Here is a 263695-nt window from a genome sequence, read left to right as displayed (position 1 = left end):
TGTTGCAAAGCTCTAAAAATCATCAAGTGAACATGATTTAGGTTCTTTAAAATCTCAGAGGAATTTCTTGTAATCTTGGTCAGAAACTCATTCACGCTCCCTGTTTAATTTTCTGTAATATCCACTCATGTTGTTTTAAATCACTGTGACTTTTTTCTTTTGTGGAACACAAAAGGCGATGTGTAGTACAATGTTAGCTTCAGTCATAATTTACTTTCGTTTTAAGGAAAGAAGTGAAACATTTTCCCAGAGGAAAGAAAGCATGGGTTTGGACTCCAGTGTTTAAATCCATGTCTTCAGAAGTGATATGATAGGTGTGGGTGAGGAATAGATCAATATGGCTATGTTCACACAGTCAGTGTTTGGGACTGACAACCGTATTTACTTACAGGTTTGAGTCTTGAAATGTCCTGTTCATACAACAGCTTACAGGAGCAGTTCGAATACCGTCTGTATGAACGAACAACCGAAGTCACAACCGTATTCTAACAGCTGTAACCATACTGACAGTGACTAAAAGATGACGATGTCCATAACACCAGCATGTCTTATCACAACTGACCACATTATTTTGTAGCCAAGTGAAGAAATTTCATGTAATTTAACTCGTCATAAATTGTACGTTATCCCTTTAAGAATTCCTCGTGTTGCGCATGTGTGGCGGTTAAAACTTGAAAGCATACGTTGTGCAGGAGTGTTCCCGGTTTTGTTCATCGGTTGATAATTCTTCGGTAAAAATCAAATTCTACCCAAAATGTTGTTAAATTGCATTAAATATGTGTTCACAAGAGTCATATGTTAAAACTGAGTGTTCGTTATGGGTTATTTTTGAAGGATCATATGGATTGTATGTGTAAAGTTTGACCAGGTTCTGTGCACACATGTGAGAACTGGGTATGTAAATTTTGAATTAATTATATCTTATTTAATTATCTATAACCCAGAGCATTTTCCAAATAAGTGTAATACATGTTTTATGTGAAAATATACATATATATATATATATATATATATATATATATATATATATATAATACCGACCACTGTTTTCCCCTTTTTAAAAAACAGCCGTCAGATAAATATATTTTTGTGTCCAGTGTGGTTATTTGAAGCCCACCGGCAACAATTAAATACACATGTCCAATCGAGGCGTGATTTTCATCCAGATTACGGACTCAAGATGGCGCCGAGTATGGCTGCTGTGTTGCGAGCTCCGACACAACATAGCAATGGTTTGTTTGTTTTGTTTACAATTCTTATGTTTTTTGTCTTGGATGTTGTCTGCCTTATTGTCTACGACAGACAAACACTTTTGGACATTGGTTCAGCGATCTCACACCGAAAACCGGAATTCACATTCCTCAATGCCGACCCGCTGTTTACAAACACGCAAGTGGAGCCCTTTGTCTGGGCAGCACGGCCGCGGAAACGCAGGAGGAAAAGGGGAAACAGAGCCGGCGTTCTCATCAGAGTAAGACGCCGCGCAAATCGACCCCCGCTACCCACTATTCTACTGGCAAATGTTCAGTCTCTGGATAACAAGCTCTGCGAGCTGAAAGCGCGGATCTCTTTCCAACGAGAGACGAGGGACTGCTGCATTATCTGCCTTACGGAAACTTGGATGTCTGCGGAGATTCCAGACTCAGCCATTGAACCCGCGGGGTTCTCCATGCTCCGAGCGGACAGAGCGAAAGACCTCTCAGGTAAAACTAGAGGAGGTGGTGTATGTTTTATGATCAACAAATCCTGGTGTGATCAGAGGAACATACATTCCATCAAGTCTTTCTGTTCTCCTGATCTGGAATTTCTTATGCTTCTGTGTCGACCATTCTGGCTACCGAGGGAATTCACAGCGGTCATTATCACTGCTGTGTACATTCCCCCACAAGCTGACACAGACCGGGCACTCAAGGAACTGTATGGGAGTATAAGTGAGCAGGAAACCGCGCACCCTGAGGCCGCGTTCATTGTGACCGGGGACTTTAATAAAGCCAGTTTAAAATCAGTCGCACCAAAATATCACCAGCACATTAGTTTCAACACACGAGGGGACCGGGTTTTGGACCATTGCTACTCTCCGTTCCGGGATGGCTACAAATCCCTCCCCCGCCCACCATTTGGCAAATCGGACCACTCTTCCATTCTGCTTCTGCCCGCTTACAGGCAGAAATTGAAACAGGAAGCACCCACCCTCAGAACGATCCAGTGCTGGTCAGACCAATCAGACTCTACGCTACAAGACTGTTTTGATCGCACGGACTGGGAGATGTTCCGGTCCGCCTCTGATGACGACATCGAGCTTTACGCTGATAGCGTAATGTGTTTCATCAGAACGTGTGTAGAGGAAGTGATTCCGACCAGAACTGTGCGAATCTATCCAAATCAGAAGCCGTGGATCAATAGCAATGTTCGCGCGGCACTTAATGTGCGGACCTCCGCTTTTAATTCCGGGAACGCGGAGGAGCATAAACAAGCCAGTTATGCCCTCCGAAAAACTATCAAAACAGCAAAACGCCAGTACAGGAGCAAGATTGAAGGACAGTTTAACACCACCAACTCTAGAAGCATGTGGCAGGGAATTAACATCATCACGGACTTTAAAGGGAATAAAAACTCCGCCATGAACACCGCTGCCTCTCTACCGGATGAGCTAAATACTTTTTATGCTCGTTTCGAGGGAAATAACACCGCCCTCGCGGAGAGAGCTCTCACGGCCGAAGCTACAGAGGTTAGTTCACTCTCCGTCTCTGTAGCGGATGTAACCCGATCCTTCCGACGGGTGAATATCCGCAAAGCCGCGGGTCCAGACGGCATTCCGGGCCATGTCATCAGAGCGTGCGCGAACCAGCTGGCTGGTGTTTTTACGGACATTTTCAACCTTTCCCTCTCTTTGCCTGTAGTCCCCACATGCTTTAAAACATCCACCATTGTGCCTGTTCCAAAACAATCAAAAATAACGTGTTTAAATGACTGGCGTCCTGTTGCTCTGACCCCCATCATCAGCAAATGTTTTGAGAGACTAATCAGAGATTACATCTGCTCTGTATTACCACTCAATCTTGACCCGCTGCAGTTTGCATACCGCAACAACCACTCCACTGATGATGCCATTGCATCTACACTACACACTGCTCTCTCCCACCTGGAAAAAAAGAACACTTATGTGAGAATGTTGTTTGTAGACTACAGCTCAGCATTCAACACCATAGTGCCCTCCAAGCTAGATGAGAAACTCCGGGCTCTGGGCTTAAACAGCTCGCTGTGCAGCTGGATCCTGGACTTCCTGTCAAGCAGACGCCAGGTGGTTAGAATAGGCAGCAACATCTCCTCATCACTGACCCTCAACACTGGAGCCCCACAGGGCTGTGTTCTCAGCCCACTACTGTATTCCCTGTACACACATGACTGTGTGGCAACACATAACTCCAATGCCATCATTAAGTTTGCTGATGACACGACGGTGGTAGGTCTGATCACTGACAATGATGAAACAGCCTACAGAGAGGAGGTGCACACTCTGACACACTGGTGTCAGGAGCACAACCTCTCCCTCAACGTCAGTAAGACAAAGGAGCTTGTGGTGGACTTCAGAAGAAAAGACAGAGAACACAGTCCAATCACCATCAATGGAGCACCAGTGGAGAGAGTCAGCAGCTTCAAGTTCCTGGGTGTCCACATCACTGAGGAACTCACATGGTCCGTCCACACTGAAGTCGTTGTGAAGAAGGCTCGTCAGCGCCTCTTCTTCCTGAGATGGCTGAGGAAGTTTGGAATGAACCGCCACATCCTCACACGGTTCTACACCTGCACTGTGGAGAGCATCCTGACTGGCTGTATCTCCGCCTGGTACGGCAATAGCACCGCCCACAACCGCAAAGCACTGCAAAGGGTGGTGCGAACTGCCAAACACATCATCGGAGGTGAGCTTCCCTCCCTCCAGGAAATATACACCAGGCGGTGTGTGAAAAAAGCTCGGAGGATCATCAGAGACTCCAGCCACCCGAGCCATGGGCTGTTCTCACTGCTACCATCAGGTAGGCGGTATCGCAGCATCAGGACCCGCACCAGCCGACTCCATGACAGCTTCTTCCCCCAAGCAATCAGACTTCTGAACTCTTGATCTCCCACGATCAAAATACATCAGCCCTGCACTTTATTACTCTTTTATCTCACACCGGACTGTCATAAATTATATTACTGTTATTATATTATGTCTCTCTTAACAACTGACTATCAACCGACAGCCTGAATGTCAATACAGTACAATACTGTACGTTATATATATATATATATATATATATATATATATATATATATATATACACTTTTTTATATATTTTTATTTTTTAATTTTTATTGAATAATGTGTATCTATATAGTATCTATATAGTAAAAAACAAAACAAAAAAAAACAGCATATTGTATACTGTACAGTGTATGTTATTATTTGTATATTGTTGAGTGTAATTATGTGTATAACAGATGTTTAAATTGTGTTGTGTTAATTTGATGTTTTAAGTTGTGTAATTATGTATAACAGATGTTTAAATTGTGTTGTGTTAATTTGATGTTTTAAGTTGAGTGTAATTATGTGTATAACAGATGCTTAAATTGTGTTGTGTTAATGTGATGTTTTAAGTTGAGTGTAATTATGTATAACAGATGTTTAAATTGTGTTGTGTTAATTTGATGTTATTGTAAATTGGTATATGTCTCATCACTGTCAGGACTGCTATGTTGATCGGAACTGCACCCAAGAACTTCACACACCATTGCACTTGTGTATATGGCTGTGTGACAATAAAGTGATTTGATTTTGATTTGAGATCTTAATTAACCGACAGCGGCTTTTGTGCCGCGCAGCTCGTGCCCGTGAGCAGCCGGTGCAAAACAGTGGTTGGATATTCGGATAACACACAGCTTATATCTCCATCTCCATGATTTAACTAAACCCCACAAGAAACACACGAGACACACGTGTATACAGTGCAGCATGTCTTTCTCACAAGATATGACGTGGCTAATAACTATTTGTCTAGTACGGTTCCGTTTACACAGCACAGATTTGCCGAGAATGCGGTTGTGAGACCTGAAAATTTGCAGGTGTCAGTTTGTTTATAGAATACGGTTGTCACTCTCATAAATAACTGAACTGTGTGTGAACGTAACCGTATTAAGCACTCAAAACAGGTCTGACAACTGTATTCTGCTGCTGTGTGAACGTGGCCAACTGTATTCTGCTGCTGTTTGAACGTGGCCAATTTATGTCCTTTTTTTTACTACAAATCCACACCTTTGACAAGCCCCAACCAGTAGGTGGTGGTATGCGCGAAGAATGCGAATCGCCAAAAAACAAAAGAAGAAAATTGTGAAAGTGGAGATTTATAGTAAAAAGAAGGAAATATTGAAATAAAAATGTATCTGTTTCTCACCCACACCAATCATGTTGCTTCTGAAGACGTGGATTTACCACTGGAGTCATATGGATTTCTTTTATGCTGCCTTTATATGCTTTTTGGAGCTTCGAAATTCTGGTCACCATTCACTTGCATTATATGGACATACAGAGCTGAAATATTCTTCTAAAAATATTTGTGTTCAGCAGAAGAAAGAAAGACATCTCGGATGGCATGAGGGTGGGTAAATGATGTGAGAATTTTCATTTTCAGTTTTTTTTTTTTTTTATGTGATCTTTTTCTTTACTCATTATTTGATTGAGTCAAGAAAGAGACATGGACTGCTAAAGTGCTGTAAGAAATTTTCACACAAAATTGGATAAAAAATGTAAATAGTCACTTATATTTCTGAGGTGGTAACTGTACGTCACTTACAGAATTACACATGCTCATGAATGAGGTCATGTGACAACAATGTAGCATACTACAATGAAATGTTCATTGTTCCATAATGCATTCTGTTTCACATACAAACTTTAATAGTATGCAGTATTCAGTGTATAGTGTGAGCACTATGTAGTAAGCAGTATGCTAGTACTCCATCCAAACATATACTGTATACACTCTCACATACTAACTACAAAGAAATTACCATGTGAATTGCCCAATAAACTTCCATTCCTTGTATGTAGCTTGTATGCTTGTATGTAAAAAATAGCCTTTAATTCTGATTGATTGATAGCTCCTGGATCTACATTGATCTGATGAGGTTGTTTCTCCTTTTACTCTCATCTTAGATCAGATTTCCTAAACCAAATCCATTCTTTAACCATTATAAGAATAAAGAGAGGTCAATGTAGAAAGGGAAACTTCTGTGGCCAAAGCTGTCTCCTCTTATTCCTCTTATTAACTCCAACTAAATCACTGTGTTAAATGGGCTCTCAGAGCCAGCTAAGGGGCCCGTTCACACAGGGGCTGCAGTAATTTTTTTTTTTTTTTAGTTGATGGTCTGTTAACATGCACTAGCTGTTTGTACAGCATCTCGCATCATGAGCATCATGTTTTTAAGACAGCATATCATGTTTGGACACACAGCGCAGTGAAAGAATGGACCAATCAGCGGTATTCGCATATTTACTTATGAACAAGCACACTGAGTGTTATATTAGCAACAGTGGAAGTTAAAACACCTATTCTATTCACTTCCTTTGTGCTCTGTCTAGCTGTTATCAATGCTAGAAGTCATGCATGACCGGCCCTTAAATTTTAAGGAATAAAGATGTGACCTCTCAAGGGATCCTAATTTCTTAATACCAAGTTATTGCAAATTTTTATAGCCGCCAATATGGTGTGCAGCATGGAGTGTGTGTATGTGTCAAGGGTGTCATTTATGGGTGGGATGGGTGGAATATGTCCCACCCACTTTTTGCCTTTGGCAATTTTATCCCCATCACTTTTCATCAGGAAAGTGTCTAATGTGGAAGAAATATCTCCAGTTCTGGAACAGGAGTTTCCATTTCGTTTGAGTGTATTATAATAAGTGACAATTCAGCACTGAAGTTTGTTATGAGTACTAGTTGCAACTGTTATCAATGACGTTGATTGACAGCTGGCAATGTTCTCACGCACCAATTTGCACGCTCAACTACCCGCTCCGCTGCAGAGCAGCTTGCGCTCTTTTCCAGTTAAATTGCAAACAAAATGCAAACAGAAGTCATTTTTATTTGTATAGCACTTTTCACAACACACATCGTTTCAAAGCAGCTTTACAGAAAATCATGCATTAACAGAAAATGAAACTGTAATATCTATAAAGTCTTTGAGTCATTATTGAGTAGTTTGATTAAATATGATTGTAAATTGTGTATGAAAATAAATAATTAAATAATAATTGTATTTAGAAACCCAATGAGCAAGCCAAAAGTGACTGTGGCAGGGAACACAAAACTCCATAAGATGTTGGTTAATTGGTTTTTCCCCTCTGGCTAAACAGTATGAATATAATGCCAATATTAGTTATTTGTGTGCAGTGCAAGTTATGATTTAAAATTAGTAAATTAAGTAAGTGTTAAGGGTCAGTGTTTAAACAAAGATTTTGTATGAACTGTAAGATTAATGATTTATGTCTTTGAAGTTCATCCTGGATTAACTGCAGATGTTCACATAGATTGTCCTTTGTTAGCTGGCTGATGAAGGCTTTTGTTGGCAATTAATTGATAGCATATGTATTCCATTTTAAGAGTGTAGTCCATCATTAGACCAAGGTGATGCAGGCAGAGATCAGTGAGGTGCATCGCAGTTCAACCGGCAGGTCATTTCGGTGAGGTCTATCCTAAATCCAAGGTTCAGGCAGTGACATATCAAGTATCCCATGTCTTATAGTTGGAGCTGGCATCAGTTCATCCCCTGAAGTCCATCGTAATAGGCTGAAGTGATGTCTGGCTGGCATCGGCTGCATTTAGTCGTCATCACTCAGAGACATGTAGCAGTGGTGTCTGACACCAAGTAGGAACAGAGCTGGATCTGGCCGGCTCTGGTAACCTCGGAATATGAATCACGAGGTTGAGGCAGGGAAATAAATAGAATAATATTAGCATAGATGCCATTACATTTTTTGCAGAGTTATAGATAATGATAAATGTTTCTGGTTCCGGCAGACCTAGCTAAAGCATCCTAATTGTGAGCTGATGGATAAATTAGGTAAATGCCTGGCTAAATAGATGAGTATGTATGCATCCCGACCAGTGTTAGGGAGACTATTCCATAGTTTAGGAGCCAAATAGGATTTTGGATTTTTCTGGATTTTGACATTCTAGGAACTATTAACAGGCCAGAATTTTGTGATCGTAATGAACATGATGGAATATAGCGTGGTAGGAGGTCACTTAAGTACTGCAGGGCTAGACCATTCAAAGCTTTGTACGTACACTGGCGTCCAAAATTTGGAATAATGTACAGATTTTGCTCTTATGGAAAGAAATTGGTACTTTTATTACCGAAGTGGCATTCAACTGATCACAATGTATAGTCAGGACATTAATAACGTGAAAAATTACAATTACAATTTGAAAAAAAAATTCAGAACTTCTTAAACTACTTCAAAGTGTTCTCATCAAAAAATCCTCCACTTGCAGCAATGTCAGCTTTGCAGATCCTTGGCATTCTAGCTGTCAGTTTGTCCAGATACTCAGGTGAAATTTCACCCCACGCTTCCTGTAGCACTTGCCATAGATGTGGCTGTCTTATCGAGCACTTCTCACTTACAGTCTAGCTGATCCCACAAAAGCTCAATGGATTTAAGTTCCATAACACTCTATTCCAATTATCTGTTGTCCAATGTCTGTGTTTCTTTTTCTTTTTGTTTTTCTGTTTCAAAAGTGGCTTTTTCTTTGCAATTCTTCCCATAAGGCCAGGGAAGGTCTTCTCTTTACTGTTGTACATGAAACTGGTGTTGAGCAGGTAGAATTCAATGAAGCTGTCAGCTGAGGACATGTGAGGCATCTATTTCTCAAACTAGAGACTCTGATGTACTTAAATTCTCTGCCAGCGTCCACAGCCACATAGGTCATTCCCCTGCCACTGCCTGTGCTCATGGCCATGGAGGCCGTTCCCCTGCCGCTGCCAGTGTCCACAGCCACGGAGGCTGTTTCCCCTTTCCTGCCTGTGCTCACAGCTACAGAGGTTGTTTCCCCTTCCCTGCCTGTGCTCACATACACGGAGGTCATTTTCCTGTAACTGCCAGTGCCCACAACCTCGGAGGTCGTTTCCCTGTCACTGTCTATGCCCACCGCCACGGAGGCCGTTTCCCCTTCCCTGCCTGTGCTCACGACCATGGAGGTTGTTTCCCCTTCCCTGCCTGTGCTCATGACCATGGAGATTGTTTCCCTGTCACTGTCTGTGCCCACAGACACGGAGGCCGTTTCCTTTTCCCTGCTTGTGCTCTCGACCAAGGAGGTCGTTCCCCTGCCAGTGCCCTCAAACACGGAGGTCGTTCCCCTGTCACTTCCTGTGCTCACAGCCACGGAGGCTCTTCTCCAGTCCATATCGGTCCTCACAGCCATGGAAGCTGTTCCCCAGTCCATGTCCGTCCTCACAGCCATGGAGGCCATTCCCCAGTCTCTGTCAGTGCTCAAGGACATGGAGGCCATTCCCCAGTCTCTGCCTGTGCTCTCTGCCATGGAGGCCATTCCCCAGTCTCTGTCGGGGCCCATGGCCACGGAGGCCGCTCCCCAGTTGCAGCTGCCAGTGCTCATGTCTGCAGAGGCCGTTCCCCTGTCACGGCCAGCGTCCACGGCCATGGAGGCCATAACCCTGCCGTGACCAGTGTCCACACCTTATCACGGCTCTGCCCCCTGAGCCGCTCCCTTCTGAACCCTGTCCAGCGGCCGCTGCCTAGTACTCTGTCCACTCTGCCCTGAGGCTGCCTCCCAGGCTGCCAGACCCTGCCTCTGCCCTGAGGCCTCCACCCAGGCCTCCGGAACATACCCCTTTCCTTAAACTCCCTCCCTAAATTACCTCCATTCCCTCCCTTTTTTTTTTGTGTTTTCTGTTCTATGTTAGTGCTCGTTTTGTTTGTCTAGTCTTTTGTTTGGTGTTCCCATTTCACAAGGTTTTACGCACCTTGTTCAAGTTCAGCTGTGAATTCACTTCATTCTGTGCAGATGTAAGTAGCAATATTATATTTATGTTGTTAATATAGCTTATTAATGTCATTTATATAGGAAGCGTTTGAAAAAAGGTGATTAACCCACCAAGCGCTTTAGTTTATAGTGTTCAGCTCTTTATTTCCCGCAGCTCAGATGCCCCGTCTCCTCAAAATACTATGGATCATTTGACAAGGTTTTATTTAACAAGGCTTTTCTGCTTCTAAAACACTGGCAGTACATTATCTTGCAGTGTTATTTATTTCTCGTCATATTTTCGTCAGCAGTAGCCTATGTTTTAAGTAGAAATGTATTGTTATCCTATTGATGTGCATATTTCCATGTTGTTGTTAACAGAATAATAATTACAATAATAATAAAACATAAAACCTCATATACGTTTGTCAGTAATTTCATTGACAGAATTTGTCAGTGTGGCTGGAAACATCGTAACCCCAGACAGACAATGATTAAAAACACCTGACAACTGTAAAGCTTTCCACCAAGGTTGGGCTGAACCATTTATTTATTGTCCAGCTGTTTACTAATATTTAGTCGTGTTTAATATATTCAAATATAGCTATATTAAAAGACTTTGAATTTCTGTAATATTTTTACTTGACGTAAAAATACTTCAATCTTACACTTTTTTACTCTTGCGTGTATGTGCATGGAGAATGTCTTCATTTCTGAAATAATCTTACACTTTTTTTTGGTGAAAAAAAGTTGATCAGACACATCCTTTGAAAGAGCGAAGAAGACTCTGGGCTCTGTTTTTGGGACTGTATGAGGCGCAGCTCAAAGCACAACAGCTTAATTCTGAAAATATAGTGGAAAATTATGTCCTGGGCTGACAATCTCTTTTGGAGCCATTTTACGAAATATAAATGTATAAGATTTGTGTTAAACTTTATAGAGGCCATGGTTTATTTTTCAGTTATAATTATACTTATATTTACAGTTGCTGGTGAAAGAAGTTGAAGAGTTTAAAATGTTTGGATTTGGGTAGTTAAAAATACAGGATTTTTTTTTTTTTTTTTTTTTTTTTTTTGTTATTGTGATTTATATTTTTGGTTTGTTTGAAGTGTAATTATAATTTAGAAATATTTTTGCTATGTTTTTCGTGTTTCAATTAATTAATTTTATTTTTAGGTGAAATGTGTGCAAGCGAACAACTGACAAGGGTTTCCCGAAAACTTTCCAACTTAAGTTTTTATGGTCATCTTAATTAATAGTCTCGCAATTTACAATTTATACAAAATATGCAATATATTTATTTGATCATAATATGCATAACTATATACTATTTATTAAAAACAGGCTTACATAAAAGAACAGGCTTTTGTGTTGATAAAGAATAAAAAATATATACATTTTCAGTCCAATGTTATATAACAAAGAGAGATAAGCTACTATTCTTCTTTTAAATGGCTTACTCCAAGTAATACTGGATTTAGAGGGTGACAAAGCAGCAGACCCAAAAGGGCAACTATGGCAAATATACCAGGGGACTACATATAAGGCACTTGAAGACCTGTAAATGCACGTGACTTCAAAATACATTGAAATGTCTCAAAAACAGTAGAAAATAATCAGATGGCTTCCAGACTCACTAAGATTTCACAATATTACTGTTTTTACTGTATTTTGGATCAAATCAATGCAGGCTTGGTGAGTAGAAGAGACTTTTGAACTTTTGAACAGTAGTGTACATCCAACAGAATAATTCTAGCATTATTTACCAATGTAGTTTTTACTACCCTAAAAAGAACTGGATGATTGATGTGACAATTTGTGATAATGTTTGTTCCAAAAGACTTGTTTAAATGCATGAAACTAGTTTATTAGATATTAAAAATATAAATTGTGACAACACACAGCCTGTGTGTTAGTGTTGGTGGGGATTTTTCAACGATTTCAGTGCAGTTACATTGTTACGTCAGTAGGTGGCGGCAAGGGACTGTTATGAGTGAGTTAGTCAGCAGACTATTCAACCATTTCAGTCAAAAAGGCTGCTTTATTCAGGAACAAACAATGCTATGGTTATCAATATGTCAGTCATTGCTATTTCAAGAGTGAATCCCACATTTATATGCAGATTTAATTCCCAAAACTTTGCAGCGTGTACGTGGCCATTGGTCCTCCTCTTAGCAGCATGAAAAACAAGTTTTATAAAAATTCTGAATGGATTATATATAGCATAGAAAGCGCACAACGAGCGCTCCCTTTATAATCACTAAAAAGCTGTCACTCATCTTCAACGCGATCTCTAGCACCCCCGTAGAACCAGGCCTATTAATAATGAAAAATGAGTAAGCCTAAATGTTTCCAATTTATGCAAGGAATACAAAAGCCCTGACATGGAGTGGATAGATATAGTAGAAAGATATATATAGAGAGAAAATTACCCCTCAAAAAAGTCAGTAAGAAGCTTTCTCTTCCCGACTGTGAGTGGAGGTTTATTATTCTCCATTTTTTTTAGCTAAAGTTAGCTTCACCGGAGCAACGCCAAGCAAGCAGTCATGTCAACAATGTCATGCGCTTAGCGGTCTTTAGATGTGGGGTGGGGCATTTACATTTTAAAGAGACATGACAACTAGCCTATAAACAAACTTAATATAAATGATTGTAAATAATTCACGAAATTTACCGTATCCACTGCATGAATTTAATCAGATTTATCATTATTATTTTTACTAAAATATAAGTATCTAAAATATAAGGAATTAGAGACCCCCCATAAGAAGTAAAAAATAGACTTAGGGGGGTCCCTAATGCCTTACGGGGGGGTCCCAGATCCCCCCAGCCCCCCTCAATTCGAGCACTGTACAGGTCCATGTGGTTCTGTTTCAATCTAATTTTGTGGCGGTAAGAAAGACAGCGCGTAGGCTATAACTTATGATTCAAGTTTGCAGTTATGCTGATTTAACAGAACACATCAGGAATACGCTTGCTGTAGCCTTTGTTAAAATATTGATCAATATGAGTACTGGCTTATGTTTGTTTAAATAACAACAAACAATGGCTCCATGTATTTATTCACTGACAGACAAAATGTAATGACAGTGTTAAATGTAAAGTTCAAGTTATCAAATTAATAATGAAAATTTTCACTATAGATTGCTGTCAAAAGGACACGTGGAACAACAAACCCCAGGGGCCAAAAACACAGGCACACAGACACTACACATCGGAAGGTAACTGATACCATTGGAGATAAAATCTATAACAAATCGATAAAAAAAAAATATAGATTTTTTTTTCTGTGACATTTCCAGACTCATTCTCTGTTATTATATATGAGCTGTTTGGTACAAAATGTATAAAGCTGTACAAAATGTCGTATATCTACAGCAGCAGAGCAGAAATGAGAGCGACTGTCAAATTTACAGTCTCTCTCATATTTTTCTGTGTTTTTGTCATCACAACCATGGGATCTCTTTGCAAGCTCAATTCACTAATGTCTTGCTCTGAATCCTTCAGAAAAGGAGAAATGTAATCCCTTTGCTTTTCCCAAATTAATCTTAATCAAGGAAAATTGGAGAGCAATCTTGAAGTAAAAGGTAATTTAAAGTCTTTACATTTAAAAGACTCTTTTAAAGTCTTGTCATGTCTTATTAAATACAACACAACTGCAGTCTTGGAGTGTTAGAGTCAGATAGGAAGTAGAATCCTTGTAAAATGGGGGCAAGGCCAGTTGTAGACTAGTCGTGAAACTTGAACTGTTGAGCTAGGTCACGATTGGCCAAAGTTCTACTGCACTTGGCCTTTGCTAAGACTGTAATACATACATACTAAGTAAACACAGGGAGGAGACAGAGGTGTGTTATTTTCACTTTCTCACACACACACACACACACACACACACACATGTTGGTGCAGCTATCATTATGAGGACTCTCCATAGACATAATGATTTCTCCTAACCCTAATCCTACCCTTAAATCTAACCCTCACAGAAAAATTCAATTTCAATAAAACATCGTTTAGTATGTTTTTTAAGCGATTTGAATTATGGGGACACTAGAAATGTCCTCATAAACCACAGTTAAAGCATAATACCCTTGTAATTACCAGTTTGTAATCTAAACCCAAACCCACACACACACACACACACACACACACATACCAGCCACAATCTGACAAGACACATTTAACAGCACTGAACAATAAATATTAACTCCACAGCAAAAATGAATCAATATCAGTAAAATTGTCCCTAACGATTGGTCGAATCTATCGATTTATGGGTGGAGGCTAGGGTGTTGTGGGTGGTTGCTTACAATACAAAAGAGTCCACCCTTAAGTCTTCATGATAGTTTTCGCCCTAGATATTTAATGTAAGTCAATGGCTTTTTTTTTTTTTTTTTTTTGTCTACCATGTGATAATCATAATTCTGACTTAGAAAAGTCATAGCATCATGATTTAAGGTATACTTAATTTCGGTAGCACAAACAAGTTACATACCAAAATGTAATAATTTATCCAATCCCTAATCCAATTTTAAGCCAAACCCAGACTGATCTCACAGTGAAATTAGAAAAAGGACATTGACTTTCTTTACCTAAAATGGTTTTGTACCCCCCAACCTGAAAACCAAACCTAAACTTAACCATCAGTGGAGTAAAATGTTAATGTTACAGGGGAAAAATGCAACCTCTTCCTGGTTTCACCACGGGATCCAAATCAGGGTCTCCCATGCTGCTGACGCAACGCACTTCCAGTCACGCTACGGGGTAAGGTAAACACAGTGGAGCTGATGCAAAAATGTCTGATAGGAGATGCCACTTGTCGGTAAATCAGCATAATGTGGCTGATTCTAGGATACTGGAAGCCTCGGAAGCAACATTTTGACTTCCTGTGAGATCATGGTCATATTTTCCTTAACAAGTACCACTAAACATATAAGTACCATATGGTAGCGTTCTAGGGAGAACTACCAATAGTAAGTTTAAAAATTCCACACACATTTTTTAAAATGCTTGAATTCTTCATCAAGAATGACTGTTTATTAAAACAGTAAAAGATTATTTTACATTATCTGCACATTTTTTTTCAAATGATACCCCCCCCCCCCCCAACCACTTTTTAAAACAAAATGATGCCCATGGTGTGTGTGTGTGCATGCGCTGTTGGTGTTGGTGTCTATTTATGTGTATGTGTAAATGTGTAAACTGCACATTTCCAAATATACTATCGGAAGTACAAGCCAGTCCGACTGTTTGGGGTAATGTCAGTGTAACTTTAATAAATGAAAATGTATTAGTACTGGGAGTTTGCTGGAGACCCAGTGGTCCAAACACACCATGTACACAGTCAAATAAACACACAGCACTTGAGGAAACTGAGCCAGAACACATCTGTTACCGGTTAAAACTCCAACAGCAGTGTACACTCCAATGCATCTCTAAGAGAGCTCCTAAATATTTCTAATGCAATATTTCACAATTGTTTAGATTGTATTAGTATTCCACAGTAAGTACAAGTAGTAATAATTTGTAATCATGTACTTTTATTTGAATTTCATTTGATCAATTTTTCATTCATATCATTCAGAGGATTTTTGTAATCATAGAAACTGAAGAAAGGGGGAAATACAAGCTGATTGGTTAATGGTGCATGTCAATCTCACCTTTGATGGTTGGATGTTGCTTTTAAGGTTGTACTATTTCTGTTTATCCAACTCAGAAGAACAAACCAATGGATTTGCCAAAGAGTCAAATGTTTGAATGTGTTATGTTTGAGGCACTTGGTGGTTAAGCAAGTATATAACCATGAGCAGAACCATACATCCCCGTAGTTTTTTTTAACAATGCTGAATTATGAGTACTTATTACTGTTGGACAGACAGAATTTCTGATCACAAATGTTATACATATTTCTTGTGTTTTCTGTACAGCTGTTCATTGACACTGAGCTCATTTACATGGACACCAAAAAGCCTTTTATTGTGAGAAATCTGCTTAAAGGAATAGTTCCCCAAAATGAAAATTCTCTCATCATTTACTCACCCTCATTCCATCCCAGATTTGTATGACTTTCTTTCTTCTGCAGAACACAAACAAAGATTTTAGAAGAATATCTGAGCTCTGTAGGATGCAAGTGAATGGTGACCAGACCTTTGAAGCAGCAAAAATCACATAAAGGCAGCATAAAAGTAATCCATATGACTCCAGTGGTTAAATCTATATTTTCTTTAGCTTTTTACTTCATTCAGCTTTCAAGAAGAATGGATGAGGAACAGATCAATATTTAAGTCCTTCTTTTTTTTGCTATAGATCTCAACTTTCACTTTAAGAATGCGAAAGTGAAAGTGGAGGTTTATAGTAAAAAAGGCTTCTTCTGTTATATATCTGTTCTATACAGTTTATTCTGTTCTGTAGAAGGAAAAAGTCATACACATCTAGTATGGCATGAGGGTGAGTAAACGATGAGATAATTTTCATTTTTAGGTGAACTATCCCTTTAAGACGTGAAGTATTGTTATCCATATTTTAAATTGATTTGTATAATTTGATATAGTGTATAGTGTGTGAGTATGATTTTTCTTTTCCCACTTCACTCCCAGAAATGTTGAATTCTTTGCGCTGTGCTGACTTGTTGATGTGACGTAGTGCCTCATGACGTTAGTTATCCTGTATGTGCATTTACATGGCCACATAAGCTGTGTTTTTTTTTTTTTTTTTTTTTTTTTTTATCCCTTAAGAGGCGCAAGGAAAACCCTGGAATAAACAGTTTTCTCAAGTACATGTAAATGGGGTCACTGTTTTGCTATTTCCCATGCCAATAATTGTGATATATGGATTTCAGATGAACAAACTTTGGTTTGACTGACATATGCAACCAACCAGTCTGTTCCTATATAAGTGGAGAGTTCTTGGCCGGAATAAGTTGCACAATTTACCAGACTTTATGTTGATAGTCAACAGTCAGTCAACTAATAAAACACAGACTATCTTTGGACTCCTGAAGCCACTTATTTAATCAATAGATGGCACTTAACCATTTTTCGATATTAATGCTTGGATTTCCAATTATTTTGTTTGGCTGCAAATACTCCATAAAGACAGTGGTCTACACTAAAAAAGAGCCTTTAACTAAACTTTTGAATATATTTAAAGCCTAAACATAACAGAAAATTTCATGTGAAAGTTGAAAGCTCTGTTCAAATGCTTAGGACCCATCTCAGATTGAACCTTTGAAGAATTTGTGGGATTTACATGTTTGTATCCTCACCAACTGGACCTCCCCTTTGACTGTAGATGTGTGAAGGGTACGGGACTTTGAAGTGTGAGGGGCCAGACTGTCAGTCTGTGGAAGTTGTGTAATTACAGGGAGCTGGTCTGAAAAGGGCCAGAGGGAAGTGTGTTTTTGTTTCTGAAATATTTGCCCTCTCTTATATTAATTGGTTTCAGTGTGACCCGTAGAGGGCATTTCATCAAATGATTGCTTTTACACACGTGACCTCTCACAGTCATTACTCGCATGCTGCCAACACCTTATTCTCCTTTTAATGTCAATACACCTGTACAATACTTCACTTAAAATGTTCATACTGTATTTATATTAGATAGTATGAATATAAGACAGAGAGATGGATGGATAGATATTGGATGATGGTCTGTAATATTTTACTACCAGGTGTAAAAGAGATGGATAGCACTTGTAAGAGTAAAATACAGCCACTGGGTGTGTAGAGAGCTCAAGGCCATTGTTAAGTGCCATTCATTAATTAAAAGCACTAGCTGGGATCACAGGTCGTATCCTCTCTGGAGATTTGACGCCAGGGCCACAGCCAATCTGACGCATGGCTAATAAGTTCTGCTTGACTTGTTTGGATTGAGGGGTTTTAGAGATCAGGGATTGACAGAGGAGACTTAGGCTGAAGACTAAACACATAAACATGATACCAGCGGTACCCTTTTCACCAAAACAAGTTGAGCTTGAATAATAGAATGAGCCCCAATTTAGGGCTTTAGATTAAAGTAGCTCAGAAAGATTATGTAAAACAGTAGGGAAGAGTGTTTCAATTATACGCAGTTTGTCAGTGGGACAGACTAACTTAGATGTCAAATGGAAGTGATGAGCATTTAAATAATTTACACATGGCTATTTTAAACTAAAAATAACACATACTGTATACTGAATTTGTGTACCCTAATTTGCCAAATTTTCTTAAAGGAAGGGTGCACCTAAGAATGAAAATGATGTCATCATTTCACCCTCATGTTGTTCCAAACCTGTGTGATTTTCTGTAAGCTGCTCTTTTCCATACAGTGAAAGCATATTGTGACCAAGGACTGTCAAGCTCCAAAAAGGGCAGAAAAAGCACTATAAAAGTTCATAAAAGTAGTCCAAGCATTGTGCTATATACCAAGTCTTCTGAAGCCATATGATAGCTTTGTGTTAGTATCAGACAGAAATGTTTGTAATTTTGATGGAAAAAGAATGTAAAATTGCCACAGTAAAAATCTGTTAATTGGTTAACTGGTAGGTACATTACCAAGTTCGGTGAACAATTATTTTATTTATGTAATAAGACAATAAATGAAATTTTAAGTTTTTTTTTTTTTTTTTTTTTTTTTTTTTTAAATAGAATGAATTACCTTATAGATAATGGTGAAAATGTAATGCTTGTATATAATGTAAAACATTATATGGCCCTGATTTACTAAAGGTTTGCGTGTATAGAAACGTGTGCAAACTTGATAGCAAAGTCCAAGATGATCTACTAATGTAGTCTTCTGGATTGCATCTTTCAGATGCGCAAAATAGCATGTCTTTCCAATTTTTGCGTGTTTCACCAAAATGAATATGCAATTTAGAGGCATGCCTTCAAATGTGTATAATATAGGCCAGTGTCGATGCAAATGAATCAAATTGCACCAGCAAAGTGATTGATAAGCCTGAAAGTCATTCCGAAATGGAAACTGCGAGAGGAAATTTATACGATAACTTGCGTCATGCTGTCATTGTGGCAAAAAAGAGACTTTGAGATATTAAAATGTACTTATGCTACATGAGTAAATATATTAAAATCATATGACATTAGCAAATATTTAGGTAATATTTAGATTTTATTTTAATAACATTGTCATTTTATACTTTTTAATTGAAGTTATGCAGGGGAATACATGACCAAAACACAATAAAGTTTGATCAGTTAAGGGAAGATACCACAGGTACGTATGATGAGTTGAAAGAATTTAAGAATTTTGACTTTACACAATATTTGGCAACAACAAAACTTTCAAAAACATCCAAAATAACAACCAACGGAATATATAAACATTTAATTTTTGTTATTTTACATCATCTTCACATCAGTAAATAACTTTAAAGAGCCATTTTCTTGTGTCATTTCACTTGTATATCAAATGTAATCTTTTGTTTCACAGTAATTTTACATTTAGCTTCTTAAACAAATATAATTTATTTGTTTGTCAGCTAGTAAATATCAAAAGTTTTTTTTTCTTTTAAAAAGGGGACACATTATTCATAATAATGCATTGTGTTTTAATACTTATTTTGTTAAAGGGGCATTCAGTAGTTCTCTAGCTAACGTTAGCATTGCTCTTCTTCGTGTACTTTAAGTACCGATGTGACAGTGGTGTTAGACTACCTTCTTTTGACATGGATCAGCATGATCGTCTCTGCTGCCCCATCAGCTTTTGAATATCATTTGCATCTAGAAAATTTTGGAGTTTGAGGTAATTTCTACTTTTATTTATTGATCCTATAATATAATTGCTTTGCCTAAAAAAAAACATCAGAAATCAAGTGAACATGCTTCTGCTGTTAAGGATAGATTATTATTGTCCCTAATATCAATAATCTTTGGAGACTGTCTAAGTTTTACATTATTTCTAAAGACAGATATTGGCTTTATTAGAGAACTGCTTAGCGTAAAATAAACCTCAATTATCTAGCTATACAGAATGTTATGGTAAAGGAAAAATTAGAATTGTTTTTGATGATCAAATTTAGCATGTCCATGAATACTGTATTTGAAGAACTCGTTTTATTTCCAGGCAACCAATGTCATGGTTTACACAAAATCCACAACAATCGCTGTGCCAAACTACTTTGCACTTAACTAATGAAGACGTAGATGCCTTACTATTACCAATGTTTACTCTAGTTTTTCGCCTTTGCCGGTCTTTCTGTATTCTTGCTTGAAGCAAGTTGCTTCAGACCTTTTTTTGCTTGTTCGGCAGTACAGCTACTGGATCTCCCGTTGTCACCGCTGCTAAAGCATGATAAATAAGTATGTTCCACTGTGTTCTGTCAACATGACAAATTCCTTTTGTGTGTAAGCATACTTGGCAATAAAACTTATTCTGATTCTTTCCACTCTTTGTGTCACCAAAAAACAATGTTCTAAGCATAACCATAAGTGTCTACACAGACTGCAGCCAATGAGCACAAGGATTCTCTTCTTCGACATTTAGTGAAACACCGCGGGTCATGTGATTTCAACATGGTGAAACACAATGAAGGGGGTGACCTGCACCATGTAGAATAAAACACTTTTTATAGAAAACTATTATGAGTACAGTCTTCATCTCATGTGAGTGTACACCATTCGGATCAAACTTCACAAAAGCACAATTCATTCATTAATGTGTAAAACCTTTTAAACAGGCTCCAAACTACTGAATGCACCTTTAATAAAAACAAGCTTTTGACAAAAGGACCAGACAATTGCCAACCTGAGTTGTTGATCAAGTCTGTATCACTTTTGATGCAAAATTGAAAATTGTGCATATTGAATAAAATTATCAAATAATATTAAGTAATTTAATAAACACTACTATACATTTATTTTAGTAAATGCTAATGTAAAAATATTTCAGTACATATAAAACCATTTAATTTAACTTTTAAAATATTCCCAATTTTAGTTACAATACAAATGTCTTGTTTCATTTGCTTTATGATATGGTAAAGCTTCATTTTGATTAAAGAAAGGGAAAACAATGACTGTTCACCTGTAGCAGTGCCTATAGTCAGGGATGGATTACCGACCGGGCCAATGGGGCCAGTGCCCAGGGGCCCTTGACTACCAGGGGCCCTTGACTGCCCGGGGTTCCCTGGGCTTTAAGGTTGCGCGATCCAGTTTGGCGATCCCACCGCTTGAAAACCCATCATGTAGCAGCAGGGAACACACATACTGCCTTTAAACTTATTTTAAACTCATTCAATGTATGTCTGTGTGTATTTCTATTTCTTTTTTATGTTATCCTTTTGTAGACAATTGGGGGTCAGTATTACTAAAGAGGCATGTATAGATCCTCTCTTTTCTTTCTCAACATTTGAGAATAGCTGATGCCAATTTAACAATTATTTTTATATTCATTTAGTATTAGTGAGTAATACAGCAAAACAAGCTATTCATAATGAGAAGTAACATTAGAGCTGCAATATAAAGTTCCAGTGTTTCTGATACAATTACAAGCTAGTACAGAAATGCATGTGACACAATTTGTCTTTTAGGGTTTACAGTAGAGTAGAAATACTATGAGCACTGTAAATGTTTACATCAGTTTTTAGGTTTATTTCACTTTTGAACAGTTTTCTCTATGTCAGCAACAGGAATTGGTGAAAAAGAAACAACATAACCACTTAAAGGAATGTTCCGGGTTTAATACATGTTCATCTCTGTTTACAGCATTATTGGAATAATGTTCATTACCACAAAAAAGTTATTTTGACTTGTCCCTCTGTTTTAAATAAAAATGTGTAGTTACTGTAAGCCACTTATGATGCAAGTAAACAGGTCTATGAGCTTTGAGGGTTTAAAAGCAGATATGTATGGCTTGTTTTTACATTATGGGCACTATTTTAAAAGCGCTAAGCGCATTGCTATGCCGTAAGTCATAAGCGCAAAGTCAGTGGGCATGGCCATGAAGGTTTGGTATTTGTGCAAGCATGCGCTGAGTCTAGGCGCATAAGGCAAAAAGATTTGGCGAAATTGCGTGTGCAACTCAATTTAATTCTGAGGTTCTTCTCTGGCTATTGCACTGGCTGCGTCGTATTATATAGTCCATTACCTGTTAAGCACCAGCGATATACACAAAGACAGCACATTCATAAGAGGTTGGTAGTAGTGGTCAGCTGATATAGCGCAGAGGCTGATAAATCTTCCTGTTTGGCCGATTTGTTTCTTGAGGGCGCCGGAAATCGCCTGCTTGCATGTGACTGAGACATGTAAAAGATCAGTCAAGGTTCATTTTGTTGTTATGTGCCATCATGTTACTACAATAATGTGTGCAACACAGCATCATTTAAATGGTTCGCATCAAAGCTGCGGAAGACACGTTTGAGCTCATAATGATAAAGTGTTTCATTCTCCCTCTCTCTCCTCAACAGTTCCCTGTAAATTTTAACTGTCTTGTCTAATGATATATAGGCAAATATCAATAAAATTTATATAATATACCATCTGCAAATATGCACATATTTGTTTAAACAGATGTAATAAACAAACCTCACAAAACTTGAGCAGATCCCATTTATTTACCTCTTAAGCACGTATTTTATCAGCCTCTATCAGTAAAACTTCTATTATATACTGTTTGAAAATGCAGATATCTTGTTTAAACAGATGTAATTCACGAACCTCATGAAAATCCAGCATTTTCTTACCGTCAAGCACTCATCTAATATCTTCCTCTGAAATGCGTATTCTACCAGCCAGAATCAAAACTTCAGTGTCAGGATCAAAAGTTCCTCTGATTCACAAATCATAATGGTCACTCTGTGACAATCCAAGCAGTGATCCAGGCCGTTTAAACTGGTAGGAGATTGCTGCTCGCACTGGGTGGAGATGGTGGGTTTGCAAAGACTTGAAGCGCAAAGTTGCGGTACCTGAAGCGCGTGCGGAGGCAGAGTTACAGCAAACAGGAGCAGATCTGCTCAGCTCTGCATTGGCTTAGACTCCAATCAGGTTATTCTCAAAATAGCTTTCCGTGTCTTTGGTTCTTTCTGGGGGTCTCTGGTTCCTTCTGGTGGGGTCTGAGACCCCACGGAATTTGCATCGTGTTAGTATTCCATACTCACAGAAAAAAGTACACAAAAGTAATTTTCCTAATAAAATTATGGTTAGGTTTAGGGTTTGGGTAAGGGGTTAAACTTAGGAAACATTGTAATAGTAACTTTGTTGGTCCGTTTATTTTTGTCTATGTGAGCAAAAGTCAAAAAGCCAACTCTTACAATTCCTTATGATTTCATCATCTCCTACTATTAATATAAAACCGAATTGAATGTTTAAAGAAACATTCAGGGTTAAATACAAGTTAAGCTCAATCGACAGCATTTGTGGAATAATGTTGATTACAAAAAAAAAAAAAAAAGACGTTTTGTCCCTCATTTTCTTTAAAAAATGCGAAACAGTCGATGTTGCAGTGAGGCACTTACAATGGAAGTGAATGGGGCCAGTTTTTGGAGGGTTAAGGGTAGAAATGTAAAGCTAATAATTTCTTAGTATTACATTTATCATTCTGTTAGAACTTGAGTTAGAACTTGTTTATATTATAGTTTTTACAGTCATTTTAAGGTTTACAGTGTTATGCCGTAATGCTAACAAAGTTGGATATAACTTTACACAGAAAAGGTTAGTAAGTGATTTTATCACACTAAAATCATGTTAACATGCATATTGTTTGTGTCTTGTGGATTTGTGCTTTTTTAAGAAAAGAAGGGACAGTTCGAAATACATTTTTATGGTAATCAACATTATGCTATAAGTGCTGTCAACTGAGCTTAACTTGTACTGAACCCGAAATATTCCTTTAAATCCCGTTACTATACTTTCAAAACATTGTACTGTATATTTTAACATTTATTACATTGCCCTGATTACTTTCAGTGTAAGTGCCTTACTATGTCCATTTTTTTTAGTTCAGTTATTGATATTTATATAATATTTTTTGGGTTACACTTTATTTTACAATGTCCTTGTTACAGTATAATTACACACATAAGTACTGAGTAATATAACTTAACAACACGTACTTACTATAGGTTTAGGTTTAAGGTTAGGGTTTGGTTTAGTGTTTGTTGCTTGTAATTATGTATAATTGACTGTTATTACTATTGTCATTACATGTAATATTTATAACAAGGACACTGTAAAATAAAGTGTTACCATTTATTGATATTTTTATAAGTCGAAATGTCTGTGATACAGTAACTGTCTTTATGCCAAAAATGCTTTCCATACAGCTTAACTTGTATTGAACACGGAAAATTCCTTGAGCCAAACTGGTAAATCACTCATAAGCAGGCTCAGACGGAATCTGTGCACACAGAGCTCTGCAGAAAGCTGCAGATTTGCGAATTGCAACGTTCATAAAAGGTCTACGTATTCACTATCTCTTGCATGTATATATATATATATATATATATATATATATATATATATATATATATATATATTGGCTAATTTAATGATGCTTTCAGCTACCAACAGGAGAATAGTCCTCTCAAAACCAGCACAGAGAATGCAAAAGGCAAAAGGCAAAAAAAAAAAAAAAAGAAATCCCAATTCTGTCTGGGCCTGCTCATAAGAAAAGGTACTCTAGTAGAAAGTTGAAATAGTCACATTTTTGTCCGTTTTTGCAAATGGCATCTTTCATTTGTTGTAATTTTTCAGTAAAGCAATTAAACTGGCTTTAATCAAAACAAAAATCGGATGGATAAAATGCCCTGATGTGACATCAAAGTGTTTCTCCCTCATGTTTTTGAGTGGTAAGTGGCCCTCCTAACTATGATGGAAGACAACAAGATGTGTTTTCCTGGTGATAAATAAAGAGGCATTAGATAATATCTGAGAAGACAAGATGACAGTATAAAGGATGAGGGCGATTCGTTGTCGTTGTCTGGGTGGTATTTGGGAGGGTTTGCGTGAGTGTGTGCATTGTGCTGAGGGTCTTTTCTGACACTAATGCACAAGTTGTGCAAGCCCCGCTCCCGTCCCCCAAAGAGCATGACATTATTCACATGCCAAGCAGCTTGCCCCACCCAGCCCTTCGTGTGGCCACATCACTGCATCTTACAGTATCATCTCCATCCTAGTTATCTCCTTTTGGACATGTTCTGTCCCATATCCAAATCCATGTTCCTCTCACGTTAATACCGCTTTGGGATATGGATGTCTGAAATTGGACTAGCAAAGAGCTTTTTGGAAACTGCACTTTCTATGAATAGCGTACAAGATAGGGCCTGAAACTCTACCCATTTTCAACAAATGTTTAACAGGTGCTTAACCTTCAGAAAATGTTGTTTTCCAACCTCCGGAGGATAAAGTAAATATATGAGCTGTTTTATTTTTAATTCATTTTTGTGTAACCATATTACCAAAATTTGGGACTTGTCTAAGTACTGTTAAAATCATGATTTGTGGTGGGGGCCTGGGTAGCTTAGCGAGTACTGACGCTGATTACCACCCCTGGAGTCACAAGTTCGAATCCAGGGTGTGCTGAGTGACTCCAGCCAGGTCTCCTAAGCAACCAAATTGGACCGGTTGCTAGGGAGGATAGAGTCACATGGGGTAACCTCCTCATGGTCGCGATTAGTGGTTGTCGCTCTCAATGGGGCGCGTGGTAAGTTGTGCATGGATCGCGGAGAGTAGCGTGAGCCTCCACATGCGGAGTTTCCATGGTGTCATGCACAATGAGCCATGTGATAAGATGCGTGGATTGACAGTCTCAGAATCGGAGGCAACTGAGACTTGTCCTCCACCACCTGGATTGAGGTGAGTAGCCACACCACTACGAGGACCTAATAAGTAGTGGGAATTGGGCATTCCAAATTGGGAGAAAAGGGGATAATATATATATATTTTAAATCACGATTTGTATGATTTTTTAGTTTTCTAGCAATAAAAACTACATAAACATCAACATTAAATAAATAAAAAATACTGTATATACAATCAAAACAAAAATCAACGTTTTACTACCGCAGAATGAGTAGCAGGGTTGCTAGTAACAAAGTTGCAATTTTAGCCTAAATTGAATGTATAATTTTATATATTTGAAATAACTTTTATGAAATATAGAAATTTAAATACATTTAGTTATATTGAATAAACTATCACTCAGTACGGCTTGCTATTTTGGGAGCAAATGCTGTTTTGTAGTTATTGATAAACATATATTTCGAAACAATTAAAGTAAAAAATTTGTTTTATTTTTCTTAAACTTGAATAGTTGAGTTTGACGATTGTAGTCAATACAATATTTGTAAAAATTGAAAAATGAAATGATATTATTTACTTGTCTTTCCACCATACTGTAGAAATGATTTTCTTTATTGTGTCACAACAAAGAAATGTAACATGTTTTGCATTGGGCGGAAATAAGAGCTTAAATGTGCTGTAAGCAATTTTAGCATTCTGAAGTTTTCATGTGACTGAGCTGTTGAATTATCCACACCCCCTCATTCCAAAACCCTGCCCTCCAAAGATAAATTTGAGACCAAAACCGAGTAAAAGAGCAGCATTGCTTGTTCCTGTGGCTGTCAAATTCAACAGTAGCACAATAGTGCCCTCAACTACTGACAAACATTATGAATCATAGCCTCAACGATCCTCTTCAAATACAACACTACAAGAACGAGCAAAATGATTGACAGGTGAAAAGCATCAAGCGGTCCCCGGACACATATATGTTTGCTGTTTACAAAGTCCACAGCTGTCACAGAGACCGGTGAGATAACTCAAGACACTTATTTTATTAATATCTTTAAGGGAGTAAGACATTTTTTTGCATTCTTTTCCATGAATAAATCGCTTATGACACCTTTAAATAATGAGAAGAGATGTTGGATTATTTTGACCTTTTCCAAAGTCCTCTTATACAGTATAATCCAATCAAACAATTATTTGGGATTATTACAATATTAGCAAAGACGTTGTTGATTGGAATTTGCTAACCAACGGTAGTAGTGTACTGCAAGTCAGAACCTCTTATTAAACTTCCTGCCTACACCGTTTGTACTACAAACATGAATTCTAACTCAAATAGTGCAGAAGAGGTGTACCATTACTTTTTTAAATGACTTGCGTTTTTTGCCTTATAGGCAGAAAATAAATTAGGTGGATAAAATCTAATAGATTTGCACCATTTAGAATACCTTAGCAACCACATAGCAAAGCCCTGGCAACCACACACAACACCCTAGCATTGTGGAGGCAACTTTTACACAGGCAAGCACTACTCACATTTGTAAACATGTACTTTGTAAAAGTATTATGGTGTGCATATTTGCAAGTTTGCATAAGACTAGGACTAAGTCACAGGACAAGATACAGGACTATTTTTTGCCTCCCCTGTTTTTATTTAAATTCCTTTAGACTCATCTTCCCAGATGGTGTAGTTTTATATTCAACATGCAAGGCATTATTCTGCATATATCTTTTCACTGATACCACATGTTGGAAAAATAAATATTATTCTTACTGGCGATCATCATACATTGTTATAAACCACACAACATTTGTGGGGAGGGATTGTCAAATGACATTTTGATTGCCTTATTAATGTTGAAAAACATGAAACAAGTCAGGGCAAACTGTATGAAAACTTTCTGAAAATGCATAACTTGACGTTTGGAAGGCACAACTTGTTCTTGCCTGTGGAAAAATCGTGCCAACATTACATTGTATTTGTGCAATGCACAGCACTGCCCATGTGAGGGACAGGGCAGGCTGTCAAATCAACCCATGTTGCAATAGGCAATCTATGCCAAGCTGCCACTGGTTTGTACGGGTTCAGTCGGAGGCCCTCAAGCCTGCTGGCACTCACTGTCTATGAATAACTGTCTATTTTAAGTTTGCCACTGAGAATTTGGAGAATACACTCTGATCAAGTATCAGAGAACCACAAATTCATGGATTGAATCTCAGATAGGCCAAGCTTAATAGAATGGTTCCTTCTACGTAAAGTCTTTACTTAAAGGGCTAGTTCACCCAAAAATTTAATTTTTGTAATCATTTGCTCACCCTCATGTTGTTACTAACCCTAACCCATACTTTCTAACGACCCATACAGTATGCATTTTGTGTTCCACGAAAGAAAGAAAGTCACATGGGTTTGAAACAATAAGGGTGTGTAAAAGACGACATCATTTTCATTTTTGGGTGAAATATACTTTAACCACTTACAAGACCAACCAATAAACTGACCTCAAATCAGGTTTGAAGTAAACAGTCTTTCAAATCCCTCAAATATTACTAAAAGGGTGTTGTTTAACACCTCACTTTGGCATTTATATTACAACTGTTCAAAAGCTTTTCCACTTAAATGCTGTAATTATGTCTATTAACTCAGCCTTTAGTACAGTGTGTTCCTCAATTATGTTAAAATCCTTTGATGTTACAAGGAAATTATTTCATAATTGTAGTGGGTAAACACTTCATTGCAAGTAAAGCATTTTCAATTTTAATTTTTGTGAATGTTTTTCTAATTCATAAGCTTTTGGGCTCATGTTTCAATGCAAGGTTTTGAATGATTAAGCAGCAATCAAAGAAAACATCCTAATTAACTGCTAAAAATGTGTTAAACTTTTTATTAAAGATCCTGTGAAATCAAAACGTCTCTGTTCCTGTCGTAACCTCCGTTCGCTGATGGAGGGAACGAGACGTTGTGTCGATGTAGTGACACTAGGGGTCGCTCTAGAGAGCCCCGAACACCTCAGATCTTTGAGAAAAGGCCAATGAGAATTGGCGAGTGGAATTTACATGCCACTACCCCGGACATACGGGTATAAAAGGAGCTGGCTCGCAACCACTCATTCAGATTTTGTGCTGAGGAGCCAAGACAGGGTCCCGGCCATTTCAGCGGGTAGTACAGCGTTGTGGCAGGGGGGTCACAACGTCTCGTTCCCTCCATCATGGAGACATTCCCCTTCTGTCACTCACTCGACGTTGTGTCGATGTAGTGACACTAGGGGTCCCTATACGAAATGCCACAACTAGCTGAATCGTGTTACATGGACTGCCGGTGCCGGTGCAAGCAAGCTGCTACGTGCGTAGTAGTAGGTGCACCAGTCTGCACGTAGCCTCCCCCAACGCCCCAAAAAAAGTCGTATAGTTCACCACATCCCTAGGGGGCAAAGAGACATATCTAGTATGGAAGCAGGCCACGCCAGCCTTTTCTCTCCACAGAGTATTCAGTTATTCGGCTGGTGCCATTTTAATGCTCAATATATGCGCTGGGGAAGGTGTTCTTTTCCTATCCTATTCTTTCAGGGGGAAAAGACCCCGCGGAGACCACATCCTGCCCAGAGGGGAGGTAACGTGGCAAGCACGTCATGTGGGCTCAGAGCCACATATGGAAGAGGCGTGGTGGTAGGTCCTGCCTGAAAGGGGAGGAGCTCTACAAACACGGCGATCAGGACAGAGAGGGCTCTGTCGAAGGAAGACGCAGGTCTGCTAACAGGGAGACCGTACTGTGGAAAATACATCACAGGGGGTAACCGGAGTAACCAGCACCTGTGGAGCACCTACCTCAGTAAGGGCATATTAGCACACGTACTGGTTCCGGCTGTGAATTCCTCCACTGAATTCACGAGCCACAGGGCCAGGGAGGAAGGACATCCAAGGGCTCACGGGTTCGTGAACTTGCATGGGAAAAGAAGTGCACATCTTCGCCTCTTTGGAGGGGAAAGGCGCTACACGCAAGCGATACACCCGGCCAGCTGTCCGTATTCCTGAAATTACCTGTTCATACATGACAGAACACGGGACGAAACCGGCTCAACCCGGAGATTGTAAAATTTCGAGGAAGGTATTGGGTGTCACCCAGCCCACTGCCCTGCAGATGTCTCCTAGAGAGGTGCCATGGGCCAGTGCCCATGAGGATGCCAGACTCCTTGTGGAGTGTGCTTGTATTCCCGAAGGGGCGGGCATGGCCTGGGCCTGGTATGCCATATCAATGGCATCCACAATCCAGTGGGGAAGCCTCTGTTTGGAGACAGCGTTCCCTTTCCACTGTCCGCCAAAGCAGACAAAGAGCTGCTCAGAGCGTCTAAAGTTCTGCATGCGATCCAAATAGATGTGCAAAGTACGCACTGGACACAGCAACGACAGGGCTGGGTCTGCCTCCTCCTGGGGCAGCGCTTGCAGGTTCACCACCTGATCCCTGAAGGGGGTTGTGGGAACCTTGGGCACGTAGCCCAGCCGGGGTCTCAGGATAACGTGAGAGTCACCCGGACTGAACTTCAGGCAGGTATCACTGACAAAGAACGCTTGCAGGTCCCCGACCCTCTTGATGGAGGGGAGCCCAGTCAGGAGGGCCGTCTTCAAGGAGAGGGCTTTGAACTCGACTGACTCTAGCGGCTCAAAGGGGGCTCTTCAAAATCCCAGGAGGACCACGGAGAGATTCCATGAGGGGAACAGGTGTGGCCTAGGAGGATTCAGCCTCCGGGCACCTCTCAGGAACCTGATGATCAGATCGTGCTTCCCTAAGGACTTACCATCCACTGTATCGTGGTGTGCACATACACCTTCAAGGTGGAGGGGGACAGCCATTCCTCCAGCCTCTCCTGCATGGAGGAAAGCATTGACCTGACTGTGCATCTCTCAGGGTCTTCAGCTCGGGAAGAACACCAATTCATGAGCCGATGCCACTTCAGGGTATAAAGCTGCCTCATTGAGGGAGCTCTGGCCTGAGTGATCGTGTCTACCACTGCTGGTGGCAGGCCACTTAGGTCTTCTACGTCCCATCCAAGGGCCAGACGTGGAGGTTCCAGAGGTCTGGGCACGGGTGCAAGATGGTGCCCCGTCCCTGAGAAAGAAGGTCCTTCCTCAGGGGAATTCACCAGGGAGGGGCTGTCGTGAGGAGCGTGAGGTCTGAGAACCAAGTCTGGGTGGGCCAATACGGGGCCACAAGGGTGACCTGCTCCTCGTCCTCCCTGACCTTGCACAGGGTCTGTGCAAGTAGGCTCTCTGGGGGGAATGCATACTTGTGCAGCCCCCGAGGCCAGCTGTGTGCCAGCACATCTGGGCTGAGGGGGGCCCCCGTCAGAGAATACCAGAGCGGGGAGTGGGAGGTTTCTCGGGAGGCAAATAAGTCTACTTGTGCTTTGCCGAACTGATTCCAAATCAGAGTCTCCACTCTCCCCTGAGCATCACCTGCCGCAACAGTGCTTCTGCTGTGCCCGGGATGTGAGTGGCCCGCAGCGACCTCAGTCGCTGCTGACTCCATAGGAGGAGACGGCGGGCGAGTTGCGACATGCAACATGAGTGTAAGCCACCTTGCCAATTTATATACGCTTCTGTCGCTGTGTTGTCTGTCCGGACCAACACATGCTTGCCCCGGATAAACAGCAAAAGCCTCCGCAGGGCGAGCAATACTGCCAGCAACTCGAGGCAGTTGATGTGCCAACACAGTCGTGGTCCTTTCCAGGAGCCAGTGGCTGTGTGCCCGTTGCACACGGCACCCCAGCCTCGCTTGGAGGCGTCTGTCGTAATGATGACGTGCCTGGACACTTGCTGTAGGGGAACTCCTGCCCGTAGAAATGTAAAGTCTGTCCAAGGGCTAAACAAGTGGCGGCAGATCGGCGTGATGGCCACGCAATGTGTGCCGCGGTGCCATGCCCATCTCGGGACTCAAGTCTGAAGCCAGTGTTGAAGCAGTATCATATACATCAACCCTAGTGGCGTGACCGGCGCTGAGGATGCCATATGCCCCAGGAAAATGCCCCTCTGAAAATGTTTCAGTGGAACTGCTGTTGTCTGCTTGAACGACTTCAGGCAGTTCAGCACCGACCGCACACACTTGCTCGTGAGGCACGCTATCATTGAGACTGAGTCTAACTCCATGCCGAGAAAAGAGATGCGGGGAGAGCTTGCTCTTTTCCCAGTTGACCCAAAGCCCTAGCCGGCTGAGGTGCCTGAGCATGAGGTCCCTGTGTGCACATAGCAACTCTCGAGAGTGAGCTAGAATCAGCCAGTCATCGAGGTAGTTGAGTATGCGGACACCCGCTTCCCTTAACGGGGCAAGAGCTGTCTCTGCAACTTTCATGAATATGTGAGGGGACAGGGACAGGCTGAAGGGGAGGACCTTGTACTGATACGCCCGGCCGTCGAAAGCAAACCGTAGGTAGGGTCTGTGTCGAGGACCTAGACGTGAAAGTATGCATCCTTCAGGTCTACAGGTCTAATCTTGATGCTGGACACATGCCAAAATGTGCTTTGGCGTCAGCATCTTGAACAGGAGTCTGTGCAAGGACCGGTTCAGAACTCGCAGGTCCAAGATTGGCCGCAACCCACCGCCTTTCTTCGGTACGATGAAGTAAGGGCTGTAAAACCCTTTCTTCATCTCGGCTGGAGGGACAGGCTCTATCGCGCCCTTGCGCAGAAGGGTCGTGATCTCCACATGCAAGGTGGTGGCGTTCTCGCCCCTCACCGAAGTGAAGCAGATGCCGTTGAACCGGGGCGGGTGCCTGGATTAGCAGTCAATCCCTCAAATTATGGCTTTTCCATTAAGATTGAGTTAGCGGGTTCTTGTTTACAAACTAAATCTAATAAACATCTTAAAAGAAGATGATTCACATATTCTAACAAGGGCCCTGTTTTAAGAGCACTATGCCTTAAGCGCAGTGTTATGTGATACGTCATACAAAGTCAGTAGGCATAGTGATGATGTTTTGATATTTTTGTGCAAGCTAAAGTGCTAATGGGCTGGGTCAAGTGGAATTTAATTCTGAGGTTGTTCTTGACTTATTGCACCATCTGTGTCCTATCATACATTCCATTTCCTATCAAGCAATGGTGATATAAATAAAGACAGCCCATTAATTTGATAGTGTAAATAGGCTGTATGCAATGCATCCCCTGCTGTGACAGTATTATCTGTGGGACTGTATTGTCTGTGGGCTGCTCCGGATGGTGATATATGTGTTTATGTTCTCTGTCGGCCTCCCTAGGACTGTTAGCTCTTTTCCTGCTTGCCTGTGTTTCACCTGACTATGCTTTGCTTCTCTCCCATTGTTCATTGTTTTGTAATATATATTTGTTATATGTTTCTCTGTTTAATGTTTTATGTTTAATTTCTGTAAAGCATCCTAGAGCTATGGAAAGGTGCTATACAAAATAAACATATTATTATTATAATTATTATTAATCATATTGATCTATTGACACAGAAATCATTAAAAGTTATCTATAGCTCTTTGATATCATCTGCTGTTGGAATCCCCAAACTGCAAATGCTGGAACCTAGTTAGATGTGGTTCTGAAACAATCACAATGACCTATTTCTCCAGGAAAATAGCAAATTGCACTTTGCACGTTTTCATTAACATAAAATACACCTACAGTTTGTGCACATACACCCACAGATAGCGCAAACACTCCCACCCACGGCCACTTGCGCTTTGCACTGACATGAAAATTGTATATGACGTAGTGTTCGGTCCTTGTGTGTAGCGCTGCGCATAGCATGGTCATGACAATAGAGCCCTTAATCACACACGTCATGAAAACATCTGCTGAATGTCGTTCTAACATCTGACAGGGAACTTTTAGCGATGTATTTCAGATGGGCAAATGTTCTAAATAAAAGGCCTACATCTTTCAGAGGAAAATGCACACATAACATATGGCTTCTATGGGAAGGTACACACCCTCTGTCTTGGATTTGTTCTCATTCCTTAAAGTGGCTTCAAACTTGCTTCTCACTGGCTGTGACAGGCTGAGTGCCTGTCAGTATCATGAGCTAACACCTGAATTTTGCCCAAGGAAAGTGATGGCTAATTTATTTACCCATGTGAGCATGGTTTGACCTGGTTCGTAACATCCTGAATCCAGTGCACTGTGGTTTATGTGTCTTGGGGTTAAGAGGATTCATGCTAGCTAATATCCTGGCAATGGCAGAAGTATAGAATGTCTGTGAGGAAAAGTGAATATTAAAAACATTCACAGTCCTTTTTAATTTTGTATCTTTCAGTTTATTTCACTGTCTACTGGCTATGTTTACATTTACACCAATTATCAGAGTACAAGGAATAATTAGAATAAGGTGTTTACATAATTTGGACAAACCTCTTTAGTCCTGTTTACATGTCAACACTATGATTATTCGCAGAAAAATTTGATGTTTTAGTGCTTTTTTATAAATAAATATTTATTTTAAAAAAAGATCTTGTTGAAAATATGTATATTTAAAAACAGCCTGGGATAAGGAACATTTGTTAGTTAGTTTGTGAGTCTTTTAGAACGATTTAACCGGTAAATAAGTCATTTTCGATGGATGTGCTGTCTGTTTTGATTCACTAAATAGAATCAGTTCATACGAGTCATTTTGTTTGTGAATTGAAATACATGCGCTGGATGTTGTGTTCTGCCCGCGAGGACATTTGAAAGACGTACTTGCCATTATTTTGTGATTTATGGTATTTTTATCTAACCAACATTCAATACAGACTGCAACCAGACATTCACAACTCAGGAAAATATGTTTTTTTTGCCGTGGGGCTGTAGATTCTGGAGTGAGGGAGCACCACTGCTGGAAAATGGTGCAAGGAACTGCCCTTTCACGTGAAGACGAGAAGTAAGTGCAGCTTCTTCTGTTTCGTGATGTTTTCTAACCTGTGCTTGACTGGAACATCTTCCGTCTGCAGCACTGGCGCAGGCGCACTTTGGTCAGAGTGGAAGAAATGTGATTAAAGCATTTACATGCCTGTATAAGCGATTAAAATAGGAGTACTCCACATATCTTACTGTGATTATCATTATTCTGATTATTAGCATAATCGCAATATCATAATCACAATATTCTGTTTACATGAGCAACAATTTAAACACAGTATTGCCTTAATCGCATTGTAATCGCATTATGAGGGTGCATGTAAATGTAGCCATATCGTTCACTTTCTCTCTCTCTCTCTCTCTCTCTCTCTCTCTCTCTGCCTTTCTCTTGTTCTCTGTGCACTTATGTGCTCTGTTAGCCAAACACCTCTCCCATGACATCAGTAATACTGCATTTAGGCCACTTTTTTCATGAAGATGAATTCAACAATGCAGAATTTATATACTCAAGAAACTAAAAGCCCAGACACGCATGTTTTCCACTCCCTCCAGCTTAATGGCAGATCTTGCAATTGTTCTCATAACTTATTCTGACTAAATCTCTTTCGCTTTGACAACTTTCCTGTGTTTTCAGATATCCTTTCTGCCTCAGACTGGTTTTAGGGTAATTCCATTATGGCAGCTTTAACCTTGATGTCAAAAAGCCTGTGCCAAAAACGAAGATAATAAGATACTTTTGAAAAGGCCCCTGCTGGGGGACAACAAAAAAACAATGTAAACCAGCATAAGGGGCTTAGCTGGTCTCTCAGTAAATGGCAGACAAAGAAAGAGTACCAAACCATTAATGTGCCGCTGTGCATCAACATGCCTTCATCAACTATGAGTGCCATCGACAACAATGACGGGGCTCTCGCTGACATTTACTGTTCTGATGCAACAAACCCGAGGCAACCCAGGCAGAAGTGCCTAAGTCAACAGCCGCAGTGCCTTGGTAACAAAAGCATTTCCAATCCACCTAATCCTCCTGGCTCCTGGCTGCCAGAGCCCTGAGGTTTCCATTAACACTAGACCAAAGAGCCAGCCGCGAATGTGTACCTTAAGTTAGTTTTTGTTTGGAAACAAAACAATGAAACGCAATCATCACAATCAATGGAAGGCAGGCAAGCACTGTTGATTGTATTTATTTGGTTGCTAGCTGTTGCTTGGTTTCGATGCTGCCACATTTATTAATTTTTATTATAAATGTAAAAGTTTTTATTGGTAGACTTATTTAAAAAAGAGCATGATAACTCAGACTCTAAAGTGTTTATTATAAAGTACTTATATTGATTTAATTTTCTTGCCCCTTATTCCAGTTTCACATAGAAGCAGCATGCAAACACAGGACATGTTTACACAAACAAAACAGTACCAAAATTTCAGCAACCATTGCCCTTACAAAAATTGAGAGTTCAAAGCAAATTAGCCATTAATCATTTTCATGTGCATATGAGCTTTGGTGCAAACTTGCGGCAAATTGTCCATTTTTGCCAGAGGTGTGGTGCAAGTTCACTACTACCGGTGAAGAGCTGCAAACTTCTGGCAAACATTTGTGGCGAATTACAAGCTCATTTGCATTCGAAAGCAATGAGTGTCAAATTTGTGGCAAGTTTGAACTAGTTTGCCAGAACTCAAGATTTTTTGTAAGGGTGGGTGGCACCTTGATGAATCGAATTGCCTGTTTTCTGTTTCTGGTCTCAAGAAGCAATGTAAAAACTACCAAAACGAGCGATCCAAATGGAGAACAACAACCATTTAAGTGTTATTTGGAGTAAAATGAATTTCATCCTCAACTTGTGTAGTTTTTGGCTGTCATAACTGAAAGTAGTTAATGATATCAACATCACTAAACTCAGACAATCGCTTCATGACATCTACCCATTCAGGCGAGGCACTGTCAATAAAAATGTTCATCTCGACTCTGGGAAGTATCGGCACAATAGAGCCACATGTTTTTTGACTATTTTTACAAATGTAATACATTAAACATCACATCACCTGCTAAGAATATATGCAGATGAAAGTGAAAACACTGGAGACTGGAAATTGAAAACAGGTGAATCGTGGAACACTTCCATGTAAGATGACCCAAGATGGTAATCTCTCAGCAATGAGAAATATAGCAAAGTGCCTTGGTATTCACTTCATAATTATGTCATGTCCCATGGTATTCTTTGAAGTTCCTTGGAATACAATGGTAATACTGTGTTATATAAATGAGGTATTCTTTCAGTACAGTGATATATAGGAAGGTACCATGGTATTACTGTCTGATACCATCAAACTTACATTCACATTTATAATTTTACACTTTCTGTCCATACATTTTTTAGAAATTGAAACCATGACCGTGGCGTTGCTAGCACCATGCTGTACCAGCTGAGCTACAGGAACAGTTTTGTACCATTACTGTACTAGGAATGATGTTGGCTGCTGTCTCTCTTTCTTAATTGGCTCAAAAATCAGACCAGTATTACCCCTATTTTTATTATTGACACTGGCATATCATTAAAAGTAACATTATATAATGAGCAATGGTCATAGCTAAGCAAGCAAACTAAGGCAGGCACACGGAGGTACAGTATATGATATTACCCTAAATGAATGTCTTTATGATTCCTCAGTGGTCTTCATTCACATTTAATAAGAGTCAAATATGATTTTTGTAATGTATTTAATGATAACTTTAATACAAGTCATGTCAGAAAGATCACACATGAACCCAAAATCCTGTTTATCAGAGCATGTCAAAAAAAAGAATCATGACACAAGGTAATTGGTATTAATTATAATTACTTTTTAATTGTGAATGTTGACTGTACAATTCAATTTGTACGCATTTGTGTACTGTTAATAAAGAATAGCTACGACTGGGGAAAATGGACGCCATGCAAGGAGCAGACGTGTGAGCGACAAGCTCTGCGCACTTTGCTGAATTTTTGATTATTCTCATGTTATAATCTGGTGAAATTTGATACACCCAGTTACACATTTGTCCTTTGTTGCAAAACATGGCAAAGAAGTCAAAATCCTCGGGCTCTGGAGATATTAAAAGACACTTACTTGTTCAGGATGAAAGCCCCGACAGGCCTACAGACCGGGGACTCGATTTGGATGGTGCGGCGAGAGAGGAGATCCAGCGTCAGTTGACATGTCGAAGTTGTTGATGAAGATTCTTGCTGACTTGGAGGATCTCGCTGTAATACGTCGATCGATCACGGTGATGGAAATAAAATTCTCTGAGTTAGGTACAAGAGTGTCTGATGTTGAAAAACGAATCGATTTTCTGGAATCTTCGGAGAGGGAATTATCCGCTAATCCGCCCGCGACCAAAGTTGATTTGGAACATCTCCTTGAAAAGCTTGAAGATCTTGAAAATAGAAACCGCAGGAATAACGTTTGAATTGTTGGAATTCCTGAGCATGAGGAGGGCAGAGATATGGTGAAATTCCTGTACGAGCTTTTCCCGAGTCTGCTCGACATAACAGGCCACAAGCTGGAAATCGAGCGAGCTCACAGAGTGCCAGCTCACAGATCTGCTGAGGGAGATAGGCCCAGATCGATTCTGGACAGATTTCTGAGATCATCCGATAAAGATCTTGTGTTGCACCAGGCGAGGAGCAAAGGGAAGCTTTCTTGGAAGAACCATAATGTTTTCTTGTTCCCAGACTTTGCGAGTTCGACAAGAGAGAAACGCGATCGGTTCAAGGAATGTAAGAAACTCTTACATCAGAAAAAGATCTCGTTTGCTCTGATGTTTCCTGCCAAACTGAGAATAGAAACGATAAACAGTCGCAAAGTATTCACATGTCCAAATCTGGCAATGTCTTTTATAGAATCAATGACTGAGTAAACCATTGGATGTTTCTCATGTGAGTGGGCCTGACTCGCTGTACCTAACTCTTGAGGAAGCTGGATGAAATTTTGGGTTTTTTGCATTGGCTCCGCCGTGCGGCTGGAGCTTGTTTTGTGAATAACACTTTTCCTTAAAGAAACTTTTGCATTGATGGAAGATTACATTTGCATTGAAGTTCCTGGCCAGTTGAGAGTGGACACTACGGATGACCGCAAAATATTTACATGCTCACACAAAGGATGTATTTTATAAAGCTGACGGATTATGTAAGTCATGGTATATACTTTTATGCAGCCTCCGAGTGAATTGACTTGACCATCCGGGGAACCGGGATGCCGGTTTTGTTTTTTTTTGTATTGGTTCCGCCTAGCGGCTGGAGCTTGTTCTATTGAATAACACTCATTTGGAACAGCTGTGGATTAATCTGTTCATTCTTCGTGCTTATTCCTCCTGCTGGCTGTAGTTTGTTTTGAGTTTTTTTTTCACGGGACATTTCAATGATTACGTCATCCGCTGAACTCATAACAGCTGGCTCACTGAACATTCGTTTGTCTGTCCGAGGAATCTGAACGGTTTTATATCAGCTTGAATTTGTTTTGTGGAAGATCACATCCTTGAGACAGTTCTGTGAATGAATCTACACATTTTTTGTGTTCATTCTTCTTATTAACTGGGTTTATTTCACAAAGTATTTTCTGTTATGTAATTTTGCCTCACAAATTTGTGAGGCAAAATTGAGCAAAGATGTCGTGGGGACTCGTGGATGTTCATGGACCTTTTGAGTTTAGAGGGATTGACGCCGTTTGGCGCTGTCGTGTGCGGGGTTAATGCGCACGTTTTTCTTTTTTCTATTTGTTTTGTTCCGGGGGATGTTCGGGGGTTGATTGTTTCACTAATGGGGAACGTGGTCTTCATAATTTTGTTTTTCACACACAATTTTTTATTTTTATTATATCAATATGTCAAATGTTAATATGAGTGGATTGTCTCTCTCCACATGGAATGTAAATGGGTTGGGGCACCCCATAAAAAGAAGGAAGGTTATTACTTTTCTTAAACGTAAGAAATATGATATAGTGTTTCTTCAAGAAACACATCTCTCCCCGCAGGAAGCTGTAAAATTTGGGAAGATATGGGGTGGACATGTTTTCTTTAGTGTTGACTCAAGTAAGAGCAAGGGAGTCATTATATTGATTAATAAACATTTACAATTCAAATTTCTCAAACAGATTAAAGATAAATTAGGAAGAGTAATTATTGTTTTAGCTGAAATTCAAGGGCAAAGTCTGATTTTGGCTAATATTTACGCACCTAACGTTGATGATCAGGGCTTTTTTATAGATCTTGAAGGGATGTTGCAAACTGCTGGCACCCCTCATGATATAATATTGGGAGGAGACTTTAATCTTATGATGGATTCAGTCCTTGATCATAGTGAAGCTAAAGTGTGTAAACCTCCTAGAGCAACATTGACGCTTCACAGGACGTGTAAAAATCGTGGTCTTTTGGATATTTGGAGACTTTTGAACCCATTCGGTAGGGACTATACATTTTTTTCATCAGTCCATAAGATTTATTCTAGAATAGATGTTTTTTTTATATCCAAATCCCTTATTTCATCTGTTGTTGATTGCTCAATTGGAAACATTTTAGTCTCAGATCACGCCCTGGTGAGTTTAGAGGTGATGCCACATATAGAGAAAAAGAAATCATATAGTTGGCGCCTTAATGTGTCCCTTTTACAAAATCCTGATTTCCAACAAATGTTAAAGACTGAAATCAATGTTTATATGGAGACCAACTGGTCCTCAGTATCCTCTGTGGGCGTGGCTTGGGAGGCACTTAAGGCGGTTCTTAGGGGCCGGTTCATACAGTATGCCTCATTCATCAAAAAATCCAAAGCACGAGAACTTGTGGAGTTGGAAGGAAATATTAGAAGTGCCAAGGCAGAGCTGAAGCGCCGAATGTCATCTGATGGCCTCAGAGAATTAACCCGATTGAAATATAGATATAATACTATTTTGTCGCGGAAAGTGGAGTTTTGGTTATTCAGGGCAAGACAGTCATACTTTGAGTCGGGTGACAAAGCAGGGAAGCTTTTGGCTAGATATATAAAGCAGAGAGAGTCTTTTTCTACCATTCCCTCAGTGAAATCTGCTGGTGGTGAAATATTTACCATTGATATTAATAATGCCTTTAAAGAATTCTATATTGATATTTATAGTTCCACGTCTTCATCTACTGATGAAGATATTAGAAACTTTGTGGAACCATTAGATCTTCCTAAACTGACGATTGAGCAAAAAACTCTCTTGATTCTGAGATAACCTTGGAGGAGCTTAACGAGGTAATTAAGTCCCTACCTACTGGCAAGGCTCCGGGGCCAGATGGTTTTGCCGCAGAATTTTTTAGATCCTATGCTACAGAATTGGCCCCACTTTTGTTAGAGGTTTATACGGAATCATTAAAGAATGGAAAGCTTCCTCCAACCATGACACAAGCCCGGATCAGTCTGATTCTTAAAAAGGACAAAGATCCAAGCGAGTGTAAAAGTTACCGTCCAATCTCCCTGATCCAACTAGATGTAAAAATATTGTCAAAAATTTTGGCTAACCGATTAAGTAAGGTTATGACATCTCTTATACATATAGATCAGGTGGGATTTATTCAGGGCCGTAGCTCTTCTGATAACATCAGGCATCTCATCAATATCATGTGGTCAGTGGCGAATGATCAATCTCCGGTTGCTGCCATCTCACTTGACGCCGAAAAGGCATTTGATATGGTAGAATGGGATTATCTTTTTAAGATTTTGGAAATGTATGGGTTCGGGAGTACATTTATTGATTGGATTAAGTTACTTTATAAACACCCTGTAGCAGCGGTACAAACAAATGGATTAATTTCAGATTATTTTACTCTGGATAGGGGCACTCGACAGAGTTGCCCTCTTTCCCCATTATTGTTCTGTCTTGCCCTGGAACCATTAGCAGCTGCGATAAGAAAGGAGGATGATTTTCCAGGGGTGACAGCGGGAGGTGCGGCGCATAAGCTTCTGCTTTATGCAGATGACATTTTATTATTTGTCTCTGAAACTACTAGATCTATGCCTTGCCTCCACAGAATTATTAATTCCTTTTCCAAGTTCTCAGGATACAAAGTCAACTGGTCTAAATCCGAAGCTTTGGCGCTGAAAGTATACTGCCTAGAAACGGCTTTCCAGCCGGGCGCTTTCCAGTGGCCCAAACAGGGCATTAAGTATTTGGGGATTTTATTCCCAGCAAATTTGTCTGATTTAGTTAGAGTTAATTTTGACCCTTTAATAAAAAGGTTTTCGAGCGATGTCAGCAGGTGGGCTTCATTACATTTATCGATGATTGGGAAGGTTAATGTTATTAAAATGAATTGTATTCCAAAATTCATCTACCTGCTTCAGCCTCTCCCTGTAGATGTCCCCCTCTCTTATTTCAAGCAATTTGATAGCATAGTGAAGTCCTTTATTTGGAATGGTAAGCGCCTCAGGTTAAATTTCAATAAGTTACATAGGCCAATTGACAGAGGAGGGCTAGGCCTACCCAAGATTTTGTTTTATTATTATGCATTCGGTCTCAGACATTTGGCTCATTGGTCGCTTCCACCTGAGAGGGCCCCTCCCTGGTTTTGTATTGAAAAGGAAGTTCTTGCTCCTATCTCGCCACTGCACAGCCTTACGATTAAACTAGCCAGAGAGGTTAAGTCGCATCCCGTTATTTTGCATTTGCACTCGATATGGACAAAAGTGTCCAGAGTGTTTAATTCTGATATTTATTTAAATGTTGCCTCGAGCATATGGCAGAATCCTAAACTATGTATTAATAAGTCCCCTTTTTGTTGGTCAGATTGGATTGTGAGGGGGGTTAATGCACTTGGTGACCTATATGAGGGTGGAGTATTGAGATCTTTCGAAAATTTGGTTCAACATTTTGGCATTCCCAGATCTCATTTTTATAAGTATTTACAGCTTCGCCACCTACTCTGCACTATTTTTGGGAGTGGCACGCACCCCCCTAAAGCGGCAGGTTCTTTGGGAGAGGTGATTGCTGCTTTTGGAAAAGGCCATGAAGCATCAGTGTATTACTCCCTAGTAATTCAGAGTCTGGGGGATGAAGCCTTGACTTCGCTCAAGAGAGTATGGGAAAAAGATTTGAATTTGGTATTGGAGGATGGAGTGTGGACTAAGATTCTTAAAAATGTCAAGTCTGTATCTAGAGATGCAAGGGTTCGCCTTATGCAATTTAAGATTTTACATAGATTTTATTGGACCCCCTCTAGATTATAAAGGCTTGGTCTTAAAGACACACCCACTTGCTGGCGATGCCAGTCAGAAGTTGGAGACACTACCCATGTCTTTTGGGGGTGTGTTAAGATCCAGGAGTTTTGGTTGAGGGTTCAGAGGTATTTGTGCGACGTTTTGAACACTCAGGTTTTGCTTTGTCCCACACTCTGTATTTTGGGTGATGGAGCGGTCATGCATTTAGGGGACAAACAAATAAAAAACTGGGTTCTGACTAGTCTCATGATCGGCAGGCAAGTAATTTTAAGGGGCTGGAAGTCAAGTGGAGCACCCTTTTTTTTGGAGTGGTGTGTGGAAATGGGGAGGGTAGCTGCATTTGAAGAGGCGGTAAGTAGAAGGCTGGGGTTGAGGGACTTATTTGCTTAAAAATGGGGCAAATATTTAATTTTTTGGGGGGATTCTCAGGGAGGGGATGTGGAGTGTGTAGTTTAATCATGTATGTTTATTATTTTATTTATTTGTGTATGTGTGTGTGTGTATATATACATATATATATATATATATATATATATATATATATATATATATATATATATATATTATTTTATGTAAGTGTATGTATGTGTATCTGTGTATGTGTGTATATGTATGTGTGTGTGTATATACAGGTGCATCTCAATAAATTAGAATGTCGTGGAAAGTTCATTTATTTCAGTAATTCAACTCAAATTGTGAAACTCGTGTATTAAATAAATTCAGTGCACACAGACTAAAGTAGTTTAAATCTTTGGTTCTTTTAATTGTGATCATTTTGGCTCACATTTAACAAAAACCCACCAGTTCACTATCTCAAAAAATTAGAATACATCATAAGACCAATAAAAAAAACATTTTTAGTGAATTGTTGGCCTTCTGGAAAGTATGTTCATTTACTGTATATGTACTCAATACTTGGTAGGGGCTCCTTTTGCTTTAATTACTGCCTCAATTCGGCGTGGCATGGAGGTGATCAGTTTGTGGCACTGCTGAGGTGGTATGGAAGCCCAGGTTTCTTTGACAGTGGCCTTCAGCTCATCTGCATTTTTTGGTCTCTTGTTTCTCATTTTCCTCTTGACAATACCCCATAGATTCTCTATGGGGTTCAGGTCTGGTGAGTTTGCTGGCCAGTCAAGCACACCAACACTATGGTCATTTAACCAACTTTTGGTGCTTTTGGCAGTGTGGGCAGGTGCCAAATCCTGCTGGAAAATGAAATCAACATCTTTAAAAAGCTGGTCAGCAGAAGGAAGCATGAAGTGCTCCAAAACGTCTTGGTAAACGGGTGCAGTGACTTTGGTTTTCAAAAAACACAATGGACCAACACCAGCAGATGACATTGCACCCCAAATCATCACAGACTGTGGAAACTTAACACTGGACTTCAAGCAACTTGGGCTATGAGCTTCTCCACCCTTCCTCCAGACTCTAGGACCTTGGTTTCCAAATGAAATACAAAACTTGCTCTCATCTGAAAAGAGGACTTTGGACCACTGGGCAACAGTCCAGTTCTTCTTCTCCTTAGCCCAGGTAAGACGCCTCTGACGTTGTCTGTGGTTCAGGAGTGGCTTAACAAGAGGAATACGACAACTGTAGCCAAATTCCTTGACATGTCTGTGTGTGGTGGCTCTTGATGCCTTGACCCCAGCCTCAGTACATTCCTTGTGAAGTTCACCCACATTCTTGAATCGATTTTGCTTGACAATCGAAAGGCTGCGGTTCTCTCGGTTGGTTGTGCATCTTTTTCTTCCACACTTTTTCCTTCCACTCAACTTTCTGTTAACATGCTTGGATACAGCACTCTGTGAACAGCCAATTGGCAATTAATGTTTGTGGCTTACCCTCCTTGTGAAGGGTGTCAATGATTGTCTTCTGGACAACTGTCAGATCAGCGGTCTTCCCCATGATTGTGTAGCCTAGTGAACCAAACTGAGAGACCATTTTGAAGGCTCAGGAAACCTTTGCAGGTGTTTTGAGTTGATTAGCTGAGAAAATATCACCATATTCTAATTTTTTGAGATAGTGAATTGGTGGGTTTTTGTTAAATGTGAGCCAAAATCATCACAATTAAAAGAACCAAAGACTTAAACTACTTCAGTCTGTGTGCATTGAATTTATTTAATACACGAGTTTCACAATTTGAGTTGAATTACTGAAATAAATGAACTTGTCCATGACATTCTAATTTATTGAGATGCACCTGTATATGTGTATATATGTGTATGTGTATATATATATATATGTATATATTTATTTTATTTTTTTGGATTGTGTGTGTTTTATGTGGGACCACAGGGGTGTTCGTTAGGGGTCAGGGTGGGATTGTATTAGTAGGGTTTAAATGTAAAATGTTGATTCATTATATATGTGTTGAGTTTTTTTCATTGTCATATGCACATGAATCAATAAAAATGTTAATTACAAAAATAAAGAATAGCTACAAAGCTTACCAGAACAGGCTTGCACAACAAAACTCAAAGGTCAAACATCCATGTGGTTGCTGCCATTTTCATTTTTGCAAACTTGTTGTATGGGTTGTTCCACCATTGTTCTGGGTGTATTCTGTGGTGTCATTTGAAGAAAATAAAAAAGTAAAATAAAACCAGAGAAAGTGAGAGATATCTGCTTAGCCCAGAATACTAAGACTTGGACTACACTGGGGAGAAAACCCAAACTCCTGCAGGCAATAAAACCTCAATAAAAGAGCTGTTTAACATAAAATGGTAACCACTCAATCTTCTCTTGTAGTGGCATAAACTCCTAGTTCCCTATCTGTCATTCACTCGACGTTGTGTCGATGTAGTGACACTAGGGGTCACTCTTGGGAGCCTGAGACACCTCTGGTCTTTGATAAAATGCCAATGAAAATTGGCGAGTGGTATTTGCATGCCACTCCCCCGGACATACGGGTATAAAAGGAGCTAGTATGCAACAACTCATTCAGATTTTCTCTTCGGAGCCGAACGGTCATGCTCACTGAGCTGAATTCCCACGACTGTTCATTCATCTCTGCTGGATCTGACGGCGCATTTCAGCGGCTTCTCCCCCCTCTGCACTGGTGCAATGCAGAGAATGCCCCTGGGCGCTTTGGCAGAAATAAGAGTATATTTCTCTAAAAGAGTATATTTCTCTAAAAGAGTATATTTCTCAAAAAGAGCAGCACACACGGAACGTTTTTTTTTAAAGACGCGTCTTTTTAAACATGCCTTTCTGATTGTGTGTTATTCCTGGTTGCGCTCGTTATCTCTCGCCCTCTGATGGTCACGATTGCTGTCTTTCGTGTCTGGGCACTGCTCACGCGGAGACAGCATTCGTGGATGGTTATGTTCTCATTGCGAGGACATGTCCATGGCAATGATGCGGTCGCGGCTAGCCTTCGTCAGAAAGCAAGCCACCCCAGAGGCTCCCCGCCTCGGTCCTTTTACCCACGGGTATGAGGCCAGCGTGGCTAGCACTGGGGGCGATTTGGGGACCCCAATGGGACCGCCTCCGCCGGGTATCCCCCTGCGGACCTCCCATTCCCCATCACGCTCGTTTGCCCCGATCAGGCTTCCGGATGAGTCTGCCGGCTTGTCTCACGGCGAGTTCGACCTCTTATTCGGAGCCCGCGAAAGTGATGATCTCTCGAGCGCAGCATCGGAGAGTGGGCTCGTCCAGTCGGACGCGGAAGCCTCAGCTGGGCTCCTCCCTTTGGGGACGATTGCCCAGTCATAGGCTGATGTGGAGATGACGACATGCTTTCCCGGGCAGCCGCGAGCGTCGGCTAGAGTGGAAACCTCTGCTCTTCCCTGAACCCTCGCGGCTCGATGATTGGTTCCTGGGCTCACGGTGCCGCTCAAAGCCACGCCCCGCCCACGTTCCTTTCTTCTCGGAAGTGCATGAAGGGCTGACAAGGTTGTGGGAGGCACTTTTTACTGCCTGGTCCCGATCTTTTCAGCTTCCCCGCCCACACTACCCTCGATGGTGGGGCGGCCAAGGGCTATTGGGCAATCCCCCAGTGGATAAAGGCGCTCACGGTGCACCTATGCCCGCAGAGCACCACCACCTGGCATGGGTGTCCAAAGCCCCCATCCAAGGCCTTTAGGTTTACGTCATCTCTGACGGCCAAGGCCTACGGTGCCGCTGGACAAGCCGCCTCTGCCCTGAATGCCTTGGCTCTCCTGCAAGCCGCCAAGGCGCTAAAGGAACTGCACGAGGGTAGTTCCGCCCTGGGATTGATGCAGGAACTGCGCTCGGCGACCGACATCGCTCTCCGAGCGACAGAGGTCATGGTGCAGTCTCTCAGGCGGACGATGTCCACATTAGTGGTCCAGGAGCGCCACCTTGGGCTCAACCTGGTCGAGATGGGTGAGGCCGACAGGACACGATTCCTTGCTGACCCCATCTACCAGGCTGGCCTATTCGGCGACACCGTCAAGGACTTTGCCCAGCAGTTCTCGACGGTGGAGCAGTAGATGGAGGCTATCCGGCATATCCTGCCCCGGCACGGCTCAAGATCCCGCACCCCATCTACTCGTCGCCAAGGGCATCCCCCTGTGGTGACTGCACCGGCTCCGCCTTAGCCCACTGCAGGAAGCAGATGCCACCCGTCAGAACCCGTGAAAGTCTTCAAAGCACCCTTAATGCGGGCGACCCAGGGATGACTAAACCCGCTGCTCTGGAGCTGGAAAGCAAACCTCTCCATCTTTTTGCTACCTTTTGCATTTAATTGCGCTGCATGCCCAAGTGACTGCAGTACTCGAGTTCAGCAAGAGCGGTTTCCTTGTTCCCTGGGTCACGTATTCGGTGTGCATGGCCGTCATCACGACCACCGTCCACCACTCTATTTGGCAGGTTTGGTGTCTCCCGCCCCTGAGCGCCCAGTCTGGCACAAATCCACCTCCGAAGTGACAGTCTTCACGGGTCATGAGGACAGGCCTTTTGCTTCGATGTCCTTAGACTCAGCACAGCCACGACATGGTGTGGCACCTCGAGCTCCACCCCGCCGCGAGGCCCCACCTGCCGGTACGTCCGATGACGTTGTCCCTTTGGTCCCCCTTGCGCGGAACTTGGAAGTGTGGCTTGCGTTTTCCAATCTGTCGCGATTGCTGGTCCGGACTGTCCGACTCGGCTACGCGACTCAGTTCGCCGGGCATCAGCCCAGGTTCAGCGGTGTCCACTTCACCTTGGTGAAGGACAAAAATGCTGCTACCTTGCGTGGAGATCGCTAACCTCCTATGGAAGAGCGCGATAGAACCTGTCCCTCCAGCCGAGATGAAGAAGGGGTTTTACAGCCCCTACTTCATCGTACCAGAAAAAGGCGGTGAGTTGTGGCCAATCTTGGACCTGTGAGTACTGAACTGGGCTTTACGCAGACTCCCGTTCAAGACACGGACACGAAAACGCATTCTGGCGAGCGTCCGGCATCAAGATTTGTTCGCGGCGGTAGACCTGAAGGACGCATACTTCCACATCTCGATACTTCCTCGACACAGACCCTTCCTGCGGTTTGCATTCGAGGGTCAGGCATATCAGTATAAGGTGCACCTGTTCGCCTCCCAAGAATCCTCCCCACTGCCCGTTCTGGTACACCCTGACCGAGGCCTCCCTCGGCATAAACGCGCTGGCACACAGCTGGCCCCCTGGCATGCGCAAATATGTGTTTTCCCCCAGTGAGCCTACTTGTACAGACCCTGTGCAAGGTCAGGGTGGACGAGGAGCAGGTCGTCCTGGTAGCACCCTACTGGCCCGCCCAGGCGTGGTTCTCGGACCTCACGCTCCTCGCGATAGCCCCCCTCTGGCGAATTCCCCTGAGGAAGGATCTTCTTTCTCAGGAACGGGGCACCATCTGGCACCCGTGACCAGACCTCTGGAATCTCCATGTCTGGCCCCTGAACGGGACGCAGAAGACCTAAGCGGTCTACCACCTGCGGTGGTAGACACGATCACTCAGGCTAGGGTCCCCTCTACGAGGCGCCTGTATGCCTTTAAGTGGCGTCTGTTCATTAAGTGGTGTTCTTCCTGACAGGAAGACCCCCACAGATGCGCAGTCGGATCAGTGCTTTCCTTCCTGCAGGAGAGGTTGGAAGGGAGGCTGTCCCCTTCCACCTTGAAGGTGTACGTTGCCGCCATAGCAGCACACCACGATGCAGTCGACGGTAAGTCCTTAGGGAAGCATGACCTGATCATCAGGTTCCTAAGAGGTGCCAGGCGGCTGAATCCCTCCAGACCGCGCCTTGTTCCCTGATCGGACCTCTCTGTAGTTCTTCAGGGTCTACAGAAAGCCCCCTTTGAGCCTTTGCAGTCAGCCGAGCTTAAGGCACTCTCCTTGAAGACTACCCTTCTGACTGCTCTCACTTCCATCAAGAGGGTAGGTGACCTGCAAGCGTTCTCTGTCAGCGAAACGTGGCTGGAGTTCGGTCCGGGTTACTCTCACGTGATCCTGAGACCCTGACCGGGCTATGTGCCCAAGGTTCCCACCACCCCTTTTAGGGACCAGGTGGTGAACCTGCAAGCACTGCCTCAGGAGGGGGCAGACCCAGCCCTGTCGTAGCTGTGTCCGGTGCACGCTTTACGCATCTATTTGGATCGCACGCAGAGCTTTAGAATCTCTGAGCAGCTCTTTGTCTGCTTTGGTGCACAGCGAAAAGGAAGCACTGTCTCCAAGCAGAGGATCACCCACTGGCTCATTGACGTCATAACTATGGCATATGTCACCCAGGACATGCTGCCTCCGGTAGGGCTATGAGCCCATTCTACCAGGGGTGTAGCGGCTCCCTGGGCCCTGGCCAGGGGTGCCTCTCTAACAGACATTTGCAGAGCAGTGGGCTGGGCAACACCCAACATCTTTGCAAGGTTCTACAACCTCCGGGTGGAACCGGTTTTGTCCCAGGTAGTGTCATGCAACACAAGCGGATAAGTCCGGGATAGCTGGCCGGGTGTATCGCTTGCATATAGCGCCTTCCACCTCCTTCTGAGCTGAAGACGTGCACCATTAGTTCCCAGTAGTGTTCACAAGTTTGTTCCCTGGTTGACTTTCTCCGAGCCCTGTGGCAGTCGAGTTTTCAGAGAGATTCGCTGCCGGCCCAGTACACGCACTAACTAAGAGCCCTGTTCTGGGGTAGGTGCTCCGCATGTGGTGGTTCCCTGTAAGGCTAACCCCATGCGATATATATCTTCCGCTTATTAGTTTCCCTGTTGGCAAACTGTGTCTTCCTTGGGCAGAGCCCCAATGTTTGTAGTAACTCCTCCCCCATTGGACAGGATCTACCTTGAAGACTCTCCACATGGTTGGAAATACGATGTGACGTATCCTTCCACTTAAATATCCCCCCTCTCTTTGGGCGAGGTGTGGTCTCCGCTGTGTCTTCCCTTGGGAGGGACACCCCCCGACTAGACCTGGCGGCCCAGTCGGATAATCCCCCTTCTTTTTTAGGGAGTGGGAAAAAAAGAAGGGGAAAAGAGGCCAAGACTGGCTTAAGCCTGTCTCTATCTTTTGGGTAGTCGACTTGTCCCCAAAAAGGGCCGTTCGACACTCATAACTATGTTGGGGGAGGTTACATGTTGACCTGGTGTGCTGGCTATGAGGCACACAGTAGTCTGCCCACCACACACCGCCAGTTCACGTAACACAGTTCAGCCAATTGTGGCGTTTCTTATAGGGACCCCTAGTGTCACTACATCGACACAACGTCGAGTGAGTGACAGATAGGGAATGTCATGGTTACTTGTGTATCCTCCGTTTCCTGATGGAGGGAACGAGACGTTGTGTCCCTCCTGCCACAACGCTGAACTACCCGCTGAAATGGCCGGACCTTATATTGGCTCCTCAGCATAAAACCTGAATGAGTGGTTGCATACCAGCTCCTTTTATACCCGTATGTCCGGGGGAGTGGCATGCAAATACCACTCGCCAATTTTCATTGGCCATTTATCAAAGACCAGAGGTGTCTCGGGCTCCCAAGAGTGATCCCTAGTGTCACTACATCGACACAACATCTCGTTCCCTCCATCAGGGAATGGAGGTTACACAAGTAACCATGACGTTTTGGACAACAGACCTTGCTTGTTTAGTTTCCAATTTGTCCAGGATGGTCTTTATTCTAATCAATTTCATTTTGCAAAGCCAAAAACATGATGTCATACCATTTAGATGACCTTAAATCCACAAAAGAGTTCCTTTGTGTACACTATCAGGCATAGATAAGGCAATTTCAAAACTTCAAACACTGAGGTCATTGTTTAATTTCTTCATTCAAACTGTTTTAATTGTGCATGCTTAATTATGCAATTTAAAAAGCAGTTTACTCTGTCTTTCAGTCAAATGTTTCTGAGAGGTTTCTATAGAAAGAATTATTGTGTTCTGTAAACAAACGCTGTGTTGTCTGCCTACTTTATTTTTTGTGGTATTTTATGAAGCAGTTGTGTGTATTTATGTGACATTTACAATGGCAGTAATGATGGGAGGTTTGGCACATGGCAAAAGTGCCAGCATTATTCTTAAATAAAATTGTCATGGTTTAACACTTTCATTAGCATTGGCATACACAAAAAGTATGCCAAAGCTTTTGATATTGGAGTTCTGGCCACCCCCATGTCCACATAGCAGAAATGAGGAAGTCCTCCAGCTGAAACGCTACTGAGCTTAACTACAAAAAAAAAAAAAAAAAAAAACACACACACACACACACACACACACACACACACACACACATACTGCAATAGCATGAGTCTAGGGTTTGGAAAGACTCATCCATCCATCCATCATCCATCCATCCATACTTCCATCCATAAGGGTTGGAATGACTGATCCATCCAATCATAAGGGTTTGGAATGACTGGTCCATCCATCCATCCATAAGGGTTTAGAATGACTAATTCATCCATCCATCCATCCATAAGGGTTTGGAATGACTGATCTATCTATCTATCTATCTATCTATCTATCTATCTATCTGTCGCTCTCTCTGTCTGTCTTCCCTTTCTTTCTTTCATTCATTCTTTCTTTCTTCCATAAGTCTGTCTATCCATCTATCCACCCATCCATCATTACTGTAAACAATGCCCTCTATAATCTCTGTTGCCTGTTGGAACAGGAATTACACACTCCCCATCACTTTTATATAATGAGACCACACACACATATTTATGTGTCTAAGTCTTTACTTATTTCTGCAATATACTTTCATTTTCTCATACATCATGCTTACTGATGATTGCTACTCTATCATTTTAAAGCTTTTAAGGATCAAGTGTGATTTGATTTGACTTGAGAAACGTTAATAGTGGTGTTTCACTATAGGTTTACTTTTGACAAGAGGGAGATCCTACTGATGAAAAAAGCTACACGATGCCAAAAACATTGTTTAACATGTCACCGCACGATACAGCATCCTCCACACATTTTAAATTCTATGTGATGAGATTGTCTCAATTTAGATTAAAAGTATAGATGGATCAGCCTCCTGATGGTTCTTAATGAGAGTTTGGGAGGAGCACATAATGATGCATATAATGGCGACAGTAACAGTATAAAAAAAATTGCATGTATGCGGCTGATTACCTCACTCCTTCCATGAGTGAGTCCAGCATCTCTCCTCCACCTTAAATCCATGTTTTCTTAGTGGTGTAGCCTGATCGTTAAAAATCTTTGATGAAATGACCAGCAAATGTTGTGTTTTGGATGTTGGTCCCCAGCATTAGGTGCTGGTGCCAACCAAGTTTCTTAACTAACTTAACCAGCAAGACTTCAGCTAGACCAGCACTAACCAGGATAAACCAGCCTGGACCTTCATGGAAATTCATGCTGGATTAAGATGGTCTTTTCAGCAGGGATGGTGATCAAACGATATTTGTGTTGTAGGTTCAATCCACACAAGGGTTAATCTATGATTATATTACCCTTGAGCGAGACACTTACCCTTAGGTCTCTCCAGAGGGACTGTCCCTGTAATAAGTGTACTGTTGGTCCCTGGATAAAATGACAGCTAAATCATAATTAATAAGTAATCATTAGCACAATAATTGATCAAAATTTCCATAGCATTGTCCAAAGTGGAAATGCTGAGGTTGAGTCAAATCTCTCGTTTTGGCCTCTCCATGTTTGGACAAGTAAAACCTGGTCACACTTTTCCACATGCCTATTGTAAATGATATAAACACTTGAACTGAACAATGACAATGTTTTGATGAGTATTACACTGTGTATTTCATGCCTGATTTACAACAATTCATGGTTTGTTTTGCAGTGATTTTGCATACACAATTTCAGTTACTTAATCTTGACAAAGTTGTCAACATTTTTAATGTAGCATGATGTGCAACACTGCAAGTTAACACACAATGTGATTTCCCCTGTGATATCTAGTAGGTGATGTGAAGCCAACCGGTGAACCGGCGACAAGGTCATGGGCGACCAAGGCTCATTGATGCACGTGGGGAGCGAAGTCTAACCCATCTGGTCCGATCCCACAGAAGAGTTGTCTCAACAAATTGCTGAAAAACATAATGCTGGCCATAATACAAAGGTGTCCGAACACACAGTGCATCGCAGCTTGCTGCGTGTGGCGCTGTGTAGCCGCAGACTGGTCAGAGTGCCCATGCTGACCCCGTCCACTGCTGAAAGTGCCTACAATGGGCACGTGAGCGTCAGAACTGGACCATGGAGCGATGGAAGAAGGCGGCCTGGACTGATGAATCACGTTTTCTTTTAGATCATGTGGATGTCCAGGTGTGTGTGCATCGTTTACCTGGGAGTGAGATGGCAGCAGGATGCGCTATGGGAAGAAGGCAGGCCGGCAGAGGCAGTGTGATGCTCTGGGCAATATTCTGCTGGGAAACTTTGGGTCCTGGCATTCATGTGGGTGTTACTTTGACATGTACTACCTACCTGAAGATTGTTGCAGATCATGTACACCCCTTCATGACAACGGTATTGCCTGATGGCAGTCATTATTATGGAATAAATGGAACTATGGGAATTATGTTGTGACTAAAAAAATCCAAAATAAATCAAAACTATGTTGTATTTTAGCATCTTCAAAGTGGCCACACTTTGCCTAGATTTTGCAGAAATGTACTATTGGCATTTTCTCAACCAACTTCTTGAGGTATCACCCTGGGATGCTTTTTAAACAGTATTGAAGGAGTTCCCATCTATGTGCTGGGCACTTAGTGGCTGCTTTTCTTAATTATTCGGTCCAAAAAAAATTTTTAAATACAATTTTAATTTTGTAATTAAATAAATTAATATGTTGGCACAATTATATTTTTGTCTACAAAACTAATTTCAAACATTTAAGCATATGCCTTCAGATCAAGAGCTTTTTAAGATCATGAGAAACATTTCAGGCAAGTGACCCCAAACTTATATATATATTGTAAAGAGGAGACGAGAAGCAGCTTTCCTGGTTCAGGTAAGGGTTTATTTTCTCTCTGTATTACAATTGCAGTCTCAGAGTCTTTACTTTATTCACTGAGTTAATCCATAGTCTCACACCGCTTCATAAAAATAAACTCTCATCATGTATACTATGAAAACTTCTTTGCTTCTTAATCGGGTCTGTGGTGCCCAGGCTCTCTGCCTTCTACTTGCGGTGTGGCTCTATTTATGCCGCTCTCCCCGTGCTCACTGAAATTAGAGACAGGTGTTAGACATAATTTAGCTCAGGTGTAAGCGCCCTTACCGCTTTCTCTCTCTCCGGAGAGATGCTTGACCACGACCCCGCTGCCACATATCCCCACCGCCCGACTCAGGCTGGGGTGGCATCCGGCCTGCCTATCACTCCCCCCCCCCATTCCTGGAAAGGAAATCGGCGACAGCCATCTGCGCTCCCGGTCTGTGGACCACCTTGAACTTAAACAGCTGAAGAGCCAGATACCAACGGGTGATCCGGGCATTGGAATCTTTCATGCGGTGGAGCCACTGGAGTGGGGCGTGATCGGAACAGAGGGTGAAGGCCTGCCCCAACAGGTAGTATCGGAGAGTGAGGACCACCCACTTGATGGCGAGACACTCCTTTTCCACGGTGCTGTACTTAGTTTCCCTCAACGAGAGCTTACGGCTAATGTACAGCACCGGGCGCTCCTCCCCCTCCACCACCTGCGAGAGTACGGCCCCCAGCCCTCTGTCTGAAGCATCCGTCTGTAAAACAAAAGGGAGAAAGAAGTCAGGTGAATGTAAAAGCGGCCCCCCGCAAAGTGCAGCTTTAACTTGCGTGAACGCCCACTGACACTACTCCGTCCATTGGACCGGGTCTGGAGCTCCCTTTTTAGTGAGATCAGTCAGTGGGCTGGTGACGTCTGAATAATTAGGCACAAACCTTCTATAATAGCCAGCCAGCCCCAGGAACTGTCTCACCCCCTTTTTGGTCTTGGGTCTCGGGCAGGTCGCAATCGCTGCTGTCTTGTCAATTTGGGGATGCACCTGCCCGTGGCCCAAGTGGAACCCCAGATACCGTACCTCCACCCGTCCAATCGCGCACTACTTCGGATTCGCTGTGAGTCCCGCTCGGCGCAGCGATCTCAGAACCGCCCTCAGATGTTGCATGTGCTGCTGCCAATCATTGCTGTAAATGATTATGTCATCTAAATAGACAGTGGCATAAGCTGAATGCGGTCTGAGGATTCGGTCCATGAGACGCTGAAACGTAGCCGGGGCCCCAAACAAACCGAACGGAAGTGTCACAAATTGGTGTAATCCAAACGGTGTGGAAAAGACAGTTTTCTCACGGGAAATTGGTGTCAAGGGGATCTGCCAATAACCCTTCGTCAAATCCAATGTCGAATAAAATCGAGCAGTGCCCAACCGATTGAGCAACTCATCAACGCGAGGCATTGGATACGCATCAAATTTAGACACCGCATTGACTTTTCTATAATCCACACAGAATCGCACAGACCCGTCGCTCTTAGGCACTAGAACAACTGGGCTGGACCAATCGCTGTGGGATTCTTCTATTACCCCCATATCGAGCATCGCATCCAATTCTTCCCAAACTATTTTCTTCTTGTGTTCGGGTAATCGATAGGGGCGGCTACGTACCACAACCCCCGGCTCGGTCTCGATGTGGTGATGGATGAGGTTTGTACACCCCGGTAGAGGGGAGAATACATCCGCAAACTCCTGTTGCAATCTAGCAACCTCCGCGAGTTGACTCGGTGAGAGGTGGTCTCCGCAAATGACCAGGGTGAACTGATTATGTTTTGAACTCACCTCCGGTCCGAGCTCCGCCTTCTCGGGAACTACCGTAGCCAACGTCACGGGAACCGCCTCCCTCCACAATCCACAGGAGATTGAGGTGGTATATTTGACGTGCGCCCCCTCTATCGGTTCGTTTAACCTCATAATCGAGATCTCCCACTCGTCGTGTGACCTCAAAGGGTCCTTGCCACTTGGCGAGTAATTTAGAGCTCAATGTGGGAAGCAATACAAGCACTTTATCTCCCGGTTCAAATTCCCTTAGCTGAGTTCCCCTGTCATACAGTCGGCACTGTCGTTCTTGAGCTTGGAGCAAATTCTCCTGTGTTAGCTGCCCCTAAGTGTGGAGTTTGCTCGAAGATCAAGAACGTACTGAATTTCATTTTTACTGTTTGAAGGTCGCTCCTCCCAGGCCTCTCGCAATACATCAAGCATCGCCCATACAGTAGCTCGAATGAGGAGAAGCCAGTGGAGGCTTGCGGAACCTCTCGTACTGCAAAAAACAGGGGGTCAAGCCATTTATCCCAATTTCTAGCATCATCGTGCACAAACTTACGAATCATGTTTTTGAGGGTTTTATTAAATCGTTCCACCAGGCCATCCATTTGAGGATGGTATTCGCTGGTGCGAATCGATTTAATATTTAACAACTCGTACAGTTCGCGTAGTGTCCGTGACATAAACATTGTGCCCTGATCGGTGAGGATTTCTTTCGGAATCCCCATTCGGGAGATTATTTTGAAGAGTGCCTCCGCAACACTGCATGCTGAGATGTTGCGAAGAGGCACTGCTTCCGGATATCACGTTGCATAGTCCACTAGGACCAATACAATGCGATGTCCGCATGCTGACCATTCTAATGGCCCGACGAGGTCCATTCCAATTCTCTCAAAGGGGACCTCGATCAGAGGGAGAGGGCGCAATGGCGCTTTTGGGGTGGCCGGTGGGTTAACCAGCTGGCATTCACGGCATGCCGCACACCACCTGCGGACATCGCCGCCAATGCCCGGCCAAAAGAAACGGGCTATTAGACAGTTCAGTGTCTTCCCTCCTAAGTGACCTGCCATGGGATTATAATGAGCCACCTGGAATACCATTTCCCGACGGCTCCTTGGAATCAAAAGTTGGGTTGTATCCTCTTTGGTCCGAGTGTCCTGTGTCATTCGATACAACCGCTCATTTATAATTGCAAAATAGGGGTATGAAAGGGCGATGTCAGGCTGGAGTCGTTGACCATCGATAACTCTCACTTGGTCAAAGGCGTGTTTGAGTGTTTCGTCTCGCGACTGCTCCAAAGGGAAATCCCCCTCAGGGAATTCCCTGAGAAGGGGAGGGGCTGCAGCTTCTCCCCCTCTCTCGTCATTATGATGTGGAGCTGTCGAGGACGGCCCCGGCTCCGCCTCCCCTGCCAGAGCATCGCACATTGCACATCTCCCTAACTTCATACAGGACCCATCCACGCAAATTCCCTTTAATAAAGCTCTAAAGTCAGGCCAATCAGTCCCCAAAGTCAGCGGATGGGTGAGGCGGGAACTAACCACGACCTCCACTCTATGCTTGAGGGGGAGAGCAGCGGGGCATTGGAATAGGGGAAGGTGTCGCCTCCCACACCCGGGGAACTGGTCTCCGTGGCTGAAATCCTCCTCGTCTGCATGGGGCAGGAACGGGACCTGGAGAGAGAGCAGAACGAGAGGAGATAGGGGAGGGGAATGAGACAGGGGGGAAGAGAGAGAGGGAGGGCTCTTCCGCCCTCGGGATCGCCGCCATGTGGTTCTCTGCAAGCCGGATAGCTTCCTCCAGTGACGCCGGGCGGTGGCACTGGACCCACTCCGCCGTCCCTTTTGGCAGTTGATGTAATAATTGCTCCAGTACCACCTGGTCAATGATCGCGTCGACGCCGCGGTCCCCCGCTAGCAACCATCTTCTGCAGGCGTTGCGGAGCCGTTTGGTGAAGGCAACTTTAACCCGTTGCAGGATGGCCTTTTTTAAGTCTCCCTAGGCCAGGAGGCTCATCGCCGGTAGTTGCTGAGCCGCGAGTTGGGCTTCCCCGGACAGTAGCGGTATGAGTCGGGCCACCCACTGGTCGAGCAGCCAGCTCCAGATCTCGGCGGTGCATTCAAAGAGATCCAGGAACGCCTCTGGGTCATCCGCCACCCCCATCTTTTGTAATGCAGGCGGGGGTAACGGCGTGTGGGTGTCTGGGGTCACATCTGGGGATGCCTCCTGGCTGAGAAGGCTCTGGATCGCCTATCGGTCCTCTGCTTGAGCGCGCATGAGCTCCACAAACCGGTGGTCTTGATCTTGCTGGAGCTCAAGCAGGGATTTCTGGTGGCTCCGATGTAGGCCAGCGAGGGCTTGGAGGATCTCCGCCAACCGGGAGGACTCTACGGGGCGACTTCCATCCATCTTTAACCAAACTTCAGTTCCCGGGTTTCGGCACCAGTGTAAAAAGGAGGTGAGAAGCAGCTTTCCTGGTTCAGGTAAGGGTTTATTTTCTCTCTGTATTACAATTGCAGTCTCAGAGTCTTTACTTTATTCACTAAGTTAATCCATAGTCTCACACCGCTTCATAAAAATAAACTCTCATCATGTATACTATGAAAACTTCTTTGCTTCTTAATCGGGTCTGTGGTGCCCAGGCTCTCTGCCTTCTACTTGCGGTGTGGCTCTATTTATGCCGCTCTCCCCCTGCTCACTGAAATTAGAGACAGGTGTTAGACATAATTTAGCTCAGGTGTAAGCGCCCTTACCGCTTTCTCTCTCTCCGGAGAGATGCTTGACCACGCCCCCGCTGCCACATATATATATTACATTTGTTCATGAAGAAAACATCACTAGTAATCACTAGCATGTATTTAGCATACTAACATCTACTGTCTCTAGCTAGTATATAAAAAAAAAGATGGGAGTTGCATGGCGCCGTGCGAGGAGCGGATGTGTGAGCGGCGAGCTCTGCGCACTTTGCTAGTTTTCATGCTATTTGTGTCATAAACCGGTGAGATTCGATACACCCTGATTCTTAACTGTTCTAGGAAGTCAATATGTCAAAAAAATCTGGATACATTAAAAGACACTTACATGCTCAAACTGATTCCCCGCATCAGCAGGCCGGAAGCCCCGGATTCAATTCAGACTGTGAACTGAAAGAAATCCGCCATGAATTGAAGAACGTGTCAGCAATGACGAAGATTGTTGCAGACTTGGAGGATTTGGCTGTAATATGTCGATCGATTACTTCCATGGAGACTAAATTCTCTGAATTGTTTACAAGACTGTCAGACGTCGAAAAACGGATAGATTATCTGGAGTCATCAGAGAGGAAATTAGCTGCTTATCTGCTAGCGACAAAGAAGGACTTGCAGCACGTTTGGGAAAATCTGGAGGATTTGGAGAATTGTAATCGGCGAAACAGTGTCCGAATTGTTGGAATTCCTGAGCATGAGGAAGGCAGAGATATGGTGAAATTCCTAGACGGGCTCTTCCCAAGTCTGCTCAACATAACAGGCCATAAGATGGAAATCGAGCGAGCTCACAGAATCCCGGCTCGGAGATCGGCTGAGGGTGACAGGCCCTGATCAATTCTGGCTACATTTCTGAGATCATCTGAAAGATCTCGTGTTACGCGAGGCGAGGAGCAAAGGAAAGCTTTCTTGGAAGAACCACAGCATTTTCTTCTTCCCAGACTTTGCGAATTCGACGAGAGAAACACGAACGATTCAGGGAATGCAAGAAACTCTTACATCAATGGAAGATCTCTTTTGCCCTGATGTTTCCAGCCAAACTGAGAATAGATACTAAGGATGGACATAGAGAATTTACATGCCCACAGCAAGCGCTGTCCTTCATAAAAACATTGGAGTGAGTAAGCAATTTGTTGATTTTCATGTTGGCTAGTGGACTTGTCTCATTAAACATACACTCGACTGCCTGAGGAAGCTGGGCGCCTTTTTTCGTATCTCTTTGTGCTGGTTCCACCTAGCGGCTGGAGTTTGTTTTGTGTAATATAATTTCTTCGGGACAGCTTGTGGATGAATCTGCTCATGTTGGGTGCTTATGTCTCCTGTTGGCTGGAGTTAGTTTTGTTGAATATTTCTTGCAGGACATTGGAGTGAATTTGACTGCCCGAAGAACTGAACGGCCCGTTTTTTTTTTTTGCTTGTTCCGCTAGCGGCTTGGAGCTTGTTTTGTGGAGGAACACACCTTCGAGACAATTAAGTGGATGAATCTACATGTTTTTTTATTTTTTTTATTCCACTTATGGGCTGGAGTTTGTTTTTTAGATTATCTTCTGTTGGGTAATTCTGTTTTACAAATGTTTGTATAGAAGCACACACTTAAACATTCCGACGGCAAAGTTGTCGCGAGTACTCTTGTAGGCGTACATGGACAGTTTGAGTTTAGAGGGATGGACGCCAGTTGGCGCTGTCATGCACAGGGTTAATGCGAACGTTTTTCTTGGGGAAAGTCCTGGGATTGATGGTTGCACTAATTTTAGTTTTGACACACAATCTATTTTTTCTTATATGTCAAAATGTCAAATGTCAATATGAGTGGATTATGTGTGGCATAATCACGTGGAATATGAATGGGTTGGGGCACCCCATAAAAAGAAGGAAGGTTATTTATTTTCTTAAACGTAAGAAATATGATATAGTCTTTCTTCAAGAAATGTATCTTTCCCCACAGGAAGCTGAAAATATTTGGAAGATATGGGGTGGACATGTTTTCTTTAGTGCTGGCTCAAGTAAGAGCAGGGGAGTCATTACATTGCATTGCGTTGTTTATCTGCATGTGTACTCAGACTTTGGTCACATGGATGTTTGTGGGGGTCGGGTGGGGTTGGGGATCGGGAGAGGGGAAGGGAAACAGTGGGGTTTAGTGGTTGACTCTGTATATGAATGTTTTGCTTTGTTATGTGTCATGTTGAGAAGCAAGCAAAACAATTTTAATCTGAAGAAAAAAAATTATAATAAAAGATTCATTTTGAGATTCTTTGACATGTCGAATTTTGTTGGGTCTACTTAATTCAATTAGGTTCCCTCTTCACAAAGTGTTTGAGTTGAGATTACATAGTAATTTTAAGACAAGAACCACTCTCTACGATTTAATCAAGTTCAGTAAGAGTTCTCTTTTTGATTATGCAATAATCATCTGAAGAAAGTAAACCAGGTTACTTATCCTCTTGTTGTACCAAACTCATATGATTTTGAACCTGTAACACAAACAGAGATGTTAAGTAGAATGTTAGCCTAGTCACCATTCATGCTCAGTGTATGGAAAAAATTATATACGTACATATATATATATATATATATACATAAAATAATCAAAGGACTGTTGCTTGAACAAATCCACTGACCTCAGACTTAATTACAGTGGATGATTTATTTGTTCTTAATTTAAATAAAATTCAGTAAAGTGGGTTATACGAATTACCTACATGTGAAACATAATTAGCATTGTTTCCTCATTTTTGAGGCTGCAACACATTACATTTTATGTCTTCACCCTGTATACAGGAACTATTTGAGAGTGACTCATAATATTTAATTCTACCAAACCAGAACAGACTATAAAAATAACTGTAACACTTCTCAATGAAAGGAGGAGGCGAGAAGCAGATTTCCTGGTTCAGGTAGGCGTTTTATTCTCCTCACTGCAGCAGATACACTCTTTCAGGGTTTTCACGCTGTTCAATAATTCACTCTCAAAATAAACAAACTTCTTCACAATAATAAACTCTCAGCTTCGCAATAATAAACTCTTGGCTTCACAATAGGATCTCTGGTACCCAGGCTCTCCCTCCCGTCTACTTGCGGTGTGGCTCTATTTGTGCCGCTCTCCCTGTGCGCACTGAAATTAAAGACAGGTGTTAGACATAATTTAGCTCAGGTGTAAGTGCCCTTACTGCTTTCTCTCTCTCCGGAGAGATGCTTGACCATGCCCTCGCTGCCACATATCCCCACCGCCCGACTCAGGCTGGGGCAGCATCTGGCCTGCCTACCACTCCGCCCCCCATTCCTGGAAAGGAAGTCGGCGACAGCCATCTGCGCTCCCGGTCTGTGGACCACCTTGAACTTAAACGGCTGAAGAGCCAGATACCAACGGGTGATCCGGGCACTGGTATCTTTCATGCGGTGGAGCCACTGGAGTGGGGTGTGATCAGAACAGAGGGTGAAGGCCCACCCCAACAGATAGTATCAGAGAGTGAGGACCGCCCACTTGATGGCGAGACACTCCTTTTCCACGGTGCTGTACTTAGTTTCCCTCAACGAGAGCTTACGGCTAATGTACAGCACCGGGCACTCCTCCCCCTCCACCACCTGCGAGAGTATGGCCCCCAGCCCCCTGTCTGAAGCATCTGTCTGTAAAACAAAAGGGAGAGAGAAGTCAGGTGAATGTAAAAGCGGCCCCCCGCAAAGTGCGGCTTTAACTTGCGTGAACGCCCGCTGACACTGCTCCATCCACTGGACCGGGTCTGGAGCTCCCTTTTTAGTGAGATCAGTCAGCGGGCTGGTGACGTCCGAATAATTAGGCACGAACCTTCTATAATAGCCAGCCAGCCCCAGGAACTGTCTCACCCCCTTTTTGGTCTTGGGCCTCAGGCAGGTCGCAATCACCGCTGTCTTGTCAATTTGGGGATGCACCTGCCCGTGGCCCAAGTGGAACCCCAGATACCGTACCTCCACCCGCCCAATCGCTCACTTCTTTGGGTTCACTCTGAGTCCCCCTTGGCGCAGCAATCTCAGAACCGCCCTCAGATGTTGCATGTGCCGCTGCTAATCATTGCTATAAATGACGATGTCATCTAAATAGGCAGCGGCGTAAGCTGAATGCGGTCTGAGGATTCAGTCCATGAGACGCTGAAACGTAGCCGGGGCTCCAAACAAACCGAACGGAAGTGTCACAAATTGGTGTCAAGGGGATCTGCCAATAACCCTTTGTCAAATCCAATGTCGAATAAAATCGAGCAGTGCCCAACCGATCGAGCAACTCATCAACGCGAGGCATTGGATACGCATCAAATTTAGACACCACGTTGACTTTCCTATAATCCACACAGAACCATACAGACCCATCGCTCTTAGGCACTAGAACAACTGGGCTGGACCAATCGATGTGGGATTCTTCTATTACCCCCATATCGAGCATCGCATCCAATTCTTCCTGAACTATTTTCTTCTTGTGTTCGGGTAATCTATAGGGGCAGCTACGTACCACGACCCCTGGCTCGGTCTCGATGTGGTAATGGATGAGGTTTGTACGTCCCGGTAGAGGGGAGAACACATCCACAAACTCCTGTTGCAACCTAGCAACATCCGCGAGTTGACTTGGTGAGAGGTGGTCTCCGCAAGTGACTGGAGTGAACTGTTTATGTTTTGAACTCACCTCCGGTCCGAGCTCCACCTTCTCGGGAACTACCATAGCCAACATCACAGGGACTACTTCCCTCCACAATTTCAGGAGATTGAGGTGGTATATTTGACGTGTGCCCACTCTATCTGTTCGTTTAACCTCATAATCGAGATCTCCCACTCGTCGTGTGACCTCAAAGGATCCATGCCACTTGGCGAATAATTTAGAGCTCGATGTGGGAAGCAATACAAGCACTTTATCTCCCGGTGCAAATTCCCTTAGCTGAGTTCCCCTATCATACTGTCGGCGCTGTCGTTCTTGAGCTTGGAGCAAATTCTCCTGTGTTAGCTGCCCCAAAATGTGGAGTTTTGCTCTAAGATCAAGAACGTATTGAATTTCATTTTTACTGTTTGAAGGTTCCTCCTCCCAGGCCTCTCGCAATACAACAAGCACACTGCGAGGGCGTCGCCCATACAGCAGCTCGAATGGGGAGAAGCCAGTGGAGGCTTGCGGGACCTCTCGTACTGCAAATAACAGGGGGTCGAGCCATTTATCCCAATTTCTAGTTGCGGAGCCTTTGGACGAAGGCAAACGGGCGGTCGGAGCTCTCCAGCTTGACGACTTTCTTCCGGACTCCGACCAACCTGTTGCAGGATGGCTTTCTTTAAGTCTCCGTAAGCCAGGAGGCTCGTCGCTGGCAGTTGTTGAGCCGCCAGCCCCAGATCTCGGCGGTGCATTCAAACAGATCCAGGAACGCCTCTGGGTCGTCCGCCGCCCCCATCTTCTGTAACGCAGGTGGGGGTAACGGCGTGTGGGTGTCTGGGGTCACGGCTGGGGATGCCTCCTGGCTGAGGAGGCTCCGGATCGCCTGTCGTTCCTCTGCTTGAGCGCGCGTGAGCTCCACAAACCACCGGTCTTGATCTTGCCAGAGCTCAAGCAGGCATTGCTGGTGGCTCCAATGTAAGCCAGTGAGGGCTTGGAGGATCTCAGCCAAGTGGGAGGACTCTACGGGGTGACTTCCGTCCATCTTCAAACCTTTTTCCCGGGTTTCGGCACCAGTGTAACACTTCTCAATGAGAGGAGGCGAGAAGCAGATTTCCTGGTTCAGGTAGGCGTTTTATTCTCCTCACTGCAGCAGATACACTCTTTCAGGGTTTTCACGCTGTTCAATAATTCACTCTCAAAATAGGCAAAGAACTTTGTGAAAGATGTTTCAACTTAAACTGAGTTATTTGGAGCAGAGTGTACAAGTGAAGATGAAGACCTGTGAATATTCAAGGTGAGAGGCAGAGGAGAGAACTTTTCTCATATATATGCTAATGAGAGAGAGAGGACCGCCAGCTTGTAAGGAGGCTTTTTCATGTCATAACCTGTCAAAGCATAAGGTTCCTATTGAGGCTGTGATTACTACTATACATGTTCACTCATTAATTCAACAATTTAATCTGTCGTTCTATTGAGGGTATGGTGTGTGTACAGTGGTGGCCAAAAATATTGGCACCCTTGGTAAATATGAGCAAAGAAGGCTGTGAAAAAAATCTGCATTTTTTATCCTTTTGATCTTTCATTCAAAAAATTCACAAAATTCCAACCTTTAATTGAAGTAAAACAGTTGAAAGAGGGGAAATATTTCATTATTAAATAAATATTTTTCTCCAAAACATGTTGGCCACAATTATTGGCACCCCTAGAAATTCTTATGAGTAAAATATATCTGAAGTATATACCCATTCATATTTTACATTTTTTAGTGCACCTGGGTGACCAGGAACATGAAATTGTTCAGCCATGACTTCCTGTTTCACAGGAATCATCAATCACATTGGGTTAGACTAAAGAATAAAGTTCTGATGTGTGGCAAAAGGCTGTTGAGCTTCACAAAATGGGAAGTGACTATAAGAAAATAACCAAAGAGATCTTAAGAATCGGCCTGGAAGAGGACATGTGTCTATATTGTCTCCACGCACAGTAAGGAGGATGGTTCAAGTGGCCAAAGAATCTCCAAGGATCACAGTTAGTTGGGTCTTGGGGTCAGAAAGTCCCAAAAAATATATCAGACATCACCTACATCACCACAAGTTGTTTGGGAAGGTTTCAAGAAAAAAAGCCTCTGCTCTCATCCAACAACAAACTCAAGCATCTTCAGTTTGTCAGACACTACTGGAACTTCAAATACGACCGGGTTCTATAGTCAGATGAAACAAAAAAAGAGCTTTTCGGCAGCAAACACCAGAGATGGGTTTGGCGCACACAGAGATGAAGAAGTACCCAATGCCCACAGTTAAATGTGGTGCTGGATCTTGAATGTTGTGGGGCTGTTTTTCTGCCAGAGGTCCTGGACATCTTGTTCAGATACATGGCATCACAGACTCTATCAAATACCAACAGATAAAAAATCAAAACCTGGCTGCCTCTGCCAGAAAGCTTACAATGGGACCTGGTTGGATCTTCCAGCAGGACAATGATCCAAAATAAACATAAAAATCAACACAAAAATGGTTCACTGACCACAAAATCAAGGTTCTGCCATGGCCATCCCAGTCCCCTGACCTGAACCCCAAAGAAAATTTGTGGGGTGAACTGAAGAAGAGAGTCCACCAACATGGACCTCTGAATTTGAAGGATCTGTAGAGATTCTGTATGGACAAATGTCTCAGATCCCTTGCCATGTGTTCTCCAACCTCATTAGGCATTATAGGAGAAGACTTAAAGAGGTTGCAAAAAGTACTGAATAAAAGGGTGCCAATAATTATGGCCAATGCATTTTGGAGAAAAATATTCATTTAATAATGAGATATTTCCCCTGTTTCAATTGTTTTACTTCAATTAAAGGTTAGATTTGTGTGATTTTTTTAAATGAAAGATCAAAAGGGTAAACGATGCAGATTTTTTTTTTCACAGCCTCCTTTGCTCATATTTACCATGGGTGCCAATATTTTTGGCCACCACTGTATGTGTGTGCTGGACATATGGGAAAGTTCTTAAATGTGTGTCAGTGTGTGCCCATCACTTATGAATACTAATGCTGTTATTTCCTTTTGTTCTGGTCAATATATAGCCCTTGTAACCAAAGTGATAATGAGCTGTTTTCAGTTTTAACCATTATATAAAGTTTATGCATAAAAGGTTAAATGTAAGGTTATAAAAGGTTATGTAAAAGTTTATAAAAATATTTCACGCAAAAAATGTCATTAGGTCATCGATTACTAACCCCTGTGCTGCTCCAAACCTTTTTTTTTTTTTCTTTTTTTTAGTGGAACAAATGAGATGCTTTGTAGAATGCAAAAAAAAAAAAAAAAAAAATCATATAGCGAAAGCAAGCTGTGACCAGCGGGTGTCAAAAAAAAAATCAACATTACAGTATCATAAATACAACGGCGTTTTAGTGCCACGTGTGAAAAAAAAAAAAAAATATATAATAATAATAAAAAAATAAAAAATACAATAAAAATGTATATTTTGAGAATAAAGTAAAACTTTTGAGAATAAAGTTGTAGCATTATGAGATTAAAGTCGGAATATTTTGAGAATGAAGTCAAAATGACCAGAAACGGTGTGTCATTATCACAATGATAGAACGAAGAGCCAGCAGCTTCATCAATGCAAGAAATGGATGTAGATGATTTAGTTAAATCATACTTTAGTTTAGAACATGCTGTAGTAAGTACAATTTAAGTGCTACTAATGTTCAACTTAGAGCTTCGGGAAACCCAGCCCAAGTATCACCCACGCCGAGTGGGACTGCGCGAACGTCTGTCTGGTTCTTTCTCCTGAATAAATTCAATTCATAACCGCTGAAGTGTCCGGATCCCAATAATAACTTTGTGCTGATGTGCCAAAAGATGAAAAAGGATTTCTTTGTTGCTAATCCTAAACTAAAGTATGATTTAACTAAATCATCTACATCCATTTCTTGCACTGATGAACCTGCTGGCTCTTCGTTCTATCGTTGTGATAATGACACGCCGTTTCTGGGAATTTTAACTTTATTCTCAAAATATTCCGACTTTATTTTCATTTTGACCTTATTCTCGAAATATTACTAATCTCGTAATGCTATGAATTTATTCTCAAAATTTTGACATTATTCTAAAAAAATGATGACTTTAATCTCGTAATGCTACAACTTTATTCTCAAAATTTTGACTTTATTCTCGAAATATTACGACTTTAATCTTGGAATGCTACGACTTTATTCTAGAAATTTTGACTTTATTCTCGAAATCGTAGATTTTTTTTAATATAATTTTTTTACATGGCACCAAAAACCGTCATACATAAAAATAGTCCATACTGCTTATGCGCTATCTTCCAAGTCCTCTGAAGCCATACATACAATTTAAGTCACTATTCACTGAAAATAGTTCCCAAACCTCAATTGTGTTTGCACACATTCAAACAAGATGTGTCACGACAGGTCCAGTGATGACGCACAAAAACCAATGATGTTTGATGTCAAGTGTGAAAGAGATTTTAGAACTACAGCGAACAGGTAAATTTCAGGAATAATACCTTTAAATTTTGGTCCTTTCCTCACACAAAGCTATTGTATGGTTTTAGAAGACTTGGAATATAGTGCATAGTACTTTTTTGTTTTGGTTTGGCAGCCTTAGTTCCCATCCTCTCTTTGTCATTTTGAAGAGAGAACCCTAGACATATTTACATTTACATTTACATTTATTCATTTGGCAGACGCTTTTATCCAAAGCGACTTATAAAAGAGGAAAACATAAGCAAATCATCTTAGGAGACAGTGGTATGAAAAGTGCTGTATTACAAAGTATCACTAGCATCATAATAGTATTCAAAACAGAATAAAGTGCAACAGAATTTTTTTTTTTTTTTTTTTTTAATGACTGGTTAAGTGTTCATGTAAAAGATGTGTTTTTAATCGTTTTTTGAAGACAGAGCGTGAGTTAGCTTCACGGATGGAGTTGGGAAGGTCGTTCCACCAACGTGGTACGATGAAGCTGAAAGTCCGGGAAAGTGTTTTGGTGCCTCTTTGTGTTGGTACAACAAGGCGATGTTCCTTAGCCGACCGCAGGCTTCTAGTGGGCCCGTAGCTCTGCATAAATGATTTTAGGTATGCTGGAGCAGACCCAGTGACTGTTCTGTATGCCAGCATCAGAGCCTTGAATTTGATACATGCATTAACCGGCAGCCAGTGGAGAGAGACAAGGAGTGGTGTAACATGTGCTCTCTTTGGTTCATTAAAGACCAGATGTGCTGCTGCATTCTGGATCATTTGGAGGGGTCTAATTGCACATGCAGGGAGGCCTGCAATGACAGCGTTACAGTAATCCAGTCTAGTTATGACAAGTGACTGGACAAGCAGTTGTGTGGCATGTTCAGAGAGGAAGGGTCTTATCTTCCTGATATTGTAGAGTGTAAATCTACATGATCTTGCGGTCTTTGAGATGTGGTCTGTGAAATTTAGTCTGTTGTCGATGGTTACCCCTAGATTTCTGACCGATTTGGAAGGCGTTACTGTAGTTGCACCCAGTTTGTTGTGTTCAGTGATGTTGTGTTCAACAGCAGGGTTGGCTGGAAAGACAAGGAGTTCAGTCTTGGCTGGGTTGAGTTGCAGGTGGGGCTCCTTCATCCAGGCCGAGATGTCCGCCAGGCAGGCAGAAATTCGAGCAGTCACTGTGGTGTCGTTGGGCTGGAAAGACAAGTAGAGTTGCGTGTCATCAGCGTAGCAGTGGTAAGAGAGACCATGTGCCTGAATGATGGGTCCCAGTGATGTTGTGTATATAGAGAAGAGAAGTGGCCCAAGCACTGATCCCTGAGGTACCCCAGTAAGTAGCTGATGTGGCTTGGATACCTCACCTCTCCAGGCTACCTTGAAGGACCTACCTGAGAGATAGGAATTAAACCAGTCAAGCACAGTTCCTTTGATGCCCAGCGAGGAGAGGGTAGAGAGTAAGATCTGATGGTTGACTGTGTCAAAGGCTGCAGAAAGGTCCAGCAGAATCAGGACTGATGATCTGGATTCAGCTTTCGCCCGTCTCAGTGACTCAGTGACAGACAGCAGGGCAGTCTTGGTGGAGTGTCCACTTTTAAAGCCTAACTGATTGTCATCCAGCAGCTTGTTCTGTGAGAGATAGGCAGAGATTTCATTGAAAACTGCCCTTTCAAGTGTTTTTGCCATGAATGGGATGAGAGAGACTGGTCTGTAGTGTTCTATTTGTGTGGGATTAAGTGCGGGTTTCTTCAGCAGCGGGGTTACTCGAGCCTGCTTAAATTTAGTGGGAAAAGTGCCTGTAAGTAGAGATGTGTTAATTATGTGTGTGAGTGCAGGTAGGATGGATGGAGAAATGGCCTGGAGAAGGTGAGAAGGAATGGGGTCAAGGGAGCAGGTGGTGGGGTGGTTGGAGAGGAGGAGTTTAGAGTTCTCAGTGTCAGTCAGAGGAGAGAACATAGAGACAGAAGAGTTGCATACAGGAGACAGGTGTTTGACAAGGTGTGGTGCTGAGAATGTATTGCTGATGGTTATAACCTTATTAGTCAAAAATGTGGCGAAGACATCTGCTGTCAGTGACGTGTCAGGCGGTGGAGGGGGAGGGCAGAGAAGTGTGTTGAATGTTCTAAACAAGCTGCGAGTGTCTTTGGTGCTGTTGATCTTGTTCTGGTAATAGGAGGTTTTTGCAGATTTAACGTTATCTGAAAAAGTTGCAAGCAGGGACTGATATTTACCTAGATCTGCTGGATCTTTAGATCCTCTCAGCTGCCCTGAGGTCAGTCCGATGTTCACGAAGGACGTCAGACAGCCAGGGGCTGGGTGGTGTAGCACGTGCTGGCCTAGAGGAGATAGGACAGATGTTGTCTAGACAGGTTGTTAAAGTAGAGCTTAGTGTGTGTGTGGCAGTGTTTACATTAAGCGTGGTAAATAGATTTTGTGTAGGAAGAGAGGTAGAGACAGCAGTGGAAAGGCGAGAGGGTGAGAGGGAACGGAGGTTACGGTGAAAGGAAACCAATGGTGGAGTCTGTTTTAATGTAGATGGGAGGGTCATGTTGAATTGAACAAAGTAGTGATCAGAGACATGTAAAGGAGTAACAAGAATGTTTGAGTTGGTACAGTTACATGTAAAGATGAGGTCCAGCTGGTTGCCCGATCTGTGAGTTGTGACAAGTGGCCTACCATCCTCTGGCAAGGAGGACAGCAGGACATCCAACTCCTCAAGAAAGTTTGTCAGCTGACCTGGAGGGCGATAGATGACAACAACATGTATTTTTGTGGATTGCATTGTAGTAATAGCATGGAATTCAAAACTAGTATTGTTACATTGTGAAGAGTGTGTTGAAAAAGTCCAGTTGTTATGAATAAGCAAACCTGTTCCCCCACCCCTACCGGTGTGTCGAGGGGTGTGAGAGAAGGAGAAGTTGTCGGAGAGAGCAGCAGGTGTTGCTGTATCCTCTGGACGTATCCATGTTTCAGTCAGTGCCAGGATGCTGAGGGTGGACTGCGTGGCAAAGGCTGGAATGAAGTCAGCTTTCTTCACAGCTGACCGGCAGTTCCAGATTCCCACTGAGAAAGAGCGGAGCAGGTGCTGAAGTGCAAAAAATAATATAAAGGCATCATAAAAGTAATCCATATGTGTAACAGGGTTCAATGGAAAGGAGGAGGCAGGAACCAGACAAAGTATCAAAGTAATGTTTTTAATAAACTTAAACACAGAGACACACAAATGTAATCGCATACAGGGCAGCTGCCTGTAGCTCTCTCTCTCCCAAACTGCCGCATCTCGTTGCACCTATCCCTCTCCTTTGCTGATTAGCCCGATTAGGGGCCGGGCGTGCGCAGTCACGTAGTCACGGCCCGGTCCCGCCCTCATCCTTGTCACAATATGACTCCAGTGGTTAAATCCAAATCTTCTGAAGTGATTTTATAGGTGTGGGTGAGAAACAGATCAATATGTAAGTCCATTTTTGCTTGAAATTCTTCTTCCTTCCCAGTAGGGGGTATATGCATGAAGAATGTGAATCACCAAAAACACAATAAGAAGAATGTGAAAGTTAAAGTGCAGCCTGACTAAGCAGGGAGGAGAATTTATAGTAAAAATTGATTTAAATATTGATCTGTTTCTCATCCACACCAGATCGCTTCTGGAGACATTGATTTAACCACTGGAGTCATATGGATTACTTTTATGCTGACTTGTGTGATTTTTGGAGCTTTTTATTTTCATTTTTGGGTGAACTATTCTTTTAAGTGGTCCATAACACGTATTGCGGAAGTTTTGAGGTGAAATGTCCACGGTGTGATGCTAAAAACGATGAGCTTTTTAAGGTTAATGCTCTATCAAATTTCACATAAAAGAAACTGATCTCCCTAACCTAAACCTTAAACCTAAACTTAAACCTAACTATGTCATAAAAGCAAATGAGATGAAAAATACAATTGCTGAAGAAGCCACATCATTTTGCAACCTAGTCTCATAGATGAATGTTACAATAACTAAATCTTTGCAAAATGTCTTTTATGTGTCTCGTTCTACTGTTTTCTGCTGAAAATAACGTTAGAGGCACTACAACAACTGTGTGTTTAATTCACTTTTACTCAAATCATGAGTACAACGGCTGATTATGACTTTATTAACACTTATATTTCGCACTGCTGCTCACACTGTTATGTTGTGATATTGAAACACTTTTACTATAACGCATAATTTGTTGAAACCATACATTTTAATGCTTGTATTACAGACCCACCTACAATTACACACTTATTCCAATCTGATTAGCTTCCACGGTAGCTCACTTCATGGAGCGTTGGACTTTGGACTCAGAAGACTGTGGTTTGAGCCCTGTCAAGCATGCATGCTGACACATGAAACAAAAGTGTCATAGAAGCGACATGAAAAGATGTGGTTGGACCAGAAAATGTGCTTTTCATTTCACATTTTGTTTTTGGACACTTTCAGTTAGGTTAAGGTGTCTGTTTTGTTCACTTCTCATATGCTTTTTTTAGAAAACTATTAATTAAGTTTAGATTAGGGAGGTACATTTTACTCATTAAAATGTCCATCTAATATTTATCTTAAAAACCTTGTCTGGTTACAAAACCATTTCACTCACTTTTGGCACCCCCCACCATTTCACTAGGAAACTGCAGCAAAACGTGTACTTAGGCACATAATTTAATTCTGCAAAAATGTTACCATGGCCGCGTAACGTTCATGAGCTTAGTCTGTCATTTTGTGGTGGTTATCACACTTTCAGCTCATGTTGAATCGGGCTCAGCAAGACTCTTACATTTGATCACCTTTGAACAAGCTTGCAAATATAGCTGTTTATGTATTGCATACATTAAAATGTTTCACCTTCCTAGTCATGTGCTGTAGTAAAAGTGTATTGATGTAATAAGAAAGCATGAAAAGTAAGTGTTTATAAATGTCCTGGTTACTTTCGAAACCTCTGTTCCCTGATGGAGGGAATGAGACGTTGTGTCGATGTAGTGACACTAGGGGGTCACTCTTGAGAGCCCCAAACACCTCTGCTTTTTTGAAAAAAGGCCAATGAGAATTGCCGAGTGGAATTTGCATGCCACTCCCCCGGACATACGGGTATAAAAGGAGCCGGTATGCAACCACTCATTCAGGTTTGGTGCTGATGAGCTGAGACCAGGTCCCGGCCATTTCAGCGGGTAGTTCAGCATTGTGGCAAGAGGGACACAACGTATCATTCCCTCCATCATGGAACGGAGGTTACAAAAGTAACCAGGACGTTCCCTGTCTGTCACTCACTCGACGTTGTGTAGATGTAGTGACACTAGAGGTCCCTATACAAAATGCCACAACTAGCTGAACTGTGTTACATGAACTGGTGGTGTGTGACGGGCAGACTGCTGTATGCCTCGTAGCCAGCGCACCAGGCCGTCATGTAACCTCCCCCAATGCTCTTATGGGCGTCGAACGTCTCAGGATCAAGTGAGAGTAACCCGGACCGAACTCCAGGCACGATTCACTGACAGAGAATGCCTGCAGATCCCCTACACTTTTGATGGAAGTGAGCGCAGTCAGGAGGGCAGTCTTCAAAGAGAAATATAAAAATATTTCACGCAAAAAATGTCATTAGGTCATCGATTACTAACCCCTGTGCTGCTCCAAACCTTTTTTTTTTTTTTTCTTTTTTTTAGTGGAACAAATGAGATGCTTTGTAGAATGCAAAAAAAAAAAAAAAAAAAATCATATAGCGAAAGCAAGCTGTGACCAGCGGGTGTCAAAAAAAAAATCAACATTACAGTATCATAAATACAACGGCGTTTTAGTGCCACGTCAAAAAAAAAAAAAAAATATATAATAATAATAAAAAAATAAAAAATACAATAAAAATGTATATTTTGAGAATAAAGTAAAACTTTTGAGAATAAAGTTGTAGCATTATGAGATTAAAGTCGGAATATTTTGAGAATGAAGTCAAAATGACCAGAAACGGTGTGTCATTATCACAATGATAGAACGAAGAGCCAGCAGCTTCATCAATGCAAGAAATGGATGTAGATGATTTAGTTAAATCATACTTTAGTTTAGAACATGCTGTAGTAAGTACAATTTAAGTGCTACTAATGTTCAACTTAGAGCTTCGGGAAACCCAGCCCAAGTATCACCCACGCCGAGTGGGACTGCGCGAACGTCTGTCTGGTTCTTTCTCCTGAATAAATTCAATTCATAACCGCTGAAGTGTCCGGATCCCAATAATAACTTTGTGCTGATGTGCCAAAAGATGAAAAAGGATTTCTTTGTTGCTAATCCTAAACTAAAGTATGATTTAACTAAATCATCTACATCCATTTCTTGCACTGATGAACCTGCTGGCTCTTCGTTCTATCGTTGTGATAATGACACGCCGTTTCTGGGAATTTTAACTTTATTCTCAAAATATTCCGACTTTATTTTCATTTTGACCTTATTCTCGAAATATTACTAATCTCGTAATGCTATGAATTTATTCTCAAAATTTTGACATTATTCTAAAAAAATGATGACTTTAATCTCGTAATGCTACAACTTTATTCTCAAAATTTTGACTTTATTCTCGAAATATTACGACTTTAATCTTGGAATGATACGACTTTATTCTAGAAATTTTGACTTTATTCTCGAAATCGTAGATTTTTTTTAATATAATTTTTTTACATGGCACCAAAAACCGTCATACATAAAAATAGTCCATACTGCTTATGCGCTATCTTCCAAGTCCTCTGAAGCCATACATACAATTTAAGTCACTATTCACTGAAAATAGTTCCCAAACCTCAATTGTGTTTGCACACATTCAAACAAGATGTGTCACGACAGGTCCAGTGATGACGCACAAAAACCAATGATGTTTGATGTCAAGTGTGAAAGAGATTTTAGAACTACAGCGAACAGGTAAATTTCAGGAATAATACCTTTAAATTTTGGTCCTTTCCTCACACAAAGCTATTGTATGGTTTTAGAAGACTTGGAATATAGTGCATAGTACTTTTTTGTTTTGGTTTGGCAGCCTTAGTTCCCATCCTCTCTTTGTCATTTTGAAGAGAGAACCCTAGACATATTTACATTTACATTTACATTTATTCATTTGGCAGACGCTTTTATCCAAAGCGACTTATAAAAGAGGAAAACATAAGCAAATCATCTTAGGAGACAGTGGTATGAAAAGTGCTGTATTACAAAGTATCACTAGCATCATAATAGTATTCAAAACAGAATAAAGTGCAACAGAATTTTTTTTTTTTTTTTTTTTAATGACTGGTTAAGTGTTCATGTAAAAGATGTGTTTTTAATCGTTTTTTGAAGACAGAGCGTGAGTTAGCTTCACGGATGGAGTTGGGAAGGTCGTTCCACCAACGTGGTACGATGAAGCTGAAAGTCCGGGAAAGTGTTTTGGTGCCTCTTTGTGTTGGTACAACAAGGCGATGTTCCTTAGCCGACCGCAGGCTTCTAGTGGGCCCGTAGCTCTGCATAAATGATTTTAGGTATGCTGGAGCAGACCCAGTGACTGTTCTGTATGCCAGCATCAGAGCCTTGAATTTGATACATGCATTAACCGGCATGTAAAGGAGTAACAAGAATGTTTGAGTTGGTACAGTTACATGTAAAGATGAGGTCCAGCTGGTTGCCCGATCTGTGAGTTGTGACAAGTGGCCTACCATCCTCTGGCAAGGAGGACAGCAGGACATCCAACTCCTCAAGAAAGTTTGTCAGCTGACCTGGAGGGCGATAGATGACAACAACATGTATTTTTGTGGATTGCATTGTAGTAATAGCATGGAATTCAAAACTAGTATTGTTACATTGTGAAGAGTGTGTTGAAAAAGTCCAGTTGTTATGAATAAGCAAACCTGTTCCCCCACCCCTACCGGTGTGTCGAGGGGTGTGAGAGAAGGAGAAGTTGTCGGAGAGAGCAGCAGGTGTTGCTGTATCCTCTGGACGTATCCATGTTTCAGTCAGTGCCAGGATGCTGAGGGTGGACTGCGTGGCAAAGGCTGGAATGAAGTCAGCTTTCTTCACAGCTGACCGGCAGTTCCAGATTCCCACTGAGAAAGAGCGGAGCAGGTGCTGAAGTGCAAAAAATAATATAAAGGCATCATAAAAGTAATCCATATGTGTAACAGGGTTCAATGGAAAGGAGGAGGCAGGAACCAGACAAAGTATCAAAGTAATGTTTTTAATAAACTTAAACACAGAGACACACAAATGTAATCGCATACAGGGCAGCTGCCTGTAGCTCTCTCTCTCCCAAACTGCCGCATCTCGTTGCACCTATCCCTCTCCTTTGCTGATTAGCCCGATTAGGGGCCGGGCGTGCGCAGTCACGTAGTCACGGCCCGGTCCCGCCCTCATCCTTGTCACAATATGACTCCAGTGGTTAAATCCAAATCTTCTGAAGTGATTTTATAGGTGTGGGTGAGAAACAGATCAATATGTAAGTCCATTTTTGCTTGAAATTCTTCTTCCTTCCCAGTAGGGGGTATATGCATGAAGAATGTGAATCACCAAAAACACAATAAGAAGAATGTGAAAGTTAAAGTGCAGCCTGACTAAGCAGGGAGGAGAATTTATAGTAAAAATTGATTTAAATATTGATCTGTTTCTCATCCACACCAGATCGCTTCTGGAGACATTGATTTAACCACTGGAGTCATATGGATTACTTTTATGCTGACTTGTGTGATTTTTGGAGCTTTTTATTTTCATTTTTGGGTGAACTATTCTTTTAAGTGGTCCATAACACGTATTGCGGAAGTTTTGAGGTGAAATGTCCACGGTGTGATGCTAAAAACGATGAGCTTTTTAAGGTTAATGCTCTATCAAATTTCACATAAAAGAAACTGATCTCCCTAACCTAAACCTTAAACCTAAACTTAAACCTAACTATGTCATAAAAGCAAATGAGATGAAAAATACAATTGCTGAAGAAGCCACATCATTTTGCAACCTAGTCTCATAGATGAATGTTACAATAACTAAATCTTTGCAAAATGTCTTTTATGTGTCTCGTTCTACTGTTTTCTGCTGAAAATAACGTTAGAGGCACTACAACAACTGTGTGTTTAATTCACTTTTACTCAAATCATGAGTACAACGGCTGATTATGACTTTATTAACACTTATATTTCGCACTGCTGCTCACACTGTTATGTTGTGATATTGAAACACTTTTACTATAACGCATAATTTGTTGAAACCATACATTTTAATGCTTGTATTACAGACCCACCTACAATTACACACTTATTCCAATCTGATTAGCTTCCACGGTAGCTCACTTCATGGAGCGTTGGACTTTGGACTCAGAAGACTGTGGTTTGAGCCCTGTCAAGCATGCATGCTGACACATGAAACAAAAGTGTCATAGAAGCGACATGAAAAGATGTGGTTGGACCAGAAAATGTGCTTTTCATTTCACATTTTGTTTTTGGACACTTTCAGTTAGGTTAAGGTGTCTGTTTTGTTCACTTCTCATATGCTTTTTTTAGAAAACTATTAATTAAGTTTAGATTAGGGAGGTACATTTTACTCATTAAAATGTCCATCTAATATTTATCTTAAAAACCTTGTCTGGTTACAAAACCATTTCACTCACTTTTGGCACCCCCCACCATTTCACTAGGAAACTGCAGCAAAACGTGTACTTAGGCACATAATTTAATTCTGCAAAAATGTTACCATGGCCGCGTAACGTTCATGAGCTTAGTCTGTCATTTTGTGGTGGTTATCACACTTTCAGCTCATGTTGAATCGGGCTCAGCAAGACTCTTACATTTGATCACCTTTGAACAAGCTTGCAAATATAGCTGTTTATGTATTGCATACATTAAAATGTTTCACCTTCCTAGTCATGTGCTGTAGTAAAAGTGTATTGATGTAATAAGAAAGCATGAAAAGTAAGTGTTTATAAATGTCCTGGTTACTTTCGAAACCTCTGTTCCCTGATGGAGGGAATGAGACGTTGTGTCGATGTAGTGACACTAGGGGGTCACTCTTGAGAGCCCCAAACACCTCTGCTTTTTTGAAAAAAGGCCAATGAGAATTGCCGAGTGGAATTTGCATGCCACTCCCCCGGACATACGGGTATAAAAGGAGCCGGTATGCAACCACTCATTCAGGTTTGGTGCTGATGAGCTGAGACCAGGTCCCGGCCATTTCAGCGGGTAGTTCAGCATTGTGGCAAGAGGGACACAACGTATCATTCCCTCCATCATGGAACGGAGGTTACAAAAGTAACCAGGACGTTCCCTGTCTGTCACTCACTCGACGTTGTGTAGATGTAGTGACACTAGAGGTCCCTATACAAAATGCCACAACTAGCTGAACTGTGTTACATGAACTGGTGGTGTGTGACGGGCAGACTGCTGTATGCCTCGTAGCCAGCGCACCAGGCCGTCATGTAACCTCCCCCAATGCTCTTATGGGCGTCGAACGTCTCAGGATCAAGTGAGAGTAACCCGGACCGAACTCCAGGCACGATTCACTGACAGAGAATGCCTGCAGATCCCCTACACTTTTGATGGAAGTGAGCGCAGTCAGGAGGGCAGTCTTCAAAGAGAGTGACTTAAGCTCAGCTGACTCCAAGGGCTCAAAGGGAGCTCCCTGTAGACCCTGAAGGACTATGGAGAGGTCCCATGAGGGGAAGAGGCGTGGTCTGGAGGGATTCAACCTCCTAGTGCCTCTCAGGAACCTGATGATCAAGTCGTGCTTCCCCAAATACTTACCATCTACTGCATCGTGATGAGCCGAAATAGAGGCCTGTGCAAGTAGGCTCATTGGGGGAAATGCGTATTTGCATAGTCCAGGGGGCCAGCTGTGTGCCAGTGCATCTATACTGAGGGGTGCCTCAGTCAGGGCGTACCAAAGCGGGCAGTGGGAGGATTCCCGGGAAGCAGACAGGTCTACCTGTGCTCAACCGAATCGACTTCAAATGAGCTGGACCACCTGAGGGTGGAGTCTCCACTCTCCCCTGAGGGTAACCTGATGTGACAGCGCATCCACTGTAGTGTTGAGGTCACCCGGGATGTGAGTGGCTTGTAGCGACTTGAGGCACTGCTGACTCCAGAGGAGGAGACGGCAGGCGAGTTGTGACATGCAATGGGAGCGTAGACCGCCTTGGCGGTTGATGTATGCTACCGATGCTGTGTTGTCTGTCCGGACCAACACGTGCTTGCCCTGGATCAACGGCCGAAACCTCCGCAGGGCGAGCAGTACTGCCAACAACTCTAGGCAGTTGATGTGCCAACGCAGCCGTGGGCCAGTCCAGGAGCCGGCGGCTGTGTTCCCGTTGTATACGGCACCCAGCCCATCTTGGAGGCATCTGTTGTAACCACGACGCACCTGGAGACCTGCTCTAGGGGAACCCCTGCCCATAGAAATGCAAGGTCGGTCCAAGAGCTGAAGAGGCGGTGATAGATCGGCGTGATGGCCACGTGATGTGTCCCACAGCGCCATGCCCATCTCGGGACTCGAGTCTGAAGCCAGTGCTGAAGCAGTCTCATATGCATCAACCCGAGTGGTGTGGCCACCACTGAGGATGCCATATGCCCCAGGAGCCTCTGAAAAAGTTTCAGTGGAACCGCTGTTCTCCATCTGAACGCCTTCAGACAGTTCAGCACCGACTGTGCGTGCTCGTTCATGAGGCGTGCTGTCATCGAGACCGAGTCCAACTCCAAACCGAGAAAAGAGATGCCCTGAACCGGGGAGAGCTTGCTTTTTTCCCAGTTGACCTGAAGCCCCAGTTGGCTGAGGTGCCGGAGCACAAGGTCCCTGTGTGCACACAGCATCTCTCTCATGAGCTAGGATTAGCCAGTCATCGAGATAGTTGAGGATGCGGATGCCCACTTCCCTTAGCAGGGCAAGGGCAGCCTCTGCAACCTTCATGAAGATGCGAGGGGACAGGGACAGGCCGAAGAGGAGGACCTTGTACTGGTATGCCTGGCCTTCGAAGGTAAACCGCAGGAAGGGTCTGTGTCGAGGTAAGAACGAGGCGTGAAAGTACGCGTCCTTCAGGTCTACTGCCGCGAGCCAATCTTAATGCCGGACACTCGCTAGAATGTGTTTTTGCATCAGCATCTTCAATGGGAATCTGTGCAAAGCCCGGTTCAGTACTTGCAGGTCCAGGATTGGTCGCAACCCACCGCCTTTCTTCGGTACGATGAAGTAAGGGCTGAGAAAGCATGTCTGTCATTTCCGTGTCGGCATGAGACTGGGTGACCGTTCCTGAAGGAAGAAGCCCAGCCAAAGCCTCTGCATCTGACTGGACAAGCCTGCTCTCCGAGGCTCCACTCTATAACTCGTCATCTTCCGGAGCTCCGAACGAGAAGTCGAACTCGCACTGAGACGAGCCGCCGGTCTCGTGCAAGAGCCCAATCGGTGCAAGCGAGCGTGCTGGGGAATGGGAGGTCCATGGGGGGATACCCGGTGGAGGTGGTCCCATTGATGTCCCCAAATCACCCCCAGTGCTAACCAATGCGGCCTCAAACTCATAGGTAGAAGGACCAGTGCGGGGAGCTGCTGGGGTGTCTTGCTTTCTTACGAAAGCAAGCCACGACCGCAACGTTGCCGTGATCATGTTCTCCCAATGAGGACATGACTCATCCACGAACGATGTCTCCACGTGGGCAGTGCCCAGACGTGCGAGACAGCAATCTTGGCCGTCAGAAGCGGAGAGATATCGACCGCAACCAGGAATTACACACAAACAGATTAAAAAGACGTTCCATGTGTGCCGCTCTTTTAGAAAGAAAATATACTCTTTTTGGAATATACTCTTTTAGTTGTTTCTGCCGAAGCGCCCAGGGGAATTCTCTGCACTCCAAGGGTGCAGAGGGGGAGAAGCCACTGAAATGCGCCGTAGAATCCAGCAGATGAGGTGAATGAACTTCGCGGATGAATTCAGCTTCAATGAATAGAACCGCTCGGCTCCAAAGAGAAAATCTGAATGAGTGGTTGCATACCAGCTCCTTTTATACCCGTATGTCCTGGGGAGTGGCATGCAAATTCCACTTGCCAATTCTCATTGGCCTTTTTTAAAAAAAGCAGAGGTGTTTGAGGCTCCCAAGAGTGACCCCCTAGTGTCACTACATCGACACAACGTCGAGTGAGTGACGGATAGGGAACTGTTATTCAGCAGTTTTACTCATGATTTGTGTGAAAGTGAATAGAAGTCTTTGTTGTAGTGCCTATAGTGTTTATTTCACCAGGGAGCTGCCGATATATGTACAACAAGCCATGTATAAACCATTTAGCAAAAATGAAGGTGTAGCAATGAGATTCTGTATGACCAGGTTGTCATTTTTGGGTAAACTACTCCCTCAACCAATATTTAATGTTGAGACAGTGGCTCTGATGAAGTACTCTATCATTTTTGTTCTTCAGCAATTTATTTTTCAATCTCAGAGATAATAAATAGTTTTAACATCGGTTTCTCAGCAGCTTTGTTGAGTCTCAGAAACAAAGGCTGCTCTGTTGAAGCCATATCCATTGTTATGGCAATAGTGTGTTAGTATTGACCCAAAAGATTTGCACTGAGAAGCCAAAAGAGCTTTTGTGAGCTTCGAACATGTTTTTTCCTCCACACAAAAGCAAGAAAACTGCTGCGGATGACAAAGTTTGATTTCAACAAGCTAAAGTGTCAAGCACACAGGTATTCCCCACAGATATACCTTGAGAGCAGTGTTTATTTACAAGCGCTAATAGCGCTAATGTCTCCTGAGTGACTCAAATGGCTGATGTGATCCGTCTTCTTTGATTGGGTAAAAATAGATCCTCTTAACACTCAGACAAGAGTGAATTTTTAGACCTCCACGATTTGAGAAAGAGTACAAGATGGTTTCCAAATCTCAAAGCGCCTGAAGGAAATGGTACAGTAGACTAATCAGGACCATTAGTGGCGAGACAGACTCGAACGAATGGTGCAATGAATGATTGTTGCTTTTTACAATACTTTTGTGAGGTGGCACATGGTTGAATTGGACTGTAAAGGAATAGGGATCTTTTGTCTATTTGTCAAGATCACCAGAGGACATCTTCTGAGTGAGAGGAGAAAATGAGGCTGTTTGCTAAAATCTGAGTATCCAGGAAGATGTTAATTGTAAAGAAGGTCAACCGTAGATATCCAAGAATCCTGGAACAGGGGCTGTCAAGCTCCAAATATGACAAATAAAGCACCATCAAAAAATGTCAGGTGTTCTGAAGCCGTACGATAGCGAGGCGATTGAGTGTACACAAGCGCAACTTAGATTTGAGAGCTATGACAGAAGGGAAGATTTTCCAAAAAAAATTAAAAATACCGTTTTTATGTTTTCCTCACAAAAAGCTATTGTATGGCTTCAAAAGACTTTAAAAGACTCATAAGCAGTATTAGGTAAGTTACTTCAAAATGAATCCACTACAAATTACCAATTACTTCTCTATAATTGTAATCAGGTTACTTTACTGATGAAATCATCGATGAGTAATCACATTAATAATAATATTACTTTTAAAGTATCTATCTGTCTGTTTGTCATCTGTCTGTCTGTCTGTCTGTCTGTCAGTCCATCCATCTATCTATTGACTGGTCGGGCTCACAGACACTACACTCACCTCCAGTGTGAGAAAAGGGGTCATGTGATTGACCCCTGAGGTAATCGCAGTGTGAGCACTTGTGTCTAAAGTGTCTGCACACTTCATTATCACCCCCAGTTCACAGGTACAATAAAACCTTAGGCCTCGAGGGTTTACAGAGCCACAGGAATGCTGGCTTATTATTTCTGCTACACAAGGTGCCTCATGTCATTTCATTCAAAGCACCCATCAGATATTTCTGGGACCATATTAGAGGTCAACCCCATGAGGGAAGAATCAATGTCAATACAGCACAACCGGATAAAAAACAATATCCTTGTGGAAAAAAAAAGTTCACAGGCTCTCTCAGTCTCTACATCCAGTCTTGACATCTGAAATGCCTTTTATTTCCACATAAAGGACGGGGTGAAGGGCGTCAAGACAGTTGTGTATACCTGCCTGTCTTCTAGAAGCCCTTCTGTGCCCCATACTGAAAAGATACGTTGTTGAAGTTGTCAGAGTTCGCCTGGAGGGAGACAAAGTCAGCCTGCTTTCATTTGAAGAGATCTTCCATTGACCTTTACCAAGTCGACTTTAAAAACATTTTTTTTTGTACAGGTCAGAGAGAGAGAGAGAGAGAGATGAGGGTGAATGATCCGACAGTACTGACAAGGACAGATTTGCCTTCTCTAATTCTGTCCATTGAACTTTAATTGTGACTGTAATGTGAATTTTACGGGGAATGTAGATTATATAGAAGGCTAATAAAGAATGTGGCCTGATAGAGGTGCAGCAATGTGAAGCCTGAAATTAGCTTTTTCAGTCTTTTTTGACAATGGCAGAATAACTTTTCAGTAGTCACCTCAAGTTGAAGGTTTTCAAATAATTTCATGACATGAGAGACAAAGATGTTCCCTCTAAAAAAAATCATCAAGTATAGAAACCTTTACCCATGTTGATGTCCTACTTTTTTCCGAAACACTCAATGTGACCATCCTATAGAATTTGCTGACCAGGAAGGAAACTTTCATTGGTTCTATTCATAAAGTTTGTTAAAATAGAGAGAACTTGCCGAATGTGTTTGCAAAAAAGCCTACGATATATTGAATGTTGTTAAAAGAGCACTCGTTTCTAAAAGATTACAACCAATAATTTGTTCAACCTTATAGTTCCCAGCTTATTTGAAAGGAACCCTTTAAAAGGCAGACTGAGTGAATTTACAACAAGAATGTGAAAGTAGATTTTACATTTTGAAGAAAATAATAGAGTAGTGCTTGCCCACGCAAAACTCTCCACCAAGTTGCTATGGTGCTTTGGGTGGTTACTGGCCCAAGTCAAGAGAGTCCATCCAAAAGTTTCTATGATATTCTGTTTTATACATACAGTATGGCTTGCTTCTTTGATGCTTGTCTATTGGATCTTATGTCCGTTTTATCATCTGCCAGGTGAAAGTTATAAGTCTGCAGCTGTAAAATTTGAGGTATGATTCAAATCTGTAGCACAAACTTTGTTGGGTGAGTGATGTGCTCAAGTTTAATACTTAGGGTTTTGTTCAAATTCCTAACCATAAGTATGAGCAATAGTAATAATCATGCGTGCCTTAGTAAACACAATTAATGAACCCATTTAATGCCAACATTTTCCCTGTGCTATTCAAACACATCAAAACGTGGGAGACCATAAATGCAATGTGAAGAAATTTTGTACTATGCTGCATATCAAAAGTTCAAGTCGATGTGACCAATAGAACATCGAAACGTCACACGCTGACCACTTGGCTCAATGCAAAGAATATATATTTCAAAGCTGCATGTTTTATTGTTGCAGGAAAGTAAGTATACAATCTTTTTTTAACATTTGAATATAATACTATTTGTTGTTTGTGATGCATTTATTTACCAGAAGCCCTCCTGCTGAATTCATATCCTGGTTTGTTGCGTTGTCTGAAAAACAATAAAAACAAACAAAGCCTAGTGTGACTGCCCCTTAAATGGGCACAATGTTTTTTTTTACTCCTTGGACAACCCAATAAATCAAATTGTATGCCTTTTCTATTTTTGTTTTATTTTATTTTATTTATTTATTTATTTTTAAGAACGTATGTGCTTTATTCTTGGTCACAATTGTAATCGCTGGGAACATACTTAGACAATTTTTGCTCAGTTGTTCAGTTGGACCCAATAGAGAATGGCGAACAACAAAGTAACACACACACATATACAGTATATATATATATATATATATATATATATATATATATATATATATATATATATATATATATATATATATATATATGCGCATTTACTACCAAGCAATTATGTGGAAAAAGGGAATAATAAGAATATAAAGAAAAAGAATAACTGCATGTTTCTTTTTATTTTTCTAATTTGTTTTACTTCTTGTAACAATACTTTGAATTCTGCAATTTTATAATAGGAGTCAATCAGTCACCTATTCAAAAATGAGGCTCTATGTATTCACTCCGGTCACAATTGTGACCACTTAGGCTACTATACATTTTTACTTGTCCTGTGAGCATGATTTATATGAGGCAGAAGCAATCTTATTAATACATCATTAATATACCCTTTAAACATTTTATGTACAAAATATTGTAGTTTTATGTGCATTATGAAGTTTTGACACAGACATCATCTTTCAGAGGAGCACAGTGGAACTAAACGGCTCTGGTCATGTAACTGTTTGCATCACACATGTAAAATGGTCACATGAAATAAAGACAGTCTGCACTTTCATTTATAATGAACAACTCTGTGTAAAATATATCAACAAATCTTTTTAGACCCTTTACATTTTAAAATACATTTTGGTCACAATTTTAAAAGTAAAATTATTTTGTGAATTTGTGTTTTTTCTATGATAAAAATGTGATCTATGAAAAAATAATGCCTGACATGTATAATATTGTAGCAGATGCATTGCATGTACAAAACAAATTTAATATGCATATATTGTACGCAAATATCATAAGCAAACACAACTGGAGATGCTTTACATTTGTATGTTAAGAAAAGTTGGTATTGTTAAATTGTTAAAAACAGCAATCTGTCTGCATATTGGTTCAATAAACATGACATTATTTGGAGCTATTTAGATTGCTCCACTGTGTTTGCCATCTGTGTGCATTGATATTAACTCCTCTTCATCATAATGTAGAAAAGACTCATACTACAAAATCCCTCCTGATCGCTCCCAGAGATTTTTCCAAGCATTCCACACCGGGACAACACTCTCTGTTTCAGTCAGTCTGAATAGCCTCCTCGTTTGCGCGCCCGTCTCTCATGCTGCAGACGCGAGTTCGAAGCCTGTTATGAGTGGGTGGCGCAAAACCGGTTACGTAGACTGAAGTACTATGCTCTTATCACCTTAAAAAAAAAAAAAAAAAGAAGACACACGTAATCATTTCCAGTAGATGAATGTATTAAAGTTATGTCACTGCATGTCTTATGACGCTTACATCAAAGAGAATAACACTTAATTCCTATATCTCTCTGAGAAAGAATAAAATATGCAAACTGAAATACATTTTTTGCAAGTTTTTTTTTTTTTTTTTTAACTTTAAGCATGCCTTTTATCTTAACACCCCATGCCATGTATTAACATGCAAAAGCATTTAACCCCAAATACAAGAATGTGTTTCTGCTTACAGGCTGAGTCAAAGGGAGATGTTTGTTTGAGTGTATGGTGTACAAACGGTCATGGACAAACTAAACCTAAGGCACATAAACTGTAATTGCATCGTAATTGCATTGCTTATTAAATGTTTCAAAGTAAAAACCTGTTTGCGAGATGCTGCAAAACTGGAAATTATTGTTCCATACCAAAAACTCAGGTCACAATAGTGATTTTCAAAGAAGTCCCTCAAGGGAATTTGCAACATTAAAAAACATCTAATATCTTGCCCAGTGCGCTCATATTCTGACCTTTGATATGTTAACAAATAAAATATGTTGGCCATAGGAAACTTCCACTTCGTATAGAGCATGAAAAACCTTTCTATGGTCATGAGTAGCTGCATAGATAGATAGATAGACAGACAGACAGACAGACAGATAGATAGATAGATAGATAGATAGATAGGGGCGGCGCTCCAAGGTGAATTCCCGCCCATGGGCGTGCCATATGCAAACTAGGGGCATTGCATCCACCTGCCAAGTTGTTACAGCAGCAGTTAAAGACGAACGAGTGAATGAATGCCAAACAGCGCTTCTCTCTTGAGCTATTCAAACAGCTTGCGACTGCGCTGAAGCTGTGCACGGAGTTGTCAGCTGGCTTGTCCTTTAACGCTTCTTAGCTCAAGGGCAAACGGGATTTTATTAAACTATACCAGATGAACACTATTTTCAAGAAGAACACCGCGCTTAGGTGTTCACAAAGATAAGGACTATACCTCCGTCTCTCCGTAAGACCTCTGACATAAACACAAGAACTCAGAGATATTTTACTGGATTCACTGTGTTGAGTTGAACTCAGCGTACTTTTTGGACAGTTTGGACCAGTCAGGTAAACATGACATGCACCCCCCTGATAGAAGTGTGTGTATTATTAGATGACTCCTACTTTATTATGGGACACATCTAAACGTCCAGATTTTATTCTTAAACGTTTCTAAACTATTTTATTTCTAAATATTTCAAATAGTTAATATTTTGACCTGCAAAATAACAGCTAATGTTGGGTATAAGCATACAGGTTTTTTTTTTTTTTTTTTTTTTCCTTCTTCTCGATCTATGGTGATGCTATATATATAATTTATTGTACATGTAACATTTACAGTATATCTAAGATTGCTGCTTATTGTTTGCTATCAATGTTGGCTAGATAATGAGTAAAAATAACGCGCGCTCCAGCACGCGCTCTGAAGTTGCGTGAATTATATACACACGCTCTCACAATATCACAGTATATGCTCCAATGAAGAGCCTTTTAAATATTAAGGGTTTTCACGTATCCCTGCTTTGCAGTCCAAAATGGATTCACTCTAACTGACTAAATGTAAATGTAACCGTGGCATACTGGCATAACAGTTACAATATTTGAGATCTTCTGTAGTCAGAGTAGTTTATGTACAGGTGCATCTCAATAAATTAGAATGTCGTGGAAAAGTTCATTTATTTCAGTAATTCAACTCAAATTGTGAAACTCGTGTATTAAATAAATTCAATGCACACAGACTGAAGTAGTTTAAGTCTTTGGTTCTTTTAATTGTGATGATTTTGGCTCACATTTAACAAAAACCCACCAATTCACTATCTCAACAAATTAGAATACATCATAAGACCAATAAAAAAAACATTTTTAGTGAATTGTTGGCCTTCTGGAAAGTATGTTCATTTATTGTATATGTACTCAATACTTGGTAGGGGCTCCTTTTGCTTTAATTACTGCCTCAATTCGGCGTGGCATGGAGGTGATCAGTTTGTGGCACTGCTGAGGTGGTATGGAAGCCCAGGTTTCTTTGACAGTGGCCTTCAGCTCATCTGCATTTTTTGGTCTCTTGTTTCTCATTTTCCTCTTGACAATACCCCATAGATTCTCTATGGGGTTCAGGTCTGGTGAGTTTGCTGGCCAGTCAAGCACACCAACACCATGGTCATTTAACCAACTTTTGGTGCTTTTGGCAGTGTGGGCAGGTGCCAAATCCTGCTGGAAAATGAAATCAGCATCTTTCAGCAGAAGGAAGCCTGAAGTGCTCCAAAATTTCTTGGTAAACGGGTGCAGTGACTTTGGTTTTCAAAAAACACAATGGACCAACACCAGCAGATGACATTGCACCCCAAATCATCACAGACTGTGGAAACTTAACACTGGACTTCAAGCAACTTGGGCTATGAGCTTCTCCACCCTTCCTCCAGACTCTAGGACCTTGGTTTCCAAATGAAATACAAAACTTGCTCTCATCTGAAAAGAGGACTTTGGACCACTGGGCAACAGTCCAGTTCTTCTTCTCCTTAGCCCAGGTAAGACGCCTCTGACATTGTCTGTGGTTCAGGAGTGGCTTAACAAGAGGAATACGACAACTGTAGCCAAATTCCTTGACATGTCTGTGTGTGGTGGCTCTTGATGCCTTGACCCCAGCCTCAGTACATTCCTTGTGAAGTTCACCCACATTCTTGAATCGATTTTGCTTGACAATCGAAAGGCTGCGGTTCTCTCGGTTGGTTGTGCATCTTTTTCTTCCACACTTTTTCCTTCCACTCAACTTTCTGTTAACATGCTTGGATACAGCACTCTGTGAACAGCCAATTGGCAATTAATGTTTGTGGCTTACCCTCCTTGTGAAGGGTGTCAATGATTGTCTTCTGGACAACTGTCAGATCAGCAGTCTTCCCCATGATTGTGTAGCCTAGTGAACCAAACTGAGAGACCATTTTGAAGGCTCAGGAAACCTTTGCAGGTGTTTTGAGTTGATTAGCTGATTGGCATGTCACCATATTCTAATTTTTTGAGATAGTGAATTGGTGGGTTTTTGTTAAATGTGAGCCAAAATCATCACAATTAAAAGAACCAAAGACTTAAACTACTTCAGTCTGTGTGCATTGAATTTATTTAATACACGAGTTTCACAATTTGAGTTGAATTACTGAAATAAATGAACTTTTCCACGACATTCTAATTTATTGAGATGCACCTGTATCTCTTACGGGTGGCAGGTAGACAATATATAAGAACAAGCATGGCAAACACTAACTGTAGCACAAAATATCACACATTTAAGATTAAACAATGGCAATAAATGTAGATATGGTGTATATGTTGATATTGCGATATTGTTGATAAAATGCATAAGAGAGCAGAAAACAAGATTAGAATAAAAAGAAGCAGCATAAAAATAAGTGAGATCATTCAACCTGTTGATCAGTCACCAGACCTTATGAATGTTGGCAACTTGCAACATGTTCTGCTGAGTTTACAAGCCAAGCAGGACTTTGAGTTTTAAGTCTCTGTATTTGCCCAGATTGGCATGTACAAAAGACACAAGATAGTATATGCTAAAGCTTAATGCCAGTAGGCTACTTAAGGAAAACAATAAATAAAGTTAATTCATCTTATTGGCATTAATGCTGATTATTTGCATATACCCTTAATGTTCCCTTAACTTTGTTTCAACAAAAAAAAAAAAAAAAAAAAAAAAAAAAAAAAAAGAAACCTGTAATGGTATATAAACAGCTTCTGTATAAATGTAATGTAATAATATACTGTATTTAAATGGGGTTTAATGAATGCGTTACATTAGAATTGATTAATGTGGTTGATTCATAATTAATAGATTATTATAGGTTAAAATGCAAAAGGTGATAGTCTGTTTATTAAAGTTAAGAATTTTGTGCAAATATATTTTGCAAGTCTGTTCCTTCTAAGAAACTGTCATCCCTTGGCAGCTGTATTTTGTAAAAACAAATGAATAAACCACAAAGCTAAAAGAATATAATTTAAATGCAACAACCTTTATGCTTCTCTCTATCCTAATATTTCACCTTGCTGCTCCTCTACTGGACCACAACAGCATCTGTCAAGCAAAGTGGCTTAACTTAAAATTTTTATTTAAAGCAGTACAATTTATGGTTAATGTATAGATTTGTATAAAGTACAACCAGTCTCTAAAAGTAAGTGTTAGTGTGTGAGACTGTTTGCATATGTCTCACTGCTCTTGTGTTCATATGATTGTTGTTTAATTTCACTGGCTTGTGTGAGGTAAAGAGGCAGAGAATTTAGATAAACAGCAGGACAGTTAACAAATTGCCTGCAAATAGTTGAGGTTTAAACAGCTGCTTCCACTCATAAATGCTCCATGGCCAGGCAGTTTTTTTTTTCGTTTTTTTTCCTTCAAACAAAAAGTTTATTATTATTATTATTATTTTAACAGTGCTTTGGAAATGTGAACATTAATTGAAATATTTGACAACAGAATTAGGGCTTTAAGGCTACATGTCATGTTACCATCATACATGTGTGCAGTCCTTCTATGAGTGGCAGCCTTTTACCTTTCCATCTGAAAGAGATGGAGTATATGGCAGGATGGGGTTTGTCAATGTCTTCCCATAGGGAATATCCCTTTGCTGTATGTTTCAAACAAATGTAACCAAAACCCTATTTTTTGGGTGAAGTGTTTACTGCACAGGGCCTCCTTAGATTCTTTTATTGAACCAGGAACCCCAAGAGGTAGAACATATGGAAGTGTCTAAATTTTTTTTTAAATGTCAACCCCTATGACTCTATTTATTCTGTGTAACACAAAAGGAGATATTTTGCAGAATGTCCACAATGCTCTGTTTCATAATGGGAACTGTGGCTGTCAAGCTCCAAAAATGTATAGAAAAGAAAAAAGTTTTGTATGAGGAACTGACTGAAATTTTAACTGAATTTGTTAAAAATATTTGTAGATTATATGAAATGGAGAGTAAATGGGGAGATTTTCTGAAGAATCTAAGTCTCTGGAATACATATGCAAAGCCTTGTCACCCATATGACATTGGCAGTTGTTTTGATACTAGGCAAACGTGCAGTCAGTAACCACAAGATACACATATTTTTTTTATTGTATTTGTGCCATCTGTTTGTACCATGCATTGTCTGTTTTCTTTTTCAGCAACCTCTGCAGTTGTGTCTTTTGGACTTCAACGGATGCATCATGCTGTTGGACAGTCTTTGTGCTGTCCAGATTCTACTGGCCCTATCTGTTGTGACATTAGGTTCGGACAGCGAACCCCAAAATGCACCCCGTGTCTTCTTGTCCTTTAAAGGTAGGAGAGCATATCTCTTTGGCTTTTTTGACCTGCTTCTGGTTTTCATTCAGGAATTGCTGTTCCATTTGTGTGGCCTGCGGTTTGGTGGAACCGTGTGAACATTCTGGAATATAATTTTCTCTTGAACTACCTTCTGGTTTTCATGACTGAATTTGATGAGCTGATAAATGGCAGAGCGTGGGTGACAACTCGTCGAAAATTTGCAGCATAGACAGATTCTCACGTCTAACCACAAACCAAATGAGTGGAAGCCGTCCGTGCGTTTCTAACTGGTTTCCCATCAAACATCTTGGATTTTCTCAACCAGCTGTGTCCACTTTCATTCTGTGTCAGAGTAATTAAAAACACAAACTAGGAGTTGAAATAACAATCATTCCGAAACTTCAACTTGGGTAAGATTAAAATTTACAGAAAGCCGAACATGCCGTCTCAATTATTTCGGTAGTATGTTTTTCTACAATAATCGAGAGCAGACACAAAACAGGAGATTTCAGTGATGAAACGATTGTACAGTAGATGAGTCTACTGTTTCTGCACAGGGTGTGAACTTGACAAAAGTTCCCCCAGTTAATTATTCAGAATTCACCCTTTACTCTTAAAACCTAAAGTTCCAAAAAGGGCTTTACAGCCATGCGAGAACCTTTATCAAACAGCTACTTCTGGTCAACTTATTTCATTGGACAAGTGGCATGTTCCATGAGTGCTCATTTTTCTTATAGCAATGCTGAAATGTTTCAATGTTTGGATAACTCCGCATTTCTGTGTGCTCTACTTAGAATTTAAGCGCTTGGTCTTGTTTTGGACATTTTTCCCTTGGCTATGCAAAAATAAACAAAGTAGCTCAACACAATGTGTCTGAAATGCTAGTTTCTTAATACTAACTTATAGTTAATAAAACTGTTGTAGGGTGAATTCAGGTAAATTGGACCACATTTTTGATACTGGGATGACAATTGTCTAAAAGTTGACCAATTTTCCTGAATTCACCCTAAATGAGCATTCTCACACTTGCTACTGTGCATCAAGTAGAAAACCTTTGCCATCATGTACTGTAGGGCTGCACGATTATGACAAATCATAATCGCAGATTATTTTCTTTGATATTGTAATTTTGATTATTAGTTTCGATTAATAGAATTTACTTTTTTATTTGGGGCAGCTGCATGCCATATTATTTATGCATTAAAACAAGCCGAGAACTGTGTTCCTGAATTGTATTGTTATTTAATTGCATGAAAAACGAAGTGTTATTCACATTTTGAATAAATTATACACTGTATAATTTAGATAGTGAGCAGCATTATTGATATGCCTTTAGACTAATTTAAACACCTCTGATTTGCCTTTGCATTCATGCACACAACGGCCCAAAAAATATGTTGACGGAATTTTTTCTGTAATTGATTCTTTTCATGATTATACAATTGCAACATCTGTAATTGTAATCTTGACTATTTTTTCGATTATTTGTGCAGCCTTAATGTACTGTATGTTTCAAAGAACTCCGTGTGGCTTTTACTGTTCCTCTTTTAACAGATGATACCTAGAACCAATCTGATCTGAAGAAACTTTAATGGAACATCAATAACTTTTTTTTTTTTTATTTTATTTTATTTTTTTTTCAAGAATCATATTGTGAACTCAAGGCCCCTATACAGTGACAAATGGTTATTCATAGGAAATGGGTTCTTGTTGAACCTTGGGCGCTTCAAAGACCATTACAGAACCTTTATTTTTAAAAGTGTTTGATAAACCAGGTTGCGTTTGGTGCTTTAAGAACATCTTGTAGAGTTAAATTGTATAGATCAGCCATGCATGTCGGCATTCCCCAAGTCTACACTGCTGGAGATCAGGGCTACGATTAGCTGTTTGAGAGCAGGGACCAGGCAATTCCCCTGTTTGACAAGCTCTCCATTTCCCAGACCAAAATGCACTTGTGGACTTAATTACGAAGGCCGTTATTCAGGGCTTTTTCCGTTTTAATCAAGACGGATTTAACACTCCACTGAGCATGTTTGTAGATCCAGTCATTTTTGAAGGATTTCAAATATTGGTGTCTTAGGAATCACCTCAGTTTCTTGATGCTGTGCTGTGCTAGAACCCCGCCCAATGTGTCTGGATTCTGTACACCCTGTGCATTGCTTGCAGTGTTTGACTTGCAAACTACGTGATGTCTAAATACATATAGTGGTGTTCAAAGTCTGAGTTCACTTGTGAAAATCCTTCTCTTTTGTACTTTTCTAATGTAGTATTTCTTATTATAAATGATCTGCATAATAATTTGAGTGAAAAGTTGAATTGAAAAAGGATCATGAATTTTCTCGTAATTTGTTTGTCCTCTTTTTGCTTTAATGAAAGTATGCACTTAAGCTGGCAAGTTTGTGCAAAACCTGGTTATCCCAGCATGATTTGAGCAAGATTCCCTTATAAGCAAGGAAGTCTGACCTTTTGTACAAAGGAATTAAAATGGCCAGTGTTACAAATTTGCTTATTTGATTAGTGATCTAGAAATAGTGCAGAATCTTCAATATTTCATATTTATTTTTGGTCATTATGTGTCTTTGTTTAACATTTTTAAATATTTTAAAACTTTTGTTTATTTCCAGGTTTAAATTAGATTTAGAATCCCAGATTTTCAATGTGACGATCCGACATTTGAACCCCATTGTACATGAACAGCACATATAGCATTTAACGACACTGCAAAAAATAATTTTCTTACTGAATAATTTTGTCTTTGTCAAATTAAAAATATCTAAACATCCTTAAAGCAAGATACATTAACTCAAGAAGCAAAGAAACATAAGACATTTTGTCTTTTTTACAGCGAAATCTAGCAAAATTATTATCGTTTACGCTTAACAAGAAAAAAACTATTTGTCATTGGGGTAAGAAAAAAAAACTTGATTCAAAGTGAAAACAAGTTAATTTTTCTTACCCAATATTTTTTTTTATTATTATTTTTTTTTTTATTGTTATGCTTAAAAGCATAAATCCTGCCAAATTTTTTTTAGATTTCTCTGAAAACAAGACTTAATATCTTATGCCAATCTGCTTCAAGTAATTTTTTCTTGTTTTAAGGATGTTTTGATTTTTTCTTTTTTTTTTTTTTTTTTAACTGGAAAAATATGCATTTCTATTAGCCGAATCTATGGTTAAGGGTGAAAGGTTCAAGGATTCATTTCTTTTCTTTGTTTTCTTCCAAGGCTGATGCATTGCTTACTCGCATATTTCAGTGCTCTGTGAGTTGGACGCAGCAGTTTTCCAATTTTGCAGCCACAGAGCACTTGAGCCAACCTCACATTTAGCCCTTTTAATTGGGTTTGGAGAGTGACTGCAAACCTCATCATAAGACAGCACCTGCCATCCACCCAAACTGCAGGGCTACTGTTTTCACCTTATAACGCCTCACAGCACACACAGGAATGTACTAATTATCATCAAACCCCATGCCCATTTTCAGACTTCTAAATCTCTCTCCTCATTGAGTTTGGTCCTCAACCTTCCTGTGATAATTGAAACTTTTCTAAAACTTTCCTTCTTCCAAATAGTCCTGCAGCTAAGCTTTTAACATCTAAAACCCGGCCCGTCTGTGTTCAACTTGTAAGCCGATTGACATTAGATAGCTTGCTTTTCCACTTTACAGTGTTATTACCCTCAGAAACTCTGTGACAGAAGGATACCAAGCCAAACTGAGCTCTTCTGAAGGTCATAAAACTGATATTTTACCTCTGTAACTGGAGGTTCACATCTGACTACCTACAATCCCTGTCCAAATCGATTTGCTCCGTTGACCGACTTTAGAGGTTAGAAGTTGTGACATCTCGCATGAGTGGAGCTCACTTTTCTAGTAAAGCAGTTCCACCCCTCTTGGAGAGTATATAAAAAACATCTTAATTTTTCTTTGATCTTTGCAACTTTCTTCCCCTTGCGTTGTACTTCGTCAAGGTCATTCCATAGGGAAAACCCTCCCCTGATGCCAATGTTGAGGGCTTCTAAACCAAAGGCAGATGTGGTAAATTTTCCATATCAGTTTTTGGAGAAACCCAATCCTGTATGGTCTGGTGTAAAAATGGATTATCATGGTGAAGAGGATGACACTGATTCAGTGACAATCAATCAAATCTGTTGTTGGGTGATTGCATCCACACGACCAAACATCCATTTTCATCCATTGTATTGTATGCATGAGTTAATTTTAAAGCAAGTGAGGGTTTGAAGTGAGCCATCGGGGAAGAAATGAGAGCCATTCAATGTAAATTTAAACTGTTTGAATGTGTAATTAATGCCACCCTTTGCACGACTTGCAAAGGTGAGTTGTCAGATTGAAAGGTGAACCAGCATGCACAATTGATTTAGAGCCACAGGAGTCTCAGTTGCCTGCCTGCCAGCCACCCTCCAGGGGGTTTTGACACCATCCCCTCCCCCCCACCAGAATGTTTAGACTGGTATTGGCTTAACTTGCCCCCTTCATGCTGATCTGAGGTCAATATTTCTGCTTTCCTAAGATTACCAGGATTGAGATTAGTGTAAATCAGTCTGGGTCAGGACAGGGTTAAAAGGAAGACCTGAAGTATACCTGAAACATTCAAGTTGGATGCCTGTGCTTACAGATGAATTTGTGGGCTGCAACTGTGAGCCTGCACTGTTGTGATGCAAAACCAAAGCTCAAAGATGACTTTATGGCCATCTAAGCTTTTAATGATATGAATGCACGTGAAAAACTCTGTGTTCCAGTTTAGGCCTGGGTGAATGTTATTCTGTAGAAGACATTTCTTCCTTGGTTCTGAATGTGATTTAACTCATTTCGGCTCAGAATCATTGAGCACGTTTACATGCATGTTCTTACACCAACTGTGCTTAGTATGCAGATAACCCGTGTGTTCATGTAAATGCATTAAACGCCATTCCTTTATCATGTTAAAGAATACCAATTTTGAATACCTGAAGAATTAAGAATTAATTATTTGATACAATGGGAAATCAAGCAAATTCCAAAAAAAGTGTATAAATTATCCATTTGTCTCCTTTATCCTGTAAGCACTTTTATAACGATAAAGGAGTTTAGATACATATACAGATTCTAGTTTTATGCCATAGACCATAATGCTGATTGTGGAAAAAAAAACTAGTTAATTTTAAATATAATTTTAAAAAGAGATTAAAAAATAAATAAATAATAATAAAAAAACAAACACATGCATACAACATAAAAGAATAAAATAACTTTAAGATCTATGCATTTCAATTTCATAACAAAATTCAGTCATATTGAATTGAGTAGGCCTAATCTTTAATAAAATAAAAACACTAAATATTTTAAGTTGTTAATTTTGATAAACAATACACAATTCAATTTGATGGTATTTTGTTGTAAAATTGATATGCATAAATCTTAAATAAGCTAAAATATATATAGACTATACATACAGATATATATATATATATATATATATATACACACACACACACATACATACATACATAAATACACATTTATTTATTTATTTATTTTGAGTGATTGTCCCTACTTACTGACAATAGGTATCTTGACAAATCACACTTTTCACTGTGACAGCCCTAGGCTCTGTAAATAACAAAGAGTCTGACAGCATGTCGCCCATGTTAGCCAATGAGAAAACTTAGAGACAGCTCTTTGCCAATAGTGTGAGATTAGGGCGGGGCTACCTGGCTACAGTGATTTTAATGATTTTTCCTCATTCATCAAATGAATCATTGTGTTTTATATAGATAAGTGCCATTTTCACACTGATCTGTGAACAGTTTATTCTACCTTAAGGAATGGATATTGTTAGCTAAAGTAAGAGAAATAGCAGAGCTGTATTCAAATGCACACACAAAACAAAAAGGTCTATAAAGTCAAACACTAATCCTGTAGCCTGTTTTTTGTACGCGTAACAAAAGAGATGCTTGTGTGATTTGTTTCTTGCAAGAGACTTGCATTTATCAACTGCAAATAGTTTATGTTCTAAAATATTGTGTAGAATTTGTATTAGTTCATATATAGAAGCAGAATGCAACAATTTTATGAAAATCTTTGAATGGCTGAGTGCACTACACCAATTTATCTGACCTCATTGAAATATTGTATTAAACATGCAAATGAACACATTTAGGATTCATAGTGATTTCTACTTCTCTATTACTTCTGCTCTGCTGGTAACATCTCTTTTTCTGCATAAATCACCTGTATTTTCCTTTACAAGATCCTGAAATTGAAGACCAGGCATCTCCATACCACTACCAGCTTGTTTTTTTCTTTTGTGGTTAACCTCTATTTCCCAAACTTGTGGCATTTGTATTTGCCCACAAATAGCATTTCACATTTCTCAAAATAACTGCAGTGGGTTTTGAGGCATCTGGTTTTGGCTAGAGTGATGGTGAACATTACACGCCTCATTGGCTATTACACCCAATATATGTGCTCCTTGAAACAACCACACCGTCTTTTTCCAGAACAGCCTGTATTTCTCCTGAGGTTACCTGTGGGTTTTTCCTTTGTATCCTGAACAATTCTTCTGGCAGTTGTGGCTGAAATCTTTCTTGGTGTACCTGACCTTGGCTTGGTATCAAGAGATCCCTGGATTTTCCACTTCTTAATATGTGATTGAACAGTACTGACTGGCATTTTCAAGGCTTTGGATATCTTTTTATATCCTTTTCCATCTTAATAAAGTTCCATTACCTTGTTACGCAGGTCTTTTGACAGTTCTTTTCTGCTCCCCGTGGCTCAGTATCTAGCCTGTTCAGTGCATCCATGTGAGAGCTAACAAACTTATTGACTATTTATACACAGACACTAATTGCAATTTAAAAAGCCACAGGTGTGGGAAATTAACCTTTAATTGCCATTTAAACCTGTGTGTGTCATCTTGTGTGTCTGTAACGAGGCCAAACATTCAAGCGTATGTAAACTTTTGATCAGGGCCATTTGGGTGATTTCTGTTACCATTATGATTTAAAAAGGAGCCAAACTACTATGTGATAACAAATGGCTTCATATGATCACTATCCTTAAATAAAAGACGTTTTTGCATGATCAGTCATATTTCAAAATCAATGCCAAAATTTCACAGTTTCTGCCAGGATATGCAAACTTTTGAGCACAAGTGTGTGTGTGTGTGTGTGTGTGTGTGTGTGTGTGTGTGTGTCTCTGTCTGTATGTCAACTGTTAAAATTATGTATTAAAATTATTTATTACATTTGAAAAGTTTACCATATATTATCATATTTTATCAACTTTGTACACAAAACATTTCAACATGACTGAGAGCAACTTGCAGAAAATCACATATTCATTCAGCCCCTCCGAGTAATTCAGTAAGTTCATTCACTGAAGGATTCATCAAACTGATTCAAAACGAGAACTCCTGAGCTGTTTTAAAAGTACCGTAATAAGAGTCATTTAAACTAATTAAATTAGTGGTGTATAAAACACCACTTCTGAAGCTGTAGTGAATTATGATGACACACATGACAACTGATTAATGCCACGGAATGTCATTTGCTATGTATGGTTATGTATGCGGCCACAAATATTTGGAATTAAGCAATGCTGCATTCACAATGCATGTAAACGTGAACTGCTCCATGGAAATCAAGCAAACTAAACTTAGAGCACCTCCTGAGATGGTCTGAAATCATTTGCAGCCTTCTCATGGATGACACTGTTCTTGCAGTTGCAAACTACTGTATTTTTAGATGACTGAAATAGCAGAAACCGTGAACACTCTGCATACGCGTGTTCCATGAGAAGCGCTGCATTTATGATTGGCAGACTGTCGTCTGTTCTTCAAAATATAATCAAGTTATACACGTTTCTTTAAACGTGTGTCTTTGTGTCTGACTGCATTTCTTGTCACATGTCACCCCAAGATTTTTATAAGTCGCCCGCCACAGAAATAACCCACCACTGCCCATAAAATATCCACATTTGGTGGGTTTGTGGGTGCTAATTTTAAACTATGAACAAAAAGGAAAAAATGTAATTTACTAATTTCTTTAACCAGAGGTTACATCACAAATATACACACAATTAGTTGAAGGGAATTAAGCAATAATATTTACAAGAAAAAGAGAGAACCACTCGCTCTTTGGCTGGAGCTTTAGCCTCAGTAAACCATCTGAAACTAAACAAACGGCATGCGAGTGCTGAATGTCCCGCATAATTAACAGAAATTCCACTGATCATGCAATCTTTAACATAGCTACATGCAACACCACAAATGTAAACGTTTATCTGTTCTGCTGTTGCTAATAAAATACAAGTATGAATATTTCTTACCCACGTTACAGGCTAAATCAATGTGAACGTTTTCAAATATTACTTATTTATTTTTTCTGCAAATCATGCTGGAGATGACTCCTTGGCGGGCCGGATCGAAAAATATTTTAGCGATAATCAGCTTAAAAAATATCACAATATCTGATTAAATTTCAACCCCCCTGCCAAGGTTCGGTGAATATTTTTGCTTTATTAATTTTGCTTTAAAAATTACATAAATTTTTTGAAACACGAAAAACATAAAAACATTTATAAATTCAAATAGCACTTTAAACTAAACAAAAAAAGCAATTAAAATAAAGAAGCGATCAAAAAATATTTTTTGTTAACCTCCCCAAATCCAAACATTTACCGTCTCCAATGGCTCCATTTGCCATCATGCAAGTATCAGTCAACGACAACAGCTGGAAAATTACTAATAGTCTACTGATTAAGAACTAACGACAATTATAAATGTTAAGATAATATCGTAAGCCTAATAAATTCCCTTGTGTTCCCAAAATAATGCTGCAAAATGTGTTCTTATCGAATTTGTGTTTGTATTGCGTTTTGGCAATACAGTTAATGCTGCCTAAAGAAAATAAAATAGAACTCAATTTTTGATTCATGGTGAACATGTCTTGTAGTATTTTATGATTTATTCACTTTCGTCTTTGTTTCTTTAATACAAAGATATATATTACTGAGCCTGCGGAGTTGCTTTCACAATGCATGTTAACCGCCAACTGGTCCATTAAAATAAAACAAACTAAACTCACAGCACCTCCTGAGATGATCCGAGATCATTTGCAGCATTCTCATAGATGACATTATTCTAACAAAGAGTTTTCAGACAAATGGAACAGAGAGAGAAAAAAAAAAGTGAGAAATCTACACGCGCGTGTTCCACGAGACAGGGTCCCGCTGCATGCCTCTGAACAAACAGTGAATCAGACACGAGCATTGACGGCTTTTCTTTTGTCTGTTCATAAAATTATAATAAAGTGTGTCTCTTCAAGCACATGTCTTTGTGTCTAACAGCATTTCTTGTCATGTGTCACTCCGAGACGCCTTACAGTTCACCCACCTGTTGCGGGTAGATGAGCAAAATTACCCACGCATGAAATACAATTGGACGAGGAGCTTGTGAACTGGATTCAGCCTCGCCGCATTTGGCGGGTGCTAGTTTCACACACTGGGCCACTGTTTAATACAGTGCATCTGGAAAGTATTCACAGCGCTTCACTTTTTCCCACATTTTATGTTACAGCATTATTCCAAAATGGATTAAATTCATAATTTTACTCAATTCTACAAACAATACCCCATAATGACAACGAGAAAGTAGTTTGTTTGAAATCTTTGCAAATTCATTTAAAAAAAAAACAAAAAACACACACATGTACATAAGTATTCACAGCCTTTGCTCAATACTTTGTTGAAGCACCTTTGGCACCAATTACAGCCTCAAGTCTTTTTGAGTATGATGCTACAAGCTTGGCACATCTATTTTTGGGCATTTTCTCCCATTCTTCTTTGCAGGACCTCTCAAGCTCCATCAGGTTGGATGGGGAGCGTCGGTGTACAGCCATTTTCAGATCTCTCCAGAGATGTTCAATCGGGTTCAAGTCTGGGCTCTGGCTGGGCCACTCAAGGACATTCACAGAGTTGTCCCGGAGCCACTCCTTTGTTATCTTGGCTGTGTGCTTAGGGTGGTTGTCCTGTTGGAAGATGAACCTGATTTCCAGAGCGCTCTGGAGCAGGTTTTCATCAAGGATGTCTCTATACATTGCTGCATTCATCTTTCCCTCAATCCTGACTAGTCTCCCAGTTCTTGCTGCTGAAAAACATCCCCATGATGCTGCCACCACCATGCTTCATTATAGGGATGGTATTGGCCAGGTGATGAGCAGTGCCTCGTTTCCTCCAGACATGACGCTTGCCATTCAGGCCAAAGAGTTCAATCTTTGTTTCATCAGACCAGATAATTTTGTTTCTCATGGTCTGAGAGTCCTTCAGGTGTCTTTTGGCAAACTCCAGGCAGGCTGTCATGTGCCTTTTACTGAGGAGTGGCTTCCGTCTGGAAACTCTACCATACAGGCCTGATTGGTGGAGTGCTGCAGAGATGGTTGTTCTTCTGGAAGGTTCTCCTCTCTCCACAGAGAAACGCTGGAGCTCTGTCAGAGTGACCATCGGGTTCTTGGTCACCTCCCTTACTAAGGCCCTTCTCCCCCGATCGCTCAGTTTGGCCAGGCGGCCAGCTCTAGGAAGAGTCCTGGTGGTTCCAAACTTCTTCCATTTACGGATGATGGAGGCCACTGTGCTCATTGGGACCTTCAATGCTGCAGAAATTTTTCTGTACCCTTCCCCAGATCTGTGCCTCGATACAATCCTGTCTCGGAGGTCTACAGACAATTCCTTGGACTTCATGGCTTGGTTTGTGCTCTGACATGCACTGTTAACTGTGGGACCTTATATAGACAGGTGTGTGCCTTTCCAAATCATGTCCAATCAACTGAATTTACCACAGGTGGACTCCAATCAAGTTGTAGAAACATCTCAAGGATGATCAGTGGAAATAGAATGCACCTGAGCTCAATTTTGAGTGTCATGGCAAAGGCTGTGAATACTTATGTATATGTGATTTTTTTTTTTTTTTTAATTTAAAAAAAAATTTTTTTTTTTTATTTGTAATATATTTGCAAAGATTTCAAACAAACTTCTTTCACGTTGTCATTATGGGGTATTGTTTGTAGAATTGTGAGGAAAATAATGAATTGAATCCATTTTGGAATAAGGCTGTAACATAACAAAATGTGGAAAAAGTGAAGCGCTGTGAATACTTTCCGGATGCACTGTATATTTGGCAACTTCCCAGATCCATGGTTTTGCCACTTCCCGACATTGTCGATCATTGTCTGTCAATTGAGTGTCGCAATCGGCATGGGGATATTTGTAAGATATCGTCGATATCCGATCACATCGTCCTATCGCCCAGCCCTAGTTGAAATTTTAATCAAGAGAAAATGGATAGACTGTATAAAAGCAAATACAAAAACTTTGAGATGTTAATTGAATATATTAAAAAGGCTGAAAAATACAGAGATATCTTGAGTATGCTGCCAGTGAAGTAGAACAATTGTTTGAAGCCACTTTTGCTGCCCATGCAAGGATCAGATTACACTCACACTAAATCAGAGAAATAAGGAATATGACCAGCAGCTCTAGTTGCTTGATGCTGTTGACCCACATTCTACAACCTTATCAGCATATCTGACTGCACAGAGCAACATGCATCAGTAATCTGGAGTGATATGATGATGTCTTTATGTTCAGAATTCCCACAAACCTCTGTTCTAATCCTTACAGCTACATTGTAATGCAGCCCATTTGCATCCCATCAGTTTTTGCAAGGACACGGGTAGCAGCTGGACCTACTGTTAATTTTTTTTTTTTTTAATTCACAAACCGAAGCCTGCACTGCGATTGCTAAGAGTGAGGTCAACAATTTATCATGCCTTTTCATACAAGTTTCAGGTCAGCCAGTTCAGTGTGGATAGAGGGAGTGGCTTTTGCTTGCTGTGTGGTACAGGACCGGTTGACAAAAAATACCCTGGGATATGATTTGTCTGTTAGTGCATCTGTCATGAAACTCTTAAAGTTTCAATTGTTTATTAATTTATTCACTCTTTTAAAAACGCCTTACACTTGTTTAAAAAAACGCTTTAGTAGTCAAGCTTTATGTCAGACCATGTACACCTACATGGTATTCGTTTAGTTTAAAAGCATAGTTCAAACAAAAATGTTAATTCTGTCACAATTTACTCATCCTCATCTCATTATAAAGCTGTAATACTTTCTTTTTTTCTTCTGTGAAACTGAAAAGGTGAAATTTTAAAGAATGTTCACCCTGCTGTTTCTCATACAACGAAAGCATGTAGTGACCAGGGGCTGTAAAGCATAAATAAGGACAATTCGTGCACTATATTCCAAGTCTTCTGATGCCCTACAATAATTTTGTGTTAGGAAAAAACTTAAATGTAAGTTATTATTCATTGATAATCTTCCCCTTCGCTGTAGGTCTCAAATCTCATTTGAACCTTCACTTATTCAATCTTAATACAAATACTATTGGGTTAATACATTTGTTAAAGTTCTGCTGGAAATTTTCTGAATTTTTATTCTTGGGTGAACTATTTCTTTTAGGCACGTCATTGTAAACCAAATCTAGCTCTTGGTTCTTGCCTCATACAGTATATTGGAGTAAAAGCCACCAGGTAATGCTCCTAAACAGAGTGTAAGCCTTAACTCAGTACTACCTAAAAGTTTTCCATTAATTCAGGACCCCTTTAAGATTAAGGCATAGACATGAGTTGCTACTGAGTAAACATTAAACAGCAACTTTTTGAAGGAAGCAGGGTCTCCATACAAAGTGTGTCCCTTAAACTCCTCCATAAACACAATACCACCACCAGTCCAACTACAGCCAGAATCTGGTTTCATTCCATTTAAAAAAAATATATAAAATAAAAAACAAAAAAGTGTGACGGGGTGAGGTTAATCTGAGGCACATGAGGACAACATAGCTGAGAGTAGACAAAGGAGGTCAGCAAACTATTACCGTGAGAGGAAGAGTTTCTGTTTATTGGCACTGGATGTTTCTAGATATATAATTAAGTTAAATGTGTTTGATCATAGCAGGTCTATTGCAGTTGTGCATCTGCATATCAGAAGACACATGGGTGGTCCTCATTTTTCATTGTGTGTGCGTGTGCGTGCAAAGGATTTACTGCTGGTCTGTTCACAGATGCTAAAGATTGATGTTTATGTGGACACCTGGTGAGGATGAAGTGTGTGTGTTTCTCTCAAAGTTACACACATGGACCTCGATATGGATTCTCTCTTGAAGTGGCTATTCAGCTGCAGGGACAGAAAAGCTATCTGTCTGTGTATTAACTAAAAATAAATATTCTTTCAATTTCAAGTCTCTTTTAGGCTTTTCACACTATGCTTAACCCAATGTTAAAGACCATGGTTGTAATGTCCAATTACACTGCGACAAAGCTGTTCCAAGTTGCTTTCTCCTAACTAGTGAGCTTCTTGGGGAATTCATTGCACTCGAGGATCTTCTTTATCTATGGTCCGTCGAAGACACCGGCTTTGACCTTTGCCTCAGACAGCTTAGGGAAGAAGTCTTGAAGGTACTTGAAGGTTGCCGACTCCTTATCTAGAGCTCTGACAAATTGTTTCATAAGGCCCAATTTGATGTGCAGTGGTGGCATCAGCACCTTCCGGGGGGTCCACCAGTGGCTCCCACTTGACGTTGTTCCTCCCCACAGAGAACTCGGTCTGCTGTGGCCAGTCCCACCTGTGGTAGTGCACCTTGGTGTCCCTGCTGTCCCAAAGGCAAAGATAGCAGGAAAACTTGGTAAAATCGCCTTGGAGACCCATCAGGAATGCCACCATTTTGAATTCTCCTATGACCTCCCAGCCATACTCATCATACTTCAAGGCATCCAGCAAGGTCTTGATGCTGTTGTAATCCTCTTTGAGTTGCACCAAGTGAGCCAGGGGAAGAGACAGGTACTTGTTACCATTATGGAGCAGCACGGCTTCGAGGCTCCTGATTGACCTGTCAATGAAGAGGTGCAACTCATTCTGGTTACAGGCGATTCCGATTGCCTCGAACAGACTGGTCACATTGTGGCAGAAGCAGAGCCCATCTTGATGGGTGAAGAAGCTGGAAAAAGGTTGGTGACGCTTCCTCTGATCTGCGACTTGCACACTTGCACAAGTTCCACTGCTTGAGCCTAGGCGTCAAAAGCTCGGCATTGGACTTGGTGAGACCAAGATCTCTAATCAAGTCATTGAGGTCTTTTTGGTTGTGGTAGTATGGGTTTCTCTCCTCAGCTCCACCTCTGAAATTGTCATCTGGATCTACAACATCTTCCTCGCTCTGACTTGCTGCTCTCTTCTAAAGACTGCTGCTCTCTCTCCAGAGGAGTGGGTACGGGGAGCTCATGGCAGTGTGGCGACGGGGCGATGGATGAAGGAAGGTCCGGATACATGTTAGCAGGTGCATTCTTGCCAGTTTGACGTTTGGAAGGGTCCACCATGCAGAAGTAGCTGTTGCTTGAGTGGTCCATGGGTTCCTGCCAAATTCTTGGGATAGCGAACTTCATGGCTCTCTTTTCCCCTCTGTACCATCCTACAAAAATACATTTCACCCATGACTAATGTGTAAGAGATTCTCGCAACATTTTTCATACACAATATATTTTTTTCAATGACATTGAAAATTGTAAAACATTTTAAAATTAAAAACTTTTACAATTTTAAACATTTTAACAAATTTTATAACCTAAAATTCCAAGCAACAATTGTCCATCTTACCTTCCAGAGTTTTTTTGCAGTGCTCGCAGATGAAATGAGGGGGCCAGGGTTTGTCTTGATCCCCGACAGGCATACCGAAATATGCCTTGTAGGCTTCACACATTATAGTAGATGCTTCCACGAAGTACTTTTTCGCTGTTGTCTTGATAAATTGGCTGCAGACATAGCAAAATGTGTCTGCCGGATGCTTGCAGCCTCTTGATGCCATCTCAGAAAAATGCAGATATGTATACACTTAGGCTGCTGGAACTGAACTGAACTGGTGGGCTTAAGGCCCCTGTATTTATACTACTATTTATATTACTGGAAAGTTCTAGAAGTTACTCTAAGTTTACTCAGCACTGAATCTATCTGGAATGTTCTGGAAAATAGGTACATTTCAAAATGTCACTGTCCTGGTCACAAAAGCAAAGTTTGGGGAATAATAGCCATTTTCTATACTTTTGTGGCATAAGCAATTAGGAAATAACACTTACTAGGAACCAAAAAAAATAAAATAATTTGTTACATAGTGTAATCGCATGGATGATCTTTTGTGCCAGACTGGCTGGTTTGAGTATTTCTGTAACTGCTGATCTCCTGGGATTTCACACACAAGAGTCTCTAGAATTTACTCCGAATTGTGCCAAAAACAAAAAACATCCAGTGAGCAGAAGTTCTATGGATGGAAATTCCTTGTTGATGAGAGAGGTCAACGGAGAATGGCCAGACTGGTTCGAACTGACAAAGTCTACAGTAACTCAGATAACTGCTCTGTACAATTGTGGTGAGAAGAATAGCATCTCAGAATGCTATACTGAGATGCGGGTTGGCTCTGTTCCGGTGGCACGAGGTACTACACAATATTAGGCAGGTATTTTTAATGTTGTAGCTGCTCTGTGTATTTCAGTTGTAGTTTGTGGGATATTTCAGACCTTTGGACTGGATTCTTTTATTGGAAATTAAGTCAAATCATAACACGTTGCGTAAACACAGTACATAACGTACCGTTTCTCTGGTGATGAAATGTCAGGTGAATGTACTCCTGGCAATCACTGACTTAATTGCAGGCTGGGATGAAACAAGGAGACCGATGGATAAACAGTGCTTGTTGTCATGTTATACTTTAACACATAATCATGATGTATGTAGAAAACAATGTTCATTTATAGAGAAACTTTCCAACACTGATTACATTGGGGCCACTTCATCTTTATTGATGGATGCATGTCGGTGTGGTTTTTATTCTGGTGTTGCGGATTAGTCGTGACATGCAGCGCATAAGTGGCAGTGCGCCCTCAAGCGGCGGATGACTGTATAGACAGTCATTTTAACATGTGCCGGCATGGTTACTGTAACGAACTGGCCATGGAGACGGTGTTAGGATCCATGTGTAGGAAGTTTATTAAATGAAACAAGCAAACAATCCAAAATAGCAGGCAGAGAGACATAGTCGAAAAGCAGGCAGATAAATCCAATAAACCAAATAGACAGTCCAACTAGACAAACAAAACAAAGGGTTATTAAACAGGCAATGGTCATAACATGAATCAATAAACAGTGGCAATGGAAAAACGCTTGGTAAAGCAGGGTAAACTGGCAATACTTCGCAATGAACAATGGAACTGCATGGTTATATATACACATATGGTAAACAGGAAATGAGCAGTGAAGAAAAGGGTGCTGATCAGTATTCAGGAGAGGGCTCCCTCTGGTGGTTGGTAGGATGGGTAACAACCTCAGATGTTACAGTTACTGAAAGCATTCATTCCGAAATTGATTAATGGATGATCGATAAGCTTTATCAACCAAATTATTAACAACAATTAATCAATTATGGATTAATCATTAACATTCTTATGTCCAACGTTAAAATACTTTCTCTTATCCCATTTTAATATGCAGAGACCTTTTATTTTGTGTAGGACTATCTGGTTCCAATCAATGATGGGGTTGGTGTTCGTGAATTGCTTTGTTAACATCACAAGAGTTAACATCACTTTTAATTCTGGGTTATGAAGATTTGCTTTTGTTGTATAAACCACAAACTGCAGTGTCAATGCTTTAAAGTGTGAATTACTAACCCAATGGGCAATTGATGTTGAAAAGACATCAACATTGATGTCAAAAAACAGGTCAAATATGCAAATCAAACTGACGTCAAAAAATAAGTTACCTGTGCCTTTAAGCAGCTTGGAAAATTCCAGAAAATGCCAAGCCTTTAGGCAATTAGCCGAATAAACGAATAAATGTGCCGCTTTCTCATTTTTCTACTTTCAATATTAAATCGAAAAATGCACAGACCAAAACAACTCCGTTGCGTACATTCATTTTTCGATTTAATATTGAAAGCCCACTGGGAAGCCAGGGTGAAGTATGAACTGTGTGAAAGATGGAACAAGATTACCCAGGATTACATTAACCCAATGGTAAAAAGAACCTGGGTGAACAATTTCAAGGGGTAAAAGCCCATTTTTTTTTTTTCTTTTAAGCTCTCTTTCTGTCTCACACTCTCTTTTACGTTCCGTATTCCCCTCACCTTCCCTTTTCTTCTCTCATTGGATCCATTGACCAAGGGGAATCTCGGTGAGGCTGCATACTCTGAATTCTTGGGGCAGCAGCAGTGCACACTTTTAGCTCTCACAGGAAGAGTGATGTTAGGTTTACCATGACCTGCCTTCTGGACTCTCACCTGTACGAATCTGGAGGGTTTTGAGTTTCGCCGTATGTCAGAGCTCAGCTGTGATTAAAACCGGGATTGTTTCTCTGCAGTACTCCAAGATGCCAATCCATGCTTTTTTATTTCATTCCATCTGTTCTGTGTGCTATATTAGACACTGACACAGAAAGTCCCATTGTTGTATTTGTAGCTGAATATATTCAGTTTTCTCTGTTTACCAGATGTATTACATAAGCCATATATTTTGCTAGCATAGTTAGTGTTTAAATTCAGCATGAAAACAAAATACACCCTATTTAATTTTTAATTTATTTTAAAGTTATGTTCCTGGTCTTATTATGAATGATTCATCTGTGCACATTATTCAAAATAAAAATAAAATAGTTTGTCTTTGTAATCTTTAATTAAAATGTACAGAGTCCCTCTTTTATTTCCTCTGGGAATGTATTCATTTTTATCACCTGCATACATAAAGAACATACTTAACTAGATAAAAAAGTTCGTCAATCAAACTTTGATGGTGGCTTGAGAAAACTTAGCGTGAAAGTTTGAAGTAGCTGTAAAAGCTTGACATTTGAAGGTTTAAAATTTGAAGTAGTTACAAGTAGTTTTAAAAGTTTAAAGATTAAGAGACCATTCAGTCTATCAGATAGATAGCTCATTTGGTTGCTATGCAGTTACCAAGGTGATACTCGAAAGGCTCCTTGCCATCCTGAGTGAAATAAATCAACCTGGAATTCTCTATGATGTTCTGGTGCAGAGATATGTGATTTGTTACTTGGTTGATAGGGTAACCCCATCTGGTTGCCAGGAAGTTACCAAGGTGATACTTAACATGGCTCCTTGCCATCCTGAGTGAAATAAGTCAACCCGGAAGTCTCTACGATGTTTTGGTGCAGAGATATGTGATTTGTTACTTGGTTGCTAGGGTGTTCCATCTGGTTGCTAGGCAGTTACCAGGGTGATACTTATCAAGGCTACTTGCCATCCTGAATGAAATAAGTCAACCCGGAAGTCTCTATGACATTCTGATCCTGAGATACCATCTTAGTGATTTTTAATGGAAGTCAATGGTGTTTGGTTGCTAGTATGCTCTAAATGGTTGCTAGGGCGTGGCTAAGTAGTTACAATGATGATACTTAAAGAGAGATTGTTCACCCAATTAAAACAAGCCAACTCTCATGTCTCTAGGACATTCTGATCCAAAGATATCACACTCTAATTGAAAGCAATAGAGTTGGTTGCTAGGGTGGTCTAAATGGTTGCCAGGGTGTGGCTAGCCAGTGAACAGAGTGATTCTTATTGGCTGCTTACTAACCTGACTCAAAAGAGCCAATCCCCAGGTGTGTATGACATTCTGTTCTGAAGATATTGTTCTGAGACATTTTGAATGGAAGTTAAATGGGGGTGGTTTCTAGGGTCCCATAAATGGTTGTTAGGGCGTGGCTACACCATTTCCAAGGTGATACTTAAAGAGTGATAGGTAGCCTGAAATGAGCCTGCCCCATGTCTCTGTCATTCTGATTGGGAGATATGATCTGACAACTTTCTTGCATTGACTGCCATAGTAGGAATAAAAATCCCTTACCATAGTATGCCTATAGGGCAGATTTGGGCCGGTTTTACCCCCCAGGGGTACATCTTACCCCAAATGTAATGTTATGGTCAAAAACCGCTTGCTAGGCCGAATGAAAGGAGTCCACCCACATGTCTCTACGAAATTCGGATCCGGAGATATGAGCCGACAACATTTTTTTCAATGTTAAGTCAATGGGATGTTTTGGGACGGTTTTGTGCCCCAGTACCCTCCACCCCTTAGAAAAATCATAGCACAGGCGTCATAAATAGGCCGGTCGATTTGACACCTCATTCGTGGGTCTACGCCAAATGGTGCGGGATGAGTTAGGTGCTGAAATTTTGTATGGAAGAATAATAAGAAGAACTAGATAGGTACATTTTCTTCAGGAAATGTGAGTGGTGCTTTCCGTGGAAAAATATCTCACCACAATGTCCCAGCAGCTGCCCAAGTTGAAAGAGGCAACCACCATGACAGTAGGATGTTCTTTTGCAGAGATATTGGTGTTGTTCCATGGTTGCTAGTGTAACCCATCTGGTTGTTAGGCAGTTACCAGTGTGATACTTAACAAGGCTCTTTGCTATCCTGAGTGAAATAAGTCAACTCGGATGTCTCTATAATGTTCTGGTGCAGAGATATGTGATTTGTTACTTGGTTGCTAGGGTAAGCCCATGTGGTTGCTAGGCAGTTACCAAGGTGATACTTAACAAGGCTCCTTGCCATCCTGAGTGAAATAAGTCAACCCGGAAGTCTCTACGACATTCTGATCCTGAGATAATATCTTAGTGATTTTGAATGGAAGTCAATGGTTTTTGGTTGTTAGGGTGCTCTAAATGGCTGCCAGGGCGTGGCTATCCAGTGAACAGAATGATTCTTATTGGGTGCTTACTAACCTGACTCAATTGAGCCAATCCCCAAGTGTCTACGACATTCTGTTCTGAAGACATCCTTCTGAGACATTTTGAAAGGAAGTTAATGGGGGGTGGTTGCTAGGGTCCCATAAATGGTTGTTAGGGCGTGGCTATGCCATTTCCAAGGTGATACTTCAAGATTGATTGGTATCCTGATAGAAATGTGCCCGCCCCCATGTCTCTGTCATTCTGATTGGGAGATATGATCTGACAACTGTCTTGCATTGACTGCCATAGTAGGAAAAAAATCTCTTCCCATAGTACCCTATGGGACTTTTGGGACATTTTTTTTGCCCCACTTTTTATCCCCTGGGGTACATTTTACCTCCAAACACAGGGTATGTTTGAAGACGGCTTTCCAGCCCGAATCAAATGAGAAAACTCTCATGTCTCTACGAAATTCTTATCCGGAGATATGATCCGACAATTTTTTTTTCAATGTTAAGTCAATGGGACATTTTGGGATGGTGTTGTGGCCCCAGGGGGTGCACCATACCCCCAACCCCTTAGAAAAGTCATAGCACAGTTTTCGTCATAGGCCGGTCAATTTGACATCTCATTTGTGGGTCTACAACAAATGGTGCGGGACGAGTTAGTTGCCAAAGTTTGTACAGAATAATAATAACAATAACTAGATGGGTAAATTTCCTGAAGAAAATGTAAGCGGTGATTGCTGTGGCAAAATTAGTCACCACGATGTCCCTGCAACTGTCCAAAGTTGAAGGGGGCCACCCCCATGACAGTAGGATATTGTGGTGCAGAGATATTGGTGTTGATCAGTGGTTGCTAGGGTAACCCCATCTGGTTGCTAGGCAGTTACCAAGGTGATACTTAACAAGGCTCCTTGCCATCCTGAGTGAAATAAGTCAACCCGGAAGTCTCTACGATGTTCTGGTGTAGAGATATTTGATTTACTTGGTTGCTAGCGTAAGCCTATGTGGTTGCTAGGCAGTTGCCACTGTGAAACCAAGAAGGCTGCTTGCTGTTCTGAGTCATACAAGCCAACAATGAAGTCTCTACGACATTCTGATCCTGAGATACAATCTAAGCGATTTTAAATGGAAGTCAGTGGGGTTTGGTTGCTAGGGTGCTCTAAATGGTTGCTAGGGCGTGGCTAAGTCGTTTACATGATTATACTTGAAGACTGATTGCTCACCCAATGCAAACAAGCCAACTCTCATGTCTGTAGGACATTCTGACCTGAAGATATCACACTCAGCCTTTTGGATTGGAAGTCAAAGGGGTTTGGTTGCTAAGGTGCACTAAATGGTTGCTAGGTTGTATGCAGTTGCTAGGGTGTTAAAGTGATGGAGTGAAAGAAAGAATAAAAAGAGTGGAGTGATGGACAGATAGAAAAGAGAGTGATGAAGTGATAGAAAGTATGAGTGGTGGAGTGATAGTTAGTAGATTGAATCCTCTAAAGGATTTATTACAGGGAAAAGTTTTCACACCTTGAATGGGAGTAAATTTAAAATCAGTCCAGTTCGGAAGTCCGATATGGGAATACCGGAAGTCCGATCAGTTAGAGTCAGAACAGTCTGAAGGCCTGACCCGAGTTTGGTGGTTGTAGCTTGAAAGCTCTAGGAGGAGATACTGTTTAAATTTTGGCTCAGAATAATAATAATAATAGTAAGCTTAAATAGTAGATCAGTATGTTGGCTTTGTCAAGCCAACATAATAACTAGATAGTAAAGTTTGAAGACAAACTTTATGTTGGCTTGACAAAGTCTTGTCTGAAAGTTTAAAATAGTTGGAAGTTTGAAGGTCTTACAGTCAGACAGACAGAAGGAACATCATACAGATAGACAGCCAGCTGCAAGAAGTCATATGCATCCCTAACCCTTGCTTGTTTTTCTGAATGGCAAATTGGTTGCTAGGGTAACCCTTTTTGTTTGCTAGGCAGTTACCAAGGTGATGCTCAAAAGGCTCCATGCTACCCTGAGTCAAATGAACACAACTAGAAGTCTCTACAATGTTCTGATGCAGAGATATGTGATTTGTTACTTGGTTGCTAGGGTAACCCCATCTGGTTGCTAAGCAGTTACCAGGGTGATACTTAACATGGCTCCTTGCCATCCTGAGTGATATAAGTCAACCCGGAAGTCTCTATGATGTTCTGGTGCAGAGATATGTGATTTGTTACTTGGTTGCTAGGGTAAGCCCATGTGGTTGCTAGGCAGTTGCCACTTTGAAACCAAGAAGGCTGCTTGCTGTTCTGAGTCATACAAGCCACCAATGAAGTCTCTACGGCATTCTGATCCTGAGATACCATCCATTGCTCCGCAAACACCACTAATATTAAGCTTAAATAGTAGATCAGTATGTTGGCTTTGTCAAGCCAACATAATAAGCTTATGTAGTAGATCAGTATGTTGGCTTTTTTTTTTTTTTTTTTTTTTCTCTCCCCAATTTGGAATGCCCAATTCCCACTACTTGGTAGTTCCTCTTGGTGGTGTGGTTACTCACTTCAACCCGGGTGGCAGAGGACAAGTCTCAGTTTCCTCCGCTTCTGAGACAGTCAATCCGCTCATCTTATCATGTGGCTTGTTGTGCATGACACCGTGGAGGCTCATGCTACTCTCCGCGATCCACGCACAACTTACCACAAGGAGGTTACCCCATGTGACTCTACCCTCCCTAGCAATCGGGCCAATTTGGTTCCTTAGGAGACCTGGCTGGAGTCACTCAGCATGCCCTGGTTTCGAACATGCGACTCCAGGAGTGGTAGTCGGCATCAATACTTGCTGAGCTACCCAGGCCCCCCGAGAAGTGCTTTCTTTATCAAATGCAGTACATAGCCTACTCTGACAGTACGCACATTTGGACACAGCTATAGAGACTACTTTTCGCATCCAACCAATTCCCGATGGATAGTCAAGTCCCGTGCTGCATTTTTTTTTTCTTGTTGAATTTCCCAGATTCGCTAAAAAATACATCACATTACGGAAGCAAAATAGGTTGCGATGCTGTTTTAGTCTTACCTTTATAACAGGAAGTCTTACACAAACTCAGCAACCAACAGCAAATAGTCAGTTATTGTAAAGCCACATCATTGACCTTGATAACTGATTCCGGCTTCTCTTGACGTAGAACGCCTGCCTGTGGCTCTAAATTCAACTATAGACTTGCATAGAGTATATTTAGATTTAGTGATAATGTTCTCAGATTAAAGTGTCAGATAGAATGATGGTCCAGTGGGATTAAGAGTGTGTGATTATTAGCAACACGTGTTGTATTGCACTGTGAGCGGAAAGTGTGTGTGTGTGTGTGTGTGTGTGTGTTTGGGAGTGGAAAAGAAGCTTAGACTTCTCAGTGGGTGGTAAGAGGTGATTTTAGCAAGTCTTAATTGGGCATTGACCAGGCCTTGACCAATATCTACTAGTATCTAGAGGCCTGGCCAGCATTTGGAACATGACTGAAGTTTAGTTTTTGTATTTCTGTTCACTTTTGCTTGGAGAGCCGAACTTTCTTTAAACTTCCTGTCCAATCACCTCCATCAATCCCACACCATTTCAGCCAATAAGGGTGTGGAGAGGACACACAAACTGTGAAGTGCGCACTAGGGAGGAACCCATTGTCCGCCCCTGCATCAGGAGCCTTTGATGACCTTATTGAGATGCTGATTCACGTTCTTAAGTCGCCCGACTCTGCATGCTTTTTGAGTGGGTGGCAATTGTCATGGAAGGAGATGAGCTCTCATTTGCTCTCACTGAAACCATGCCAGACCCTCCCACTCCACCATTCACCCTCCACCCACAAGCCACCCCTCTTCCTGGTGGAAAAAGGGTGGAGGAAGGGCTTTGTGAGATCATCAACTTTTCAAGATCCCTGTGGATTGTGGAATTGGTTGAGAGTCTGGGGTGTATTTCTGTCCTCAGGGAGTGGAAGAGTGGAATGAGAAGGGGGCTAGGCATCACATTTCACTTGTTGTTGATGTTTTTGTTGTTCCGTCTTGCCCCCTTGGATCATCTCATAAGGAGGGCGAGCGGACAGGCGGGCACGAGTGGTGAGACGGCATTTGTGTGGGTTTATCGCTCCATTCACAAGAGTTCATTCACATTCTGGAAGATATGGGGGTGGGCATGTGACTGGCATTGGGCCTTTATTTTTCCATCAATGATTGGCTTGCACAATGTGTCAGAGCAACACACACTTGGGCACTCACATCAACCTCTATTGTATGAAGCCAATCCATAGAAGTACAGAAGAAGGTGGACATTTAGATTTGTGGAAAACATTAATCTTCAAAACTGATGGAATCTTAGTGTGATGAAAACACAAAACTGAGGAGCATGCAGCACTTGAATAGTTTCCCATTCTGTATCTACATTAACCAGTATGCGTGGCTTAAAGTCAACATGAAATGAAAATGATGTACAGTATTCTACAGAATAATGAAATGTTTTTATTCTTTTATCAAAATTGAATAACTTTAATATCAGTTAAAATAAAAAAAAAAATATTTACCATTTAAAAATGAAATATTGCTTAAAATAACGTAAAAAGTTCTGTCGTACATTTATTTCCTCTAAATATTGTGTTTCACTTGGAAAAATGTCACATAATGGAAGTTAAATGCGTTGTTTTGTTGTGAATGCTGTGTTTTTAATTCACTTTGAATCAAGGTATAATTTGCCATTGAATTAGAACCAAAATATTTGAGAATGGATGGAGAGATATCTTATAAAAACTAACAGGGCTTAACAGGGTTCGGATTCACAAAAATTGACGGATTCATGAAAAAAGGATAAATTAAAAGTTTGTAAGAAGCTATCTAGCTATAAACATTAATGTTTTTAAGAAAAAAAGATTAAGTATTTTGAACTTTTTTTCTTATCTAATTTTATAAGAATTATTTTCTTAATGTTTTGCACTGGTTTCTATTTTTTTATTAGTTGTCAACCGATTGAGTTGTTTAAATGATACAGGCTTCTAGAGAGCAGGGTGGCCGATTGCAATAAATTGGTATTGATGTACTACTGTATACATACAACACATTCTCACTCCCAAGGCCTCAAATACTACCATTTGTTTAAGAGCCCACGGGCATCAACATTTGGACAGCAAAAGCAGCCTTTGGCATCTGTTTCCCACGTATCCGGCAAGCGGATTGCTTTCAGTGAGAAACCTTTGCCGTCAATAGACTTACGTTAAGAGCATCGTAATTTTATCATTGTGAAATTGTATGTTGGGGTACAATTTTGTCATTGTGACATATTTTGCGGTATGGTTTTCATTTAATTTGAAATCAGCAACATTTATTCACAGTTGGTAATGTTTGATCAGCAACATTTATTAGTTTGCAGTGGTTAATGTTTAATCCGTTGTTTACTGTACACGTTCTGCTCTGCTGAAGTAATTTGTTTCATTTGGCATCATATTCCAAGTCTTCCGATTGCATTTTGTGATTAATGGACCCAACTTTAAGTTTTAATTTAACAATCACAGCCACTAGTGGTCTGCCATAACACATTCCACACTTGTTCTATAACACTTTAAAAAAAAATTCTGCATCTAGAAGTATTATGACAGGTTTGATGTCAGTGAGGTTGACATATGCACCAAGCTTAAACTCATGCAACCCTGGGAATCAAACCCATACTCAAGCTCCTTGGATGTCACTGTCCTCACAGAGTGGGACGATGTTTAGCGATTAAAACCTTCAATTTCACTCTGTTCCTCACAAAGTTATCGTATAGTTTGGAATATTATTACAGTGCTTTTGTAGCTTTTATTTATTTATTTTTTAGAAATTATTGTGACCGTATTTTTATCTGCTTGTTACGTTTATGTAGCTGAGAATTGTTTAGGTTTAGGCGAAGGGTGGGGGTGATGAAAATATCTATATAATAGTTTAATGTAAATCAAATTAAATTTAAATTTACCTGTCTATTCCATATATTATATTATTTATAATTGGTTATGTTTAGGAATAGGGTTGGGTTAGGGGATATAAATGAATTTGTGTAGTTACTTTATACAATTATATTGATATTTCATAAGTGTAATGAAACATATTGTGGTTAAACACCATAATAATATCTGAAGATTGACAATAGCTGGGTTTCCATCCACATATTTCTATGCACATTTTGGGATATTGCTGGATGGAAACTGCTAATAAAATTTCAAAAATGCTCATAAAAAACATATATGCTTGCTTGAGGTGGAAATTTTTTTTATTCAATAAGAAGAAATGTGACTATGATGTAAATACATTAACCAAATAAACTCCTATTGAAGTTATTAGAAATACAAGATGTGCATCAAAAAAATCATGTGACTTAATAACTGGTTCAGTTATTCATCTGAAATTTTGCTCTGGTCATTCTGACATCAATGGTGTCTAGAAAATCCAATGCCTGCATGAAGTTTGCAAAGCAAATAAGTCAAATGCAAACTTGAACTGTGCCGAAGAGCAGGTTTATTGACACTTTTGACAAATATATTATAGATCCCCACCACAAAGATGTTAAGGAATGAGGAACACCCACACATAGTGCTCCCAGAACTGTGTAAAGCGCTGTTGCTCCCAGACATGACAAGTTCTTTACAGCAGTGGTTCCCTGTTCCTGGAGACTACACTTTTTGGATATCTCCCTAATCAAACACACCTGATTGAACTCATCAGATTGTTAGTGGAGATTCCAAGACCTGGATTGGGTGTGTCAGAAAAGGGAAATATACAAAATGTGCAGGGTTGGGGGGCCTCCAAGAACAGGGTTGGGAACCACTGCTTTACAGTTTTTTGTCGGTGTGCTATTAACCACAAATATTTTATTAATAAAAGAGTCACAGTGGTTACAATTTCTCTGGAAGTGACTATATTGTTCTTTTGAACATATTGGATGGAAACGCGGCTTTATTCGCAAATAATTTTTGCAATATTATTGTTTTTCACATAAATTAAATTCACAACTTGGGTGGAAACATAGCTAGTGACGCCACCCTTTGAGACCGCCCTGGGCATACCTGCCACATGCGTTGGGAAACAGATGCTAGAGGCTGCTTTTGCACGAGCAGCTGTATTTGACACCTTGGGAGTGAAACTTGATTGGTACATATTACAATTTATTGACAGCAAAAGAGATGTACACAAAATTGTTTAAGTACACTGAACAATTATTTTTCACAATTTTCACTAAAATTCTATAAAAACACTCAATATGGACTATACAACCAAAGAAAGGAAGAGATTTATACACTTTCACATTTGTTTTACAAATGTGAGGTTTGACAAGCTTGTAAGTTCACCTCCAAATGTGGGAAATCCTGAACCAAGTAGCTATTGGGTAAGAACACAGTCCCTCAAAATGCAGCAGGACGGGCCCCCACTCTGATTGTGTGTCTGTTTGTTTGCCCACTCATCTCACATCAAAGTGAGGCCAACTCACTAGATAAACACACTTTATTCCCCCAAGCAAGGTGCACTGCACTTCGAGACCTGTCATTGGAGCTCTTTTGTTTTGTAAATACATAAGCCCAGGAGTGGATTTACCACATAAAATTCCTGTTTAACTTCTTAACTTGACCACTTGTTGCCCCGCTTAGCGTCTGAACGGTTGTTAATGAATACTTTATTGCCACTTTGCCGCATGCATCCCGGCGACTTTGTTTAATTTCTCAATCCAGACACCCTGTTGCGTTTCCCAGAGAAGAAGGGAAATGGCACGTTTGCATTTCCTTTCTGTGAAAAAGACAAACGTAGGCTGAGTACAAGAGAGAAGACCGCAATAGACTTTCATGCACAAAGATGAAAGGAGAGAAACAGACATGGAAAGATTGAAAAAAAAAAAGTGCCATGCATGGAAGCATAGGCAGAGTTTTGGGGGCTGCCAGGGTAGAAATAGTTTTATCATTATTGGAGCATAAATAAAACAAATACAATTTTATTAAGGAATATTATGGGTTCAATACAAGTTAAGCTCAATCAACAGCATTTGTGGCATTATATTGATTACCACAAAAATGTATTTAGACTCCCTCCTTTTCTTTGAAAAAAAGCAAAAATCAAGGTTACAGTGATGTACGTACAATGGAAGTGAATGGAGCCAATTTTTGGAGTGTTTAAAGGCATAAATGTGAAGCTTTCAATTTTATAAAAGCACTTAAATTAATTCTTCTTTTGAAACTCATGTAGTATTTGAGCAGTAAAGTTGTTTAAATCATCATTTTTACAGTCCATTTTGGGTTTTAGGGTTTGGTGACTACATCGTCATGGCAATGAAGTTGTAAAATTGACTAACTTTATACAGAAAAGTCTAGTAAGTGATTTTATCACACTAAAATCATGTTAACACACATATTGTTTACGTCTTGTTGCTATACTTTTGAAAACTGAGTATTTCAGTGTTCAAAAATTGGCCCCCATTCACTTCCATTGTAAATGCCTCACTGTAACCTAGATTTTTGCTTTGTTTTTTTTAAAGAAAAGGTGGGAAAAGTCAAAATACATTTTTGTAGTAATCAACACTGTCACAAATGCTGTCGATTGAGCTTAACTTGTATTGAACACGGACTATTCCTTTAACAAATAAATAGTAATGTTGTGAGTAGAATAGCGTTAGATATGACTGAATTATTATCTCATTTTACTTCTGCGTCTTAAACTTTGCCATTATCATGACAATCAACACATTTTATTTCCTGTCAACTCTGCACAACAATCAATATTCAAGGCTGTGATATGTCTTTTGGTGTTTTTTTTTTATTTTTTTTTTATTTATTTTTATTTTTTTGTGACCTCTGTGCATTAAAACATCTGTGTAAATGCACTTTCACTTGTATATGTGCCAACTGGCCAAGGTCCAAAATTAACCATTCAAATAAAAAACAGCTTAAACCAGCCTAAGATGGCTTGTTGGTCTTAGTTGTTCTCCCAGCCTGCTGAAAAGTGCCTAAAACCTCTCTAAAACAGACCAGTGTGGGCTGCGTTTCCCAAAAGCATCACAAGCTTAAGTTAATCGTAGAGACCACTGGCGCCCTGACAGGCTGGGAGACCAGCTACGACAAGCAAACCAGCTTAGGATTTTAAGAATCAACAAATGCAAGCAAAAATTTATTTTGTCGAGTAAATAAATGGATCACTGCCATTTGGCTGGTAAGGTTATTAGGAATTGCAGCAATGCAATATGACAATTACCTACTCTGGTGCAAATATTCAACAAAAGAAAGCTAAATAACAGCACACGCTATTGGCACATACTGTATGGTAAAAAGTTGTGTATGCCACTTCAGATACAGCTTCTGTAAACCTCCACAAGAAAAAAAGAAGCAAAGCATGAAGAGCTGGAGTTTGATTTGCACACTTGCTGAGCTCCTGGTGTTGTGGTTTGTGAGTTTGTGTTTGTGTGGGTGTCCAGGATGGGGATACAGTTGGAATCAGATTTCCCCCCCAGACCCAATAGTTGATGCCTCAGCACACTTCTGGCTTCATCTGCCCTGTTTGGACATATTTAGAATTGATCTTTCGCACTTACTTACACACACACACACACACACACACACACACACACACATGCTAATATGAGTGTTGAGTAACAGTCCATACTCTAGCTATTGAGTACACGTGTGGTTGTGACTCTTGGGTGTCCTGAAGCAAGTGTACAGTATAATCAGGCTGCTCTCCAGATGTGTGTGTAAGCCATAATTTTATACACACTGCCCTTAAGAACTTGTCCTGGGATTGCATGTATTTGAGTGCATAAGTGTGTGTCCATTGCCATAGGATTATGATTGTCATCACCCACTTCTCTTTGTTTATTTTCTGTAAGAAATGAATAATAACTCTATTAATTAGCCAGTAGAACAGCTGCAGTGATGATGCTAGACTATTTAGCACTTCAGCAAATTTTTACGCCGTTCTTTCCCCCCATTGCATAAAATTCATACTGTGTCAGTGACATCAGCATGTTTTAAAAATATGTGAGACACCTATCAAAGTTTAGGCCCACCCAACCTAATTAACAATTTTACTAGGTACATGTGACAAGTTTTGAGGATCAGCTATTTTTTTTATTTTTATTTATTTGTTTTTATTTATTTTTTGTCCTCACTAAAATGTGACAAAAGACATATTGTCAGTCATTTGGTTTCTATTTCTGTGGCATTGCACTGGGTAGTCCCGGCCACAGTGAAATCACAGTGCTTATCATAACTTCCAAATAAGTTCTGCCACTGTAATTGTGTTGCATTGCACATTATTTTTGCTTCCAGTGTTGGCAGATTTCTACCTGGTTAGGAAATATTATAAAATTATACAAATATTCCCAATGCATAGAGGCAAAAAGGGGTGAACATCCCAGTGATACAGAATTGAGCAATTGTAATTGATTGGAACTAATTAGCAGTTACAAACAATGATGATCAGAGATCCAGCAGCTTTAAATGACACTCCAGGGGAAGATAAATGTCAGAGAAACTCCCTAAAAGGCTTTGCAAGGTTTACTCTCATGCAGATGTTTGTGTCCTTGTGTATGCTAACCCTAATGTGTGTTCAATGCAAGATTTCATAAAACAATAAATAAAACAAAAAATAAGCCCAGATAAAGAGTTACAGTGGTTAGTTGGTGGGTTATTTGTTTTAGTTTAGTCAGTTAGAAGTTAGTTGATTTCAATGAGTCTAGTTGTTTAGTTAGTTGGTTGTTTAGTTACATTTAGTTACGTTAAGTTATAGTTTAGTTTGTTGACTGTTTAGTTAGTTGGTAGGTTGCTAAGTGTTGTTAGTTGGTTGTTTAGTTATTTTACTTTGATCAATATTATCTGGAGTAAAACAAAGTACAACATACACCTGTGTTTTTGTTTCATTGGTGCATTAAGAGTTATCATAAAACAACAATTACAAAATTTCCACTAGCATTTTCTCCATAAAACCTTTACCTGAAGCACAAACCTGCTCTACGACGAGGGGCATTTTACCAGTAAAGAGAGAGACCATTGCCACAGCTGTCTCAAGGTTATGCGCCAGTTGGTGTTGCCAAATTGTTCCAAACTTAGCCCTGGAAAAAACTAACAAATTACTTGGAGTTAGGGAGCTGGTATTAGTTGAGGACTCCTAATGTCATGGTTACTGGTGTAACCTCCGTTCCCTGATGGAGGGAACGAGACGTTGGTGTCGATGTAGTGACACTAGGGATATTTAAGTGGAAAAATACGTCACATGGCCTTTCCAACACCCGAGCCTTCAAGGTAGATCCTGCCCAATGGGGGAGGAGGTACTACAACATGGAGACTGGGGCAGAGGGGCTCTGCCCAAGGAAGACGCAGTTTGCCAGCAGGGAAACGAATTAGTGGAAGATATAGATCGCATGGGGTTAGCCTTACAGGGAACTGCCACATGCGGAGCACCTACCCCAGAACCGGGCTCTTAGTTAGCGCGTGTACTGGGCCGGCAGTGAGTCTCTCCGAAAACTCGACTGCCACAGGGCTCGGAGGAAGTCAACCAGGGAACAACTTTTGTGAACACTACTGGGAATTAACAGCGCACGTCTTCAGGTCAAAAGGAGGTGGAAGGCGCTATGTGAAAGCAATACACCCGGCCGGCTATCCCGGGCTTATCCGCTTAGGTTGCGTGCCACTACCTGGGACGAAACCGGTTCCACCCGGAGGTTGTAGAACCTTGCAAAGGTGTTGGGTGTTGCCCAGCCCGCTGCTCTACAAATGTCTGTTAGAGAGGCACCTCTGGCCAGGGCCCAAGAAGCTGCTACACCATGGGTAGAATGGGCTCGTAGCCCTACCGGGGGCGGCATGTCTTGGGCGAGATATGCCATAGATATGGCATCAACAAGCCGGTGGGCAATCCTCTGCTTGGAGACAGCGCTTCCTTTTCGCTGTGCACCAAAGCAGACAAAGAGCTGCTCAGAGAGTATAAAGCTCTGCGTGTGATCCAAATAGATGCGCAAAGCACGCACTGGACACAGCAACGCTAGGGCTGGGTCTGCCTCCTCCTGGGGCAGCGCTTGCAGGTTCACCACCTGGTCCCTAAAAGGAGTGGTGGGAACCTTGGGCACATAGCCCGGTCGGGGTCTCAGGATCACATGAGAATAGCCCGGACCGAACTCCAGGCACGTTTCGCTGACAGAGAACGCTTGCAGGTCACATACCCTCTTGATGGAAGTGAGCGCAGTCAGGAGGGCAGTCTTCAGGGAGAGTGCCTTAAGCTCGACTGACTGCAAAGGCTCAAAGGGGGCTCTCTGTAGGCCCTGAAGAACTATGGAGAGATCCCATGAGGGAATGAGGGGCGGTCTAGAGGGATTCAGCCTCCTAGTGCCTCTTAGGAACCTGATGATCAGGTCGTGCTTCCCTAAGGACTTACCGTCAACTGCGTTGTGGTGTGCTGCTATGGCAGCAACGTACACCTTCAAGGTGGAAGGGGACAGCCTCCCTTCCAACCTCTCCTGCAGGAAGGAAAGCACTGATCTGACTGCACATCTCTGGGGGTCTTCGTGTCGAGAAGAACACCACTTAGCGAACAGACGCCACTTCAAGGCATACAAGCGCCTCGTAGAGGGGGCCCTAGCCTGAGTGATCGTGTCTACCACCGCAGGTGGTAGGCCACCTAGGTCTTCCGTGTCCCGTCCAGGGACCAGGCATGGAGATTCCAGAGGTCTGGGCGCGGGTGCCAGAGGGTGCCCCGTCCCTGAGAAAGAAGGTCCTTCCTCAGGGGAATTTGCCAGGGGGGAGCTGTCGCGAGGAGCATGAGGTCCGAGAACCATGTCTGGGTGGGCCAGTAGGGTGCTACCAGGATGACCTGCTCCTCGTCCTCCCTGACCTTGCACAGAGTCTGTGCAGGTAGGCTCACTGGGGGAAACGTGTATTTGCGAATGCCAGGGGGCCAGCTGTGTGCCAGCGCGTCTATGCCGAGGGGAGCCTCGGTGAGGGCGTACCAGAGCGGGCAGTGGGAGGATTCTTGGGAGGCGAACAGGTCCACCTGTGCCTGACCGAATCGACTCCAAATCAGCTGGACCACCTGGGGGTGGAGTCTCCACTCTCCCCTGGGGGAAACCTTCCGTGACAGCACGTCTGCTGTAGCGTTGAGGTTGCCCGGGATATGAGTGGCTCGCAGCGACTTGAGATGCTGCTGACTCCGGAGGAGGAGACGGCGGGCGAGTTGTGATATACAGCGGGAGCGCACACCGCCTTGGCAGTTGACATATGCTACCGCTGCCGTGCTGTCTGTCCGAACTAGCACGTGCTTGCCCTGGATCAACGGCAGGAACCTCCGCAGGGCGAGCAGAATTGCCAGTAACTCGAGGCAGTTGATGTGCCAATGCAGCCGCGGACCAGTCCAGAGGCCGGTGGCTGCGTGCCTGTTGCAAACAGCGCCCCAGCCCATTTTGGAGGTATCCGTCGTGACCACGACGCACCTGGAGACCAGTTCTAGGGGAACACCTGCTCGTAGAAATGAGAGGTCGGTCCAAGGGCTGAAAAGACGGTGACAGACTGACGTAATGGCCACGCGGTGTGTCCCGTGGCGCCATGCCCGTCTCGGGACTCGAGTCTGGAGCCAGTGCTGAAGCGGCCTCATATGCATCAACCCGAGCGGGGTGGTCACCGCCGAGGATGCCATATGCCCCAGGAGCCTCTGAAAAAGTTTCAGTGGAACTGCTGTTTTCTGTTTGAACGCCTTCAAACAGGTCAGCACCGACTGGGCGCGCTCATTCGTAAGGCACGCCGTCAGGGAGACTGAGTCCAACTCCAAACCAAGAAAAGAGATGCTCTGAACCGGGAGGAGTTTGCTCTTTTCCCAGTTGACCCGTAGCCCTAGTCAGCTGAGGTGCGAGAGCACCAGGTCCCTGTGTGCGTATAACACGTCTCGAGAGTGAGCTAGAATTAGCCAGTCGTCGAGATAGTTGAGAATGCGAATGCCCACCTCCCTTAACGGGGCAAGGGCAGCCTCTGCGATCTTCGTAAAGACACGAGGAGACAGGGACAGGCCGAAAGGGAGGACTTTGTACTGATACGCCCGACCCTCGAACGCGAACCGCAGGAAGGGTCTGTGTTGAGGAAGGATCGAAACATGAAAGTATGCGTCCTTCAGGTCTACCGCCGCGAACCAATCTTGATGCCGGACGCTCGCTAAAATGCATCTTTGCGTCAGCATCTTGAACGGGAGTCTGTGTAAAGCCCGGTTCAGTACTCGCAGGTCCAAGATTGGCCGCAACCCACTGCCTTTCTTTGGTACAATGAAGTAGGGGCTGTAAAACCCTTTCTTCATCTCGGCTGGAGGGACAGGTTCTATCGCGCCCTTCCGTAGGAGGGTAGCGATTTCCGCGTGCAGGGTAACAGCGTTTTCGCCCTTGACGAAGGTGAAGTGAATACCACTGAACCTGGGCGGGCGCCTGGTGAACTGAATCGCGTAGCCGAGTCGGACGGTCCGGATCAACCACCGCGATGGATTGGGAAGTGCAAGCCATGCGTCCAAATTCCGTGCGAGGGGGACCAAGGGGACAACGTCGTCGGACGTACCGGCAGGTGGGGCCTCGCGGCGGGGCAGAACGCGAGGTGCCACAGTACGTCGTGGCCGTGCTGAGTCTAGGGACATCGAAGCACTTACCTGGCTCCTTGTGACCACCCCCGGAACAGCCTGGGACGGGGGAGGAAGAGGCCTGTCCTCATGACCCGTGGAGGCTGTCACATCGGGGGTGGATTTGTGCCACAGCTGGGCGCTCAGGGGTGGAAAGGGCACCGCTGGAGCGCCAATCCTGCAAGATAAAGCCCGTGGACAGTGGTCATGGTGACGACCGTACACACCGGGTATGTGACCCAGGGAGGAAGGAAGCCGCTCTTTTGCTGAACTGCTGGGTACCGCAGCCACTTGGGCGTGCGGCGAAATCAAACAAAAAGGCAACAAAAGATTTTCCACCCGGCCCTCCACCGGGGGATGGAGTGGTCTTTCTACCAGCTCCACATGAGTGGGTTCCCTCATCCCTGGGTTGGCCGTCTCAGGGGCGCTTCAAAGACCTCCGTGGGTTCTTCGGTGCCGGCTGTGAGACGGGTGGCGTCGGCTTCCTGCGGTGGGCTCCACGCCGGGGCCGGGCCGGAGGGGCGGGCCACGGCGGAGCCGGTGCAGTCACTGCAGGGGGATGCCCTTGGCGACGAGCAGACGGGGTGCGGGGTCTTGAGCTGCACCGGGGCAGGATGTGCCGGATTGCCTCCGTCTGCTGCTTTACCGTCGAAAACTGCTGGGCAAAGTCCTCAACGGTGTCGCCGAATAGGCCCGCCTGGGAAATGGGGGCAGCAAGGAACCGTGTCTTGTCGGCCTCGCCCATCTCGACCAGGTTGAGCCACAGGTGGCGCTCCTGGACCACTAGTGTGGCCATCGTCCACCCGAGAGACCGCACCGTGACCTTCGTCGCCCGGAGGGCGAGGTCGGTCGCTGAGCGCAGTTCCTGCATCAAATCTGGGGCGGAACTACCCTCGTGCAGTAGTGAGAGTGGGTGAACTGCGGAGTCGGGGTCAGGCAGTAAAAGGTGCCTCCCACGACTTCGTCAGCTCCTCATGCACCTCCGGGAAGAATGGCACTGGAGCGGGGCGCGGCTGGTCTGAGCGGCGCCGTGAACCCAGAAACCAATCATCAAGCCACGAGGGTTCAGGGGAGAGCGGAGGGTTCCACTCTAGCCCGACGCTCGCGGCCGCCCGGGAAAGCATGTCCGTCATTTCGGCATCGGCCTGTAACTGGGCGACCGTCCCCGAAGGGGGAAGCCCAGCTGAGGCTTCTGCGTCCGACTGGACAAGCCCGCTCTCCGATGCTGCGCTCGCGATGCTCATCATCTCGAACAAGAAGCCTGACTCGCCGTGCGACGAGCCGGCGAACTCATCCGAAAGCCCGATTGGGGCAGACGAGCATGCTGGGGAATGGGAGGTCCGCGGGGGGGATACCTGGCGGAGGCGATCCCATTGAGGTCCCCAAATCGCCCCCAGCGCCAGCCACGCTGACCTCAAACCCGTAGGTAGGAGGACCAAGGCGGGGAGCCGCTGGGGTGGCTTGCTTCCTTACGAAAGCAAGCCGCGACCGCAATGTTGCCATGGTCATGTTCTCGCAGTGAGAACATGAACCATTCATAAACGCTGCCTCCGTGTGGGTCGCGCCCAGACACGAAAGACAGCGATCATGACCATCCGAAGTTGAGAGAAAATGACCGCAACCAGGAATAACACACGAACGGAAAGGCATCTTTAGAAAGACGCGTCTTTAAAAAGACGTTCCGTGTGTGCGCTCTTTTAGAGAAATATACTCTTTTAGAGGGGAAAAACGCTCTTTTAGAAAATATACTCTCTAGTTTTTCTGCCGATGTGCCCAGGGGCGTTCTCTGCAGTGCACCAGTGCAGAGGAGGGAGAAGCCGCTGAAATGCGCTGTCAGATCCAGCAGAGGTGAATGAACAGTGCTATTCAGCTCAATGAGCATGACCGTTCGGCTCCGAAGAGAAAATCTGAATGAGTGGTTGCATACCGGCTCCTTTTATACCCGTATGTTCGGGGGAGTGGCATGCAAATACCACTCACCAATTTTCATTGGCCTTTTATCAAAGACCAGAGGTGTCTCGGGCTCCCAAGAGTGACCCCTAGTGTCATTACATCGACACCAACATCGAGTGAGTGACAGATAGGGAACAACTGAGAATGCCTTTATCTGTTCTGATTTATGGCATTTCATTAGAATTCATGAAAAAACACTAATCTTGTGGCTGCTCCACTGTAGCTGAGGTCTTCAGTCCACCGTACTCTACATAACAGAAATAATTGCAAGTGTAAACTTCAAGAGCAACTTGATGGATGACCTCTGTTATGATTCGGTTGTTACTTTTGACAATCCACTGCTAGTCCAGTTCTGTGAAATGTTCTGTTTAATGGTCATCACTTCACATGTGACTGTCAAACCAATGGCATAGTGCACGGAAAGCGGTGGAAAATATGATGTTTAAAACCTCTCAGTGTAGACTTAAATATTTTTCTCTCACTGCGTCTCACTGAAGGTGATTATATTAATTCCATTTGTGCTTATAATGACTCAGCTGTATGCAGAAATGTAGAAACGGTTGGTTTTGGACTATTTTTGTGGGAGATCTATTTCCAGTTGTTCAACTTGATGTAGTGTTCACACATTTGTTATTTTGATTTGAACAAGACCATCTATTTCTCCCATACCCAGTCTAAAGTCTATCAAACGAACAGATTTATTTTAACGGCAAGTTAAACAGATGAAGATAAGCCATTTTATTCCTTCTTAAGAGAAAGTGCCATTACTGGGGGAAAAAAAAAATATACTATTTTTTAAAAAAAAAATTTTTTAAAGCAGAAATAGATAATTAGTAAGGTTGCCATTCATAACAGACTGTACAAATCCTAAACTAGACTATAGCCTGGTCTTTAAAGAGAGAATAAAATGCCATTCTAAAACACAATTTCTGAATTGTAATGGGTGAAACAAAATATTCCAGGAAATTATGTAGGGCTGGATTTGATTTTATAGATTGCCATTAATTTTTTTTTTTTTTTTTTTTTTTGTCTTTTTTTTTTTAATATCTGCTCTGGACAAAAAAAAAAAAAACCTTTCTAATCTTTGACAAAAATGTAACTTGCTCTGTCTCTAAAACAACATTTCTTTTTGGCTAATATCACTAAATCCTCGTATTTTTCAATCCCCTCCCCTACAAACCCCTTCCACCTGGTATTAAGATGCGTCTTTTGTGATCCGATCACATGTGGTCAAGTGAGACACATCATTGTTTACACCTGGTCGCTTAAATTCATCTCCTGTAACCAGTTGTGTTCAGATTTCGAGGGTAGGGTCTCTGATTTCATGATGACATAAATCAATCACTGTGCCAGTGTGTTACTGCATGATAATAAACCGCAAAAAGTCATAAAAGACAAGTAAGTGTGAATAAAAACTGTGGACTGCACTCTGTCTCCAGATGCATCTGAATTGTAGTCTAAGCACAAACACAATATTATGAGCATAATTATCTGTTATTTTAGTGAATTATTATCATTCATTGTATTAAAGGAGCTTCAGTTGTTCATGCTTCTCATCTGTGTTGATATCAGACACACTGAAGAAGATCCATGAAGTTCTTGTCTTAGTGTATGTATCCACTTTTTTAAATGTACCGTTCGGGCGGTTATGACGGTAGTGACTTTTAAAGTCACTCGGAACCGGCAACGTTTAAACACTTGTTTTAGTCAAAGTCTCTTTAAGCAACTCCGTTCACTCGGCAGCCATCTTTGGAACGCTCCTGTGCAGCTATTTTTCAATGTAAACAAGTGGCATACAGCTCCTATCTATTTGAATGGGTAAAGACCGAAAGCTCCAAAACGATTGGTCAAGAACGGTATCATAAATTGTTCTTCTTTAGCTCAGATTATGCAAAAAGCAAAAAAAAAAAAAAAACAAAAAAAAAACATTTTCCTGGCTTGTATAGCTAATGTGCACATTCTCGAGTTGATTGATAAGCGATGTCTGTTTCTAAAAGCTGACTGGCTCTTTAACCTGTATGGCAGGACTTCCTTTCTACATCCATTGGGCGTTCCAATTGCTCCCATTTACTGTAATAGAAATGGCCCGTCTTTGCTAAATAGTTGAGGGGTGGTGTTTCGCTGCTGTCCTGGAGGCATCAGGACAGATTGGCATTTATACCTCAAATGCGATGTGGTCGCATGCTTTTTGAATACCTGTGTTTTTTGTGAGCCAATTTATAAAAAAATTTTTAGACCCCATGTAGACCTGTATTTACTGCTGACCACAAGTGATCAGATCACCAAAGAACACTTTCCAGAATTTAGTCAATTCTAAATGGATAAAATAAAGTCCTAAATTTTTCACCCTGTGTCACCCATAATTACTTCACAGTACGGAAGTAAAATGGGTTGCAAATGCTGATTCATGTTGAGTTTAGTATTATCGTCCCCACCCATATGGCCCTGGTTATGTCAGCAGAAAAGTTTTTTTTTTTTTTTCAGATGTGGAAAGAGTTAACATGTTGTTCTGTAGAAGAATTTCTACTGATAAATTGTGTATAAAAAGTCCAATGAATTTATTAAGTACTGTATATATTCAATTATTTGATTTAATCTAAAAGGATTGCTTGAGTACAAACTGTCTTAATGTAAGCTTCATATTATATATTGGCTAAAGCAAAGGATAGATTAGAGATGCTCAGCCAAAAGACTCTTATTATCCATAAGCCTGAGCTGCAGTGACTCAATGGAAGATTGAATTACCATTTAATCCCTTTAATGAAACACTTTGTGCTGTAATCTGCCAAACAAGATGTTGGAAACTGATACTATTCCTCTCTCTCAAACATACCACCCAGACTGTGTGTGTGAGCACATATGCATGTGTTCGTTTACGCTCAAGTTTAGTGCACGTGCTAAAGCCCAAAGTATACTTCGGTTTTGAAGTGAGCACTTAGCATCTGCATACAGTTGAATGCTCAGCCTTTCAAAGTCCACTTAATTTGACTGTGCGCGCATACACATGCAGTTGGCGCATGCATGTTACGACTGCTATGAGATACTGGACTGTTTCGCTACAGGAGTTTATACTCAAGCTATACAAATGCATGTATCTCCTGACCTCCTTAGAAACAAACGGGTGAATCCATGGCTGTTGTTTCCATCTTTGTCTCCTGTTGTTTTGTGGTGATTACACCTTCTTGTAATCTTGTGAGTGCTGCCACCTTGTGGACCTACTAATAAGTGCAAATAATTCCAGGTGCATGTGAATACTGCGCTCAGAATAGGTGTGGTTAGAAAAATCGGGCCGCACCCGTTCAGTGTTCAAACACTCTGCTGATGATGAAATTTAGCCTTACTGAAGTATACTTAGGGCTTAAGAGTGCTAGTGCACGGCAGCAATTTTGATACAGTCATTAGCTTTTAGACAGGGATGTCTTTAGTTCATAAACTTCTCCTTTTAAAGTCATTCCTTGCATACTGAAGAGTAGAGTTACTACTATGCCTAGTTTATGCAAGATCGTGATACACAAATGTGTCAAATCGCACTTGTAGAATATCTTGGATTTAAAATTAGAATAATAGCAAGATCAACAAAAATCTATTAACACTAACTTTAATTGTGTTACATATCAATAAAACTCAGTTGAAAGCAATTGATTCATATATTTTCTTGATACCACTGTCAGAATAGCTCCAACTGAATTTTGCGCTCTAAAATTCATATGTTTAGGTATGTTGATTGCCTCTGTTTAAATATTTCAACCAATAACCAACCACCTCGAGGGCTAATTTGAGTTTACGACAGCTCAGAAATACAGGATGCAGAGTGTGTGGGGCTTCACAATGGATCTTCTTGACTGGTAGCAGTATGTACATAGACTTACAATTAAAAACATTGCGCAATCGGAAATTTTTCCATCGCTCAAAACAGTAAAAATGACTAAAATAGACACTGTTAACCAGTATCAGAGCCTGCTGATGCAAATATTTCTACTTTACTACTATTTCATGAAGGCTAACAGAATGTGAATTTAAATGTTTCATTGTTAGCTCTTCATTAAGTTCTCTTTGTTTCATACTGCCTTTTCTTTGTTTAATTCTCTTCTAAGAAAAAGAAGAGAGAGAGACTGATTTCTTCTCTTGCTGTCTTGCCTCAGTTTGCCTGAGGAGGTAGATTAACATCTTACTGTGGGTAATTTTCAGGCATGCTTGATTTTTGACTCATCTTGCTTAATTGCTAAAACAATTAAAATGTTTTTTGCTGAACATCATGGGGTGGTACCTTCGGCAGTCTCTCTCTTAATCTCTCTCTTTCTCTTGCCTTCAGTTGTAGCTCACTGTTATCTCTGGAAGAGCTGCAAAAGAAATTCTAGTGAAACACAACAAAAAACTTGTAAAACATAATTGGCTCTGTCCCAACTCAGATTAGCATATTACCCAGTGTTCTGAGAAAAAGAGACTTCCACTTTGAGCACTGCTATCTTGGCTAAAGGATGCAGCCAAGACGTTAACATGAAAAGAGTAAGACCGATTACACCGATGCGGCAGATAGCTTTGCTGATATTGTGATAGAAGATTACTTAAAAGATTTGGGGTTTTGCAGACCTAAAGAGTTACTCCACAACTTGCTAATTTTTCTGATAAAGACAAATTTGTCAAATTACTTCATTTAACATTATAGTTTTGAGTCGAATTTAAGTCTGTGGCCAAGTCCCAATCAGCCGTTATTAGAAACATATTCATGTTACCAGTCTTTGATTCAGTTTGACAGTAATCAGTTCAAGATAGCAAAATTACCTTGACGTGGCCTCTCAATATTACTATAGTTATATAGTTATATATAATAGTTTTGATGGAAATATATGAGTTTTATGAGGGTTTCAGCATTTTGTAGCAAAGCCAATGCCAACAATAACAAGCCATATTAATGGCTAACACAGTGACGCTAGGTATTTATTCATTTTGGCATGGTGTTGGAATTTCATTAATCTCGTTCCCCGAACAAGGGGGCATTCTCAATGGAGCCGGTTACGCTCATTTTATGCTTAATTCTCAAAAACTTGCAGCCCACAAAAGAGTGTGAGAAAGAGGGAGGTTCTTCTTAACTGATTTTGCTGAACCATGACTGGAGACTGAGATAGAGAGATCTTTGCCTCCAAGATTTAGGAACTGCTCTCATTTTCCCCTCCACTGGAACTCAATGGACTTTGGACTCTTTCCTATAGGTACTTCATTATATACCATGGTTCGCTTTTAATTACAAAACCTCTGATTCTTTCTGACTTTCTGTGTTTTAGACCACATACTGCCTTGTTGTTGGTTCCCTCCACTGGGATTATTAAAATGGTTACCTTGGTGTAAGGTTTTCATTTTGAAGTCAAAATGAAGTCAAAATTTACCCTATTTGCTTTCTCAATGTACATTTGGTCTTAATTGCACAATAAATCAGTGCATTTTATTCAAATGTTTGTCAAATTTTTCATTAAAATGGAATAACCTGCTCCACCTTTGAAACAACTTTCCTTTTCGAATAAAGTCTCAAACCCATTTTACTTTTTCAATATAAAACGCATTCTTTCATACAATATTTTGCATTTTATAGTTTATTTTAAAGATGCATTTTAGCAGTTTGTGTGTACTGTGTACATTGGCAATCAAACTCAAGACATTGGCATTGGAAGTGCCATGCTCTACTTGTTAAGCTACAGGAAAATGGGTTGCGAATGGCATTTCATGTGGACTTCAACTACTTGCTCCATTGTATGAACCTGAGATCCAGGAGAAGGTTAACTCGGAAAATTCATGCATTTTCATGTTAACTGAGACGCTAACTCATAATATGATACACCGCAGTATCTCATTTCTTTACCTCACGACCATCTCTCAACCGTATGTCAAGCAAATCTGACTGCTGGAGGTGAGAGGTTAACCATTAGGTCATGGTTTAGGATGTCCTGTCTGCCAGTCAAGCGTGATTGGAAGTTTCATCTGTCAATCACATGTAACTTGAGTGAGCTGTGACAGGTTGGAGGCTTTGTGATAGTTGGAATAGCTGGTAGGGGAGAGATGCTTGAGATAAACAAGCTCCTTAGATAGGTGTTAATTTATTAGACTGTCAATCTTTTCCTTCGCTGTTTTTATTTCATCCCAAACGTGTGAGACATGAGCCTGAGGGGTTGAAGGTTTATGAGTTGGGGGAGATATTTTAGGCCATCTGACAGTGTCAACTCAGGTTAGCTGTTCTTGAGGATATAAGGTTAAGTTCAATGGCAAGAGTTTGAAGGCAGCTGCTTTTCATTTGCTGTTGTTGCTCTTGAAGTTAATAATGATGAATTTCATTTAGGAATGCATGGAAGTTTTGTCTGATTTTATTGGAGAAACAGTTTTGTGCTCTGGAAATTTGTTAAAAAGGTATTTGTTTCAATGTGCATAACATTATAATGTCTTGAATCGTGCTTCTATCTCTCATTTACATTAAAGTAAATTAAATAAACAAAAAAATAAATATGCCATGTTCTGTGACTACGGTCTATTAGAATTATAGTGGATTCAGAAAAACGTACAAGACACAGAAATGTTTCATAAATTACTTTGAGATCATATGATTGATCTTGTGTTACCACCTCTGACGTTTCCCATAATCAGTCCTGAAAAAGAACGTAAAGGGAATAAAAGCTTAAATATGTGCATTGTATGTAAAAGTTTATAGTGAGCTATGGAATTGATGAGGAAACAGTGACCACGTTCTTCTAGTAAAGTTCATGGTCCAGCGATGCACTATGGGGGATTTCTTGCCAGTGGGGCAGCCCCAGTACTGACCCCATTTTTATTGAGGATTAATGCCAGTACCACAGGATGACAGCAGAGGAAAGATTTTGATTCAATTAGCACAGATCTAAAACTCCTGGGAATGCACCAAAGGAACCTAAAGTGTCACATGGAAGATTTAGGAGGGACACGGGGATGCTTTGTATACAGTTACAAAGAGTACTAAACTGATATCCATTTTTTTCAATTGTACATTAAAATATTTTGATGTCAGATTTTAATTTATGGCAGGGGTTAGGGTTAGAGGTTAGGGTAAATGTATAAAACATTTGTGTTTAAAAAAAAAAAAAAAAAAAAAAAAAAGGTATAACATTTATAGATTTATTTTATCAGTTGTCATATTTGCAATCTGCCATTTATAATTTAAATGATAATTATCTATTTTATCAGTCAATATTGTGTATCCCTACAATCAATTTAGTAAAGGAGCTTCCCTGTTTGTGTTCCCCCATAAACTGAAATATAATGTTAAGGTTGACTTGCTTTCATGTTCATTTGAGCCTGTAATATGAGCATCCGTTTCCTGTGTTGTAAGGAACTGTTCTAAGGAGCCATATTTTCATATGGACTCCTCCTCCATGTGCCTTTCTGTCTACTGGTCCTCTTTATCATAACTACCACTCTACTCCCATTGCACCATAGGATATAGATTAGATCTACATGAAACCCTGTGTCTGTGCTTGCATTTTTAGAAGGTGGTGTTGACTTATTCTTTTGTTATTAATTGGAAGTGTGAGGTCAACCCAAGGCTGCACTTAATGCCTGGTACAGAGAATGGATGGTTGGGATTTGGATGATAAAAGGAGTGGAGGAATAGTTTACACCACTGTTTGGCACTGAGAAGTTATGCAGCCTGGTTAATCCGGGCAGACCTCTGATCTTTTCTCAGCTGCCTCTCCCGAGAACAGAAATACAAGTGCACTTTGTTGGAGGAATGGGTCTTGTTATGTATCTAAATATTACTGCCGTGTAAAAGAGTGTATCAGTAAGCCACTGAGATCTAGGAACATGAATTTATCCTATAGGTTTGGGATGTGCATGGATTTGGTGCATGGACAAAAATGTTGATTTAACAACAGTCTCACTCTACAAATTCAAAGTTGGATTTCTTTTGGATTTGGAGCATGTAGCATCCAAACAAACTCAAACAGGAAAATTGAAAGCTAGCTATTTGAGCTTCAAAAATGAAACTAGATTTTTACTTTTTCAGTAGAAAATGCAATGGTGCTTGCTCATTTCGCCTTCACGATGCTATAGGGTGTTCTGGGTGCCTGCCAGGGTAGGCTATTGCTTTGCACTTGCAAAGGTGTAATGAGTGATTTTTAGCATTTTGCTATGGTTGCTAGGGTATTCTGGGTGTTTGCTAGGGTGTTTCTGGCTTAACTCAAAGGAGCCCACCCGCAAGTCTCTATGATACTGTATTCTGGTCTCTAGAGTTCCTTCAATGTAAGTCTATGTTTTTTTTTTACTCATTATAGTGAGTTTTGAAAATCGTAAATTTGATCATTTAGAAAATTATTAGATTACATCTCTGCTTTACATACTACATGATTTAATGGCATGATTCATGTCTGTAGCACAAATGGTTTTAGCAAGCACCACTTATTAATTTAAAAATGTATACGGTGTGCATACAGAAATCACCAGATTTTATGCTGGAAAGGTTTTTAGTCAGAGCAACAGGTTTGTGGTTCCAGTTTTAGGATAAAAGAGGATTATATTGCTTTCATTTGATTACAGAAATACTACCTCAGAAATGAGTGCATGATTTTTTTGTTATGCATTTGAACATTTCTGCCCCAATGTTTCTGATTTGTGCATTCACAAGAAAACTCACATTTCGTAATGGAATATATCATATTTATTGATGGACTCAAAATTTAGTTTTCATTTCAGTGTTAAAATCCCTTGATCCTCGTTAGACAAACAGAAATTTCATTTCACAAATCAGAGCATTCACGTGATTGTGGCAGCACTCAGGTCTACTGGGGTGAGCAAATCCAGAGTATTGCTTTTGCATTTCTCTTTAGAAAATCAATAATAACCGGCAAATCCTTTTTTGGATCAGTCAGCTCAAGCGTGAGTCCATTACACCAACCACAAACTGTGTCAAATATGAATTTAGTAGGTTTGAGGAGGCCACCAAGGGCACTGGCATTGCAATTTTAACACTTTTTCCAAGAAATGCTCCAATTTTTTCTCTAGTTTTGTTTGGCACTTGTTAATGTGCCTGTAATAAAAGCAGCACAGTGCATTCTGGCTGATGCATTGTTATCTAGAGCTGAAGTTAAAAATGGAGCCTGTTTATCTGCAACAGATGGCAGAATAAGGAGATGAGCATGAATTGTGGGTGTGCTGTTATCATTGTAAATGTGCAGTGGATGAGGTTGGACAGCTTGTGACCCTCCCTGTTTCCTGGACACAACGTCTGATCACATTGCTGTGATAACCCGGTGACCCTCACTCCACTGCAAGTCTATGGGGTCACTGCTTCCATCTAAAACAAAATGAGAAAGTTGAAGGTCTAATCTAAGAATGTTGTCTGTAAGGCCTGTACAAGCGTGTGTTGATGTATTTCCTGTTGAAAACGGAAGTTTGGGTGGGAAATATCAAAGGGCTGTTTTTAGCCCTTTAGTTTATGTCACAGCCATGAACGTGATTGCTACTTGCTTTATTTCTAGTCAGAAGTAGGTGGTATATGGGGGAGGGAGATTCTTATTCTAGAGAGCATTTTATTGGACAAAATGAATGAGTGCAGTGTAGTGATGTCAAAAGTACTGGTACTTCAGTACCAAGTCGATACTAAAATAAAAAAGATGTAACGATACCAGTGTTTATGCTGTACTCTATTCGGTCCCTGCATGCTTTCTGACTAAAACACGGCTGCTTTCAAATGCTCACAGGCTTATGAGCTCATACCATTACTCCTTTTAAACTGAAATGGACAATTAATCAAATTAAAATAGTGATATGTCCTAGTGTGATTATTAAACCGCAGATGTAATTAAATAAATACAGTCTGCATGGTCTGTGCCCTTCAGCACACACGTGAAGCCGCTTATAAGCTTAAAACACAGATTGATCAAAACACCATATTTTATGAGCATCACACGCTGTGCTTGGTGTAGTAGATGGCAGAAGAGAGCACACATTTACTGTTAAAGTGTACAGTGCCTGCAGACTATTGGCGTATATTTACAGTATATAATAAAATCGCAGCATTTTGCGCTTTAATAATCACACTGGGCCATATAATCTACAAATTAAGCGTAGGAGTGAAACTACCGTCAAAATAAAAGTTCAGTTCACAATAAAAGCTTGACGGGGGAATTGAAGAAATCGTGACAGAAATATATAACTACTGTATAGTACAATGTAGTTTTTACTGTAATAATAATAATAATAATAATAATAATTTATTATTATTATTATTATTATTATTATTATTATTAGCATTAGCATTATTATTATTATATTTAAGCAATATCTCACAAGCAAGAGTGCTGTTGTTCTGAATAGAAGTTTTCATCAATGCTTTCATTTATAATGTGATGCTCTATTGTGCAGTACTGCATTTGACAAAAATAGGACAAATTTTGTGTTATGGATTATGTTTTTAAGATCTTTACTTGAAGCACTTAATTTGATAAAAATGCAATGGTATTTTGAAAAGTAATTGTTCTATTTTCATTGATTTTAAAGTTTTATTAATTTATTTGATTAGATTCTATTTTGATGATGAAATTGACTAAACTTTAAAACATGGAACTGAAAAAAACAGAAATGTGTGTGTGAGGGATGTGCGAGACAAGTCGACTAAATAGTTCTGATGCTGCTAGTTGACACTGGAATTACTAGTCGGTTAATATTTTTCCCCATTAAACTGTTCAACATTTTTACACATTTACGCTTGGCTATATATTTTTACAGAGTCTGCACTTAAATTATTGTAATATGAATTATTACTTATTTTAAATATAATTAATAATACAAATATTATAAAAAAAATAAAAATAAAAAAGGATATCTGGAGCAGATACAAAGTTTAATTTCACCTCAGGCTGCTCGTGCTTCTTCCCTCTCACACATACGGTGCGCCCACTCCACGCAGGAAAATGTCCTCTCGCTAGACAAGCAAACTCAGCAAAGTAGTTATGAATTCGCTTCGGTGGTGGTGCGAAAAGCGGATTTCCGAAACGCTGGCTTGAAAGTCGCTATGGGTGTTTTCACATTTCAGTGAATGCATGTCATGTTCTATATTTAATGTACAGTGATCATAATGCAAGGCAAGCACGATGCAGATAAATGCCCCTTTTTAGCGGAATTTAGCGTTGGATTTGGAATAGATTAAGTATTTTAAGTGGGTTGCATAAACACTTTTTTTTTTTTTTTTTTACTGTTTTCTGAAGGTTGGTTTCTTTTTAGACTAGTCAACTAGAAGACTCCAAAATTTTCATTTAAACATCTGAAATGAGTCGTTCCGCACATCCCCAGTGTAATTTAGAAATAAAATAAAATTATTTTATAGGGTTCTAGTTAAAATAAATAAATGCTTAAAGCATTGTTCACTAAATTAAGAGACTCTTCATGGATTTTTTATTTTATTTATTATTGACATTGTCACATTTAACTTTGTTAAATTGGCTAAAGGAGTGTGTTCAATAGCATATTACCTTTTTTTTTTTTTTTTTTTTTTTTTGTGGTATTGAAACTATGAAATTTTACTGGTGGTACCAACTAATGAAATGTTGGTATTGCAACAATCATAGGGCAGTGTGAGTCAGCAATATATTGTCCATTTCCCTGGAAGAAAAAGACTCCTATTTAAATGTATATCACTGCAGAAAGCTAATTTTGTCAACTTGGGAAGGAGCATATAAATGGCTTCAAAGCTATTAGACATGTACTGAAAGCCACAATTAGTTCAAACTCCAATTTTGAGGCTTCAAAACATTGAATACTGCGGAAGTTTACAAAGTTGTTGCTGCGGTTATTGGCTAAGAAAATAATTGCTTTGTGCTTTTGGCTGCATTGAGGTATGCTCCCTAGCCTCTCTGCCCCTTGATACTATAATTGACATGCCTGGCTGACTTATAAGCAAGGGCCGATATTGATCATTATGAAAAAAAGAAAAAGAAACTTGGGCAACTTAAATTGATGGTGTGGCAGTATGGCTCTGTGACAAATCAATACTTATTCTACATTTTTTTTTTGAAGATAAGTGAGTTCAACAAGTCCGGTTTAGGCTTTGGGGGATTGTATCGATAAATCAAAAGATGTCATAGGACGGTTTCTTACACATCATTGATCAAATCAGCTTTTTTGGGCCTGAAATGACTCCCACCCATCTGGAACTAAAGAACAGAAAAGTGAATTGTAACGTTTTGTAAGCGTTATTCGTACAAAAGACAAATGAGACTTTATGTGCTTAAAAATGTATCAACTAGGCCTTCTGTATCAAATCAAATCAAATCACATCACATTTATTGTCACACAGCCATATACACAAGTGCAATGGTGTGTGAAATTCTTGGGTGCAGTTCCAATCAATATAGCAGTCGTGACAGTGATGAGACATATACCAATTTACAATAACATCAAATTAACACAACACAATTTAAAGTCTAATATACACATAATTACACACAACAATATACAAATAATAACATTGTGGCAGCGGGGGTGTGGTCAAGCATCTCTCCGGAGAGAGAAAAAGCGGTAAGGGCGCTTACACCTGAGCTAAATTATGTATAACACCTGTCTCTAATTTCAGTGAGCACGGGGAGAGCGGCATAAATAGAGACACACCGCAAATAGGAGAGAGAGAGCCTGGGCACGACAGACCCGAGCAAGAAGCAAGGAGTTTTTTATTACAAATGATGAGAGTTTATTTTTGTGAAGCGGTGTGTAATTGTTGATTAACTTTGTGCATAACGCAAAGACTGGGAGACTGTAATTGGTGCTGCAGAGAGAGAGAAAATAAACCCTGACCTGAACCAGGAAAACTGCTTCTCGCCTCCTCTTTACAAACATACACTGTACAGTATACAATACGCACAATATAGATACACATTATTCAATAAAAATAAAAAAAGTATATATAGTAGTATATATAGAATGTACAGTAGGCTGTATTGTACTGTATTGACATTCAGGCTGTCGGTTGATAGTAAGTTGTTAAGAGAGAATATATATAATAATAATATAATTTATGACAGTCCGGTGTGAGATATAAGAGTAATAAAGTGCAGTGCTGATGTATTTTGATCGTGGGAGATCAAGAGTTCAAAAGTCTGATTGCTTGGGGGAAGAAGCTATCATGGAGGCGGCTGGTGCGGGTCCTGATGCTGCGATATTGCCTGCCTGATGGTAGCAGTGAGAACAGCCCATGGCTCGGTTGGCTGGAGTCTCTGATGATCCTCCGAGCTTTTTTCACACACCGCCTTGTATATATTTCCTGGAGGGAGGGAAGCTCACCTCCGATGATGTGTCTGGCAGTTCGCACCACCCTTTGCAGTGCTTTGCGGTTGTGGGCTGTGCTATTGCCATACCAGGTGGAGATGCAGCCAGTCAGGATGCTCTCTACAGTGCAGGTGTAGAACCGTGTGAGGATGTGGCGGTTCATTCCAAACTTCCTCAGCCGTCTCAGGAAGAAGAGGCGCTGATGAGCCTTCTTCACAACGACTTCAGTGTGGATGGACCATGTGAGTTCCTCAGTGATGTGGACACCCAGGAACTTGAAGCTGCTGACTCTCTCCACTGGTGCTCCATTGATGGTGATGGGGCTGTGTTCTCTGTCTTTTCTTCTGAAGTCCACCACAAGCTCTTACTGACGTTGAGGGAGAGGTTGTGCTCCTGACACCAGTGTGTCAGAGTGTGCACCTCCTCTCTGTAGGCTGTTTCATCATTGTCAGTGATCAGACCTACCACCGTCGTGTCATCAGCAAACTTAATGATGGCATTGGAGCTATGTGTTGCCACACAGTCATGTGTGTACAGGGAATACAGTAGTGGGCTGAGAACACAGCCCTGTGGGGCTCCAGTGTTGAGGGTCAGTGATGAGATGTTGCTGCCTATTCTAACCACCTGGCGTCTGCTTGACAGGAAGTCCAGGATCCAGCTGCACAGCGAGCTGTTTTAGCCCAGAGCCCGGAGTTTCTCATCAAGCTCGGAGGGCACTATGGTGTTGAATGCTGAGCTGTAGTCTACAAATGCATTCTTACATAAGTGTTCTTTTTTTTCCAGGTGGGAGAGAGCAATGTGTAGTGTAGATGCAATGGCATCATCAGTGGAGCGGTTGTTGCGGTAAGCAAACTGCAGTGGGTCAATGGAGAGAGGCAGCACAGAGCAGATGTAATCTCTGATTAGTCTCTCAAAGCATTTGCTGATGATGGGGGTCAGAGCAACAGGACGCCAGTCATTTTAAGCAAGTGATTTTTGATTGCTTTGGAACAGGCACAATGGTGGATGTTTTAAAGCATGTGGGGACTACAGACAAAGAGAGGGAAAGGTTGAAAACGTCTGTAAAAACACCAGCCAGCTGGTTTGTGCACGCTCTGATGACGCAGCCCGGAATGCCGTCTGGGCCCGTGGCTTTGCGGATATTCACCCGTCGGGAGGATCAGGTTACATCCGCTACAGAGACTGATAGTGAACTAACCTCTGTAGCTTCGGCCGTGAGAGCTCTCTCCGCGAGGGCGGTGTTATTTCCCTCAAAACGAGCATAAAAAGTATCTAGCTCATCCGGGAGAGAGGCAGCGGTGTTCATGGCGGAGTTTTATTCCCTTTAAAGTCCGTGATGATGTTAATTCCCTGCCACATGCTTCTAGAGTTGGTGGTGTTAAACTGTCCTTCAATCTTGGTCCTGTACTGGCGTTTTGCTGTTTTGATAGTTTTTCGGAGGGCATAACTGGCTTGTTTATGCTCCTCCGCGTTCCCGGAATTAAAAGCAGAGGTCCGCACATTAAGTGCCGCGCGAACATCGCTATTGATCCACGGCTTCTGATTCGGATAGATTCGCACAGTTCTGGTCGGAATCACTTCCTCTACGCACGTTCTGATGAAACACATTACGCTATCAGCGTAAAGCTCGATGTCGTCATCAGAGGCAGACCGGAACATCTCCCAGTCCGTGTGATCAAAACAGTCCTGTAGCGTAGAGTCTGATTGGTCCGACCAGCACTGGATCGTTCTGAGGGTGGGTGCTTCCTGTTTCAATTTCTGCCTGTAAGCGGGCAGAAGCAGAATGGAAGAGTGGTCCGATTTGCCAAATGGTGGGTGGGGGAGGGATTTGTAGCCATCCCGGAACGGAGAGTAGCAATGATCCAAAACCCGGTCCCCTCGTGTGTTGAAACTAATGTGCTGGTGATATTTTGGTGCGACTGAATTTAAACTGGCTTTATTAAAGTCCCCGGTCACAATGAACGCAGCCTCAGGGTGCGCGGTTTCCTGCTCACTTATAATCCCGTACAGTTCCTTGAGTGCCCGGTCTGTGTCGGCTTGTGGGGGAATGTACACAGCTGTGATAATGACCGCTGTGAATTCCCTCGGTAGCCAGAATGGTCGACACAGAAGCATAAGAAATTCCAGATCAGGAGAACAGAAAGACTTGATGGAATGTACGTTCCTCTGATCACACCAGGATTTGTTGATCATAAAACATACACCACCTCCTCTAGTTTTACCTGAGAGGTCTTTCGCTCTGTCCGCTCGGTGCATGGAGAACCCCGCGGGTTCCATGGCTGAGTCTGGAATCTCCGCAGACATCCAAGTTTCTGTTAGGCAGATAATTCAGCAGTCCCTCGTCTCTCGTTGGAAAGAGATCCGCGTTTTCAGCTCGCAAGTTTTGTTATCCAGAGACTGAACATTTGCCAGTAGAATAGTGGGTAGCGGGGGTCGATTTGCGCGGCATCGTACTCTGATGAGAACGCCGGCTCTGTTTCCCCTTTTCCTCTTGCGTTTCCGCGGCCGTGCTGCCCAGACAAACGGCTCCGCTGGCGTGTTTGTAAACAGTGGGTCGGCATTGAGGAATGTGAAGTCCGGTTTTCGGTGTGAGATCGCTGAACCAATGTCCAAAAGTGTTTGTCTGTCGTAGACAATGAGGCAGACAACATCCAAGACAAAAAACATAAGAATTGTAAACAAAACAAACAAAACATTGCTATGTTGTGTCGGAGCTCGCAACGCAGCAGCCATACTCGGCGCCATCTTGAGAACGAGGCTTGTTTATCTTGTAGATCAAGATGGCATGTCGTATAGCTGAACACTGACATTACATGTCCCTAGAAATTTAATATTCTTTTTTTATTTAGTTTATAAACCTGATATTGCTCATTACTCATTCCACACTACATACTGCACTGTAAAATACATTATGAACTGTTGGTAATCAGGAAAACATTTCAAGAAAATGTCATCCACTCTTTCCTACATTTCAAGTAACCTTCAAACTCCAAATGAGCCAACAAGCTCATTTCCGCAAAGTTTCTTGGTCCACTTTGTGTCTTCCTGCAGGGTCAACCCTACAGCATCAAATAATTTCTTATATGAAGATGTATTAGTTCAACACAAGTCTATGTCTTGAAACTGACAAGGTTTGGGTTGTAAATCATCTGACAGTTACCTTCCATGGCAGGTCTGATTGCACGGTTACCTCATTCACCTCCAGTACTCTAAACTATTCATAAGTCTGAATTTTCCACACCTGTAATTTAAATCGTTCTCTTGCACCGTTATTTCTGTCTCTCTCTCCCTCTATAAGAGCATTTAATGCAGACTCGCTGATTATAATTGGGTTTCAGAGTTGGAAGGAGTTCAGGCATCTGTCCCCCAGAGTGGCGGCACTGGACCACTTCCTGTCAAAAACGGTAAATATCAGATTTGACTTCCTTGCGCTTTGCTGTCAATTTCATTTTGCAAGTGTGATGGGCACTTTTTCTAAGCTAAAACTTTACTAATTTTCATGCACCTTCCTGCTCGCACTCAGTTGGTCCTTCTTTTTTTTTTTTTTACCACTGTCACGACCATGTTGTTGGTAATCTCTCTGGGCTGATAACCAAAGACAAACAGGGAGTCATTAAATCGGCTCTCAGTAAATCCCTCTCACCCTTAATCCCCACCCCCCAAACTCTCTTACTATATTCTCTATCTTGCCCAGTCTCCTTCCTTTAAATCTCTTTAGCTCTCACTCTATTCCTTCCTCTTGCCAATGTGTATATAACTAGTTGGTTGAAAACTTCTCCCTGAGGAGTGGATCGTAATATATCAAAACTAGGGCTGTCGATTTAACACGTTAATATAGTGCAATTCATTATATAAAAATAACCAATTAAAAAAATAACACAGATAATCATGCCCCCTGATTGTGTATAAATTCGCTAATAAGGAATTTTCCGCCGGAGCAATTAAAACCTAAGTACCACCTTCATGTTTTAACATTTGCTAGCCAGCAGAGGGCAGTCAGCACAACTCCAGCTGTACAGGCGCACAAGAGCAGGCAGGACAAAACTAGCCTCAGCCAGATTCAAATTAAGCTAGACAGAGCACAAATAAAATGCAGGGGTCTCAAGATGTGTGAAGTTTCAAACTACGTTTAATTTTACAAAACATCCTAAAATGCAGCATTTATGGCATGAGATGCTGAAAATTCAATAAGACACAACACAGCCAAAGTGAGACGCTCCAAAAGCAGTCGCCTGACATGTGAACATAGACCAAAAAAATAATAATAAAATGCAGATGGAATGCAAAAACACATCCTGTGAAAACATCTCAAGTCTACGTTGAACAGGTTGATAGACTTAATTGTTAACTGGATTGCTGTGTGTAGTCATAGACATATTCAGTGATGTGGAGAAAAAAATTATATTGATTTCTAAAGCCACTTTTTGTATTGTTCAATCAATGCTTTATTGCCACAATAATGTATTTGAATTAGCTGAATTATATGATTTCATATTTATTCCAATCATTTTAATATATACATGTAATTTTATGTAATATACAATTTTCTTTTAAAAGTTTATCAGCAAATATTAATATATGTGATTTAATTGTGATTAATTAGCAAATTATGTAATTAATTTGTTTAAAACAAAATGTAATCGATTGGCAGCCCTAATCAAAACATATTGTTTATATATAAATATTTAATTGCAACTTTTTTGTGCATCAGTCATCTTGCTTTTTAGCATTGGCCTAAAAAACCTATAAAAGTCAGCTAGTGAAACCATTCACTACCAACCTACCAACCTTCACAGGTATAAGAAGGGCTGCGAAGAAGACACACAACAAACGCGATGCATTTCAGGCTCACAGGACTTTCCTAAGCAAGCACGGTTTCACAGACATAAACTCACATCTTTGACCATCGCGCCACATCCCGCTTTTTTCCCAGTGTCTCGTGAAACAGCACCACATTTTTTAGATGCTGTGTCAAGTTAAAATTAACGTCAATTGTTAAAAACGCAACTCAAGACACCAGCGTTCATGGCACTGTGATTAGCTTTTTTAAGCGCAAGGATGTGTTTGATGCAAACAGCCCCAGACTCTGTTCATATCAACATGAGGGTCGAGTAAATGATAACAGAATTTCCTTTTTTTGGGTGAACTATTCCATAATACAATTGGAGAGTCTCTAAACCAGTTAATCAGTAGAGACCTGGCATGTTCTCTGACACCTGTCGGTTGAGCCATCAAAATGAGTTCCCGTCCCATGGTGATAGAGCTTGTCCTGAAAGGGTTAAACATTTGGATTTTCATTCCCACACGAGTGTGTGTGTGGTGTGCTGGGTGACCGTGTGATGCACCAAAACGGCATGCTGTTTGTTTGCGGCTAATCGCCTCCCTCTCAGATGAGCGTTTGCGTAAATGGAGAGGGAAAGCAACAAAGTGAAATGGATGAACCTGTTGACATAAGCTTGGAAAAGCCAATGCCCAATCCTAATCCCAGTTCCTTCCTGTCTGGCCTGGGAAACGGAGCATATGTAGCCCTGAACACATCCAAAGTGTCTGCCAAATGTAACACCAACGTTGGCTTTCTCCTACACAGGTCTTTGCTGATTGGCTCAGAATTTCTCTATGTCTTACAGGGCAAAACATGTGAAAAGTGTTGCTTGAGAGAGCCTATTCTATATGTAGACTAGGGATGTGCCCAAAGCCGAATACCTTATTCGAAAAGGCACGAATAATGACTTCAAAACGAATAATGGATTCATCCTAATAATATAAAAATATTTGTATGACTGATTATCCAAGAGGCACAAGGATAAAGCAACATTTTAAATAAACATAAAAAATTACAAAGAATTTATGAATCTGTGCAGCCAATATTTCTAAAGTGTAAACCTTATGAATGAAAATGCGCATGGTGTGATTTCAAATCGGATCAGTGCGGTCTCTGTTAATTGTGCATTTCTGTAGCTTATCAAGTGTAACATTAACTAAGATATGACATCATGTACACTTTCCACTTCTTGAAATGTCTATGTTAATGTATTACATGATTCACATGTAATTCCCATGTATTTATTTATAGCCTAAACCTGAGCACGATGTTAAATTCCTGACCTGAAGTGAGGATTTCACGTTGGAGCCCATCTATCAGTCTTTTAAAGTTGTCCACATTTATATCAACATCAGCAATTTAAGGAAATTATCTGGTTAAGTCTTTATTCTGAAAAAAAGTTCAAATGCTCCATAAAGGTTTAAATACTCCATACAGTGTTCATCTATTAGGAATATTCCTCCTGATGTAAACGAAGAAACTGAAACATGCTCCGTCTTTTAAACTGTGCTACCTCAGATAAGGTGCTATATAAATTATATAAACATTTATTATTATTATTATTATTATTATTATTATTATTATTATTATTAAACAAAATAATGGTGTCTTATCATAAAAATTCCTGATAGATTTATGGGACTTTCACCTGCTATATTGATTTTATTTTCATTTTTATTATTCACTGAAACATTTCACATTTTGCTTGACACATCTTGCCTCCAAAATAATGTTGTTATACAAGCACAGACAAACTAAAATTCTGTTTCATGCAGATATTAATATCAGAAATACCAGCAGAAACCACAGTTAACAACAGTTAATGTAGCCTACAAATTCGGCTTCATGTGGTAAGAAAAAAAAAGAATAAAATAATATTTGTATAAATAGATGTATTATAATAATAATAATAGTAATAATAATAATAATAATAACAATAATTTATTATTATTTATTATTATCATTTAAAAATGGGCATTTCGTTTAGTTTTCACGCACTTCCTGTTTAAGCCCCGCCCACACCCGGTTCTATCCGAATACAGAGACAGATAAAGATAATTTTGTCATATGATCAGATACAGATACAAATACTGATAATGGCTTTGCTGCACACCCCTAATGTAGACTTTTCAACGAACAAAACATACAGACACACAAGCTTTTCAGGTCTCATAGGTTGGGGCGAAAAACACGGAGCCAGTGCTATAGAGACACAGAAGCAGGCGTTGAACACATGCATCAGTGGAAGAGTGTCCAATGGACAGGAGTTTCTCACAATGGCTTCTGTCACTTTTCACATTCCTTTCCGTTTGCCTCAGAGGAAGTGGGGAAACAATTCCTCACCCACCTCTGTTGTGATAGCCCAGCATTATGTAGCTCTCACAAAGGTGTTCGTAGGACATTTCGTTCACCCACAGGGTCACCTCAGATCACCTTCCTGGACTGCAAATTTTGCTGAAGACATTTCAGAGGAAGAACTCTCATGGAAAACCTGCTAGTGTAAGACATTCAGCGTTGAGGCAGCTTTGTTACGAAGCGTTTCTAGACATAAACTCACGTCTTTGACCATCGCGCCACATCCCGCTTTTTTCCCAGTGTCTCGTGAAACAGCACCACATTTTTTAGATGCTGTGTCAAGTTAAAATTAACGTCAATTGTTAAAAACGCAACTCAAGACACCAGCGTTCATGGCACTGTGATTAGCTTTTTTAAGCGCAAGGATGTGTTTGATGCAAACAGCCCCTGACTCTGTTCCTTCACCCACAGGGTCACCTCAGATCACCTTCCTGGACTGCAAATTTTGCTGAAGACATTTCAGAGGAAGAACTCTCATGGAAAACCTGCTAGTGTAAGACATTCAGCGTTGAGGCAGCTTTGTTACGAAGCGTTTCTAGACATATTCCATACTTCATTCACTCCATTTCCTGGAGCCTTCTTTTGGTCCTGTGTATATTTACGGTGTGCGTTTGTAGTACAGCTTCACAGCAGATGGGAAGGAGTACACAGGGATGCAGGTTTTTCCAGGCTCAGGTAGGACTTTTAATAGGCCACTTCAATGCTTTACAACTTCACAAACTAATCCGCTTCACAGGCACATAGTAATTTAAACACATCAGCTTCACAGACACGTAGTCAATTAAACACATCAGCTTTACAAACATAACAGATTAAACGTAACGGCTTTAGCTTCAGGAGCACCGTGGCCTTCCTTGTGCCACTCTCACTCTGCTGATAGCGTGGCTGCTTATATGCCACTCTCCCCATGCTCACTGGAATTAGAAACAGGTGTTAAACATGATCTAGCTCAGGTGCAAGTGTCCTTATCGCTTTCTCTCTCTCCGGACAGACGCTTGACCACGCCCCCGCTGCCACATATCCCTACCGCCCAACTCAGGCCCAACTCAGGCCGGGGAGATATCCGGCCTGTCTACCACTTCCCCCACCTCCATTTCTGGAAAGGAAGTCAGTGACAGCCATCTGCACTCCCGGACTGTGGACCACCTTGAACTTAAACGGCTGAAGAACCAGATACCAACGGGTGGTCCGCGCGTTGGTATCTTTCATGCGGTGGAGTCATTGGAGTGGGGCGTGATCTGAGCAGAGGGTGAAGGCCCTTCCCAACAGGTAGTATCGGAGAGTGAGGACTGCCCACTTGATGGCAAGACACTCCTTTTCTACAGTGCTGTACTTAGTCTCCCTCAGCGAGAGCTTGCGGCTAATGTACAACACCGGGTGCTCCACCTCCTCCACTACCTGCGAGAGTATGGCCCCCAGCCCTCTGTCTGAAGCGTCCGTCTGTAAGACAAAAGGGAAAGAGAAATCGGGTGAATGTAAAAGCGGCCCCCCTGCAAAGTGCGGCTTTAACCTACATGAACGCGTGTTGACACTGCTCCGTCCACTGGACCGGGTCTGGAGCTCCCTTGTTAGTGAGATCAGTCAGCGGGCTGGTGACATACGAATAAATAGGCACGAATCTCCTATAATAGCCAGCCAGCCCCAGGAATTGTCTCCCCCCCTTTTTGGTCTTGGGCCTTGGGCAGGTCGCAATTGCCGAAGTCTTGTAAATTTGGGGACACACCTGGCCCAAGTGGAACCCCAGATACCGTACCCCCACCCGCCCAATCGCACACTTCTTGGGGTTTGCTGTGAGTCCCGCTCGTCTCAGCGATTTCAGAACCACCCTCAGATGCTGCATGTGCCGCTGCCAATAATTGCTGTAAACGATGATGTCATCTAAATAGGCAGCAGCGTAAGCCGAATGCGGTCTGAGGATTCGGTCCATGAGATGCTGAAATATAGCCGGGGCTCCAAACAAACCGAATGGAAGTGTCACAAATTGGTGTAATACAAACGGTGTGGAGAAGGCTGTTTTTTCATGGGAAGTTGGTGTCAAGGGGATCTACCAATAACCCTTTGTCAAATCCAGTGTCGAATAAATTCGAGCAGTGCCTAACCAATCGAGCAACTCATCAATGCGAGGCATTGGGTATGCGTCAAATTTAGACATCGCGTTGACTTTTCTATAATCCACACAGAAACGTACAGACCCGTCACTCTTAGGAACTAGAACAACCGGGCTGGACCAGTCGCTGTGGGATTCCTCTATTACCCCCATATCGAGCATTGCATCCAATTCTTCCCAGACAATTTTCTTTTTGTGCTCAGGTAATCGATAGGGGCGGCTACGTACCACCACCCCCGGCTCGGTCTTGATGAGGTTCGTACGACCTGGTAGAGGGGAAAACATGTCTGCAAACTCCTTTTGCAACTTGGCAACCTCTGCGAGCTGACACGGTGAGAGGTGGTCTCCGCAAGTGAAATGATTGTGTTTTGTATTCACCTCCGGCCCGAGCTCCGCCCTTTCCGGAACTACTGTCACAGGGACCGCCTCCCTCCACAATTTCAAGAAGTTTAGGTGATATATTTGACGTGCGACCCCTCTATCGGTTCGCTTTACCTCATAATCGAGATCCCCCACTCATCATGTGACCTCAAAGGGTTCTTGCCACTTGGCGAGTAATTTGGAGCTCGATGTGGGGAGTAATACAAGTACCTTATCTCCCGGTGCAAATTCCCACAGCCAAGTTCCCCTGTTATACAGTCGGCTCTGTCGTTCTTGAGCTTGGAGCAAATTCTCCTGTGTTAGTTGCCCCAAAGTGTGGAGTTTTGCTCTAAGATCAAGAACGTATTGAATTTCATTCTTGCTGTTTGAAGGTCCCTCCTTCCAAGTTTCGCATATGGCATCAAGCACGCCACGCGGCCGTCGCCCATACAGCAGCTCAAATGGGGAAAACCCTGTGAAGGCTTGCGGGACTACAGGGGATCAAGCCATTTGTCCCAATTTGTAGCATCCTCGTGCACAAACTTACGAATCATATTTCATATTGCTCCACCAGGCCATCTGTTTGTGGATGGTAAACGCTGGTGCGGATTGATTCAATGCCCAATAATTCATAAAGCTTGCGTAGTGTCCGTGACATAAAGGTTGTGCCCTGATCGGTGAGGATTTCTTTCGGAATCCCCACCCGGGAGATTATTTTGAAGAGTGCCTCCGCAACACTTAAACACATCAGCTTTACAAACATAACAGATTAAACGTAACAGCTTTAGCTTCAGGAGCACTGTGGCCTTCCTTTTGCCAGACTCTCTCACTCTGCTGATAGCGTGGCTGCTTATATGCCGCTCTCCCCATGCTCACTGGAATTAGAAACAGGTGTTAAACATGATCTAGCTCAGGTGCAAGCGTCCTTACCGCTTTCTCTCTCTCTGGACGGACGCTTGACCACGCCCCCGCTGCTACAGCGTTATTTTTATTTTAAAGATGATGTTGCATTTTTGCCTGTGGCGTCCTCTTAAAATGATTGTTCACCCAAAAAAATTTACTTACCGTAATGTTGTTCCAGTATCGTATGATTCTATTTCTTTTGTAGAACACTAAAGGAAAAGTTTAGCAGAATGTAAAAAAGAAACCGGAACTGCTGTCTTTCACCCAATGAAAGTGTGGTGCTTAACAACCTGTTGTCCCTATTCAAAGGACAAAAAAGCACCACAAAAGCATAATGAAAATAGTCCATATGACTCATGTGCTATACTACAAAAGTTCTGAAGCCATATGATGGTATTTGGTGGGGAACACACTGAAATTTAGGTTATTTACTGAAAATTTTGTTTAACAGCCATAGTTGCCATTTCTACTATAAATAACTACTTTTGTGTTCGGTATAAAGTCATAAGGGTTTCAAAAGACATAAAAGAATTTGATAGTAAAGAATTTTCATTTTTGGGCGAACTATTCTTTTAAAGAAGCCTTTTTTTTTCTTTAGTAAGTGACTATACTGTGGACAGCTGTTCTTCAAATAAGTGTTGGGTCTAGATTCCATCTCCCTCTTCAACTCTCATGTCATATTATAAGCTGTATTAGTATGTCACATTAGACAGCTCAGTGGAAAAAGTGCACACAATTAAATCAAACCATATCCTTATATTTTTTGTCTTCCAGCACAGCCTTCAAAACAATGTTCTTTAATAATAACAAGCATCAGTGAAGTGGATTTTTTTTTTTTTTTTTTTTATTTAAAGTTCCCTCTTCAGACCAGGTCAAATCAAACATCTTCATACTGATATGGTGAAATATGGGTTTTGGCAGTGAGTAAATGAAGTTAAGGGTGGCCTATAGTCTCAGAAGACCAAAAAAAGTTCTTCCAAGAGTTGTAGCAACTACTATGTTCATTGTGATTCATTTCAAACTGTGGCCAAAACCTCAAACTGTCAACAGTTAGGAATAGCTGTTAGAATTAACTATTCAAATTGGACTCCAATTCAAAACAGCTGCTCAATTAAAAAAAAAAAAAAAGGATTCTGTAAAGCTCTTGTGAATATATCCTGCTCCTTTGGATATGTGTTTCATGTATCCCTCTTTTTTAAGGCACGATACATAGTCTATGCAAGCACTTCTCTTCTCTCATTTTTCGCAAGATCGATTTCACTGTTTTCTCCAAAAATATGTCAAAACTAGGACTGTCACTTGATTAAAGTTTTTAATGAATTGTTTTATGCTCCATCCAGCTGTGTTAGAATGAATGCATCCTCATCTTGTGCTGTCTGCTGTCAGTGTGGTTTGTTGCTTGTACAGCTGGAGTTGCGCTTGCTGCCACCTGGTGATTGGGACTCACAAAAACATGAAAGTGGTACTTCAAGTTTGAATTGCTCCAATTGCTTAGTATTATTATTATTATTATTATTATTATTTTATATATATAATTTATTGCACTAAATAACCTGTATTAAATTGACAGTCTTAATCAAAAGATAATTAATTCTGCAACACATGTATTCATTGTAGCTCTATTTGGCATTAGCGCTTTCTTTGGTCTTTACGGTTAACTTTCAGTTGAAGAGAATCTTATAAACATATTGCGATCTTTGTATCCACACCATTTGAATATAAGAGTGATTGAAAATGATGTTTAATGCACAAATTATTGAAGATACAGTTGTGCTCAAAAGTTTGCATACCCTGGCAGAAATTGTGAAATTTTGGCATTGATTTTGAAAATATGACTAATCATGCAAAAAAAACTGTCTTTTATTTAAGGATAGTGATCATATGAAGCCATTTATTAACACATAGTTGTTTGGCTCCTTTTTAAATCATAATGGTAACAGAAATCACCCAAATGGTCCTGATCAAAAGTTTACATACCCTTGAATGTTTTACCTTGTTACAGACACACAAGGTGTCACACACAGGTTTAAATGGCAATTAAAGGTTAATTTCCCCCACCTGTGGCTTTTTAAATTGCAATTCGTGTCTGTGTATAAATAGTCAATGAGTTTGTTAGCTCTCACGTGGATGCACTGAGCAGGCTATATACTGAGCCATGGGGAGCAGAAAAGAACTGTCAAAAGACCTGCGTAACAAGGTAATGGAACTTTATAAAGATGGAAAAGGATATAAAAAGATATCCAAAGCCTTGAAAATTCCAGTCAGTACTGTTCAATCACTTATTAAGAAGTGGAAAATTCAGGGATCTCTTGATACCAAGCCAAGGTCAGGTAGACCAAGAAAGATTTCAGCCACAACTGCCAGAAGAATTGTTCGGGATACAAAGAAAAACCCACAGGTAACCTCAGGAGAAATACAGGCTGCTCTGGAAAAAGACGGTGTGGTTGTTTCAAGGAGCACAATACGACGATACTTGAACAAAAATGAGCTGCATGGTCGAGTTGCCAGAAAGAAGCCTTTACTGCACCAATGCCACAAAAAAGCCCGGTTACAATATGCCCGACGACACCTTGACACACCTCACAGCTTCTGGCACACTGTAATTTGGAGTGACGAGACCAAAATAGAGCTTTATGGTCACAACCATAAGCGCTATGTTTGGAGAGGAGTCAACAAGGCCTATAGTGAAAACAATACCATCCCCACTGTGAAGCATGTTGGTGGCTCACTGATGTTTTAGGGGTGTGTGAGCTCTAAAGGCATGGGGAATCTTGTGAAAATCAATGGCAAGATGAATGCAGCATGTTATCAGAAAATACTGGCAGACAATTTGCATTCTTCTGCACGAAAGCTGCGCATGGGATGCTACTGGACTTTCCAGCACAACAATGACCCTAAGCACATGGCCAAGTTGACCCTCCAGTGGTTACAGCAGAAAAAGGTGAAGGTTCTGGAGTGGCCATCACAGTCTCCTGACCGTAATATCATCGAGCCACTCTGGGCAGATCTCAAAGGTGCGGTTCATACAAGATGACCAAAGACTTTGCATGACCTGGAGGTATTTTGCCAAGATGAATGGGCAGCTATACCACCTGCAAGAATTTGGGGCCTCATAGACAACTATTACAAAAGACTGCATGCTGTCATTGATGCTAAAGGGGGCAATACACAGTATTAAGAACTAAGGGTATGCAGACTTTTGAACAGGGGTCATTTACATTTTTTTATGATTGTGCCATTCTGTTATAACCTACAGTTGAATATAAATCCCATAAGAAATAAAAGAAATGTGTTTTGCCTGCTCACTCATGTTTTCTTTAAAAATGGTACATATATTACCAATTCTCCAAGGGCATGCAAACTTTTGAGCACAACTGTAACTCCATTGCACCCTTTGAGTACTGAGGTTTTTGACCTCCACAACGCAACAACATACAAACAACTTGTACAGTATACAAAGAGATTGCTCGCAATGTGTTGGCCAAGACTTTGCATCTGCATTCTTGTGTTGATTATGGTTCAAGCTGCCCTACAGGCCAGCCCTGCAGGAGGTAAACAGAGCTGATGGCTTCAACTTTCATGACTAGGGGATTATCGCTCTGACAGAAACCGAATTAATGTAGATTGCAGGAATCTGCTTTTTCACTTGGGAGGACATTATCATCCATAATCGTTTGGCAGTCATTGTCCGTTTGGAATCTATAGTGACAATCAAATGGCATGTAATCAGTGTTACATTGTTCAAATTGTATTTTAATACTTTTCAAAGCGCTTGAAGACTTTGAGATCTTAGATATGAAAATGTATTGCCTCTGTCTATCAGGAATATTCTTTTCTTTCAGACTGATTTTTATTCTCAAATCTAGGGCCGCACAATTAATCGAAAAACTAATTGCAATTATGATTACGGCTGCCTCGATTTATGCAATTGTGAAAACTGATGATTACAGCGTTCAATTTAAGTCTGTTCGTGTTGCTTTAATGGTTTCTATTTACAACGTGTTTTTGCAGCGGTTGAGTGTTCTAACCAACCACTAACATGTCCATTGAGCAATGAAATGGCAATGGCCAAACAGAGCTGCTTAAATTAATCCTCCGTCCTATCAGTAATGACAACTGATCCTAATGTGTAGATTTTAAACCATCTGAATACCCAGATGCTTACTTTATGTTCCACCTCTGTTCGTGGTGGCACACGAAAATTAATACTGAAGAAACATCACATGACACTCAAAAAGTAGCTATAGAACGAGCGAAAAGCACTTTGGATTCAAAATTATTTTGGATTCATTGCATATTGCACCACTCGATTTGAACGTAGATGTTAAATGCACTGCAAATGAGCAACACGACAAAACTAAAATGCTCCCGTTCTAATAAAGGCATAGACGTGGTGTAAATAATTGATTTATTATGTTGATTAGACATTAGACATTGTTTTTAATGAGAGCATTCGCGAGAGTGCAGAACTTTGTGTGGAGCGTCATTGAGCTTGCGTCGAAATGCAGGTCTCAAACAGTGTAAACATGCAGTGAGTTACAGCAGTCATTGTAATGGGAGAGTTTGTCGCGTTGCTCGATTTCTGTGTACGATTTATTAAAAATCTAATAACAGTTTTGTTTTGTCATGTTAGTAAGTAGGCCAGTGTGAATTTGATTTGTACAAAATAGCAATAAAGTAATTCAGCTTAACTGTTCTAAGTTTGTTTTTGAGGTGTAGCCAACATAAAGAATATGGCATGAATAGCATATTTCAGGAATCACCGTCATTGTTATTGCGTCTGCTGTAATAAGACCCATTTGCCACACAGGTGGTATTAGTAGATTTAACATTTTCATGATTTGTACAAACTCTGATCGCAAATGACTGTTTTTAATTTCCAAAGTGCACCACTGAGGCCAAAAATGATCTAACGATGATCTTACATGAACAAGATCACCATTGAAGATCTAACGGGATCAACGGTCCCCTGTCTCGCCACTAAAGGGCTCACTGAACGTAGTAAGTAACTTGGTCTATTTAAATCGGCTGTTAATAAGTTTGAAAATGTAATATGTCATATTAGTTACTGTATGTGGACTAATAATTTAAGAAGTAATTTAGCAATAATTTAATTTATTTTATACCATTTAAAATAAGTTTTATTTGCCCTAACATTAACAAACATTATTACAATATTTAATGCTTAAAAGATGCTTAAAAGAAACTGGAGTGCAGCTCATAGCCACCATTGAAATCTGCTACTTTGCTTACTTTGTGATGCCACAGTAATTTAATATTTTAATCAACATTAATAACCACCTGAAGAACATCACTGGACCCTTTCTAGATCCCCTTCAATTTGCTTATCGAGCAAACAGATCTGTGGATGATGCAGTCAACATGGGATTGCATCATATCCTGCAACATCTGGACAGACCAGGGACATATGCAAGGATCCTTTTTGTGGACTTCAGTTCGGCTTTCAACACCATCATCCCAGCTATACTCCAGAATAAATTACACCAACTCTCTGTTCCCATGTCTATCTGTCAGTGGATTACCAGCTTTCTGACGGACAAGCAGCAGCTTGTGAGATGGGAAACTCACTTCCAGCACCTGTACAATCAGCACTGGTGCCCCCCAGGGATGTGTGCTCTCCCCACTACTCTTCTCCCTCTACGCCAATGACGGCATCGCCAAGGACCCCTCTGTCAAGCTCCTGAAGTTTGCAGATGACACCATTGTCATCGGCCTCATCCGAGATGACGATGGGTCTGCATACAGAAGGGAGTTTGAACAGCTGGCTGTCTGGTGCAGTCAAAACAACTTGAGCTGAACACGCTCAAAACGGTGGAGATGATTGTGGACTTTAGGAGGAACACCCCAACACTGACCCCCCCTCACCATTCTTAACAGCACTGTGGCAGCAGTGGAGTCATTCAGGTTCCTGGGCACTACCATCTCTCAGGACCTGAAGTGGGAGACACACATTGACTCCATTGTGAAAAAGGTCCAGCAGAAGTTGTACTTCCTTCGCCTGCTGAGGAAGTTCAGCCTGTCACAGTCACTGCTGATACAGTTCTACTCAGCAGTCACTGAGTCTGTCCTCTGCACTTCAATAACTGTCTGGTTTGGTTCAGCTATGAAATCAGACATCAGAAGACTACAAAGGACAGTTCGGACTGCTGAGAGGATTATTGGTTGCCCCATGCCCCCCCCCATACACTTCCAGAGTGAGGAAAAAGGCTGGAAAAATCACTCTGGACCCCACTCACCCTGCCCATTTACTTTTTTGAACTGTTGCCTTCTGGCCGATGCTTCAGAGCTCTGAGCACCAGAACCGTCAGGCACAGGAACAGTTTTTTTCCCTCAGGCTATCCATCTCATGAACAGCTAAATTACCCCATTGAGCAATAACTATGTGCAATACACAGTTTAGTCTTTTTTATATTTATCCAACACATCCAACCTCTTCTGTCATTTAATTCCTCTTAAAAAAAAAATAATAATAATAATATTTGCAATGAACATAACAGATTCGTATTTTGCACTGTACATAACAGATAACAGATTTATACTAGATTTGCACTACTTATGTGTGGTATGTATGTGTGTGTGTGTGTGTGTGTGTGTGTGTATGTACGTATGTGTATAAATATTTTGTATTTTTTTATTTTTTATTATTATCTATGTCTTGCTGCTGTTTTTGTATTGTTGTACACTGGAAGCTCCTGTCACCAAGACAAATTCCTTGTATGTGTAAGCATACAAGGCAATAAAGCTGATTCTGATTACAATATCAAGGGCAATAATCGACAATTATGATTTTTGCTATAATCGTGCAGCCTTACTCAAATCTCATTGGAATTCCTTGCAATTTTGCAGTAGTGCCACTTTGTCACTGAAATCCCTCCTTCCTCATATTGCTTAGGTTGGGGCCAGTGACCCTGACCCCAGGGCTAATCCAGGATTAATCTGGAGCTCAAGCAGTCTTTGCTTCTGACTCACATCCTGCGAGCCCTGGCTCTGCATGCCTGGTGTATTTTCATCAGCAGTGATGTAGGAAGTTAATGGGTCTCAAAGATTGAGAACAAGAAAGAGAGAAAAGAGAGTCCAGAGAGCAACAGCTGATCTCGTTTTTTGTCTCCTCTCTAGCTCCGTTGCTCCTCTCAACGTTCTGGTTCATCCTTCTCATACAATATCAAACACAGTGGAAATTTCAAAAATAAGGTGAACCTTATTTTGTGCAATATTGGTACTCAGTTCTAAAACCTAGTGAGTACCTACCTAGGCGAGTTCTGTGACAAAATAAATGGTAGATGAGAAGTGTTACAGTACAAAATATTTCATTCAATACTGATAAATATCAGTAAAAAATTCAAACTCTATTTATGTCAATTATGAGTCAAGAAAAAATGTGAGCGTAATGTGATTTGCTGCTAATGTGGAGTGTTCCAAATCACTCTCTTATAAGGTTCCATCTCAGTTAGGATGCTGCCTTAAAACTAAGATATCATTCTAATATAATGAGGAATTCGTTTTCTAGTCACTAAAAAAAAAAAATTACATTCTGCAGGGCAGTGTGTTTTAATATACACAGCAGCAGTGTTCAATGCATTTCGTTAACAAGTTGAATGATCTATCAATGTGCAAACTCACTCAAACAACTTCTCATCTCTCTTGTCTTGACTCCAGTATTCTCACAGGTGACAGATGACGTGAGCTCCACTTACACTGTCTTCTATCCTATTGGTTGTCACTGCCAAAAGCTGCTCGTCATTTGCATAAAGTTCAACTTTTTTCAACTTTCTGAAGTTGCTGGTCACGCCCATATCTAGTCACCAGAGATCACTGTCGCTCATGTTGCCAGAAGTCACTAGCTCTCATTGTCAATGAGAAGAGGTCGCTTTGTCGCTAGAAGTCACTGCATGTGTGAATGGGCCTTTAGAAGATGACAAGAAGGCTCACTAGGTTTTGGAACGGAGTCAATGTAAATCATAAAGGTGGAGGTCTCTTTCTTGCATGGACCTGATCCCTGGACAGCTGAGGCAGACATCCGAGATTGATCGCTGTTGAGAGAATGCTTGTCTGTGGTGAAAGAGTGCTGTTTTTACAGATGCCTCTGATTTAGAGCGAGGTGTCCCTCTCTCTTTCCTCACAATTCAGACCTTCTCAACTAATACCGTGTGCTGTGAGGGAAAACTATCTGTGGTTTATTGACATTGAGTGTTCCTGAAGGAAATGGGTTTTCCATCTGCTATGCAGTTGTAAACACAGGTGAACCTTTCATTCATTTTGCCATTCATCTGTCATTCATTTCACCATTAATGTGGAACAGGAAGAGGAAGTGGTTTAAGTTTGGGTGTTGTGGGGTGCTTTGTCCTTTTATATGGGCTAGAATGCTCAGGCCTGAAACATATTATACTCAAGTATTTAAAGTAGTGCTGGGTTTCGCAAACCACCTCACAATACAATGCGTATTGCGATACATTAATCACGTTTCAATATATTGCGATACATCACAGTATCAGAATTTGAGCGTAACTGAAAGTGCACCAAACGCATCAGCGAGCCCCAACGTGTCCGCAAAAAAGCATGAATCATGCAGGTTCAGTTTCAGTCGCTCTCATGTCTCATAAGCAGCTCTGATCACACTGAGAAATTCAGCTCTAAGAGTTTGCCTTTATTTAGATGATCTGCTTCTTTATTAAATGTTATTAAAAGTATTGATACAATATCATGAGAAAATCACAGTATATCAATATATGATTTTCAGCCATTTTAAAAACTTCAGTGACAAGCCCTCTCTCCAAATCCTGTCTTCCAAAGACATGCCACCAAACCCGATGTCAACTTTTCCGAATGCGAAAAAATCATGTGTTTCTGATTGGCTAGTTTTCTGATTGACATAAAACGCTTTTTTTTTTTTTTTTTTTTTTTTTTTTTTTTTTTGCCGTTTACAGAGCATATGGCTGTCAGACAAAATTCTTATTATCAGGACACCTTTTCAGTGATTTTATGTGTTGTCATCTAAACAAATTGTCTTGGAACACATTTAAAGTTAGATAAACGGTCAATTTGTTTATTGCAAGCTTCATAAAATGCAGCACAGACATTTGGTAATAAATCTAATGCCATCTTCAGTACTAATTTGTGTTCCCGCCAAAGTAACGCAAGATTGCACATTAAGTAAACATGCAAATGCACTTTTTTAATGCATTGACCAAGCATTTGCGTGTACTTTTATGTAGATTATGTTTCTGGCTTCACTCTGGCCTTAATTTTGTTGGAAATGTCCAAAAGTCTGTTTATTCTTTCTGCAAGACACCATATAAGAACTAACAATGAATACAAATGGATGTCATTAGATTGTGTTGTACATTGACGCACATACAATCAGTTGGTGCTAATTATATCCTTGAGAATGGAAAAATGCAGATTGCACGATGGGAGTTTGGGGCGGATGTGATGTCGCATGAAGGCCACAAACAAACTGAGAATTTTAAACAATCTTGAAACAAAACTTGATGTGATAGCGTGTGCGCACACACACATATACACCTTCACATACAACAACACATGGTTTAGTTAGTGGCTGGAAATATGCCAGCAGATGCAGTTGTTTTTACCAGCTCATTAAAGATTAAATCACCAGAGAAGGAACTTGTACCTGGAGACACCTCAAAACATATGTACCCAGTGAAAAATAAATTTACACTTTCTAGTTTCTAAAGATTTATTAGGTCAGACAGATGAAAAGTGGGGTACATAGCTGTCTGGGGTGTCAAATAACCTCAGTCATGTCTACCCTGACAGAACAAAAGCTTGCCAAGTCCCTCCATTTATGCATAGCAAATATCGCCGCAAGATATAACAGAGCAGGTGACTGTGGAATGTATTATTTCATTTCATTGCTACCCCAGCAACCAGTCAGGGTTTTAAAGGGGACATATCACGGAAAATAAGATTTTCCTTGCTTGCCAACCCTCATTGAAATTAAATGATCTTCATTTGCTTTATCGCTGCAAATATACAACTTTTAATAAAAATTGTGTATTATGTGTTGTAAAAGTGTTGTTCATTGTTAGTTCATGCTAACTAAAATTGTTAAATAATGTTAACGAATACAACATTGTAAAGTGTAACCAATAAATCATAAGAAAATGGTTACATGAGAAGTCCTGCGGTTAATAAAAGAAAGTAATTTTTTGTGTCAGAGAAGGTAAAAATAGTCATGCATAACTACATTTTGACCTTGGTGCAAGAAACATTTGCTAACATTATAAGTGCACTTCAGAGGCAGAAGCGAAGAATATGGGACTTTTAAATTGCAACTTTCAGCATGTACATGTATATAAAGCACAACTGGGCACCTAAATTCTTGCTCTAAAATGCCTCATATTTCAGTTTATTCCATGCAATGTGCTATGTAATGCCAAATCTCTGTTCTTTTGGTTCTCTTCTACTTTGTTAGTTACTTCTATAACGGTCTCTCTGTGACTCATTTGTGATTAAGACAGGTCCAAACTAAACAGTCAGAGCACACTAGACTTGCTTTCCAACAGTTATAGAAGCATTCCTTCATCGTTGTATCATCTTTTGATACTCTAGGCCAAGAGAGAGAGAGAGAGAGAGAGAGAGAGGAACAAGAGAGTGTTAATTTGTGACAAAAAGATGTAGCTCTTATGGCGAGACACTTAACACGGAGTCCTAGCTTTGAAATCAATGCAACTGTACTGTGAGCTGATACAGAAACCAACACAATTTAAAGTCTAATATACACATAATTACACCCAACATAATATACAAATAATAACATACTGTAAAGTATACAATACACACAATATAGATCCATATTCAATAAAAAAATAAATAAAAGTATATATAGTATATATAGAATGTACAGTAGGTTGTATTGTACTGTATTGACATTCAGGCTGTCGGTTGATAGTAAGTTGTTAAGAGAGAATATAATATAATAATAATATAATTTATGACAGTCCGGTGTGAGATATAAGAGTAAGAGTATTAAAGTGCAGTGCTGATGTATTTTGATCATGGGAGATCAAGAGTTCAAAAGTCTGATTGCTTGGGGGAAGAAGCTATCATGGAGGCGGCTGGTGTGGGTCCTGATGCTGTGATACTGCCTGCCTGATGGTAGCAGTGAGAACAGCCCATGGCTCGGGTGGCTGGAGTCTCTGATGATCCTCAGAGCTTTTTTCACACACCGCCTGGTATATATGTCCTGGAGGGAGGGAAGCTCACCTCCGATGATGTGTCTGGCAGTTCGCACCAGTGCTTTGCGGTTGTGGGCTGTGCTATTGCCGTACCAGGCGGAGATGCAGCCAGTCAGGATGCTCTCTACGGTGCAGGTGTAGAACCGTGTGAGGATGTGGCGGTTCATTCCAAACTTCCTTAGCCATCTCAGGAAGAAGAGGCGCTGATGAGCCTTCTTCACAACAACTTCAGTGTGGATGGACCATGTGAGTTCCTCAGTGATGTGGACACCCAGGAACTTGAAGCTGCTGACTCTCTCCACTGGTGCTCCATTGATGGTGATGGGACTGTGTTCTCTGTCTTTTCTTCTGAAGTCCACCACAAGCTCCTTTGTCTTACTGACGTTGAGGGAGAGGTTGTGGTCCTGACACCAGTGTGTCAGAGTGTGCACCTCCTCTCTGTAGGCTGTTTCATCATTGTCAGTGATCAGACCTACCACTGTCGTGTCATCAGCAAACTTAATGATGGCATTGGAGCTGTGTGTTGCCACACAGTCATGTGTGTACAAGGAATACAAGAGTGGGCTGAAAACACAGCCCTGTGGGGCTCCAGTGTTGAGGGTCAGTGATGAGATGTTGCTGCCTATTCTAACCACCTGGTGTCTGCTTGACAGGAAGTCCAGGATGCAGCTGCACAGAGAGCTGTTTAAGCCCAGAGTCTGGAGTTTCTCATCAAGCTTGGAGGGCACTATGGTGTTGAATGCTGAGCTGTAGTCTACAAACAGCATTCTCACATAAGTGTTCTTTTTTCCAGGTGGAAGAGAGCAGTGTGTATTGTAGATGCAATGGCATCATCAGTGGAGCGGTTGTTGTGGTAAACAAACTGCAATGGGTCTAGAGAGAGAGGCAGCACAGAGCAGATGTAATCTCTGATTAGTCTCTCAAAGCATTTGCTGATGATAGGGGTCAGAGCAACAGGACGCCAGTCATTGAAGCAAGTGATTTTTGATTGCTTTGGAACAGGCACAATGGTGGATGTTTTAAAGCATGTGGGGACTACAGACAAAGAGAGGGAAAGGTTGAAAATGTCCGTAAAAACACCAACCAGCTGGTTCGCGCACCCTCTGATGACGCAGCCTGGAATGCCATCTGGACCCTGTCATATTCACCCATCAGAAGGATCGGGTTACATCCGCTACAGAGACGGAGAGTGAACTAACCTCTGTAGCTTCGGCCGTGAGAGCTCTCTCCGCAAGGGCGGTGTTATTTCCCTCAAAATGAGCATAAAAAGTATTTAGCTCATCCGGGAGAGAGGCAGTGGTGTTCATGGTGGAGTTTTTATTCCCTTTAAAGTCCGTTATGATGTTAATTCCCTGCCACATGCTTCTAGAGTTGGTGGTGTTAAACTGTCCTTCAATCTTGTTCCTGTACTGGCATTTTGCTGTTCTGATTTTCAGAGGGTATAACTGGCTTGTTTATGCTCCTCCGCGTTCCCGGAATTAAAAGCGGCGGTCCGCACATTAAGTGCTGCGCGAACATCGCTATTAATCCATGGCTTCTTGTTCGGATAGATCCGTATTGTTCTGGTCGGAACGACGTCCTCTACGCACTTTCTGATGAAACACATTACACTATCAGCGTAAAGCTCGATGTCATCATCAGAGGCAGACCGGAACATCTCCCAGTCCGTGTGATCAAAACAGTCTTGTAGCGTAGAGTCTGACTAGTCCGACCAGCACTGGATCGTTCTGAGGGTGGGTGCTGCCTGTTTCAGTTTCTGCCTGTAATCGGGCAGAAGCAGAATGGAAGGGTGGTCCGATTTGCCAAATGGTGGGCGGGGGAGGGATTTGTAGCCATCCCGGAAGGGAGAGTAGCAATGGTCGAAAACCCGGTCCCCTCGTGTGTTGAAACTAATGTGTTGGTGGTATTTTGGTGCGATTGATTTGAAACTGGCTTTATTAAAGTCCCCGGTCACAATGAACGCGGCCTCAGGGTGCGCGGTTTCCTGCTTGTTTATAATCCCATACAGTTCCTTGAGTGCCCGGTCTGTGTCAGCTTGTGGGGGGGGGGGATGTACACAGCAGTGATGATGACTGCTGTGAATTCTCTCGGTAGCCAGAATGGTCGACACAGAAGCATGAGAAATTCCAGATCAGGAGAGCAGAAATAGAAATGTACGTTCCTCTGATCACACCAGGATTTGTTGATCATAAAACATACACCATCACCTCTACTTTTACCTGAGAGGTCTTTCGCTCTGTCCGCTCAGTGCACGGAGAACCCTGTGGGTTCAATGGCTGAGTCTGGAATCTCCGCAGACATCCAAGTTTCCGTAAGGCAGATAATGCCTTCTCTCGTTGGAAAGAGATCCGCGCTTTCAGCTCGCAGAGCTTGTTATCCAGAGACTGAACATTTGCCAGTAGAATACTGGGTAGCGGGGGTCGATTTGCGTGGCGTCTTACTCCGATGAGAACGCCGGCTCCGTTTCCCCTTTTCCTCCTGCGTTTCCACGGCCGGGCTGCCTAGACAACGGGCTCCGCTTGCGTGTTTGTAAACAGCAGGTCGGCATTGAGGAATTTGAAGTCCGGTTTACGGTGTGTAATTGTTGAACCAATGTCCAAAAGTGTTTGTCTGTCATAGACAATAAGGCAGACAACATCCAAGACAAAAAACATAAGAATTGTAAACAAAACAACGCAGCAGCCATACTCGGCGCCATCTTGAGTCCATATATGAGTCCATATATGACATGATTATGAGGCTCTTGACATTATGTTGATGTATATAAGGTGGAACCTGGTATTTATTTGAGGGCTTGCTCATGAGTGGAACTATGTATGTTTTACCTGCCCGTCTTAAACACTCAAATTATCACCCCATGATTCCTGAGTATGTCACTCCTGTCTGTGCGTGCGAGCAAGACTTTTTTTTGTTTGTTTTTGAATATCCTGTTTCACTCTGAAATATATCATATTACATTAAATAGGTTGTGAAAGTCGGTTCATGATGACTTTGTTATTTGCAACTTTGTGATAAAACTCTTTAGATAACCATGATTTCACAATTGTTTTTTTTTTTTTTTGTTGTTGTTTTTTTTTTGGGGGGGCCTTTTCAACACTTTAAATATTGAGACAGAGAAGTGACAAAGTGAGAAGAGGGGGAAATGTAATAAGAAAAAAATACGTCGGACTGAACTTGCGCTGTATGCATGAAAGGCAATTAAAAAAGAAAATTCAGCTAAAGTAATTTATTGGTGGTCTCTACATCCAAATGCAGACATGATGTTGGAATTAATGATGTTTGAGAATGTGTAAACAAGCCTACGTCACAACATTTAAACTGAACAATAACTATTACAGAATAACAGTTTTGTGAATAATGCATGAAGACTTTGTGTACACTTGAGTTAATTAATTTTCTTATAACTCTATAATGCACTACGGTAGTGTCCACAAAAAGGATGAGACCTTTTATAACATCCATTCCTGCATCAAAATCAAGTCAGCTTGGTGCCACATAGCAAACAGCTGACCACTCGATGAAGACATGAAGTACAGACTGAATAATTTGTGTGATATTGTGTCCAAACTGTTCAATCTTTCTACAACTTTGTGAACTTTGGATATCGACCAGCACTAGAAGAGTACATCTTTTTGTCTTGAAGCAGAATTAAATTTAGCCATTGTTTGGGATGCACCTATCTGTTACCTGGATTGGTATCAGCTCAGATACTGACATTTTTGCCCAGACTGGGTACAGTGCGATAGTCATGGTCATTACCGTCAAGCTCCAAAAATGACATAAAAGAACCATAGAAACACTATTACATATGACTTGTGCATTTTATTTAAAGTCTCTTGAAGACATCCGATAGCTTTGTGAATCTCAAAAGGCTGCACTTAATAAATAAAAATATAGTCTGCAAGCGCAGCACACACACATAGAAAGCATGCACAGTCTGATGACACGCTACTGTTTTTATCTCTCAGAGCAGCACCCAATGTGAGCGCTACACACAAATTACATCTCAGATGCAGATGCTCGATAGTTCGGTTCACTTATAACATTGCATTGAGATCGGAACCAGGGGAGCAATTCACCAGATTTTGAATGAAAAGCATATTAAAGTACTGTGAAGAAAATTATCGGGAGAGAAAAAAAATGGAATCGGTGCATCCCTAGCCATTGTTAGAAAAATATTGTGTATAGTTTTTCACTTCTCAAGAATGTACTGATGCAAGTCAGTAAGTGCACAATTTTTGTAAAGATACAAGCCAGATATACTTTTGTTAGCTAGGCTTGGCTGCACTTTGTCCAACAGAGTGGCCATTGTAGACTTGCATGGGGCCGTGACGGAACCATGCTTGCGTTAAATGTGACTAGGTAATGGAACATCTTATGGGAAGTGAAAAGCTATGCTTGACTTTATCTGGCAGCTTATGATTGTAATGATTGCACTGGGAACATGTACCTTTATGGATCTTAGCATAGCTGACCCCGAGTTCAGTCTGGGGATCGGGACGTGGCCATGCATGGTCTACTATCTACAGATTGTCTCTGACCAGCTACTGGAAAGTCAGTTGGAAAGAATAAGGTCAGTGAACCCCTTCTGGAGATCTTGGTACCATCACCAAGAGCAATCATGGATTAGTTCTGATCTCGAATACCCACACTGAAGTCCCACCAGTTTTCATTACCTTGTTCTCAGGGCTTAAAAGAGCACATGGTGTGAAGGAAGTGAGAATGTTTTCAGTTGATTGGAGAGATGGATAAAAATTGAAAGAGTCAAAAGAGTGAAGAGAAAGAAAGACCATGTGAGAAGGTAAAGGAGGAAACAAGGGAACAGTAGCATGGATGTAGAACGTAACAGATGTATTGCGGAATAGATATCCCTTTTTCTCTTCTTGCCGCGCTACTCATGCTAAGAAGTGGGGTGGGCATGAAGCCATGAGAGTGGGAATTGGAGTATGGGTTAGGTTACTACTCGTTAGCAACACCAAGTTGTAGTTTCCCTCCAACAGGACATTTCATGCTACAGAGGCGAGAGAGAAAGGGGCCTTTCTTGAAACAAGCTCTCCCAATCATGATTCTGGAGGGTTTATGTGGTTTCTCTTGCACCAAAAGGGTGAAAGTTGATCTGTCAAGGAGGGCTGTGATTTTAGTATGTATGGGCCTGTTAGACTCAATCAAGACCAGTTTTGCACTGTTTTGACACATTTCAGTTTTATTAGATTTGTCTGATCGGTCTTCAGCTTGTTTCCAAATCAGATGCTGGAGGACTGTTTCAAAATTGAATGAGCTGTCTACCAAGGCAGAATTTTAAGCCACTCGCTACTGACATGAAAGTTACTTCTTATTTTTGCTAACTACTTTCAAAAAGTAGGTAGCAAAAATATACTGCCAAGATACCTTATTTTGGTCAAAATATAAGGCAGTGTTACATGTATCCTTGACGCAGAAGGCAATCTCATTTTTGCATTGAAACAAGCTCAGTGGGAAAAAAAAATGATAAAGAGAGTTGAGGAGTTGGGAGAAATGTTAGTTATATATGCTTATATTTTATCAATATCATGGAATATAAATATTGCCTTTCAGTGGGCCCCCCTTCAGATAGGGCCGCTGTTACTCAGTTCCACAATTACCCCTTGTCCTATGCCCCTGTATCAGCAGAATTGCGTCTATTTCAGGGTACTGGAAAATTCGGTACCAACCAGTGTCAACATCACGTGTGATCATGTTGGAAAATTTGCCCTGGGTGTAGGTCTTTTAAAAAAAAAAAAAAAAAAAAAGAAAGAAAAAAGAAGAAACACTGACCAACAAGATATAAAATTTTTCATCATGTGTCTGGAACCAGCATTGGAGATAGACATGGAACTGTTGGTGTCCTAGTACAAGTATATTCAGCCAGTTGGTCTTGCAAGTGAGACAGACCAAAAAGAGAGAGCGGGTTAAAAGTGAAAGGAGAGAGAGAGATAAGGATAGAATTTAGTTTTTGGCATGCACTATCCTCTGCTTCATATTTACTTTGGTTTCATCAGCCTCGAACATATGCTGAGTTTTAGAGCTGAAGTGAGCTTTGTGCACTCAAAGACACTGAGTGGATACTTGCTTTCCTACAACAGTAAACGTACATATCCCCTCCCAGAAGGACATTCCAGACTTTAAACAAAAGTGTTTTCTTTGAGTGTTACAGGAACTGGATTTGCTGCATGGCTGGGCAAACATCATGGAAAACAAGTGGTGAAAATCCTGTAGGAGTGATACACCGATCAGCCACAACATTAAAACCACCTGCCTAATATTGTGTAGGTCCCCCTCGTGCCGCCAAAACAGCACCAACCTGTATCTCAGAATAGCATTCTGAGATGCTATTTTTCTAATCACAATTGTACAGAGCAGTTATCCGAGTTACCGTAGACTTTGTCAGTTCGCACGACAGGGACCTACACAATATTAGGTGGGTAGATTTAATGTTGTGGCCGATCGGTGTATATTTAGGTTCCAAGCTTTTTGATTTATTAGTGGTACTTGCTATTGCTGATACGTGGGGATAGGGATTTAAACAAACCCCTAACTCTAGTATTAAACTTAAAAACTGAATGTATTATCTCCTTGTGGATGATAATATATATATATATATATATATATATATATATATATATATATATATATATATATATATATATATATATATATATTTTAGACATACACTGAAGTAGGAACCTGAGCCATATCTAGACACAACTTGGGGTTTGGGCTCTTGTGACTCTTTTGGCCAGTAAGCAACCAACCAAAACATGGCACCGATTTTGCATAAGAAAGCACCACTCAAATTTGTGAAAATTCTAAAATCTCATGCACTTATGTATCAACCCCTGTGTCTTCCATTGGAAACACAAATGCACAGTTTTCAGAGGTCCTCAGCAGATGATCAGTCAGGAGCATCTAAAACAAACAGATGTTGTGAAGATGCTGACAGACATGCAGAGAGGGAGGTTGAACTACTCTATGGAATCACTTTTTTTTTTTTTTGCTGTCTCTTTCTTTTGCTTTCTTTTGCTCCTTTCTTTCTTGTGCTATTTGGTGCTTTTGCTGTATTTCACACCTTTCACGCTTTTGTGATTTCATTCACTTTTGCTTTCAAGATTTTTAGCTTTTTCATTTTCTTTTTCTTTCACGCTTTTGCATTTAAAAAAAAAAAAAAAAGTTATGCTTTTGCCATTTTTGTGATATCTTTTGCTCTTTTTTTTTTGGCTCTTTTACTATTGCTTGCTTGCTTTTTCTTTCTTTTTCTTTTGCTCTCACTTTCTTTTGCACTTTCACTTTTTTTACTATCTTGCTTGTTTTCGCTCTTTCACTTTCTTGCTTTCACTTCCACACGTTTTGCGCTTAGTCATTCTTTTTCTTTTCTCTTCTTTTTCTTTAGTATTTTCACGCTTTTGCGCTTTTTGTTCTGTTGCTATTTCTTTCACCCTTTGGGGGTATTTACACTTGGTCACTTCATGCGTTTTTACTGATCAGATTGCTCTCCGATTGAATAAGCACATTCCATTTACACTTGGCCACATCAATGGGTCTCCGCCAAATGGATATAAGTCCATCTTCAATTCCCACGCTATATGAAAATAAAATGGAGTTCACTTCTGTGATTATGCTAATGACAGGCAGCAAATGTAAAAGATGTGATTTATTATTTGATTCCAAGTGACTCTGTAATGTGCACACACGTATCTGTTTGTGTGCTATGTATTTTTGCCTTCGGGGCTTCTTGTAAGTAAGATACGTCCATGCGCGTCAGCTGCTCTCATGTCATTGATTAGTCAGTTTTGTCAGCAATCTACATCAAATAAGTGAAGAAAAAAAAATTCTCCTATATGTGCATAAGTGTCTTTATTATGTATTTCTCATCACGAGCCCAGATGCAAATACTCGGTAGCAGCTGTTATGTTTCGCTTTTTTAATATGCTGACATTGCGCTGTTTGGGCGGAGTAAAGTTTACAGATGTGTCTTGAACAGCCAAATGCATTTACACTTGACTGAGTTTTGATAGGAATGCGTCTCAAACCACCTCTGGAGGTGGTCAGTGATCAGATTTAGATCCATCTCAAATCTGTCTTGGAGGGCATTTACACTTGTCTTTTCATGATCAGATAGCAATCCGATCAGCAAAAACACATGAATTGACCATGTGTAAATACCTCCTTTTACGCTTTTGCACTCTCTTTTCTATTTTCTTTTTTCTTTTCTCTTTCATGCTTTCCATCTCTGTCTCTCTTGTTCGTTTTCTTATGCTCCATTTTCTTTCACTCTTCTTTCATTTGCTGTATCGCTCTCTCTCTCTCTCTCTCCCTGCCTCTGTTCATGTCCATCTCTAGTAGTGTACACATAGCCATCTTAATGGTGTAGGGAGCCATTGCTCAGCCTTGAGCTGAAACACAAATAATCTCACAGACATAAGCTCACACACATCATCCTGACAGCTGTCAGTCAAAGGCCTGACCTACAAACACAACCCTTGCTCCCACATTTATCAAATCAAACTATATAAATACATTGGTTCTAATGTGATTAATCCCAGTGTATTGTGTTAGCAGATTCAGAACCTGTGTCAGGCAGATAAACCGATAATTTTAAATTGATAGAGATGCAAAAAGGGTGTGTGTATGTGTTTTCAGTATATTGCCCTCAGTGACCGGTGTAAAATATAGACACCACTGGTAAACTGCTGAATTATCTGTTGACTGAAGTTTAACACCCCAAAGATTTTTATATTCTATATCTGTGGTATTTCTTCCATATAACAAAGGACTACTGTAATAAAAGTTCAACAAATATTATTTATTTGTGTTTCATTTATTATGGATTTTTATTACATAGCTTTGCTGTGCATATTTGTTGAGTGGCATGTGCTTTGGAAGCGAGATTAAGTGTTTTGTTTTGTATGTGCATCTTTCAGGCCTCACTATGTGTGTACATGTGTTTGTGTGTGTCTGTGAGATAAGATAGCAAGAATTTAAAGACATCATTATAGATTTTGTTGCCGTTTTGTGACTAAAATAACAAACCATGTATTACCTCTTAAGGATAATTAAATAGAGCTTTCTTTGATTAACTGTGTCCAAGACTATTGTGTTATTGTCAAGCTGCTATGTTTATTTGGTATTTATTCAAACAATCATGAAAAATCTATGTGTCTGTAAATCTTTCCAAAACAATTGCATTGCGATTAAATTGGTTGTCTGCTTTTGCTGATAACATTTTTTTATCTTTCTCTCCTTGCAGATCTGAGGTCTACGGAAACGACACATTATTTTTCTTTCCTGTTGAACACATCAGACTATCGTATCTTACGCATGGATGAGGATCACGACCGCATGTACGTTGGCAGCAAAGACTATATCCTGTCCCTGGATCTCCACGACATCAACCACAAGCCCCTCATAGTAAGAACTTAACAGTCCACCCATCTCCATGATAGATAGAGAGATAGGGGAGCTAGATGGAGAGCTAAAGTGAGATCAATAGATAGAGTGATTTATAGATAGTGATAGACCACAATAGACAGACAGACAGACAGACAGACAGACAGACAGACAGACAACAACAGAGTGATATGCATTCTGTATTAATCTAATTTTTGATTGATTCTTATTTGGTTGGCTGGCTGGCTATAGCCAAGCTATCCATAACTTGAAATAGTTAAACTACAGTCAAGCTACTCTTTTAAACTAGTTACAAGTTATTAACAAAAAGTAGCTAACTACATTAAAGGTGCAATATGTAAGATTCAGAAACCCTTGTTATTAATGACACCTGTGGCCATTAAGTGAACTGCAGCCAGCTACCTGTTGCTCGTGCACACACTCCATTGGGACGTGAGCGAGCATCGGCCAAAACAATGACGTAATGTACAAAGAGACTGAATGTGATCCACCGGCATCATGCTGACAGATGAGGTAGCATAATTAAAATTACACAGTTATGATTGTTTTACTACAAACTTTGAGAGTGTATGTTATATTTGGTGGATGACAGTAGCTGTTTATAAAATAGACTACATTATAAATTTGTTGACACAGTTCAGTATTGATGGGATTCCATCACAACTGTCATTTTGATATATCGATGCGCTATGGTTTTATAATAATAGAATGTATATATTTTCTGTATAACCAAGTTATGTTACACTAATGAATGGGTCTTTTTGCATTATCTTGAACATTGTCTAGCATTCATTTCTTGTGTTATTGTAGTTTACCTTGCTGAATAATTACAAATTAACATTGCTTATGACAGTTACTGTGCAGACAAGATCAAGTTAGCTAAAATTACACAGATCAATCCTTATGGCACTATATTTCACATGCTTTGCAGTTATGTAAGCTTACCTGTCCAATAAGAAGAATGCCAATTCAGGGTCGGTTTTGATCCCCAAAATCGAACGAAGGTCCCTCCAGGAATCAAATGCCCTGCCGATGTTCACTCTAGTTTTCACTCGACTACGATCACGTTCCTGCTTAGCCAGATGGGATTCAGTAGATAAATGTTTTTCTTTTTTTTTTTTTTGGCTTACTCTGAATTTGTGTAGGAGTCAGTGTTGTGCTGGGAGCCGGACATTTGCTGGATTCCATCTCTAAGATAACGATACCTAGTGTTGCAGATTGTTGTCACTGTTGAATAGCAGAAGAGAAGCACTGAGTCAAGGCTCTCGGGAGCGCGCATAAACGTCACATCCTTTGGATTTTCCTGGCAAAACCGACCCACTCCCTTCACATGAAAATCAGTCTACAGGCTTTAATAGGCAACCTAGGAAGTCCGGGAAGGGCTCATTTGTTAAGTTGTGTTACAAGCCGTTCACACATTGGCAAAAAAAAATAAATAAAAAAAATAAAAAAAAGATTACATACTGCACTTTTAAAGCTATTTAAATTAGAAAATATTTTTAAATTATTACAATCCGGTGATATTTTTTAATTCTTTATTTTAAAATTAAAAATTACATGATACATATTTAATTAGGGTAACATTAAATATAACTATATAAACAACTAAATCTAGAAAACACAGAGTCGAAATTTAGCAATTTACTAAATATTTTGCATCAACCAAGAAAGTGACTTCTGGCAAAGTTCCTTTAATTCTGCTCAGAGGCTCAAGTGAATCATTTATGTAAACTAGCTCATTTACATGAACCTTCTGAATGAATCGGCTCACTAAAATCAATTGGATTTCACCATGTTAAATATAAGTGAACCATTTACAGTGCTGTGAAAAAGTATTTGCCTGATTTCTTCAGTTTTTGTGTATATCTCATACTAAATTGTTTAAAAAATTCAAACAAAATCTAACATAAAGGCAATCCGAGTAAACAAAATACAGTTTTTAATGATTATTATTTATTGAAGCAAAAAAGTTATCCAATACCAACTGGGCCTGTGTGAAAAAGTATTTGTTCCCTTAGTTACTAAATTCCCAAATCTATAAAACTGCATTCACAATGGGATTCGTCTGGACCAGACACACCCAGGCCTGATTACTGCCAGCCCCGTTCAATCAAATCAACACCTAAATAGAACTTTTTCAGCAGCATGAAGTTGGCTAAAAGGTCTTACCCAGTAGCACACTATGCCAAGGACGAAATAAATTCTAGAAATGATGAGGAAAATTGTGATTGAAATGCATCATTCTGGGATGGGTACCAATGCTGTTTTAAAGGCTGTGGGACTCAAAAGAACCACAGTGAGAGCCATTATCTCCAAATGGAGAAAACTTGGCACAGTAGTGAACCTTCCCAGAAGTGGCCGACCTTCCAAAATTCCTCCAAGAGCACAGTGACGACTCATCCAGGAAGTTACAAAAAAGCCAAGGACAACATCCAAGGAACTGCAGGCCTCTCTCGCATCAATAAAAGGTCACTATTCATGACTCTACTATCAGAAAGAAACCAGCCAAAAATGGCATCTACAGAGCATCCAGAAAGTATTCACAGCGCTTCACTTTTTTCCACATTTTATGATACAGCCTTATTCCAAAATGGATTAAATTCATTATTTTCCTTAAAATTCTACAAACAATACCCCATAATGACAACGTGAAAGAAGTTTGTTTGAAATCTTTGCAAATATATATTAAAAAAAAAAGAAAAACAAATCACATGTATATAAGTATTCACAGCCTTTGCCATGACACTCAAAATTGAGCTCAGGTGCATCCTGTTTCCACTGATCATCCTTGAGATGTTTCTACAACTTGATTGGAGTACACCTGTGGTAAATGCAGTTGATTGGACATGATTTGGAAAGGCACACACCTGTCTATATAAGGTCCCACAGTTAACAGTGCATGTCAGAGCACAAACCAAGCCATGAAGTCCAAGGAATTGTCTGTAGACCTCCGAGACAGGATTGTATCGAGGCACAGATCTGGTAAAGGGTACAGAAATTTCTGCAGCATTGAAGGCCCCAATGAGCACAGTGGCCTCCGTCATCCGTAAATGGAAGAAGTTTGGAACCACCAGGACTCTTCCTAGAGCTGGCCGCCTGGCCAAACTGAGCGATCGGGGGAGAAGGGCCTTAGTCAGGAGGTGACCAAGAACCCGATGGTCACTCTGGCAGAGCTCCAGCATTTCTGTGTGGAGAGAGGAGAACCTTCAAGAAGAACAACCATCTCTGCAGCACTCCACCAATCAGGCCTGTATGGTAGAGTGGCCAGACGGAAGCCACTCCTCAGTAAAAGGCACATGACAGCCCGCCTAGAGTTTGCCAAAAGGCACCTGAAGGACTCTCAGACCATGAGAAACAAAGATTGAACTCTTTGGCCTGAATGGCAAGCGTCATGTCTGGAGGAAACCAGGCACTGCTCATCACCTGGCCAATACCATCCCTAAAGTGAAGCATGGTGGTGGCAGCATCATGCTGTGGAGATGTTTTTCAGTGGCAGGAACTGGGAGACAAGTCAGGATCGAGGGAAAGATGAATGCAGCAATGTACAGAGACATCCTTGATGAAAACCTGCTCCAGAGCGCTCTGGACCTCAGACTGGGGTGAAGGTTCATCTTTCAACAGGACAATGACCCTAAGCACACAGCCAAGATAACAAAGTAGTGGCTACGGGACAACTCTGTGAATGTCCTTGAGTGGCCCAGCCAGAGCCCAGACTTGAACCCGATTGAACATCTCTGGAGAGATCTGAAAATGGCTGTGCACCGACGCTCCCCATCCAGCCTGATGGAGCTTGAGAGGTCCTGCAAAGAATAATGGGAGAAACTGCCCAAAAATAGGTGTGCCAAGCTTGTAGCATCATACTTAAAGACTTGAGGCTGTAATTGGTGCCAAAGGTGCTTCAACAAAGTATTGAGTAAAGGCTGTGAATATTTATGTACATATGATTTTTTTTTTTCTGTTTTTTATTTTTAATACATTTGCAAAGATTTCAAACAAACTTCTTTCACATTGTCATTATGGGGTATTGTTTGTAGAATTGAGGAAAATAATTAATTGAATCCATTTTGGAATAAGGCTGTAACATAACAAAATGTGGAAAAAGAGAAGCGCTGTGAATACTTTCCGGATGCACTGTATGGAAGAGTGGCGAGGCTAAAACCACTGCTAACCTAGAAGAACATTAAGGCTCATCTGAATTTTGCCAAAACACACCTTGATGATCATCAAACCTTTTGGGAGAATGTTCTGTGGACTGATGAGTCGAAAGTTGAACTATTTGAAAGACAGGGGTCCCATTACATCTGGTGTAAATCAAACACAGAATTGCACAATAAGAACATCATACCAATGATCAATGATGAGGTCAAGAATGGTGGTGGTAGTGTGATGGTGTGGGGATGCTTTGCTGCTTCTGGGCCAGGGCGACTTGCAATAATAGAGGGACACATGAATTCTGCTCTCTACCAGGAAATCGTAAAGGAGAACGTCCGGTCATCAGTCCATGAGTTGAAGCTCAAGTGCAACTGGATTACGCAGCAAGACAATGATACAAAGCATAGGAGTAAGTCCACCACTGAATGGCTCAGAAGAAGCGAGTATTGACACTGACTGCCACACCTGGAATCACGAGTTCAAATCCAGGGCATGCTGAGTGACTCCAGCCAGGTCTCCTAAGCATCCAAATTGGCCCGGTTGCTAGGGAGGGTAGAGTCACATGGGGTAACCTCCTCGTGGTCACTATAATGTGTGGTTCTTGCTCTCGGTGGGGCACATGGCGAGTTGTGCATGGATGCTGCAGAGAATAGCGTGAAGCCTCCACATGTGCTACGTCTCCACGGTAACCCGCTCAACAAGCCACGTGATAAGATGCACGGATTTATGGTCTCAGATGCGGAGGGAACGGAGATTCGTCCTCCGCAACCAGGATTGAGGCGAGACACTACACCACCATGAGGACTTAAAGTGCATTGGGAATTGGGCAATCCAAATTGGGGAGAAAAGGGGAGACAAATCACAAAAAATAAAAAAAATAAAGTTTTGGAGTGGCCTAGTCAAAGTCCTGACTTGAACCCGATTGAGATGCTGTGGCAGGACCTTAAACAGGCAGTTTATGCAAATGAACTCCAATGTGGCTGAACTAAAGCAGTTCAGCAAAGAGTGGGCCAAAATTCCACCACAGCACTGTAAAAGACTGATCTCCAGTTATCGGAAGCGTTTTCTTGCAGTTGTTGCTGCTAAAGGTGGCAGAACAAGCTATTAAATTTATGGGGGCAGTTAGTTTTTCACATGGGTGATATAGGTGTTGGATAACCTTTTTACTTCAATAATAAAATATATATATTTGAAAACTGCATTTTGTTTACTCAGGTTGCCTTTGTTTTACAGGTGCATCTCAATAAATTAGAATGTCGTGGAAAAGTTAATTTATTTCAGTAATTCAACTCAAATTGTGAAACTCGTGTATTAAATAAATTCAGTGCACACAGACTGAAGTAGTTTAAGTCTTTGGTTCTTTTAATTGCGATGATTTTGGCTCACATTTAACAAAAACCCACCAATTCACTATCTCAAAAAATTAGAATATGGTGACATGCCAATCAGCTAATCAACTCAAAACACCTGCAAAGGTTTCCTGAGCCTTCAAAATGGTCTCTCAGTTTGGTTCACTAGGCTACACAATCATGGGGAAGACTGCTGATCTGACAGTTGTCCAGAAGACAATCATTGACACCCTTCACAAGGAGGGTAAGCCACAAACATTCATTGACAAAGAAGCTGGCTGTTCACAGAGTGCTGTATCCAAGCATGTTAACAGAAAGTTGAGTGGAAGGAAAAAGTGTGGAAGAAAAAGATGCACAACCAACCGAGAGAACCGCAGCCTTATGAGAATTGTCAAGCAAAATCGATTCAAGAATTTGGGTGAACTTCACAAGGAATGGACTGAGGCTGGGGTCAAGGCATCAAGAGCCACCACACACAGACGTGTCAAGGAATTTGGCTACAGTTGTTGTATTCCTCTTGTTAAGCTACTCCTGAACCACAGACAACGTCAGAGGCTTCTTACCTGGGCTAAGGAGAAGAACTGGACTGTTGCCCAGTGGTCCAAAGTCCTCTTTTCAGATGAGAGCAAGTTTTGTATTTCATTTGGAAACCAAGGTCCTAGAGTCTGGAGGAAGGGTGGAGAAGCTCATAGCCCAAGTTGCTTGAAGTCCAGTGTTAAGTTTCCACAGTCTGTGATGATTTGGGGTGCAATGTCATCTGCTGGTGTTGGTCCATTGTGTTTTTTGAAAACCAAAGTCACTGCACTCGTTTACCAAGAAATTTTGGAGCACTTCATGCTTCCTTCTGCTGAAAGATGCTGATTTCATTTTCCAGCAGGATTTGGCACCTGCCCACACTGCCAAAAGCACCAAAAGTTGGTTAAATGACCATGGTGTTGGTGTGCTTGACAGGCCAGCAAACTCACCAGACCTGAATCCCATAGAGAATCTATGGGGTATTGTCAAGAGGAAAATGAGAAACAAGAGACCAAAAAATGCAGATGAGCTGAAGGCCACTGTCAAAGAGACCTGGGCTTCCATACCACCTCAGCAGTGCTACAAACTGATCACCTCCATGCCACGCCGAATTGAGGCAGTAATTAAAGCAAAAGGAGCCCCTACCAAGTATTGAGTTCATATACAGTAAATAAACATACTTTCCAGAAGGCCAACAATTCACTAAAAATGATTTTTTTTTTATTGGTCTTATGATGTATTCAAATTTTTTGAGATAGTGAATTGGTGGGTTTGTTAAATGTGAGCCAAAATCGTCACAATTAAAAGAACCAAAGACTTAAACTACTTCAGTCTGTGTGCATTGAATTTATTGAATACACAAGTTTCACAATTTGAGTTGAATTACTGAAATAAATGAACTTTTCCACGACATTCTAATTTATTGAGATGCACCTGTATGTTATCTCATTTAAAGATCTAAAACTATTTAGTATGAAAAAATACACAAATGGAACAAATCAGGTTCTGTACTTTTTCAACTGTCAGAAAGAACCGATTCAATTAAATGATTTGGATTTCCCGATGCTAAATGAGAGAGAGAGAGAGAGAGAGGACGATTTAGGTGAGTGCATTTAATTTTCTGCCTCTGCTCCATTGATGCATGTGCAAATAATATGAAAAATTTAGGAGGGGGGGGGGTTATGCTACAATGCTACTTGTTGGAAAAAGTAGCTTGCTACTGCAAAAGCTATTATATTGTGAAAACACCTGAACTGAAAAATGGTGTTACATTAGTAGCACTAACTCTTTTAATTATTCCACAACACTGCAATGCAAAGAGAAACTGAATAGCCCATATAGTCCATCTCCATTAGGACTTTATTATACCTTCAGCAAGTATAGACCTCCCAAACTTTAGATGTTCTAAAATTGACATTCATAATGTAGTTTGGATTCCACTTTCTGCACAAGCAATATCCTTCACCTAAATCGCAACAGGCTCAAGGGGTCATTGCGATATCATTCTCACCCTTACTGATTAGCACACATCTCTGTCTGTATGGCAATGCAGGAAGTTGACTATTAAATTCTATAAAACCAAAACCTGGATGTTGGGGGAACCTGGGGGCCTTATAAAAGATTGGGGTGAACATTCTCTGGCTAGTTCAGCTCATTATTTTGAAAGGCTGTTGAGATAAATGGGATTGTTTATGAGGTAGTGTGTCGTTGTTGTGACAAATGGGATTGACCTCTGCCTCTCTCTCTCTCAAACTTTTTCCTTTCAGATACACTGGCCGGTTTCCCCACAGAGGAAGACTGAGTGTGTGTTAAGTGGCAAAGACACAAACGTGAGTGTTTTTTTTCCCACAGAATTTTAAGACAGCAATTTGATCAACTGTTCAAGTCAACATGAAACAGTGTTCACAACCAATTTTAATTCTGCAATCTGACATATGCACGAGTAAAACAGGATATTCAATGAGAGAAAACTTAATTTTATCCATCAGGTTTTGATTTGATCTTGAAAACTGGCCGTTACATACTAGAATAGAACCAGGTGATTGGAGGGGTTGAAAACGTCAGTCGAAAAGGAAAGTTGTTTCAGAGATTGAGCAAGTTAGTACTTTCAACAAAAGATTACGAAGACAACCTTTTTGGAATAACACATTTTTATGTTGACCTGTATGTCTTTAGACAACATTATTATATGATGTTTTCTAAAGACCTCTTCCATGCAAGAATCATTTGAGTACTTGACTTGTTTCTCAGTTTACAGTTGTTTCACATTTGGTTGCATGATATCTTTGTTTAAACATTGTAACTCCTCCTGATAACTAGCCAGCCCTCACTTATGAAACTCTACAACTTTGCATGTGACATCTGCTTGGAATTTGGATTGAGCTTTGTGAATGTGTATAAATTTCATCACCAATGCACATGTAGAGAAACATTTGGTGTCTACTGCACATCAGGGCCTACAGCCCACAAACCCCACAAAACTATGTATGCTGATATACTGTAAATGAAGTGAAACTGAGATATTCAAGTTTAAGGGTTGTACTGAAATGCATGTTAAAAACCTCAAATATCCTGGTCAGAAACCATGCACGAAAGCACATGCATGCATAGATATACAGAAGGAAAACAGATTAGATTCAGCATAAAAACCTACTCAAACCTGTCAGATTTTTAAGAGTCTGCCGTTTGCATACATATGCAATTAGGTATGTGGTTTAGGTATCTGGTAAAGAACTGTAGCATATGTGCATCACCTGATCATCTGCACATCTGAAAGATACATTTCATTGCCAGTGTTTGACGTGAATTTTGCACTGGTTGTGTACTTAATGTCACTTTTTCATAGTGGGATGTGATGGGTTTCAACTACAGCTCATGAATTATTAACAGTGCTGAAATTAATCCACATGTGCATTGTGTGGTGTAATTTTTTGGTTTCTGATTTGACCCTTGTGTGTGTACTTTCTTATTTAAAGTGAACATAAGGTTGCTCAGTTTAAAGTGGTAGTGGCAGAATTTTAAGACCCTATGAAATGGTTGGACAAATGCAATTCATCACACTGACTTGTGATTTCTACCATAGCATACTGTATGTCTTCACTAAACAACCTCAATGCTCATGGTAGGTCTGTCTTGCAAAGTGTGTTGGTAGTTGATGAATAATGTTTCCATGGAGATTTATCACATAGTTGTTTGGCTCCTTTTTAAATCATAATGATAACAGAAAATCACCCAAATGGCCCTGATCAAGTTTACATCTCCTTGTGTGTCTGTAACAAGGCCAAACAGTCAAGGTAACACACACAGGTTTAAATGGCAATTAAAGGTTAATTTCCCACACCTGTGGCTTTTTAAATTGCAAGTAGTGCCTGTGTATAAGTAGTCAATGAGTTTGTTAGCTCTCACGTGGATGCACTGAGCAGGCTATATACTGAGCCATGGAGAGCAGAAAAGAACCGTCAAAAGACCTGCGCAACAAGGTAATGGAACTTTATAAAGATGGAAAAGGATATGAAAAGATATCCAAAGCCCGAAAATGCCAGTCAGTACTGTTCAAATCACTTAAGTGGAAAATTCGGGGATCTTGATACCAAACCAAGGTCAGGTAGACCAAGAAAGATTTCTGCCACAACTGCCAGAAGAATTGTTTGGGATACAAAGAAAAATCCACAGGTAACCTAAGTAGAAATACAGGCTGTTCTGGAAAAATATGGTGTGGTTGTTTCAAGGAGCACAATATGACGATACTTGAACAAAAATGAGCTGCATTGTCGAGTTGCCAGAAAGAAGCCTTTACTGCACCAATGCCACAAAAAAGCCCGGTTACAATATGCCCAACAACATCTCGACACGCCTCACAGCTTCTGGCACACTGTAATTTGAAGTGACGAGACCAAAATAGAGCTTTATGGTCACAACCATAAGCGCTATGTTTGGAGAGGGGTCAACAAGGCCTATAGTGAAAAGAATATCATTCCCACTGTGAAGCATGGTGGTGGCTCACTGTTTTGGGGGTGTGTGAGCTCTGAAGGCACGGGGAATCTTGTGAAAATTGATGGCAAGATGAATGCAGTATGTTATTAGAAAATACTGGCAGACAATTTGCATTCTTCTGCACGAAAGCTGCGCATGGGACGCTCTTGGACATTCCAGCACGACAATGACCCTAAGCACAAGGCCAAGTTGACACTCCAGTGGTTACAGCAGAAAAAGGTGAAGGTCCTGGAGTGGCCATCACAGTCTCCTGATCTTAATATCATCGAGCCACTCTGGGGAGATTTCAAACGTGCGATTCATGCAAGACGACCAAAGACTTTGCAAGACCTGGAGGCATTTTGCCAAGACGAACAGGCAGCTATACCACCTGCAAGAATTTGAGGCCTCATAGACAACTATTACAAAAGACTGCACACTGTCATTGATGCTAAAGGGGGCAATACACAGTATTAAGAACTAAGGGTATGCAGACTTTTGAACAGGGGTCATTTTAATTTTTTTCCCATTGTTACCATGTTTTGTTTTATGATTGTGCCATTCTGTTATAACCTACAGTTGAATATGAATCCCATAAGAAATAAAAGAAATGTGTTTTGCCTGCTCACTCATGTTTTCTTTAAAAATGGTACATACAGGTGCATCTCAATAAATTAGAATGTCGTGGAAAAGTTCATTTATTTCAGTAATTCAACTCAAATTGTGAAACTCGTGTATTAAATAAATTCAGTGCACACAGACTGAAGTAGTTTAAGTCTTTGGTTCTTTTAATTGTGATGATTTTGCTCACATTTAACAAAAACCCACCAATTCACTATCTCAAAAAATTAGAATACATCATAAGACCAATAAAAAAAACATTTTTAGTGAATTGTTGGCCTTCTGGAAAGTATGTTCATTTACTCTATATGTACTCAATACTTGGTAGGGGCTCCTTTTGCTTTAATTACTGCCTCAATTCGGCGTGGCATGGAGGTGATCAGTTTGTGGCACTGCTGAGGTGGTATGGAAGTCCAGGTTTCTTTGACAGTGGCCTTCAGCTCATCTGCATTTTTTGGTCTCTTGTTTCTCATTTTCCTCTTGACAATACCCCATAGATTGTCTATGGGGTTCAGGTCTGGTGAGTTTGCTGGCCAGTCAAGCACACCAACACCATGGTCATTTAACCAACTTTTGGTGCTTTTGGCAGTGTGAGCAGGTGCCAAATCCTGCTGGAAAATGAAATCAGCATCTTTAAAAAGCTGGTCAGCAGAAGGAAGCATGAAGTGCTTCAAAATTTCTTGGTAAACGGGTGCAGTGACTTTGGTTTTCAAAAAACACAATGGACCAACACCAGCAGATGACATTGCACCCCAAATCATCACAGACTGTGGAAACTTAACACTGGACTTCAAGCAACTTGGGCTATGAGCTTCTCCACCCTTCCTCCAGACTCTAGGACCTTGGTTTCCAAATGAAATACAAAACTTGCTCTCATTTGAAAAGAGGACTTTGGACCACTGGGCAACAGTCCAGTTCTTCTTCTCCTTAGCCCAGGTAAGACGCCTCTGACATTGTCTGTGGTTCAAGAGTGGCTTAACAAGAGGAATACGACAACTGTAGCCAAATTCCTTGACACGTCTGTGTGTGGTGGCTCTTGATGCCTTGACCCCAGCTTCAATCCATTCCTTGTGAAGTTCACCCAAATTCTTGAATCGATCATAAGGCTGCGGTTCTCTCGGTTGGTTGTGCATCTTTTTCTTCCACACTTTTTCCTTCCACTCAACTTTCTGTTAACATGCATGGATACAGCACTCTGTGAACAGCCAGCTTCTTTGGCAATGAATGTTTGTGGCTTACCCTCCTTGTGAAGGGTGTCAATGATTGTCTTCTGGACAACTGTCAGATCAGCAGTCTTCCCCATGATTGTGTAGCCTAGTGAACCAAACTGAGAGACCATTTTGAAGGCTCAGGAAACCTTTGCAGGTGTTTTGAGTTGATTAGCTGATTGGCATGTCACCATATTCTAATTTTTTGAGATAGTGAATTGGTGGGTTTTTGTTAAATGTGAGCCAAAATCATCACAATTAAAAGAACCAAAGACTTAAACTACTTCAGTCTGTGTGCACTGAATTTATTTAATACACGAGTTTCACAATTTGAGTTGAATTACTGAAATAAATTAACTTTTCCACGACATTCTAATTTATTGAGATGCACCTGTATATTACCAATTCTCCAAGGGTATGCAAACTTTTGAGCACAACTGTGTGTATAAACAGCAAAAAAAAGAAACATCCCTTTTTCAGGACACTGTATTTTAAAGAATTTTGTAAAAGTCCAAATAACTTTACAGATCTTTATTGTAAAGGGTTTAAACAAAGTTATCCATGCTTGTTCAATGAACCATAAACAATTAATGAACATGCACCTCTGGAATGGTTGTTAAGACACTAACAGTTTACAGATGGTAGGCAATTAAGGTCACAGTTATAAAAACTTAGGACACTAAAGATACCTTTCTACTGACTCTGAAAAACTCAAACTCAAACAACTCAAAAAAAAGAAACAAAAAAAAAAGAAAAAAAGATGCCCATGGTCCCTGCTCATCTGCATGAATGTGCCTTAGGCATGCTGCATGGAGGCATGAGGACTGCAGATGTGGCCAGGGCAATAAATTGCAATGCCCGTATTGTGAGACACCTAAGACAGCACTACAGGGAGACAGGAAGGACAGCTGATCGTCCTCGCAGTGGCAGACCACGTGTAACAACACCTGCACAGGATCGGTACATCTGAATATCACACCTGCGGGACAGGTACAGTATGGCAACAACAACTGCCCAAGTTACACCAGGAACACACAATCCCTCCATCAGTGCTCAGACTGTCCGCAGTAGGCTGAGAGAGGCTGGACTTAGGGCTTGTAGGCCTGTTGTAAGGCAGGTCCTTACCAGACATCACCAGCAACAACGTCGCCCATGGGCACAAACCCACCTTCGCTGGACCAGACAGGACTGGCAAAAAGTGCTCTTCACTGAGGAGTCGCGGTTTTGTCTCACCAGAGGTGATGGTTGGACTCACATTTATTGAAGAAATGAGTGTTACATAGAGGCCTGTACTCTGGAGCGGGATCAGTTTGAAGGTGGAGGGTCCGTCATGGTCTGGGGCAGTGTGTCACAGCTTCATCGGACTGAGATTGCTGTAATTGCAGGCAATCTCAATGCTGTGCATTACAGGGAAGACATCCTCCTCCCTCATGTGGTACCCATCCTGCAGGCTCATCCTGACATGACCCTCCAGCATGTCAATGCCACCAGCCATACTGCTCGTTCTGTGCGTGATTTCCTGCAAGACAGGAATGTCAGTGTTCTGCCATGGCCAGCGAAGAGCCCAGATCTCAATCCCATTGAGCACGTTTGGGACCTGTTGGATCAGAGGGTGAGGGCTAGGGCCATTCCCCCAGAAATGTCCAGGAACTTGCAAGTGCCTTGGTGGAAGAGTGGGGTAACATCTCACAGCAAGAACTGGCAAATCTGGTGCAGTCCATGAAGAAGAGATGCACTGCAGTATTTAATGCAGCTGGTGGCCACACCAGATACTGACTGTTACTTTTGATTTTGACACCCCCTTTGTTCAGGAACACATTATTCCATTTCTGTGTGTCACATATCTGTGAAACTTGTTCAGTTTATGTCTTAGCTGTTGAATCTTTTTATGTTCATACAAATATTTACACAGGTTTGCTGAAAATAAAAGCAGTTGAAAAGTGAGAGGACATTTCTTTTTTTGCTGTGAGATATTATTTATATTATATATATATACACACACACCGATCAGCCACAACATTAAAACCACCTGCCTAATATTGTGTAGGTCCCCCCATGCTGCCAAAACAGCGCCAACCGGCATCTCAGAATAGCTTTCTGAGATGCCATTCTTCTCACCACAATTGTATAGAGCGGTTATCCGAGTTACCATAGACTGGCCAGACTGGTTCGAACTGACATTCTCGGTTTACCTCTGTTATCAACAAGGCATTTCTGTCCACAACCAACTGCCACCCACTGGATGTTTTTTTGTTTTTGGCACCATTCTGAGGAAATTCTAGAGACTGTTTTGTGTGAAAATCCAATCATCATGTCATGGTCCAAATCACTGAGATCACATTTTTTCCCACATTCTGATGGTTGATGTGAACATTAACTGAAGTTCCTAACCCGTATCTGCATGATATTATGCACTGCAATTCTGCCACACGATTGGCTGATTAGATAATCGCATGGATGATTGTTGGTGCCAGATGGGCTGGTTTGAGTATTTCTGTAACTGCTGATATCCTGGGATTTTCACATACAACGGTCTCTAGAATTTACTCCGAATGGTGCCAAAAACAAAAAACATCCAGTGAGCGGCAGTACTGTGGATGGCAATGCCTTGTTGATGAGAGAGGTCAACAGAAAATGGCCAGACTGGTTCCAACTGACAAAGTCTACGGTAACTCAGATAACCGCTCTGAACAATTGTGGTGAGAAGAATAGCATCTCAGAATGCTACACCTACACAATATTAGGTAGGTGGTTTTAATGTTGTGGCTGATCGGTGTATACTGTATATATTTTTAATCAACATTAAGATTTTAGGTTGAAGTACATTTTAATGTATTATGGAAAGTGTATATTTTAGGTGTTTCCCATTGAAATTGGAAATCGGGGCAGAACATATCGAAGGGCATGTCCTTTAAAAAAATTTTTAAAAAAATAAAAGCCACTAGGCTTTAGTTTAAGTCACAGCCATGAATCTTTATTTGCTACTTGCTATTGCTAGTCGAAGACAGGTGGTATAAGGAGGAGGGACATTCTAATTTCAAAGAGCATTTTATTGGACAAAATGTTTTATATGCCCCTGAGTGCAAGGTGATGACATCAATAATTTTAATCCATTTTCCTATTACAAACTGTATATTTCTAATGTTTATATGTACTAAAAGTAGGTTTTATCAACTTTTAAGAGTACAATAACATATCAATGGCCACGAAGCTAAAATACACAAAACTTCAATTTTGATTTCATTGGGTCTATAATGTCTTGTCTGTGAGAGACTGAATAAATGAGCCATTAGACATGTATGAAAATAATCTTTGTTTTTCTCTCCTAGGGCGAGTGCGGTAATTTCATCTGTCTGATTGAGCCGTGGAACAGGACGCACTTGTACGTTTGCGGAACGGGCGCCTACAACCCTGTGTGCACTTATGTCAACCGAGGACGCAAGCCAATGGTAAACATCCTTTCTGAGAGCACATAAGGGGGCATAAGAGTTGTGCCCTAAACCCTAGTGGGTACACCTGGATACCTGTCCATTACTGACTCACATTTCATCAACCATGATTTCTCACTCACCACCCATCCTCCCTCACTCCCTCCTGTAAAACACTCCAGGTGTTGGCTGGGGTTCACGCACACAGCTTCCTTCCCCAGTGCACTATAACTCTCTCTCCTGTTTAGTCTTACGCTCTAACTGTGGAGCTTGAGTTTCGTAGGTCGAGCCAGACATCACTCTCTGGACCCTCTTTGTCTTTTTAGGACCCTTTCTTATCCTGCTAGCACTCGTTGCTCTGAATACAACATTTGTTCTCTAATGACAGTCCAGGGACTTTTAAAGTGCAATTAATGAAAATCACAGGTTAGGAATTAGTCTATTTCTCTACCTCCCTTTCCTAAAGGTGTACCCAGTCATTTCTGTGTTTATGCCATCTTTGACTTACACTGAATGCAGCATCATTCAAACAAAATAGTTTTCAGTTACTAATTCCATTGTGAAAATTGACTATTCACAGTCAGTCCAATAACAGTGTGGTTGCTGATATAAAGCAATTAGTATTATGCTGGTCATGTGATCCTGACATGGCCACCCCCATGAGGGGACCCTCTCCATGTAAAATAAAACAAAATGTAGTCTTTGTAAGGCTACTGATTCGACTGGAGTCTTCATCTTATGCGAGTGGTCATAATTTTCTATATATGTTTCAAAATTACTATTCAGTTCTTTAGGGAGTAAAACTTTTTTTATTGGGGAAAAAAAAAATACTGAGTGCACCTTTAACACACACATTAATGTGTTTATATAAATCAGGACATACCATGATTTATACTGATTTTATATTAAGCTAAATAGCGTTATTATAGACTAACACCAATCGAAACATTACACCTAAAAAGAGCATATTAACATTTTTGGGTAAAAAAAAAAACAAAGAGTTAAATATTGAAAAAATAATTTTTTCCAAATTAAGGCATCCCCAAATGTCTCCATATGGAGGTTTTGTCAGATTTAGTTAACTTCTGGGGACAAAGTTGTCCTTGAACTATAGCGAAGTACACACATAGACACAGCCTTGGTGGGGATTGTCCATTGACCTATTGTTCTTACAATACACTGAGCTAACGATATTTACTTTCCCTTAAACCTAAACTTAATCCTCAAACTATTTTTTGCATTGTTAGAGTGTCATTAAGACATTATTTAGTATGTTTAAGTCATTTTTCTTTGTGGAAAACCATTGGCCGATTCTCACAATGTAGGCAAAACTTGACCAACGTACATTCAGTTATAAAAAAAATTAAAAAACACACACTTAAAAGGATAGTTCACCCAAAAATTTTAATTCTCATGATTTACTCACCCTCCTGCCATTCCAGATGTGTATGACTTTTTCTTCTGCAGAACATAAATGAAGATTTTTAAAAGAATATCTCAGCTCTGTAGGTCCTCACAATGCAAGTGAATGGGTGCCAAAATTTTGAAGCTCCAAAATCCACATAAAGGGAACACAAAAGTAATCCATAAGACTCCAGTGGCTAAATCCATATGTTCAGAAGTGGTATGATAGGCTTGGGTGAAAAACAGGAAATATTTAAGTCATTGTTTTGTCATAAATCATCCTCCCTGCCCAGTAGGGGGTGATACTTACAAAGAATGTGAATCACCAAAAACAGAAGAACATGAAAGTGAAGGAAAAAAGGACTTAAATATTGATCGGTTTCTCACCCACACCTATCATATTGCTTCAGAAGATATGGATTTAACCACCAGAGTCATCTGGAGTACATTTATGTTGCCCTTATGTGGATTTTGGAGCTTCAGAATGTTGACACCCATTCACTTGCATATGGACCTACAAAGCCGAGATATTCTTCTAAAAATCTTAGTTTGTGTTCAGCAGATAATAGAAAGGCATACACATCTTGGATGGCATGAGGGTGAGTAAATGATGAGAGAATTTTCATTTTTGGGTGAACTAACCCTTTAAGCCAATGCCACAGTTACCTTACCTTGCTCTACTCCCTTTAATTTCCCCATCTTAAGCCTAAAAGCTATATTAAGTTGGGTGTTGTGCTATGGGAGCTCCCATTATGGAGTGCCAGCAGGGTGATGGTGGTCTATAACCCACCATAATGAATTGCCTCAACATTTCTCTGGGATTTTTCACTGGCATACATGCTCTTAATGCCCTCCGTGAGTGAATGCTGGTTAAAAAAAAAAAAAAAGCAAAGAGGTGATATAATACCCAGAGGTTGCTCTAGATGGACTGAGTTGTAAAATTTCCATCATGGTCTATTTTTATCTGTCGTACTTGTTTTAATTTTATAAAGTACTACATTCAGGGGTGAAGCATCCATTATAATGGCATATACATGACAGTGGATAGGCTTAATTATATTTTTGACTCCCCAAGCACAAGTCTGGTGAAACCAAGGAATTCTAGGGTGAAAGTAGCTACCTGTCAATCAACCACTGTGCTAAAACAAGATTTTTAAACTTTACCGGTATGTGCGGCTTTTAAATGAAATAACCGCCCAATTGGAAAATGCACAGCTTCACGTAACTTCTTCAATGTGCCTGATTGCTTACAACAATAAAGTTGCAGATGAGAAGCACATGCATCTCTGAAGCTCTAATGCAGGTACTCCTCTAAAATAACTGACAATTCTGCTCTAAACATAGGCTAATGTTTGCACTTAGACTAAATGCAAGTAATTTGCTGAAACGATGTGCCGCTTTTTCACGCTTTCATTTTGTTACTATACTTTTTTGTGCTTTATTAAAAAAAGTGACACACTGATCATGCAGTAACACACTAATGTAATGACTGATATGCAGTCAATTATTCAGACCTCTCCTAGAAAACCGAACACAATTGGTCAAAAGAGACGCATACTACCAGGTGTTAATGAGAGACAGTGAAGGCAAAACTGATGCACTTGGTGAAAAGGTTCTTATTTTTATCTGTCAAAATGACAGACAGCATTTAAAATTTTCCATCAATCTTTAAAAAAAAAAAAAAAAAAAAAAGGTAAATGACGAAGAATTTTCGGTTAATGCATCCCCTGATCATAACCCCATAACACCCAGCTCTCCTAGACAGGAAACCTGGGTCACAGACTGTGTCCACAGAGTACTCCAACCAAGAAAACATCTCCATGACTGTCTCAATGGGCACTGCATACATTACTTATAACACACACAGACACATATAAACCCAAAGACATCCAGATGTGGCCAACTGCAGCAGGTCTTTGCATAGTTAGCACTTTGGAGTGTTAGCCCAGTCTTTGCATTCTGTACCAAGGACAGCACAGCAAAAGAAACAGATGTGGCAGCAGTAGAGGTGCTGACTCAAAGTTTTATTTTATTTTTTTCGAGAGCCAGATGTGCTGATGTGCACAGCTGCTGGGCACTATGATAACACTTAACTTAAGCTTCTGCTCAAATGCATGGCCCTACAATCCCTGTATGTTTTTGCTTAACACAAAAATATCTATAATACCATAATACATTTCACACTCTTTCTCAGGTGCAAAAGCACTACACGTATACATTCGTACAATTTAATTTGATTTGATCCACTCTGATGCTCGGATGTAATGCATGATCTGATGAATATGACTTATTTTCCAAGATTTAATCTTCGTAATCTTTTATTCTTCTTCTCTAAATTAAGAGCTTTATCCACAGCAAAGTTATTTTTGGTGTCCATCTTGGTGATACTCCTGCACAGCTATTTTCTATGTAGGCAATATGGCCCTACAAAGATAAAAAGCAGTAACCACTGAAACTAGATTTCATTGGGTCTATAATGTCTTGTTTAATGGCTGGAATTTTTAGGCTGGTTAGGCTAATGCTCAAACACATTCAAGAGAAAATGACTTGATGCCTTAATCATTAAAGCGACTGGCTGTTTTAGCTGAAAGGCAGGACTTCTGCCATTCCGACAGCCGCCATAATGAATTTCTACCATTAATTTTTTTACGAGTGGTCCGTTTCCTCCTCCTTAGAGACCAAACACAGTACCTAGTGGCAGATGGGGGAAGATTAGAAATATAATTCCTGCCATGCTTGGTAAGTTGGTAACACCCAGATCATGTAACTTTGTTTTAGACTGACATGCATCTACAGATGCCCCAGACCAGAGGAAGAACCAGTCGTGCAGCTGAACCTGAAGTAGTGTTTGATGAGACAGGACTACAGGTGGGACACGAGCCTGGACGACTGCTGCGAGCCCATTGGCTCTCCTGAGCCGTTTTGTCTCCAGCGATACTAACCTGCATGCTGTTTTTTATGTCCCTATGTCGCGTGTCTGGACCACTTTTTATTCTACAGTTGTTTTTTTTTTTTTTTTTTTTTTTTTTATTTGTGTGTTTGTTAAATGTCATCCGTGATGCAATAACTGGCTTGTCTTTTTTCTAACTCTTCTTTCAAAGCTTCATTCTGTGACTCATGTCTTATATGTGAATTTCTAAAGTCTCTCTTTTAGCTTTAGTTCATGTCTTTATACTGTTGGCTGGTCTATGCTGTCTCATGTTTCTCTCTTTCTAGTTCTATGTAACCTGCAAACTTGTAAAACTTTTAGGTTAATAGTTAATTTGTCAGATATTTCACAATTCAGGGAGCATTAAGTATTATGAGAAATGACCCTATATGAGCATTTTTGTTATTGTACCATTGCCATTGCCTTATGAATAACTAACTTGCAATATGTAACCATCTCAGTTAAGTTTGATCATTCACCTCTATGTTCCTGACCTCAAAGGAATGAATGCCACACACACACGCAGTTGATCTAGAGCAAACACACAGTGGCTGTACTGTACCAATCACAAAAGAAGCAGAGGAAATAATAGAGCTACACAGCTAAGCATTGCTCAAATACTTCAGTCATCATACATTTCACATCACAGGAAGTAGCACTTAACCCTCTCATGACCTGAGCTTCCTCGTCAGAGACACTTTAGTGTGATATGGTTGCTTTCAGCGCTGTAACAAATACTGAAAGCTGGAACCACACATACGTTAACATCTTTCAAACCATAGCTCTTAAAGCAATTCTACATGTTTGCATATGCTCCAATTAAACATCTAAGAGCAAATTCAAATCAAACCATGAGAACATGGATTATTAAGCAACACTTTAACCCAGTGGGAGCGTGTCTTAAAGGGATAGTTCACCAAAGACATTCCCATTAAAGTTAGATATCAGCTCATGGGCTGATGATAAAATAAAGCATGTAAAAAACATACAAAATATAACTTCCAAAAATTGTAAACATTTTGAAAATTGTAGCTGGATGCTTAAAATTGCCAACAAATATTACATTGTCTAATTAATATTCATTAACCAAGCTGAATGTTGAGAATTTGTCCCTTTACTTTTCAGATTGTTACTTCCTTAGATTTAAGTTTGAGATTTAGATTTGAGATTTATATAATAAAAATACATGCATGTTATCTTTGTCTTACACAATAAAATACACAGTAGTCCAATGCACAATGTGACTAAAAGCAAAGTTGTCATGTTACACCATTATACGTTGAAAGTAGCTCGTTGTTGGAAAAGCTACACTACTGTGAAAATAAATTCAACTACTGTCATACTAATGTATTATGTAATTAAGTTCGGAGCTGTCCAACACTAAATTTCCAACACTAAAGTGGCGCCACAGAGAACCCTGCTGCCCTAGGCCAGTGTTTCCCAACCACTGTGCCGTGGCACACTAGTGTGCTGTGAAAGATTGTCAGGTGTGCCATGGAAAATTATAAAATTCCACCAAATAAATAAAATGCATGAAGAAAAAAAAAAAAAAAAAATCAGGGATCCAAACTCCTCACCTTTCAGAGAAATTTGCCATTTTGAAACCATAATCGGTCACTTTTGTAATTGTGAAGAGCAATGATTAATGTGCAAAAGTGACTGATATTTATTCGCATTAAGGGTCTTTCACATGACTCGTGTGCGCTGCAGAATACATTGAAGTCTATGAAGTGAAGCCACTTTACACCAAAGTGTTTTTCACACACACGTTTTTGCTTCACCAATAATGTCTTTGAGAGTACCAAGCAACAAGAAATATTTAAATACTGTCCAAATTTGTGAAGAGACATTGAAGGTCTAAATTTTTTAAATATTACCTTATCATTTACGAATATCAGAGACCCCAGTTATTTAATTAATTTAAAATTCACCAAGAAAACGCTTAGACCTAAACATAAGAGTCCTTTTATTACTTTCTGCTATCAAAGCAACTGCAAGCTTTTTTTTCTCTCTTCCAAATACATATTTTCAATGTTTATTGTGCACACCTCCCGCTTTCTTACGTGGCAAACTTGTAAAATCGCCCCTCTGTGACGCTTTCTGCAATGCTTGTCATGTGGAGGGCAATGCGGTGCTTGACGCTGGCATTGAACGGAGTGTTGACGCCTCGACTCAACTCATGTGAAATGCACTTTACAATGATGAAAGAACATTATTGGAACTCAATTATCATTATTTGTCTATTATTGTGGTCTTCTGATAAAAGCCATGCTCAGCAGTTTAAATAGGCTACTCTAGGAAAATGATACTGTAGATCTGCTTTGTGTTCATAATTCTTATACTGAAGTCAGTAGACTTGTAGCCATGAGAGTTTTAATAAAGGAGAAGGTAAGGACCTTATTGAAACTTACTATTATTAGACTAATATTGTTGTCTTTTTGGATGAAAAATAATGCTCAGACTGAAGACTATAGATCTTCTTTGTTCTTTTAATGCTTAAACATTATAAAGTCTATTGGTAGATTTCGGTCATGAACGAATCAAAATGATTCACTGACTCACTCATAGCACATAAGACACTCATTTGTCGCCACCTAGTGACTTTCCAGAAGGGGTCACTGAACTAATCAGTTAATAAAATTTAACAAATTTGTGAAACAGAAGCAAGCCTCACCAAAATGCTCTTTATTTTGCAGCTAATTCTGCCCAATTGTAAACTTGAATCACTAAAATAGCTGGAATTGGTGCTTTTAGCAAAATGTTGGATTTAACCAAATGTTCGTGGACCAGTGATTGTCTTTCCTTTTTCGTCCCTCATGAGTTTGCATCCCTGTAATTTGTTGTGGCATTGCAAGAACAAATCTACAAATTACAAAAGAAGCAAATTTGTTGTTTTTTCATTACCCATTTAGCACTCTTGCCACCTGTGACCTCACACAGCATAGCCTACCTATGTGACTTTTTTTTTTTTTTTTTTTTTTTTTTTGGCATAGCTGAATTTCAAGTAAACACGCTACTAAGATGGACAGAAAACATGGACAAGTTCTTGAAAAGGAAAAATATTGACGATGGTTAGCCTATGTGGGATAGTGGTGTACTGTAGAATGTTTTAGTCGTAAAAAGTGTGCCGTAGCAGAAAAAAGGTTGGGAAACACTGCCCTAGGCAACTGCATATGCCAATGTCTAGATCTGCCACTGAATCATTAATTAAATATGAAACAATAAGCTAGACTATTTTTTTTTTTTAAATGTGAATATAAAATGTAAATATGCCAAAATTGGTTGCTAAAATGGTCCATTATTATACACCGATCAGCCACAACATTAAAACCACCTGCCTAATATTGTGTAAGTCCCCCTCGTGCCACCAAAACAGTGCCAACCCGCATCACAAAATAGCACTGAGATGCTATTCTTCTCACCACAATTGTATAATTGTGGTTATCTGAGTTACTATAGACTTTGTGAATTCAAGTGGAATAATAGGGTTCAAAACAGTGTTACTATGAATGCAAACTTTAATACAGTGAAAAAGACTATTAGCATAACAAATATATATATAAATAAAAATTACAAAGCAATGCAAATATGCGCGCACACACAATGAAGTATAAGACCAGATGCATATCATAATGCAACCAAAGCCGAATCCCGGACATTTTCGCAAATTTAGAAATCCCGGCCGGACGCTTTAAGGTCCGAAAGATGACATGTCTGGGAAAGAGAGGACGTATGGTCACCTTACATCAACCATCAGAATGGTGAAAAAATGTGATCAATGATTTGGACCGTGGCATGTTTGTTGATGCCAGATGGGCTGGTTTGAGTATTTCTGTAACTGCTGATCTCCTGGGATTTTCACACACAACAGTCTCTAAAATTTACTCAAAATGGTGCCAAAAACATCCAGTGAGGGGCAGTTCTGCGGATGGAAACGCCTTGTTGATGAGAGAGGTCAACTGAGAATGGCCAGACTGGTTCGAACTGACAAAGTCTGAGGTAACTTAGATAACCGATATGTAAATTCTGGTGAGAAGAACAGCATCTAAGAATACTATTCTGAGATGCGGGTTGGCACTGTTTTGGCAGCACGAGGGGGATCTACACAATATTAGGCAGGTGGTTTTAAAGTTGTCGCTTATCGGTTTATAAGGTGAGAGAGAAGTGCTTGTAGCAGACTTGCAAATGTAAAATTTCTAATTTAAGGCACTTCGACTCTGTGCTTTCACTGCAGGTGCTGCCAGCATGAGGCTGTTTCTGCAGTGTTGACTTTAAAATCAAGAGAAAGGGAATCTGTTAATGTTGGACGACTCTGAATATTTTGAAAGGCATTTCACTCTCCCTTATAAGAATGCTGATAGATAAGATGAGAAATGTCGAGGAGATCTTGGGGAGTGAAGAGGACAAAGGTTAGACAGTTGAAGATCTGGCTCATGGCGAGTCTTCAAGCATGTGCTGACATGTCCTGTGGCAATTCCTCAACCGCACATCCAAGGACCTGTCAGTCAGTGTTTCTACATCATGCCTGAGGGATGCTGGGATGGGCTGGTGTCAGTAATCCATTCCGTCATGCTCACGTTGCAGGATTAGGCAGGTTTTAGTATGCATGGAGGTTACGGACACAAAGAGGTTTACTCAAACTTCATATCTGCACAAAATACAGACTTATTTGAGATTAAAGAAATAGTTCACCCAAAATGATTATTTTTCACCTACATGTCATTTCAAATCCATATAACTTTCTTTCTTCCTCAGAACACTAAAGAATCCAGTGACGAGCAATCTGTCCGTCCACACCAGGCGTGACGCTACACCACGATATTAATACACTAAAATGAGGATAATTGACAAAATGTAGAAAACAGAGCAATTACAGGTGGAACAGTCCGTTTATTGAATGCAACTCATTTTCTCACATAAGCTCCGGCAAGCCACGAGGGTAAAAATACACAATCACACGCATACACAGGGCAAAGTAACATTACATTACATGTACCATTACAATGGTTTATGTCCACGTGGTAACCTGTTTTTATTTTGCCGATCTCCATGTGACTGGAAAGCGGAAAGTTAGAATGAGCCGGTATGTCTCCCCACTGCCATGCTGAACCGGTGGGTGTGGGTGTGTGTGTGTGTGTGTGTGTGTGTGTGTGTGTGTGTGTGTGTGTGTGTGTGAGACAGAGCTCCGGCTGAAGAGAGCGAGACCTCAAGCAGAAATAGAAACCATTTCAAAAATAGAAAGCGATGTCGTGTGTTGCGGCTGGTTAGGACAAAATCTCTGTTATCTGTTATCGCGTGTCTGGTTAGGACATGATGTTAGAACAAATAGGGACTGGAACAAAAATAATGCAAAAGCACCAGGAAAGAAGGAAATTAACGATAGTGTTAATTTGTTTAATTTTATTTATTTTTTTTGCATGTTTATTTCTTGCTTTTCTACAGCATGGTCTTGCTTTTACATGTCTCCTCTTATAGTCTTGACTTAATTTATGTCATGCTTTATAGGAATTTAAGAACATATGCAAAGACTACCAAGCGTTTCTACTGAAACATTGACATAGTTCAACAGAAAGATACATCTTTGCTTTCAATTTTCCTTTTAGGAATACGTGTTCCATTTGGAGTCTGGCAAGGAGGATTCGGGGAAGGGAAAGTGCCCATATGACCCAAAGCTGAACAGTGTCTCTGCTTTAATCAGTAAGTCCCTTAAGCAATTGGTGGCATTTTTCATTGAAAATTGAGTAGATATAATATTTTCTCTTCAGTGAAATATTTCTGAAGAGTTCATCCCTGTGTTCCTGGTGTTGAATGTCCAGTTGCTCACCCACATAGTGCAGTCTTGCTTTTTAGGGGTCCAGGCTCCAAAGGTGTCAGAACCCTATTGTATTTGTTCTGTTTCTCTTATTAAGGGTCCAAGCACGAAGGTGCTGGAACCCTATTGTATTTGTTAAGATTGTTTTTATTCTTATTCTTACCCTAAAAGCGCATGGACAGCAAAAATTGTAAGTCCTAGAGACACCAAACATGCCAGGGTGGTTCCAAATCAAATATAGTTTTATAATGTTAAGTCTTAGTAAACAACCCCAGGGAGAAGAGGAAGAGAAAGCCATGAATAAAAATATCTATCTACATTCATTAACCTGTTTTCACAGAGCTAACAATAAATAAAAAACATGCTTTTAATAATAATAACAATAACAACAACAATTTCTATATCACGGTAAGTTTCAAGTTGTAAATAGGTTTGCATTAGAAATGTTAGTGATTTAACACCACTCGTCAATGTCGTTTGAGATGACCAATCAAATCAAAGAAGGTGGGACTCACATTGAGAGGAGCAGCACGTGGCCCGATGCAAAGCATGTTAGTTCAGCAGTCAGTGCCATGTAAGATGTAAGTAGTGAAACTATATGGCTTTGTTCACACTGCAGGAACATTTTTATTTTTTGAGTGACTGTTCAAACTGCAAGTTATGTGGCCAGATCATTATTTATTTATTTTATTTTTCCAATAAAAGCCCATTTACTATCATCCTGTGGTTGGGTCCTACTTCCAGATCCATAAAAAGGTTATTTCTTTTTCTGCATTAAAAATGTCTGGCCAGCCAAAACTATAAGTCCTAGGGACACCAAATTTGACAGTATGGACGCAAACAGTGGTTGCGTTAACCGAAAATTCTCCATTTACCGATTTTTATTTAATAAATTTTTTTTTTTTTTTTTTTAGATTGACGGAAAATTTCAGATGCTCTCCGTCATTTTGACAGATAAAAAATAAGAAAACATTTTCACCTAATGCATCAGTTTTGACTTCACTGTCTCTCTCAGACAAACTCCTGCTGTGTATGTGTGTGCATGTGCGCGCGCGTGCCCTGGTATTAAAATGCATAGTAACAGGTGTCATCACCATTAACACCTGGTAGTATGCGTCTCTTTTGACTAATTGTGTTTGGATTTCGAGGAGAGTTCTGAATAACTGACTGCATATCATTCATTACGTTAGTATGTTACTGTATGATCAGTGTCACTTTATTAATAAAGCTCAAAAAAGTATAGTAACAAAATGAAAGTGCGGAAAAGCGGCACAACGTTTCAGCCAATTAATTTCATTTAATCTAAGTGCAAACATTAGCCTACATTTAGAGCAGAATTTTCAGTTATTTTAGAGGAACACCTGCATTAGAGCTTCAGAGATGCATGTGCTTCTCATCTGTGACTTTGTTATAGGCAATCAGGCACATTGAAGAAGTTCCGTGAACCTGTGCATTTTCCGATTGGACGTTTATTTGATTTAAAAGCCACACGTACCGGCTACTTACTTTCACCCAATAATTCCTTGGTTCCAACAGACTTGCACTTAGGAAGTCAAAAATATCATTAAGCCTATCCACTGTCATGTATATACCATTATAATGGATGCTACGTCCCTGAATGTAGTACTTGTAAAATTAAAACAAGTATGAAGGATAAAAATAAACAATGACAGAAATTTTACAAATCAGTCTGTCAAAGTGACGAATAAATATTTTTTCTAGCGCAACCTCTGGTCGCAAATTCCCCCTACAGTGGGGATACTTCTGGCAAAAAAAGGTTGGGAATCACTGAAGTAGAGTATGCAGTGATGAAATTACTTTGTCCCGACTGATCTGTTCTTTCATATTTGCCAATTTTGGTTGTTCCTCCCCTTCTTTCCGTGCCAAAACTGCTTGGACCCTGATAATTGGCACTTGCGTCTATAAATATATATATATATATATATATATATATATATATATATATATATATATATATATATTATTATTATTATTTTTATTTTTTTATTTTTAATAAATGGAGAAATCAGGTCCTTATTTGTGGTGTGTTTTTGAGAAAATCCAAACCTCTTAAATATCAAAGTTTCTCAGTAACTTTTAATGGAAAATTTAAAAGCTAAGCATTGAAAACAGATAAATCAGTGAAGTGCAAGCCCTCTAATGATGCTTTTTATGCCAACTCTTCATGCACCACCAAAGTCAACGGTTTATAGATCATTGGTAACGGATAGTGCATGAGAGATAAAAGTTCTCACATTTAAGCAACATTAATGACATTTTTTTAAATTTATTTATTTGTCTAGGGTCAAATTTATCTGGTTATTATTATTATTATTATTATTATTATTATTATTTTAATGATATTGTGAACAGCAAATAGGAAACTGAATCTGAAATGTTTAATTCCGATTAATTCAGATCCACCTTCATACATGGAAATAAATAGGATTCATGTTTTCATTTTTTTCATTTTTTTGCAGAGTGACCATAGTGAAAAGTAAGGTTGGAATTTATGCAATTTTTTATGTCAATCTAAATCGACATTCATCATAACTGTACACATGATTTACCCTTTCCATGAATCATGAAATAATTAATTAATGGCAGTATATGAATTATTACAAAGAAAGGTGCAAGAATGTTTAAAATGTACTCTGATATACAGTAGGTTTCAAATGTTGTGATACTTGATTTAAACAGTGAAAGAGATTGACTATATAAGTTCAGATGTTAATGATAATGCATAGATTTAAGCCTGGAAGTAATAAAATAAAAAAATAAATAAAAGCTTTTGGCAATAAAAGCTCCTCTCATGCAGCAATGCATACACAGTGATCAGAGCATGTTAAACCCACTGGCCATCAATCTCGTAATAATGCAACGAATGTTGTCATTTCAAGTCAAGCTGAGCTTTATTCCGTTGCGCAGTGTTGATTGGATGATTTAATTTACTCAGTGGATGAACCATCAAAAACATGCCCAGGTCAAATTTCACCCCAAATATCAACAGAAAAAAATATTGAAAAATTATATTCTACATGGATAAAATCAAGCCTATTTTTAGAATAATTTATTTATTTATTTATTTATTGCATCTTGACAGTATTTTCATGACAATTAAGCATGTGTCCCCACAATTCTCATTATATATCCTTGTCCCAGGGCCAGACTTTCTGTATTAAACTATGAAAATTCATTATAAAAAACAAAATTATTACATGTTTATAACTATGATAACCTAAACAAAGAGTGAAATAAACTCTTTACATAAAATATATAAAAAAATATTGGAAATGTATATATTCATTGTATGAAAATGGTTTCAATCAATCTCAAAAGGGATCAATCAATCAAAAAATTACGTGTACCACAATTGTGGCATAATTTTTTTTTTTTTTTTTTTTTTATAAATAAAGGTGTGATCACATTTACCTTCGCAAGGTGAAATTCAGTGGGCGAAATACAGTAAATTATATAATTTAAGCGGCAAGTTTCGTTTTAACTTTTCTCTCCCAGAGTATAAAGTGCAACACTGAAAAAGAGGTTACTTAGCAATTCGTTTTTTACTGGTTTCTCATTTGCTCAACTTCCGCCCACGTTGTCTTCACACGTGGAATTTCGATGAGCAAAGGTCAAAGTAACTGCTCTAGTGTACTTGTTAACCAAGTCAACAAAGGTGACATTGAAGAGCATGCTTGAAATTAAATAAGAGACAAGTCGGCCATTTATTTCCATAACAGTCATTTCCACCACAGAATTCTATTAAACACAATACATAATTAATATGTGATGGAAATAACACTGTGGTAAGAATTGTTATGACTTTCAGATTTTCAAAGGTATTTGCTGTTAACTGAAAGGTCAAACCCGGCAAAGGGTGGTTCATGAGCTTTCACAATTGTGCCCTTAAGCATAACATTTAATCCCTGGTTACTCCAGGTAGATTTCACAATCACAATTACTGTGATAATCGACTAAGAACAATTATTCGGGCAATTATTGCATCAATTAATCATTAGCTCTTAATCGACTATTCAGCTTGTGCCCCAACTTAAAAGGTTGTATTAAACGTGCTTGCTAACAATAAAGAGGACAAAATCATCTTTTAAAAATATCTCTAAATGACATTCACTGAATTAAAGGGAAAAAATACTTTTTTATTACATTTAATTCAGTAAAAAAAAAAAATCACTGTCTTGTTTTTCATTTAAAATTGTATAAAAATCCTTAAAACAAGATACATTTACTTGAGAAGCAACATATAAGATATTTAGACTTGCTTTAAGAGAATGTATCTTAAATATATGTGTATTTTGTATATAAGTGTCATGCCCCATGTTCTGTCTTGTGTTTCGTGTCCTGTCTTGAGTGCACGGGTCTGGGTGTGAGTTACCATCATGTGCTCTCCGGTAATGTCACGGTCCTGTCACCTTGTCAGGTTGGCTTTTTGCCTGACAGGACCATGACATAATCATTCCCTGTCTGTCTTGTGTTTCGTGTTTGTTCTTTGTGTGAGCACACGGGTCCGGTTGTGAGTTACCACCATGCACTCTTCGGTTGGTCTCGTTCGTGTCCGGGGCATGGTGTCTGGATCCTAACTTCCTGTCTGGTTCAGGTTTGGTCTGTGTCAGGATACGGACACTCATGCTCCATGTTCTGTTTGTTTTGTTCCAAGTGTGTTGACGTTTTCTCCCTCATGTGTTTCAGGTGCTGCTGGCATGTGGAATCAGCGTTTCCATGGGAACCCTGATTGTTTCCATGGGAACGCTGATCATGCCAACTTTCAGCTGGCGAGTGGCACCTGTCCCTTGTTTGTTCCTGCCTATTTTAATCCCCTCGTGTGTCATGTCCTTTGCTAGATTGTTGAATGTAGGTCAGTATTGTTGAATGTAGTCTGTAATGATCGTTGTATGTTATCATTATAGAAAGCTGTTTGATGTGAAGTAACTTACCTCACTCTCTCTGCCTAGTTGGTCCTGTCTCGTGTATCTGTTTGTTGCCCATCTCTGCCAGTTTGCTGCATGTCAGCCGATCTTCAACGGAGGATACCTCATCTCTGCCCGTGTGTCGGGAGAATGATTGCCCTACTCTGCTGGGTGTTGTTCCGCAACTCACTAAGCTTTAACGGAGGATTCTACGAATCTATTCCTGACTTCCACAATGCATACACTCATCTACAAACACTCTCTCCACGGATTGCCCCTTGCGTGGCCACGGCATGCACAGATATCCCTTCCCGTTACTGTAGTTGGTGCCGGGGTCCTCGGACTTCATCAGCACAGTCATTATTATTTATTGTGAATAAATCCTTTGAACTGTTTCTCTGCTAAAAAAAAGGATTTTTAGATATTTGTATTTTCAATATTATATTCAACATTTTCAGATAAACATTTTTTCTTCTGCAGTATACAGTTGTGCTCAAAAGTTTGCATACCCTTGGAGAATTGGTAATATATGTACCATTTTTTAAAGAAAACATGAGTGAGCATGCAAAACACATTTCTTTTATTTCTTATAGGATTCATAATCAACTGTAGGTTATAACAGAATGGCACAATCATAAAACAAAACATGGCAACAAAGAAAAAAATGAAATGACCCCTGTTCAAAAGTCTGCATACCCTTAGTTCTTAATACTGTGTATTGCCCCCTTTAGCATCAATGACAGCGTGCAGTCTTTTGTAATAGTTCGTCTTGGCAAAATGCCTCCATGCAAAGTTTTTGGTCGTCTTGCATGAACCGAACATTTGAGATCTCCCCAGAGTGGTTCAGTGATATTAAGGTCAGGAGACTGTGATGGCCACTCCAGAACCTTCAACTTTTTCTGCTGTAACCCCTGGAGGGTCAACTTGGACTTGTGCTTAGGGTCATTGTCATGCTGGAAAGTCCAAGAGCATCCCATGTGCAACTTTTGTGCAGAAGAATGCAGATTGTCTGCCAGTATTTTCTGATAACATGCTGCATTCATCTTGCCATCAATTTTCACAAGATTCCCTGTGCCTTTAGAGCTCACCCATTATTGTAACCGGGCTTTTTTGTGGCATTGGCACAGTAAAGGCTTCTTTCTGGCAACTCGACCATGCAGCTCATTTTTGTTCAAGAATCGTCGTATTGTGCTCCTTGAAACAACCACACCGTCATTTTCCAGAGCAGCCTGTATTTCTCCTGAGGTTACCTGTGGGTTTTTCTTTGTATCTCGAACAATTCTTCTGGCAGTTGTGGCTGAAATCTTTCTTGGTCTACCTGACCTTGGCTTGGTATCAAGAGATCCCCGTATTTTCCACTTCTTAATAAGTGATTTAACAGTACTGACTGGCATTTTCGGGCTTTGGATATCTTTTTATATCCTTTTCCATCTTTATAAAGTTCCATTACCTTTTCACGCAGGTCTTTTGACAGTTCTTTTCTGCTCTCCATGGCTCAGTATCTAGCCTGCTCAGCGCAGTGCATCCACGTGAGAGCTAACAAACTCATTGACTATTTATACACAGACACTAATTGCAATTTAAAAAGCCATAAACTTTAATTGTCATTTAAACCTGTGTGTGTCACCTTGTGTGTCTGTAACAAGGCAAAACATTCAAGGGTAAGTAAACTTTTGATCAGGGCCATTTGGATGATTTCTGTTATCATTATGATTTAAAAAGGAGCCAAACAACTATGTGATAATAAATGGCTTCATATGATCACTATCCTTAAATAAAAGACCCTTTTGCATGATCAGTCATATTTTCAAAATCAATACCAAAATGTCACAATTTCTGTCAGGGTATGCAAACTTTTGAGCACAACTGTAGCTACTAAAGTAAATGTACATTGTTTTAAAGGAGTTTTAGATATTTATATTGGAAAACAAGCCAAAACAAAAACAAATCAAAACATATTTCGTTGCAGTGTATAATGAGGCGAAGACTATCCTCTTTCACCTTTTTATTCACTTCAATCCATCCTAAACTCACATAAAAACAAACTGTGTTTCCTTTAAAGACGCTCGACACGCAAGTTTTGCTTAAGCAGAGCGGCAGCTCTGGCTCCGCTTATTCCACAATGCGAGTGCTTCTGTATTTACTTATTTTGTATGTTTGTATTATTCCCTCATACTTTGCAATCTACAGCACCTGAAGCTGTTTGGAAAGTTTGGAGTGCGTCTGTGAGCTGTGTTTTCTTCCTCTCCTCAGTCAGGCACGAGCTGCAGTGCTGCTCTCACGCATCATCATTAGAGTTTCATATGATCTCATGTTATGTTAAATGAGATCAAACGACTATTCGACAATTAACGTTTTTGTCGACAGTTTTTTATTGTCGACGTTGTGGATTGTTTCAGCCCTATTTCACAATACATTTTCTTTACTAGTTGCTTTGGATTAATAATGTCATAACTGCATAAATGATGCAGTAGATAATTTGTATCATGTGTATGCATGTAGAGTGCATATGATATGCACAGCCAGATGAAAGCATTTTCCATACATGTGGTCTGTGCTCTTTCTGTGCCCTTATGGATCTCCTGGCACTTGTCTTGCGAGAACAGTGTTGGATTTTAGATGACACCTATTTTGCAGAGTGTTTGGCTGGCATTTCATCAAAGTGATTATAAGCTCATAAATTAAATCTTTTATTCTGGCACATTCACAGATTTTTGGATTCTGTCTCTGTCTCTCTATCTCTCTCTTTCTGTGATTCTTAGATGGAGAGCTGTATGCAGGCGTGTATATTGACTTTATGGGGACGGACTCTGCTATTTTCCGAACTTTGGGGAAAAATGCAGTCATGCGTACTGACCAGTATAACTCAAGATGGCTGAATGGTAAATAAGTGTATATGGGTAGTCTACAAATAATATGTCCATGAACTTTTTTTAAACAACTTTTTAAGGTCTTTGGTTTAAATTGATAAATATGGAGTACAAGTTAAAGAATAGTTCACCCAAAAATGAAAATTCTCTCATAACTAACCATCATGCCATTCCAGATGTGTGACTTTCTTTCTTCTGCAGAACACAAAGAGATATTTTTTGAAGAATATCTCAGCTCTGCAGATCCATACAATGCAGGTAAATGGTGACCAGAACTTTGAATCTTCAAAAATCACATAAAACCAGCATAAACGTAATCCATACTACTCCATTGGTTCCATATCTTCTGAAGAGATATGATAGGTGTGGGTGAAAAACAGATCAAAATTTTAATCCTTTTTGACTATAAATTCCACCTTTGGCCAGCCCGAACCAGTAGGTGGCGATAAGAAGAATGTAGAAGTGAAAGTGAAAGTGGAGATTTGTACTAAAAAAAGGACTTTAATGTTAATCTGTTTCTCACCCACACCTATCATAATACATCAGAAGATATAGATTTAACCATTGGACTTTATATGATTTTTGGAGATTCAAAGTTCTGGCCACCATTCACTTGCATTGTATGGACCTACAGAGGTTAGATATTCTTCAAAAAATATTTTATTGAGTTCTGCAGAAGAAAGAAAGTCATTCACATCTGGCATGGCATGAGAGTCAATTTGAGACAATTTTCATTTTCGGGTGAGCTATCCCTTTAAGCTCAGTCAACAGCATATGTGGCATAATATTGACTACCACAAAACATATATTCATTCAAAACATTACTCTGTGAACATAACTTAGCTTACATATTACTGTTGTTTTCCATGTTTTATCATATATAAATGTTATGAATTCAAAATCAGGCGCATATTTCCTGTTTGCCTTTACCACAAGCGAGTCTCTGTTAAGCTTCTCTGACGAAGCGAGCGTGCATGTACCCAAGTAAATCAGTCACAACAGAGAAAGAATGCATAATAATTTTATAAACATTGGCAGGATTTTTCCTGCACTAACATTTTCGGCAGCCACCCATGCAAAATTTCATAATCTTCATCTCGCATTCTGCACTTAAGTGCTAAACATGCTTCTCATGCTCCAGAACAGGATTGCACAGAGTGAATTCTTCACACAAGTCAACCGGTCTTCCCTCAATATGGCGCTGCAGACCACAAAACGTATTCAATCCGTTTGAATTTGACAGAGAATTTTCTACTTAAAGCGCTATGGAGGCAGACAAACATTTTGAAAAGATAGACAGGAAACGAGGAGACAGCACTGTGCCATGCATCAACATCAGTTGCAAGGCTTTTAATACTACACATTACCACACTGACTAGAAATTATCACAGTAAACTATAACAGAAGTAAAAAATGTAAAAAGGTTCTAGATGCTTAGATGATCAAAAAATAACCCATTTATCCAATGTAAACATTATATATTATATTGTAATATTTATATTTAGACAATAGCATACAATCATTCATGTTTAAAAAAAATAAAATAAAATAAATAAATAAATAAAATAAAATGCCAGAAAAAAAAAAGAATTCAGATTAATCGAATAATCTGAAAAATAATCAAAGATTAGTCGATTATCAAAATAATCATTAGTTGCAGCCCTAAAATATTCTCTGTCTTCTCAGTTAAACTGCATGCATAATAGTTATATAAAAATAAGAAAATAGTGTAATGCAAATAAAGAAAAGTAAATTTTGCATCATGTAAGAAACATAATCTCTGTTTATGATTTTGCCTTTTTATCTGCAACCACAATGACATCAAATATTTCATTTTCTGTCCCTCTCTCTTTCTTAGACCCCTCCTTTGTCCATGTGCACCTTATTCCTGACAGCAATGAGAAAAACGATGACAAACTGTACTTTTTCTTCCGTGAAAAGTCTTCTGAGATGGGTCAGAGCCCCAAATCTCAGTCCCGCATTGGCCGAATCTGTCTGGTAAGATAAAATCTATTGTAAAAAAAATAAATTAAAAAAATCTCTTTCACATAAACTATAATTTAGTGAGTATAACCCAATTTTGAGGCATTCCGCACCATGCCGCATTTCAGATTCCAGCTACAACAAAGAGAGTCCCTCAGTTCATGGATACTTGACTGTGGCGTTTCTGTTTGCTTGCCACTGACATGCCAAAATCCTCACATATTTGACCTCCCCACGTACAATACATCTCTCTATCCATGTGACCCATAAACCGTTCAACATTTGACCTGTTGACTGATCGACTGAATGATTCAGTATGACTGAATCTCTCGGTACGTGAAGGTGTTCACGAGAGTGTGCTATGGAAAAGATCACTAATACACCAGCATCACAGCGGGTTGTCCAAAGTGTGGAGCTTAACCATGAGTTCTCAATGAAAATAGTGCCAGACAGCAACTGCAAATTGAGCAGAGCAATGAATACAAACATGGACAGGCAGCCCACATCCACTGGGGAAAACTCAGGGGTTTGTGGTGCATCTTATCGGCCTTAATTTAAGCTTGTGTGTGCACTTGTTTCGCTAGACTTGGGAGGGCCATATTCCTGAAAATGTCTTGGAAAATATTGTAAAACCTTATAAATGGGACAACTAATTTCCTAACAATAATCTAAAAATGTCAAAATGCGTCTGTAAATACTAGGGTTAAATGGATTGTTCACCAAAAAATTTGTTTTGTCATCATTTACTCACGCTCATGTTGTGTGAAACCAGTATGTTATTTCAGCTTTACCGTTTGACCTGTTAAATGGTTAGTTCACTCAAAAATGAAAATTCTCTCATCATTTAGTCACCCTCATGCCATCCCAGATATGTAAGACTTTTTTTCTTCTGCTGAACACAATCAAAGATTTTTAGAGGGGGGTTGTGTTTATTCACTTCTGTCTCTGATTATGAGTCGGGGTCATGTGGTGACCCAGCACGCAAACACTTTCCTGCACTCCGGGCTTTATGGATCACCCTTCGGAGAACTCTGCATCTCAAATCTGCACCCATCTGGTCACCATCCACCCTTGTGTTCTTATTCACAATGCTCTTTAGTTTCTCTTAAACCCAACAAGAAATCAATATTGACCCTGTTTAATTTCTTAACATACATTCCTGGTCTTAATATGCACAATACATTACATGTTAATAAAAATAAATAAATAAATAAATTATATATATATATATATATATATATATATATATATATATATATATATATATATATATATATATATATATATACAGGTGCATCTCAATAAATTAGAATGTCGTGGAAAAGTTCATTTATTTCAGTAATTCAACTCAAATTGTGAAACTCGTGTATTAAATAAATTCAATGCACACAGACTGAAGTAGTTTAAGTCTTTGGTTCTTTTAATTGTGATGATTTTGGCTCACATTTAACAAAAACCCACCAATTCACTATCTCAAAAAATTAGAATATGGTGACATGCCAATCAGCTAATCAACTCCTGCAAAGGTTTCCTGAGCCTTCAAAATGTTCTCTCAGTTTGGTTCACTAAGCTACACAATCATGGGGAAGACTGCTGATCTGACAGTTGTCCAGAAGACAATCATTGACACCCTTCACAAGGAGGGTAAGCCACAAACATTCATTGCCAAAGAAGCTGGCTGTTCACAGAGTGCTGTATCCAAGCATGTTAACAGAAAGTTAAGTGGAAGGAAAAAGTGTGGAAGAAAAAGATGCACAACCAACCGAGAGAACCACAGCCTTATGAGGATTGTCAAGCAAAATCGATTCAAGAATTTGGGTGAACTTTACAAGGAATAGACTGAGGCTGGGGTCAAGGCATCAAGAGCCACCACACACAGACGTGTCAAGGAATTTGGCTACAGTTGTCGTATTCCTCTTGTTAAGCCACTCCTGAACCACAGACAACATCAGATGCATCTTACCTGGGCTAAGGAGAAGAAAAACTGGACTGTTGCCCAGTGGTCCAAAGTCCTCTTTTCAGATGAGAGCAAGTTTTGTATTTCATTTGGAAACCAAGGTCCTAGAGTCTGGAGGAAGGGTGGAGAAGCTCATAGCCCAAGTTGCTTGAAGTCCAGTGTTAAGTTTCCACAGTCTGTGATGATTTGGGGTGCAATGTCATCTGATGGTGTTGGTCCATTGTGTTTTTTGAAAACCAAAGTCACTGCACCCGTTTACCAAGAAATTTTGGAGCACTTCATGCTTCCTTCTGCTGACCAGCTTTTTAAAGATGCTGATTTCATTTTCCAGCAGGATTTGGCACCTGCCCACACTGCCAAAAGCACCAAAAGTTGGTTAAATGACCATGGTGCTGGTGTGCTTGACTGGCCAGCAAACTCACCAGACCTGAATCCCATAGAGAATCTATGGGGTATTGTCAAGAGGCAAATGAGAAACAAGAGACCAAAAAATGCAGATGAGCTGAAGGCCACTGTCAAAGAAACCTGGGCTTCCATACCACCTCAGCAGTGCCACAAACTGATCACCTCCATGCCACGCCGAATTGAGGCAGTAATTAAAGCAAAAGGAGCCCCTACCAAGTATTGAGTACATATACAGTAAATGAACATACTTTCTAGAAGGCCAACAATTCACTAAAAATGTTTTTTTTATTGGTCTTATAATGTATTCTAATTTTTTGAGATAGTGAATTGGTGGGTTTTTGTTAAATGTGAGCCAAAATCATCACAATTAACAGAACCAAAGACTTAAACTACTTCAGTCTGTGTGCATTGAATTTATTTAATATACAAGTTTCACAATTTGAGTTGAATTACTGAAATAAATGATCTTTTCCACGACATTCTAATTTATTGAGATGCACCTGTATATACATATACATATATTATATATATATATATATATATATATATATATATATATATATATATATTATAATCTTTCATCAAAATCAAATAACTTGCCCTGCCTCTGAAATGACTTTCCTTTCCGGCTGACATCACTGAGCTCTAATTTTTCAACCCCTCCCCTCCAACCTCCAGTCAAATAGAGATCACTTGTTGCACCAGTCATTCTGGTATGAAACAGCACCTTTGAATGATCCAGTTCATTTCTGATTATCTAAAGTATGCATTTTCTGCTGTTGAATATACTTTTTTTGACCCAGAAATACACAGCTGTGAAATGAGTTGCAAATGCTGTTTCATGTTGACTTTTTAATAAAGACAAGCCATACTATCAAATATGTGTCGCAGTCTTTATCTTTTACATGCTTTAAAAACAATGCTTTAAAGTTAAAAACAAATTAATTGTGATTTTAGAAGTCAGATGAGAATCAGATAAGACATTATTTGCCATCTTGTCTCCTCATAGCTAACTTTTTCTGGATGTTTGTTCCACACTCTCTCTCTCTCTCTGTTGAGGAGATTGGCATGAAATAAATACAGGCTTTTTTCGATTTCAGCTCAATTCAATCTGTCTGTGCATGTGTATGTTTACAGAATGATGATGGGGGACACTGCTGTTTGGTCAACAAGTGGAGCACCTTTCTGAAAGCTCGCCTCATCTGCTCAGTCCCGGGTGCTGATGGGATTGAAACGCATTTTGATGAGCTCCGTAAGTCTTGCTTTTTCCTCGCTCTCTCTCTCTCTCTCTCTCTCTCTCTCTCTCTCTCTCTCTTTCTTTCTCAACTCACCTCTGTATCTTGGTCCATCTTTAAAGGAATAGTTCACTCAAAAATAAAAAATACATTTTTGTATTTCCCCATGTAAAAAACAAACAAAAAAACAAAACAAAAGTAGAATTATTTGAAAGAATAGCAAGCAGCTCTTGCCATACAATGATAATTACCTTGCATGTACCATGTCTGTCAAGCTCTAAAGGACAAAAAAAAAAATCTAAATCAAAAAGCACCATAAAAGTAATCTGTATGACTGTACTGTATTCCAAGTTTTCTGAAGAATTGCTTGAGGAACAGGACAACATTTTAGCCATAATTCATTGATAATCTTCCCATCCACCAAAGCTCGCATCTAGCCCGCATTCGCATAAGAACCGATGTCTTTATAGTGTTGATGACGTTTATGCGGCATTTTAAAATCTGAATCTGAAAAATTACTGACTAAATACAGTGCCACCTTAAGGAACAAACAGCATGCATAATATGTTTGTGCATATGGAATATTGATAATTTACCATTGTTGCGTAGAAAATTTTACATAATATAGTAATTATTTGTATAAATATATTGGGCTTCTTATAAAAAGCAATAGAAAAGCAATAGATATCCTGTGATAATAAACCTAGATGAAATATGAAATACTAAAAAATATTATTTATTATGACTATTACATCTTGGTCACTAAAAACCTTATATGCTTTTGGTAAGTAAGGAAGTAGATTTTTTTTTTTAATTTTGGCATTTTTTATTGTTACACTATTCATAAGAGAAAGGTTGAGGAATACTAAAGAGTTTAAGGTGAGGAGGTGTAGAGGGAGTAGAACGAGGTCCCGAGTCACTAAAGAACAGAGCTATGCATTTAAGGGTTAACAACAGGTAAAGTCATCAGTATAAAGGCTCTATCTTGGTTCTTAAATGCTTGGTTTACGTTGGCCAGCAGCCATGCGGGGATCACTTGAGCAGTGTGTGAACTAGGAAAGATCCACTCCTGCTTAGTCAGGTTTCAATGGCACTGTCCAGTGTCACCCACACCCTACTAAACATCCACATGAAACCCCCACCCATGACATCCTGAACCCCAGCTCCTGCCGCGGGCCCCCAGGCCTGCGTCTATCCAGGGCTAGGTGACACATCCCACCCTCTCCCTGCCATATGGTACCAGGTTCCCACTTGGTCCATATGTCCAGATGGATAATATCTTATTCCGTGCTCTGTTACAGAGATTCTCTCTCCCTCTCTCTCTCTCTCTGTCTCTCTCTCTGAGGCAAACAAAAGGATATTTTTGAAAAACGTTGAAGGTACAGGAGTTGTGACATGAGTTCGAGTGATGTCCAGGGAAAAGGGCATGCCCTATATATGGATCAGGTGGACCAACAGGAATGTTGGGTCCATTACCGTCTGAGGGGGCTCTCTCGCTCTCTCTCTCTCTCTCTGTGTGTGTGTGTGTGTTGCATGCTGGGAGTGAGTGAACGGAGTTTGGCTTGGGTGAGAGTTTTTGAGTCGGAGTGAATTGTGTTTTGTAAAGTAGTAGGATGTTTTCGGTCAGCGAAAATGGGGACAAATGCGGTTGATTTCTCGCAACTGACTGTTAGAAATGGCTGCAAATGTATGCCTGTTGCGTCTGTGTCAGTAGAGGATTGCCTGCTGGCCGTGAGTGCTGCAGTCGGCGGTGTCAATATTAGATCTGCGTCTCGTATGAACAAGACGATAGTTATTTTCCTGAGTCAAACCCAAATGGTAAACGATTTAATAGAGAGAGCGGAGTAATAATCATTGAAATGTCTGTGCCTGTTTTGCCTCTGTCGAGCCCATCAAAGAAGATTGTCTTGTCAAATGTACCTCCATTTGTTAAAAATGAGAAATTAGAGGATATACTTCAGAGATATGGTAAATTAGTGAGTCCCATTAAGATGATTACGCTCGGATGCAAAAATCCCGAACTTAAACGTAACGTCTTTTCGGTATCAGGTTTTCATGATTCTGAATTCTCAGAGTGATCCTTTGAACCTGTCGGTGAAATTAACCATCGAGGGTAAGGATTAGACTATTTTTATTATTTCAGAGTCCATGAAATGCTTTATTTGTGGCGAATTTGGACACGTTAGACAGACTTGCCCGAATAGTAATGGAAATAATGGCGCCAATGGAGATTTGGCTGTTAATATGGAAGATGATAGGGCGCGAGGTTCCATATAATTGTGGACGCTGCGCCGTTACAACTTCCACAGGCCGGAGTGGAATCAACGCCGAGTAGCTCGCATGAGGCGCACGACAGAAGCTCCCTGTCGGCTAATTCCAGCAATAGAGCCGTGGAGATAGCTGAGGTAGCGGCCGGCCAAAATGACATGCCCGTAGTCATACAGCCAGAGTTGAGTTCGGAGCAGGTACATGCAAAAGATGCGCATGAGGCCGACTCCCTTGGGGATGAAAAACAAACACAATCTGTAGTAAGTGACATTAACATAAGTACTGATGAAACGATGATCAGAGTCAAGGAGATAATGTTTCGCAAGAGGTGATGGATTTAAGGCTACAGACGGAGGATTTCAATAAGGATTACGAGGAAATATATGATGGGATGGATTCGGAGAATACTTCTGAAGGTAGGACTAAACTTTACTCAGTACAGCAGATTAATACTTTTCTTGATTATACAAAAGGGCTTCACAAGCCCAGTATCGAGTCGTACTTTACAGATTTAAAACTATTTCTGATATCTTGATCTGTAGCTATGCGGAAGGCATCCTTTGGGCTTGACCGCGGTAAAGTTAATTTGACGTTCGACATTCGTTAGATATTCGGTTTCGCTTAACCGCGCTCTCTTCAGTCGACAATCTTACAAAGATGTCATTAGCACACTTGGTTTAAAGGGAGTACAACTATACTATATGGGCATAAAAATTGGATTCAGAACAGTCAACACTTCGTGTGGCTGCAAAATTATGCCTGAAATGCCCTGATGCGTTTTGACTGCCTAGTGCCTAGCAGATGTAAGGGACCGTCTGAAAACTCCACCTACTACGCTAAACATAGGAGACGTGCAAGTTATACATGAAAAAACAAACAAACAAAAAAAAAAAACGGTAAAATACATTTTCACATTCAGAGTATTCTAATAACTTCCCAGAGTATATATGTACTTATGACAATTGAGATTATTACAGTATCATCAATTATATAAGTACAGTAATCAATTATTTTAGACAAAAAATCACTAAAACTCACCAAAATTATATTTTCTCATTCTAAAGGTTGTAGTAACTTCCTAGATGATAGATAAACTTACTACAGGTGCGATTATTACAGTATGATCAATTACATAAGTACAGTAATCAATTATTTTTGAAAAAAAAAAAGAAAATCACAAAAATGTTTTCACATTCGGAATGTTGTAGTAACTTTCCAGAGGATAGACAGACTTACTACAGGTGAGAGTATTACAGTATGATCAATTATATAAGTACAGTAATCAATTATTTTAGAAAAATATTCACTAAAATTCACCAAAATGATATTTTCTCATTCTAAAGGTTGTAGTAACTTCCCAGATGATAGACAGACTTACTACAGGTGTGATTATTACAGTATGATCAATGACATAAGTACAGTAATCAATTAGTTTAGAAAAATATCCACTAAAATTCACCAAAATGATATTTTCTCATTCTAAAATGTGTAGTAACTTCCTAGAGGATAGATGGACTTAATACAGGTAAGATTATTACAGTATGATCAATTATATAAGTACAGTAATCAATTATTTTAGAAAAATATTAAGTAAAATTCACCAAAATTATATTTTCTCATTCTAAAGACTGTAGTAACTTCCTAGAGGACAGATGGACTTACTACAGGTGAGATTATTACAGTATGATCAATTATATAAGTACAGTAATCAATTATTTTAGAAAAATATTCACTAAAATTCACCAAAATGATATTTTCTCATTCTAAAGGTTTTAGTAACTTCCTAGAGGATAGACTGACTTACTACAGGTGAGAGTATTACAGTATGATCAATTATATAAGTACAGTAATCAATTATTTTAGAAACATATTCACTAAAATTCACCAAAATGATATTTTCTCATTCTAAAGGTTTTAGTAACTTCCTAGAGGATAGACTGACTTACTACAGGTGAGAGTATTACAGTATGATCAATTATATCAGTACAGTAATAAATTATTTTAGAAAAAAAAAATCACTAAAATTCACCAAAATGATATTTTCTCATTCTAAAGGCTGTATTAACTTCCCAGAGAATAGATGGACTTACTACAGGTACGATTATTACAGTACCATCAATTGCATAAGCACAGTATTCAATTATTTTAGAAATAAATTAACCAAAATTCACCAAAATGATATTTTCTCATTCTAAAGGCTGTAGTAACTTCCTAGAGGATACAGTATCATCAATTACATGAGTACAGTAATCTAATATTTTAGAAAAATAGTCACTAAAATTCACCAAAATTATATTTTGATATTCTAAAGGGTGTAGTAACTTCCCAGAGGATAGACAGATTTACTACAGGTGAGAGTATTACAGTATGATCAATTATATCAGTACAGTAATAAATTATTTTAGAAAAAAAATCACTAAAATTCACCAAAATGATATTTTCTCATTCTAAAGGCTGTATTAACTTCCCAGAGGATAGATGGACTTACTACAGGTGCAATTATTACAGTATGATCTATTACATAAGAACAGTAATCAATTATTATAGAAACATTTTCACTAAAATTCACCAAAATGATATTTTCTCATTCTAAAGGCTGTAGTAACTTCCTAGAGGATAGACTGACTTACTACAGGTGAGATTATCACAGTATGCTCAATTATATAAGTACAGTAATTATTTTTAGAAACAGTCACAAAAATTCACAAAAATGATAATTTCACATTCAGAATGTTGTAGTAACTTCCTAGAGGATAGACTAACTTACTACAGGTGAGAGTATTACAGTATGATCAATTATATCAGTACAGTAATCAATTATTCTAGAAAAATATTCAGTAAAATCAATTATTTAAAAAATAAAAATCACTAAAATTCACCAAAATGATATTTTAACAATATAAAGTGTGTAGTAACTTCACAGAAAATAGACGGATGTACTACAGGTGAGATTATTACAGTATGATCAATTATATATGTACAGTAATCAATTATTTTTGGGAAAATAATCACTAAAATTCACCAAAATGATATTTTCACATTCTAAAGGTTGTAGTAACTTTTTAGAGGATAGATGGGTTTACTACAGGTGAGATTATTACAGTATGATCAATTATATAAGTACAGTAATCAATTATTCTAGAAAAATATTCAGTAAAATTCACCAAAATTATATTCTCTCATTCTAAAGGCTGTAGTAACTTCCTAGAGGATAGATGGACTTACTACAGGTGAGATTATTACAGTATCATCAATTACATAAGTACATTAATCAATTATTTTAGAAATAATTTAACCAAAATTCACCAAAATGATATTTTAACATTCTAAAGGCTGTAGTAACTTCCTAGAGGATAGATGAACTTACTAAAGGTGAGATTATTACAGTCTGATCAATTATATAAGTACAGTAATCAATTATATTAGAAATATATTCACTAAAATTCACCAAAATTATATTTTAACATTATAAAGGCTGTAGTAACTTCCTAGAGGATAGATGGACTTACGACAGGTGAGATTATTACAGTATGACCAATTACATAAGTACAGTAATCAATTATTTTAGAAAAATATTCACTAAAATTCACCAAATTTCATGTCTGTTGAAGTTTCTATTGCACAGAGCACTTTTAAGCACTCACTTTGGAAATTTAATAGTAGACTGTTGCAAGATCACAATTTTGTGCACTCTTTCATCTTTTTTTGGGAGACTTGGAGAGAGAGAAAATTGCTATATAAGTCCCTAAGTCAATGGTGAGATATTGGCAAAGCACAAATTAAACTTTTTTGCCAGAGTTATATTGCTATAATAAAAGCATCTTGGAAAGTACATTGAAACAGCTTGAACAAGATATCCTTTACATTGATGATAAAACGGACGAGGTGGACACTGCTGAAATCCTTGAACGGAATAAATTCCTTTTATGGAATCTTTTAGAAGAAAGGCCCAAGAGACACTTATCTGTGCAAGGTATACTTCCGTCAACATCATGGATATTCCGACATCTTCCTTATTTAGTCTGGAGAAGAGGACCGTAAATAGGAAGACTTTATGTCATTTGAAACTTCCAGGAGGATGAAAAGTGACTGATGATCGTGGAATCATTTCCTGTGCTTTATCTTTTTATGAGGATCTTTACAAGGCTGAACCCTGTGATGGTGAAATGGCTTATTTTCTTCTTCAAGATCTACCTCAACTTGCAGAAGAGGAGAAATATAGACTTGATCAACCTTTGACTTTTGATGAACTGACTGTAGCTGTTCAGGAACTCTCTTCAGGTAAAGTTCCAGGATTGGATGGACTGAATGCTGAATTTTATAAAATGAAATTTGTATAAACTTGATGTAGGTTTTGTTTCTTTGGACCAGGAGAAAGCCTTTGATCGAACTGATCATGGCTTTCTTTTTAAATGTCTCAATGCTTTTGGTTTTGGTTAATCATTTATTTCTTATGTCAAGCTGTTGTACACAGATGTATATAGTATATATAAAAAAATGGCACCCTTTTAAGACAATTTTTAGTTGGCAGTGGTATATGACAAGGGTCCGGTCTCTCAGGTATTTTATATGCTATTGAAGCACTCTTGGCAGTTCTGAGACGTCAGTTAAGTGGGATTTCGACAGTGTGTCCTTTTAGTACAGATTTGGTAACAGTTAGACTAAGCACATACGCTGATGATGTCACAGTGGTAATAAGGTCGGATGAAGATATAAAGAAAATGGTAGCATCTCTTGATGTCTATCAGAGAGCCTCTTCCTCACGAATAAACTGTCAGAAGAGTGTATCCTTTTTGCTGGGCATATGGGAGAACGGAGGTCCTCCAGTACTTCCTCAGCACTGCTCTTGGAGCTTGGAAGGGTTTAAAGTGCTTGGGGTTTTTATGGGAGTAGATCAATATATGCAGAAAAACTGGGAAGGTCTATTTGATAAAGTGTCTGGCCGTTTACTCAGGTGGAGGTGGATTCTCCCTCAATTGTCATATAGGGGTAGAGTGCTTATTATTAATAACTTGGCTGCATCTGTGCTGTGGCATCGTTTAAATGTATTTGACCCACCAAAAATTCTATTGCAACATCTGCAGAAGATTTTTGTGGATTTTTTTGGGACGGTCATCATTGGCTTCCCCCTGAAATTCTTTACTTGCCAGTTAATGAAGGAGGTCAAGGGTTGATTGATTTGACAGCTAAAGTTAAAGCTATGAGGCTAAAAGTTGCTCAGACTTTATTCTAAGGAGAATACTACACCATGGGTGTCATTTGGCCTGGCTTAGGCTCAGAACTTTTGGTGGTTTTTCCCTTGATAAGCAATTGTTTTTGATGGAAATTTTATGTCTGATGTAAAATTCTACGTTTTAGTTTTAAATTCTTGGACCCTTTTTAAGGAATTTAGACGAGAGAATTACCATTTTGGCCTGAATGAACCACTGTTTTATATTTCCTTTCTTGGTGGTAATGTTTGCACATCTAATACCATTGTTAAAATATTTATAGAGAAGGGTTTGACCAAAGTTGCACATTTGATTGATATTGCTTCCAGAAAATGGAGACCAGCAGTCGAAATTTGTGAACAGGTGGGATTTCGATCTATGAGGATGGTGGAACAGTTCATAAACCGTCTGAAAGCTGCATTTCCTTCTCAGCTCCTCCATTTAGTAAATTGTGTCCTGTCTGGTGACTTGATGCAATGTTCTTTCCCTAAGTTATTTGTGTCTCCTATGGTTTGTACAGAGGGTGACCAAGAGGGGACGTTGTTGAAATTTAAGGGGTTACAGGAGCTTGATTTTCAAGCAGTTGGAAAAAGATAGTTTTATCAGATATGTGTAAAGACTGATTATTTTAAAGATATTAATCACAGATGTGATACAAAATGGAAAGAATATCTTATGGTTTCTGATGATCTTGCTCCTTCTTGGAGGCTCTTGTATAAAGGTCCCCTTCCAAAACGTTCTGGAGATTTGCAGTGGAGAAAGTTTAATATGGCTGTTTTATCATCCTGTAATTTTTGTATCAAAAATTTCATGTTTTTGCTGAATGTTCCAGGCTAGTACCACTGTATACTTTATTTGAAAGAATACTTGGAAATTTAGGTTTCTGTTTTAATAAGACACTTTTTATTTATGGATGCAAGTATTCAAAAACACACAGAGAACAGTGTACCTTGGCGAATTTTATAGTTGGACAAGCTAAATTTGCCATTTGGAAGACCTGTAGAATGGCTGCTGAGGGGAAAAACATGAGTGTACTGCAAATGTTTACTGCTTTGGTTGAATCGAGAATCAGAGTGGAACACAAATTTGATCAAATCACAAAGAATTTACTTGAATTTGAGTTTAAATGGGGTGTGAATGGTGCTTTATTGTCAATATGTGAAGATGGGACTATAGTGTTTAACTGGTGATGTCTGATGGTCAATTTTAATATTTTGTTGTGATTTTGAGATTTGTTTTGAATATGCACACTGTAGTATTGCATGGGTAGAATATATTGTATTTTAATGGTTTAGTACATGTTTAAGTAAAAACTTTAATAAGTCAAAAGTCTCTCTCTCTCTCTCTTTGGCTCTCTCTCTCTGTCATTTTCAGACCAATTGGCCCCAGTGATGTAGGGAAATCGAAAGCAGGTTATGATCATTGCCTGGAATTTACTGCTTTTGCTCATTTAAAGAGAGCAGATTATGACTCCTGAGCAAAGCCACTCAGTACTTATAAACAAGTTTAGCTCTTTATTAGTGGAAAGGATATTTACAAAGTCATACAGAGAAGTGAGGATTTAGCTTTGTGTGTGTGTTAAAGGAGGGATGTCCAAACATTTTTAATAAGGCATTAGTTCTTTTTTGTTGTGGCAGTATACTAATGAATAGCATTAAGCTTTTATTTTGAGAGAGAGAGAGAGAGAGAGAGAGAGAGAGAGAGAGAGAGAGAGAGAGAGAGATTCTAAATTGGACTTACTTTGTCCCATAGTTATATTTAAGGCTAGGGTATACTTTATTTTTCCATGTGCCATTCCATCTCATGCACAGTCAAGAACTCAGTCTTTCGGACATGCTGGAGCATGTGCACTACAACTGCTTTGCAATAGTTTTTAGTAGGTCTATGGTCAATGAGTGGCACGTGCACCAGCGACGCGCAAAGATGTGGACTGTCCGCATATCTAGAAAAACAAGGCTACTGAGTGGCTTTGCTCAGGAGTCATAATCTGCTCTCTTTAAATGAGCAAAAGCAGTAAATTCCAGGCAATAATCATAACCTGCTTTCGATTTCCCTACATCACTGGGGCCAATTGGTCTGAAAATGACAGAGAGAGAGAGCCAAAGAGAGAGAGAGAGAGAGACTTTTGACTTATTAAAGTGCTGATGACGAAATTGGCGGCATGCGGAAAACCACAGTATACTTTGGCCTTTTCGGATATTTATAGTTAGACATTTACATTCTAAGGTCACATATACACTTATCTATTTGACTTTGAAAACTCGGTTTTCAGTTTCATAACATAAGTGTTTTCAAAACTCTCTGTTGTCAGTGGAGGAAAATGCTGATCTAGTCTGGATGAGAGACTTAAACATAGCAAAATGTATGCATTTTCAAACATTGAGTGTTAGTTTGGATGTGGCCTATGAAAAGCCAAAGACATCAAATTTATTTACACACACAAATTATGTTTATAGATAACATGAAATTAAATTTGACCCTATTTACATTATTACATACACTTTTTTTTTTTTTTTATATCCCTGGTCCTATTGTGCATCATTCATCAAAGATGAAGAAAAAGTGTTTGACTTCATAATCTGTAAACAGACTTAGACTGCCTCTCTGAAGTGACTTTGATGTAATCAAGGCTGTGTGGGCACGAAGAAACAATATATGTCAGAGCCTAACTTTTCACAATCCAATTAAATCCAGATGGATAAAAATAAGTCCCACCCTACAATAATTTTTGGTGAAAATTCTGTTAAGCTCTGTATGCATCATATTACGGATCTTAAATGTGTTGCAAATGCTGTTTCATGTTGTTTTTAAATACAAATTTCCTCCTTTTCTGTTCAGTATCATAGAGGATTGTAGAGTTACGGTTCAGAGCCTTACACAGGTTCTATACAGATGTGGTTCCACCTTTAAATATTTACCTCTGGCTTTACATTTTGGAGATTATAAGAATTTGAACAGTTGAAAGATGTTAAAGATTTGCCAAATTTGTCCTAGATGGCCAAATTTTAAAACTGTGTGTGTAACAATCTGGAAGGAAGTCACGAGAGCTAGATCTAGGTGCAGCTAAGAAGTTTAATGAAAAATAAACAAGTACAAAATAACAGGTAAACACAGGAGCAAAATAAAACAGCCACGATGGGAAACAGGAAACTTGAACAGGAGGAAACATCTACGAAGGGCACTGGTCATACACGGGAGGTCAAAACACATAACAACTGACAAGGACTGAACAGAAATCAGGGCATTATATACACAAAGACTAATAAGATAATGAAACACAGGTGATGACAATCAAGGACAGCTGGCAGTGATGAGGGAAGGGAATTATGGGAAGTGTAGTCTGGGAGGAACAGATGACGGGAGAAACACAAGGCAGACAATAGTGAATCATGACAGTGTGTTCATCCATTGAGGATCCTTAGATATACACCATTTACAGCATCTTTCCTGTAGTGAAGGATAAGATGGGAGGAGAACAATTCCTTTAGAGTGTCAAATGCACTGGTAAGGGCAAGAGAGAGTTTGTATGTGTATGAGGAAATAGTATTTAAGGGAATGTTCTGGTTTCATTATAAGCTCAATCGACAGCATTTATGGCATAATGTTGAATGCCACAAAATAATAATAAATATATATATATATATATTACACAGTTGAAGTCAGAAGTTTACATACACATTAGCCAACTACATTTAAACTCAGTTTTTCACAATTCCTGACATTTAATCATAGAAAACATTCCCTGTCTTAGGTCAGTTAGGATCACTACTTTATTTTAAGAATGTGAAATGTCAGAATAATGGTAGAGAGAATGATTTATTTCAACTTTTATTTCTTTCATCACATTCCCAGTGGGTCAGAAGTTTGCATACACTTTGTTAGTATTTGGCAGCATTGCCTTTAAATTGTTTAACTTGGGTCAAATATTTTGGATAGCCTTCCACAAGCTTCTCACAATAAGTTGCTGGAATTTTGTCCCATTCCTCCAGGTTTGTGGCCTCCTTGCGTGCACATGCTTTTTCAGTTCTGCCCACAAATCAGATTGAGGTCAGGGCTTTGTGATGGCCACTCCAGTACCTTGGCTTTGTTGTCCTTAAGCCATATTGACACAACTTTGGAGGTATGTTTGGGGTCATTGTCCATTTGGAAGACCCATTTGCGACGAGCTTTAACTTCCTGGCTGATGTCTTGAGGTATTGCTTCAATATATCCACATAATTTTCCTTCCTCATGATGCCATCTATTTTGTGAAGTGCACCAGTCCCTCCTGCAGCAAAGCACCCCCACAACATGATGCTGCCACCCCCATGCTTCACGGTTGGGATGGTGTTCTTCGGCTTGCAAGCCTCACCCTTTTTCCTCCAAACATAATGATGGTCATTATGGCCAAAAAGTTCAGTTTTTCTCCAAAAAGTAAGATGTTTGTCCGTATGTGCACTTGCAAACTGTAATCTGGCTTTTATATGGTGGTTTTGGAGCAGTGGCTTCTTCCTTGCTGAGCAGCCTTTCAGGTTATGTCGAAATAGAACTCATTTTACTGTGGACATAGATACTTGTCTACCTGTTTCCTCCAGCATCTTCACAAGGACCTTTTCTGTTGTTCTGGGATTGATTTGCACTTTTCGCACTAAACTACATTAATCTCTAGGAGACAGAATGCGTCTCCTTCCTGAGCGGTATAATGGCTGCATTGTCCCATGGTGTTACTTGCATACTATTGTTTGTACAGATGAACATGGTACCTTCAGGCATTTAGAAATTGCTCCCAAGGATGAACTAGACTTCTGACCCACAGGAATTGTGATATAGTCAATTAAAAGTGAAACAATCTGTCTGTAAACAATTGTTGGAAACTCCCATTTCTCATGTCATGCACAAAGTAGATGTCCTAAACGACTTGCCAAAACTATAGTTTGCTAATATTAAATCTGTGGAGTGGTTAAAGTATGAGTTTTAATGACTTCAACCTAAGTGTATGTAAACTTCTGACTTCAACTGTTTAAATAAACGTCCTCTCACTTTCAACAACTTAGACATAAACTGAACAAGTTTCACAGACATATGACTAACAGAAATGGAATAATGTGTTCCTTAACAAAGGGGTGGTCAAAATTAAAAGTAACGGTCAGTATCTGGTGTGGCCACCAGCTTCATTAAGTACTGCAGTGCATCTCCTCCTCATGGACTGCACCATATTTGCCAGTTCTCGCTGTGAGATGTTACCCCACTCTTCCACCAAGGCACTTGCACGTTTCCGGACATTTCTGGGGGGAATGGCCCTAGCCCTCACCCTCCGATCCAATAGGTCCCAGACGTGCTCAATGGGATTGAGATCCGGGCTCTTCGCTGGCCATGGCAGAACACTGACATTCCTGTCATGCAGGAAATCACACACAGAATGAGCAGTATAGCTGGTGGCATTGTCATGCTGGAGGGTCATGTCAGGATGAGCCTGCAGGAAGGGAACCACATGAGGGAGGAGGATGTATTCCCTGTAACGCACAGCGTTGAGATTGCCTGCAATGACAACAAGCTCAGTCCGATGATGCTGTGACACATCGCACCAGACCATGATGGACCCTCCACTTCCAAATTGATCCCGCTCCAGAGTACAGGCCTCGGTGTAATGCTCATTCCTTCGACGATAAACGTGAGTCCGACCATCACCCCTGGTGACCACGACTCATCAGTGAAGAGCACTTTTTGCCAGTCCTGTCTGGTCCAGCAAAGGTGGGTTTGTGCCCATAGGTGACGTTGTTGCCGGTGATGTCTGGTAAGGACCTGCCTTACAACAGGCCTACAAGCCCTCAGTCCAGCCTCTCTCAGCCTATTGCGGATAGTCTGAGCACTGATGGAGGGAATGTGCATTCCTGGCATAACTCATGCAGTTGTTGTTTCCATCCTGTACCTGTCCCCCAGGTGTGATATTCGGATGTACTGATCCTGTGCAGGTGTTGTTACACGTGGTCTGCCACTGTGAGGAGAATTAGCTGTCCTTCTTGTCTCCCTGTAGTGCTGTCTTAGGTGTCTCACAGTACAGACATTGCAATTTATTGCCCTGGCCACATCTGCAGTCCTCATGCCTCCATGCAGCATGCTTAAGGCACATTCAAGCAGATGAGCAGGGACCCAGGGCATCTTTCTTTTGGTGTTTTTCAGAGTCAGAAGAAAGGTCTCTTTAGTGTCCTAAGTTTTTATAACTGTGACCTTAATTGCCTACCGTCTGTAAGCTGTTAGTGTCTTAACGACCGTTCCACAGGTGCATGTTCATTAATTGTTTATGGTTCATTGAACAATCATGGAAAACATTGTTTAAACCCTTTACAATAAAGATCTGTAAAGTTATTTTGATTTTTACAAAATTATCTTTAAAATACAGTGTCCTGAAAAAGGGACATTTCTTTTTTTGCTGAGTATATATATATATATGTATATATATATATATATATATATATATATATATATATATATATATAATGTATATATATATATATATATATATATAATGTATATATCTTGCCTCATTTATTTATAAAGAAAAAAAAGTAAAAAGAATAAAAATCACATTTATAGCAAGGCAGTAAGAATGGAAGTTAAGGAGTCTAGTCCATAAACATTAAAATACACTGTGTGAAAACTAAAACCTCAAGACGTAAACATTATAAATGTTAACATGATTTTATTGTGGTAAAATCGCTCACTAGCCATATCTGTGTAAAGTTACAGTATATATTTTTTTTTAACTTTCTGCCCTTAAAAGCAGAATCTTCCATTGGGCCGCATACAAAACTCAGGACGTTTTTTGGCTTACTCTTATATAGGAAACACGTGTAAATTAAAAGTATACTTGTTTAAATCTATTAGTTTAAAAAATTGGACCTAAGATACAAGTGGAAATCCACCCGTGCAATCTTCAGAGAATGATAAAAAAAAATTAAAAAACTATACCGTAATCACAAACGACTGTGATTGGTGCATCCTGAACAGCGTTGTGAAAAGTAACAGGTGCCAAATGACAACGTCGCTTAAGAAGATGTTGGACAATAATTTACACATGAATAGTGATGCTGAGAATTTGTAATAATCATTCAAATGAAAATAAAACATATTATAAAGTTAAAGTATTTTCTAAGTGGTAAAATTGCCCAAATATCAGACTGGACATTTTCGATTTTCTGAAAGTGTAACCTTTATTTTTTTTTTTTTATTGTATTTTTTATAAACGAGGAACAAGAACCTTCCTTTAAGCTCTTCATTGGTAGAAAGTGATTTTTTTTTTTTTTACATTATAATAAGATTCCATTTGTTAACATGTTAGCTACATTTGTTAACATGAATAACAATGAACAATACTTTTACAGCATTTTATTATCTTGGTTTTATTGTTAATTTCAACATTTACTAATATTTTTTTTTTTATTTCAAGTTGAATATGTGAACATTAGTTAATGCAAATTGAACTAACATTATAAATAACAATGAATAATTATTTTCCCTTTCGGAGAACTCGAGCTGTGTCTGATCACTATGGGACAGTGTCACGTGGTCTGAAGCCCTTATACAATCACGCAATTTATTGGCTGATGGCGCTTAAGCAACGTACCCTAGGGAGCTACGTCACGGGCTCCATAAAGGCGCTTGCTTTCGCACCGAGTCAGATTTTCTGTTCTTCAGTGTGAAAGACCATTCGCGTCGTGAGCCATCGCTATTAAAAAATGCTGTATGAGAGAATTCGTTGTTGGAATGTAAGTAAACAAAATGGGCCCCTTTGTCCCTATTGTCTTTTTCTGTGTCATTCTGGGAGAATACACATGAATAAGTCAATGGAGGAGCGGCCTCGGCCTCTCTCTCTCTCCCCTGCCCGTTCGAAGCAAACTGCTCGCAGCGGAGGGGATCATGCATGGACTGGTGAGCCTGGCTGCAGAACGAGGGGGCTGGAATAAGAGAATATTCCCCAACTGAGTGATGGCGAACCAACACACGGAGTGCTTCGTCGATGCCATTTATTCTTTCGGGATTCTATCAGGAAATGCAAGGTATTGTAACAAATTTTTTCTTTCGCCCCTTTTCGTGGATCACGCAGGCGTTCTGGTGAGAGAAGAGACGCGCACTGCTATCTCTGCTCAATTTTTCGATGGTGGCATGGATGTCACTCTTTTCAGACAGCTGTTGCAAGGGTGATAAACAATGGACTTTGTGCCTCCTTCTATGAATCGAGGTTAGCAAACGCTCCCCCTCACATTTATCGTGTGAATAATGTAAAAGAAAACATGTTGAGCATTCTCAACTAAATTTTCTATCCGATGTTTAAAAGCAAGTACCACACGTTTTTCCCCCATTATATGCTGAGACCGGTTTAGTGTCTAACCCGTTTTTCAGTACACCAATTTAGCTCAGTTTCTCCTGTAATTTGCATTGGCGGACAAGTATTGAATATTTTCAGCTTGAGTTTTGCCTCTGCTTCCATAACCAAGGGTTTCGAGGCACGCGTAATATAACTCAATGTACAATAATAATAGGTCTACATACGAGCCTGAATGGCTTGCTGTGTAACGAAGGGTGAGCCCCCATTCAGTGAACGAAACTGGACCATATAAACATCTGTTTCTCCCCTGTTTGCCCTTGGGTCAGTATCGAGATGAGTTCGGCATTGTACACGCCTCGAACACCCAACAACCAGAATATGGTTCAGTTTTCCACCGCAGCTTGCTCTGGGGAGTAAACATTTAAAAAACACTTCCCGAATTCAGCCTCTGTCTCCATGACCAAGGGTCTTGAGACATGCATAACAAAATTTGATGTTCATCAAGCACAAGTGTACACAAAACACACAGTGAATGTAAGCACCACACATTGTCCCCCCATAAAGAATGCTGTAGCCATTGTGGCGAACCAGTTTTCTCAAATAAACATTTCTCCCAATGTTCACACACTCTTTCCCATTCAAAATACCAGGGAAAAGGTTTATTCTGTTAGTGTCTCTGCTGTAAATGCATTTCAGGGCACTCATCATTTATGCCTGTACAATAAAGGCAGAAACATTATTAAATCCCATTCAACCAGCCACAGTAGTAGAGGCACAAAGGCCCCCCTCTGCTGTGCCGCTGGTTGTGGGGTAGTCATCAAAAGTAAGTCAAGCGCGCCATCTAGTGTTTACATGTCGCACTACAGGCAAGAGCCATGCATTAATTCCTCTGTCTGCCCATCTACCGGCTTGGCAGCAGTTGCAGGGTGTTTCAAACTGGGTACTTCGAAAGGTAGAGCATGGTTATGTCATTAAATTCAGACGGGCTCTGCCAGTATTCAATGGGGTTGTTCCGACAGATGTCTCTGTTCAGGAAGATCTGTTTTTGATATGGGAAATTCACTCTCTCTTAGAAAAAGGGGCAATAGAGGAGATTCCCCCTTCTAAGAGAGAATGCGGCTTTTATTGCCGTTATTGTCTGGTCCCGAAAAAAGACGGCGGTTTGCGTCCCATTCTAGATTTGAGACATTTGAATTTCACTCTAATGAAATGTCAATTCAGAATGCTGACACAGAAACATATAATGTCACGAGTACAGCTGTGGGACTGGTTTGTGACAATAGATTTGAAGGATACTTATTTCCATCAGATTGCACCGAAACAAAACAGGCGTTTTCTCGGATTCGCTTTTGGGGGCAAAGCATACCAATTTTGCGTCCTTCCATTCTGACTTGCAATGACACCATGCACTTTCACATAATGCATGGATGCAGCTCTGACACCCTTGAGTCTTCAAGTCATCTGCGTTTTGAATTATCTGGAATTATCTGGATAAACTAAGGGTTTAACGGTTCAAATTTCTCATGGTTCGGTTGGTATCATGGTTTTAGGGTCATAGTTTCGGTACGGTTCGGTACTTGCTGTGTTCAGAAAAAAAAAATATTAATTCAAAATCCAAAGTAAGACTACTGTATTTGGTAACAAACTCTTCAACAGGTTTTCTCTTAATAAAAATAATGGGTATACTACAGTAACCATATTTTAATCATGGTATTTGTAGTAAAATCATGGTAACCACAAAATCAACATGGTTACTGTCATGGTTATAATATATAGTAAAACCATGGTTACTATATGGAAACTACAGTATTACTGTTGTAAAACCATGATTTCTGCTAAGGAAACCCTGGTGACAACAGTCATGGTTAATTCAGTCATGATTACTACAATATTACTATAGTAAAACTTCCTTTAATTCATTTTCTTTAGGTACCTGAACTATAAAAAAAAAAAAAAAAAAAAAAAAAAAACTTTTCTCTAATTACTAAATCAATATTTTAACTTAATACCTGCACAATTACGCTACATGCATCAACATAAAGTGCATTTCAAACTCAACTCAACATTTATTCAACATTCGGAAGCTGTACATCACTATAGAAGGAACCTTGCTATTAATATGGATACGAGAAGGGTCCGGGATGTCGCGGCTCAAGCGTTTTAATCATATGCTGAAATCCCACATCTTCATCAATGGAGTATGGCAACAGAACTTCATGGCAATGAACACCACAAGCGTTTAGTTATTGTTTCATGTATGTCTGAATTAACACTGAGTGCCTGCTTAAAAACGGAAGGGAGTGTGTGCAGTTTCGGCTCACCTGTGGCTCTGTGTGTGCCACATGCTATCTTTTTCTGGGTGATATTGTCATACATGATTAATCATATATTGATGTATTACCTGTATACAGCACTCGCGTTGAGCAATGTCTGCAAACAATGCCTGTTTTATAAACTTTTTTGACCATCGCTGTTGTAATTGACTGCAAAAAAAAAATCTTCCCAGACGGGAGACTTGAATAACGCTTTATCAGTGGCTCGTTTTCTCCCCTTGGTGCTTGCCATTTTCAACTACACACAACGCGTGCAGAACAGTGATGTCATCAAGTTGACCCATGTGAAACACAGGCAGAGCGTATCCATTTACAGATTAATTCAGGTGCATTAGCGGTGGTTGTAACTGTGCGTGTCTATTTGACGCTTTGTTTTCTTCGCCAAACCTTGTGCTCCAGATGCGTCATTAAACTTGGTGAACCACAGTGCCAGTGCTAACCGAACTGTGAGTGGCGAACCGTACGGTTCGATTTTTTACTGAGAACCGTTACAACCCTAGTGTAAACCTAGACAAGAGCATCCTGTTGCCAGGGCAACAGACTCTGTTTCTAGATGTGGAGCTGGGCTCACAGGTTATGCATGCGAGAAGGAACAGAAAATCAATAAGAGAAATATCAAGAAAAAGAGAAAGATAAGAAATGTGTGGATTCCCAGTTTGTATGGTTTTGGTTTTTATCACCTGCTTTTCCCAGGTTTTCCCCTTTTTTAAATTGTGTTCCTTGAACATTAACTTATGAGGACAGGTGTTGAAGGGTTGTTGTTGTTTTATTTTCTTGCCACACTTGACAACTGACAGAGGAAATTATTAGACAGGGAGAAGGGCAATGGTATCTGGACATGCTGCAGGCAAGATTCGAACCTATGTCTCCCACATGAGCACCACAGCTTAATGTGGCTGGCCATAGCTCCGACAGTGTTATAGGTATTTGCTGTGCTTTTGGTTTATATATCATTATGGCTTTAATAATGGTTATTGATGAATATGCCTGGGTTGTCTAATAAAACCCATGTCTATGTTTTCCATATCCATAAATAGATTAATTATGTACACACACGGCTACACTCCGATATGATAGTTGGGGGTGTGTGTAAATATATTTGTGTGTGTGTGTGTGTGTGTGTGTGTGTGTGTGTGTGAGAGAGAGAGAGAGAGAGTGAGAGGCAACAGGTGCACTTAGTGCATTTTTTAAGTTTATGCAAGCCAACTCACCAAGTGTCATGACAATGAGAACGCACAATGTTTTTTCTTCTAACTATACTGTCATTAAATGTCCAATTTACTGTCTGCTATACCCATTAATTAACACATCTCTTTATTTTAAAGGTGCTAAAAACATTTTTTCATTTGTTTAAATATAGCCCATTCTAGTGTAGCAGGAGTTGTAGACACATTTAGCCTCAAAGGTCGAAGAGAAATAAGGTACTTCACAGATGCTTTTGATAAATGTTCTTCTTTGTTATGAGTTTAGGTTGCATGTTTTATTATTTCAATTTAAAGATTAAAAAAGGACCCAAATTTATAAAATTTTGTCCATGCAGCTCGTCTGTTATATTGCAAGTCTTCTGAAGGCATACAATGCATTTTGGTAAGAAATGGCAAGAATTTTTCAGGGAAAATTGTAACATCTGTTGCGCTTTCACAAGTGCTTTGAAAAGCTTGTTCACAGTGGCACGTGTGTTCACTTGAGAACTTGGGTTGTTTTAAGTCTCGTGTGAATGCGAGCCCCTGTGAAAGAACTTTTCTCATAGCGACATGAACTGCATAAGGGTGAGTAAATTATGACAGAATTTTCAATATTTGGTTAAACTATTCTTTAAAAAAAAAAAGGTCCAAGAGTTACAACTAAAAGACACTGGACACAGAGATGACTATGACAGTAATTGATACAGACTGAAAGGGACACTAAAAGAGAGAAAAATGTCTTGTTACTTTAGAGTAAATGGGGAAACTCTTGAGTCACAGGAAGTGCTGTTTTACAAAGATCCCATGTGTACCATTATAAGGGAAGATTCAGTAAATGTGCAACCTTTTCCTCAAGCTTTTTCATTTAGATGCTGTTCTCTGTTTGTGTGTTTTAGGGGATGTGTACATACAACCCACGCAAGACACTAAAAATCCGGTCATCTATGGGGTCTTCTCAGTTTCTGGGTGAGTTTGAACATGTCAGACAAGGTCTTCCACCATCTGGAACCTTGTCCAATCATCTATAAACACTGTAGGGTTTGTTTAAGCATGGGCAGTTGTCCTCTGCAGTTTTGAGCTACAGTATTTGCCTCTTAACCCCCTTGCAACATTCAAAACATAGGGAGAATATCTACCCATCCATATCAATAGTACATGGTAGTATGCAAATCACAAACAAAGATTTTCAGTAGCCCCTTGAATGGCCACTTTTTAAAGCATTTTTACTATGCAATTCTTTATACTGTATATGATCAGTTCGAGCCTTCTAACAAAAGCTTTATCATTATTTCCCCACAGCTCTGTATTCAAAGGCTCGGCCGTCTGCGTCTACTCCATGGCGGACATTCGGATGGTGTTCAATGGACCGTTTGCCCACAAAGAAGGCCCTAATTTTCAGTGGGTTGCCTACACTGGCAAAATCCCATATCCTCGGCCAGGAACAGTGAGTATCAACAACTTATAAACCAGAAAACCAATACTAAAATGGATTATTGACAAGCAGGTGTAGTAAAAATAGTCTAAACCTGCTTTTGAAGGTCAAAACAAAAAGCTCAAACTTTAAGCTTCAAACTTCCTTGATGAGCTAAAAAAAAATAGATTATGAATGGTTTTTACCCTCAGAGTTAACCCTCTGGGTCTGAGGGTGTTTTGGGCCCTGGAGAAGTTTTGACATGCCTTGATATTTGTGCTTTTTTCAGTTGCTTAAAAACATATTAATGGCTAAAGCCTGATAACACTGTATTCAGCACAAACTGGGCTACAGTAATATGTGAACAACATGTATGTTCATGTTTGTATTTTTGAGAAAATAACATTTATGTGTGGTTTTTGAAAAAACAAAAATTTTAAGTCACTGAAATAAGGCCATATAACACATACTAAACATTTGTTCACAAGACTTTTGAGAACTGGATCTTATAGCCTAGAGTTTTTGCTACAAAAATGATGTGAAAACAATCCTGATCACTCATTCATACAAAACAATATAGTCATGTAACTTTTGTAAGACACTTTTAGTGTTAGAAAGGCCATATGCGAGGAGGCGTGGATGATCATGAATATTGACGTGACTCACAGCTGAGGAGACAAAGACCCCTCACCTAAGAGAGAATGAATGTGAGGAGACTTAATGATTGAATGTATTGTTTGTAGTTTAAGTTAAAAGAAGTAATCTGACTATACATTTTCTTTACATAAAGACTTTACTTAAAAACGTTAGACTTACACTACCATTTAAAAGTCTGTAAGATTTTTTAATGTTTTAGAAGAAGTCTCTTCTGCTCACAAAGGCTGCATTTATTTGATCCAAAATACAGCAAAAACAGTGATATTGTGAAATATTTTTACAATTTAAAATAACTGTTTTCTATTTGAATATATTGTAAAATGCAATTTATTCCTGTGATCAAAGCTGAATTTTCAGCATCATTACTGCAGTCTTCAGTAAAATTAAATTACTTACTCATCTGAAATTGTATCCTCGGCTGGATCAAGTCGCTCTTCAAAATGCAAACGTTCCTCGTCGGATTCCCGCTCTTCTTCTGAGGTAAATGTGAACTCTTCGTCACTGTCCAGGACCTTCCTCACCTCTGCAGTGTGCCATCTTCCAAATGCGCAGAAAAGTGAATGAACTTGATGCTTTTTAAGGCACTGTTGGGGGGGTTTACCATTTGCATCGATCGCCTCAGCACATTACCGTATGAGTAGCACGCTCTGCTGGTGGGTGGGATCACATTAGGGATAATTAGCTGAGCCAGGAGAAACTGTACATCGCTTTGTTTCATACAGATTACATTGCAGGAGAATATTTGTTTTAAATTTGAATTATTTTATTTAAAAGTAGACATTTTAAGCTTTCTTTAGACATATGTTTCATGTTTGTGTGATAAATATTCGCGGAGTTAAGTTCATTTTTGTGATGTGTTTCAGAAAGATGCTTGCGGAGACAGAGACGGCTGAAAGCGCACCCTGTTTATTTTCTTTATTTTACAAAAGCACAAGGTTTTGTTGTTATTGTGAGTGTACGCAAATAAAAGTAGACCCTTTATAGTCTCTAATGATGTCTTACACTTATCTGTATGCCCAAAAATGACGGAGTATTTTAAGTTGTTTCCGCTGTTATGAGGAAAAAATCCAGCAGGATGCGCCGGTGCGTCCGTCAACCCCAGAGGGTTAACCATGTTGTGTAAGGTTTAAGTTTAGCCTTCAACGCTACTACATTCTGTGATTACAGTGACTATTTGATGGGAGCATAGAGTAACTACAACAGGGGTTTAAATACAATAGGGGACTATTGAATGATTTCATATCAGGATCAGAATCAGAATTAACTTTATTGTTATTGTATACTTCCACATACAAGGAATTTTTCTTGGTGACAGAAGCTTCCATTGCACAAACAATACAACAAGACAGAGATAATTATAAATAAAAAAAATAGAATAAAACTAAAGATAAAATAGAAATATAAGTATTCAGAAATACACAATAGACAAAAAAAATACATATACTATGTACAAATACAAATCTGTTATATACAGGAGAGTAACTACATTTGCAAAGTACAAAGTAACTACATTAGAATATTACAGAGTAACATCATTAGAATTAGAGTATAGAGATTCCATTGGATGAAGTCATTCCTCACCATCCCTCTATCTTTGTCAGTGTCCTGGTGGGACTTTCACCCCTAACATGAAGTCCACGAAGGACTACCCTGATGAAGTCATCAACTTTATGAGGAACCATCCCACCATGTACAACGCTGTGTATCCAGTGCTTAAGCGCCCCCTGGTGGTCAGGACCAACGTGGGCTACGAGTTCACCACCATCACAGTGGACCAGGTGACTGCGGCTGATGGCAACTATGAGGTGCTCTTCCTGGGTACAGGTGAGTTTGTAAACTATCCCCATTTATGCATGTATATATATTGTTATATTGTCACATAGGGCATCCAAGATGCAAGATCAGCCATTGGGAATCTTTATTCTCCACAAACTCATTAAAAGAGACATTGTAAAATAAGATCTTTGCACTTTGTTGCACTCACAACCAGTAAGAGAAACTTAAACTAAAACAGGGTCTTAGAAAGTTCAAAGGAATCACATCTTGCAAAGGCCCACCTAATTAACATTTTGGCTGCTAATGTTTACTCCCCAAGTATCATTAGTTAATTATATTTCATGAATAACAATAGCGATTTGTTACATTTAATATTTTATTAATTAATTTTATTTTATTTATATATATTTATTATATATATAATAAAGATTATATATATATATTTGGCTTTTTGCACACCAGTACTTTAGTAAAAACATAGAAATTTACAAAAAAACTGCATTGTAAGTGTCGCTGCAGTGTCGTGAGGCGTAATGGTGGTGCGAATGTGCCTTTCCGTGCGGGCGACCTGGGTTCGATTCCGCCTTTTTCCCAGTCTTTTTCCCATTCTGTTTCCTGTCTCCACTCTTAACATTTTCTTTAATACTACTTATAATAATAAATAAAAATGAATATAAATGTAGTAATAATGTAGTAACCGTGATTTTTGGCAGAAACCATAGATTTGATGCAATTAACAATGGAGTTAATATAGTAATCATTTCTCATTTTGTTGTTATTATGATTTGACTACAAAATACCATGGTAATACTATGGTTACTGTAGCAAAAACATGGTTAATTTTTGTAAAGGTAGGTTGGAGTTATGTTTAGGGGTAGGGTGTCTGTAAATAAATGCAATAAACATGTGATGCCCCTATACTGTATGTTAGAATTTAAATAGGGGTGCAAATAGCACCATTATTTGTACCAGGGTTGGGGTGAAAATAATATGTGCCACTATTTGTTCTGGGTTTCAAATAGCATCTGCCTCAAAAAAAAATACTTTTGTTCATTGTTGATCCATGTTAGTTCATAATGCATAACTTACAGTTAAAGAATACAACTTAGAATTAGAAATTATTAGTATTGCTCTCCTGTTAAAAATATATTTGTGGTTTAATAGAAATAAACATTAACCACGATAAATAAATGTTATTTTTTATTGTTAGTTCACATTAATGTTTGTGCTAATTACTGTTACGTACGCAAGCTTCATTGTAAAGTGTTACCAATACATTACATGGAAGTTAAACTAGGTTTATCATGGAAGGTGTTTAGGTTAAGTAAATAAGTCACTGTTCGGAAACTGCCATAGGATAGAGGGGAAAAAAGTCTGTTTCATTCCTTCTCAGTCTACTGTAGCTCAAAAAAAAAATTATCAGAAGAGGAGAAAAGCACCTGACCCTACTTTGATGGATGTCTAACACAAAAAGGGCTTTTCTGTTCCATCTGTCTGTTCTTGATAATAAACGCTTTGAAAGCAGCACCTTAAGGCCAGGAGGTCACTGTATGAGAATCCATCATACTCCCTCTCTCTCTCTTTTGCTCTCTCTCGCCTTCACTAACTCTCTTGTTTGTCTCCTTTTCTAACTTTCTTTTAACCTTTAAAAGTCAAAATGACATCATTCTCTGGTAAACACGGTCTTGTCGTGCTGTAGGTTATCCCTTTATGTTTGTCTGTCTCTTCTGAGTCCAAGAGGCTAATGGGTTTTTAGATCAACTCTGTGTGCCCCTTTACACCTCTAGCCACTCACAGGAACATCCCTGGCTTTCAACTACTGGAACTTGACTCCATTCAGATCTCAGGTTAGATTAGAACTATTGCTCCCATCACGATAAATCTCTGGCAACGTACACAGAGGAATGCAATGAGCACACTTAAATCAAACATGCCTTTCGGTCGGGCGCAGCCACTGAAATACCTCAGCTTTCAGGACAGCTGACAGGGAATGGCAAAGATGAAAGATTATGCTGTAAAAAGCAGTAAAAACAAAAGACAAAAGAGAGATTTTAAAAGGAAGGGATGGTGGATGGAAAATGTGAAGAGCGTAAATGGTAAAAAGAGTGACTCGAGGGGAGATGGAGATAAATGTGTTTCTGGATTCTGTGAAATATAGTAGCTGTGATTTTATCAGGTCATAAGATTCAGAGACAAAAGACCTGGGAAAAAGGCAAAGACAGAACGTTGTCAGAGTTTGAGGTATATACATTTTTTGGGGTCAAAGACACATGTTTTGGCGTGACTTTGCAAGAGAGAGCCAGTTTTTTTAATGTTTGGTTCTTGTAACCTAGTAGCGCTCTTTCAGGACATCATTCAAACATTTAAAGTGTTGGCTTAGTAAATATTCTAGCTTTTATTTGTCCACAGATAAAGGTACGGTACAAAAAGTGATTGTCCTGCCCAGAGATGACCTGCAAACAGAGGAACTTGTGTTGGAAGAAATGGAGGTCTTTAAGGTGAGACTTTGCCCTTGGTGTCTTCTGTTGCAGACTAACTTGTATTATTACAGGGCTCAAATCTGCTAAAAAGTGCCTAAATGTGAAGTGCAGTTGAGAACAACTGATTTCCTACACAATTGTGCTCTCTCGTATGATACCACATTCTCTTTCTTCACACATACAGTACCAAATACTAAAATTTTAACTCAAATCAAAATTTCATTGCCATTTATTTATTAGTTGGATATGTAGCCATGTAATAAGCAGGCTAGCCAGTCATTATCATAAAATAAACCTCTTCAGCGTTATATTAGACCTTTTCAGGGTCCTGGTCACCCTGCCTGGGTTTATTCTTCGATAATGACTGGCTGACTGTAGTGTCCTTTACTTGTGTGATTTTTGGTTGTTTGTTAATGAGCTTTTCATTAAAGAGCCGAGCATAACATAGTCTTCCTATGTTTCTTTTGCAGGTCCCTACTCCTATCACAACTATGAAGATTTCCTCAAAACGGGTAAGAATTAGCTATTCACTAAACATGATAAAATGGTTCACAAACATTGTGTCTTTAGGAATACATGAAACAATACAGTAGATAAAAAAGAACAGATTAATAGAAACCTTGTGGTAGATGTAACTGCTATCTGTCTAAACAGTACCCCCCAATATTCCTACACCCCTTCCATATGGGAATATCAATTTTATAGGTGTATTGGGGGAATAATTTTAAGTTTAATTTGGGTTTTGGCTTTCATTATGATTAGGATTGTAGGCAGATGTGGTATGACATCATTATTAGGCCGTAATTTAAGCACAGCGCTCTGCCGGTATTACTGATTTAAAACAGCTGATGCTAAAAACAGAACTGTGCATAAGTGTCCTAACACTGGGGAACAATAGCTGCATTATCAGAACACACTTAATTTTGCAGTTCAAAACCTGCACAGACCTGCCTGTATCTTTCTTTAATTCATGCCAATAGAGACAAGACAGTAGGGCTCTCTTTTTTTTTCCAAAGGGGTTTTCGTTTGAGAGAATATATCACCCTGAACTTTTATGATCAAATTTTATTTCAATTAAAGAGAGATAAACAAAACAAAATACCACTGTGAAACAATGGTTACTGTGGTTAACCCTCAGGGGTTGACGGACGCACTGGCGTCCTGCTGGATTTTTTCCTCATAACAGCGGAAACAATTTAAAATACTCTACATTATTTTTGGGCATACAGATAATTGTAAGACATAATTAGAAACTATAAAGGGTCTACTTTTATTTGTGTACACTCACAATAACAACAAAACCTTGTGATTTTGTAAAATAAAGAAAATAATCAGGGTGTGCTTTCAGCCGTCTCTGCCTCCGCGAGCATTTTTCTGAAACACGTTACGAAAATGAACTGAAACTCAGCGAATACTTATCACACAAACATGAAAAGCCCCAGAGGCAGGTTTTTATATATATATATATATATATATTAAAATGCAATTTATTCCTGTGATGTAAAGCTGAATTTTCAGCATCATTACTCCAGTCTTCAGTGTCACTTGATCCTTCAGAAATCATTCTAATATGCTGAAATGCTGCTCAAGAAACATTTATTATTATAATCAATGTTGAAAACAGTTGTGTACAATTTTTTTCAGGATTCTTTGATGAATAGAAGTTCAAAATAACAGCATTTATCTGAAATAGAAAACTTTTGTAACATTATACACTACCATTCAAAAGTTTGGGTTCAGTAAGAAATTATTTTCTTTCTTTTTTTTTTAATTTTTATTAGAAATGAATACTTTTATTCAGCAAGGATGCATTATATTGATCAAAAGTGACAGTAAAGACATTTATAATGTTACAGAAGCTTTCTATTTCAGATAAATGCTGCTATTTTGAACTTTCTATTCATCAAAGAATCCTGAAAAATAAAATGTATATATTGTGTATATGCCCTATATCAGATATTACATTTTATTCTGTTCCCAGGGGAGGGGTCTTTGTCTCCTCAGGTGTGAATCACATCAATATTCATGATCATTCACGCCTCCTCGCATATGGCCTTTCTTACACTAAAAGTGTCTTACAAAAGTTAAATGACTATATTGTTTTGTATGAATGAGTGATCAGGATGGTTTTCACATAATTTTGTAGCAAAACTCTAGGCTACAAGATCCAGTTCTCAAAAGTCTTGTGAACAAATGTTTAGTATGTGTTATATGGCCTTATTTCAGTGACTTAAAATTTTTGTTTTTTCAAAAACCACGCATAAACAAAATACAATAAACACACTGCAGTGATGCCCATGTACTGTATGTTAGTATTTAAATATGGGTACAAATAGTATCTGACACTATTTGCACCAGGGTTGGGGTGCAAATAAAAACTGCCACTATTTGCACTGGGGTGTAAATAGGATATACCATTATTTGCACCAGGGTGCAAATGCCAAAAAAAAAAAAAAATCCCATAGACTTACATTGAGTGAGGGACGAGGGACCCGAGGACATACTAAAACGCTGAACATGGCTTAATAGACTAAAACAATAAACCCCATCTACTGCTAAAAGAATGACAACTATTTTTATGTTAAACTCTGCAAATATAAATTTTCTTGTAGACAGTATTCTTATTCCAAGGCCACTTTATTAGTATGTTAAGGCACATTAAGTCTTTTCTTTATAACGGAAAGAAACTAAATGAAATACTTTGCCAGCAGCCATATCACCTTGGGCTCCTTAGTTTTTCTGTGTAGCTAGTGTTTGATCAATAAGGTGTATAATGTGTCTTCCATGACCACTGCCTTAATACTGTACATTTAGCTATGTTAAAGGAATAGATCACCCAAAAAAGAAAATTCTCGTCATTTACTCACCCTTATGCCATACCAGGTGTGTATGACTTTTCTTCTTCTGCTGAACACAAACAGAGATTTTTAGAAGAGTATCTCAGCTCTGTATGTCCATACAATGCAAGTGAATGGTGACCAAAACTTTGAAGCTCTAAAGAGCATGTTAAGGCAGCATAAAAGTAATCCATAAAACTCATCCATGTCTTCTGAAATGATTTAATCTGTATTGGGTGAGAACAGACCAAAATGTAACTCCTTTTTCACTGTAAATCTTGACATTGCAGTCTCTAAGCTTAATCATGCTCTATTGCACTTCTTAGCTCTTGATGCATGTGCAGAGCACTAGATGGTGCCAGGAAGTGTAATCAAGCTTGAAATCATGATAGCCAAGGATATGATGTCAAGATTTAGAGTAAACAAGGAGTTACATTTTGGTCTGTTCTCACCCAAAAACAATTGCATCATTTCAGAAGACATGGATTAAACCATTGGAGTCGTATGGATTACTTTTATGCTGCCGTTAGGTCTTTTTTGGAGCTTCAACATTTTGGTCACCATTCACTTCCATTGTATGGACCTACTGAGCCGAGATATTCTTCTAAAAACCTTACTTTGTGTTTTACAGAAGAAAGTAAGTCATACATATCAGGTATGGCATGAGGGTGAGTAAATGATGAGAGAATTTTCATTTTTTGGTGAACTTTTCCTTTAATCTTTTAATGGTGTCTGTGGCGTAGAAAACGCTTATGTAAAAAATCTTTCTCTTTGGATTAGGATGTCTTTGTTTTGACAATAAAAAAGTGCATAGGTCAAGGAAAGTATGAAAAAAAATTGTCCTTGTTTGGCGGTTGTTTTTAGTACAATTTCCCATTTTAAGTTTTTTTTTTTTCTCTAAGCATTTTAGAATGTCCCGGGACCCGAGCCATATCTAGTTGGGGGTGTGCTCTGTTGACTTGAGCCAGGAAGCAATACCCTAGCAACTACATAGCAACACGCGAAAAACACCCAGAACACCTTAGCAACCACATAGCAGCACCATGGCAAGCATTGTGGCAGTGACTTTTGCATGGGCAATAGTCACTCACATTTTCTTCAAATGTAAATATCACTGTGTTCTTTGCTGCTCTGCATAACAGTGTCTGATCGAAACTTCTATGTATTTATTTTAATCATAGCAACAACTATATGTGGCATCTGCTTTGGGAGTGACTCACTTGGTCCTGCACAGGTGTGATGTCTACGGTGAGGCATGTGCAGACTGTTGTCTGGCCCGGGATCCTTACTGTGCCTGGGACGGAAAGTCCTGTTCTCGGTACTCTGCATCGCAGAAGAGGTAAATATGTCAAAACACTTTAAATGATGGTCACGCAGACATGTGTGTTGTGTCATCACTTTATCAAACAACATCTTATACTTTTAGATATTGCTTTTAGGTGTGTATAGTGTTCTTAAGTCATCACATTTGATTTTAAATTTCCAGACTGAGCTGTAGTGCTTATGTGGGAAATTTAGGTTGAATCCAGCTTGTATTGCATCCCAATTAAATTCCTTAAAATGTGCCATAACATTCCAAAATCATGAGCATTCATGTGAATTTGATCTTCATTTACAGTCAGAGCATCCAAACTTCTAGGATGGTTGTCAATTAGATGTTGCAATTGTGGAGATTTTGTATCAATACAGCCAGAAACATTAGTCATTCAATGTACTCTTGTTGGCTAATAACAGGTCACAGTTGCAGTTAATCTCTAAGTGTTTGATGGGGTTGAGGTCAGAGCTTTGTGTTGACCAATGAACTTCCTGCATCCCCATCTGATTAAACCATTACCATATGGATCTCAGTTTTTGCTGGGGAGCACTTTCATTGTGAAACGGAAATGGATTTTCCCCAAAGTTTCCCCAAAATTTGGAATGACAAGTGTGTTGAGAATGTCGTTGTTGTGTTGCACAGGCCAAGCCACAAACCACTTTTCCTCATCTATGAAACTTTACACTTAGAGCTGCCTTTTCACTGCTTACAACAAACAACAGATAGATTGAAATTCATTCATTGCACGTGAGGAGTTGCACAGGGTCAGCATGGAGTTCCGACCCTCTGCGTATGCAGAATTTTCGTATGTGATTTGAGCTTCAGATGTGTTGAAATATTTCAACTTATGTGGCTATTATTTCAACTTATGTGGATAGACCGTATGCATCCGACTGCATGTCATTTATTCCAAGCAAAACAATGAGTGTGAAGTGAGAGTTATCAAAGTTTTTTTTAGCTATATCCTAATCGCTTGCTACTTTAGTAGATTGACCAGTTATATATAAAGAAGTCAGAAATTTAAATGTATATTATAAATACTGTTTATTACAAGTGGTTTTTAATTATGATTAAATGTGTACACTTATTTCTGCAAATGCAAAATTTTCAAAATTATGTACTCGTTATTGCTGAAATGTTATAATAATAACAATAATAAATACAACAATCGCACACAGTTATGACATTCTGAGGTTTTTGTAGCAATAGAAAATTTAAGTAGAGAATGCCCTGTCACCCTGAGGACCTGTCACATAAATTTAGCTGTATAGTGCATTCTGATATAATACACTCAGGGACAGTTGGAAACAAATTTGCCTAATCTGGTTATGTTGGCTGCCTTTTAGACGCAGTCGACGACAGGATGTGAAGTACGGAAACCCCATACGGCAATGCAGAGGATACAATTCTAACGGTAAGCTACTATCTCCAATCCACTTTAAGGACGTTCTGGGATAAATGCATTGTAAACATCTGGGTAACACTTTACAATAAGGTTCCATTTGTTAACATTAATTAACAACATTAGTTAACATGAACTAGCAATGAACAATACTTTTATGAAAACTTCATGTATGGCAAGGATGGGCAAGCAGGAGGCAGGAACCGGCAGAACAGTCAACATAAGTTTAATGCCGTACAAGGACTGAAACATAACATAAAACACCTAGACCCACGCCCTCCTCCTCATCACACTCCTCCACCGCCCGAATCAGGCCGGGGAAACCTCCGGTATGACATACTCCCCTCCCCTCCCTTCCTGTTGCCCTTCTGGCCGTCCTGCTGCCGGCAGGTATTCCCCGCTTCTCTGGAGCCCTGGGAGAGATGAGGGGAGGGAGAGGGGAGAGGGAAAGAGCAAGGGGGAGGGACAGAGAGAGAGGAGAGAGAGAGAAAAACTTGCTTGCCTGGTCCCTGGACATACCGTCACCTGGCCCTAAGCCACTCCTCCGCCCTCTGGTGGATGACAGCCGCTCCTCCTCTGGCAGACGGCAGCGAGTCCTCCGACCCCTGTCGGACGCAACGGCTCCTACCCTTCCTGGCGAATGGCAGCGGATCCTCAGACTCCCGGCGGCCGACAGTGACTCCTCCGTCCCCTGGCATATGGCTGCGGCTCCTCCGCTTTCCGGCAGACGGCAGCGGCGAGGACTCCATGACAGCGCATCCCTCCTCCTTCCCGCGTTTCAGCACCAGTGTAATGGGTAAAGGAAGGGCAAGGAGGAGGCGGGAACCGGCAGAACAGTCAACATAACTTTAATGCCATAAAACAACTGAAACAGAACATAAAACACGTAGATGCACACTGAAACACAACATAAAACACCTAGACGCACACACACAGCAGCCGCGTGTGTCTCTCTCTCTCGAACTGGCACCCCCGGCTCGTTTTTATCCCCTCCTGGCTAATTAGTTGACTCGGTGCCGGCTGTGCACCCTCACGGCCCAGCCACGCCCTCCTCCTCGTCACATCATTCTACTCTGATCTGACTTTGTCGTAACATTTAGTTTGTTGACATTTTTGCAGTTTGAGTGACATGTCTCTTGTACTGTACTGGCTCTATCATAATAGTTGAGAGCCAGAAGTCACTGTAATGCTGTGTTGATGTCTGTGAGGAATGATGTGTTGATATTGCTTTCCAGCCAATAAAAACACACTGGAGACAGTGCAGTATGGAGTGGAAGGCAGCAGCACATTTTTGGAATGCCAGGCCAGATCTCCTCATGCGGCCATCAAATGGCACCTCCACCGAGACAACAGTGATAGGAGGAGAGAGGTAAGAGTGCATAACTAGTAGTGATGCACAGTATCTGACAATGTTCAATACAGAGTCAGCCAAATTTACAAGTGGTTAATATCACAGTTTAGTTTTCCTATTTAAACTAGTTCCCTATCTGTCACTCACTCAATGTTGTGTCGATGTAGTGGCATTAGGGGTCACTCTTGGGAGCCCCAAAAACCTCTGCTTTTTTTTAAAAAAGGCCAATGGGAATTGGCTAGTGGAATTTGCATGCCACTCTCCCAGACATACGGGTATAAAAGGAGCTGGTATGCAACCACTCATTCAGATTTTCTCTTTGGAGCCGAGTGGTTGTATTTAGTGCACTGAAATCAATTCCCTCCAAAGACGCACCTCAAAACTGCTGAATTTTCGGCGCATTTCAGTGGCTTCTCCCCCTCTGCATTTATGGAGTGCAGAGAATGCCCCTGAGCGATTCGGCAGAGCGAAAATCAGAGTGTATTCTAAAAGAGTATATTTTCATTCACAAAAAGAGCGGCACACACCGAACATCTTTTTAAAGACGCCTTTCCGTTTGTGTGTTTATTCATGGTTGCGGTCGTTATCTCTCTGCTTCTGATGGCCACGATCGCTGTCTTACGTGTCTGGGCGCTGCCCATGTGGAGACATCGTTTGTGGATGGGTCATGTCCTCCAATCTCCCCTGAACCCTCGCGGCTCGACAATTACCCGTGGCTCGTGGCGCTGCCCATGGCCAAAAGTTTGACAAAAGAGTGGTTTTCTCGTTTCCTGGGTCACATATCCGGTGCGCACGGCCATCGTCATGACCACCGTCCACCGTCCCATTTTTGCAGGTATGGTGCTCCAGCGATGGACCCCCCACCCCTGTGTGCCCAGCTGTGGCACAAACACGCCCACACAGGCTTGGTTCCGGTGGACTACGGGGACGAGATTTCTCCTCCCTCCTCCTTGGCCAATCTTATGGTGGGCGGCAGGAGCCAAGTAAGTACTTTGATGTCCCTGGACTCAGCATGGCCACGGGGCTCGAGTCCCCTCGACGTGGCACCTCGAGCTCCGCCCCGCCACGAGGCCCCACCCGCCGGTACATCCGACGTGATCATTCCCTTGGTCCCCCTCGCCCGGAATTTGGGCGCGTGGCTCACGCTTTCCAACCCGCCGCGATGGCTGACCTGGACTGTCCGAATCGGCTACGCGATTCAGTTCGCCAGGCGCCCGCCCAGGTTCAGCGGCGTCTGCTTGATCTCAATGAAGGGCGAGAACGCAACTACCTTACGTGTGGAGATCACAACCCTTTTACGCAAGGGCACGATAGAGCCTGTTCCTCCAGCCGAGATGAAGAAAGGGTTCTACAGCCCTTACTTCATTGTACCGAAGAAAGGCGGTGGGTTGCGACCAATCCTGCGAGTACTGAATGGGCTTTGCACAGACTCCCGTTCAAGATGCTGATGCAGAAACACATTCTAGCAAGCATCCGGCATCAAGATTGGTACGCGGCGGTAGACCTGAAGGACACGTACTTCCACGTCTCGGTCTTACCATGACACAGGCCCTTCCTGCGGTTTGCCTTTGAAGGTCAGGCGTACCAGTACAAGGTCCTCCCCTTCTGCCTGTCCTTGTCCCCTCGCATCTTTACGAAGGTCGCAGAGGCAGCCCTTGCCCCTCTAAGGGAAGTGGGCGTCCGCATCCTCAACTATCTCAATGACTGGCTAATCCTAGCTCACTCTCGAGAGTTGCTGTGCGCACACAGGGACCTTGTGCTCCGGCACCTCAGCCGACTGGGGCTTTGGGTCAACTGGGAAAAGTGCAAGGTCTCCCCGGTTCAGAGCATCTCTTTCCTCGGTTTGGAGTTGGACTCAGTCTCAATGACGGCTCGCCTCACGAACAAGTGGGCACAGTCGGTACTGAACTGTCTGAAGGCGTTCAGACGGAGGACAGCAGTTCCACTGAAACTGTTTCAGAGGCTCCTGGGGCATATGGCATCCTCAGCGGCGGCCACACCACTCGGGTTGATGCATATTAGACCGCTTCAGCACTGGCTTCAGACTTGAGTCCTGAGATGGGCATGGCGCCGCGGGACACATCGTGTGGCCATCACGCCGATCTGTCGCCACCTCTTCAGTCCTTGGACCGACCTTGCATTTCTACGGGCAGGGGTTCCCCTAGAGCAGGTCTCCAGGCACGTCGTGGTTACAACAGACACCTCCAAGATGGGCTGGGCTTCACTCTCTTTGAAGACTGCCCTCCTAACTGCGCTCACTTCCATCAAGAGGGTAGGGGACCTGCAGGCATTCCCTGTCAGCAAATCATGCCTGTTCAGTCCGGGTTACTCTCAAGTGATCTTGAGACCCCGACCGGGCTATGTGCCCAAGGTTCCCACGACCCCTTTTAGGGATCAGGTAGTGAACCTGCAAGCACTGCCCCAGGAGGAGACAGACCCAGCCTTGGCATTGCTGTGTCTGGTGTGAGCTTTACACATCTATTTGGATCGCACGCAGAGCTTTAGAAGCTCCGAGCAGCTCTTTGTCTGCTTTGGTGGACAGCGGAAAGGAAGCGCTGTCTCCAAGCAGAGGATTGCCCACTGGGTGATTGACGCCATCGTGATGGCATATCACACTCAGGATGTGCCACCCCCTGCAGGGTTACGAGCCCACTCTACCGGGAGGGTGTCGGCCTCCTGGGCCCTGGCCAGTGGCGCCTCCTCGGCAGACATCTGCAGAGCAGCGGGCTGGGCAGCACCCAACACCTTTGCGAGGTTCTACAATCTCCGGGTTGAGCCGGTCTCGTCCCGTGTATTGGCAGGCACGAGCAGGTAAGTTCCGGGACAGCTGGCCAGGTGTACCGCTTGCGCATAGCACCTTTCACCTTCCTTGAGGTGAAGACATGCGCTCTTGACTCCCAGTCGTGTTCGCAGACTGTGATCCCTGGATGACTTTCCTCCTTAGCCCTCTGGCAGTTGAGTTTGTGGAGAAACTAATGAGGCCCTGTACTAAGGTAGGTGCTCCACATGTGCTGGTTCCCCGAAGGCAACTCCATGTGATATCTTCCGCAAAATCGTTTGCCTGTCGGTAAACTGCGTCTTCCTTGGGCAGAGGCCCCTCTGCCCCCGGTCGCCATGCTTTGTAGAATGCTTTGTAGAATTCCCCCCTTCGGGTAGGACCTACCATGGGACCTCTCCACATGACATACTTCCGACAAGACTCGGTAAGACCATGTGACGTATTCCACTCAAAATACCCCCCCCCCCCCTTTTGGGCGGGGTGTGGTATCCGTGGTGTCTTCCCCTTGGGAAGTATACCCCCCGACATAGACACTTATTGCTCCCAGTCGGTTAACAAATTCCACTCTTTTTTGGGGAAAAAAAGAGGAAAAGAGGCCTCGGCTGGGCTAGCCTGTCCCTATTGTTGGGCAGTCGACTTGTTCCTGAAGGACCGTTCGACGCTCATAAGAGCGTTGGGGGAGGTTACGTGACGGCCTGGTGCGCTGGCTACGAGGCACACAGCGGTCTGCAGTCATGCACCGCCAGTTCATGTAACACAGTTCAGATAGTTGTGGTGTTTTGTATAGGGACCCCTAGTGTCACTACATCGACACAATGTTGAGTGAGTGACAGATAGGGAACGTCAAGGTTACTTTCATAACCTCCGTTCCCTGATGGAGGGAACGAGACATTGTGTCCCTCTTGCCACAATGCTAAACTACCCGCTGAAATGGCCGGGACCTGGTCTCGGCTCCTAAGCACAAATCCTGAATGAGTGGTTGCATACCAGCTCTTTTTATACCCGTATGTCGGGGGGAGTGGCATACAATTCCACTCGCCAATTCCCATTGGCCTTTTTTAAAAAAAGCAGAGGTGTTTGGGGCTCCCAAGAGTGACCCCTAGTGTCACTACATCAACACAACTTCTCGTTCCCTCCATCAGGGAACGGAGGTTACGAAAGTAACCATGACGTTTTCTATGCCAGGTTTCCAAAGAAATAAACAGTTATCCATCCTTTCTACAGGATATATTGTAATGTTTTGATGCCTAATTTTACTTGAAGCACTTGAAACTCAAAGATTTAGTGTGAAAAAAAAAAACAATAACAAAAAAAACAAAACAAAAAACAGGCAAGATTGCATTGGTTTATAATTAAGCAATAATGTATGAGAGGTCATGCTGTATGGTGAATAAAACTATGGCAAAAGGATGTTGTTAGACACAATGTATAGTGGCAACGCTTTCACCTTGACTAAATACTACCAGGGGTTAAACTGGAATTTCGGTGGTGGGGAAACCCTAAAATCGGATGATGATTCTGGTGTCATAGGTGCCAAATTGCCACTGCATATCAGTTGATGTCAGAAATGGATGTGCAGTTGGTTGAACATTTGGTGATCTGGAACAGACTTCAGAACAATAGAGAAATGGTACGCATCTGTATGCAAAAGTGCGCTGTCTTAAGCTTCTCTAGAGAGCGGTGTCGCTCTTGAATGCCGCTTCTACCAGGGTCCGCATCTGACTGGAGCGAACCCATAGCCCGAGATGGAGTACTAGTATTAAAATTATAGGGAGAAATTGGAACACCCAATATGGCGGATGTAGAAAAGGAAGTCTCTCCTTACAGGTAAAAGAGCCTATCACCTTTCAGATGCAGACTTTGCCTTTTAGTTAGCTCGAAAACGTGCATGCAAATCAGCTGGACCAGTCTGAAAATAGCATTTTTTTTAATTTTTTTTTTGCGTGATCAGAGCTGATTTTAAATGTGTTCTTTGATCGGTACCTTGACCAACCGTTTTGCTGTACTTTTATGCCGCTTGTTTTTATAGAAAACAGCTGCCCGGGAGCGTTCCAAATATGACTGCCAAGTGGACTGACTTAACTTGAAAGGGACTTTGGCGAAGCATAGTGCTTGATGGAATAAACTTTTTTTAAAGGTTTTTTGAGCAAGTACACTCGTTAAATGGAGACAGAATGTGTGAAATACAGTATATTAATCAGGAACTGGATTGGAGCGTACAAGAAATGGAATAGATGTACAAACAAACTGTTTTGTTTTTTTCTGTTTTAACTCGATGGTGCTAGAAAGCCATTCAGGACCATCATGGCCCAATTTAACCCCCTGCATACTACCATACTACTCTTACTACTTCTGCTGTATCTTTAAATGTTATTACGAATTTAGCCAATGTAGCACAACTTTGAGTGCCTTATTGCTTCCATAAAACACTTACCACATAATAACAATATTGAGAATAAAATTTTCATTAAAATTATGTTTTGTTAAGCAAAACAATTAAGGGCAATACTTCCACTTGAAGATTTAGTCCCTGACACAACATGACATTGCTATCCAACAAAATTTACGACAAAACTTTCGTTTTCAGTTGGGAATGATGTGTAAACGTAGGAAAATCATTGCGTTTTCAACCAAAAATGTATTAGTGTGGGTGTGATCTAAATAAACACAATCTCATCAATACTTCAGCTCCAGTTTATGGCTCTGATTTATCAAGGGCCACTTGTCTTTTTGTCTCTGTTTCTTTAGGTTCACACCGATGGGCGTGTTTTGAAGACAGACCAAGGCTTACTACTCCGATCTCTCCAGTCCTCAGATTCTGCTATCTACATCTGCACAGCTACAGAGAAGAACTTTAAGCACACCTTGGTAAAACTTCAGCTGGTGGTTCTGACCAACCAGGCCGTCAACAACATCTTGGTGGAAACGGGACGCCCAGCGGTCTCTTCACTCCAGTCTAGTGCCTGGACCCCTAGCGCCGGACAATACAAAGACCTTCTCAACATCCTCAGTCAGCCAGAGATGGGCCTCATAAACCACTACTGCCAGGACTATTGGCAGTATGGAGACCCATTGACAGGAGACATCAAGGCCAAAGACCTTAAAGAACTGAAGGAACAGAAGAAACCCCGAAATCGTAGACATCATGGAGATGAAGAGGAGACATGAGGGGTTTACTCCCTTGGGCTGCAACCAGTCCTTATCGGAAAGACTTTCTTAAAAGTTCTAAAGGAAGAAAACCTGGGAAAAAGGAAAAACATCCATCAGCTGAATCTGAACTTTGCAAAAAAAAAAAAAAAAAAAGAAAAAAAAAAAGAATTCCCTTTTAACTCATAAAGATGATATCATACACAGTATTTATTGTAGGTTGTATATAGTACCATTCTGTGGATTTCTTTATACAAAAATATTTATGTATAAGTACCTAACGGGCAAATATTATTGCAATAATATTTTTATTGCCAAAACTACAATGAAACAAAATAATTCTCCAATTTCCATCTTCCAGGCATTGATGACTATTGTGTATATTGACATAAACTCCATAAACTATGAACTAAGTTGAACTGAGAAGGGTAAGAAAAGTGTGTGTGGCCCGAAGACTCTCCTGCCCTTTGAACTCTATGCATGGAAAGACATTTGGGAACGGCGAGGCAGGAGACGGTGACATCATAATGCTCCTTACCATTACTCCTGCTTGGTTACAATGATACACCAGCTCATACTGTCTTCCCTGATGTCACTCTATATGCACAGCACATCTGTTTTCGTTGCACAAATGTTCAAAGGTAATCAAATGATATGGCACAATTGTTTTGTGACATAAATGGACTCAAATAAGTTTAGACAGAAATGTAAAACAGCTGCTTGAGGGCTCTAAGTTAGCTTGTTTATTGTTTGCCACTTTTGAAAAGACTAAAAGCATCTCACATCTTCATGATGTCACATTTCAAGAATGCATGATTGGGGGAATCTCACGAAAACATCCCCAAAATCAAAAGAATATAGCGTGTGTGTGTGTGTGTGTGTGTGTGTGTGTGTATATATATATATATATATATATATATATATATATATATATATATATATGTATATATATACACAGTCGTGCTCAAACGTTTGCATTCCCTCGGAGAATTGGTAATATATGTACCATTTTTAAAGAAAACATGAGTGAGCAGGCAAAACACATTTATTTTATTTCTTATGGGATTCATATTCAACTGTAGGTTATAACAGAATGGCACAATCATAAAACAAAACATGGCAACAAAGAAAAAAACCAAATGACCCCTGTTCAAAAGTCTGCATACCCTTAGTTCTTAATACTGTGTATTGCCCCCTTTAGCATCAATGACAGTGTGCAGTCTTTTGTAATGAGGCCCCAAATTCTTGCAGGTGGTATAGCTGCCCATTCGTCTTGGCAAAATGCCTCCAGGTCATGCAAAGTCTTTGGTCGTCTTGCATGAACCGCACATTTGAGATCTCCCCAGAGTGGCTCGATTATATTAAGGTCAGGAGACTGTGATGGCCACTCCAGAACCTTCATCTTTTTCTGCTGTAACCACTGGAGGCTCAACTTAGCCTTGTGCTTAGGGTCATTGTCGTGCTGGAAAGTCCAAGAGTGTCCCATGCGCAGCTTTCGTGCAGAAGAATGCAAATTGTCTGCCAGTATTTTCTGATAACTTGCTGCATTCATCTTGCCATCAATTGTCACAAGATTCCCCGTGCCTTTAGAGCTCACACACCCCCAAAACATCAGTGAGCCACCAACATGCTTCACAGTGGGGATGGTATTCTTTTCACTAAAGGCTTTGTTGACCACTCTCCAAACATAGCGCTTATGGTTGTGACCATAAAGCTCTATTTTGGTCTCGTCACTCCAAATTACAGTGTGCCAGAAGCTTTGAGGCATGTCAAGGGGTTGTCGGGCATATTGTAACCGGGTTTTTTTATGGCATTTGCAACTCGACCATGCAGCTCATTTTTGTTCAAGTATCGTCGTATTGTGCTCCTTGAAACAACCACATCGTCTTTTTCCAGAGAAGACGGTATTTCTCCTGAGGTTACCTGTGGGTTTTTCTTTGTTTCCCAAACAATTCTTCTGGCAGTTGTGGCTGAAATCTTTCTTGGTCTACCTGACCGTGGCTTGGTATCAAGAGATCCCCAAATTTTCCACTTCTTAATAAGTGATTGAACAGTACTGACTGGCATTTTCAAGGCTTTGGATATCTTTTTATATCCTTTTCCATCTTTATAAAGTTCCATTACCTTTTTACGCAGGTCTTTTGACAGTTCTTTTCTGCTCCCCATGGCTCAGTATCTAGCCTGCTCAGTGCATCCACGTGAGAGCTAACAAACTCATTGACTATGTATACACAGACACTAATTGCAATTTTAAAAGTCACAGGTGTGGGAAATTAACCTTTAATTGCCATTTAAACCTGTGTGTGTCACCTTGTGTGTCTGTAACAAGGCCAAACCTTCAAGGGTATGTAAACTTTTGATCAGGGCCACTTGGGTGATTTCAGTTAACATTATGATTTAAAAAGGAGCCAAACAACTATGTGATGATAAATGGCTTCATATGATCACTACCCTTAAATAAAACACAGTTTGTTTGTTTTTTTGCATGAACAGTCTTATTTTCAAAATCAATGCCAAAAGTTCACAATTTCTGCCAGGGTATGCAAAATTGAGCACAACTGTGTGTGTGTGTGTGTGTGTGTGTGTGTATATATATATATATATATATATTTACAGGGTTGGGGAGTAACAAAATACATGTAATGGGATTGCGTATTTAAAATACAAAATATAAGTAACTGTATTCCACAACAGTTACAATTTAAATCATTGGTAATTAGAATACAGTTACATTCAAAAAGTATTTTGATTACTGAAGAGATTACTTTGCATTTTATTTTCATTTGTTTCATTTAATATTTAGTCCTTTCAGATGGAAAACATTTATACATATAAATTGTGATCCAAAGTGCATTTGAACAGCGGTGAAACACTTTCTTATGATGTGTTACATTCATACGAGCAGACAGAGAGGTAAGTTTGGAGCACAAGAAATAGAAATTAACCTTGTGTAAATTGTCGGCTTAATGCTAAGCTAAAATGCTATTTCTAGCCATTTTATATGCACATTACCAGGCATTATCATATTATATATATATATATATATATATATATATATATATATATATATATATATATATATATATTTCTTAAAGAAAATGAAAGCATTTAGGACCATTAAGATTTTTAGAATTGTGATTTCATGACAATGAACATTTTCTTGACAATTAGACCTCCACCCCAAATTATGGTAATGTGTAACATTTTTGAAAAATGTTTTTATTTATTTTTATTCCCATTATTCTAGGTACTCTATTGTAGTTATTTTAATATTTATATAGTTGTTTACTGTATTACAATAAAAGAAATACGGTAAAACAGAATTTTGTGTCAATACTTTGATATATAAATATTCCAATGATTGTTTTGCATCACAGTAATGAGAATGAGATTTTTTATGCTAATGAGATTTGGGGTGATTGTCATAATGATGTACAATTGTCACAATGCAAAAAAAAAAAAAAAAAATCTTAATGGACATAAGTCAAATGAAACCTATTTTAAGCTAAATGTTATTTCTTTCTTTTGATTTTTAGGTGAAATATTATTATGAAAATATGTTTAAGACAGGTTTCATGAGATTCACCCATGAGTGAAACATAGCATGATCATGAATTTAAACAAACTGGTGAAGGCTACAATTTTAGCAAAAGCACATCCTGATATATGGCACAAGCTACATTAAAATACTACACAAAATGTGTTCACACTGTATAAAGCATTTTGTTAAGCATTGAGTTTTCAAACAATTCAAGGTTTTGGGAAGCTGGCTTTTCATTTTGTGCATGATTATGTAGTGGTATTGTAATTAACAAATTAAAGATCGCTACCTTGCAGTTCTTTCTGTTCATATATTTTATCGTAAGGTCAGTGTTGGCTGGGGAACTGGAGGCCTTCATCTGCACAGCTTATACATGCAAAACAGATGGCAACTACTCACCTTAAAATGATGACAAACTGTTTTGTCAGTAGTTGATGGTATTGTCATGTTCCTTGCAAAAAAAAAAAAAAAAAAAACTGCCCCGAAAACATACTTCTTCCTCCTGTTTGAAGCAGTGTCTTACATTGAGAGACAATGGTTGTACAATTTATTGGTATTTTTAAGATGTGTCTGTAGGAAATTTTGTGTGTTTTTATTTTGTTGTCAGTTTGTTGTTAGTATGGATTTTAAGACTAAATGCACAGGTGATGTTACTGTCATAATTGTGTAAATTATTTTCTTTTCCCTATTGCTAACTAATAAATTAAAGCTCTATATTTTATAGTAATTCATGTTGTTGTTTTTTTCCTTGGCCAGCAAAGTTGTTCTCTCAAAGTTTATCACAGACTTGTGGAATGGTTTGGAATTGTTTTTTTTTTTTTTTTAGAAGAATGTCGGAATACACAGGATTTCGTATGGAACTGAATGACACCATGCAACTGAAGGACAAAAAAGCACTATAAATGTATCATAACTATAGTCTCTGAAATTACACAAAAGTTTTGTGAATTACAGTCATTGAGTCATTCAATCCTTGTGCTGTGTTCATTTTGTGCTAACTCATGTTGTATCATTTTGACATGTTGTGTCAAAAATGACGACCCATTAAGATGGTTTATAAATTGTTTATAAATCTCTCATATTGCATATGTTATCACAAGATATTGCATTAGATCTTTTTATCAACATCTTTTTTGTAATTATGACATATATTTTTTGAACATATATAAAAAAATATATATATATTATTTATAGGATTAATTGAACTAAGCTAATTCCCTTGCCAGTGGGGGGCACTCCAAGCAGAATTCAATAATAATAATAAATACAGCTGCAAGCAGTGATACCAAGTTCAAGTCAATTATTGGCACCATGAACAGCAAAAGAAGCTTTGTGACATGTTTTTGGTTAGAGTCTGATGAACAGTGTATGAGGAGTAAGAAAAAGTAAACTTTCAATCATAAAAACCCATTTATTTTAAAAATAACTAAAAATAGCTACTTCTTAGAATTTTTGTCCAGTATGTGGCGCTGTTCTGAAACTGCTCAGGTACACTCAAATCAGGATGGCTATGATATATGCTAAATTTGGTATGAATACGCTAAAGAGTTATGGAGATAGACCCTCACGAACATTTTGGTGTGCTCTTGGTTGAATTCGTTGAAGCGTCATTCGAAAACGGTATGGTTTATCAAAATTCTGTGAAAACGTTTCTGTTGTGAGTGCCTCTAGATGATGCAGGCAAATTTTCGCGCAAATCGGACAAACGGCCTAGGACGAGTTCGGAAAAAGTAGATTTTTCAGAAAATTCAAAATGGCGGGAAAATTTTCATGACGGAAATTGACGTGGTGCAATCAAATCATCTTGAGTCAAGGAATCAGAGGATTAAAGAATTTCGTTTCAAAAGTTCAAAAGTTATTAACATCAACGTGAGTGCAAATTTGGGCAGTTGGTGGTGCTAGAGGGTTTGAGGTAGAGATGCCAAATTTGCTGTGGTAACACATCAGACTGTCCTCTATCTCTGTGCCAAATTTCATAACTTTCCCGTAAGCGGTTCTATGGGCTGCATAGACTCAAGAGCGGAAGAAGAAGAAGAAGAAGAAATATAGCTGCAAGCAGTGATACCGGGGTCAAGCCAATTATCGGCAAGGTGGCACTGTCCGAAAACTTTTTGTGCCCCTTCAGAGCATGGTGCCAAAGACACGTAACGAGTTTCGTAAGGATACACCAAGTCGTTCATAAAATAGAGCATTTTATGTCTAAGTTCAAAATGGCCGACATAGGAATTTTTCATATCGATGGACTCGCTATACCCCACTGAATCTAATGAGATCAATTTTATGATTTTATGACAAACTGTTCAGAATTTATAAACAAAAATGTGCTTTTTTTCATATCTCGCGACCACTAGGTGACACTGTTCCGAAATTGAGCAGGCACTCTCGAATCATGGTGCCTATGACAAATAATACGTTTGTTATGAATAAAGCATTACGGAGATATACCCTCATGTCCATTTTGGCATGCTCTTTGTCGAATTAGTTGAAGCACCATTCGAAAACGGTATGGTTTATCAAAAGTCTGTAAAGAAATTTTTGTCGTGAGTGCCTCTAGATGATGCAGGCCAATTTTCGTGCAAATCTGACAAATGGCCTAGGACGAGTTCGAAAAAGTAGGTTTTTCAGAAAATTATAAATGGCTGACATAGGAATTTGTCATAGCGTTGGACTCGCTATACCACACTGAATCTAATGAGACCAATTTGATGATTTTATGACAAACTGTTCAGAAGTTATAACCACAAATATGCTTTTTTCATATCTCGTGACCAGTAGGAGGCAGTATGCCAAAACACTGCAAGTAACCTCAGGGCCTAATGGTGAGGACACGTACCAAGTTTTGTCCCAATCCCTCAAAGCGTTGCGGAGATACAGCCTCAAGTTCAATTTTGCGCGTTCTTCGTCGAATTTGTTGAAGCGCCATTCGAAAATGGTGTGGTTTCTCAAAATTCTGTGAATGTTTTTTGTTATCTGTGCCTCTAGATGATGCAGGCCAATTTATGTGCAAATTGGACAAACGGCCTAGGACGAGTTCGAAAAAGTAGGTTTTTCAGAAAATTCAAAATGCCGGAAACATTTTTATAGGATGCAATCATAGGGTGCATCGTCTTTTGCCAAGGAATCAGAGGAAAAAAGAATTTCATTTTTAGGTTTCACGGTTCAAAAGTTATTAACATAAACGTGAGTGCAAATTTGGGCAGCTGGTGGCGCTAGAGGGTTTGAGTTACAGACGCCAAATTTGCTGTGGTAACAGATCGGAATGTCCTCTATCTGTGTGCCAAATTTCATAACTTTCGCACAAGCGGTTGTATGGGCTGCCATAGACTCAAGAGCGGAAGAAGAAGAAGAAGAAAACTAACGAAAACAAAAGGGGTCTTTCGACCCTTCAGGGCTTGACCCCTAATATGAAAACTAACGAAAATAATAGGGGTCTTTCACCCCTTCGGGGCTTGACCCCTAATAAGAAAACTAACGAAAACAATAAGGGTCTTTTGGCCCTTCGGGGCTTGACCCCTAATAATAATTACATAATAAATTAAAAACCACTTGTTTAATATAAAGAAAATAAGTGTCATTTTAAAGCCTAGAATCTGAACTTTACAATGCATATAGCTGATCCTACCAATTCTTAAATAATGCTTTTTAATTTGCTGATAAATAAGAACTGTTTCGTTCTCATAATTTGCAAATTTATCACAATTATATTCAGAGTTAATCAAACCATTTAAAAAAAAGATAAGATAGCCATGAGTTATATATCGTTGGAAAGATATCAATTAGTAAAATGCAATGAGCAAATGTTTTAATTAGAGGCCAAACTGCAGTGAGTATTAGTGCATGAAATTCCCACTGACACACATAAATATAATAAACAGCAGTGGCTTTTTTCAAGTTTTTCCTAATTGCTTCCTGAAACATACATATAACATAGACAATGACATATCATAACTTACAGCAGAATATCCCGATTTAAACAAGCCCAAACACAACATAATATGATAAGTAGATCTTAAAATATTACTCAAAGAGTGTACATGGAAAGCCAATGCACAAAAGGGCGCTCAACACATGTGTGCGTGCAGGCGTGCGTGCGTGTGTGTTGTGTGTGCACACGTCCAAGGACTCTGTGTGTGCAAACACATATCCACATACTGTATGTGCTCATCTAAAGGATTGGGATGCTCCTGAACAATTAATATTTCTGTATTTTCTAATCCATTTATTTCCAATGTCCATTTTTGACTGGGAACACAAATGTAACAAACTGAAATAAAACCAATTTTTTTTTTTTTTTAAATGGTCCATTTTTGTGTGTGTTTTCAGATACAATATATGAACAAAGTCAAGGAATTTTATTCCAATTAGATTAAGCAAAAAGAAAAAAAAAAAAAAGAAAAATCTTATGAAAAAAACTTGTCTGGGTCAAAATGACCGGAACACAAAATAAGGGTTAAATGTAAAGTAATAAAGTAAAAGACTGACTTAATGGATCAAAATAAGATAATTTATATGCTTTTTGTGTGTGTGTTTACACTCTTTTTGTCTGTTTCTTAGTGAAATAATACACTTACAATTTACTTCTGCATTTTTTGCATTAAATACATCAATGTGTGGTAACAGATCAGGACAGTTATATTTGTGAATCAACATCATAAAAAACAGTCTCAAAAGTCATAGCAAAAGCGCATTCATCTTAATTTTTCGAGTAATACATTCTACAGCACTAATGAAATCAGTTCTACATTAATGTATGGACTGGAAAAAATTCTGGTCCACAATTTAGCGTTAAATGTGATGTAAAATTCAATCCTATCAAAAGCTGTCACTATAATAGCAAGGCTAAATCTGACTTTTGCTTTAACGTTGGTCATAGCTTGTACAATAATATTTGGTATGACCCCAATTTTGGACATAATCCAAACTCTGGTTGAAAATCAAAGGCCAGACCCCAATTTAGCTTTAAAGGGATAGTTCACCCAAAAATGAAAATCATCTTATCATTTACTCACTCTCATGCCATCCCAGATGTGTATCACTTTCTTTCTTCTGCAGAACACAAATTAAGATTGTTAGAAGAATATTTCAGCTCTCTATATAATAATCAATATGTAATATTCCATGAAATACAAGTGAATGGTGACCAGAATTTTGAAGGTCCAAAAAGGACATAAAGGCAGCATAAAAGTAATCCATAAAACTCCAGAGGATAAATCCATATCTTCTGAAGGAATATGAAGTGGGTGAGAAACAGATAAATATTTAAGTCCTTTTTTACTATAAATCTACACTTTCACTATCACATTCTGGTGTGGAAGTAACTTTCACATTCAGCCACCTTCTGGTTGGGGCTGGTCAAAGGTGGAGATTTATAATTAAAAAGGACAGAAATATTGATCTGTTTCTAACCCACCTATCATATCACATCTGAAGACATGGATTTAACCACTGGAGTCATATGGATTACTTTTATGCTGCCTTTATATTTAAATTTTTGGACCTTCTGAGTTCTGGTCACCATTCACTTGCACTTGCATTGTATGTACACTTGTATTTTTGTCGTGTTTTCCAGTAAAAAGTAAAAATCTAAATATTCTTAAAACAAGTTATATTTCGTGCTGAGTGATTCCAGTCAGGCTTCCTAAGCAACCAATTGGCCCAGTTGCTAGGGTGGGTAGAGTCACGTTGGGTTAACCTCCTCGTGGTCGCTATAATGTGGTTCTTGCTCTCGGTGGGGCGTGTGGTGAGTGGTGCGTGGATGCCGCGAAGAACAGCGTGAGCCTCCACATGCACTAGGTCTCTGTGGTAACACGCTCAACAAGCCACATGATAAAATGCGCGGATTGTGCGGGTTGTCTCAGATGTGGAGGCAACTGAGATTCATCCTCCGTAGGCGAGTCACTACGCCACCACGAGGACTTAGAGCGCATTGGGAGTTGGGCATGCCAAATTGGGGAGAAAAGGGGAGAAAAACTAAAACGAGTTATATTTACTCGTAAAGCAGAATGACATGATATTAAGAAAACAAGACAAAATATCTTATGCCATTTTGCTTGTAAAGTAAATGTATCTTATTCTAAGAAGATATTTTTTTCTGGAAAACAAGCCAGAAATACTAATTAAGAAAATGATTTTTTTGCAATGATCCATTCAAAACCTGTAACTATAATAGTAAGGCTAACCCTGACCCTAGACCTAGCTTTAACTTGGGTCTTTGCCTTCACAGTATTATTCAGTAGGATCACAATTTTGGACAAAAAATACAATCTCAGACCATAATTTAGCTCTTACTGTAATTTAGCCGTAACTGTAATAGCAATGCAAATCCTAAACATAGCTTTTACTTTGGTCCTAACCTGGACATTATGTAAAGTATGTTGGCTGGAACTGCTGACAATGATGACGTAAAGATGAAGAACCCAAGTGCAGTTTATTTAGAGACCGTGAAAACCATTAAAACTGACTACAAACATGAAGCAATCATAACATGAAACTTGACTATAACCAGACTAGGCTTGGCTTGACCATGGCTTGACCATGGCTTGACCATGGCTTGACCATGGCTTGACCATGGCTTGACCAACACATCCGATAAAATTCAATACTCCACAAATAGACAATGCAAACATGAGGGCTTAAATACAAGACATGGGAGAACATAAACCAATGAACAAACAGAATTGATAACAAGATAATTAAACAATAAACCAATGAAAACATGACACATGAACATGGAGGGAAAACAGAAATCACATGACTAGGGAAACAGGAACACATGACATGAAACAGGAACTAGAATTTCAAAATAAAAGACATGAATCAACAGAATACACCTAACACATTAATATTAAGTGTGATTACAATTTTGAAAATAACCCTAATTCTGTCTGAAAGTGAAAATGTCAGACCTAAATTTAGCTTTAATTCTAATGTTGAAATAAATCCAATCAAAAGTTGTAACCATAATAGTAAGGCTAACCCTGACCATAACCCTAGTGCTAAACCTAACAATGCCTACTAACCAACATCTGCCTTTTTCAACTAATTAGATCATCATAGGTTTATTATTCATCACATGTTTAATATTCATGTTTTTATACTGTGTCCCCTGCCACTTTTTTTTGGGGGGGGGGGGGGTTCTTAACAAAGTTCCAGAATGACATACCCAATGAAGACTGTACAGCATGCACGCTGTCACTGCCACAGCCAATGGTGGTCACAGTCATTGGGTGCTGGATGATAATCAGAATGAAAAGCTGAACACACTGAGGACAGCATGAACCCCAAACCCACATGCTTATCTTCCCAACCCATAACCGAGAATGAGGGGAGAGGGGTGTCACCTTTTCAACATGCCATCATAGTTTGTCATTATTATGGAAAGGCCTCTATTCATGCTTACAAAGACTTTTGTTCACAATTTCAAAAACTCTTCTTTGGTCAGACATAAAAGTTCCAGAATAACTTTTGAGGGTTGATATTTTGCTGAAGCAGATGTTTTTAGAAGTGTAGCAAATTGGGAAGCAATGAAAGCTTGGATTAGCACATTTTAAAGAAACCTGATCGCTCTGGAAGGACATGAGAAGACATGTTTGCTGGTCTTATCTGCGTGTAAGATCTGGGACGCAGTGGGAGGCAATTACTCACCAGCAATGCCATTACAACTGCCACAGTCTCAGTCTTTTGAGCAGAGATACTAGATAAAAGGGAAAGATGCCAAATGGAACAATGGGAATTGTGCACTGAATGTCAACTGCTGGAATGTTCATGAGATGTTTGCAATGTTTTGTTATTTAATTAATGATAATTAAGGTTTAATGATTCAATAGACCGAAAATAAAAGGTTCCTAACAAGTGACTAACAGAAGAGAGATAAAAATTATGCTGTATATATCTATCACAGCTTGCTTTCTGCTTGTTTGATTTTCCTTGTAATTGCTCGTTTTTTTTTAATGCATCAAATGTGTAATAAATGTTGTTCACCAGCAGAGGGCAAGCTTGACCATGTTTGTAGGTTGTTTTCTGATTCACTACACATAGCGTTTTGCTATAAAAGACCTTTGCAATTATATGAAAATAATTACAAAGGAATTACAATGCTACTGCACATGTCTAGTCTTGAACATTTCTGATATCAGTATTTTTAAAACTATCAAAACAAGATGTCTAGTGCATACTGTTTAAGTCTAGCTAAAACAAAGAAAATAAGATATATGCAAAAATTAAAAAAAAAAAAAAAAAAAAAAAGGTCATTACCAAGGTAAGCGTCACCTCACAATCTAAAGTCCCCCCATATCTCTCGCTCCACAGTATGTGCGTATGTATGTATGAAACACTTACTAATTCTTTATTAGAATTTTTGTTCACATTTTAGAATAATAGTAAAGTCATCAAAACTATGGAATAACATAAATGGAACTATGGGAATTATGTTGTGACTAAACAAAATCCAAAATAAATCAAAACTGTGTTATATTTTAGCATCTTCAAAGTAGTCACCCTTTGCCTAGAATTTGCAGACATGTACTCTTGACATTTTCTCAACCAACTTCTTGAGGTATCACCCTGGGATGCTTTTTAAACAGTATTGAAGGAGTTCCCATCTTTGTTGGGCACTTATTGGCTGCTTTTCTTTATTATTTGGTCAAAGTCATCAATTTCAAAAACTTTTTTTTTTTTCTTTTCTTTTTTTTTTTTTTTTTTTAAATACAATTTTAGTTTTATAATGAAATAAATTAATAGGGTGGCACAATTATATTTTTGTCTACAAAACTAATTTCAAACATTTAAGCATACACCTTCAGATCAAAAGATTTTTAAGATAATGAGAAATATTTCAGTCAAGTGTTTCAAAAACTTTTGACCGGTAGTGTGTGTATATATATATATATTGCATTTCTTTACATACTGTACCTTTATGCATTGCTTAATGCCGAGAACCTCATAAAAATCTGATTTACAGAAGTACATGCTTTAACTATGCATTTATTGTGTGATGAGTTTTTCCACCTGAGCAAATATTCTGGTTAAAATAATATTGTAGGCTATCACACAAAGTGGCACGGTTGCACTTTTTTTAATTAGGCTTTTGATTTAAATGAATATAAATGCTTTTACATTTTAAATTACAATATATACTTTGTAAGCTTTTAAAATTAATAAGCCTGTTTGTTCTTACTTTGAACCTAAAACTGTAATTTAATTACACATAATTCAGTAATTTTTTTTCCAGAATTCTACTCAAACTTCCTCGGGCAGCACTGCAGCAGTGTTTCTTCTTGTTTTATAAATGTTTAAAGTCGTCATATATTCAGATCTTCAGCAGACAAGTAAATCACTCTTGCAACACACGCAACACACTCCAATAATGACAGCTATTTCTGAGTGCATTGTTAATCAAGGTTTTTACTGTGACTGAAACTGAAATTGCAAAACTTGAGCAGCATGAAAGATGCTGTGTTCACACATGCACATGGTTTCATACTGAATAACATAACACAGCAATTTACTTTAACATTCCCTGCACTGTCATTGTGTTTAACTCCAAATGACACCAGATGTTCAAAAATACAGACATTAAACACAACACAGCTCTGTTGTAATCTAAAACAAGGAAACTATACTAATATGGAAGACACATTTGTGTGTAAACACTTCACAAATCACACAATTCATCTGATTTAAACTCATATACACAGAGATCCACAGCTGTAACCTAATGCATTTAACTTGCGCATGCATGTATTTATTTGGAATTATTGCTTACCTGAAATCACAAAACATGAGCAGCATGTAAGATGCTGTGTTCACGCAGGCACATGGTTTCATCCTGAATAACACAACGCATGCACCTCTTACCTAGGACCCTAGGGGCTGTTCAATGTCCCCTAAGTATAAATATCAGAATGAATCTGTTTTACAGGTTGTGTGTGTGTATGTGTCAATAAATTAGCTTTAAACAAAATAAACATAACATTTTATACAGCATATGAACACAATGAAATTAAATAGTATTTAAATGTTTTTAACCAGGATGAATGTAGGGGGATCTCATGTTATGCATTACTCATTACTGCATTACTCATTACTCATTTTCCCACACTCTCCCCCACAAAATTTCAAGTCGACCCGACATTGTGAACATTCTGCCAGAGTCCAACTATCATCAACAGATGCATTATAGTTCTGGATTGGAGTCAGTCTTTTCCTCTGGACATTCACTGTTTTGACCCAGGATAACACATGGCCTGTATCTCCATTCCAAGCCATGAGTCAGTAGCGGACTGCACACTCATATCTGCTACCTTTTCTCCACCACTTATGCGGGAACTGTATCCGGACTAAAGGTTGGAACCCTTTTACCCCAAACTATAACATTATGCAGACCCATACTTTGTACTGTCAACCCCTGTGTACTACATTTACACAAACTCCTACATTCCTCTGTGTTATTAGTCTGAAATCTGGCACTTTACTGGATACTGAACTTACTGACTTATTTATTTACTAAATTTAACTATGAAAAGAACTGTTCTTTAACTACTGTAAAATACAGTATCCATTTTCAGTTTAACTGATCACTGTATGTAATTGTAGGCTAACCTAGTCTATTGTATGTAAATGCTTTAGCAGTGTTTCTTGTTCTTAAAGGATACTTTCTTGGAGCAGCTGGCTGGGGTACGTGGCCCTCATCTTCGTCATCTGACAGCCCTTCAACATCTTCAACTCTCTCTTGGTTCTCTACTTCAATCTGTTCCATTTCAGCAATTCCTTGATGTTCTTCACAACTGTTTATTTCCTCTTCTCCTGTCATGATCGGTTCCTCTTGACTTGCAGGTTCTGGTTCCTCCATCACCAATCCAGGGAGGAACTCCTCTGCTTCAGCCCTCAACTGAATTAGCTGACACATTTCAGGTACCATGTCTGCGGTTTTCCAGTCAACCTCGTCATCTGAGCTGCTCTCATTTTCTTTCGTGGTATTTTGACTAATGTCTGGCTCTACTTTTTCTGGTCATCCTGTTCTGTGTTCTCATCTTTTGTTTTTGTGTTTTCTTT

At 40.2% G+C, this 263695-nt stretch overlaps 1 protein-coding gene across 2 annotated transcripts; it reads left to right on the top strand.

Annotated features, from left to right (window-relative positions):
- Positions 1-87745: 87745 nt before the first annotated feature.
- On the top strand, positions 87746-249273 carry LOC127428312 (semaphorin-3F-like). 2 transcript variants are annotated; one of them, XM_051676611.1, is made up of 19 exons: positions 87746-88330; positions 90961-91114; positions 171721-171881; positions 179665-179727; positions 187029-187148; positions 191310-191399; positions 197064-197157; positions 204960-205079; positions 206926-207065; positions 210550-210664; positions 230844-230913; positions 231247-231391; positions 233617-233839; positions 236201-236289; positions 236742-236783; positions 240290-240447; positions 241770-241837; positions 243061-243194; positions 248704-249273. In XM_051676611.1, exons 2-19 carry the CDS (start codon positions 91003-91005, stop codon positions 249121-249123), a joined length of 2364 nt encoding a protein of 787 aa, XP_051532571.1. In that variant the 5' UTR covers positions 87746-88330; positions 90961-91002; the 3' UTR covers positions 249124-249273. The 2 variants fall into 2 exon arrangements, with proteins under 2 accessions (XP_051532571.1, XP_051532572.1); XM_051676612.1 differs by lacking the exons at positions 87746-88330; positions 90961-91114 and adding an exon at positions 144045-144096.
- Positions 249274-263695: the final 14422 nt, after the last annotated feature.

Source organism: Myxocyprinus asiaticus, chromosome 37 (genome assembly GCF_019703515.2).
Source record: "Myxocyprinus asiaticus isolate MX2 ecotype Aquarium Trade chromosome 37, UBuf_Myxa_2, whole genome shotgun sequence".
In the NCBI taxonomy this organism is placed as follows: Eukaryota; Metazoa; Chordata; class Actinopteri; order Cypriniformes; family Catostomidae; genus Myxocyprinus; species Myxocyprinus asiaticus.
Note: the sequence above shows the minus strand (reverse complement) of the source record. Positions and strands in the feature narration are given on the sequence as shown.

Excerpts from the sequence above, each read along its gene's own strand:
- LOC127428312 (XM_051676611.1), top strand. The coding sequence starts at position 91,003 with ATGCTGTTGGACAGTCTTTGTGCTGTCCAGATTCTACTGGCCCTATCT. Across the intron at positions 179,728-187,028 it reads TAAGTGGCAAAGACACAAAC|GGCGAGTGCGGTAATTTCAT; the intron begins GTGAGTGTTTTT and ends TTTCTCTCCTAG. Across the intron at positions 210,665-230,843 it reads AACGCATTTTGATGAGCTCC|GGGATGTGTACATACAACCC; the intron begins GTAAGTCTTGCT and ends TGTGTGTTTTAG.